We start from the raw sequence: 288358 nt of genomic DNA on the forward strand, positions 1-288358 counted from the left end.
CCACTGGAGACTGCACCACCCAATGTCCTTGCCAGCACTGCAATGGCACTACTAACACAACTTCTAACCATTATACTCCTACAAGTGTGACAATTCAGACTATTCCAGGCCCCAAGAGATATAAGAATTGAAGTTACGTCGGCTAAAGATGTTATAAAACAATGTGGCCTGCATCTAGTTCATACTGTAAACTTTGGTGTATATGTCCCCTTCTCACCCATCCATCCAGTCAACCCCAGGATGCATTTTCAGGGGGTCCCAAATGGTCACTGCTCTCGTTAGGTGTGGACAAATGTACAGGTTTGTAAGATGTGCATGCTGTAAGCTTCTCCTCTATCATTCATCAATGTCAAAATCCTGGTGCATGCCTTGGTCATCTTGAGAATCTAATTTACCAACTCCATACACTGGTTTACATAAGTCACAATTTACACCTCTGAAGCCATGCAGCACGTTGCTCCCCAAATTCTTGCCAGCAAAAGAAATTTCGACCACATCACTCCTATCCTCTCTTCATTAGATTGGCCAACTCCGAAGGCATGAAGCCTTTACAAAACCGTGTACAACACATACATGGCCATTCCCTTGAACACTCCTTCATATCTCACCTCAATACTCGCTCTGGCTGATGATAGAACAGTTTAATAGTGGTTGCCCATAGGCCTCTCACACCTTTCTTCTGTACACACCCTCATCTGTGATAACAGTACTTCTGTGGGTCATTCTGGGCAGTCGCTGAACAACATTTACTATGGCTGCATTTCTTCTGTGCGTGCATGTAGGTTATCCTAATACATGCGTCCTGAGATCATTTAGTATTGCTGGCAGTACACAGTTCCTGCCTATTGTTTTACTCTCCTGGGAAAATTACACAGAGCATCTGCCATGACTGCCTTTGGCCTGTGCATGCCGGGAAGTGTTGCACTTTGGTGGATTCTACAGCTACTTCTACAGCTCATACATTTGCAAAAATTAATTAACATACACTTCTGGCATTCCTCCTAAACCTCTAGCCATTGCACCCATAAGTGCGGCTACCTGCGTGTTCACTCACATGCACGAAACGCTTCATACATAGGCCACATTGCAATTCAGCATCCTTCCAAATAAGTACTCACCCATGATGTAGCATGCTACCCTGTCTGCAAATGAGCATCTGTGTGCAAAACGTTTAGAGTCCCTTGATACAATAGTCCACTTTAGGTGCCTAAGCTCCATTTTCCCCTCCATATGCCTTGACGCACTGTGCTTGTGCATTCAAAACCTTTTCAAAGAGGCTGGCAACTGTGTGCCTGTCTACAGCATAGGCATTTAGGCTTACCTGGGATGCTCCATATAGCAGTGACTCACTAAGTAGTGGATACTTCTCAATATGCGAAAAACCAAAGAATCAACACATAATGCTGGATTATCAGTCTAGTGATATGGAATATCATCTGAATGAGAATGGTGTAAGATCTTGCATATTCACAAACTCAGCCACCTATACGTGTCTCTAAGTGAGTAAAGTGCCTGCTCCAGAGATCTCTCTGTGGTCTACATTGAATTCATGCCCTAAATGTACATGTTATGTGAGCAAAGAAAGCTTGCACTAGTCTGCCCTGCTGGATCTCTTCTGCAGGAAGTAGAAGCCTGCACTTGATTCATTCTGTGAAAGAGGAAAGTTTGCTTTGCCACTGTACCTGTTCTATGAGGAATCAATATTTGCAGTTCGGCCGCTTGATTTGTACCTGACCTGTAATGAAGACCGTTTGTCTTGCTGCCACCCTAACTGTACCATTCCTCTGAAGGAGAAAAACCTGAAGTGTTTCTATGCAGAGTGTGTTGTTTTCTGAGAAAAAAAGATGTTTCTACTACTGTTGCTCCATCTTATGGAAAAACAAAGATAAACTGAATGCAATTAAAAATAAAATATCCCACGAACCAGGGATGTTTCAAAATATTTGAAACCTATAGTCCTAAAGAAGGCACCTGACCATTTAGGGGCAATATTTGATCACCAAAACATGTCCACAAAAAGAGATGCAAGGTCAATTGCTCAACCTTCAGGTTTTTAATAATCTGGTAGAGGGACTTTTAACTCACTTGCACACAATTTAAATATAGGTCTGATATTTTAACAAAGGGAGAACATAGATGTTGTTATGAGAGACATACCTTCACCCAAACTAAGGAACACATAGCTAAGAGGCGGTACAACCAGTGAACAGTAGCACTTTTCAATTCTTCATAGTGCTAGCTGTGGAACCCACTCATGAAGCATACTACACTAGATAGGTTAGTCCAATAGGAGTACATGAATGCATAGTAATTCCATAAGAAGTCTGGCTATTTCTGTCTGTTTTCTTATAGGATACAGCTTTTTCTTGCCTCTCTCACTTTTTCAGTGTGTTAGCTATTTGTGCTGTACCCGTCCTGTATTTGTGAGAGAATCGCATGAAGTTCCTTCTGCTACTTCCATCTTTCTTTCTGTTAGGGAAGGTTGCGCTGCTGCTCTTCATATTCTACCCTTATTGTGTTGTGAATCTCGGTATAAATCTTTATACTACACAAAAGGCAAAATGCTTTACATTGCCAATGTTTGTTTTAATGCATGTTCTGAATGAAACCGTGAAACCTCATATATGTGCACAGAATTTACTTTTCCTTTTGCATGTGGAAGAAGCAATTTTTTTAATGGTTTTGGTGACTCTGAATTTTTTTAAAATATAGTTGATAAGTGGCCCCAGGTCACGTATAACACCTTCAGCCACTTCTGCCATTTTAGCCAACAGAACTTTTCATACAATGGTTTTGAGTGTTAAAGGCAAAACTACAAGCCCCACAATGCAAAAGCCAGAAAGGGCTGGTGGTATTGTTGATGCTTCTGTTACCATGAAGGGTCAATATGCAGGATCAGTGGGAGGCAAAGTTGATTCAGAAACTTTACCACAAAAAAATCCTCCAAAGGCACTCTATTGGTCTTTTCAAAGTATTATATTTATTCAGTAAATACAATAAACATTGACAACAATTTAGGTTTATGGAGAGGGAGATGATGGCGGGTTGACCTCGCCACAAAGAGCCCCTCCCTCTGCACCTACCTGCTGCTGCCTCTGGTCTGGAGTGCTGCTGACCGGGCAGCTGGTTTAGTGTACGGCGCTCACCGTGGACCTGGGATTGGAACCAGATATTGCTTTGTTGGGCTGGGCAACAGCAGATGTACATCGTGCTGTTTTGGAGAGTGCTCCATCCTGCTAATTGTTCTCCCTCTCTCTCCTTTTGTGAAGCGGGCCCTGTGGCGGTCACGGTGGCACAAAAAACCTTGCAGAGCATGAATTGGAGGCACCGGGAGGTACTTTGTCATTGCATGGAAAGAGCTCATTTGGCAGGCCAGTGTTGAAGCTTCTGGAGACAGGTGGGGCCATCCACTTGCTCCAACCACATGGAGGAGGGCCACTAACCTCTGAGGAGACCCAGCTTGCTAATACCCTTATAACAATCTTGTGGAGAAACCTGGTATTGAAGGTAACAATGTTACTTGACAGTTGGAAACTGGCGAGGCTGTTACATTGTTGCAGAGAGATCAAAACTGAAACCGAAATTGGAGCTGAGGTCAATGATATTGCTAATGCTGATAAATTTGAAGGGAGTATGAATTGTTCTGTTACCTTCTTGGCTGGGGCTAGAAGCAGCGCTGGTCAATGGAAAACTCCCCACCCTCTGCTGCATCGATCCAGACCCCACCTTTGAGTTTGGGGCTTGAACGATTTGGCAACTGGGGGGCCTTTTGACAGAGTCATATTGACTGATCTACCTGAGGGGCAAATTGGGCAAGTGGGGCCAGTTGAGGCAGAGATATTGAAAGGCACTGCCCTAGTGCACTAGATGTCTTTTGCGCAGCTATGGAAAAGGACTAGGGCTTCTTATCAGCCCCCCACTGCTAGCCCCACTGATTCCATGGATTGCTCTTCCCATGCTACGCACTCCAACCAGGGGGAAGGGGGCTGTGATGTGATACAGAGGCCAGATAAGATATTTTTGGTTCCCTCTAGTAGTAGCACAGAAGCGTGCAAACAGGACAGTAGTGCACAAATGATTTCCCAGAGGAACCAGTCATATGTTACGAGATGTTACGTCCAGTAGTGCTGGTAAGACTGATAAAGTGGTTCTTCCTCATGGAAAAGGGGAGCAACAGGAAGCTGCACTACTGGTAGTCCATTACGGGACTGGGCCACATCTAATAGAGAGGTGAAATCATTAATTTCTTGTCTTTCTAGCGGAAAGGCACGAGGGGCCACAAATCTGCTCATATCAGCTCTTCAAGTTCTCCAAGCTCGTCACCTTCTGGAGACAGTTTTAATGCCTCAGGAGGCCCCCCTCATTCCTTATCTCACCAGCCCTTTTTACCGACCCTCTTACAGAGAAAGGATCACCGGAGCCATCTTTATCTTCAATTATGCAGCTGCTCCAGGCTCAAAGGGCAGGAGCTCAGCAACATTATGCCCAGGTCATGGCTGATAATATGTCAATTTAGGAAGCTTAGCTGAAAGTCAGTGGTAAAGTAACTGCTCTTGCCATGGATGTTCTAGACTTACAACAGTGAGTCTTGAACATGGAAGACTCAGGCTCTACGATTGTTAAAACAGTAGAACACCATGATCATCACCTGGGGTATGTTTAGTGCAAGATTGAGTACTTGGAAAAGCATCAAAGAAGAAATTATTTATGGGTTTTTGGGATTCCGGAAGGGAGAGAAGGGAATGACCTAAGGTGTTATATTGTGCAACTTTTCTGGAGAGCCTTCCCAGATTTATCAGACTGGGACTTTGACTCCTTAATCCAGTGGGCACATCAGTTGCATTTGAATCAGAGCAGAGACGCCTCCAGGGCAAACTCCAGTTGTACAGCTCCAAGACCGATCCTCATCTATAGTGGCAACTATTTCTTAAAACAAGCAATTTATTTGAAAGCCTGCCCTTCTCTCTCAGTTGTTGTGAACTCTATCTCCATCTTTGTACGGTCGGATCTGTGTATAAAATATGGAAGCTTTGTCAATTGATAGATTCTTTTAAGGCTGCAGGGACCCCAGCTTTTCAACAGGAGCCTGCTAGACTAAAAGTTATTAAGGATGGTGTGTCAAGGATCTGCTTTACTGAGCAGAAAGCTCTACAACTCTTATGTACTATGAAAATCTCTGGTCTTTAAATCGTTTTTCAGAAGGTTGCTTGTTTGGGGGGGAGCGCTCTCATCTTGCAGTAACACTCCAATATGATGCTTTTGGCCCTTTTTTGGTTGCTTTCCTTTTTTCCCCTCTTTCTCTTTCAGGAGGTGGCAGACTGTGCCGGTTGGCAGTGGGTGAAGGGTTTAGGGAGGGACTCTATTGGCTGTCCACTTTCAACGACAGCCGAAAGGGATAGGGAGGTGTCTCCCTGTAAGGTGCAGAGTTGGGGGAACTGGGAGGGGGAGGGGTTGGTACGGGGTTGGAGGGGTGAGGGCTGTCATAAACACAAGTTACATTTTGTTGGATTGGGGGAAGTATTAGCGGTTTAGTTTTGTATATAGAATCTGGGTGTTTGAAGCCTACAATGAGTAGTGGTGTGAGCATGAGTGCATTCAATATGGTTCCTTGGATTGTGGCAGGTTGGGGGCAGTCATTGGCACTGTTTTATGAATACATTTAAGTGCATGTGCTGGAATGTGTCAGGCCTTAACTCTCCTAGCAAGCGTCGACTAGTCCGAGAGGAAATCAAAATATACTCCGATACTATGAAGGCTTATATTCAGGGAATCACGGAAGTTTATTCTTAGCGTCAACTCTACCACCTTTAGGAAGGTTAGCCTCCTGGGAGAGGAAACTATCTGGCTGGAGACCATGCATGCCAGCGCTATTAGCAATGGGGGCATCGGTACATTTGAGGAGCAGGAACTCCAACTACAATTGACCCACAAACGGTCCCTCTTGGGGCAAAACCTCGAAGATAAAAGCAGCAGCCAGTTATGTTAAACATATGACTCAGCAATACGAGTACAGGGAGCAGTTGGGTCAGGTATTAGCGTACCAAATTGCAGATAAAAAGGCAAAAAACAATGTTAAAAGGATTAGAGGGAATGACGGGCTGATCTACACTGACCCTCATGATATTTCCCACAATTTTTTTTTTATCAGGAACTATATGGCCAGTCCCAGGTTAGTCAGCAGGCTGAGCTAGAAGCATATATTCAAAATTGCAGACTCCCTAGAGTGGAGGATTCTTCTAGGATGGCACTACAGAGGAACATTACTATTGGGGAAATAGAGGAAGCCCTGGGGACCCTGCCTACTGGCACTATTTCTCTGGAATTCTACAAAGTTTTGCAGGACACTATTCTCCCTTCTCTTCTGTCATTCAATGCATCGATCAATCTGGTGTAGTCCCGGACTCATGAAATAGGACAAACATAATTTTATTCCCAAAAAAGGGCAAGCTGCCTGACGAAAGGGGATCATATTGTCCACATGGCTCTCTCCTTTAATGCCGCTATTGTTATCAGATCAGCAACGCAGCTTTATCCATGGGTGGGACACTACTGCTCATACCAATACAGCCATTGTGGCCTTTGATATTTCTGGAACACTCGGTATGAAGTATGAAGTTGGGTATGATCCTATTAGATGCAGAGAAAGCATTTGATAGGATTGTTTGGGATTTTTTATGGGCTGTCATGGGTGCCTATGGGATTGGCAACTGGGTTTGTAGATGGGTACAATCTCTCTACCGGGATCCGTGCTCAAGGCTTGTCTGTTCAGGGGTTTCTTCTAGGGTTCTGGAGATTAGGTGAGGCACCCGGCAGGGGTGTCCTCTTTCTCTACTATTGTTTGCTCTGTATATTGAGCCTTATTTGGTGTCCCTACTGAACAATAGGAGTATACCTATAATAGGGGGAGACTTATGGTCTCAGCTGATTCTGAGCTTAACGTTACAGCATATGGAACTTTAAGCCCCGTATATGGATCTAATCCAATGGAGGCTATGAAATGCATTACTTTAGAAGCTGAATGATTCAGGAAGCTTTCTGAATATAAGCTTAATGTCAATAAAATTTAGATTGTCCTAAATTATAAGCCAATTGATAAAATTCCAGGGGTAGTTTCCTCTACTACTTACTTAGGTATCCAAGTTAGTGCACAGGGTGATAATATTTATAAGCTAAATTATGAGCCGCTGCTTCAATCGATCCTTACTAAACTATGGCTCTGGAATAAGTTACCATTAAGTATTATTGGCTGCTGTAATATTATTAAAATGTCCATTTGGCCGAAATGTTTATACTTATTTTTGGCAATCCCATTTAGGGTTCAAATTTGTTTTTAAGCGGATGGAAGGCACTATTGGCAGCTTTATCTGGGGATATAAGTGGGCATGGCGGGCTATCCAATATCTTACATTCCCTTATAAACAAGCAGGGCTTCAACTCCCGGGTTTTAAACTTAACTGTTGGGCAGCATTTGCTGGACGGCTTCATAACCTTCTTATGGCTACGGAGCCAGACCTTTTTGCTAAGGCATATCATTAAGAACTGGGACCAGGATTAATCTTTTGCCTTTATAGACTGTTGGATCCTAACTGCTACAAACGTGTTGGATTTAAGATCATTAAGGATATTTCTCACATTTGGCAGGAGATTTGTGCTAAACATTCACTCAGGCTAATTAGTTATTACATTCCGCTCTGGAATAATCCAGCTTTCCAAGAAACATCCAATGATAAGATTGGTCGGGTATGGGCTAGTTTTGGGATGGAAACTGTCAGACAATTAGTTGATTTAAATGGATTTCGTGCATTCCATGAATTACAGGATGCTTATGATATTGCCCCACAGGGCTTTTTTAAGTATCTACGGCTGAGAAGCTATTTCTTATCTGGATGCGAAACTCCTATTAATCTTGTTGACTCTACCATCTTGGAGGCCTTGCATGGAAGCCAACCCACTAATGTACCACACCGACCGCCATGGCGGTAGCTGCCGCCGGGCTGGAGATAACAATCTCTAACCCGGCAGCCACTACTGTCCCGCCGGCGTCATTATGACCCTGCCTATAGCCATGGTTTTTGTGGCATTCATAACGCCACGAAAACCATGGCGGTAGGCCCTACCAGTAACAGGAAATTCCTTCCCTGTCAGTGGTAGGAGGCCCACACACCGCCCCCAACATTCCCCAGGCAACTACCCCCAATCCACGCTCACCCCTTCCATTCCTCCCCCCTATACACGCACACGCTCAGACACACACCATGCATTCACTCACTCACACAGCCATACACGCATTCATACATGCATGCATCCATTCATTCACGCACACATCCGTACACATCCAAACTTACACGCAGACATGCATTCACATTTCCATTCATTCACGCATTCTCACACATGAACATACACACACGCAAGCAACACTACACAATCATTCACATTGACGCACACACTCACACATTCATGTACACACCCCCACACACACAACACACCTCACCCCCCTCCCCTGTCGGAAACCCAACTTACCTGAATCCAGGAGGTTTTCCGGCAGTGGACGGGACTGGGCGCTGCTACCGCCAGCAGCACCTGCCAGTAGAACACCGGCAGGCGGTATTATTGGTCATAATACAGCTGGCGGCCGTCTACTGGCGTGGCGCTGCTAGTGGTAGCAGCGTCACCTTCACAACATCCACCAGCATTGCCACAGCCGGATTTCCTCCCTTCTTGTGGCGGAAATGCGGCTGTGGTCATAATTTGGCGGATGGATGTTAGCCGCGGCGACAGTCTTTTTGCGGCCGTCGCCGGCATTTACCGCCAATGTTATAATGTGGGCCTATTTGTCTATTATACTACACCCCAGAGAAAATTATGCAATGGGTTGGGAGCATCAGAACAGAATAAACTAGGTGCCCTAAGTGTAAATTGTCCACTGCTGAAATCTTTGCAATATGTCCAGGCCTACAGGGTTTTTGGCCCGGGGTTTGTCAGCTAATTATGCAATATTGTGGGCCTGATATTTATTTAACAAAACAAAGAAATAATGTTGGGGTACAGAACGGGAAATTATACCAAGTTAACACGGTTGGTGTTCATTCCTATTGTGGCAGCTAGATTAGGTATCACTAGATGTTCAGTATCCCCAAATCCTCCCCTTGCCATGGAATGGTGGGCAAATGTATGATAGGTGTATGAGTTAGAATTTGCGCTTGCTAGAGCTAGAGGGGTATGGGCGCTTGGAAAGTTCCACAGAACGCGGCTGGGACTTCACTGTAAGTTTGGGGAAACCCTGTGAAGGCTGGACTTGAAGTCCCTGTTTGTTTACTTTCCGTTTTGCCCTCTTGGGGAACCTTATTACCTCACTCGCCATATCTTGTATTCATTACTCTCATGTTTACAACAAAACAAAAAAAAATCCTTATCTTCTCTCTGGTTTTGTCTTTTGCATTTATTATGATCGATTCAAACCAATAAAATAAAAAATAATTTAAAAAAAGTGAATACAATAAACATTACAATAGTAATGTGACAAGCACAAATAGAACCAATAATCAGTAAGATAGTATTCTCATAGCACATAAATTGACTAAAGAAACGGTATGCAACCTCAAACAATTGAGCATAATCAATTAGCCAAACCATTAGCCTGAGCAACAGAGTGCTCTGCACGATAAGACCAAAGGGAGCAACTTATCAGCAAATTTGAGTCTTCTTGTAGGATTTTTAACAACACGAACATTTAATACATAACATTCTATCAGCAAAAAGAACAGGAACCCAAATGTTACATGAAAATAAAAACATTTTTTCTTGCTTCCGTGCTGACACTTTTATCTTTAAAATAAAAAGTCTATGATTTTCAGTGTGATCATTCATTAAATTCAAGTAACTTTTCACAAGAGGGAAAATAACAATTTTGAAATACATTGCATTTATTCATTTCCTTGCACAACATTTTCTTGAACATACTCCATACCGGAAAAAGCTTCACATGAAATATAACAATATGAGAACATTTGCACTCCTGCTAAAACACACTGCAGACTTTGAACCTTGTAATGTTACATCTGATAGGCACAGAAATATACAACAGACCAGCAAGCCAGACAGCTTAAACCAATTCACAATATGTTTTACTTTATGCAGAAAGGAACACATACCTATTTATCTGTCATGCATGTTTTAAGGCCCGTTGTGTTAGCAACTACCGAATGATGTCTTTAAGACACAGGATTATTTTGAGGGATGATTACTCACCTCAAGGAGTAATCAATGGTTGCAGTAGACCGGGACCTAGGCGCAATCTGATGTTGACCATGACAGATGTAATGGATGAAGATGGCGAAGGGACGTTAATGAGTAATTTATTGCAATATATGGAGAGAGCAGGCAGTTCGTCTTTTCTTCCTCAGGATCGCACCAACTGCTGACGCATCCTACATTCTAACATCAAACTACCTGTCATAACATTATGACAATTCATCCCTGAACCACATACTTAGCAACACCACACCTCTCCCCCCTTCATTACAACTACCCTCACAACCTTATAATATCCCCTTGGAACATGGTAACTGATAACACATTACAGTTTGATACCTAGGAGAACACAGTTAAGATCTAAATAACAATACAACTTTAAAACATATATGGCATCACAATTTCTTAGATAAAAATGACTGTACAACTTCACAATAATATCATATTCATCTTACTATGAAATCTTTTAATTTAGTGGGTAATGTTATGATTCTGTTCGAGCATCTCACTTCCTTCATTTGGTGTACCTTCTGTTCCTTTTTCTTCCCTTTATCAACAACCTTTGGACCAGCTTTATCACCTCCTCTTTTAGATGAGTTCAAAGGAGTTACCTTAGACATATTTTGCAGAGTACTGTCAGTTTTGAACTGAGACTTACTCCTTTCCACATCATCCTACAGAAACACTCCTGCAACTATAGGCTTACTACTTTTCTCATTTAAATTTTTTCCACATTTGGACAACTTGCTAAAATTATAAGTTTTCCATTACTCAACTTAGCAGAACATGAAAACACCTTGTTTACTTGTAAGGAATTGGAGAACTGACTTTCCCCTTTTCTTGCATTCTTATCATACTTTATCCGTACTTAATCACCCTTACTTAAAGTGAGTTCCTCCACATTGTGCTTCTTATCATACTGTTCTTTGTATGATTGTTGTGCTCTTTCCAGATTGTTTTTAACTACTTCTGGTGACCACTTAGTTTGAAACTTTTGTGACATTCATACTGAATTATCCTTAGTAAAAGGATCTTGTCCCTTCAAAATTGTAAAAGGACTATGGCCAGTCACAGTAGGAGTTATGCGGTATGCCCAAATTAATTTGTTTATTCTAGTTCCCAATTTTTTCCTGCATTGCTTGCTGCTTGTATTCACCCCATGATCACTGTGTTAAATCTTTCAACAGCTCCAGTACTGGCAGGGTGATACACTGGTGTCTTCTTCTCCCTAATACCATTCCTGGTGAGAAATTCTGTGAACCTCACAGCAGTAAATTGTGGACCGTTGTCGATCAACAATCATTTAGGGATTCCTCCTCTCAAAAAAATATTTTCTAAGACTGCAACAACACGTGCTGCATCTACTTTACCACATATCTCAATCTCTGGCCACTTAGAGTATGTATCTAGTAACACAATAATGCTTTTAGGAACCCCACTTTTATCCATATTAGGACCTAAAATGTCTATTGCCAATGCTTCCCAAGGATAGGTAGGTATTTTGCTTATACCCAGAGGTGGTCTCATTGCAGTGCGTGCTTTATCAGCTTCTTGACATTGTTCACAATTCCTAACAAACTTTTCTACACTAGAGCCTATTCCTGGCCACCAATACAACTTCTTGGCTTGCTGTTTGGATTTAACTATGCCCTGCTGCATGTATAAGTTCTAAAATCCGCTGCCTCAGGTCGTGTGGAGAATCATCTTATTACCGCTAAAAAGAAACCATGAGTCTGAAATGGACCGTTTCTCTCTCAATTGCCCAGCATTTGTACATTCTTATGATAAATCACATTTAACAGGCCACCCTTGTAAAACATATTCAGCCACCTTGTTCAATACTTCATCTTTTTCATAACCAGTTTTCCATTCAGACTGTAAGCAAAAGTTTGAGATCTGTATGTAAGGTAAATTGTGTACCCCATCCAAATTGTCTTAACTTCTTGGCAGCCCAAACACACACTAACATTTCTTTTTCTTTAACCAAATACTTTTCTTCTAAAGATGTCAAATAACAGGAAGCCAATGAAAGTGTGTTTTCCAAAACATTTCCTGAAATTTGGGGCAATACAGCACCCAAACCCTTTCTGCTGCATCAGTTGTCAAGATTGTGTGAGCTTTAGGATCAAATTCTGGCAAAGGAATGGCTTCACAGATATCTATTTTAATTTCCTTCTTGCCTAGACTCATTCTATTCAAAGTTTTGTCTGGCTTTCAATACAATAATTGACATGTATTATATGTTTTTTTGGCAAAATGTTTTACAAATTTCGCATAAAAATCCACAAGACCTTTGAAAGATCTTACTTCAGCCTTGCTCGTGGTGCCTGGGGCATTTCAAATCAATTTTATTAATATTTTCTTAGGCGAAATTCCTTCCTTACTAATTTCATGACCTACGTATGTTACTGTTTATCTACAAAATGTATACTTATCTAATTCAGCTGTCAATCCATACTCTTTAAGTTTTCTTAATTTAATACCTTGTACAAGTTGTTATCATGCTCTATTTTGTGCTTCCCCATGATTAAGATAGCATCTTGAAAATAAATCACACTCTGAATTTCTATCAAAAGTTTGTGCATTAATCTTTGGAAAACTGCTGCCACAGACGCCAATTCAAAAGGCATTCGGACAAATTGAAAATATTCTATCGGTGTGATGAAGGTAGTCAATTTCCTACTCTGAGTATGTAAGATTATTTGGTGGTAAACTGACTTTAAGTCAATTGTAGAAAACCACAATATTCCCATTGTTATTGCCAATAATTCAGACATTTTGGGTAGTGGAAATGTATCCACTATAATGTTTTTACTAAGGTCTCTAAGATCAATACACAATCTCAATTTGCCATTCTCTTTCCTGGCTACTATTAATGGGTCCAGCCATACTGCGCATTCAATAGGTTCAATAATCCCATCTACCACAAGTCTGTTCAATTCTTCACGCACCTCATCACTTACACTCAATGGAATATTCCTCACTTTGTGGCTCACTGGTTTGTCTCCATCTTTCAATATTGTTTTATGAACAAATTGTTTTAGTTTGCCTATTTTACATGAAAAGACCTCAGGAAATCCTTTTTAAGTTCCATAACCAAATCTTGTTCTGACTTTTCTAATAACAGAACTTGTTCATCCCCATGGAGATTCAAAATGATATCTAAGGCCTCCTGGTCTTTCCAACGTAATACAGAAGATCCAACTTCAGCTGTATATAGTTTACTTATAGTTTTCCTGCCCTTGAACTCAAACTGTAAATCGAGGTATCCTGACATTGGAATCACCTCCCCCGTAAATGTGGCAGGATGAATGTCATATTTTCTTAAGCGTTCTCCTAACATTTGTGTAATCTTTTCATCCTACATTTTTTTGTTAATCATAGTGTAAGGCAAGCCTGATTCTATAATGATATTGATTCTGACCCCACCAATAGTCATTTCACACATGGGATGTTTTTCTGTTTCATTTCTAAATTTAGAACTAGGCTCTCTATACATATACACCTTCTATATCATCCTCATATTCCTCCTCCAACTGTTTGGATTCCCTCTTTTCAGATATAAATTTCACAAAATAAGCATTTAACTTTAAGTGCAAGACAGTTATTATCTCTTGCAAGATGGTCCTTACTGCCACATCGATAACAACTTATGTTTTTACTATTGACTGGTCGCTTATTCTTCCATTTACTCCTCTCACCCTCTTTTTTTCTTATTATGAGAATTAAAGACCTTGCAAACCGTTTCCTTTTCTTTAACTTCAGAAGAGATTGTCCCACTACACATTGCTGCTTTAGCACATCTTTTCGATATTTCATTTTTTTAAAACTAAAGATATTATATCCTTTAGTGAAGAGTCACCGCTGACCCATAACTTGTCTTGTAAGTTGGAATCATTAGTATGCATGATGATTTGGTTGCATATGAATTCGTCATGTAGTATCCCAAACTTACAAGAGATCGCTAACTTTTTCAAAGCTGAAACATAATCTTCCACAGGCTCTGATTTCCATTGTTTACTCTGGAAGAAGTTATATCTCTCTATCGCTACACAAACTGTAGGTTGCTAGTACCCATCTAGATCTTCTAAAGCATTTTGGGAAATGTTTTTTTTTCTTCTTTGTCCTCGTTTTCTTTTCCATTTGGTTATAAACTCTTAATTCCTCTGGAAGAATCTTCTTCATCCTAGAAGTAGAAAATTCTTCTGACTCTTTTTCTTCTATAGTGGATATATAATTAAGGAAATACTCCTTCCATTCCGACCATTTCATTTGTGGTTCACCAGGACACAGTAGGAAAGGCAAGGGGGGAGTAAGTGAGAACGTTTGGGCACCTAGACTATAACTTCTTCTTATATCAGAATATTAGTTTATAAATCTCTAGCTTTCAACTGTGATACTCAATCTAGTTATTCATGCCATAAAATCATATGTTCATAAGTAATGCTTTTAGAATAGATAACTAAGGTAATAAGTAGTAGTTACACTTTGGTAGTGTGTATCTAACGTAGTATGCTGACATGCACGATTATTGACTTATTATCCATCAATAATAAGTGTGCGTATCAATGAAATGTGACGTATTTGTAGTACGACACGCTGGTGGTGTATGTATCACCATGCTTCACGTATATCATGTATACACTGTTCAATGCACTGTGGAACTGCGTGTCACAGCACATCTTCATCCAAATATCATACATTCCATTTTTAAGGTTGCTCCTAAAGATGATTTTCCCACTCTGCCGTGTTGCTCTCTAGTCTTTGATGGCTAAATATGGCCGTTCCGGACTGCTGTATGCTTGAAGAAGATGTGCATGTCATTGAATAGTTGAAGACGCCTGTAACTGTTGAGCACTCGATTAGAAGAGTTTATTTTAAAATAATTTGTCTTCACATAGGAACGCGCTGTAGCACAGTGTTGTTAGGCAACAAAGGTGTGCATTTCAAGGGAGAGGCCGCACTACCTAAGGCTGAAAAATATTGCCAAGCAATGTAGTGACAATGTAAGAGTATACACGTAACTCCGTATCCAAGGATGCACTTGATCGGAGTAATTTAACAATAATACTCTTGTGCAACTAGTCACGTCACAACGCACATGTGTGTCTCCAAGCAACAGCACAAATTCACGCCGTGACTCAATGTGGCTCAACTTCGGGTCACGCTATGGCATTAACAATTTAACAGCCTCATGCGCAGCGCATCAACAGTACCTTTTTCCACAGTTTATTGTAAATATACATGAACCAACAGCATCCACTGCCCAGGATTCGTACCAGCCACTGTGCTCAGATTACTCTCTGTTTCGCCTGCTCTCTCCTCTACGTCAGGTTAAGTTCTTCAGCCTGCAACAACATGAGATGAGAAGGTCCACGTGTCAGTTAGCGTTTCCAAGTCGTCACCAAATTATAATGAATGAAGACGCTGAAAATGGAACTACCCGTGATAAGATTATGAGGTGTCATCCCTGAATCACATACTTAGCAACACCACAACTGAGAGTGAGTTGGATACACCAACCAGGTCAAAATATTGAAATGTAATTGTATATAGGGAAGTATAGATTTATTATTCCTAATGCCATATCTATGCATCTTGATTCTTGAAGCTATATGCACCGCATAGATACGTGTTATATCCCAAGAAGGTCACCGATACTTCTGTTATGCGGTAAAAGAGGTTATTTGTTAAGAGATGGATCCATGCAGTCCTCCCTCACCAGCCAGCCATTTCAACTGACCCAGTGTAGAACTTCCACGTGGAACCTCACCTCACGTTCTACCATTAACATTCCGACAATACATTCCTGTAAAAGGAAAAGAACAGTTGTACTACATAAGATATAACACATCTTCCTCCTTGGAAAAAAAACGAGAAAAACAAATAAAACACAAACAAATTAAAAAAATATAATACAATGCAATTAAAACATCAATAAAATAGAGCAAAGTCATTAGCTACAAGCATTAACTACACATTTTGATTACCTCACAAAATCTCTCAAATTGTCCGGAATCTTGTGATTCCTTTGAGTTCTTATCGGTTCCACAACTACACTTCTCTCACTCCTTCGTCTATCAATCACACTCTCCTTCTCACACATATTTGGATTTTCTCTACCAACATTTGTATTAAGAAATGCCTTGTCATCCATTAGCATGTAGCTGCTACACCCACTCTCTTCTTCAACATCTACTGAATTCGCACCACCATACCACGCCACTTTTCTCAAGTTCCATTTCTCATCATTTTCCAAAACAACGAAGAACCAATGCACTTCCTTCACTCTAAAAACACCTCTAAATTTCCTTCAATTCCCTGACCATTTATTAGCCTTCAACTTAACATAGGGGGTCATTCTGACCTCGGCGGTAAAAGGCCCTTACCGCCGGTCAGAAGTCCGCCATACTACCGCCGCGGCCGCGGTAAACCGCCACGGTCATTCTGACCACCAACTGTGAAACCGCCAACAATCCGACATCCAAGGAAGGCCGCTGCATCAGCGGGGCGCGGAAAACTGGAGATGACCAAACCTCCACCGTCACGCCAACACAAACACGCCCATGCCATTCTGACCCACGAATCCACGCGGCGGTCTTTCAACCGCGGTATTCCATTGGCGGTACACACCGCCGCGCTCAAAATACACACACAGCACCAAAACACAGCCACATTGGACAATTTGAAATACGCACACCTGAGACACATACAAACAACACTCCCACACATCCAATCAACTATAAAACATACACCCACATCACCCACAAACCCCCACTAGTTGGAAATCGGAGCGAAGGCGAGAGAGAGAGAGAGATAGAGAGAGCGAGCACAGCACTAGAAAACCCCAACACACACAGGAACCCAACTTCATCACCCACACCACATCTACGCACACATCACCACATATCACCACGCACATCACAACAAACACCACCCCACACCTCATCCACACCACCCCATGGCACCCCAAAGACACCCAAGGTTTACTGACCAAGAACTCCGGGTCATGGTGGAGGAAATTATGAGGGTTGAGCCCCAGCTCTTCGGCACACAGGTGCAGCACACCACCATAGCAAGGAAGGCTGAGCTATGGCAAAGGATCGTAGACAGGGTAAACGCTGTGGGACAGCATCCCAGAAATCGGGAAGATATCAGAAAGCGATGGAGCGACCTACGGGGGAAGGTGCGCTCGATGATCTCCAGGCACAACATCGCTGTGCAGAAGACTGGCGGCGGACCCCCACCCACTCCACCCCAATTCACAGCATGGGAGCAAGAGGTGGTAAACATCCTGCATCCTGATGGCCTCGCTGGAGTAGGCGGAGGAATGGACTCTGGTAAGTCAAATCTCAACTACTTCACCCCCCCCAACCACCAGCATGCCAACCCCCCCCCCCCACCCCCAATCCCAACCTCCCAGCACACAACCTCCCTGCCAATGTCTCACCAGCACAACCCACCCTAAACAACACCAACCCCTGAATGCCAACACAAACCATAGACAGCCACCACCAAAGCATGACCATTGCACATACCCATACACCCCCCCCCCCACCACCCTCACAACACCTCCCACAAGGGAATGCCAGCACTGGGGGACAAGGGCACTCAAAATGCACGCCATGGCACGCACAGAAACAATAACCATACTCCTTTACCCCTGCAGGGCCCGAACGCCAACACACCGCCACGGAGGGTCCAGATTTGTCCATCCCACCCCCAGAACAGGCCCCCAGCGAGGACAGCAGCTCTGTCGACCTAGAACCTGATGACCAGCCCGGACCATCGGGGACCTCTGGACAGTCGGTTCCCCACACACAGACACAGGCCACAGCAGACCCAAACCCCTCTGGGAACACCAGCACAGCTCCCACCCAGCGGGCCCATGCCTCTGTCTCGCGGACGCGTCAATCAGCGGTGTGTCCGCCACTACAGGGCACCCAGGCTGACCCAACACCCCAACAACAACAGGGACCTGGGTGCAGTGGTAGTGGGCACACCGTCCAGGGGACAGAGGCCCGGGGAAACAGGGCAACTGGGAGGGCTGCTGTGCGACGGGGGGGGAGGACAGGCCCAGGGAACCGACTCTCCAAGAGGCCCTCACCACCATCATGGGAGCATACCATCACTCCCAGGAGACGATGGCGACGGTACTGGCCAGGTTCACCGAGATCCAGGCACAGCAGGAGGAACGGTACATGGGGTTCAGCAATGAACTCCGGAACATCGCTACCGCTATGGGGACCATAGTCCAGGCCCTCAACCGGATAGAAACCACATTGCGGGACCATGTGGCACCGCAAAGGGCCCCTATCACTAGCCAGGAACAGCCTACCACCTCCGCCGGTGCTAGTGGTCAGGAGGCCCCCACAGAGCGACGGGCCACCAGAACCCCACCTCCTGCTGAAGAACAACCACCCCGCAAGAGGAACCTGAGATCTCAAAGGAAGACAGAGTAGGATGCCAAGACCCCCGCCAGCCTAATATCCCCCCGGATGTCATTCCACTGTCCCACAGTGTCACCCTGTCCAACCTTGAACTGCCCCTGCTCCATCCTTCCACAGGCATATGGACAATGCACCTGTGCGACCGAGAACTGGACTCTGCCATGGACATAACTCCACCCTCACCCATCACCGTTTTAATATCATGTACCAATATCTAGCACTAAAAATAAATCACTCATTGCACTGAAATCATTCAGGAGTCAGCCTGTATTATTTACAAATGTATAACACATTACTGATCAATAATGTTCTGTTATTCTTGTGATGACAACATAGCAGTGTCAATAAGCATTAGTCCATGGGCCAACCAAGCAGAAGTCACGCAGTGGGTCATACAGCACTGAAAAGGGAAGGGAAAATCAAACATCAGTTTAAAGGAACTGGGGGGAAATACACAAAGTAAAGATGCAGGGGGCTTTCAGTAAATGTTAAATGGCGTGGGTGATTCTTACCTGTGTGCTACTGAAAATACTGTTGGATAACTCTGTCCCTGTTGTCTGGGTCGTCCTCTTCGTCTTCCTCCTCTTCACTCTCCGCAGGCTCCACAGCTCCTTCAACACCACCATCTGGACCATCCTCCTGCAGGAAAGGCACCTGACGTCGCAATGCCAGATTGTGAAGCATACAGCAGGCCACGATGATCTGGCACACCTTCTTTGGTGAGTACATCAGTGATCCCCCTGTCATATGCAGGCACCTAAACCTGGCCTTCAGGAGGCCAAAGGTTCTTTCTATGATCCTCCTAGTTCGCCCATGGGCCTCATTGTACCGTTCCTCTGCCCTGGTCCGGGGATTCCTCACTGGGGTCAATAGCCAAGGCAGGTTGGGGTAACCAGAGTCACCAATTAGCCACACACGGTGTCTCTGTAGCTGTTCCATCACATAAGGGATGCTGCTATTCCGCATCACATACGCGTCATGCACTGACCCAGGGAACTTGGCATTCACATGGGAGATGTACTGGTCAGCCAAACAGACCACCTGGACGTTCATCGAATGGTAACTATTCCTGTTTCTGTACACCTGCTCATCGTCTTTTGGGGGTACTAAAGCCACATGGGTCCCATCAATGGCACCAATTATGTTGGGGATATGTCCAAGGGCATAAAAATCACCCTTCACAGTGGCCAAATCAACCTCCTCAGGGAATACAATGTAGCTCCGCATGTGTTTCGTCAGGGCAGATAACACTCTAGACAAGATTTTTGAAAACATAGGCTGAGACATTCCAGATGACATGGCCACTGTTGTCTGGAATGAGCCACTTGCCAAAAAATGGAGGACTGACAGAACCTGCACCAGAGGGGGAATTCCTGTGGGTTGGCGGATGGGGGACATCAGGGCTGGCTCCAGCTGGGCACACAGTTCATGTATAGTGGCTCGGTCAAGTCGGTATCGTAGTATGATATGGCGTTCTTCCATTGTCGACAGGTCCACCAGCGGTCGGTACACGCGAGGATTCATCCGTCTCCTCGCAAGTCCCAGCGGACGGTGCCTAGGAAGGACAACATGGAGCACAGAGTCAAGCAAATCACAGGTACGTTCACCACAGCATGCATAGCACACGATTATCTATGCATTGAAAGGCGTGTATGTGTGGCAATGCTAGGCCTAGGCCTGTGTGACGCAGTACAAATTATGCCATGTGGGCCCTTGAAATGGCGGCTGCCTGACCTGTGAAGTGGGACAATGGGATGTGAGGTCAATGCACTGGCGTGGCACACTGTGGCGGTAGGCGGTCGAAGACCGCTATATGAAGCCGCATTGGCTAACATTGAAGCCTATGGGTTTCAGGAGCCAATGACGATGTGCGCCGGCGGTCGCGGTACGCACCGCCGCGGTACGCACCGCCGCGGGCGTGACCGCCATTTTCTATCTGCTTAATCACTCGAGACCTGATCATCCACAGGAGAGGACCTATACTGCAAGTGCTGCTGTGACCTCGGTCTGGAAGTGACAATGGCTGCTGCGACTGGGGAAAGGGCCCCTGCCTTCACGTCTGAGGAGTTGGAGAAACTTGTGGATGGGGTCCTCCCCCAGTATGCGTTACTCTACGGTCCTCCAGACCAACAGGTAAGTACACTGGGTGCACATTGAATGGGCTATGCCTGTGTGGAGTGGGGTGGATGTAAGTTGGTGGGGTGGGGGGCGAATGAGGAGTGCAACGCACGACAGATGAGAGCATGTGCCATATGGCAAGGTTGGGGAGGGGGGGCCAATCGCATCTAGCATGCAGAAAATTGATGAATTTTTCCTTCCCACCCTGTACATGTCAAATAGGTCAGCGCCCATCAGAAAGTGGACATTTGGCGTGCCATCGCCAAGGAAGTCCGGGCCCTGGGGGTCCACACAAGACGGGGCACCCACTGCCGCAAGAGGTGGGAGGACATCCGCCGCGGGACCAGGAAGACCACCGAGTCACTGCTGGGGATGGCCTCCCAACCTAGGAGGGGTGCCAGTCGTACCCTGACCCCCCTGATGTCCCGGATCCTGGCGGTGGCCTACCCTGATTTGGATGGGCGCTTGAGGACATCACAGCAGACACAAGGGGGTGAGTATCAGCACATTCTGCTATCTCTCTGCGCAGTGGAGGCGTCTGGGTGGGGGAGGAGGGTTGTGGGTGACATTAGGCCAGGGCGCTTTCTGTAGTGTTGTCCTCTCCTTTAGGCATGGCCCTGTGCTCCCGGCCCCCAACTCTGTAGGGTGACAAGTACAGCTATCGATGGTCCAGCATCACACATGTGCGCGTTTGTCGTCTCTAGACCTGTTGTCCTAGTCAGAAGTACTGAGTAGTGTACCCCGAATGCGCGGCTTAGTGCATGTGGCTCCTGTGTCTGTCCTCTCCGCCAACGGTGTTGACATTGCATGCACTCAACCTGGTCTTCGTTTTTCTCCCCCCACCCTTCTTCTTCATCTTCTTGTGCATGTGTGCATTAGCATCATCAGGCGGAGGAGAATTGGCATCGGAGCACGAGGGAGCTGCAAGTCACAAGGCCCCGGTGGGACCAGGAACAGACACCGAGGGCACCAGTGATCCGGAGGGCGAGGGGAGCACCACTACGGGGACCGGTGGTGACACCAGCGACACGTCCTCGGATGGGAGCTCCCTAGCGGTGGCGGCAACATCCGGGCCCCCCGCCTCTCCAGGTACAGCCACCACCCAGCGCACCTCAGCCCCTGCCCCTGTTACTCCTGCTGCCCTCAGTGAGGAGGTCATTGACCTCCTTCAGACCATCATTGTTGGGCAGACTACCCTTTTGAATGCCATCCAGGGGGTAGAAAGGGAGGTGCATCGGAGCAATGCCTACCTGGAGGGCATTCATTCGGGTCAGGCTGCCCATCAACGATCGTTCAATGCTCTGGCCTCAGCACTGACGGCAGCCATTGTCCCTGTTTCCAGCCTCCCTCTTCTGACTGCCTCCACCCTGTCTCTGTCTCCTGTTCCTCAGCCTATCCCATCCACACCATCAGACCAGCCTGCACACACCTCAACACCCAAGGGCAGCTCATCCAGACACAAGCACCACAGAACCCACAAGCATTCACGCAAGCAACACCCAGATGCAGACATTCCAACAGTCACTACCACCTCTGTGTCCCCCTCCTCCTCGTCTCCCTCCTCCCTCCCTGTGACGTCTACACTCACACCTGCATGCACACCACCATCAGCCAGTGCTTCCATCACCATCACACCCTCCAGTCCAGTCCGCACACGTGCAGTCACCACCCCCACTACCATTTACACGTCCCCTGTGTCCTCTCCCACTGTGTCTGTCACCCCCTCTTCCAAGACACACAAACGCAGGCAGACACCCACCCAACAGCCATCCACCTCACGACAGCCTCCAGCACAAGCACCTGCACCCAAAGACAGCACACCTGACTCTCCTACAACCACATCCTCTTCCTCCACTCCCATCACCACTTCTCCTACCTTTTACCTTGGTCCCAAGAAAGATTTCCTGGCTAATCTTGACCTCTTTCCCTCCACTGACCCACCCCCTCCATCTGCAAAGAGTCCCAAGAGCACCTCAGCCACCACCAGCCCAGCTTCGAGTGTCACTGTGGTGCATGGGTTCTGGAGTCCACCCTTTGCCAGCAGTGACACTTCCATCAGCAGCAAGGGGACAGCCAGCCCCCCACCAGGCAAGAGGACCAGGAAGCTAAAGGGCCGCCGTGAGAGGACTGACACGGCTGCCCCCAAGGAGCAAAGTTCGCCCACTTCACCAGCCACAACATCTAGGGGAGGCAAGGGCCCGAGAGCCCCATCTAAGGAGCGAAAGGGCAGCAGGGCGGAGAAGTCAGCCAGCAGGAGCACGGAGCAGGAGGGGCCCACAAGCCCCATCCCGGGTGTTAGGAAGGACACCAAAGGGCCCAGGACTCCGTCACCGAAGGGTCCAGCAACAGCACGGTCGGAGGGCGACTGAGCAGGGAGTCCAGGCCAGGTCTGGCTCCCTTGACCGACTGGACGAGCACCGCTGAAGAGGGCCCCGCCGGCCAGAAGAGCACAGCTGAACAGGGCCCGCCGTGCAGAAGAGCACCGCTGAAGAGGGCCACGCCGTGCAGAAGAGCACCGCTGAAGAGGGCCCCGCCGGGCAGAAGAGCACCGCTGAACAGGGCCCCGCCATGTCAAGCACCGCTCCGCTGGGCCCTTCCTGTCAAGCACCGCTCCGCTGGGCCCCGCCGTCTCAAGCACCGCTCCGCTGGGCCCTTCCTGTCAAGCACCGCTCCGCTGGGCCCCGCCGTCTCAAGCACCGCTCCGCTGGGCCCCGCCGTCTCAAGCACCGCTCCGCTGGCCCTTCCTGTCAAGCACCGCTCCGCTGGGCCCCGCCGTCTCAAGCACCGCTCCGCTGGGCCCCGCCGTCTCAAGCACCGCTCCGCTGGGCCCCGCCGTCTCAAGCACCGCTCCGCTGGGCCCTTCCTGTCAAGCACCGCTCCGCTGGGCCCCGCCTGTCAAGCACCGCTCCGCTGGGCCCTTTCTGTCAAGCACCGCTCCGCTGGGCCCCGCCTGTCAAGCACCGCTCCGCTGGGCCCTTCCTGTCAAGCACCGCTCCGCTGGGCCCCGCCGTCTCAAGCACCGCTCCGCTGGGCCCTTCCTGTCAAGCACCGCTCCGCTGGGCCCCGCCTGTCAAGCACCGCTCCGCTGGGCCCTTCCTGTCAAGCACCGCTCCGCTGGGCCCCGCCGTCTCAAGCACCGCTCCGTTGGCCCTTCCTGTCAAGCACCGCTCCGCTGGGCCCCGCCGTCTCAAGCACCGCTCCACTGGGCCCCGCCGTCTCAAGCACCGCTCCGCTGGCCCTTCCTGTCAAGCACCACTCCGCTGGGCCCCGCCGTCTCAAGCACCGCTCCGCTGGGCCCCGCCTGTCAAGCACCGCTCCGCTGGGCCCTTCCTGTCAAGCACCGCTCCGCTGGGCCCCGCCGTCTCAAGCACCGCTCCGCTGGGCCCTTCCTGTCAAGCACCGCTCCGCTGGGCCCCGCCGTCTCAAGCACCACTGGCACAATGACAGTGCCGGATCTGTCTCGAGCTACTGTTCACGGTTCACTGTGCCCACCATGCCTCCTCCTTGACCGGTGGAGACTGTTATCCACCTGATGGACTGTGGCTTTGCACTCCCCAGGATGGCAGAGTGGGCAAGCCACCCACTGTAGAGACTTGAGAGACTGTGGCTTTGCACTTCCCAGGATGGCAGAGTGGGCAAGCCACCCACTGTAGAGACTTGAGAGACTGTGGCTTTGCACTCCCCAGGATGGCAGAGTGGGCAAGCCACCCACTGTAGAGACTTGAGAGACTGTGGCTTTGCACTCCCCAGGATGGCACAGTGGACATGGTGGCCCCTTCGTGGATCTGGCGTCGTGGACTCATGTGGCTGTGGTGCCCCCCCTTCCCTTCCCCCTGAGGTGCCTGTAGTTTTGTCATCAGATGCCCCTGCAGTGTTCTCTCCAAAGGACTCAGGTCTCCTGTGTGGGCTTTGCCCTTGTGTGGATACACTTTGGCCCACGGACACTTGGAATATCGTTAGATGTGCAGGACTTATTGCCTCGGTTTATCGTATGCACTGGATATTGAATTGATTTTTTGGAATTGTTATTGCTATTTGACCGTGACTTATCAGTGGTTTTTATTTCCCATAAATTTCGAGTCACAATTTAATTATGTCCTTGCTTTTTTTACGGGGGTTTGGGTGGTGTCACTGTGACTTGTTGCTCTGCATTGGTGTGTACATGGTTTGGGGGGGTGGGTGTATCGCGTATGTGTGTGCACGTAACCTTTCGTCCTCCCCCCTCCCCTGTGTCGTAGGTGCAGTACTCACCGTTGTCGTCTGCGCCGGCGTTCGTACTCGTGGTAGATGAGCAGGTAGACGAGAGCAGGTAGGATGTTTAATTCGGGTTCCATGCTGTCCTCCTTCCTCGTGGAGTGCGTAGAGGTGCGCGTTTTCCCGTTTGTAGTCTGTTTCCGCCGTGTTTTTATCGGCGGTGCTCCCGCCCCGGAAAAGGTGGTGGATTGGCCGGTCAGAATAGTGTGGGCGGTACATTGTCTGCCGCCTGTCTGTTGGCGGTGACCGCCGCGCTGTTTGTCGGTCCCGCCGTGGCGGTCGGAGTGTTAATGTGGCGGGCTGTGTTGGCGGTTCCCGCCAGGGTCAGAATTCCATTTTTTGGACCGCCGGCCTGTTGGCGGGTTGGCCGCCGCTTTATCACCGTCCGCCAGGGTTAGAATCACCCCCATAGTCTCCTTTCTGAATTTTGCTATATTTATTTGTGCTACCAACCATGGTAGTTCCAACACTACTACTGTCCTGAACCTCCTTGTAAGAAACCATGCCACAATCGAACAGATTTCTCTTCCACTCGGGGAAACGTTTTGTTCCCGCTTTTCTACCTCTCATTAATTCAAAAGGGACTTTCCCTGTAACACCATTCCTAGTTGTACGGTAAGCCCAAACAAGATCCGGCACTGCAGACTCAGGCCCTCAGCACAACCCTGGCGATTGGTGATAAAGCAGCAGTTATACCGCCAACAAGCTGGCGGTAAATACCGCCAAATTATGACCATGGCAGAAAGAACCCAGGCAGACAGCCACTTTACCACACCGACCGCCAGGGCGGAAACAACAGGCACCACAGCAGTAGCCACCAACAGCCAGGTGGAAGCCAATGTTCCCGCCCACTGTATTATGACAGCCCAATCCGCCACCTTTATCAGGGCGGTACCAATGACATAGGCGGAAAAACTGCACAGAAGGTAAACGACTCACCATTGGAGACTCAGGGAAGAACCACGCCACCACGGAGCCTGAACTGCAGATCTTCCCCATGATATTCTACGTCCTGCTCCACCACGAACACCAATGACCGCGAAGACGACCACGGTGAGTACAGCTGCCTAGTACACAGAGGAGGGAGGGAGGAAAAAGAGAGTGACACACACGCACAACACCCATACCCCCACCCCCAACACCATACACACAAGCAGATGCAGTAACATAACATATTTACCCCGGACCCCTCAGGAATATTGCAAGACCCACAGGAATAGATGAAAGTGAGTGTAATAATATAAATAAAGTAGAAATACGTACATCCAATCTAAAAGTATATGCATATGTACAAATCAAGGGACACTGCCCAGTCCACAATCTGCGTGGGCCACAGGGCCACATTACAAAGTCCAAGGCCCCACTTGACTCCTGCAGCAACACGGAGAGAACACTGCAGGGGCATCAGTTTGAAAATAGGCAGGCACCTCAGGGGGACGGGGAACAGGGGGGCACCTCAGCCGGCAGAGGGAACAACACCACTGGTCCTGGAGGGGGCAACATGCCCTGTGCTTGGTCCTGGGGAGTGCAAGGCCACAGTCTCTCAAGTGGGTGACTTGCCCACATGCTCTGGATGGGGCAACATGCCCTGTGCTTGGTCCTGGGGAGTGCAAGGCCACCATCTCTCAAGTGGGTGATTTGCCCACTGCTTTGTCCTCGGGATTGCAAGGCCACAGTCTCTCAAGTGGGTGACTTGCCAACATGCTCTGGAGGGGGCAACATGCCCTGTGTGCTATCCTGGGGAGTGCAAGGCCACAGTCTCTCAAGTGGGTGTCTTTACCACTGGTTCTGGAGGGGGCATTGTGCCCTGTGATCTTCATCCTGGGGAGTGCAAGGTCACAGTCTCTCATCTGGGTGTCATACCCACAGGATTTGCAGGGGGCAGGCCGCACAACAGTCCATGGAGGCAGGTCTACAGACCGTCCACCGTCAGTGACGGCTTCTCAGTGGTGGTATTGGTGCTGCTGCTGGTGGTGAGTGTGGGGGGAAGCTCCTGGCCAGGCCCTGCAGCCTCGGACGGCTCCCCACTGCTGGTGGTGGTGGTTGTGGGGGGAAGCTCCTGCCCATCCCCTGCAGCCTCTGACGTCTGTCCACTGCTGGTGGTGGTGGTTGTGGGGGGAAGTTCCTGCCCATCCCCTGCAGCCTCAGCCGGCTGCCCACTGCTGGTGGTGGTGGTGGTAGTCGTGGGGGGAAGGCTCCAGCCCATCCCCTGCAGCCTCGGATGGCTGTCCACTGGTGCTGCTGCTGCGGCTGGTGGTGGTGGGGGGAGGCTCCTGCCCATCCCTTGCAGCCTCGGATGGCTGTCCACTGGTGGTGGTGGTGCTGCTGCTGGTGGTGCTGCTGCTGGTGGTGGGGGGAGGCTTCAGCCCATCCGCTGCAGCCTCAGTTAGCTGCCCACTGGTGGTGGTGGTGCTGCTGGTGGTGCTGCTGCTGGTGGTGGTGGTGGGGGGAGGCTCCATCCCATCCCCTGCAGCCTCGGGTGGCTGCACCACCATGGTTGGTGGTGGGGCTGTGAATGAGCCCCTTGTCCTTTCTACCTGCTGGTGCAGGCCCCTTGCCCTTCCTGGCAGCAGCTGGGGTTTGCTCCTTGCCCCTCCTGGCAGCAGCTGGGGATTGCTCCTTGCCCTTCCTGGCAGCAGCTGGGGGTGGCACCTTGACCTTCATAGAAACAGCTGGGGAGGGCTCCTTGCCCTTCCTGGCAGCACTTGGGGCAGGCACCCTTTCCGTGTGGCTGCCTGGTGACCGGGATCCTTTTCCACCACGAGTTGCTGTGGACACCACTGGGCCCGTGGACTGGGTGGCTGAGGTGCTTGCCTGGGTTTTAGCCACCCTGGCCAGACATGAAGGACGGGGGAGGGAAGAGGTCAATGGTGGAGAGGAATACTTTTTTAGGGACATTGGGGCGGGAAGAGGGAGAAGCTTTGGGAGTGGAGGAAGAGGGAGTGGTTGTAGGAGGTGTCTGTCTCCTTATTTTGGGTGCAGGTGCATGGGCTGGATGCTGTTGTGAGGTGGATGGCTGTTGGGTGTCTGAGTGCTTGCGTTTGTGTACTTTGGGAGGAGGGGACAAAGAGGGATAGGACACAGGGGACGTGTGCATGGATGTTGGGGTGGTGACTGTCAGTGAGGTGAGAGTGTAGACGCAACTGGGAGGGAGGTGGAGGACGAGGAGGAGGGGGCCACAGTGGAGGCAGTGGATGTTGATATGTCTGCATCTGGATGGTGTTTGTGTGAGTGCCTGTGGGATGATGTGTGGTGCTTGTGTGTTGTCCTGTGTGCATGCTCGTCTGTCTGTGTGCTTGGGATAGGTGGGGTTCAGGGTAATGGGATTGGGAAGAGGAAGTTGGAGGGGGAGGGTGGAAACAGGGACAATGGCTGCCATCAGAGGGGAGGCCCGAGCCTGGATTGATCTCTGTTGGGCCGCCAAACCAGTGTGAATGCCCTCCAGAAATGCATTGGTCTGTTGCATTTGGGCTGCCAGCCCCTGGATGGCATTCACAATGGTTGACTGCCCATCAGAGATGGATCTTAGGAGGTCAATAGCCTCCTCACTCAGAGCAGCAGGGCTCACTGGGGCAGGGCCTGAGGTGCCTGGGGCAAAGGAGATGCCCATCCTCCTGGGTGAGCGGGCACGGGCAACTCGATGAGGGGCTTCTGGGAGGGCGGTGCTGATACGGGATGGCAGCTGTACCTGTAGCTGGGGTGGTCACAGAGGTGTTCACCACCACCAGGGAGCTTCCATCGGAGGAGGTATCTGTGTCCGAACTGTCCCCTCCAGTCTCCGCCGTGGTGCTCCCCTTACCCTCCGTCCCACTGGTGCCTTCAGCGTCTGTGGACTCTGCCTCCTGGGTCCTGTGGGATGCAGCTCCCTCCGTCGCCGGTGCCTCTGCTCCTCTGCCAGAGGATACTAATGCACATAAGGACAGGGCGACAAAACAAAAAGGGGGGGAAGAGACAAAGGATACACTGGGTCTTTGGCTGCACCAACACCACCGTTGTCGTACATACCACCCTCACACACAGGGAACAGCCCTATGCACTATGCAATACACTACCAGTAACAATGCTAGTCACCAGAGCATGGGGAGGGACACATACCGCTAACTGCAGCATACCTGGGACCCATACAGCCCTGCCCAGTAGTGGATGCCTACTTGCTGGGTTGGAGGAATTTCACAACAGATCCTTGCCCAACATGGGACCTACGCTGCAATGTCAGGCCTGGTCTAGGGGCACTCACAGACACACATCCCCCACCCGGATACCACCCCACCATGCGTGAGTTGTAATGATGGGCACTGTACTCACCCCCTTGTGGCTGCTGTGATGCCCCCAAGCACCCATCCAGCTCTGGATAGGCCACCGCCAGTATGCAGGCCATCAGGGGGGGTCAGGGTTCAATGGGCACGCCTTCCTCATTGGGAGGCCATCCCCAGCTGGGCCTCCGCTGTCTTCCGTGCCCAGCGTTTCAGGTCCTCCCACCGTTTCCAACAGTGGGTGCTCCGCCTGCCGTAGGCTCTCAGGGTCCGCACGTCCTTGGCGATTGCACACCATATACCCTTCTTTTGATGGGCGCTGACCTTCAGAGGAAATATACACAGGGAAAGGTATTAGTTAGACCGTCCTGCCTGTTACACACATTGCCCACCATAGCCATTCCCATCCCCTTTCGCATAGACATGGCCCAACATACATGCTGCACTTTGCCCAGGGTCCATCCACCAACCACCCCCGCACGAGGTCTTCACACACAGCACTCCATGCATTCATGCCCCATGCATCGTGCTCACAGTGTACTCAGCTGTTGGTGTAGAGGCCCATACAGTAGTCCATACTGGGGTAGGACCCCATCAACTAGTTTCTCCAACTCTGCGGAGGTGAAGGCAGGGGCCCTTTCCCCAATCACACGGGCCATGGTTGGTTCCAGACACAGGTCACAGCAGCACATGCAGTGTAGGTCCTCTCCTTTTGAAGGTCAGGTAGCAAGTGAGTGAACAGATAGAAAATGGCAGTGACGTCCGCGATGGTGCATACCGTCACCGCCGGCGTACATCACCATTGGCCACTGTACCCCAAAGGGCCCAATACTATCCAATGAGGCGCTGCACGGCAGATCCCGACCGCCTCCCGCAACGGCGCACAACATCAGCGGAATTACCTCACTTCCACCTGTCCCTCCATACATGACAGGCGGATGCCATTTCATGGGTGGGGGCAGTGCATGGAAAATAACTGTGTCACAAATCCCAATTATACATATAGGACATATGCCACTAATACATTTAAAATTCACATCATGCATTGAATTGTAGTGGCTACAATGTACTTTTTTTTACGGCTCCTCACTCTTTTGCCCCATAGATTGCAACCACTGTGGATGAATAGGAGATGGCGACATCCCCTGTGTACAGACCCCTGGTGGACTTGGCAACAATGGAGGACAGGCACATTATCCTCATCTACAGATTTGAACAGGGCCACAATCACAGAGCTGTGTGCCCAAATGGAGCCTGTCCTGATATCTGCTATCCGTCACCCCACTGGGATCCCCCCTCTTGTGCAAGTCCTATCTGTGCTCCATTTCCTGGCTACTGGTTCTTTCCAAGTGACAGTGGGCTTGGCAGCAGGAATGTCACAGCAAATGTTCTCAATTGTGCTGACAAGAGTGTTGTCTGCCCTGATTAAACACATGCGCAACTACATTGTTTTCCCCCAGGTGGAGGATTTGCCCACGGTGAAGGCTGACTTCTATGCAATGGGACATATCCCCAACATAATTGGTGCGATTGATGAAACACATGTTGCATTTGCTCCCCGCCAAAATGAACAGGTCTTCAAAAATCGAAAAGTTTTCACTCGATGAATGTGCAGATGGTGTGTTTGGTGGACCAGTACATCTCCCATGTCAATGCTAAGTATCCTGGGTCGGTGCATGATGCCTTTATCCTGAGGAATAGCAGCATCCCAAATGTGATGGGCCAACTACAGAGGCACCAAGTGTGGTTAATAGGTGAGCCCTGGTTCCCATCCTGTGGATGTTGGTATATGGGTATGGTGTGGGCCATAAGGGATAGTGTGTGGCTAATAGTTGTCCAAAGATATTTGCAGGTGATTCAGGTTACCCCAACGTATCATGGCTACTGACCCCTTTGAGGAATCCCAGGTCAAGGGCTGAGGAACGTTACAATGAGGCACATGGCAAACAAGAAGGATCATTGAACGTACATTTGGCCTCCTGAAGGCCAGGTTTCGCTGCCTCCATCTAACAGGTGGATGCCTGTGCTACTCACCCTAGAAGGTCTGCCAGATAATCGTGGCATGCTGCATGTTGCATAATCTTGCCTTGAGACGCCACGTGCCTTTTCTGCAGGATGAGGAGGCTGGAGATGGCCGTGTGGACCCCTTGGACAATGAAGATAAGGAGGCAGAGGATGAGGATGACGACAACAGATATGCAGTGATTAGACAATACTTCCAATGACACACAGTTAAGACAGTGTTACTTCACATTTCATTGTCAGTTTTTTGTTTCACATTGTCATTTGCAGGCTGTGATTTCCCACTTCTATGCTCACTCATTGTACCCTTTGACAACTCTTTTTGCAGATGTTGATGCCCCACTATCGCTCCTGGTGTTGTCACTGCAGCCAACTGCAGGTCTTTCCTATGCTAACATTATTGTACAGTTGAATTGCAATGTTTAAACTTTGTTAAACAAATACATACTTAAATAATTTCTCATAATCCATACTTGTATTTTTTCAAAGTGTGTTTATTGCAGTGCTAAGAAGAAAAGGGGGAAGTGCAATGGGCTGGGGTGATGACTGAAGAAAGTCCAGGTTATAGTTCCAGTCTATTTGTGGCACAGGTGCATTGTCCAAGGGGACATAGGAAGGGGAGCAATGGCAGTTCAAGATGGACAGGGTGACAGAGTGGGACACAAAGGTGACAATCAGGAGAGTCTAATTTCCTGGCGGGGGTCTTGACAATAGTCTCTGGCTTCTGCCTGGATCGCAGGGAACATTTGCGGGGCGGTTCTCCTTCTACAGGGGGAGGGGTGCTAGTGGCCTGTTGGTTCTGTGGCCGGGCCTCCTGTCCACTAGCCGCAGCGGAGGAGGAGGGCTGTTCAGTAGTCTGGCTAGTGGCAGAGGCCCGCTGGTGTGACACTGCCTCCCTCATAATATTGGCCATGTCTGCCAGCAACCCTGCAATGGAGACCAGGGTGGTGTTTATGGTCTTCAAGTCCTCCCTGATCCCCTGGTACTGTCCCTCCTGCGGCCGCCTGTTCTCCTGCACGTTGTCCAGGATCTGGCCCAGCGTATCCTGGGAATGTTGGTATGCTCCCAGGATCTCGGTGAGTGCCTCCTGGAGAGTCGGTTCCCTGGGCCTGTCTTCCCCCTGGCACACAGCAGTCCTCCCAGCTTCCCTGTTGTTCTGTGCCTCTGTCCCCTGAACCGTGTGCCCACTGCCACCTACCCCCGGTCCCTGATTGTCTTGGGTTTGTGGTGTGACCTGGGGTCTCTGTAGTGGTGGACACACTGCTGATTTACGTGTCCTGGGGACAGAGGTATGGGCATGCTGGGTGGGTGCTGTGGTGGTGTTTCCTGAGGGGGGACGCTCTCTGGTGGTGTGTGACTGTGCCTGGGTAACTGACTGTCCGGAAGTCCCTGATGACTCATGTTGGACATCCAGATCCAGGCAAGCAGAGTCGCTGTCATCACTGCGGGCCTCTTCTGTACGAGGACTGGATAATACTGGCACCTCTTCTCCGGTGACATTGGCTGGGATACTTGTGGGGATGTAAATGCAGTGTTAATGTTTCTGTGTGTGACATATTGTGTATGGGTGGGTTGCCCTCTTTGGTTGTTTTTGCCCTGGCAGTTTTCACTTGTGTACGTTGGTGTAAGGTGGGATGGTTAATTCTCTCTAGTGTGCATGCTTTAGTGATAGGTGTCCATGCAGGGCTGTGAGTGGTGTCCATGTATTGGTACAGCATGCAGGGCTTGGCATTGGGATGAGTAAGATGTGATGGTGGGGTGTGTGGGAAGTGGCGCAGTGATGGGAGTGAAGGTGGGGGTATGTGTTGGCATGCAGGTAGGGGGGTGATAGTAGTATAGCGTTGACTTACCAGAGTCCAGTCCTGCTAATCCTGCCAGGCCGTCAGGATGAATGATTGCCAAGACTTGCTCCTCCCATGTTGTTAGTTGTGGGGGAGGAGGTAGGGGGTCCACAGCCAGTCCTCTGTACAGCGAGTTGGTGTTTGTTGCAATGGAATGTATCTTCCCCTATCGGTCGCTCCACCTCTTCCTGATGTCATCCCTTGTTCTGGGGTACTGTCCCACAGCATTGACCCTGTCCACGATCCTCAGCCATAGCTCCATCTTCCCAACAATGGATATCTGTTGCCCCTGTGCTCCAAATAGCTGTGGCTCTACCCAGATGATTTCCTCCACCATGATCCTTAGCTCCTCCTCAGAGAATCTGGGGTGTTGTTGTGGTGCCATGGGTGTTGTGTGAGTATTGTGGGTGAGGGTGTGTAGGGTGATGTGTTGGGGTGTGTGTTGTGAGGCGTGTGGGTGGTGTATAGGTGATGGTGGTATGTGGCTCTGGTTGTGTGTGTGCTCTTGCTGTCTCTCTCTGGTGGCAATGGTTTGTAGTAAAGGGTTGTGGGAAATGTGAGTGTGTGTTTTGTAGTGGTGTGTGTATGTGTGTCAGGTGTGTGCTATTTGAATTGACCAATGTGATGTTGTTTTGTGTGTGTGTGTGTATTTTGAGCGCAGCGGTGTGTACCGCCAATGGTTTACCGCTGCTGAATGTCTGCTGTGGTGATTTGTGGGTTATAATGTGGTGGGCATAGTTCTGTTGGCGTAACAGTGTGGGTTTTGATACCACCGGGTTTATCACTGACCTTTGGTGCGGCGGACTTTGGTCTGTGGTTGAATAGTGATGGATTGGTGTGTGTGTGTCATGATATGGTGAACAGATATCTGACGCGGCGGCGGTATGTTGGAGGCAGTCAGCATGGCGGTAAGTGGGATTTACCACCATTGTCCTAATGAGGGCCTTAATATTACTACCATGTGTCACAGCCATCTGAATTACCCCTTTCACTAAACAATTGGCCCTTTCATCTATACTATTGGCTTGTGGGTTGTATGGCCTCGTCCGAAAATGCTTGATACCTGTGTTTTCCAAAAATGTCTCATCTCTGCAGATATTAACTGCATCCCATTATCCGTTATAATTCTATTAGGATATCCCTCTTCCTTGAAACTTTCTTCCAAGACATTTAGCATAGACCCAGTGGTAATATCCCTAACATCTATCAAAACTAGAGCAAACATCAATTCAGCACCCAAATACGCTAGTGAGCCAATAAAATCGAAACACACACCATGCCATACCATACCCCGGTCTTCAATGACACCACAACTCATTTGTTTCCCAACCTTTAATCTTTTTTCACTGTTTTTACACTCACTACATCTCTCAACCCATTCTTCTACATCACCATCCATTCCTGGCCAACAAAAATCCTCTCTCAACCTTCTTTTTATCAAAGTTTGTCCCAAATGTCATTCATGCGTCAACTTGAACAATATTAAGCGCAAGCATGTATGAGGAATACATTTATCTCCTCTCATCATTTCTTCAGTCCCAACAACTGATAATTCCTCCAGCCCTTTTAAGTAAGGGCATGCTGGCGCACTCACAGAACTCTCCCTTTTTCCACCACACCTCACTAAATTTGTCACCTCCATAAAAGTTACATCTTCCTTCATGCTTAAATGCCACTCTTCTCTGGAAATTGCACCTCGCACACAATCATAAATATCATCAATACTTGCAACTGCATCCTCTCTCTCTCCCACCTTTCAAAGTTTGCTTTATCCATTTCTAGCCACTCAACTGGCATACGAGCAAAACAGTCCACTTGAATATTGCGCCACCCTGGAATATATTCTAAGACATACGTATATTCTTGTAAACATGAAGCTAACCTAGCTAACCTTGCGGACCCCTTTCCCGCACCACCTGGTGCCAATACCTTAACCAAGGGCTTGTGATCTGTATGTAACACAATGGACATTCTCCAAATATATGTACGAAAATATTCCAACGCCCAGGCAGCAGCCAAATCCTCTCTCTCGATAACCGAGTAATTCTGTTCACTAGGGGTAAGAGACCTTGAATCAAACGCAACAGTCATCTCCCCTCCAGTATGATATTGTGACAAAACTGCTCCTAAACCTACAGCACTCACATCCACTGTAATGACAGTTTTGAACTTCATTTCAAATGGAACAAAAACTTTGGAACTACACAATTCCTCATTGATATTATTAAAACACAACATCTGTTCCTCACCCCAGACAAACCCACTCTTTTTTTAACAGTTTTCTCAAATTTTCTGTTTTAACTGCAAAATTAGGAATTCATTTTGAGTAATATTCTATAAGGCCCATAAATGACCTCAATTGATCCTTGTTACTTGGTAAAGGAGCATCTTAGATGGCTTTTAAGAGATCTTTCTTGGGTTTTACACCATCCTTAGATAGAGTGTATAACCTAGATACTCAATCTCCTCAACCAAAAACTTACATTTTTGCTTTCAGAGAGTTAACCCTGCTACAATAAATGTGTCCAATTCCTGTTTCAATGCAACATTATGACTTTCAACAGTTTCTCTGACCACCAAGATAGTGTCTTGAAAAAACATACAATTGTTCACGTTTTTAAAAATGTTAGTCATCATTCTCTGAAACACACTTGCAGCGGACGATAACCCGAAAGGCATTCTGTTGAACTGGAATATACCTTCCAAATTTACGAAGGCTGTGAGTTTCTGTGATTCTTGGTGTAATTTAATTTGGTGGAATGCGCTTTTGAGATCCAGTTTACCCCCTTAAGTAATAAAACTATCTCCTTGATGTTCGGTAATGGAAAGGTGTCGGTTATTATATTGTGATCCAAACTGTGCAAGTCCATGTAAAATCTCAAATTTCCATCTGACTTCTTTGTAATAACAACTGGAAAATCCACTCAGAGCTTTCCACTGGCTCAATAATCCCTTTGGAAATCATGGCCCTCATGCTGACATTGGCGGGAAATGCCACTTACCGCCACGCTGATGGCCGCCAACGTACCGCGGCGGTGGCAGATATCCGTTCACCATATTATGACGCATACACACCAATCCGACAGAATTCAGCCACATACACAAATCCGCCAGCCCAAATGTCAGTGATAAAGTGGCAGTATCAAAACCCACACAGTTACGCCAACAGAACAACGCCCATCACATTATGACCCACGAATCACCACAACGAACATCCCATGGCGGTAAACCACTGGCGGTACATACCGCCGCACGCACAAGGGACACCCACATACAAAACAACACCACATTGGACAATTCAAACAACACACTACTGACACCCATACACACACCACAACCACACCACTATAAACCACACACCCACATTACCCACAACCCTTTACGATTACAAATCATTGCCAACAGAGAGACATCAAGACCACTGACACAACTAGAGCCACACACTACTCACACCTATACACCACTCCCACACTCCACATCACAGACCCCAACACATTACCCAACACACCTGTACCAACACACCTCACATAACACCCATGGCACCACAAAGACACCCCTGTTTCACAGAGGAGTAGCTAAGAGTCATGGTGGAGGAAATTGTCAGGGTAGAGCCACAGCTATTTGGAGTACAGGTGCAGCAGATACCAATAGCCAGGAAGATGGAGCTATGTGTGAGAATTGTGGACAGGATCAACGCCGTGGGACAGATCCCAAGAACTAGGGATGACATCAGGAAGAGCTGGAACGACCTATGGGGGAAGGTACGTTCCATAGCAGCAAGACACCAGCTCACTACACAGAGGACTGGTGGTGGACTCCACCTCCTCTCCCACAACTCACAGCATGGGAGGAGCAAGTCTTGGCATTACTGCATCCTGAGGGCCTGGCGGGAGTCGGAGGAGGACTGGATTCTGGTAAGTCAACTCTCTACTATCTCCCCCCTACCTGCATGCCATCACATTACCCTCACCCTCACTCCATCACTCCACTCCATCCGACACACTCCACCATCACATCTCACTTATCCCAATGCCAAGCCCTGCATGCTGTACCAATGCATGGACACCCCTCACAGCTCTGTATGGACACTCAACACTAAAGCATGCACAGCATAGAGAACTAACAATCTCATCATACACTAACATACAAAAGTGAAAGCTGGCAGGGCAAATCCAACCATAGAGGGGAAGCCAGGGATGTACAATATGTCATACACATAAACCATAACACATAATTTACATCCCCACATGTGCCCCAGCCAATGTCACCGGAGAGGAGGTGCCAGCACTATTCAGTTCCCCAACAGAAGAGGCCCACAGTGATGACAGTAACTCTGGACTTCAGGATCTGGATGACCTACCTAGCCCATCAGGGACCACTGGTCAGCCGGTTACCCAAGCCCAGTCACACACCACCACAGAGCCTCCCCCATCAGGAAACAACACCACAGCACCCACCCAATGTACACACACCTCTGTCCCCAGGACACGTCAATCAGCAGTGTGCCACCTCTGCAGGGCCCCCAGGCCACACCTCGCACACAAGACAATCAGGGACCTGGGGTCAGTGGCAGTAGGCACACGGTTCAGGGGACAGAGGCACAGGCCAACAGGGAAACTGAGAGGAGTGCTGTACACCAGGGGGAGGTTAGGCCCAGGGAACCGACTCTCCAGGAGGCACTCTCCAAGATACTGGGAGCCTACCAACGTTCCCAGGACACAATGGGCCAAATCCTGGAGAATGTGCAGGAGAACAGGCGGCTGCAGGAGGGACAGTACTAGGAGATCAGGGAGGACTTGCAGGCCATCAACAAAACCGTCATCTCCATAGAAGGGGAGCTGGCAGACATGGACAAAATTATGAGGGAGGCAGTCCCACACCAGCGGGCCCCTGCCACTAGCCAGACATCTGCATAGCCTTCCACCTCTGCTGCCGCTTGTGGCCAGGAGGCCCCGCCATAGGACTCACAGGCCACCAGCACCCCTCTCCCTGCAGAAGGTGAACCACCCCACAAATGTTCCCTGCAATCCAGACAGAAGCCAGAGACACATGCCAAGGCCCCTGCCAGGAAATGAGAATCTCTTGATAGACCCACTTGTGTCCCACTCAGTCACCCTGTCCACCTTGAACTGCCATTGCTCCCCTTCCTATGTCCCCTTGCACAATGCCCCTGTGCTACAAACAGACTGGAACAATACCCTGGACTTTCCTCCATCATCACCCCATCCCATTGCACTTCCCCCCTATATGTTAGCACTTCAATAAACACCCTTTGACAAAAATCTATTTGGAGTATGTCATGTATTTCAAATATGTTTTTTTTAAACAGGTACAAACATTGCAAATGAACTGTACATAGAATGAGCATAGATTAATGACCTGTAGCTGGCTGTAGTGATCACAGCAGGAGTATTTGTCAAATCACCAACATCTGCAAAATGAATTGCCAGAGGGAACAGTAAGTGGGCATAGAAGTGGGAAATATCAGCATGCCATTGCCACACAGATTACAACCAAAGTAATTGAAATGTAAAGTAACACTGTCTTACCTGTGTGTCATTGGAAGTATTGATGAATCACAGATGTTCTGCTGTCCTCATCCTCATCCTCTGCCTCCTCATCTTCACTGTCCACAGGGTCTACTGCTGCCACAGGGGCATCTCCAGTCTTCTCCTCATGCAGAAAAGGTACATAGCGTCTGAGGGCCAGGCTGTGCAACATGCAGCATGCCACTACTATCTGGCAGACCTTCTTGGGTTAGTAGCAAAGGGATCCACCTGTTAGATGGAGGCACCAGAACATGACCTTCAGGAGGCCAAAGGTTCACTCATTAATCCTTCTAGTTCGCCCATCTGCCTCATTATAACGTTCTTCTGCCCTGGTCCTGGCATTCCTCACAGGGGTCAGCTGCCATGACAGGTTTGGGTAACCAGAGTCACCTGCAAATATTGAGAGACAACATTGAGCCACACACTATCCTATATGACCCACACCATACCCATACACCAACATATACTGGGTGAGAACCAGGGCTCACCTATTAGCCACACCCTGTGCCTCTGTAGTTGGCCCATCACATTTGGGATGCTGCAATTCCTCAGGACAAAGGCATCATGCACCGAACCGACCCAGGATACTTAGCATTGACGTGGGAGATGTACTGGTCCGCCAAGCACACCATCTGAACATTCATGGAGTGGAAACTCTTGCGATTCCTGAACACCTGTTCATTCGGTGGTTGAGGAATATGTGTACCATCAATCACCCCAATTATGTTGGGATATGCCCCATCGCATATAACTCTGCCTTCACTGTGGCCAAATCCTCCATCTAGGGGAAAACAATGTAGCTGCACATGTGTTTTATAAGGGCAGACAACATTCTTGTCAGCACGTTTGAGAACATTGGCTGTGAAATTCCTGCTGCCAAGCCCACTGTCACTTGGAAAGAACCAGTAGCCAGGAAATGGAGTACAGATAGCACTTGCACAAGAGGGGGGATCCCAGTGGGATGACGGATAGCTGAGATCAGGTCAGGTTCCAACTGGGCACACAACTCGGTGATTGTGGCCCTGTCCAGTCTATAGGTGAGAATACTGTGCATGTCCTCCAGTGTAGACAAGTCCACCTGGGGTCTGTACACTGGGGTATGTCTCCATCTCCTATTCATCCGCAGCGGTAGGTATCTAAGGGGCACAAGAGTGAGGAGGATGTCACAAACTGAACACTGGAGCCACAACAGTAGTTAGCATTTTGTAAACATGTAATAGGTCAGTGTGATTTGTCCAGTATGTGCCTATTTCTCCAGTGACACAGCATGATTCCATAGGGCTGGCCCCCCATGAAATGGCATCCGCCTGTCCTGTGTGGAGGGACAGGTGGAAGTGAGGTAATTCCGCCGACATTGTGCGCTGTGGCGGGAGGCGGTCGTGAACCGCTGTGCAATTCCTCATTGGATAATATTGGGCCCTATGGGGTGCAGTGGCCAATGGTGATCTACGCCGGTGGTGACAGTATGCACCGCCGCGGACGTTACCACCATTTTCTGATTCCGCACTTTACTTCGGAGGAGTTGGAGAGACTGGTCGATGGGGTCCTACCCCCAGTACAGACTGCTGTATGCGCCTCCAGACCAACAGGTGAGTACACTGTGGGCACGATGCATGTGGCATGCATGTATGGAGGTGTGCGTGACAGCTCTGTGTAAGGGGGCAGGGATGTCCTCCTGGGTGGGTACACTTTGGGTGCTGGGCTGTGTGTGTTCCAATAGTGCTATAATTGTGTATGGGAGCCATATGTGTAACTGGCTGGACTGTTTGTCTAATGGTTTTTTCCTGTCTGTATTGCCTCTTCAGGTCAGCACCCATCAGAAGAAGCATATATGATGTGCCATCGCCAAGGACGTGCGGACCCTGGGGGTCTATGGCAGGCGGAGCACCCACTGTCGCAAACGCTTGGAGGACCTGAGACGCTGGGCACAGAAGGCGGTGGAGGCCCAGCTGGGGATGGCCTCCCAATGAGGAAGGGGTGCCCGTCGGACCCTGACCCCCCCTGATGGCCTGCATACTGGCGGGTGCCTTGTCCAGAGCTGGATGGGCACTTGAGGGCATCACAGCAGCCACAAGGGGGTGAGTACAGTGGCTAACATTACAATGTACGGATGGTGGGGTGTTATCCAGGTGGTGGATGTGTGTTAGTGGGTGCCCCTAGGCCAGGCCTGACATAGCAGCCTAGGTCTTCTTGTGTCTAGGGTTCTGAAGGGATAATCCTGCCTACCTAGCTAGTAAGCATCTACTCCTGGTCAGGGCTGTGTGGGTCCCAGGTGTGCTGCAGTTGGTGGTGTGTGCCCCTCCTCATACCTTGGTGGCTAGCAATATCAGTGGTGGTGCAATTCATAGTGCGTAGCCTGTTCCCTGTGTGTGAGGGTGCTCTGTACGCCAACAGTGGTGTTGGTGCAGCCCGTGACCCAGTGTATCCTTTGTCTCTCTCCCCCACTTTCTTGTTTTGTCATCCTGTTATTATGTGCATTAGCATCATCTGGCAGACGAGCAGAGGCACCGGTGATGGAGGGAGCTGCATCCCACAGGACCCATGAGGCAGAGTCCACCGAGGCTGAGGGCACCAGTGGGACGGAGGGAGAGGGGAGCACCACAGCTGAGACTGGAGGGGGCATTTCAGATTCAGATACCTCCTCCGATGGAAGCTCCGTGGTGGTGGTGGACACCTCTGTGACCACCCCAGCTACAGGTACAGCCGCCACCCCCGTACTAGCACCGCCCTCCCAGCAGTCCCTCAGCGAGTTGCCCATGCCAGCTCACCCATGAGGGTGGGCATCTCCTTTGCCCCAGGCACCTCAGGCCCTGCCCCAGTGAGCCCTGCTGCCCTGAGTGAGGAGGTTATTGACCTCCTGAGATCCATCTCTGTAGGGCAGTCAACCATTGTGAATGCCATCCAGGGGCTGGCAGCCCAGATGCAATAATCTAATGCACTCCTGGAGGGCACTCACACTGGATTGGCGGCCCAACAGAGATCGATCCAGGCTCTGGCCTCCTCTCTAATGGCAGCCATTGTCCCTGTTTCTACCGTCCGCCCTCCAACTACCACTTCCCAGTCCCATTTCACTCAACCCCAACCCATCCCAAACACACAGCCAGACGAGCATGCACACAGGACAACACCCAAGAATGTCACATGCAAACACAAGCACCACACTCCATCCCACAGACACTCACACAAACACCATCCAATTGCAGACACAACAACATCCACTATTTCCACTGTTTCCCCCTCTGACTCCTCCTCCACCTCCCACCCATTATGTCTACACTCACACCTGCATGCACTTCATCATCATGCACTACCTGCATCATCACCACACCAAGCAGAACACATTACCTCATTGGCAGACACCGCCACAACAGCCATGCACACGCCCCCAGTGTCCTCTCCAACGGTGTCTGCCCCCCTATAGTACACAAACGCAAGCATTCAGACACCCAACAGCCATCCACCTCACAACAGCACACGGCCCATGCACCTGCACCCAAATCCAGCAGACAGACACCTCCAACAACCACTCCCTCATCCTCCACTCCCATTGCTTCTCCCACTTCCCGCCCCAGTGTACCTAAAAACCTTTCCTTTCCATCATTGACATCTTCCCTACCCCTCCCCCCCATCCTGCACGTATGGCCAGTGTAGGAAGAACCCAGCCAAGTACCTCAGCCATACAGTCCACGGGCCCAGTTCCATCCGCATCTACTCGTGGTAGAAAGGATTCCAGACCACATATACTGAAGGGGAAGGAGCCTGCACCAGCCAGACAAAAGGGAAAGGAGCCTGCACCTGCCATCCGAAAGGGGAAGGAGCCTGCACCAGCAGGCAAGAACGGAAAGAAGCCTGCAACAGCAGGCAAGAAGGGGAAGGAGCCTGCACCTGCCACTCGAAAGGGGAAGGAGTCTGCACCAGCAGCCAAGAAGGGCAAGGAGCCTGCACCTGCCACCCGAAAGGGAAAGGAGCCTGCACCAGCAGCCAAGAAGGGCCCGGAGCATGCACCAGCAGCTGTCACGGAGCCCCCACCACGGACTATGGTTGTGCAGCTATCGCAGAGTGGAGGGGCTGTGCGGGAGCCCCCTCCACAACCAGCGCCGCCACAGTGCAGCCATCTGAGGGTGCAGGGGCTGTGCAGGAGCCTCCCACCACCAGCACCTCCACAGTGCAGCCATCCGAGGGTGCAGGGGCTGTGCAGGAGCCTCCCACCACCACCACCAGTGCCACCACAGTGCAGCCATCCGAGGGCACAGGGGCTGTGCAGGAGCCTCCCACCACCACCACCAGTGCCACCACAGTGCAGCCATCCAAGGGTGCAGGGGATGTGCTGGGGCCTCCCACCACCACCACCTCCACAGTGCAGCCATCCGAGGGTACAGGGGCTGTGCAGGAGCCTCCCACCAACACCACCAGCACCTCCACAGTGCATGGGTTGCTGTGCGGCCTGTCCCCTCCAGGACCAGTGGGCAAGACACCCACCTGAAAGACTGTGGCCTTCCACTCCCCAGGACCAAGCACAGGGCATGTTGCCCCCTCCAGAACCAGTGGGCAAGACACCCACTTGTGAGACTGTGGCCTATCACTCCTCAGGATCAAGCACAGGGCATGTTGCCCCCTCCAGAACCAGTGGGCAAGACACCCAATTGTGAGACTGTGGCCTTGCACTCCCCAGGACCAAGCACAGGGCATGTATCCCCCTCTAGAACCAGTGGGCAAGTCACCCACCTGAGAGACTGTGGCCTATCACTCCCCAGGACCAAGCACAGGGCATGTTGCCCCCTCCAGAACCAGTGGGCAAGACACCCATCTGAGAGACTGTGGCCTATCACTCCCCAGGACCAAGCACAGGGCATGTTGCCCCCTCCAGAACCAGTGGTCTTGTTTCCGCTTCCGGCTGAGGTACCCCCTCCCCCTGAGGTGCCTGCCTATTTTCCAACTGATGTCCCTGCAGTGTTCTCTCCGTATTGATGCAGGTGACAAGCGGGGCCTTGGAATTTGCCCTGTGGCCATGTGGCCCACGCGAACTGATGACTGGGCAGTGTCCTTTTTTCTGTACATTTGTAAATATATGTAGCATTGGCTAAATTTCTATTTATACTGTGTTGATCTTATTACAATCCCTTTGGTACATTCCTGTTGTCCTTGCATTATTCAGCCGATTTAGGGGGAGTAACTTGTTTTCTTGTGCAGCTTGTTGTGTGTATGGTGTGTGTGTGGGGTGTGTATGCTGCGTGTGTGTGTCACTGATGTTTTCCTCCCACCCTCCCTTGTGTGCTAGGCGGCTGTATTCACCGTCATCGTCTTCACCGGCGTTGGTGTTCGTGGTGGAGCAGAATGTAGAATATCATCGGAAATACTTGCAATTCTGGTTCCATGGCGGCGTAAGTCTTCCCTGTATCTCCAATGGTGAATCCTTTCACTTTTGTGATGTGTTTCACCCAAGCTTTTGATGTTGTTGGTACCGCCCCGGAAAAGATGGCGGATTAACTTGTCATAATATGGTGGGTGGAACTTTGACTTCTGCCTGGCTGTAGGCAGCTACCGCCGTGGTGCCTGTTGTTTCCGCCCTGGCGGTCAGTGTGGTACATTGGCTGTTTTAAAGAGATCTTTCTGCCGTGGTCATAATTTGGCGGTAGTTACCGCCGGCCTGTTGGTGGGATTACTGCCACTTTATCACCGACCACCAGGGTCATAATGAGGGCCCATATCCTCAATCATTTTTTTTACTTCCCCTCTAACCGCTAGTGGTATCTTCCTCAAAGCATGTTGCACAGGCACTGCATCTTTCTTCAATATGATTTTGTGCACATAACCTCTCAACTCTCCAATGTTCTTGGAAAATACATCTCTTGCACCTTCAATGATATTTTCAATGGACATTTCTCCCACCACCATGATTTGGTTAGGAGTTCTGGGGTTGATGACAATGCAAATGTCATACTGGTGCTGCCAACCTAAGATTGGAGGTCCAGATGCCGACACATACACTTTGCCTTCCACAAACCTGATCTGGAATTCTATTCTCGCTACCATGTATCCACTAATGTCAATTTTTTCCCCTTGGTAGCCGCCTGGAAGTATGTCCTTGAACAATAAATTAACTTCAGGAAACACACGTTTTACCATACTCTTAGGTAATAGAGTATACAAGGATCTAAAATCCACCATGAGTTGCAAAACTTTGTCTTTGATTACAAAATTTGCCTTAGGTCTAACTAACCTGCCAGTATCGTTGTGTGACTCTTCCACACACAAAATTCTGTCTTTTTCCTCATGACCCTCAAGACTACCAACACTTTGTTGATCCTGTTTTATTGCCACCTTCGATTGAAATAAAGCTCTGCATACTCTCGCAAAATGCCCTTTGTGTCCAGAGTTTCTGCATTCTTTTCCCACAGCAATGCAACCCTTGAAATCCGCACTGTGAGAACTACTGCCACATCTGAAACATGCTTTAGCATTGGACTTGTAATTGAACACTGACTTATTGCGACTGAAGATAGGTGCAGATTCAGAAGACTCTTTTTTTTTTTTTACAAACGTGACATCACTATTGCATACTTCTTTTCTTCCCAATTCTTTCATGGAGAATGCTGATTGCTCCACCACCTTGGCAATTTCTATGGCATCTTTAAGTAATGGGTTCTTCGTTGCCCATAACCTTTCCTGTATTTCATTGCTCTTGCATTGGACAATAAGTTGGTCCCCTATCAGTTCATCAGTCATACCTCCAAACTGACACTCAGTAGATAGTTGCCTTAATCTGGATACATAGGGGGTCATTCCGACCCTGGCGGTTGACTACCGCCAGGGCCGCGGACCGCGGATGCACCGTCAACAGGCTGGCGGTGCATCCATGGGCACCGCCGCGGTCAGAAACGGGAAACCGGCGGTGTCCCGCCGGTTTCCCGCTGCCCTAGGGAATCCTCCATGGCGGCGCTGCAGCGCCGCCATGGGGATTCCGACCCCCTTACCGCCAGCCTGGTTCTGGCGGTTTTGACCGCCAGAACCTGGCTGGCGGTAACGGGTGTCATGGGGCCCCTGGGGGCCCCTGCAGTGCCCATGCCAATGGCAATGGCATGGGCACTGCAGGGGCCCCCTAACAGGGCCCCACCAAGATTTTCAGTGTCTGCCAAGCAGACACTGAAAATCGCGACAGGTGCAACTGCACCCGTCGCACCCCTTCCACTCCGCCGGCTCCATTCGGAGCCGGCATCCTCATGGAAGGGGGTTTCCCGCTGGGCTGGCGGGCGGCCTTCTGGCGGTCGCCCGCCAGCCCAGCGGGAAACTCAGAATTACCGCGGCGGTCTTTTGACCGCGCAGCGGTATTCTGATGGCGGGACTTTGGCGGGCGGCCTCCGCCGCCCGCCAAAGTCAGAATGACCCCCATAATCATCAATAGACTCTTCCATTTTTTGTGGTTGTATGTAAAACTTATATCTGCACATTACTACATAGTGTCTTTCGCAAATCTTTTTTTTAAATATTAGTTTAGCTTCCAAATAAACATCTTCATTTTGCATTCCATCCTCATTGGTAATGACTGGTAAATATTTGAACACATGTTGTCCATCTTTGCCCAATACACTCATTAAAAGTGCCCTTTTCGTGCAGGTCTGAAACTTTAACCATCCAGTGCTTCGAGATAATTCTCAAACATATCGATCCACTCTTCCCTCTCAATGTCTGGGGGACCAACATCTTGTAAAAACAAAGGTGGTGAGATTATAGCTGAATTATTTATGCTGCTTAATTATTTTATTAATATTAAAATTGGGAAGAACAAATTGTATTTATCCTTGAAGAAGTATGAAAGTAGGAAAAAAATAGATTGTATTTGTATAGCCTTTCCACAATTTCTATTACATACTGTGGTCCCTTTCCTCTTTTGATTATACGGATAGTCCTTTCTCTCTGTTGGCTGCTCAAGCACAGACTGCTCGAGCAGGGATGGTAGATGAGTAGGCTTCACCACAAAGGTAACGATCACAAATATATTTTAAAAAATAGTAGCGCGTGTTGCCATAGCACTCAATGCCGCAGCTGCAGTAAATTGAATTGTATCACGCGTTGTCATGGTTACACATGGCAGAGAAAGACGTATTGAAGCAGTGCGCATCGTTTCAGACAAGACATGTTTATCTCAAAAGTGTTGAAAGGAAAATCATGAATGTATCTTTACGTAAATCGTAGACACGACGATGTCAACACTGCGATGTGCCCTGTGAAACGCTCCGTCGCACCAATACTGAACGCACTCACATTGAATATACACGCTTGAGTTCTTTGGACCGGAAGCCGGCTCCCCCGCTGGTTAATCGTCACCAATTCAGTGTTGTATCCCAAGAAGGTCACCAATACTTCTCGTTATGCTGTAGAAGAGTTCATTTGTTAAGAGACAGCTCCACAAAGTCCTCCCTCACCAGCCAGCCATGTTAACTGATTTGGTGTAGAACTTCCATGTGGAACCTCATCTCACGTTCTACCATTAACACTCCTTGTAAAAGGAAAAGAACATTTATACTACATAAGATATAACAGTACATATATGTGGACTTAGGTAGAGAAAATCTATACCTGCATGTCAATATATTTTTTGATAATTTGTCCTGGATATCGGGTCCCATAGATATTCCTGAGTAGATATTAGGAGTGCCTTCTGACTTTAGTCCTTTAAGCCACAATTCAGTAGTGTAGTATTTCTAGAGCTTCTCAGGACCTCACAGGAGGCATGTAACACTCACAAAGTGTCAGGCAAAGACCATATAGCAGAGTCTAGCCCAGGTCCAGTTGCAGAGTAGTCTGTTAAGCAGCTGCAGGAAAAGGTCTCTTGTAACTTGTGTTTTAAAAGCTTTAAAAGGAGGTCAGCCTTATGACCCTCGGAGTCCAATTCTTTGTCCTTGGTAAAGGAGAGCAGGTACAGCCCTCAGGGGCTTCCCTTAGGTCACACACATCAGGTCAATTTCTCTTTTGTTCTATCTCATGCCCAAGGGTGTTCTCTGAAGTTGGTGCCTGGGTTGCCACATTTATGCCTGGAATGAGCTAGTGGTTGGGAATGACTCCTGGGCGAACCTTAGCCAAAGGAGTAAAGGTTTTCAGGGCTAATCCTACTTACTTTGGGGGTACGTGTTCTGACGGGTGAGGGTGTGTGGGGCATGTACTATGGTATTTCCAAGTGTCCTCCCAAATCTAACACTAAAATCCAGTTCTGGGCAGTCACTGTACCGCTAATAAACCCAGAGACATTTGTCTGGTAGAACCAAGCAGGGTTTTCCAGCCTCCAGATAGTGGACACACAAGAATTGTTTGGCATCCTGTTTCCCTGCCTTTCAAGTGCTCCTCCAGTGTTAAATGTAAACCGTAGTAGTCGTGCCAAGCAGGACTTGAAACTCCTGCATTATTTGACATTCCAATGTTAAAGAAAGGACCACTGTGATTGGAGTCTGCCTGGCTGGGGGCACAATAGAAGGGCCCTACCCAAGATTCAGCTAATATTTACTGGTGACAGAAGAGGCCTCTTGGAAAATAATTTAGTTCCTGGACCCAAACCCTAGTCATCCTGTCAAGGGAACAACACCGTCACCTCATACATAGGCCGTTGTTCTCTGCTCTGGGAGGGTTTTTACCTCTTCAAATGCTAATTACTGGCTGGCAAAAGTGGGAGGGCAAATGGAACTATGCTTCCAGGAACTTCAGGCAAGGCAAAGGTAACTTTCTAAAAGTTACTTTTCCTAAATATTTCTTAAAAATCCAAATTCATCATTAAATTGGATCTTTAATAACTATTAGGAATAGTTGTTTATTTATTTTTCTAGCTCGTCCCATTCCTGAGAAAGAGTATTAGCATTTTGTATCTGTACTTTGATTTTCTATATAAGAAAGCTAGACCTGCTAATGTGAAAAATAGCTTTTGGGTCCTAGTGTTCTGCTTTGCTTCAAACTAAGAGGAAAATGATGCCATGGAATGCCGTGCTCTTAGTTTGAGTAATGAATTCATTAAGGCATTTCCCAGATATCAAATAAAAGCACACAAAAATATGAACATGAGCATTTAAAATGTCGTAAAACACATGTAAATGCCAAAGTACTCACAGCTGTTAAACAATGATAGACATAAAAAGTGCAATACAACAGCAATTAATATATGCAGTGAATATATATATATATATACACCCAGCCAAGCTAGATAATTAAGACAAAAAATGCCATGGGGGTTGAATTCTTCATCCTTACCAACATCAAGCCGAGGAACTCTGGACGGCTGAGACAGGAGAAATTCCCAAATAGGATCTTTTTGACCAGTGCGTCCACCCCCAAAATGAGTTCCTTCTGCCTCAGTGCCAAGGTTCCCCACCTTATATACCTTAAATAAACTCAAGAGGAAGATTCTGCAAGCTCCCCCTCCCTTCAATTGTGAAATTCAAGTGTTGGCTGTACTCGGTCTGCGTCAAAAACATGGAAAGGAACAGGCCCTAGCCCACAGCGCATTCCAGAGACAGGGGAGCAGTACTTTTACTTGATGAAAACATTCCTATGCTGAGACTCTCTTATCACGTCTAACGTCCACATCCCCCATGTTATGTTCCTCACAGTGTAAACCGGTGCTGGTGGGAAAAAGCGCAAACGTTCTATCTGGAAAACAAGCTCTGTGTGGAAAACCCTGCACCATTGATGTGGTGGCACCTGAAGCTAAGCACAAAGTGGAGTCAGTGGTCAAGGTGGAATCGGTGGTTAAATACAAATAGCATTACACTCCACCCTTTGACCAGGGACTCTCATAACATACTGGTCTAAAAATAACCTTTTTGGTCTACACATTGCAATCAGGTTAGGTATGCATTGTCTACAGCAACATAACATTATTATAATACAAATTACTATAAGTATTCCACCTAAAATGATATGTCAGCCTCAATCAGGAAACCAGCTAAATAACCAACTCCGCCACCCTTTATCTACATCTTGTTTTACTCCCTTCACCAATTCATATAAAGCTTCAATATGGGACTGGATGGATTTAGAATGGTCTGACAGGTTAAAGCAGCACATGCCCTCAAATTCTGGGAAGCCATGACCGTGCTTTAACAGTAAATAGCCAATGGCGGCCGTGTTTTGCAATGTAGCTTTTCTAGCATCTCGTATATCTAGCAATACCGTGGCTAAAGCAATGGATGTATGATTGATGTTCTTGACCAACAAACATGGTAATTTGTTAATAACTTGAGTATTATAAATAGCTAATCCCAGAACTCCTACTATAGAAACACTTAAGCTCACATATTCTGACTTGGATAATAACTGAATTTCAGAGTCACGTGGCCTCATTATGAACCTGGCGGTCACAAGATCGCCAGGTTTGCGGATGCACCCTACGCTCTACAACATTGCCACCGGCTCGATTAGGCTGTAGGCTGTTTCCCGTTAGGCCAGCAGGTGGAAACTCAGGTTTCCATCCACTGATCTAGCAGAAAACTCTTAATGGGTCCAGCGGGGAGGTAGCCAGTGTGGCTGCAACCTCCCCATCGGAAGTTCAGTTGACGGTGAAAACCGTCCGCCGAACTCCTAATCAGGCCCAGTCTTCGCTTAATTGAACTATTTCCCTTGTGCTGAGTATGTAATACAAAGTGAAATGGAAACATCATAAGTCCTAACCGCGTAAAAGCATATGGTCTTCATGTTATATTGGCAGGAATGTACGTATAGGTGGTGTTTCCACAAGAGAACAACCACCCCGCCGGCAGTTTAACATGTTTGATGGGACTAGCAGCAGTCACAATGTGTTTACAAGACATACTGTTGTGAACCTTTTTGCATGTTGTATCAGTTCTTTGCTGACATAGTACTCGTTGTTCCCACAGGATCTCTCTAGGAGACTCTGTTGTCACTGTAAGACACATTTGAGCACATTTTCCTACTTTGTAAGTTTTGCAAGTTAAGTTGTAGCAGATATCACTGGTAGTAATATTATAAGTAATAAGGTGTGTTAGATTATCCTATTTTCCATCCGTTGCCTCTTGGCGAAACCTAGAGTACTGGTAGGGTCTGAAGTGTGTCAGTACATCACTTTCTTTAGAAGAGGCAACTAGTAAGAATTATGTAATCCTCAATGAGATTATTGATAGACATCAAAAGGAAATTACTCAGAGGAAGGCACGTAAGCTTAAACGTGATGAGATGGATTATACGAATGGTAGAATCTTTACCTTTTCTCGGAAATATGACCATCTAGTTCGGAGGCCTGACAGTTCACAAATACAAACTGCAGGTTCCCAATCCTCTTTGAATCTTCCTTCAATTAGCAGCAGCAAATCAGATATCAGTGATAATGTTGCACAACATCAGGAGATAGGTAAACATGGGACTCCATCTTTTTTAAGGGAAGTCCAAAGAATCAGACAGGGTCAATGGGAGATGAATCGGAAGAAAGGAGACCTCGTAAAACAAGGAGGGGTAAGAGAGGAAGGAGAAGCAGGAGAAAGAAAGGGGATGAGAACCAGGTCATCGACCAAGGGGAAACAATAATAAATACTGATGGGACTATTTCCATTAAGAATTTGTCAAATAAGGTGCTATCAGAGAATGATCTATCTCTACTTAACAAGGGCTTAGGCTTTTGCCCTAGTGATTTTGGTGATTTCTACCAGGTTAAGATTGATTTCTTCAAGTTTATCAGACGTCTGAAACGTAAGACATTTTTACATGACTTTACTAGGGATCTCAGTCCAGTGTCAATACGGGATATTCATGATACGGTTACATTACTGTCCATTACTGATTACGAACAAGATTCAATCACTGTTCCACAGTTACTTGCCGATCTAGATATTCTGTCTGACACTTTGACTAGTGGTTTAAAAACAAAATCCAGATGGACTCCCAATTTATCTAGTGGGAACAATATAGACACCTTTTATAAACTAGTTTGGCAGGACTTAGACAGACTAGAACGTAAGAATAAGACACGCTACAGATACCACCATAGGAATCTTAAAAACGAAGAATACTCAGCTTTAAAATCTTTAAAGCGACTTAATGATATTACTAAAAAGGAGGCGGATAAGGGTGGCAATATTGTAATCATGAATACTCCTGATTATGAACAAGAAATTTACTCCCAACTAGCAGACCAAGTGTGTTATGAAAAGATTATAACGGATCCGATACCTATGTTGACCAACAACATTAACAGCTTTCTAAGACACTGTTTTGACAAGAAAATATTGGATGAGGATGAATACCTGTACCTTTGGGTTTTCAGACCTAGAAATCCTTGTTTATACACCCTACCTAAGATACACAAAAAATTTACAGTTTCCACCAGGCATACCAATAGTTTCTGGCATAGGTGGCCCTACGGAAAGGCTGTCCGAGTTTGTAGACATTTTCCTGCAACCACTTGTTCCTAACCTCCCATCTTTCATTAAAGACACACAGCATATCTTGAGTATCTTGGCTGATATTACCTGGGAACCAGGCATGATTTTGGTGACCTTGGATGTGACCTCGCTAGCATTAAACATGATTTGGGAATTTTGCCTCTAGAATACTTTTTGAGTAACAGATCAGCCAGTCCATATGAACATACCCTTATGTCGCTGAAAATGACCGAGTTAATATTGTCTAATAATTTTTCCCTATTCAAAACTGATTGGTACTGACAAAAACAGGGGGCTGCTATGGGATCGAGATTTTACCCAGCATATGCAAACTTGTTTATGGGGTATTTTGAACAAAAAATAATTTGGAGCACGGAGGGAAAACTTGGAACTCTAATATTCTTTATTGGAGCATCTATATTGATGATTGCCTAATGATTTGGACGTGAGACATACTGGAATTGAATGGCTTTTGTGAATATTTGAATTCTAACAATTTGAACATTCATTTTACATGGCAATATAGCATATCCAATATATCATTTTTGGATGTAGAATTGTTTATCAATAATGGAAGAATTGAAAAAAGTACAGCATGTAATTCTATTCTACATGCTACTAGTGCACGTCCACGGCATCAGATAGAATCTATTCCATATGGAGAAATTATGCATGCTAGACATAAATGTAGTAATGATATGGAATTTCTAAAATGTATTGATGATATGGAGAAAAGGTTTAAACAACGGGGCTATCAACAACACATTTTGAAATGAGCCCGTAATAGGATTACAAAAATACCCAGAAAAGATACGCTAAGTAATAAGCCCAAACAGAGTAATGATGATATTCGCTGCATAGTTAATTACACACAGACCGCTGCCCTGCTACGTAAGTGTATGAACAAGCACTGGCATGTACTTCTAGCAGATATAAGTTTGAAGAGTTGCATCTCTGAAAAGCCCTTATTCACATTTCGTAGAGGTAGAAACCTAAAAAGTATCCTATGTCCCAGTTACCCCCCGTAGTAAACCCAGTGAGAATTGGCTTACAAGTCGTAATAAGGGTTTTTATGAGTGTGGACACTGTGGCATGTGCAGATGGGCGAGATCGGGCATCTCTACTTTCAATAGTCCGATCCATGAGGAGTTTCATATTCTCTCTAATATCACTTGTAACAGCAATTTTGTTATCTACATTATTACTTGCAATTGTGGACTCATATATGTGGGTAGCACAATCAGACCATTGAAGATAAGGATGAGCGAACACTATGGGGCCATGAGACAGGATGATGCTCGCTACCCTATTGTAGTACACATGAGACAATGTTCTACGCAGGGCTTGGTGAACTGTTTTGACTTTTTTGGTACTGAACATGTACAGAAGGATCCTCGAGGTGGTAATAGGGAATTATTTCTTAGAAAGTGGGAATCAATGTGGATCTTAAAACTTAGAGCAGTGGAAGAGGATCTGAACACAGACCATGAAATGGAATATTTTGGGGGGAATAATTTTGTTTGTATGTTTATTCTTTATATATTATTGGGGATCGTGTAATTGTGATTGTTGCCAAATATAAGGAATTTGTATTCGGGGTTAAATTACCCCAGAACTATTGATGGAATTCATCACACTAAGATGGTAATATTGTACACATCGGATATTTACTATGTCCATTCACATGTCACAAGCTAATAGTGTCATGAAACAAGGGAAATTCAGGTTGTACAGCTACTGGAATGTGAGGCTTATCAACTAACTTTTTTTAAATTAAATATATCACCACTGCTTTCCTTCTATTCATTATACTCTTACTAACATTTTCATTACTATATTTTTTGGGGCTCGGAGGCTTTTATCTAATCATGTAATCAACTATTACACTGATTACACGTTGACTAACAACACAACTAATATGGCGCTCATCACTGGGATTGGTAGTTCTGTCTTTTGTTTTGTCTAATTTTCCAACCTGCTTCTTTAAATTGCGATTTCCATCTTAATTTTCGAGTTACTACCTAGTCCAAATTAATAAACCTGGGTCATTAATTCTTTGGGATATTTACAGCGCTTTAGATACCCGAAACATTTCTTTTTTCATATACATTAATTTACAAATTGCTGAACAGGAATACTACCAGCATGGCGCCCGTACACAGGGGCGGTTAGTCCTCTTTCCATTTTGTTAGTTTTTATAATTTCAGTCTCAGCGTCGGCTCGGGTTTACCGACCGTCGCTTACACGCGTGGAAGGACTGATCCACGCGTACACGCATGGCGGGAGTATTAATTAACACTCCCCTTCAGACAGACTGGGATTGACATTATACGTAAAGATGGGTGATATGCTGTTTTTAGTTTCCTTTAGACGTCTTGTAAATGATTTACTAATATTACAAATATTTGGTAAAACAAACATACCTTAATATTTTTCTAGATTTTCGGCAGTGGTTTGTAGACCGCGATTGGGCAAAAGGTCTTTCAGTAATTTTGAATCACTAGATTTTCAAAGTTGTTATTAAAGGTATGCATTTTATAACCGTTTCGGGCACAACATGGTTACAAATCTTTTTCGACCTCATAATGAATGGGGGTCCACTTCATGGATAATTTCACTGTTGCTTTTTACTTGTCATTTTCACTACCGTTTTCTTATAGACTTCACGATTTTCTGGTGATGGTGCTTTTTCTGGCTTTTCTCTCCCCTTCTTCTAATCGGTTTCCACTACCACTTTGGTTACATCACTTGCATGATTTCACAGCAATGCAGGTATATTTTTTTCCGTGACAAACTCATTTTGGTGACTGCGGTATCTACTCAATAATCAAGCTTGAGTCCACCAAGTATTCTATCATATCACATTTTTCTTTTGGATATAGGTGATGGGTTCTAAAATTAATTACATTGAACTAGTTACATGATGGATCTTATTCACTTAAATGTACCAATATATATAATTATATTTACAGCCCTGATGAAGTCATTTGCGACAATTATCGCACGACGAAACACGTGTTGGCTGTTGACTCTTGGATTTCTTTATGTGCCTCATCTTTGAATAAACAACAAGAAGATTTGATCCGAACTGTTGGCTGTGGACTGTTATGTATTGGGTTAATCTTGTGACAAGAAGACAATTGGATTTACTACTATCGAGCATTCCCATATAGACTTACATGAGTGCCTCGGATACTTTGAACAACACCGTGTAGTATGATCTGTAAAAGGGACAAGTATGATCATTCTCGCAAGTAACACTGATCAGATGGAACATGCTCCCACTTTTCCTGTCCAGGTTTCATGAGTAACAGCACATTGTCCCTGCCTTTTGCTATAATTTTAGCTGGTTCAGGAGGATGATTTGGGGTTTCTACCCACATCTTAGCACCAAGATTTTTGTCAGTTGAACCAAAGCCTTCCTGCCCAAGTACTGTAAGAACGGCTGGGGAGGTCCCCTTTTTAACTATTCCTCCATCCACTGGGAGGATAACGATTTGAGCAATTCTGTCTCCAGGTTGTATTATCAAATCAGTGTCTCTACAATTCAGTAGGATAACTTTAAATTCTCCCTGGTGGTCGGCAACAATCACTCCTACCAAGACCTGAATACCTTTGAGTGCCAACCCAGATCGAGGAGCAATCAAACCGAAGTGCACCGCGGAAATATGTATTCCAACACCTGTTTCAAGAAGAGCCATGTCTCTTGGTTTCAAAGCATGTTCAAAGCATGCAAATCAAGACCTGCACATTCGGGTGTGGCTCGGTAGGGAGCTAAGGCTCCTGTTTTTGTCTCCCAATAAATGATAGTATTGGTTGCAACATGGGGTTGGATCTGGAACCGTAATTATGGGGGTAACATTCGCATTAATGGTGTTTCTACATTTGTCAAGAATCTATTATTAAGTATCAACAAGGCCTCATTCAAACGATCTCTCCAATTTCTCTGGGTACCATCCGCAGGTTTTCATAATTGGGCTTTTAATAAGACATTCATTCTCTCAATCAATCCCGCAGCTTGTGGGTAATATGGTATGTGATAAATTCATTCAATGTTGTGTTGTGAACAATAATCTTGCTCTAGCATTTCTCACATTTCCTGCCACTATTGTTTACCCCACACCTCCATGGAATATATTTGCCAGTTATGTGCATGCCATGTGGGAAGCTAGGTGGATAACCCATTGGCGGTGGACCAAGAATCAGTATAAATGTGACATGTCCCAGGAAGTTCCTGTTTTAACGCTTGATAAACAGTGTACAACTCTGCGTATTGACTACTTTTACCCTCTTCTGTAGTGGAAAGCAGCATCTTGGTGACAGGTTTATATGACACTGCGTTCCAATGCCTTTTGGCCCCCACATATTTGGCTAAACCACTGGTGAACTTTACATGCTCCCTATCCTCAGGGGACAAGATTCAAATGGCTCACCCCACCTAACGGGAATTCTTTTATCTCTGGCACCTCCTGCACAATTTCATCATCCTCCACAGGGGCCTGTGCCACTTGTTCATGCAGGGCCGCTGTCCCTGGTGGTCCCACTCGGGCCCTGTCCGGTATGTACCACTTCCATTTTATAACGCTGGCTTTTTGTGCATGTCCTATCCCATGAGTTGTAAAAGAACTCATCACCCACTGCGTTATTAGAATCTCAGGTCTCAAAATTGCATTATGACCTAGGGTCATTTGCTTCATATCCAGTAGAGCCCAGTAACAAGTTAGTAACTGTTTCTTGAAGGGAATATATCGCTCTCCAGCATCTGGTAGCTTTTTAGACCAGAAACCCAGGGGCACCTTCTTTATTCCCTGTTTTTGCCACATTCTCCAATTTGCATATTTCCCATTAACGGTTACATGTAGCTCAATGTCTTGTTCCTGTACTGGCCATAAGTCTAACACCTGTTGAATCGCCTCCTTTGCCAACTCAAACACACGCTGCTGCTGCTCTCCCCATTCAAACTCATGCTTTTTTCTAGTCACTTTGTACAAAGGGGCCAATATATGACTCAAGTGAGGGATATGCTGTCTCCAAAAACCAAACAATCCAATGAATGCTGAGTCTCCTGCTTATTACGGGGTGTGGCAAATTCCAGTATCTTTTGTTTTACCTGTGGCAACGCCTCCCTATGTCCCTCATTCCACTGAATTCCTAGGAACTTCACATTTTGAGATGGTCCTTGCATCTTATCTGGATTGATCCTTCACCCTTAGCTCTGCAAACGTTCCACATTCGTCTCCAACTGAGTCTGCACCTGTTCTTGTGTCTCTCCCTGAATCATCAAATCATCGATATAATGAGACAGCTGCACCCCTGGAATGACAGATACTTCATACCGGTGTTCTGCCACCAGCCGGTGACAGATGGTGGGGCTGTGTACATACCCCATAGGGAGCCTTAACATATTGAATTGTCTTCTGCTCTGTGAAAAACTCAATTGCTCCTGACTCTCAGGTGCCAATGGTATGGAAAAGAAAGCATTAGCAATAGCAATGGTTGCATACCAGGTCCCGTTATGTTTTTGTATCAGGGTGAAGGTGTCAGGGACTGCAGCCGTCACAGGGGTGTATATTTGCTCAATTCGTGGTAATCAATCATCATTTTATAACTCTCATCTGATTTGGCCACAAAGGATTGTTCCTCTCATTGGTGACTGGGGACACCACACCTGCCTCCATCAAATCCTGCATAGTATTACTTATCTCCTCATGCCCTCCTGGAATTCGGTACTGTTTCAAACGAACAACTTTTGTTGCTTGTGCACCTTCACTGGGGGTATCTTAAGATGACCCACCCTCAATTCCCAGTATATACTCTAATAAGTGCATAATCAAAACAGTGTATTCTTTTTTAGACGTTCTCCCTATTTTCATTTGAACATTAGTCTGTACTGTGGGCTCTTTCTTTCCAACCCTATGATGGTGTAGTGCTGACCTGTGAACTTTTTCAGATTTCCATATATTAAAGAGGCCTCTGTTCCAGTGTCCACCAAGGCCCGGACCTTTTGAACATTTTTATGTTTCCAATGAATTTCTAAATCAACATGGGGTCTATTATCTTTACAAGCCCATTCGTGTACCAGAGCTTGGCATGTTTCCTAATCTGATTTAAACCTGTCAACTTTTGCCCAAAGTCAAGTCTGAATATATGCTCTCATATCTGTGAGGAGATGCCTCACCTTCCCTCTTCTCATCAGTTAACCAATCAATTTCCAAATCTTCCTCCTCCTTTCCCCATGAAGAAACATTTTCCCCCTCTCTTTTCCTTCCTCCTGTGTCTGTGACTTGCTCTGATTCACTCGTTGGTTCTCCTGCTTATTTACTTTTCTACTCCCCTCCTTTCTGTATAGTCCTCGCTTGTAATACATCTCTCAAAGACTCTGGGTATTTATCCCATCTATGTGTTCTCTGTTGACACCATCCTTCAACAACGCCATAAACATATCTCTCCTAGATACTCTGTTATTATCTGTGCGACCTTCAGACCTCAAGGGACTCTCAGGTTTCATCCAGTCTCCAAACTCTCCTAACTCAAGAACTGCACATCCTTTAAAGGATTACCTGTCTGATTGATTAATAGGGTCATTATCACGTTTGTAGGCTGGAGGAGCAAAGCGAATTATCTTGTTTCGCACTGACACAGAGAGTGGTCCATGCAAGAGACGGTAAGCATCACCCAGAAAATAGCAGTTTTCATTCCCTCCTCCTTAATTCTCTGTATTACATCTCTTAATGTATACCAGGGCTTATCATTTTGTGGCCAGTATTCCCTGTAGTATACTTATGGTTACACCCTAGGACTGCTAGTTGCAGTAGGGTGATCTCTTGGTTACCCTGATAGCCCCCAAACTGCTCCTGTACAGTGGGATCAGTGCTAACATAGGCGCATCTCCTACATCTAGCATTTCTCCAGAGGCTCCTGTGTCAAATAATCACACCATCCATGTAAGTAATGTTTCCGCCGATCTCTGCCTAAATCTGTTTATTATGTCATTAATTTCCTGTTGTGTATAATCCTCTAAAGAACCCATAGCAGCCCCCCGACAGGGTACTGGTGTCCATGCTGCAACTTTCATCAGTGTATGGGCTGCGCCTGAATTATTTTCTGTTCAACTGCCTCACTCTAAACAGCACTATTTTTACAAAGCTCCTCATTAGAATCAGAAAAGTCTGTGGAATCCCAAATATTTGCATCCCAAGCATCAGGATTCCAGTCTAGCCCTGCTTTAGCAATGCCTAAATGAACCTTCCTTTTATTCAATCTCCCCCAGCACTTCTTATACTTATATTGTGTGATGCGGGCGGCTGCTTTCTCTGCGATGGAGTGATAAGCATCAATTTTATCTTGCAGTAATTTGTTCTGACAGGATAGCATAGTTATAATATTTTTAGTTTCAACTAGTTGTCTCTCCAATTGCTGATTTTCTTGTTCTAGCTGAACACATTTCTCATTCACTTTTCTATAGGCAGATAACCAGATCTAGCCCAGTCTGCCTAAAATAGATAAATCACGTCCCTTCTCTACCGGCACTTTTTGCTACCAAGTCAATGCTTTTGTTGGTATAAAATCAACAAGACATTCACCCCAATTTCCGCATAACCCTGCCCCACAAGAATAAAAATGCATCACCATGGGGGTTGAATTCTTAATCCTTGCCAACATCAAGCCGAGGATCCCAGGACGGCTGAGACAGGAGAAATTACCAAGTGGGATCTTTTTGGGCAGTGCATCCACCCCCAAAATGAGTTCCTTCTGCCTCAGTGCCAAGGTTCCCCACCTTATATACCTAAACAAACTCAAGAGGAAGATTCTGGCACTCTCCCCCTCCCTTCAATTGTGAAATTCAAGTGTTGGTTGTACTCGGTCTGCATCAAAAACATGCAAAGGAATGGGTCCTGCCCCAATGCGCATTCCAGAGACAGAGGAGCAGTACTTTTCCTTGATAAAACATTGAAAACATTCCCAGGCTCAGACTCTTATCACCTCTACCATCCACATCCCTTATGTTATGTTCCTGCACAGTGTAGTCCGATGCTGGTGAGAAAATGAGCAAACAAGTTCTATGTGGAAAACAAGCTTAGTGTGGAAAAACCCTGCCCCATCAATGTGATGGTACCTGAAGCTGAGCACAAAGTGGAGTCAGTGGTCAAGATGGAGTCGCTGGTTAAATACAAATAGCTTTACAGCTAGTCATTGTAAGAACATGTTAACATTAAATTTCTATGTGTATTACTTTAAAATACCATGCACCCTTCCTTGTGGGTGACAAGGCCTACCAAGGGGTGACTTATTATTATTTAAAAGGAAGGTTTTGACAAATCAATAAGGTTTATTTTGACATGTTGAAGCGCAGTCTTTACGCTGTTAAAGTCAGGCTACACTGGTCGACCTGAAGTCATGTTTACATTGTTACAGTGTTATGGATGGTGTCATATTACCTTAACAGTATTATTGTATTATTTAGTCAAAAAGGTACTGTGTGTTGCTTTCTTTTTATTTTGTTATCAACCTTGTTGGCCATTGGGATTGACAGTTAGGGAAATAGGAGACTGAAAATTCATTCTGTGGAAAGTGTTAGACATAAAGGCTAAATAAATGTTGTCTGTGCCTCTTGTGGTCTCTACAGACCAAAATTGGCAATGGGCGTGAGATTGTGTCATGGGCCCAGCTCCTTCCATTGCTGGTAGATCAACAATGCCAGTCCTCTCCGGCGGCTTTGTTGTTGGTCCTATTGGGCCAGCTTTGCTGCTGGTCCTCTGACTGCATGTCAATTCGGTACTACTTACTAGCCACATTGTTCCGGAAACAATGGGCATGCTGGCCTCCACATGTGCTTTTTACAACACTGATTAAATGATAATGCGACCTAGTAGTCAGGCTTACCACATGCATGGAGGCACAAGAAAGATTGTTATGCCATAAAAATCCAAACCTAGATAAGGTTACTCTCACCATCAAACGTTATGAACATCCAGCTAAAGGCATTAAGATTCTTGCGTAAGAAACCTGAAAGTACATCTAGTGACATTAATCTTGTGCAAGCTAATATCCATAATAAGTATGAAAACTTCAAGGGAAGAGCCAGAAGGATTCTGGCAAAAATGAATGTTACTGTTGTAGATCAAACAGTCATGTAGCCACATATAGAAATTGTCCAGCATTGAGTAGAGAATGCCTTAAATGTGGCAAGAAGGATAATTTTGCAAAGTTGTGTTGAGCAAGCATTTGTTCTAAAAAAAAGTATTTGCCATTTAAGTGAATATGCTAACATTGATGTGCAAAATAATGATCTTATATTAATGGTTGCAATTCCAGTGGCAGCTGCTACTGAATGGGGGTGGTGGGGCTGGTGGGTATAAAAAAAATAAAACAATTTAAAAAAGAACACTTACTTTTTCCATCAGGAGACGGGTTTCATCTCTCCTCCGTCCTCGTCCTCTTCCTGACTGCTGGCAGCACACAGGCTCCCAGACTCCCCAAAGCCAATAATGATGCTGTTGTCACCAGCATGACAACAGAGTTGTGACTGTTCTGAGCGGCCATGTTCAGCGGTCAGACAGTGAGTGGGAGCCTGTGCATGTTCTCCTCCCGGCTGTGTAGTACAGCCGGGTGGAGAAATGCTAAGTGTGCATGCCTGTTTGGTTGGCCCAACTGGGCCGGCCAAACGGTCATGCGCCCTTATGATGCACCTACCCCTCCTCCCTGTGTCACATCCAGCCCCACCCCCACCCCATGCTAACCTGGCTCCCTCTGAAAAATCAAATGAAAATAACATTGCGTTATCATTTTATTTTTCCTTTTTCTGCATTGCACAAAGCAGTGGGGCAACGCTTCTCCGCCTTAGCGGAGGAGCTGCCGCTGCACAATTCTGGATAAAGGCAATGAGAAGGACCATTCGAGATGCACTGTACAAATCAGCATGGTGTGGAGAGTTTAGTTGATGCCAGTTCTCGCATCACAATATTTCTAAGAAAGTATATGACATGTTGCTGGTGAAGAAAGCATTGCAGCCAGGTAAGATTACATCAGGTGTATGTGGTGGGCACAAAATCTGTCTTCAAGGTGTTTTTGTTGCAACTTTGAATTTTATAAACATAACTACTAAAACCAAGGTATTTGTTTTCAACCATGGTGTAAGTAGTTGGGGGCGTGACCTGCAGCTGATGAAGCTGCACGCCTAGCACGACGCTACGGTACCGTGAACGGGGCCCGGCCGAAATAATAGCACTTCCAAGCCCCAAAAACGAATGGCAAGATAAGCCCCAGTGAGCGGAAACCCGCCCGATAAATGCGGTGTAAACGCCGAAGAGCAAAGAATAGCGGCTGAGGAGGAAACAGCGTGTCTCCTCGGCGACTTCGAAGAACCAAAGTGGCGGCTACCTCTGAGCTCTGGCTCGGCTGAGCCCGGGCCTCAGAGAGGAGAGACCAAAAACCTGCCCGGAGCGGGGCGAGCTAGCCCGCACCCCTGGAGAGACCCAGCAGCGATGGACAACAACCCTGCTTCCGCTGAGTAAGGTGCAGAAGCGGGTACGTGGCTGCGGATGAGCAATATAGCAGTGGCCTGGCAGGGTGATGGCCCGACGCGAATCGCCTTGGACCGTGGCCCGGGCGGGACTGGCCGAAGGACGCAAATGAGTTTCCTGCAGCAGGAGGTGGAGCCGTGAGGTTAGATCTTCAATCGAGAGGCCCTGCAGCACTGGAGGACCCCCTGATACCCACCGTGAAAGGTACAGAAGTCGGGGCGCGGGAGAGGGGAGACGACGCGACAGTAGGAGTGCGAGTTGACGGGCCTACGCACCCAATCTCATTGATGGCCCGGTGCGTTTCCCTGTCACCGTGGCTTCGTTGTGCTGGCTAAGGGGGAAATACTTGTTACTGGCAACTGTGTTGGAGAGGTGAACGGCGAGAATAATATGCGCTTGGCCCCGGACTCTGCGCCCTCCCTCCTGGGCACCCTCTCAGACCGTGAATATTCTGGGGGGACACCGCCGTGAGCCGAGTAGGGGGAAGTCATAAAATCCAGCACGTGCCCCCCTCACCTAAGGCATGAATGGCGACGGGCCCTGAACGCCTGGAAGAAGTGAACACCGATCTCTGATCGAGACGACTAGATCACCCCCCCTGCTGCCGGGCGTGGAACCTTGGTGCACGTGGCCCTGGTCCCCGGTGGCTCCGGCCACCCACCCTAGTGAGCAGGCACTGAGTAACGAGGATGGGGAAACCCAAGAGACGTGAGGGGCAGGGCCCGGAGGACTCCGTCGGCACCCAAATCCCAGGCCAGTCCCAAAGGGTGGACTCCCAGGACAGCACAGCGCGCCAGGAAACAACCCTTGATACTGTGCTCCAGGCCAACAAAGAATCTCGAGAAGTAGTAGAGCAAAAAATAGACAACCTGACTGTAGACCTCTCCCTGCTGCGAGATGGCCATCGTAGGCTCACGGAGAGAGTAGGAACGAATGAAAAGGCGATTGAGCTCATGGCCTCAACCCAGAAGTCTTCTTCCAAAGAACTCTTGGAAATTACCTCCCGCATAAAGGCTCTAGAAACAAGAGCGGAAGACGCTGAAAACCTCGCCTGCAGGAGCAACCTAAGGCTGATTGGTATCCCGGAAGGAGCAGAAACAGCGTCGGTAAACATGGAATCCTTCCTAGAACACTGGATCAAAGACACAATACCCCCGAGGGTCTATCAATGTTTTTTTGGAATAGAAAGAGCCCACGGGTACCTAGCAGGCCTCCTCCACCTGGAGCGAGGGCTCGACCAATAGTGGCAAAACTCCTGCACTTTAAAGACAGGGATTACATTCTGTCACAAACACGTATGAAAGGCGAAATTACACTAAACAATCAGCGTGTCATGCTCTTTCCGGATTTCACCAAAGGAACACAGGAGCAAAGGGCTTCTTTCAACAACCCCAAACGTATCCTCTGTGAAAATGGGATAAAGTACGCCATGCTCTTCCCGGCCAAACTTAGAGTGGAATATGAAGAGAAGGTACACTTCTTTACATCCCCACAGGTAATCGAAGAATGGCTGGAATCCAAGAATATCACAGCCCGGGGCCCCCACCGCGGAACACATAGCGGAACTCCCAGGAAGCACAGCAGATCCTGCAAACAAAATAAAGAGATTGCACCTCCAAGGCACCAAGCTCTTCAAGAAATGCGCGAGGCAGGGGACGCAGCTGCAGCACTGAGCAGAGGTTTTCTCCCCTCATCCCAAAATTCTGGTCACACCTCGGACCACGACTCTGGTGTGGGAGCTCATCAAATTCATCGCGGGACACCCTCACCAGCCTACCAAAAGTGACCCCGAGATCCTCGGAAGAAATCATCTGATCCTACATTGATATAATTTTTACTAAAGCACCAAATCGGCATGGTCTGAATAACAGAAGAACAATTCCTCGGAATGACCACACTCAGCACGACCTGTGCAACAGATTAATGGGTAGTTTAATATAATCACGCTGGGTCCCGGAATCGGCCTGGAGTGTTGGCTCTCGGTCGCTGGCACGCCACCCACCTATAGGATTTTAAGACAAGTTATTATGGTTTGGACGGGACCAGTTCCGATCACCGGTCCTGGGGAGAGGGAGTTGGGAGTTGAGTTTATCAAGTTAGCACTTAGAGTTAATCAAGCACTTACCACATATGAAGCTGACAGCTCACGCATTAAAATCACGCCGCCACAACATAAACCTATACACAGTAGTTTCTGTACCCATCCTAACCTCCGCAAGCTTAGTAAACAAAATAGGGACCACAAAGTATAAAATAACAACCTGGAACGTTAGAGGCCGAAATATTATGTCCAAACAATATAAAGTGTACAACTATTTAAAGCGCAGGGGGATCCACATTGCTTTACTACAGGAAACCCACCTGGTAGAGCAGGAAGTAAACGCCCTTAAGAAACGATGGAGAGGTCAAATAATCGCCACTAGTTACTCAGCATTCGCAAGGGGAGTATTGATCTGGATCCGACCGGGGGTGCCCTTTTAGCTCCTTCACAAGATCATAGACAAGGATGGGAGATATGTAGTAGCATCCGGGAGGTTAGAAGGGAGAGAAGTAACATTAAGCGGGATATATGCACCCAACCAGGACCAGGGGAAATTCTTCGACAAACTATCACTTGAAATAGGCTCACTCCTGACAGGTCCTAACATAATCGGGGGGGATTTTAACTGCATAGCAAACGTTAATTTGGACAGATCGCACCCCCCCATCACACAGTCCCCAACTCTAAAAACTGCCAAATCATTTGTAGAGTGGCAAAAACACTGGCAACTAGGAGATAGCTGGAGACAGCTTAACCCACATATTCTGGACTTTTCATATTACTCTGCGGTACACGACCTATATGTCAGGCTGTACACCTTCTTAGTTTCCCCTGAAATTCAAAAGGATGTAATTTCCGCTGAATACCTGAGCCGTACAATATCTGACCATAACCCCTTGGTACTATTGCTGTCTTGGGGAAGGGAGAGAACGACAATTCCAACATGGTGCCTGAGGGCTGAAATGCTTGAGGATGAGGCATTCAAACATCTTTTGCACACAACCATAGTTGATTTCTTTAAACACAACGCACAAACTGCGTCCTCCAGATCCATTGAATGGGAAACATTCAAAATAGTCATAAGGGGCACCTGTATCAGTGAGAACATAGGGGCTCGGAAATCTATGGAAAACGAGCTTCATGGTCTGGAAGACTCCCTCAGGGACCTCGAGGGCAGACTCAACCTGATCTGGCCCCCCTGCTGAAAGACACCAAAAACAAAATTACGGAAGTAAATATTAGGTTATCACGTTATGATTATAAACAGCACTTAGTTAAACAACAATCAGAGGGGGATAAGCCAGGTGCCCTGCTGGCGTGGCTGGCTAACCCACCTAAGCAACAAACTGTCATAGTGGAAATTGAAGAACCCCCAGGCACCAACGCTTACAGCCAAAAAGAGATTAATACTAGCTTTATCAACTACTATTCAACACTATACGCTCCCCCCACCGAGACACTAACTAGCCTCCAGGTACAAGATCTGGGAGACCTCGCCCTCCCCAAACTTGGGGAAGAGGAGAGCTCAGCCTTAGCAGCCCCAATAATGATTGCAGAGATTAAAACAGCGATCCAAGGCATGGCTAAAGGCAAAGTCCCAGGATCCGACGGACTCCCATTGGAGTTCTACCTCCTGTATCAGGACCTGCTGGCCCCACACCTCAGCACAATATATACAGAGGCATGAAGCGGTGGTAGCCTACCACAATCTACTAATGAAGCCATTATGATTCCCCTACTAAAACCCGACAGGCCACCAACGGATGTCCGCTCTTATCGTCCATTATCCATGCTCAATATAGATTATAAAATATTAAGCAGGATACTTGCGAACAGACTTTTGCCCCACATGACATCGTTAATCCACCAGGATCAGTCTGGCTTTATCCCACAACGTAGCACGGCACAAAATATTAGACGCCTGGTGTCTGTTCTCCGTTCCATGCCTCCGGAAATGACACAGGCAGCGATTTTCTCAGTAGATACAGAGAAGGCATTTGACTCCCTGCGATGGGACTATCTAGATCAGGTCATGCTGAGACTGGGGATGGGAGAGGGATTCACACGTTGGACTAGGTTGTTATACTCAAATCCCACTGCTAGGGTGAGAACAGGTAACACCATATCTGACTCTTGTTCGATAGGTAGAGGAACTAGACAGGGTTGCCCACTATCCCCTCTCCTTTTCGCAGTAGCAGTAGAGCCCTTGGCCCAAATTCCTAGAAACGGGCAGCACTTTAAAGGTATTCCAATTAATAATTGGACACATTATATCGCCCTTTATGCCGACGATATGGTGCTCTTTCTCCGAAACCTGGGAGATGATCTACCAGGAGCAATAACTATGTTAGAGAAATATGGAATAGCCTCCGGACTCCGAAGTAACTGGAGAAAGTCCACTATATTCCCCACGCTTAGAGGCACATCTGAACCGAAAGAAACAAGAGGGTTACCCTGGTCTCCTAACACATTTAAATATATAGGAGTAAACATATACTATAATGCGGAAGACCTCCTAGAAGGAAATATTCATAGAGCACTCAGAGGAATCAGGACTAGCATGCGCTTCTGGGAGACTCTACCATTGACGGTATCCGGCAGAACCGCCCTACTCAAAATGATAGTGCTGCCCAGAATGCTATATTACTTCTCTACCATTCCATTGGTGATCCCGAAAGCAGTATTCAGAAGTATAGAATCTATGACCGCGAGCTTTATATAGGTATCGGGCAGGCACAGAATTGCACTAAACTCATTGCAGAGAACCACTGCTGAAGGAGGCCTCGCTGCCCCAGACCTAGAAATCTATTACTGGGCAGGGCAACTATAATGGCTAGCAAAACTCATCAGCGAACCCCCAGGTGCAAAAGACTTACAGATCCCACTGAATTGCCCATCTAAAAAGGTGCTAGGGATAGTATTGAATCCTAGGAAATCAAGGTTGCAATTACCATTGGAGTGGGAATCAACTAGACACTGCTGGGAACAATACCTAAGACGAACCCGTACAAAAACCCCATACGCACCTGAGGCGCCACTAGGATGCTTGGCATATACTATGGGAGACCAAATGCTCAAGGGTCTTAATAAGTTGGAAGAACGCAACATCACAAAATTAGGTGACATATATAACAACGGGAGACTCTGCACTCTCCACTGGTGGCAATGCTGGGAGACTTCCCTCGCCCCACAGCTCACAAAATGTCCAATAAATATATTGATTTGGCTCTTGTCCTGGCCAAAAGAGATATTACCTCACACTGGAAAGACTCAGTAGGCCCGCAGGTTAAGAGATGGCAAGCAGCGCTAGAAAAATGGGCTGAAGCTGAGGGGTCTGTGCTACTAAGATAAGCGCTACAGGGACGGAAGCCAAGAGATGGCGCTACACAATGGGACTCAATACTGGAAAGTTTGAAAGCCCTAGTCTTCCCGGTACCTGAAAACGATCCGACTGCCTCAGACTCCGAACCAGAAACAATCCCCACATCACAACATAGAACTTTGGGGGCGATCGATGCTCTGCTAAGCCCATCAGGAACTGTCAGCTCAGGAATATAATGTGCTGTACTAGCAAGAATTGGGGAATTTACTGTATATGGTTAAAAATCAATAAAAGATACTTTAAAAAAAAATCATGGTGTAAGTATCCTTTGAAGGTCTGGACTGCAGAATCGCAATATGATGGTGAACCTATTCAAAGCTCCTTATATGTTTACTGTTGCTGATACGCATCCTCATGAAATGTTGCAAGAGTTTGAGTCCGTCATTACTGCAAAATTCAACACTTCATCAAACTTAAAGAGAAAGCCACACCCATCAAACAAAGGATACGCAATATACCACTTTCTGCACACAAGGAAGTTAACAATGTGCTGAACAAATGGTTAAAAGAAGCAGTAATCAAACCTGTATCAGCTTTTTCATGGTTATCCCTAGTCATAATTGCAAAAACAAATAATGAAGACATCAGACTCTGCGTAGATTTAGGCCAACTTAACTGCCAAGTGTTTTGGGAGAGCCAACCTTTACCCCATGTGCATGAAATGGTGGCAACCTTAGGTGATGATAAGGTGTTTTCTACACTTGATTTCACAGCTGCCTATCATCAGATAATGCTGCACAAGGACTTGCACCTCCATTATCACGCCCAAAGTTTTCTTCAGGTTTTGCTGTATGCCTTTTGGACTAATGCAGCATCTGCTGTATTCCTAAAGGTCATGAATAAGCTATTTGAAGGTCTAAATAATGTCAGAGCCTTCCAGGATGACATACTTCTATGCTCTGATGATCAGTACAGCCATCAGCAAATTTTGAGGGAAGTTCTCAGAAGAATACAGACAAGTGGCCTAACCCTAGAAAATGAGAAATGCTAATTCTTAAAGGACAAAGTGGAATATTTAGGCCACATTATAGGTGTTGATGAAATACAATGCAAACCAAGTCTAATTTCTGCTATTGTATACTCACCACAGCATTTAAACAAGGATGAACTAAGGGCCAGATGTACAAAGCATTTTTCTAATCACAAATGGCAGGATTCTCTGAATCAGGTTGTATGTGACCGAAAAAATGCTTTTTCTAATGCACAAAATGCAATTCAGTAACTTGTTACCAAATCACATTTTGCATTTGCAATTCGGTATCTGGAAGGAGCTTGTGTTTAGGGCATCCCTTCCAATTACCGAATCAGTATGGTATGTGGGAATATGATTCATCAAGAATACATTCAAGCAGAATAAATGTGCCAAAGTAAGATTTATTTCACAGAAGAAACACAAGCTACAGTAACAGAAAGTGTTCCAGATAGCTGCCTTTCACAGCCTCAGCTTCAACAATAAACATTCCACTTAGAACTCTCCAAAGAAGAAGAGTTTATCATGGCAACAACAGAGTCCATAGAAACACATAACCCAGTCATATAAAGCCTAAATAAATATATAGACATTATCACAGTATGTATTACTGTTCTGAATTCTAAAACTGGAGATAGCCCCTTTCACTTTGAGAATGTTCAAAAAAATATTTTTAAGAGTAGGCAGTTGTACCACAGACCACTGCCTCCTTTTAAAAAATGAAATTGCAAAGTTGAATTATTTTTTGTTTGTTTTAAATGCATTCTGTTTTCCTTTAAAGAAAACGGACTGCATAAAAAATTTATTTTATAAAAAAGCAATCACAGACTTGGTGGTCTGCTGATCTCAGCAGGCCACCATCCCTGTGATGGCTGTGATTCCTAATAGATCGCAAATTGCAACCTACCTCATGGATATGCAAGAGGTAGGTCTATTTGTGACCCACTAGGAATCTCTAATCTTCATACATTAGGAATACTAATTTTCTAATTGTGATTTGAAGAGAATTGCAATTAGGAAATTATGTTAGTACATCTGGCCCTATGTTCCTTTCTAGGATTGTGCGACTTCTATTCAAAACTCATTCCGAACTATCCTGATAAACTGGAACCAATGCGTCTTTTGATCAAAAAGGATGCTAAGTTTATTTGGGATGAGAAAAGAACTTCAGAATGTACTATTGCTACAATCGTTTGATGAATCACTTTGTTCAATAATGACTGTGGATGCCAGCCAAGTTGGTCTTGGAGCTGCTTTAAGCCAGGCTGCACCTGACTGTATTTGCCACATAGCATTTGCATCCCTGGCATTAATAGGATCTGAAACTGAATACTCCGTAATCAAGCAAGAACTATTGGCATGTGAGTGGTCTGTGGCAAAACCTAAATGTTTTCTGTAGGACAGGCCATTTCTATATTAGACCTTATCATAAACCACTTAAGAGTACACTAAGTAAAAGCAATTCAGATAAGGTGTCACGCCGTATAAGTGACTTTGCATGTCAAATACATGAGTATGTGATTGGTGTTGAATATCTTCCCACTAGTCCAGAATTGCTGCTGATTTCTTGGCTTGGATGCCGTACAATTAAGGGCCTTTCTGGGATCTGTTTTTCCTAGTTTGAAAGGTGATTGTGCATGTTATGCATGTTGTGGTCAATTTTGGGGCTTCTCGAGTATTAGAGTTGCTGGGAAGAGGCAAAGACAGTGGTCTGAAAGTAGAGGACAGAGACTGGTCTGATAATGCATTGTGATTATACGGAGCGAGATGCAGATGGGTCTTGGCTAGTGGCTTCACAGGTTTTAGGGGTACTGAGGAAGGTTCTATCTAAGATGGGGGCGAGCTCTGCTCTTTTTGGCACACATTTTTTCAGGATTCGTTCTGTGTCTGAGGCAGCCAGGTTGGGGTTTTCCATGAGGTGATGAAATTGGGAAGATGGTCCTCTGACTGTTGTTTATGCTACATCAGACAACTAGAAGAGCTTTAAGGCTTTGCTACTATGTAAATGCTTGTTCTTTTATTCCTGGTTGCATAGTGGGACCATCCATGGAGAGGCTGACTATGTGGATTGGGGGCCATTATTTAATTAAATAAATGAGTAGCAAAACAAGCAGAGAAGCATTCTTTTGGGAAGAATTTGGATTTTCAACCAGATTAAATAAAGATTGAATGGTGGGGTAGGGACTGAATAATGTGGGGTCAATTGCTGACATGTTTGTCAAATCTGGTGACAGTGCGCATGTGCTCGGGTGTCTTGTTCTTACATTTAGGTGAGAATGACTTGGTGCAATTGTCGGGTTTGGGAATTTTGAAACAAATGAGAAAGGAGATTGATCTGATTGGCAGAATGTGGTTGGGCATGCATGTGTTTTGGACAGCATTGATGCCGCAAAGAGTATGGAGGGGGACAATGAAGTACACAGCAGATAAAAGGAATGGTGCAAAGTAAACAGGAAGATGCAGCATTTCTTTAAGGCAAGGGGAAAATCTTGGTTGGAACACAATGACATTAAAAAGAAAGATGTCATGTTTTTAGGGAGGATGGAGTTGATTAATCTTTCATGGGGAATGAGCTGTACTTGTTGGAATTAAGAGAACGTTTAGCATTAACGCAAGCAGTGAAGAGATGATGTTAAAAAACATACACTGTTGGTGCGACAGCCATATGCTTTTTTCATGTCTAAAATGGATATGTGCAGGCTTTTAGGGCAACAGACAACAGTTGGCTGGAGTGGTTCTTGATTGAGTGGATAGGAAAAACTCTTTGGTCGGGTTTTTTCTGGTGGCATTAATTGAGTAGCTGGCACCAACCTTGAGGGACTGGGGACATTGTAGGGTAGTCGTTGGCAGAGGGCATACAGAGGAGCTATAGTTGGGTCACATTTGAAGGACAGCGAATGGAAGGAAATGAGGTGGTGAGGACTAAATGTTTGGATGATTGCCGAGGACTGCTCTTGTTGGGGAAAATGATTAAGGGTAGGGGCATCAGTCAAAAAATTTAACTAGTGAGGCAGGGTTTTGATCATGTATTATAATGTAAATAAGTTCAACTATTTGCATACCTGTCCTAATAAAGCAGCCTTTTGCTCTCATCTTGGCCTGTATATTCTGCAACGTTTTGGCCAATGTGTGCGTCTGGGGAATGCATCAATAAGATGTCCACCCGCGGGATGCTTCAGGCAGATGGCGCAGTCCAGGGCCTTAGAGGCTTTGGATTGGTCTGTTCAGGCTTACAGCTGGGGTTTAGGTGTCAGTTAGTGTTCTGGGGGTCAGTTGTGCACTGTTTAGAATATTGTGGTCCTGGTAGGCAGGTCAGTGGTTTTGTCTTTGTCTCATTAACCTCACTTTGGGGGTCATTCCAACCCTGGCAGTCGGTGTTAAAGCGGCGGCAAAACCGCCAACAGGCTGGTGGTAAAAAAAATGCAATTCCGACCCTGGCGGAAACAGCCAACAGAGACCGCCACTTTAACACACCGCCCGCCACGGCGGGACAAACAAACAGTGCGGCGGTCACCGCCAACAGACAGGCGGGAGACAATGTACCGCCCACCCTATCACAACCCACCAATCCGCCACCTTTTCCGGGGCGGTAGCCCCGCCGATAAAAACACGGCGGAAACAGACATTTCAAACGGAAAACGCTCACCTCCATACACCCCACGAGGAATCTGGACAGCATGGAACCCTAACTCCACATCCTCCCAGCTATTGTCTTCCTGCTCCTCTACCAGGAGCACGAACGCCGACGCAGAAGACAACGGTGAGTACTGCACCTACGACACAGGGGTGTGGGGAGGCAAACAATTTTGGGTACACACATATGCGACACACCCACCCTCACCCTCACCCACTACAACACACACATCAATGCATAGCAACACATCACAGTTACCCCCCCCAAACCCTCCGGAAGAATGCAAAGACAAAAGTAAATGATTATAAACTTAGAAATATATTGTATGACTGAGTATAAAATATATCACACATCTAAAACTTTATATACATAAATTGTCCAGTCCGATATGTGTATCAGCCATTGTTCGTGGGCCACTGGGCCAAAATCACATGGGCAAAGCCCACACAGGATACCTGACTCCAACGGAGAGAACACTGCAGGGGCATCAGATAGCAAAACTACAGGCACCTCAGGGGGAAGGGAAGGGGGGGCACCTCAGCCAGATGAGTCCACGACGCCATATCCACGAGGGGCCTCCATGGCCACTGTGCCATCCTGGGGAGTGCAAAGCCACAGTCTCTCAAGTCTCTACAGTGGGTGGCTTGCCCACTGTGCCATCCTGGGGAGTGCAAAGCCACAGTCTCTCAAGTCTCTACAGTGGGTGGCTAGCCCACTGAACAATCCTGGGGAGTGCAAAGCCACAGTCTCTCAAGTCTCTACAGTGGGTGGCTTGCCCACTGTGCCATCCTGGGGAGTGCAAAGCCACAGTCTCTCAAGTCTCTACAGTGGGTGGCTTGCCCACTGTGCCATCCTGGGGAGTGCAAAGCCACAGTCTCTCAAGTCTCTACAGTGGGTGGCTTGCCCACTGTGCCATCCTGGGGAGTGCAAAGCCACAGTCTCTCAAGTCAATATCAGTCTCCACTGGTACTGGAGGGGGACTAGTGCCCAGAGTGCTTCGTGCAGCCCTGCCCGACACAGATGCGGGCCTGCCCCTTCCGCCAATGGGCCAGCGGTGCTTGAGATGAAGGGCCCAGCGGAGCGGTGCTTGAGATGAAGGGCCCAGCGGAGCGGTGCTTGAGATGAAGGGCCCAGCGGAGCAGTGCTTGAGATGAAGGGCCCAGCGGAGCAGTACTTGAGATGAAGGGCCCAGTTCAGCGGTGCTTGAGACGGCGGTGCCCAGCGGAGCGGTGCTTGAGATGAAGGGCCCAGTTCAGCGGTGCTTGAGACGGCGGTGCCCAGCGGAGCGGTGCTTGAGATGAAGGGCCCAGCGGAGCAGTGCTTGAGATGAAGGGCCCAGTTCAGCGGTGCTTGAGACGGCGGTGCCCACCGGAGCGGTGCTTGAGATGAAGGGCCCAGCGGAGCAGTGCTTGAGATGAAGGGCCCAGCGGAGCGGTGCTTGAGATGAGGGGCCCAGCGGAGCGGTGCTTGAGATGAAGGGCCCAGCGGAGCAGTGCTTGAGATGAAGGGCCCAGTTCAGCGGTGCTTGAGACGGCGGTGCCCAGCGGAGCGGTGTTTGAGATGAAGGGCCCAGTTCAGCGGTGCTTGAGACGGCGGTGCCCAGCGGAGCGGTGCTTGAGATGAAGGGCCCAGCGGAGCAGTGCTTGAGATGAAGGGCCCAGTTCAGCGGTGCATGAGACGGCGGTGCCCAGCGGAGTGGTGCTTGAGATGAAGGGCCCAGCGGAGCAGTGCTTGAGATGAAGGGCCCAGCGGAGCGGTGCTTGAGATGAAGGGCCCAGCAGAACATTGCTTGAGATGAAGGGCCCAGTTCAGCGGTGCTTGAGACGGCGGTGCCCAGCAGAGCGGTGCTTGAGATGAGGGGCCCAGCGGAGCGGTGCTTGAGATGAAGGGCCCAGCGGAGTAGTGCTTGAGATGAAGGGCCCAGTTCAGCGGTGCTTGAGACGGCGGTGCCCAGCGGAGCGGTGCTTGAGATGAGGGGCCCAGCGGAGCGGTGCTTGAGATGAAGGGCCCAGCGGAGCAGTGCTTGAGATGAAGGGCCCAGTTCAGCGGTGCTTGAGACGGCGGTGCCCAGCGGAGCGGTGCTTGAGATGAAGGGCCCAGCGGAGCAGTGCTTGAGATGAAGGGCCCAGCGGAGCGGTGCTTGAGATGAGGGGCCCAGCGGAGCGGTGCTTGAGATGAAGGGCCCAGCGGAGCAGAGCTTGAGATGAAGGGCACAGTTCAGTGGTGCTTGAGTCGGCGGTGCCCAGCGGAGCGGTGCTTGAGATGAAGGGCCCAGTTCAGCGGTGCTTGAGACGGCGGTGCCCAGCGGAGCGGTGCTTGAGATGAAGGGCCCAGCGGAGCAGTGCTTGAGATGAAGGGCCCAGTTCAGCGGTGCTTGAGACGGCGGTGCCCAGCGGAGCGGTGCTTGAGATGAAGGACCCAGCGGAGCAGTGCTTGAGATGAAGGGCCCAGTTCAGCGGTGCTTGAGACGGCGGTGCCCAGCGGAGCAGTGCTTGAGATGAAGGGCCCAGTTCAGCGATGCTTGAGACGGCGGTGCCCAGCGGAGCAGTGCTTGAGATGAAGGGCCCAGCGGAGCGGTGCTTGAGATGAAGGGCCCAGCGGAGCAGTGCTTGAGATGAAGGGCCCAGCGGAGCATTGCTTGAGATGAAGGGCCCAGTTCAGCGGTGCTTGAGACGGCGGTGCCCAGCGGAGCGGTGCTTGAGATGAGGGGCCCAGTGGAGCGGTGCTTGAGATGAAGGGCCCAGCGGAGCAGTGCTTGAGATGAAGGGCCCAGCGGAGCAGTGCTTGAGATGAAGGGCCCAGCGGAGCAGTGCTTGAGATGAAGGGCCCAGTTCAGCGGTGCTTGAGACGGCGGTGCCCAGCTTGAGCGGTGCTTGAGACGGCGGTGCCCAGCGGAGCAGTGCTTGAGATGAAGGGCCCAGCGGAGCGGTGCTTGAGATGAAGGGCCCAGCGGAGCAGTGCTTGAGATGAAGGACCCAGCGGAGCAGTGCTTGAGATGAAGGGCCCAGTTCAGCGGTGCTTGAGACGGCGGTGCCCAGCGGAGCGGTGCTTGAGACGGCGGTGCCCAGCGGAGCGGTGCTTGAGATGAAGGGCCCAGCGGAGCAGAGCTTGAGATGAAGGGTCCAGTTCAGCGGTGCTTGAGACGGCGGTGCCCAGCGGAGCGGTGCTTGAGATGAGGGGCCCAGCGGAGCGGTGCTTGAGATGAAGGGCCCAGCGGAGCAGTGCTTGAGATGAAGGGCCCAGTTCAGCGGTGCTTGAGAAGGCGGTGCCCAGCGGAGCGGTGCTTGAGATGAGGGGCCCAGCGGAGCGGTGCTTGAGATGAAGGGCCCAGCGGAGCAGTGCTTGAGATGATGGGCCCAGCGGAGCAGTGCTTGATATGAAGGGCCCAGTTCAGCGGTGCTTGAGACGGCGGTGCCCAGCGGAGCGGTGCTTGAGATGAAGGGCCCAGCGCAGCGGTGCTTCGGATGAGTACCCAGTTCAGCGGATCAGCCCATGGCGTGGAGGTCATTCGCCACCTGACCTGTGGCTGGCTGCGCCTTCCTGCCCACCTGGGATCGGCCTGGTGGGGCCCTCCTGGGCTGCAATCCCGGGCCTGTTGGTGTCCTCCTGCCCACCTGGGATAGGGCATGCGGGGCCCTCCTGCTCAGCTGGGCTGCTGGCGGTCTTGTCGGGCGTGCTGCCCTTCCCAGCCTTCCCTGGTCGCCTGTGGCCCTTCCCCACCTTTGGCGGTGTGCCAGGTGGCACCACACTCCCTGCCGGAGCCATGGTAGGGATTTTGGTCCCAGGTGTTTTAGGCCTCTCGTGCCGGGCACTGACAATTTTGGCATGTTTTTGCGGCGGTGGGCTGCCCGTGCCTTGGCTCCCTACTGAGCTGGCTGCCCTTGAGGGTGGGGGACTCCACAGTCCATGGCAGACTGTCTTCACAGGGCCCGCTGTTGTGGTGGCTGAGGTGCTGACTGGAGTCTTTTTAGATGGACGGGGTGGGGGAGTTGTTGGGAAGAGGTCAAGTTTGGAAAGGAAAATAAGTTTAGGAAGAGAGGGACGGGTAGGTGTAGTAGGTATGGGAGTGGAGGAGGAGGTTTTGGTTGTAGGAGTTTGAAGTCTGGTGTCTTTGGGTGCAGGTGCTTGTGCTGGAGGCTGTCGTGAGGTGGATGGCTGTTGGATGGGTGGCTGCCTGCGTTTGTGTAGCTTGGAAGAGGGGGTGACAGACACACTGGGAGAGGACACAGGGAACGTGTGAATGGTAGTGGGGGTGGTGACTGCACGTGTGCGGGGGGTTCTGGTGGGTGTGCTGGTGATGGACGTAGTGGCTGAAGATGTTGTGCATGCAGGTGTGAGTGTAGACGTGACAGGGAGGGAGGAGGGAGACGAGGAGGAGGGGGACACAGTGGAGGCAGTGGGTGTTGGTATGTCTGCATGTGGATGTTGCTTGTGTGAATGCTTGTGTGATGTGTGGTGCTTATGTCTGGATGAGCTTCCCTTGGGTGTTGAGGTGTGTGCAGGCTGGTCTGATGGTGTGTCTGGGATAGGCAGAGGTACAGGGGATTTGGTCTGGGTGGAGGAAGTTGGAGGGTGGAGGCTAGAGACAGGGACAATTGCTGCCATCATTGCTGAGGCCAGAGTGTTGAACGATCGCTGATGGGCAGCCTGACCCGAATGAATGCCCTCCAGGTATGCATTACTCTGGTGCACCTCCCTTTCTACACCCTGGATGGCATTCAAAAGGGTATACTGCCCAACAATGAGCGTCCGCAGGAGGTCAATGACCTCCTCACTGAGGGCAGCAGGGGTGACTGGGGCAGGGCCTGAGGTGCCTGGGGCGAAGGAGATGCCCACCTTCCTGGGTGAGCGGGCACGGGGCAAATGCTGAGGGGCTGCTGGGAGGGCGGTGCTGGTGCGCTGGGTGGCAGCTGTACCTATTGTAGCGGGGGCACGGATGTTGCCGCCACCACAAGGGAGCTCCCTTCAGAGGACGAGTCGCTGTCACTGACATACACACGAGTCCCCGCTGTGGAGCTCCCCTCGCCCTCCGTCTCACTGGTGAAATCCGAGTCAGTTGCATGGCCCGCCATGGCCATGTGAGATGCAGCTCCCTCGTGCTCCGATGCCACTTCTCCTCCGCCTGATGATGCTAATGCACAAATGAACAGGAAGACAACAAAAAAGGGGGGTGGGGAAAAATAAAGAAATGTTGAGTGCATGCATTGGCGACACCGTTGGCGGACAGGACAGACACAGAAGCCCCCTGCACTACGCCGCGCACTTGGAGTCGACTACGCAATCCGTGGGACATGGCCTACAAGCCTATGGGCGACCTCTGCTCACATACATGACACAGGGCAATGAATAGCTGTACTTGGCACCCTACAGAGGTGGGGGTGGGGGTGGGGGCACAGGGCCATGCCTTACGGAGGGGCCTAGCCTACAGATATCGCACTGGCCTAGGGATACCCACAGCCGTCCTCCCCCACCCAGACACCTTCACTGCACGCAAAGTGACCAGGATTTGAGTGTACTCACCCCCTTGTGTCTGCTGTGATGTCCTCACGCGCCCATCTAACTCGGGGTAGGCCACCGCCAGGATCCGGGACATCAGGGGGGTCAAAGTACGACTGGCACCCCTCCCACGTTGGGAGGCCATCCCAAGCTGAGCCTCCGCCGTCTTCCTGCTCCAGCGTCGGATGTCCTCCCATCTCTTCCTGCAGTGGGTGCCCCGTCTCTGGTGGACCCCCAGGGTCCGGACGTCCTTGGCGATGGCACGCCAAATACCGATTTTCTGGTGGGCGCTGACCTATGTGACATGTACAGGGAGAGAAGAATAATCATCACCTTCTGCATGCTCGATGTGAGTGGCCCCCCCATCCCCACCCTTGCCATGTGGCACATGCTCTCATCTGTCGTTTGATGCATGCCTCAATCGCTCCCCTCCCAACCATCTTTCATCCACCCGACTCAACACAGGCATTGCCCACAAAGCATGGTCCCAGTGTACTTACCTGTTGGTCTGGAGGACCGTAGAGTAGCGCATACTGGGGGAGGACCCCATCCACGAGTTTCTCCAACTCCTGAGCAGTGAAGGCAGGGGCCCTTTCCCCAGTCGCATGAGCCATTGTCTCTTCCAGACCGTGGTCACAGCAGCACTTGCAGTGTAGGTCCTCTCCTGTAGAAGATCAGGTATCGAGTGATTAAGCTGATAGAAAATGGCGGTCACGCCCGCGGCGGTGCATACCGCGGCGGTGCGTACCGCGACCGCCGGCGCACATCGTCATTGGCTCCTGAGACCCATAGGGTTCAATGTTAACCAATGCAGCTTTGCGCCGCGGTCTTCGACCGCCTACCGCCACGGTGTCCCACGCCAGCGCATTGACCTCACATCCCATTGTTGCACTTCACAGGTCAGGCAGCCACCATTTCAAGGGCCCACATCCCTTATTTTCTACTGCGTCACACATACCTAGGCCTTGCATCGACACTCATACAAGCCATTCAATGCATTGGGAATCGTGTTATGTGCAAGCTGTGGTTACGTACTTGTGGGTTGATTGACTCTGTACTCGCTGTTGTCCTTCATTGGCACCGTCCACTGGGACATGCGAGGAGATGGAGAAATCTTCCCGTGTACAGACCGCTGGTGGACCTGTCGACAATGGAGGAAAGACATGTCATACTGACATACAGGCTTGACCGAGCCACTATACAGGAACTATGTACCCAGTTGGAGCCAGACCTGATGTCACCAATCCGCCAACCCACAGGGATCCCCCCTCTAGTGCAGGTGCTGTCAGTACTCCATTTCCTTGCAAGTGGGTCATTTCAAACAACAGTGGCCATATCATCAGGGATGTCCCAGCCCATGTTTTCCAAGGTGTTGTCCAGAGTGTTGTCTGCCCTGCTGAAACACATGCAGAGCTACATCGTCTTCCCTGAGGTGGGGGATTTGGCTACAGTGAAGGCTGATTTCTATGCCCTTGGACATATCCCCAACATCATTGGTGCCATTGATGGGACACATGTTGCTTTGGTCCCCCCCAGCAGGAGTGAATAGGTGTACAGGAACAGGAAGAGTTATCATTCCATGAATGTCCAGATGGTGTGTTTGGCTGACCAGTACATCTCCCATGTTAATGCCAAGTTCCCTGGGTCAGTGCATGACGCGTACATCATGCGGAATAGCAGCATCCCTTACGTGATGGGTCAACTCCAGAGGCACCGTGTGTGGCTATTAGGAGACTCTGGTTACCCCAACCTGTAATGGCTACTGACCCCAGTGAGGAATCCCAGGACAAGGGCAGAGGAACGGTACAATGAGGCCCATGGGAGAACTAGGAGGGTGATCGAGCGGACCTTCGGCCTCCTGAAGGCCAGGTTTAGGTGCCTCCATATGACTGGTGGATCCCTAATGTACTCACCAAAGAAGGTGTGCCAGATCATTGTGGCCTGCTGTATGCTTCACAACCTGGCTTTGCGACGCCAGGTGCCTTTTCTGCAAGAGGATGGTCCAAATGGTGGTGTTGTAGCAGCTGTGGAGCCTGTGGAGAGTGAAGACGAGGAAGGCGAAGAGGACGACATAGAGAACAGGAACACTGTAATACAGCAGTATTTTCAATGACACACAGGTAAGAATCCACACCGGCATATTACATATACTTAACCCCTACTACCTCTCTACTGTCTGTCCTTTTCCCCCAGTGTATGGTAACTGAGTTGTGACTTTCCCTTCCAATTTCAGAGATGTGGGCCCCACTGCGTGACATCTGCTTTATTTCCCCATGGACTACAGCTGTGTGACATTGGTATGTTGGCATCACAATGTGAATATGCCATTTGGCACGGTAATGTCTAATACATTTGTACATAATCACAGCCAGACTCCAGATTCTTTTATGCAATAAGTGTGTTTATTACAGTGCTCTAAATTGGTGGGTGGTAGCAAATCGTTGAGGTGTGATGGTGGAGGATTGTCCATGGCAGAGTCCAGACTATCAGTATCACAGGTGCATTGTCCAGATGCCTGTGGAAAGTGGAGCAGGGGCAGTGTAAGAATGGACAGGGTGTCAATGTGGGACAGTTGGATGACAATCAGGGAGGTATCCTTTGCTGGCGGGGGTCTTGGCATCTTACTCTGTCTTCTTCCTGGATCTCAGGGCCCGCTTGCGGGGTGGTTCACCTTCTGCAGGGGGTGGGGTTCTGTTGGCCTGTTGGTCTAGTGTCGGGGCCTCCTGTCCACTAGCGCCGGCGGAGGTGGTAGGCAGTTCTTTGTCCATGCTAGTGTAAGGGGCCCTTTGTGGTGCAACAGTGTCCCGCAATGTGGTGACTACCTGATTCAGAGCCACTACGATGGTGCCCATGGCGGTGCTGATGTTTCTTAGTTCTTCCCTGAACCCCATATACTGTTGCTCCTGCAGAAGCTGGATCTCCTGATACCTGGCCAGGACCGTCGCCATCGTCTCCTGGGAGTGGTGGTATGCTCCCATGATGGAGGAGAGGGCCTCGTGGAGGGTGGGTTCCCTGGGCCTGTCCCCCCCCCTGTCGCACAGCAGCCCTCCCAGTTCCCCTGTTTCCCTGTGCCTCTGTCCCCTGGACCGTGTGCCCACTACCACTGCCCCCAGGTCCCTGTTGTTGTTGGGGTGGTGGGTTAACCTGGGTGCCCTGTAGTGGTGGACACACCGCTGATTGACGTGTCCTGGGGACAGAGATATGGGCCCGCTGGGTGGGTGCTGTGCTGGTGTTCCCAGAGGGGGGAAGGACTGCTGTGGCCTGTGGCTGTCTGAGGGGAACCGACTGTCCAGAGGTCCCCGATGGGCCGGGCTGGTCATCTAGATCCAGGGAGACAGAGGTGCTGTCATCACTGTGGGCCTCTTCTGGGGGTGGAGTGGACATTTGTGGACCCTCCTGCGCGGTGACGTGGCGTTCGGGTCCTGCAGGGGTATAATAGTATGATTATTGCTTCTGTGTGTGCCATAGCGTGCAATGGGTGGGTGCCCGTGTACCCCTGTGCTTGCATTCACGTGTGGGGGCTTTTGTGAGGGTGGTTTGGGGGGGGATGGGTATGTGCAGGGGGCATGCTTAGGTGATGGGTGTCCATGCTTAGTGGTCGCATGCAGGGCTTGGTGTTGGGATGGGTGGGTTGTGAGGGTGAGACATTTGCAAGGAGTAGGTGTGATGGGGGTGGGGGTGAGGGTGGGGGTATGAGTTGGAATGCTGGTGGGGTTGGGGGGATGAAGTAATTAAGATATGACTTACCAGAGTCCATTCCTCCGCCTACTCCTGCGAGGCCCTCAGGACGCAGGATCGCCAAGACCTGCTCCTCCCATGTTGTAAATTCTGGGGGAGGAGGTGGGGGTCCGCCGCCAGTCCGCTGCACCGCGATGTTGTGCCTGGATACCATGGAACACACCTTCCCCCGTAGGTCGTTCCACCGCTTCCTGATGTCGTCCCGATTTCTTGGGTGCTGTCCCACAGCGTTGACCCTGTCCACTATTCTGCTCCATAGCTCCATCTTCCTGGCAATGGTGGTGTGCTGCACCTGTGTCCCGAAGAGCTGTGGCTCTACCCGTACAATTTCCTCCACCATGACCCTGAGTTCAGCGTCAGAAAACCTGGGGTGTCTTTGCGGTGCCATGGGGTGGTTTGGGTGATGTGTGGGGTGGATTGTGTGGTGCTAAGTGTGGTGATGTGTATTGGTGTGTATTTTGACGTGCATGGTAGTATTGCTGGGTGACAGTGAATTGCGCGTCTGTGTGCTCGGGTCTCTTATCTCTGTGCGTGTTCACGAATCTCTAGGAGTAGGGGTTTGTGGGTGATGTGGGTGTGTGTTTTATATTGTATTGGGTGTGTGGGAGTGGTGTGTGTATGTGTATTTCGAATTGTCCAATGTGGCTGTGTTTTGTATATGTGTGTGTATTTTGAGCGTGGCGGTGTGTACCGCCAATGGAATACCGCGGTTGAAAGACCGCCTAGTGGATTCGTGTGTCGTGATAGTGTGGGCGTATTTCTGTTGGCGTGACGGTGGAGGTTTGGTCATCGCCAGTTTCTCGCTGCCCTTTGGTGTGGCGGACTTTTGTGGATGTCTGTATTTTGGCGGTTTGCCTGTTGTGGGTCAGAATGACCGTGGCGGTTTACCGCGGCCGCAGCGGTGTTATGGCGGTCTTCTGCACGGCGGTAAGCGCCTTTTACCGCCGAGGTTGGAATGACCCCCTTTATGTTTTCAGGTTTTGCAGGCATTCAGGTTTGGCTGGATTTATTTGGTCATTTTTGCAGGTTTGTGGCCTTTGTTTCGGTTGCCGCGATTAGGACAGATAACAGAAATGGAGGAGCTTGAGCCAGGCCGGAAGGGTTGGTGACCTTGCAGGGTAGACCTAGGCAGAGGGAGAGCAGGAGAGCAATGGTTGGGTCATGTGTGAATGAAAGCGAATGGAAGGAAAGGGGTTGATGAGGAATGAAGGGCTGGATGTTCGGGGGGAGGGGCGGGGGGTTGGGGAAGGGGAGTCAGTCAAACAGTTGTATTAGTGATGCAGTGTTTAGACCTAGTCTAAAATGGTCTGCCAGCTCTGCAACCGTGCTTCTCTACGTTTAGTCTTTCAATGACCCCACTGAAAGCCAAGGTGGACCACATGTACTAAATAACCATGTAAATATCAGAGACTGGACTGCATTGCCCATTACTACACCTTTTACGGTTCGAGTGTATTTTTTACCGTAATTTCCTAAATCATGTACAGGAATCATGACACTCAGGTGCTCACACAAACCGTCAGGTAGGTTGACCCATATGACCTATTAATGTTGGAAAATTGCGGTGACCTTGGATTGGTTGGGGGAATTGTATTTTGAGGTAGGCTCTGTGGGGGAAGTCGTGTCAGCTGTGTGTCTGAGGGGCGGTAAAGATTGTATCGTGGCTTAGGATAGGCTGGAGAAACGTTTTTACACTTCCTGATTGGCTGTGGGGCTAAGACAATGACATAGCCGCTAGCAATAGTATGTCGCTGCTGCAGATGCAGCCTCCCGTCCGTGGGCGGGCTCCAGTGACGTCAGTACAGAGACGCTTACTGCTTCTGCTAGTCCGTGAGCCGGCGCCTGTGAGACCTGAGTGACCCGTGTTTAAGGGATCGGTGCTGGTAAGTAGACTGCTCTATTGGCAGGGCTCGTCCAGCAGCAGCTTCAGTCGTGAGATTACCTCTATGCTGCCCTGCGTCGTGAGTGCGACAGCTCACCCGGCGATCCTCTATCCCACCCTCCTGCTTCTTCCCTGCACGGTGGGACCCCTCTTGGGCCTAGACTAGACCCCAGCTTATGCCCATGCGCTTAAAACGAGCCGATCTCCACTGCTGCACTGCCCTTCTTTTGCTCGTAAACAAACCTAAGGAAATAAAGGGGCTCCTACCGCCCCCGGGCAGCATGGCCGACAATCCTTGAGCTGGAGCTCAAGTGACCCTGAGCCCACTACTGTTCGGTGCAGTGCTTATTCCGGTAATTGCACCGACCGTATTTTAGGGCCATATGTACGAACACATTTTCCCATTGACACAGAATGGGAAAAACCCTTTGCTACATCTGGCCCTTGGTGTGGGACTTGACTGCGTGTGAGAGCGATGAGGGCAGGGCTGAGGCGCTGGGTGCCCAATAGTCCCTTTAAATGTATTACAACGAACAGTGAGGTTTGGTAACTAAACGTTTCTATTTGAAAAAAATCTAACGCATGGTGGCACGCTTAATCTAGGAGTCCTGTTTTAATTGTATAGTGCGCCACTTCAAATGTTTTCAGTTGATAATATAGAGGGTATGAAGAATAATAATAAATTACACCAAAATGAAACCTTGTGCAAATTGAAAGTATACCAGCAAGATGGGGAAACAAGAAAGACAATTATTCACTTATGTGTATTTACTTCTTTCATTGAGAAACTGAGGCCGGACCGTATAACATTTGTATCGCCTGTCTGCTCAGCGTTTGTCTTAATTAAGATTAGGTATGTTGGTTCCACAGAAAGTTGAAGTTAGTTTATTTAAGGATCGGAAGTATTGTCAGGAAAGAGAATGGTAGACATATGTAACGTCTAAATGAGCCGTGGTGTCATCATCTATAAAGTTACTGGGTTTGTTATATATATTTTTAAATCTGGCGTCTGTGTCAAGGAAGATTTGTTTTCTGTAGGTATTTTTCTCAATTGCCCATGCTGCGTTCCCCTTAAAATATTAGTATGCATTGTTCTGGACCTTGTTGATTCCTCGCTTCGTCAAACTGGGTGGATTGTTAACAAGTGTTTCATCTCTGCTAACCCAGCACCAAAACGTTTCCTGCGGTACACCCGCCGTAGTCTGCGTAGCATACATCATCCTACTGACTGCGTGGGAACCGGTTGTGAGGGCGAATTTGTTCTCATGGGCATTTGTGTGGAGTGAGGGGGATTGTGTTCCACATGCGGCTGTTTGTGGTATGTAGCAGTGCTTCTCGATATTGTGCTTCCAATCACTCGCTGAAAGTGGGAGGACCATCTGTAGAAAGCACTGACAGGCATTTGGCAAAACAGCACCTTTTTCCCATTTACTTCCAGCATAATTCATTAGCTTGGTAACCGAATGTCGTCACACACTTAGCTCTGAGCTACAACGACTGTGAGCGTATTTTGCATGGAATTGTAGATGGTCCTTGAGGCAAGCTATCTGATCTGGAAAATAACCCCCTAATGATATGGGTTGACCGGTGACTCCGTTGTTTTGTTCCTTGCAGGTATAGGCTGGGAGGCTCAGGCTGTAGAGCACTTGAACACCAGAATTACTGTCTTCAAGCCTCCCTACCTCACCCAGGAAACTAACTGCACCATCTCCAATAGCCGGTGGCAATAAATTGCAGCACTTTAATCCAACTTACAGTCTACAAACTGTTATTCAGCGTATTCTCATACTGGTGGACTCATCACAACTTTACGGATTGTTTCCGGTAGGTACAGTAGCAGACTAGCTTGAGCAGTGAGGGCGGTATTTATATACCTCCTTTATCTGCGCCACACATACACAAGTCATGCAAACTGTGTGTGTGTGTGTGTGTGTGTGTGTATATATATATATATATATATATATATATATATATATATATATATATTTTATCAGATACAAAGAATATTGTAATATTACAGGTAGTTAAATCCATTTCATTACCAGCAAAATTAAAGAATGACAAAATGGGATAGCAGAGGAAAATACATGATATTTCAAATACCTTTTAATCAAGGGAAAGGTAAGAGATAACATTTCCTGGAGAGTTTAGATTTCACAAATGCAAATCACCCAAACCTTGAGGGAGCAAATGGTGGCTGTAAGCAGTGCAAGAGAGGCACAGTGAAGATTTCAGGCTAGTTAGTACTGAGTAATCAGATTTCCTAGATATACCAAGGTGAGAGATGATCAATAAAAAATGCAATTTATAAGAAGTGTGAAGGTGCTGAAAATAAAGAGTACATTTTGAAAAGTATTTGAGACACAATGGTACATAAACTGCTGACTGTAGTATAAATGAAACAGTAATGCAGCAGGGATGTGGAATTCCCAACTCCCTGGACATATTGTTTGGGGTCAAGGGCAACAAGTTTTCATGTTTATTTTGTCCTTGGGGCAAGTAGGCCCAACCCCCTGCAGCACAATCCCTTTGGCTACCAGTTAACGGAGAAGGGAATTGTCTGCAGTTGACGTAATGTGTGTCAATATGTTAAGGCTGTTCAAAATTGTATTTATGGTTCCTTAATGAAAAGCCTTCATTATTAATGTGAATGCTGTAAATAAACGTTTTAAAGTCACACTGCACTACTGACAGTCGTTCCAATTAAAAAAGAAAAAACATGTAAACATTAAAAAAGTTTATCAATATGAGGCTAAGTATAATTCTCTCTGATTAAATGCAAATGTTTGCAGAAGCTTGTAAGCAAGAGTGATGAGTATTTGCTTTCAAAATAAAAGGTTCAGAAAAAAATGCAAGTAGGATTTTTTTTTTTTCACTAGTATGACATTTTAGTGTCATTTAGTTAAGTGTGTTGATGCATGCTAGTATTTCCCAAAACAATTCCTAATGGAAAATCAGTGTAGCCATTGTCAACAAGATTATGGTAAGCAGCCCCCCTCCAATGTGCCCCCTAAGCACAGCACCTGCACTCAGTGAGTCTGAAGGGGTGGGTCCCTCCATGGTCTTTGCAGGGAGACCTTCTCCCATTTCGTTACACCACTGATTGCCACAGTAGTTCCTTGCACGGAACAAAACTACTTTGTGTGCCAGTATGCTCCTTGTGGATGAGCAGAATGCGATTACCCACAGTAAAGTCACCCGATAGATAAAGAGAGAAATAGAAGTTTAATAAAAACAAAATGTCTTTGTTAATGCCAGACCTAATCAGGGACCCAACTCTTAAAGAAAGTCACAAAAGTGCATCTATGGTATGTCTTTGAATTAGTGGCTTTCATGAATTCACAGTACCTTACAGAAGTAGAACAAGAAATCGTACTCCTAGAAAATATTTGTGAACTGTATTTTAGCACAAGCAAATATGTATGTGTAGATTTGCTCATGTGAAAATCTATTGAACGTTTACAAGTTCACTTTCCCGCCAACCACTTTTTCCCAACCCTGGAAGAACTTCTACTTCTGCCATTGTCAGGAGTAAATTTCCAACCTTACTCATTATGGGGAAAAGATTAGAGAAGAGCTGTTTAAAATCCTTAAAACATGCAAGTTAGTAGGTTTGCAGTCTCAAAGGCGTTCCAGCCCTGGAACTATTGCTTACTGCTTCCTCCAGCCCCAGTATTTAGATCTCCGGGAATGTGGCAAAATAAGGACGTTTCTATAGTAGGGATGACAATTGCAAGTATTCAAGCCATACTATGTTGCTAGTCCCGGCATAATCAGAAAGGTTATTATCAGAGCTCGTACATATTGAGAGTGCTTCCACAATTTGTCGCCGCATTACATGGCGCCAAAGGGACAAGTAGATTATTTTTTTTTTTTTTTTTTTTTTTTTTTTTTTTTTTTACAGGACAAGTAGATTTAAGAAGCAAACTGTCCCATGGACAAGTAGATATTTTAATAAATTCCACACCCCTGATAATGCAGGATCGACTTGTGTGATCACTTTGATTTTCCTGCCAACTCAAACTGTCCCATGGACAAGTAGATATTTTAATAAATTCCACACCCCTGATAATGCAGGATCGACTTGTGTGATCTACTTTGATTTTCCTGCCAACTCATGGCTCTTCCCCTCTCTCACTTTATAGTGGCCATAGTTAAGCAATTGTGTCTGCCTTTCGTTTGCTAGCTGGGGTGGGGATATGGCAATGAAAATTTCCCTTTTTTACATCATTTCTACCCCTTCAGTAAGTTGTTAGTGAGAGTTTAAGACTCAACACAGATTTTCTCAGTAGGTTAAGCGTGTACTACCCGTGGGTGGGGGCAGTTTCTTTGTTGATGGGGGTTTTCCTGTTTAAAGTATGGTACTTGAAACAGTTATGAGAAAATTTCCAAACCTCATGCTCAAGAAGCAAACTTATCTGTACGGGTGTAATAAATAAATATGTAATGCCTGAACTTATATGCATGACTCATGCACATCAATAAAAACTATGGGGGGTGAGGGGAGGAAAGGTTAAGCCATCGAGATCTCCATGACAGCACAGGTTCGTTTTTTTTGGTTTTTTTCCCAAGAAGGTTGTCTGTCATTAGGTTGAGTGCGCAAGCGCTTTGACCTGTTAAAAGTATTTTGGGCTTTTAACCACGCCCATCACTTTCACCCATTCGTGGGCTTGTCTTTAAAAAATCCCTTGATGTAATTGGTAATTGCTTTACGTTTGTCACGCCTTGGGGCGGTTTTGTTACCGCCTTGCAGACTGACCCCGTTACATGGATAATTGCACGGTTGCGATATACTTCAGCGTGGATTAACTATTTTTTTCTTTTGTCTCTCCCCTTCGTGCTCCATGGCCCTTCACAGTGCAAACTTTCTATTGAGTGCTTTATCTTTCTAGAAAAACATAGCAGAAAAAAGAAAAGCCAGTTCCTGTTTTGCTTGTTTTACATACAGCTGTGATGAAGCGATGTGGCCGGCCTTTCACCTTGGCTACTGCCTCTGGCATCAGGCGTTGTGATGTCAGAACTCAAACGCTAATGGCTCATACATTTCTTGGACTGAAATCAGTTGTCTCCAGCATTGTATTGTAGCACTTCAGAGGTGCTTGCTGTACCTCTAGCGGAGGCCTCAAAGAGCTCTCCAAGTGGGCTCCCAGATGGGCCCTGATCTTCCAGTGTATGGCTGAGGAATGGTGTTGGTTACTGCCTCAACTAAAGTGCAAAGTTTTCGTATTGTGCATGATGCTCAGAGACTGATGGAAATTTGTTGTACCAGCAGTTTGCTTTCACCGTTGTATATTTTGGTGCAAAAGCATGTTTGCTGCACAAGTGCCAAATTTCTCCTATGTGAATATAGAAAGACCTCAGGACTTTGGGCATTGGAGTGTATCATGCCATTTTCCTTATGGGCACAAGCAGCTAGCACTAGTACTACATTGTTCAGATGGATGATTCATCTGTGTTTGGCTAGTTGACCTGTCTACATTAAACATGCTGTCATTAAATGGAGGCCGCTTTTTAATTTTTTTTTATAATACTTTAGTAGCTGTTGGAAATGGCCTTTTTTGCTGGGTTATTCCCAAACATTGTGCCTTCTTCCTCCTACTTTTTCTAATTGGTTTTTGCTGGATTTAGGACTCTGGCCACTTTACAACCGCTGACCAGTGCTAAAGTGCAAGGGCCCTCTGTCTAAATTGGATTGGTGATTAGTTTCTCCACGATTGGTATAGTTGATTTACTATTAAGTCCCTAGTGAAGTGCACTAGAGGTGCCCAAGGCCTGTAAATCAAATGCTACTAGTGGGCCTGTAGCACTGATTGTGCCGCCCACATGCATAGCCTTGTAAACATGTCTCAGACCTGCCACTGCAGTATCTCTTTGGGTAGTTTGGAACGGCCAGTTCGACCTAGCAAGTGTACCCACTTGCCAGGCCCAAACTTTCAATTTTAGTACATATATATCACTCCTAAGGTAGGCCCTAAGCAGCCCTATGGGCTGGGTGCAGCGTATTTGAAAGGTTGGACATGTACTGGTGTGTTTTACATGTCCTGATAGTGAAATACTGCTAAATTCGGTTTTCGCTATTGTAAGGCCTAGCTCTCCCATAGGTTAACATGGGGATTGCCTTGAAATATTTTTTTAAGTGTAATTTCCCATTGGGAACAAATGGAGATAAGGAGTTTGAGGTCTCTGAACTCACAGAACTTGGTGAAGTTGAATGTTAAATTGTAAGTTTGAAAATGCTACTTTTAGAAAGTGTGCATTTTCTTGCTTAAACATTCTATGCCTTTGTCTATCTGTGGAATACACGTCTGGGTCAAGATGACAGTTGGGCTGTTTATGAATTCCCTCTAGACAGTCCCACTAAGGGAGCTGAGCTGTGCCCTGCATATCCTGATGGGCCTTCCTCGACTAGAGTGGTGGGAGGAGCTGAAAACTGCACCTGAATAGGGCTGTGCCTGTCCTTGCATAAAGCAGTCTCAAACCCCTTGGAGTGTGTTTGGGGCCAGGGCATGAAAGGCAGGGTATGGTGCTCTACTTCAAAGGCAGAAGTGAGTATAAGTATTGGGCCTCTGAGACCACAACTTCAGAACACTTCTGGACTGAGGACATTCTGCCAGGAAGAAGAGCTGGATGCAGTAGGAAGAAATGCCACTCTGCCTGTTGCTTTGTTGTGCTGGCCGGTTGCTTCTGTCCTGGGAGTGAAAGGACTGGAATTTGTTTCTACATCCTGCTATCCAAGGTTCTCCAAGGGCTTGAACTGAGCTTGCTTCCTCTTTGATGAACCTAAGACTTCTCAAACTTCATCTGCCAGTGCCTGGACTCTTCTGCTGAGAGTCCTGATTTTCAAATTGGTGCCAAATCCAGTCCCTGGGCCCTTGGAAGTGGAGACTGGTCTCCCAAGGAAGAAAATCCATGCATCACTGGGATTGCGGCTGAAAAATCAACACAGCGCCTGCTTTGTGGTGGAAGGACTGATGCAGTGCCTGTTGAACCGTGACTCTTATCACCGTGCATCTGCATTTTTACCATGCATCGTCCCTGGGCATCATTTTCGCATCAACCCCGCACCGTAGCAAGGAACCAAGGCTGTGTGACTGGATACACAGGCATCATCTGTCCTGCCAGTAAGGAACCGATGCATCACCTCCCCTGCCAGTAAGGAATCATCACCTCCCCTGTTAGTAAGAACCAACACGTTGCTTTGTTTTCTGGCGCCTCACTTCCTTTTCCGCCCCACAACAACCTAGTTTTTAACGCATCCCAGGTGCTGTGTTAAAAAGAGACACCCATTGATTCCTCTGGATTAACACTCTTTACAACTCTTAAAAAGTGGTATCTTTGCTCGTGTGTGGTGGATTTTTGTAATTTTGGTCTTTTTTTTATTCAGATAAATATTGGCTATAACACACCACAGTGATTCTGGTGCCTGTACAGGAATCTAAGACGGCCTTAGAGAATCAAATCACAACACTTCCTGGGGAGGAAGGTCTCCTGCTTGACGACCACAACAAGGTAAAAGACTGAGTTAAAGCAAAATAAGGCACGTTAGGTGAGACGACCCGCAGGTGAAAGAACTTACACAGAAACTGGCACTCATGAACAACGAACTGAGAACATTGACTTTCGACATCCTCCACTTTGATTGCCAATCTCAACGACACCACATTCGTTTAGTGGGTGTCCCGGAGAAGACGGAAGGCTCATCACAAGAACTTTACATAGAGACATGGTTGAGCAATGTGGTGCTGGGGGGGAACACCCACCAAATGTTTCTCTGTGTAGCGGGCCTTCAGGATTCCAGTGACACCCCCCCCCCCCCCCAACACGCTCCACCACCAGGGGCATACCAGAGACCGATAATAGTGTGATTAATGAACTTTAGAGACCGAGACATGATCCTCCAAGAGACAAGGAAGAGAGGCCCCTGGAAAATTGAAGAAAAGAGATAAACGTCTACCCAGATTACACAAACATGGTGCCGAAACAAAGGGCAGCATTTACAGCAGTCAAATAGGGCCTCCGCCACAATGACATGAAATACGCACTGCTGTATCCAGCTAAATTTCGGACTGAACACAAGAGACACATTTACTAACATCGCCTCAGGAGGCCTGGGAATGGATAGAGACACAGGGTCTTCGCCACAGAAATGGAATCCGAGAGGAAGACATGGACTACGATGAAAAAGAAACGTAGGGGGGCGAGGGCTTGGGCGGGTCTGCTGCCGCTCGACACAAGAACAAATCAAGGCTGCACAGATGAAGGCGCTCCAGGACCTCAGGGGGACAACCAGGATTCGGATGAGCGGCAGATGATAGGAACTCTCTTCGGGCACCGGAGGAAGCAGTACAGAACAGTCCGGGTCGGGGACAGAATTGGAGGGGGAGCAGCCCCCTCGGGTAACCCCAATGACAGCGGACCTGTTGGCTAACAGATAACTCTAATCCTAATCAATGGTGCTAAAGACATGGCTCAGCAGGTCCGGGCGGAGAGGAGATGAGGAAGAGCGTCACTGCGGTCTCTCATGCCTCTTTGGCTCCTTCTTTCCTCTACGTCCCTCGGGCGGGATGACAGACACCAAACAATGAACAGTAAAAGACAAACTATGATGATGGCACTGGTCCACGCCTCAGAGAAACTTGCAGCAGGGAACGAGGGACCCATTTTGGTGGTTCAGGCTAACACATGGCGTGAATTGGGGGGGGGGGGGGGGTGGTTAGTTTTACAATCCCAGCATGGTAAGTTAGGGAGGGGGGAAAGTTGAGAGGGTACGGTTAACAGTTCAGTTCAATCAAAGGGGTGATGGGACATTGGACAGCAGTACAAAGGTCACTGGGGGTCTAAGAGGGGACAATCCTTTACACAAGAACAGACTATTCTTGCTGAAAATATTACAGTGGGTAACGAGAAACTCTCTCTCCTCACATGGAATGTGAATGGGTTAGGGAATAAGCTCAAGCAGGGCCTGGTACACAAAGCTCTCTAGATATGTCAGATATAATATTCCTGCAAGAAACCCACCTCATGGATGCATAACATAAAGCCATGGAAAGGGGGGGAAATACAAGATAGTGAGACATACGCAGTTTACATCTGGATCCAGGGGGGCCATGGTGCTTATTAAAAAAGCTCTCCCATTTCACACCACCCACACGTGGGTGGATCCATATGGCTGTTGTATAGCGATACTAGGGAAGTACGTAAACATAGCTATATTGTTAGTCAGTGTATACTCACCCCCGGGACTTCACTGCGAGGTGCTCCAAAAAATTGGCACCATACTTAAACCTCGCCACCTGCATCAATACAAATGGGAGGCAATTTCAATTTAGTGATGGATAGATGGGGCTAATAGGTCGGAGGAAGGACGCCCAACCATGGAAAAACTGGAGGGGTTCTCACATGCAGTGGGCGTGAGTGGCGTGTGGAGATTCCACAGCGGACAGGAAAAAGGGTACTCATACTATACAGCTGCCCACGACACTCACTCCAGATTAGATTATTTCTTTCTCACTGCAGATTTGCTGCTGAGAATTAAAGAGGCGGGGTATCTTGCCAGGGGGATTAGTGATCACGCCCCATTGCAGATGGCATGCTCTCTGGGACCACGACCATCAGGGAGTTGGTGGCGGATGCAAACATGGCGACTACAAAACACGAAAGTGGTCGAAGACCTAGGGCACGCAACACAGCAATACTTCACTGAAAACGAGGGGTCGGTGCAGTCTGGTGACCCTATGGGAAGCCCACAAAGCTACTATCAGAGGGGTGATCATATCGGGAGAGGTAGGGGAAAGACAGAAAAGATTGTTAACACTAGAAAGCAAACTTATAACTTTGGAGCAGAGCTACGCAACACAGCCGGTACAGGACATTAAAAAGGAGATGATACAAAAAAAGGGAGGAATACAATATAGTGACCTGAGGCGCAGTACGACAACAATACCTATTAAAATGTAGACATCTATATGAGGCTTGGAATAAAGCAGGTAAATTACTAGCATGGTTGGGCAAGAAGGAACAAATTGATTCCCTTATTAGAGAAATTCGGACAGCTCAAGGGGAGTTAATAAGGGACCCCAAGGAGGTAATGGGCGAACTGGCAGCCCAACTGGAGGATTTTTTTTTTTTCCACAAATCCAGCGTAACCACCCCAGAGGTAGAAATAGATCGCTTTATAGCTGACTGCCCCATGGTACACTTATCCCCACAGCAAATTGTGGAATTAGATGAGGAGGTTACAGAGGAAGAAATAATAGAAGCAATGGGGCAATTACAGGAGGGAAATCCCCAGGGCCCAATGGGTTCCCCGTCAAGTTTTTTTCAGAGGCTTGGTAAGGGGTTTATGCCACATTTGCATGCGGACTTAAGACAAGCCTTTGAAACCGGAGAACTCCCTCTTGACATGAGAACAGCAACGATTATCCTTCTACCCAAGCCAAATAAGCCCAGAGACCGGGGGAGACTCCTATCACCGGATCTTGTTGTTAAATGTTGATGCTAAAATACTGGCAAAGACATTGGTGATCAGACTGAGAAACGTAATGACCGATCAAACAGGGTTTATACCCGGCCCCTCAACTGCCTTGAATCTCCGAAGGCTTCATAATAATCTGGCTTTGATAACAAATTTGGCCAAAGGGAGAGCCATTCTCTCCCTAGATGCCAATAGGGCATTTGATTCGGTGAAATGGAGATACTTGTTTGGCATACTGACTAAAATGGGATTCGGTCCGAAATTCCGGAGATGGATTGAGCTATTATATAATAGGCCCACCGCGAAAATTAGAGTAAACGGATACACCTCACCAGGGTTTGGCCTCCATAGAGGGACCAGACAGGGTTGTCCCTTGTCGCCGATGCTTTTCGCACTGGCAATTGAAGGCTTGGCCAACTGGATAAGAATGGACCCATTGATCAGAGGATGGCCCACTAGAGAGCAGATCTCATTGTATGCAGGCAACATCTTACTGTATTTGACTCGGACGCCCTCCTCACTAGGCCACCTGGGAGATATTTTTCGGGCCTTTGGGGAGGTATTAGGATTCAAAATAAACTGGGGTAAATCACTACTATTCCAGGTGGATACATGGGAGACCGTCCCAACAGTGACACTGTCACTTAGGGTAGAGCTAGAGAAGTTCAAATACCTAGGCATCTGGGTCTCTGGCAGACCCCACCTCCACTACGATACCAATTTACCCCCTCCCCGCTGCAAAGGTTTGAAATAGAAGTCAGATATTGGCAATCCCTCCCGATCTCATTGATAGGTAAGGCAGCACTTTTTAAGACTGTGGCTTTACCCTGCTTCCTCTACATTCTACACAATTCCCCCTACCCAGTCTCAGACACAAAGTGGATTCTCTGGTATGCGCACAGCTATGGTCAGGGGGGCTGCCCAGAATTAAATTGCACTCTACAAAGATCGAAATATGAGGGGGGTATAGCACTTCTGGATATTTGGCAGGATTACGAGGCGACACAGCTAAGCATAGAAAATCACTGGACTTTTGCTCCAGGAGACGACCCAGCGTTTCAAGGAGATAGGGAGCTGATGCACAAAAATAGTTACATGCACTGGCTATACGGAGGTAAATTGAACCCTGCATTTAGCCCAGCAACAAAGACGGTTATACAGATATGGAAAAGACTCACTAGAGAAATGGGATGGGCTACATGTTTGACCCCAAAGACACCTCTGTGGGAAGGGTCTAGATTACCTAAGATAAATACCTTAACTGGGTATAGAGGCTGGGACAACCATGGAATAACATATCTAGCTGGCATATGGGAAGCAAATGGGGTGGCACTTTTTTCACACCTCAAAACAGAATATCAAATGTCGGACACACAATGATTACAGTATGCCTGCCTACAGGCAGCCCTGAAACGAAGTATCCCTGCAGAAGAGGAACACAAGAAGCTGCCCCATTGGAAATTAGACTTATGGAGGGCGAGATACAAAGGAAACTAATATCACAGACCTATGGCACAATTGAGAAACACACAACCCTTACTATCCAATTTATGGGAGAGATGAAAAAGAGACTGTAAGTAGTTGGAGATGGCAGACTGGGCAGAGACGCTTGTGCTCCCGGCCGAAGTAGCCATTCCAGCATCGCTCAAACTAATACAAATTAAAATACTACACAGGTTATACTATACAAAACTCCTTGCTTTATAGGATAGGGAGGGCGACAAATGCTGAGTGTCTGCGGGGACGTGGGGACATGGGCACATTCTACCATACATTATGGAGTTGCCCCCAGATCGCTAGATTCTGGAAGGATGTAGGGAAGACCCTGGAACACGCAACAGGGACTAATCTAGAAATGACACCGGAAAGAGTGATTGTGGGGGTATGGGGGCAAACCAACCACACGAGTTATCAAAAACAACTGATCAATCTAGGCTGTATGATTCCAAAAAGGAATATACGCAGAAGGTGGGGTTCAGGGACTGCACCAGGTCTTAACGAGTGGTGGGAGGGCATGGATAGATGCTGAATACTTGAAAGGGAAGTATACAGAGATAGGGGCAAAGAAAAAAAATCTGAGACGATATAGGGGAGGTGGGAGATGGTATAGGCCAACTCGGAACTTGAGGGACAACCACGACCCCGGAATATATTGTGAAGGAAGGAGAGATGAGAGCCAGGACAACACAGCAAAGATATACAGGGGTTTATGGAAAATGGAGGGTGCAGGACTGGAACACCATGTCTTATTAAGCCACTACAGGATAGAGAGGGGGTAAACCTTATGATGAGAAATGTACCGAAGGGGGGTGGGGGGCTAGGGTTAGGGAGTTTTCCAGTTATCATTATGTAAGTCTATATCACTTAAAAAATAAAAATAAATCAGCTCAATGGTAAAATCAGATTTTATATTACTGTTTTGAAAAGTGCACTTTAGGAAATGTCATTTTTCTGCCTAAACCAAGTGTGCCAGTGTTCAGTGTCCCTCAACTGTTAATGGCTCTCCTGTGGTGTGGAAATTGCTCCCAGACAGTGGACAAAGGGCTTGGATTTGGGGAGACGTCTTTTTCTTTCTCCTCTTTCCCCCCCCCCCCCTTTACTGGAACCCATTGCCTAGGATACAGTCTAAGGGAAGGTCAGAAATGACCACTACATTACACCAGCTGAGGGTACCATCCCTTTCTTAGGGCACTATGGCTACAGGTCTCTCTCTGACCTTCCCAGGGACCACCCTTATCCTCTTTTTTTCCTAGCCCATACTGATCTGGGGAGACAAACCAGTCAGCCACTGTGGTGTGACTGACACGTGTATTTCCTGGGCCAGTGGCAGGGATCCCATTCACCTCAATGGGGTGGAAGTGGCTACTACCACCCTCTGGGATCACCAGCTTACCAGCTGGATGCTTCTCCCAGTTTGATGCTAGGAGTACTTCCTCATCTTAGGATCCCTGTCCTATGGCTACACTGGCCAGCCTACTGCTCACCTTTTTGGAGCAGGCTGCAGCCCCTCTGAAACAACCTGTTTTGTGGCAGTCAAAACAAAGCCTGCTGTCTGATTATAATTTTTTTTTTAAGCCTTGGGTCACCCTGCTTCTGCTTGTCAGAGTTGGGTTGGGCTTTGTGCTCTTCCTTTTTAGTGTTGTGGGATCCTGAGGGAGTCTTTCGTGGGCTTACCACCTCCCACCTTTTATTTTTGTGTGCCTAATCCTCCCTTCTTGGAGTCACCCTCTGGGTCTTTTTGGTTACTCGTGACCTCACCCATTTATCAGCTTTCTTAGCCAACTCTTTGGGACTCTAAAGTGATGAATCCACTAGATGCTGGTGTAACTTTTCTGAGGTATGGTTTCTCAAAATGTGTTCTTTCATCGAGAAATTATAAAGCCTATCATATGTGTTAACCCTGTTACCATTTATCCAGCCTTCCAGTGTCTTGATTGAACGGTCCATACAGGTCTGATTTTGACCCTTTTGGGTGTCCCTAAACTTCAATCTATACTCTTCTGTGGTGAGTCCCAACCGTTCTGTGAGTGTCTCCTTCATATGCTTGTAGGACACAACCACTTTCTCAGTGAGGGTAAAAAGTCCATCTCTGCTCTTCACTGGGAATAAGTCCCAAATTAGAGAGCCCCAGTGCTGATGACCTATCATTCTCACTCTGCAGGCTTTCTCAAAGGCTGCAAACCCTTTGTCAAAGTCGTCATCATCATCACTAAACTTGGGGAGAATCCCTTTAGGGATATTTGGGTCAAAGGACTCATTCTTCTCCCTTGGGTTTTTGTCACGGCCATCCTCCTTGGGTCTCAGGCCCAGTTTAATCCTTCTTTCTTCAAGGGCTAGTCTCCTCTCCTCTAATTCAAGCTTTTTCTTCGCCAAAAAGATTTGGTTAAGCTTGTCCTTGAGGTCCTAGCCACCCTACCAATACGGAGTGGGGGCACTAGACTGACTTCTGTCACCTCCATTCGTGAGGGAGGTCTGGGCAAGGGTGGAGAGTCATGGTCTTCACCTCCTTCCCCTCCGTGCTCTGGGGTTAGGACATCTTCAACCTCTAAAGGGTCACTCTCTGAGGAAGTGTCCTCCTTTTCTACTCTCTCTTCTTCATAGAAGCTCAGGGCCTTCTCCAGGTCCTCCTTGTAGCTCTCTAGCCAATGCCTCTAGCTTTTTATTGAGCTCTCAGGTCACTGATCCTGAGGGCTGGCAGGATGGACTAGTCAAGACTGCTTTTAGCATCCATTGTGGCTTTTAATCTAAGAGCTGGGACCTTAGTAAAATTTAGAAAAACTTAGAAAAAACATTTCCAAACACACTAAGCCCTTTTTTTTAAACGTCTAATGGAATAGGGATCTACACAGTGCCCTCACAAGCCAATTAGAAAAATCAAAAACATTTTGCAAAAATAACTTTTGGTGCTAAAGTGTATTTAGTGGATTTCTCATGCAAAATACACTTATGATTAAATGGTACTACAAAACACAAGTTCAGATCCTGCAGCTGAAACACCAGTAGGAAAGTGGAGTATTATGTGGTATGGGGGTTAGTTCTGACCATGTAATACTCTCACAATACCCCAAAGGTGGTTCTTGGATTCACACTAGTGAATCCTTAACTCAGTTCTGGCACAAAGCAGCCAGGCTTTACTTAGAGGAACATGTGTTAAGCAATTTCAGAGCACCAACATGGATGATAAGTAATTGACATGACTTGAAAGAAATCTTACACCAATTTACCAAAATAGAGATTATTTTTTTTGTCTTAATTTAGACATCAAAACAAACCAAATTGCCTAAGTATAACCAGAGTTATGAATTTTAGAAGCACAATTAAATCACAGCAAAAATTGCATTTATGTTTCCTTGCAGTATGTGGAGAAAATACATACTGGTTGCAAAACAGTACTAAAAGAACAAGTTACATGGAACCCTTTTAGGGTTAAGGTTGTGTAGTCCCTAGGACCAGATCACAAGTCAGTTCAGTTTTAACTGACCTAGGCGTCAGGGTGTAGAGTTGTCCTGGGTGTCCATGGTGCTAACCAGGACTTTACGCATACACAACGGTGCTGACAAAGGGATGGAAAATCTCAGCTGGGGCTGAGTTGTAGATGTCAGATGCAGGCTGCACTTGCAGTGTCAAGTTAGTTGGGGTTAGTTACCTGACTGGCAACCAACAAGCCTTGGAAGCGGTAATGGTGCAGAAATCCTTTGGGAACTTCACTGGGTCTGGGGCAGCGACGTAGCAGTCTGAAATCTGGGGAAAGGGAACACTACAATTCCCAGGAGGCAACTGGATCAACTGGCTTTCGGCGATCCCACCGCGGGCCCGATTGCTAGTGAATCTTCAGAGCCTGCGAGCATTTTTACCTGCAGGGGGGCTCTTGCCAGTAGTCCAAGGGAGTCTGAGGGTGCTTCTGGATTCCACAAGGGTCCCTGTAGTTGGGAGTGACGAGTTTCAGCCAAGGACGAGGATCATTCAAGCAGTTCCCAGTCTGTTGCCTCAGGGACAGAGTACCACACCTTTGTTTTGGTGCCGTGGGCAAATACTGGTTGTCAGTGATGTCCTGGTCCTTCTTCATAGTCCGTCGATCATATCTGAGATTCTGGTGTCAGGGATGTCTCTTAAATTCTGGAGTTAGGGGTGTGGAGACTAGTAGCCAATGGACAGCTAGCCCCTACAGCTAATCCACCCCTGAAGTGACCACACCTGTGCTTCAAACCTAATTTTTCATCTCACCATGAGCGAAAGTGCCTGGGGCTAGGGGGTGGGGGGGCTGTTACCTCTGCTGTGGACAGCACAGATGGCTGTTAGGGGCGGTGAAGCCTTGGAAGCTCACTGCCCTGATGGCTCTATTCACTAGTCCGGCTGGGGGACTGGTGGAGTGACCTCCTTCCTGCCTCAGCCTTTGTCCCTGACTCCTGGAAGCACCCACACTACCTGGCAGGAGGTCAGAAACCTGTCTTGGCAGCAGCAAGCATGGGAAAAGGCACAGACTGACCGGCCAGAGCACAAAGAAGAGTGGTAAACAGGTGGGCAACCTCTAGTGTCACCTGAGTGAATGACAGCCATCCCTGAAAACCAGATTTGTGTTGAGGGAGAGAAAGCATGTTGTTTGACACCAAACTTGACATATCTAGGTGGTACTATAATGGAGGTAGCAGCCTGGGGCTGCCCGGGCTAAAGTCCCATATTATCCTATGGACCGACCTGCACTTATAGTATACCTTAATGGAAAGGATACTATAGACATATAAGCTTGTGCTTACATGCCTGTACCTATAATATAGTGCATCCGATCTACTGGGCTGCAGGTGCCTTCCATAGGGGGTCTGACATATATGTAAGGAAGTGCATGGGACTGTTATACACATGGTGAGGGCACAGTCTAATTCGATCAGGTTGCACTGGCAGTCTGCTAGGTGGGTCACCTAGGGTGGAACAAACTCATGCTTCAGCCCTGGGGACCCCTATTTACCACCCATGCCCATTTACTAAGAGCTTATAAGGGGGTTACATCCTTGCCAATAAGGGAATTACCAAGCTGACGATCAATTTAGGGAGAGAACAAAGGCACTGGGGACTGGTTAGCAGGTTCCAGTGCACTGTCCGAGTCGAAATACCAGCATCCAGTAGTCCACATGGGGACAAAACGTGTGTGGGGGGAATCTGCAAAGAGCCGGGGGTTTTTACAGTATATGAATGAACAATACTGCAAAATGTAATGCAAATATTGGTATAAGAATGCACACCAAAAGACACCAAATTATAGGTTTTTTTTGGACATGAATGTGTTCTGCACATTAAGTGTATACCCCTGCCTTACATGCCTGCCTGCATGTGAAACTGATACCCTACTTTTTGTTTGCCCCTCCCATCATGCTAAAATAGCACGAGATCAGAGGCCTGGAGGTTTCCCTGGGAATGTTAGGACCAGAACCTATTTTGTAATGTTGAGAGGCATGAAAAACATACCCTTATAGAGAGCAATGCATTATTGTCCATGCTATTAAGAGATGGTGGCAGAGTACCAATGTTTTGTGAATCATTAGAATGACCAGTTCTTTTTCACTGTGTCGGTAGAGAGAGTGTCCTACTGACCCCTCTTGAGCAAAGTTACGCTTTTAATATGAATCCAGAACTTGCAGTAATATTCAATGGGCACTGAGTGCGCTTATGTGTGAAGAAAGCCAAATTATTGGGGCAAGTGGGATACACTTTGAATGGATCCTGATTTAGTCTCGGAAAAGATGAAGGATGGATACTGCTGGCCCAAATGGTGAAGTGTGTCGACTGCATTTCTACAGCTGGAGGGTGGAAACCCAGACACCAAGGTGAGAGCGAATGGAGACACGGCTACCATTAGAAAATCAATGAGGTCCTTAACATTGCCATTTGGTATATGGTGTGTGGGGGGGGGGGGGGGGCTGAGAGACGAGACTGCTGATTCTGCTGTTCAAGGTGTAGACGTTTCTAGGCAAGGCCTTCCATTTTGTCTGCCTCACTGCTTCATGAAGGATGATGACACCCAAGTGCAGAGATCTCACATGTTACTGGACCTTTATTTTGGATACTCTTGCTTGACATCAGCATCACTCATATCTGCAGTGAGAGTCACCCCATTGTACAAAGCTGTGTTTGAAAAGCAGCCAGAAAATGACATTTGAAAGAGAAACAACTCAAACAAGTTCTGAAACCACAGAAAATGGATCTACATCCCATCCGGAAAATGAGGATAATTGTGGAATCAAAACCACCCCACTTTTTCCTGTTCCAAATTCTTCTTGTCAAAGGAAAGGAGTGCTCTAAAGAGTACTTGAATGATTGCTGTGTGACAACAATAGTGTTTTTATGTCTCCAGTCTCTCAGAAGTGACGGGACAAAACCTGAATCTCCATTTTCTGCTGGTTTGCTTAGAGTCTAAAAACCTGTCTGCCTTTTTGAGAAAGGGAAGGAAAGTGCCTGGCCTCGCAGGAAGAGAAACTGTTCTGAATGAGAAGCCCAGCAAAGCACACCCATTGGAAATTCCTACAAAAAGGGAGCGATGCTAGGAGGGACCCACATTATGAAGGATCCCCTTGGTTTCCCCGAGCTCTTCCTATTGCATACTGCACCAAAACTTTGAAGTACCAAGCTTCATTGTATCTTTTGGCATCCTGCTGTGTGTCTGCAAGGCAGGGGCTGCTCCTATCAAAGTCGAATATTCTTTTCGGCCACCAATATAGAAACCCTGACTGCACCACAGGCAGCAACTACCGAAGACAGACAGCCGCTGACCACAGATCCAGAGACAGTACTTGCTACATCCAAGCACCCATCTGCATCTACACCACGGCTGAAAACGAGCTGTGGAAGCCTTCTATGTTGGTCCCACCCAGTGGTTGAGTCCAGAGTGATGTGGGTGGCATGTCCTCCACAGTGACTATAGGCTCAACTGCTAGAGCATGAACATAAGCTGGTTACCTGTTCCTATTTAGAAGTTACAGCTTATTAAATGTAATAAAGCAAATCCAGTGTTACCCTATGTGAAAGGTAGGCATTGCAGAAGGGAAAATGAAATTAGGAGTTTTTCACTAACATGACATGTAAAACTTAAAAGTAAATGTCCTACTTTTTAAATACATTGTACTTTGCTCTCTGGCCTGCCCAGGACCTACCTGGGTGGTGACATATGTATTAAAAGGGAATTTTTGGGCTTGGCAAATGGTTTGTTTGGCCAGATCGAAATGGCAGTATAAAACTGAACATGCAGGCTGCGATGGCAAGCCTGAGACCTGATTAAAGGGCTACCTAAGTGGGTGGCACATTCAGTGCTGTAGGTCCACTGGTAGCAGTTAGTTTACAGGCCCCGGGGACACCTTACCAGGGACTTACAAGTAAATTAAATGGGCTAATTGGGTATAAGCCCGTTTTACTGTGTTTATATAGAGAGAGAGAGAGAGCACAAGCACTTTAGCACTGTTAGCAGTGGTAAGGTGCACAAAGTCCTATCTACAAAAATAAGACTAGTGAAAGCAAAACGTTTAGGAATGACCCTGCAGAAAGGGCTAAGTGCAACAGCTATTTATAGGGTTTGTAGGTTCCCAAAATACTGGTGAAAGCCAGACCCAAGAACTGAGCTGCACTTCACAATAGTTTTTCATTGTGTAACAACTGTACAGCACGTCAATTGGTAACATATAAAGAATGACAAATTCACATAAGATACTGAGTTTAGGAACAGTGGTTATTTGTACTCTCTGAATTTGGGGTTATCCATGCTATCATGTGATTCAGATGGGATTTTGCAAAAGATCTTCTTTTTTGCAAACTGGCTTCCGTTTGGAAGCCATAAACACAGGCAAATCCAATTGGTAATAATAAATTACTTCTAATCTGTGTTTCCACCTGTCTCCTGGTACAAATTGTACCCCACTGTGTGGCTTGGCCTAGCTCCTGCGACACAAAACATCCAAAAATGTGACCTGAAGACATATTTCATCCAGCATAATCCACACTTTTTTTTTTTTTTTTTCTTCACAATGTGGGTTGCAGCAGATTTTGGGCCCTAGCTCGGCTGCCACCCAAGACATTCCTGAAAACTAGATATTCGGGGAGTCCAGGGTGAGGTAACTTGCGTGGCTCGTAGTAGGTTTTTGTACGCAGATGCTCTTGCAAACCTCTAACTTCAGCTAAAACACACATTTATCCCACATTTCTTCAAAAAGTTTTGGAATCTGCAGGGAGCCGCACATTGCCTACCACCCAGTTTTTCTCACGTCTCCTGATAAAAATAGTACCACACTTATGTGGGTAGGACTAGCACCCACGAGAAGATTAAACTCAAAATACAATGTGGAGTCATCTGCAGTTCCTGCATAAAATATAAATATGACTACATTTGGCAACAAGGGCTGCTGTTGAAGTTGGGCCCAGGCTCAGTGGCCACGCAGGGAAACAAACAAACCAAACCCAGAAACTAGACACCCAGGGAATCAGGAGGAGGGGGGCACCAAGGGGGTGTTATGGAGCTTATGTTTTTATTTTTGTATCACAATACCCTTCAAACCTCAAACTATGCCCAAAATCATGCATTTCTGTGACATAAAATTCTGGAGTCTGCAGGGATCCACAGAACTACAATCCAGCGTTCCCTCTTGTCCAAACAAAAACACTACCACACTTGTGTGGCTTGGCCTAGTACCAGCAACAGGAACAGCCCGAACTAGGGACAATAAGAGTACTGAGTCCTACAAAGGACTCCCATTGTCTCCAGCAGGGGTGCAAGATTGGAGGTAAAGATTTGCAGAAAGACTGTTTTGGTAATTATGGTTGTTGGGGCCCCGGTGCCATGCCTCAGCTGGCCACCCCTACAACTTATTCTTATATCAAAATAACCTCCTGGGGTGTACAGGGTTTTCTGAGGATTGGTGGTAGAGGAAGAAAGACTTTTGTGGCTAGGGAGGGGAAAAGGCGATTAGACCATTACAAAGGGGGCTGCTCCCTCCCTCAAAAAGTAATGCCTAGTGTTCAAAACGTTTTCTGCAAACGCAAGGACAGATTGGAAGTAGATACTTCCAATCTGCTTTTCTGGACAGAGCCCGTGTAGGGCTCGAAAAATCTACTCGACCACTCGCTATGGTGAGTTTTATTTTATGAGGTCGAGCTATTTTTAGATTCTACTCGACCCTTCTGGTGAGTGGACAAAAAACAGGTGTTCAGTTAAGTCAGAAACTGAATTAGCAATTAAGATGCCTTCAAATCTTATTCTTGTCAGATTTGCTCTGTGTTCATAGACCTAGGTCAAAAGTCAGTTTGTCTTCTTGCAATACAAATACTTTTCCTTGTGACCACAGAGTTCCAGGATTTTGTATGGTGAACTGTCTGACCTATGTGAAGTGAAAGGCTTCTGCTATCCGGGTTTTCCCAACACACAACATTTATATAACTAAGTCAACTTTACAAACATTTCAAAATATATTTCAGTAACTGTGAAAAGCTTTTTTTCTGTACTTCTGTGTGATTGGAAAAAATATTTTAATAGGATGAAAAAGTTTACACTTTACTTGGTGATGTGCAAATGATGATAAATGTTTTCTGAAACCCAATTTTCACAGATTATTGTTAACACACTTTATAGTTTTATCAGTAATGGTGCAAGTTAGTGGAAAGTGTTTTGAACATTTCTTGGAAATTTACTGTCTGTAAATGACAGTGCACTACCATATCATGCTTTAGTAATATTTTTATTATAAGTGAGTGTTTAAACATAAACTGAGAAACCCTCCTGCCCTGATGGCAAAGCTATTCTTAAACTAAGAGAGAAGTCATGCATGGATCATGTGTACCCTATGTGTGGGCTAGATTTATTATAGAGGTAGTTTAGTGTATTTACCAAACAAAAGATGATTTTTTTTACAGCAGAAATGCTGAACTCACATATTTGAAGATGCACTCATACGTGAGAATGAAGAAAATGGCGACTGTAACATACAATATTTGCCTAGGATCACACAATTTGAGACCAGTTTCTGAGTCAAGTACATTAGTTAGGGCGAGTAGTTTATTCAAGCATCTTGACCTGCAGGTCTAGTAACATTTTTATGATTTTTCGAGGCCTAATAGAGTTGGTAGTAGGTACGGGGGAATATGAGAAACTTGGAGTAAAAAGTTACAGCACCTGTATGTATACAGGGAGTTTTGTACGGCTGTCATGTGCTGTCAGAAATGTGTACTCAGTGGAATGGTAGGAATGCTTTAAAATGCACTGCTTTAATGTGTTCTCTACTAGGCACAAAGCCAGCATTATTCAAAGTGATCTTGGATAAAAGACAAAAAAATCTATCTTCAAAAGAGAATGCATCTTGTTCCATGGGTGTGGAGTTTAATAAAATATCTACTCATCCATGGGACAGGTTACTTCTTGAATCATTATTTAATCATTGATTTTTCATTAGAAATACTTCTAAGAAATGGCACCTAAAATTTAATAGTAGAAAAACGTTTTTTACCTACTTGCTTTTTTTTCTGAACATTTTATTTTGAAAGCAAAGAATCATCACTCTTGCTTACAAGCTTCTGCAAACATTTACTTCCAATCAGAGAGCATTCTGGGAGCATAATACTTAGCCTTATATTGTTAAACGTTTCAAATGTGTATATATATATTTTTTTCTTTACTGGAACCACTGTCATTAGTGCAGTGTAACCTTAAAACCTTTATTTACAGCGCTCCCCTAATAATAAAGACTTTTCAGTAATGAACCATAAATAAAAGTGCGAACACCATTAACATATGGACACATATTACTGCAACTGCAGACAGCCCCTTTGTTATAAACTGGCAGCTAAAGGGTTTGTGCTGCAGGCGGTTGGGCCTACTTATCCTAAGGACAAAATAAACATAAAAACATGTTGCCCTTGACCCCAAACAATATGTCCTGTGTGTCAGGCGATAGGAGTTCCACATCTCTGTCATTCAGTGGTACTGTATAGTCTGAAACTGAGGTTGTGTAAGGGGATGTCACTAGCCACATTGCTAGTCAATAGGTGTCTGCTGCAACAAAATGTTGTCTCTGAACTGATGGTTTATGCTGTTGGCTAGTAGAGCTATGTCAGCAAGGAATTCCCAAGTGCACTATATTTGGCACCCCCTGATGCTACAGCACATACTGCCTCCTTGTCAGCCCTTTGATGCTCTCTGATGCAGTGCAGACTACATCCTGCACACCCATGGCTGACCAATTACTTCTGGAGCATCAGGGCAGTTTCTTCCAGAATAGGAGCATCTGAAGTTTCTGGGTGGACTGTGTTGTCAATGATTCCAACTTAAAAAAAAAAAAAAAAAAAAAACTCACAGGATTTATGGGTCAGTAACAAAACCTCATCTTTTAGCACAGACTTTAATCCTGTCCGTCACTAAAATAATCTTTCTGTTTGTCTTTGTGTGTCCTCATATTTTAAGTTGAAGCAAAAGTCGAAGCAATCTGATTTTTAAAGGGCTGCGTGAGGCAAGCCCCTTTGTTCTTTGACGACTGGCATGATTTTTGAGAGCTGACGTACAGTGGAGTTATGAACACAACCTTTTGAAATGCAGCGGCAATCACAGGAGTCTGTTGATGTGTGAGACCAAAACTCTGTATGCCAAACAATCAAAATAAGCCAGTATTCTTTGTATGTGTGAAGTGTTTAATTTTTTCAATGTCGGGAACTTAAAGTTCTCTTTCCAGACCTTAAAATAATGATTGCAACTGGAAGTATCTGCGGATGAACGAGTATGATATCGGGAGAATCCTTACTTGCTGGTAACAAGCGAGAGGCAACTACATTTTAGCACCTTGTATTTCCATTCAAGCATCAACCAGACCCCACCATGATTAGCATCCAAAATTGGGCTAGGTCAAAGATATTCATTGTCCATCCTGGAGATCACTCAAATGAATACCAGATCTTGACATATATGCTTATCAGATTTTTATACATTAAGCAAAAAAACGTGAGACTGGAGGACTTGAATGCCACTCAAAGGACAATTCGAGCCTTTGAAAAATAAGAGACAGACATGAACTGATCTTCCAGTTGGAAACACAGTTCCCTTTTTGAGATGGACTTTCACGAACACTGCTATTCCTATAGTAAATAAACTTAGAGCTGAGGTTACGCTGAAAGGAACAAATCCATACTAAAAGTGGAGATGCTGCTAACAAAATTGTATATTCATAGGTTCCAGGCCATGTAAGAACAAAGTCAATTTTCACCAATGGAGGACCCATGAATCTGGCACAGAAGCATGAATCTGATTTCTCCGCAAGATATTGAGGAGATGGGTATGGCATGTCAATACTTGTTCATCCATTCCTTGGCCTGTCCATCCCTCACTGCTTTTTAGTAGGTTATTTTTACAGTGCTTTTAGTGAAAAGGCTTTATGTAAAAGCAGTGCTGAATTTGAGCCAGTGGTTTCCGGTGTGAAGCATCAGCACTTCTTTTTGAGGGCCGGCTCTTATTTTTCTTCCTCGGACATTTACTGAGAACAAAAGACACATATGGGAAAGACGGAGGAAGAGAAAATGAAAAAGCGTCACAAAGAGAGAAAGTAGAAAGCTGCAAAAGTGAGCTGAAGGGCAAGGAGTGGTTGTAAGTGGATTAAAAAGGCCCGAAATGGCTTTAGGATTATGCTGCCTCATTATTCTGTGCTCGCACATTTAATTGCAGCAGCCGCATGTTTCAAAGGAGAACTTTGGGCACCAGCACTTTCATTTATAAATTAAGCAATATGTAAAATGTTTTTATATACAATGTTTATGTAGCTGGAAAAAATAGCTGTGAATCCTATTATCTTGCTTGTGCAATGGATAGCTGCTAAATTATTTGTTGCTCATGCTTACATTCCATCATGTTGTTTTCAACTGAGTGTTCCTCTCCCAAATTGTTACAGGACATTGATGATTAGGTGGCGTCACTTATTGGCTATGCCGTCTTTCAGTTAGGTGTCTTACTTTTCATTTCTGCATAGCTGGGGTGACATTTCTCCATAACTGTCATTTGTGTGTATGTTTAAGGATCACATCACCCCCCCCCCCCCCCCCGATCCCAGAATTCTCTCTGACTACACTTTTACATGCACATTTTAAAGACTTTGAGAAAAAGAAGAACATTCTCATACTTTGTAGCTATTGTTATGCTGTTCAATTGCAGCAAATGCAGAGATAGGTTTAAATAGATTTTTTTATTATTTTTTATTATGCCCTTGTATGCCTTTTTTAGGTTTCACCTGCACGCCGCTTGCGCTGTGCATGTGAAATCTATTGTACTTAATATAAGCATTAAAAGGGGCTTACATCCCACCCTCACTTTTCATTGATTGGTGTGCTTGCTACTTACTTTTCCTCCATTTCTATTGGCTGTAGCATACAATTTCCTGTTGTTCCTCGTGTGTTTGCTAATATCAGTGTCCTGAGGCCCAAGTACTTTTTCATCCCCTTTGTGGGACTATTTTCTGTCAATGGCCGGCACTCATTCTGCTTTGCATCGCATAATTGATTCTGCGGTTTTACATTGGGCTCACTTTTTTCCAACTTCCTTTCCCATAGTTTCTACCTCATGTAAACCTGCCACTGCCTTCGCCATCGGAAATTACTTTTCCTCTCTGTATGGCCGACTTTTCTCCATTGTGCATGCCGAGCCGTCATTATGATCACTGTGGCCCTTCTCTGTAGCACATGCGTAGACTGCACTGAGTATATGCGCCTCCTCTAGTTTTGTCCGTGTATATTTCTCTTAGGTGTGCCCTATGCTTTGGGCTCTTTTTCTTTGACAGCTTTTTTCTTAATGACAGCAATTTTCACATTCCTTTGGGAGTTTCAGGTCCATTGCAGTTCCTCTCCAATATGGTGACAGCCAAAATGGGGGAAGAAAGCGATCATAAGCCGCACACTCTCCATAGCAAGTATGTGCACCCATTCATTTTCACTTTTATTACTCTGAACTCAGTTGCTTGTGTCTCGCTTCATCTCGGCATGAACAGAGCTGATACATGCATTTAACCTTGACCGCTTGCTTTGGCTCCCTGGTGAGTGCATTCTTCTCCTTTGCCACACATGTGGTCGATCCAACCGACCGGTCTCCATTCTCACTGATTCACCCCTCCGCCCCTTCTTTCCCTAGCCACATTACGTTGCAGAGCGCTACTTGTGCAATTATTGGTGGTGTCGCCACTGCACTATGCTTACCTGTGTTGGGCATAATAGCTCCCAGCAACCAGGTATGCTTGTTCACCTTGCTGGATGGCGAGTCTCTTTCTGGCCCATATGCCCCCTGCCACACCCCTCCCCTGTTAATTCTTGTCCATTGTTCACAGATTCTTCATCTGGTTGGGAACACTTTTTATTGTGGGGAACACTTTTTATTGAGGTGGCCCCCTCCCTTCGCATTCCTCTGGCCATGTATGTGCCTTAATTGGATTCCATGTTCCAGTTTTCAATTCATTCTCAATTGATTACAGTTAGTTCTTCATTTCATAACCATTATCTTGCTACCTCTGTACTATTACTCAATATATCCACATTAACTCTTGATTTTTCTAGTGCACTGCCCCATTGGACAGTACAACTTCACTCTAATTATATACCCACCTTGTGTTGCCTGTTGGCTGTGCACATGAGCAGATCTTTTGAGACGGCTGCTCCTATGTCTCATGTACTCGCTACCCCTACAGGTCTGCAGACAGTTCATGTTAGACTGTGTGAAAGTGTACTCTCCGCGCCCACATGCTGCTAGGGCCTATTCGGTAGGTCTTAAAGTGCAGGCTGCTTCTGCGTGCAAAGGTTGTGCGCACACAGAGGTTATACAGTGTACATGTTCTGTGGTATTCGTGTACACGGCCTGGGCACAGGACAAGCCGCTAGAAGTGGCCCGTCCGCTCTTGAAGCAGACTGTTGTCGGTGTGAGTACGTGTTGGTCTGCTTTAGATCTGTTCTTGGAGATGCTACGTTACTTTGCAATGCACAAACCACTTGGATATTGTGGGGTGTATACCAGAACCCACCCACTGCCTCCAAAAATACATGTCTTTCCTCCGTTTATGGTTGACATGGTGTGTAAAATGTGTCTTGTTTTTGGTTGTCCCTGGTATCTTTCTGCTCTTCCTTCTGGATTTGCGAAGGTCTTTTATAAGTATGTTTTGACACAGTCTGTGTCCCAGCTGTTCTGAGCTTGCTTTCCATTTCGTCTACCACCCGTACGTGTGCTGACATACTTGTAGCTATTGTTGACTTTTTTCACATTATTACTGCACCATCCTCTCTCGTGATGGTGCTGCAGATGAAATGTTATAAGAAATCTAAACCCAAAGATAGCTGCCCAAAAACAGGTGGAACACATTTATTAAATCACAGACTATCACTAGGGTTTTATACAGTGCATTCTTGCTCACCTCTTGGCGCAGATACCATTGATTAATTCAGTAACAATCGAAGTATCTTCTTAGGAGGTATGAACAGATGAGCCAGCTCCATGGTGTAAGCGCTCTCTCTGCAGTGGAGGCAGCAGTCTGAGTTCAACAGGTGGCGCTCAACCCACTGGTCCATCTTATCGGCATGAAAAATTTGTCAAAATGGTTTACCCACAATTTTGGTCTTGCGGAGAGAAAAAAAGCTTCTAAGGACTTTGACGAGACTATGTGCATGGGAGTTAGGTTTGAGACTGTTCATATTTCACATTGCACTTAAATTCACATTCTGTTTACTTCTGTAATTTCTTATCGCTTTGAAAAGCATTCTTGCACAGTGTTTTGCTTTCACTAATGACTGAGCTGACAAAAATCTCTGGAATGCTCTTCTCAGTTCAAAGAAGACATTTATTATTATTTCACCACAAGGTTCCTAAAAGGAGATTAATAGATTGAAAGCATACGTTTCAAAATCATCACAGCAATGAAAGGAAAATATGCCAAGAATGATTCTCAACTGCAGTGTACACAGCAAATATATGTGGTTATATTATATCATAATTGCAAAGCAAAGAATAAATATTCATCACCGTAGGGCCAGCCAAGATCTTCATCTTTCTCATGCCAGCAAGAAGATGACCCAGTTCAACTGCGAGAAAGAGATGTCCACCCTACAGGACAAATGTCAGGCATTCAACGTCTAATCCTGACCGAGGTCTTGGAAATTCCACCGCTATTGAGCAGGGCCACCTTTTTATATCTTAAAGAACCAGCGAAAGGGCTTTCTGGAAAAAACCCTCCTCTCAGAAAAAAATATTCAAATATGTAGATCAGAGTTGAAAGAAACAGGTTGGAACTGGCTAGTCTCCCAAACTATCTCTCTCAAGGCTAAACTGTTCCCTGCACTAAAAAACAGAAGTCTGGTACATTCTTATTGTGCTGACTGACTAACTGTTTGGTGATAATATGTCCTAGCTCTTTGGTGAGAAAGAATACGAAAAACAAGCACAATTTACAATGTGGAATATTCCCAGCACATTTAACATGGCAGTGTCAGTCGCTATGATAAAGTCAATAGGCAGCTAAACTGAATACAAAATTTAATATGCAATTGGTGAACACCGAACAACTAATCCAGATGCAAAGTGGTGCAACACAGTCCGTGGTCAAAAATACATATTTCCCTACACACGGTAATACCCAAACCAAATAACTTTTTTGTATTTAGTGATGTAGAAATGTGATTGAGGGTTCCTGTTGTGTGTGTCTTTTAACAAGTTTGTGTGATTAACCCTATTATGTTTTCAGCTAAGTAGTGACTGCTGCAATATAAATTGTTACACAAAACAGGACTGAGCTAAGATTTAAAGTTGGCATTGTGGCTTGAGTTTGTGCTGCATTGTTCTGCTTCTCCCGAATGATCCAGAGAAGGAGTTTACGGAGACAGTGCCCTAATCCAACACGTTCACACTTCAAATGTCTTCCAGGCTGCACTCCAGACACTGCATTTGTGTAGTGATGCCTCTCCGCTGATTTTACGTATTGTTCAGTGTGGCTGCACAATTTCCTTGAAATCCATGCCCGACAGACTGCAGAACACTCAGTGACACAATTGAAATGCAACTTTGCACTCGCCTGCCTCACTTATTGTCTCATTTGCCAGTCAAACTGCCTGATGTTTTGTGCATAGCGTGCGTTTGTTTTACTTTTTCCTCCACCCATTACCTAATACCACTAGTTACTGCACAATATACTGGCTTTCTCAGTAAACAAGCCATAACACTTTTTTGAAGTTTCAATAACTTACATTGCACAACTGCTCGCCAAGCTAAAACTTACAAGAGCAAAAAAGTATTAATAACCACATGGGAGACACCTAATGCATTTACCAATGCTTGTTCTCCAAATGGCATGATTTGGATGTTAGTTTTCGGTAGCTAAGCCTATCGCTCCTCTGGACTCCTGCTTTCTTTTGTCTTTTCATATAGTGTAATGATGCAAATCCTTCATGCATCTGCCTTACAATTTGCAGAGTAGTTTAGTAATCCTACGTGAGGTGTCAGTTTCTTTATGCCATATTAGATGGCTACTGAGATAATCCTGTAATTTTCCAGCAGATAAGGTCCCAACTTGCTTTACATACTTAACTTTTGTTATTGCGTCTCTGTGCCAGTGTAGGAATTTTCGAAATTTTTTTTTTTTGCTTTGTAAAATAAATATTTTGAGTTTTTCCCACTCCCAAATCCAATCCCGGTCTTGATTTGAAACCTAGTTCTTGGAGTTTTCTTCCACTTAAATATCAGGGGAATCAGTTGGCCCGGCACATTGGGAGGGTAAGTAAAAATATCCATATGCTATTGCAGAGCATATGTTTGCAAAGTGATGAAGATCTCTTCCCCAAGACGCGCTCATTCACAAGGTGATTGAGCAATTCTAAGAGTTCAGTTCCTTTCAAAATTGCCTTGCAGCGTCCGCATCTAATGCAGTAGAACAGTGGTTCCCATCTGTGGTTAGGAGACTCCTGGGGCTCCGCAAAGTCGCCTCCTCAGGGTCCGTGACTGCTTAGAAAATTAACTAATGTTAACAGATGAATAAAGTGTGTAAAAACAAATTGACTAAATGTGCAACTGAAATTTTTTAAACTTACTGTAAATGTTTAGGAATTTGAAAGTTGGAGGCTAAAAATGTATTTAGTGGGGTCAGATTGATTCGAGGGAGCAGTGCAGGTGCATCAAACAGAATATAGTATGGAAGATCTGTGGCTTCAACTGAATTTAGAAAAGCTCCAACCTTCCAATTCAATTTTTTATTTTGCTTACAAATTACATAAAATGTATTATCATTTGTGTGTGTTTATGGAATGCTTGTTTCTGGATTTATATGTGTGTTTTGCAGTTCAAATCATCAACAATGTTTAGTCCTGGGTCCCGATCTTCCCAGTAATAACTCGGAGGGGGTGGTGAATTCCAATAATGATTCAATGGGGGTCCCTGGGTTCCATTAAAGATAAAGTGAGGGCCCACAGAACGCAAAAGGTTGGGAACCGCTGCAATAGAACATCGTGTAAAAGTGAGTGAGAGATGGATTTGTGCGTATGGTAGTTAAACGTGCACATGCATCAAGTCCTATTTTTGCAAACCTACCTCTCTATTTGACTTGTAAAGGCAATCAGCATGTGGTAAATTACAACCTTTTACCATAGTTTGCATTTTAGACATTTTATATTTACTTCAAGCAGCAGATTGGTCTATCTTTGTGTACTGCTTGCATGATCAAAGTTCTGTGGCTTGTGTGACCTTGATTTTCCATTTGCATGCAATCCTGCCCTTTGTGCAGATCCCCTTTGCATTGAGCAGGAAGGATATTAAAGTTACCTAATCGGAGAAAATCTTCAGGAGAACCTTTTGTCAGTGAGTCATTGGCAAAAGTTTTTTTTTTTTATATTACAATTATCACCAAACTCGGTCAATTCTGCACATTAGTAGGGTCACTTAGTGAGTCAATAATCCCAACATAGGTAATTTGAACATTCCTTGGTGCCGTGAATAGGCGTAGTCTGTTATTCCCAGTGTATCTGCATGTGTTTATGCATTGCCGTTTTATGCTCTTGAGCTATAAACAAAAGATATTTGCCCAAACCCAGATCACCGGGAGTTAAACGAGTTCAGTGAGATAAAATATTGTAAAGTAGTTGTCATGAGTTGGAGACTCCATTGTATTGCGAGTTCTTTGCAGCAGTAAGCATTTATATATGCAGTTATTTAGGGTGAACCATAGTATGAACTTGGCATTCGGCCTTTGTACTGCCGCCCACAGATATGCGACTGTATGGTTATTGCTCGAAATAATTTTGTATGTGGTCGCGTTTGTTTTCACAAGATTGGCGTTTACAATATATATTTATGTTCCTCTTCTTTCTGTAATCAAAACGATAGACTGGTTCTGAAGCGTTTTCTCTTATTCCTTTGTTTAAGCCTTCGGTTTATGAAGTCATCAGAAAAAAAAGAATGGGAATTATAATAGTTGTGATTTCTACTTTGCGAAATATGTTCAGCTGATTAGGTATTCTACTAATAATAGAATCTTTCTCCAGCACCTTCTGAGTGTGATGTGTGAAGTGGGTGCCTGGTAACTACTGAAAACCAGTGAGAGAACTCGCAGTAGTTTACCCAGGCATCCCTTAGCACACTGACACTGACATTGACAGTAAGAGTGGGGTATTGGATGCTTAACTTCAGCAATGTATTTGTGTTTGACAGCCTTGTTTGATATGCTGCAGCTGATGGCAGCACAAACATGTCCAGGTCCGCTTATCTCGTAAGAGTAGTTTGAGGTGCTAGTCCAGTTGCTACTTTTCTACAGTATACGTAGCAGTTCATCTGAAAATTCCACTCGGTTACTGAGCTATGACACAACGGAATAGGCTTAGCAAATTTGTTTTAGCCTGCAGTTGGACATGGGAGAATGACCAGTTTTTCCTAGTTCAATTACAAATAGGTGTTTCAAAAATCCACTGGGCTAACCCCTATATTGAGCAGAAATGCAAGCATGCATCCAGGATTAAGAGTGAGGGAAATATTTATTCTTTGTGAGAATATACAAAATATTTTGAATTTGGTGGCTGACCTGCTCCAGCTGCAGTAGGTCCTGGCTGAATATTCTTTTTGGGCCTAGTCCACAGACAGGTTAGCTGTTTCTTGTAAAGTCCTATTGTTTTTTAAAATGTGTTTTTTTTTAATTTATTGTGAAACAGCAATAAGTACATGAACACCATACTGCCACAACTCCACAGTAGAATTCGGACATTACAGATCTCCCCCAACCCTACCAACCCGTACACACGTCACAACCTTAATTCCAAATAATGTAATTATTTGAGACAAATCTCACGCTTGTGCGTACAACCTACCACCGCCCCATCCTACCATCATGGTCCTCTCCATCTTGTGTCCACACTTGACTTTAACCGAAGTAGTACTGCTTTACCCCCAGCATCTAACATGTACCCCTTCGGGACCCTGGTCCCCCAGATCTTCTCAAACTTTTCTCTCATCATCTATCCTCGTATACCTCTCATTCTAGGGTTTTACAGTGTTCCATCCCAGTTTCCCAGTCTCTAAGCAATGGGCGCCTCACATAACCCATTTCTGGATGATATCTCATTTCGACCACCAGTTATCTTGTGAGGTGTGAGGGTTCCCATTTACACAGTAGAGCCATTCAGATAGTCAGTTCAGTGGTAGCCCTCAACTGCTCCCTCAAGGGATTTTACCATTCTAACCAGAATTGGCGTATCCTACGGCAGAACCACCATGTGTGAATAAGTGTACCATCTATACCACACTTTGAGGCAAAGAGCGTCGCCCACCCTCCCAATTTTATGGATCAGTGTTACAGTGTAGTACATCCTGTGAAGGAATTTTAGTTAGATTAGCCGTTAGCTGAATTTTAATGGCAACCTCTGTTGGGAAACTCAATGCTTCCTTCCAGACCTTGCTGTCAACTCTCTCTCAAATATCCTGTTCCCAGCCGTTTTTGAGGTATGTTAGTGTCCCCTGTGAGGTTCCACATTAAAATGCCACGTGTCAGGGATATCAATTTTTTTTTTTTTTTTGGCGTGCCCATCTAGCAGCTTCCTCTTCAACAGGGAGTCCTCCTGGGTCTCCTTTGCTCCATCTATACTCCTGCTGAGTGCATGCCTCAACTGACTGTATTTCAGCCATCGGGTGGTCCGCATTTGATATTCCTCTTGGAGGTAATCAAATGGAACCACTCTGTTAATATCCCATACGTCTGCAAGTGTGGTGGTGCCTATCTTATCCCCGCCCTGGAATTCCTTCAGAGCGTTCACTTGTCCCTTCTAGTAGCAGGGTGTGAGTTGTTTGTCCCATTGCATCTCTTGAAGCAGCCCTCCCTATATCACCAGAACCATGTCTTTTGCAGGGCACGCCTGAAAGCTTAGTTTGCCCCTATATAGCAAGTGTAGTTAACTCTGTTAACCCATTCCCCATCTGTCCATCCAAAAAGTCAGATCCTCCCTGTCTGCGTAGACCCAGTCGTTCACTATGCTGACCTGTGCTGCCTCATAGTATTTCTTAACGTTGAGGAACGCTATGCTCCCTTAAAATTTGGAGTGTTGTAGGGTCCACATTTCTACTCTGGGTTGTCCTCCCACCCAAAGTAGTGTTCTTACCAGGGCATCTACCCGGGCGAAGAACGTCTTCGGTATCTTATATAGGCTGTTTTGCAAAACATATTACAATCAGGGGAGGGCAATCATTTTGAACATGGCCACCTTGCCTAACAGTGACAATGGTAGCATACTTCAAAGTTTTACGTCTTTTTCCAGTCTCTGAGCCAGAGGGTTAAGGTTTTCCTGGACATATGATGTGGCATCCCTGGAATCCAGATGCCCAGATATTTGAACCTGCGTGGTTCCACTCGCAAGGTTAGTGGCAGCAGAGTGTGCTGCTTTCAGCCTCCCATTGGAAAGAGGAGGGATTTCTCCCAATTGACCTCAAAGCCTGAGAGCTCACCAAAGACTTGGGGCAGTGTTTGTTCGGTGTTTGCCAGGTAGAGTAGAATATAATCCACATAGAACAGTTTTCTTTCTTCCCATCCAAAGCCTCCCGTCCAGCCCAAGAGTTGAGCGTCTACCCTCATGGGTTCCGCCAGGGGTTCCTCAACCAACACATAAAGCATTTATCGTAACGGAGCAACCCTGTCTTGTGCCCCTTCCATTAAGGAAACTCCCCAGAGAGGCAGCTATTTACTTTTATCCTTGCCTGCGGCTCTCTGTACAGTAACTTGACCCATTTAACATAACTAGCCCCAAAACCCATTTCTTTTGAGTATTAACACGTAAAGACCTATTGTTAACAGTATAATTTAAAGAGTGGCCTGCTTCATCCATGTATTTGTTTGATTCTGCTTCATCCAGCTATTTGCTTAAGAAGTTATTGATCACATCCTTTGTCAGCCCCCATGCTGCTTGCTGTCTCACTAACTGCTTTTAGCTATTTTCTGTCATACAGGTGGTGCAAGAAGGTAGATAGTAGTGTGGTGGGACACATGCAGAATTTCTTTGTCAGTTGCCAACAATCTGCTCTTTGCAGATCCTTAACTTCCCAGAGCGCTGTTGCTGATGAAGCAGTCCCACATAAAGCACCAGCTAAATGGGGAACTTTGCTGCATAGAAGGCTGGAAGACTTCAGATGGCATTAGCAAATGGCATAATAGTTCAACCATTAGTAGGTAGACCTATGCACTGTTCATATACTAGCTTTGGAAGGAACGTTATATCCAAAAACTACGTTGGATTCTGTTTTATTCTCTCGTGTCTTTTCCACAGCTTTGACATCTTCCTGAACTTGCAGATCTGTGAAGCATTTCAGAATATTGCGTGCATCTCTTTCAAGTCTCTAAACAACCATGGGAGGTAAGCACATATGGCTACACTGTAAGCTAAGAACACTTTGGCCAATCTTCCTAACAAGCACCTATGTGAGAGGAGGTGCTAGTCAGTTTGTTTGGCAGTAGAGCTATCAGGGTGAGAAAATCAGAGAACGGAGAGGGGCGTTTGTTGTCTCCTACTACCTCTAGTTGGGCACAATAAGATGTCCGGTTTCCTAGCTGTGTTTTTAAGTTGCATAGACGCATGTTTCTCATCTGTTTGTAAGCTTCTCACAAGTTCTTTTCTCAGTTTTGTTCAATTCCTTCCAGTGTTGGTTTACAAATGAGAACTGACTCATCCATGTGTTATGTCCTTGAAATGTGTAGAGTGCCTGACCATGTCAACGTTGTCTTAATGCTTCAAAGTCATGAATGCTGCATGGCGCTTGATGCTGATAGCTCATGCCACTTGTACACAAAATAAGATTCCACCAACTGTTTTGAGTACCTTACCCAAAGACACACATGGTGCAGAGCACATAAACACTGGAAGTAAAGATGCTTCAAATCTATACATGCATGTTTTATGGAGCAGCAGTTGAAAGCTGCTAGTTTACAGCGGTAAATTATCTTTATCCTATCCAGTGCTCCAGTCTTCTCTGCCCTATTTCTTTGTACTATACCACTATGCAGAATACGAAGAATGATTTGTGGTGTTTGTATTCAGAGACGTCTGGAACGTTCAAGAGCTTTAAAATGCCAGGGTAATCCTTTTAGCTTAATGTAAAATTGAAAACTTCAATTAATGTTCATCAGAAATACCTTATACCTGTGAAACACAGTGCACAAATTTAAGAGTCCATTCGTAAGAATCAAAGGCCCTGAATACAGGTGTTGTGGAGGGGCAGATACTATTTGTTATATCCAATAAAATCAGAGTCCTTGGGGTTCAGAAACAGTTGGGTATGATAAATTGGTGTGTGTGTGTGTGTGTGTGTGTGTACGTACACACATACGTACCAACCACCAGGCACGGCCCGTCCTTTAGGGCGGAGGGGACACGACCCCCACCTTTTGCCCCTTCATGAAGCGTTGTCAGTCAGGCTGAACAAAGGTCAGCCTGACAGTCACTCTTCATGTTCAGGTCAGGCAGCCAGGAGCGAGACATGCACGATTTGCGCAGACTTCTGGCTGCCTGAGTGGAACTTTGATGGGCTGAGGAGGTCACAGCTCCTATGGGCGTGACCTCCTCGGCTCAGCAAAGGTGCCTCGAGGCCCTCCCCTGGGTGACGAGGAAAGCATCAACCATTGACTTCGACCTGGGCGCTTCAGGTTTAAGCCCTGAAGCACCCAGGGCGAGTGTCAATCAGTGACACTTCGTCACAGAGTGGGGTGGGGTCAGCAGTCTCACTGACCCCATCCCACTCTGTGACGAGGCTGGGACTGCTGCCTTCCCTCATTGGCGGACCTATGGTCAGCCAATGAGGGGAGGCAGCAGTCTCAATCCTCCTGGGACCTCCGAGGCTGTGATCTTTTAAAATGAATGATTGGTGCGTGCGTGCGTGCTTGAATGTTATGAGTGTTGTTAACGGATGTGCATGTGTGTGTAAAAGAATGAATGTGTGTGTGCTTCCCGCCGATCCTCCTCCCTCCTTAAGTTGCCGGCCGCCACTGCCAACCACACCAAAATTGAACAAAGGGTGCTGCCTTCAGTGACCAAGTGTAGTAAACGCTGCAAAATTCAGAATTGCGATGCCTGTTCAAACAGTGTGTGTACAGGGGTCGGACACTCCAGCCCCCTCATATCAGGGCCTAAGTGAGCCGTGACATATTAGTCAGGGTAACCCTTTTGATACAAGGTATTAACATCAGCTTCAAGATAATTGATTGCTTAGGATTCTTAGGAAGTACAACTAAAATATTTTTTTGTTTTAAATCTATAACTGACAGCAAACCAACATTTTCCACTTACTGCAGATGTGTGTAGGTGAAACAGTCAAGCACTATACATCGGAGATTGAAAGTTTTGTCCCTCGTGAATTGGCGTGTATTTCAGGCAGGCCTTGGAGTTCAAACAGTGCCAAATGTGGTTCTTTATTGCTACAGATGATGTTTTGTAGCACTTAATTTTAAATAAATGTTTCTATTCCTTGTACAGAAAAGATGAATAACTTCCCCCCGCTGCCACGCTTCATACCCCTGAAGCCATGTTTTTACCAGGACTTTGAGGGGGAGATTCCTGAGCAACATCGCACCATGGTGAAAAGACTTTACTACCTCTGGGCATGTAAGTATCTTATTATTCTGGTCCCATGGGAGGTTCAATATGTAGGCCTTTCTACTCTTCATACATCCACCCTTTGGGAAGGGGAATTTCTAGACTACCCCAATCTTCACATATTTACCCGTTTGGAGTGCAATGTCTAGGCCCTTCAGTCACGCTTCTCCTTACATATCTACCTCCTAGAAGTTGTCATAAATAGAACACCCTGCTTCCTCTACACTTCTCGTGCACCTTTCACGTCCATCTCTGACAGGTGCAGTGCCTGTATTTCCTGCTCCATGATCTACTTGACATATTTACAACTGTAGATCTAAACCTGCCTCTATCCTTGTTTTCCGATTATTTGTTTACTTTTTGTCCTGCTGGCTGCAGGCTTTCTAAGAGTACTAATAACTTTTATCCCTAAAAGACCATGGCAGTGTCTGATAAGTATAAATAATATATATATCACAGTAAATATCTTAAATGGACTGGCCTTAAACACATTACATTGTGCTACCTCTAATGCACAAGTTGAAACTCCACGACACCACCATTGCATTTGTAAAAATCAACGTAATACTTTTTTTTGCACTTATAGCGCACTTTACCTAGTGAATCTTCTTTGTTAGATGCTAGAAACATTCTGTGCTTAACTAAATTACTAGTCCTCATTTACTAAACAAGACAGATAAAGGACTTAGTTGACTTTGCTAGAATTCGTACCCTACATGTGTTCTCTAGATGGTGTATTCCACATTGCTATCTTAATTTGATAACTTAAGGTTGCACTAATCATAAAGTGATATTAGTAAACTTTGCAAAAAAGTGGTTTGTTGTCACCTCCTCCTTTAACTGTATCCTCAGGTGGTTGGAAATTAACTCCACATGTTGGCAGGATGAGAAAATCTTCTCAAAGTACAATGCAGTCACATAAAAAAATTAGGAATCCCATGTGTGGGTTCCCTCAGCGAGTGAGCTTCATCACTTAAGCGATATGGTTTCTCTTGAGCATCTCACTTTTAAGTGATACAATATTTTTCATTTACTATCTGCCCTTTTAGAAGCACACAGGATTTTTATTTTTTAGAAGCACACCACATATTGATTTTGACTGGATTGAGTACACTTTCTGCCACGTATGCCATTTAATAGGCTACATATAGTGCAGTGGAACAAATCGTTATTGATGGCTGACCCTCACCAGTCCTGCGTCTCGTCTTTGGGTAGCCTGTTGCCAGTACATTCTTGTGTTATCTGTGGTCTCTTGTTGCTATTAAAAATGAGCTGGGTCAAAAATAGACCATCCTTGTAGTGTTCAATATCTAGCTTTTGATTTGGCTTCTCAGACCAAATCATCCTAACTGAATAATAAGCACTTGGCCTAATTTCTTACTTTAGAGGTCTTGCCTTTCTGCCTCTGCAGTCTTGGGACAAGTCTTTCAGTACTAGAGATTCCAAACCCACCAATCCTACTTGTGAGCTGTTGAAAACACACCTACAAAGAGCAGACAGCAACAATACAAAAAACATATTGGCACCTCCTTTAACATCAGGTCTGAAGTGAAAGTGCCTTGTATTACACAACCACATGAAGCATAAATGATGAACAGAGAGGCAGGCATAAATATGTACTGGAATTGTACCAACATTCTCAAAAAGGGCTTTTGTAAGTAGGGTAGAGGTACATAATCGGACACTTCCAATTCTTACTGCTAAGGCATAGATCTCGTTCCCATGAGGAGTTTGGTAAGTTTTGCCTGTTTTCATAACCAATGTTCAAGAACCCATATCGGTATTGTACCTTCAGTCCCAGCCATGCTCACTGTTTCTCATACATATATAAGGGGTTCTGCTACATCCCCATTGGTCACAGATAATTAAAGTTTTCAGACATCTTGGTAAAGAGTGTAACAAACTGTATAATAGCATCAATCTATTTGGTGCAATTACTAGACAATATAGTTACCAATTTGATGAGCAAGGAACTTCGGCAGTGTCAAGTTTTGCACTATTTTCAAGTACACCTTGTTGTGTACTGTGGGTACTCCTCCTTTAGGAGACCAAGTAAGTTTGTCATCTTGGGCTATGAAACAAAAGGTCAGAACTCACTCAGACATGAGATTTTGAGGTTGAGTAAGAACTTCTCCATCCCACAAGAATTTTCCTTCCATAATGCCTGAAGATTTGTTTTCTATTTAGGGTGGAGACTTCAATTATGCACCAGTTTCATTAGCTCTAGGCCACCTTATCAACCCTCAATTTCAGAATGGCTGCATTGTAAATAAAAGGGATAACCTTTATTATGAAATGTCATCTTCTGACTTTCTGCTGTTTGCACTTAATTAGAAACCAAAACAACGGAACCTCAGGGTAAAAAAGCAGCCAAAATTAATGGTTTGCTGTCAATAAAAACAGCCTCTGACAACTGCTTAGAATTTGTGGAAGGGGAGGAATTTGGAAACCATGTTGAGTTCCTTCCTGATGATGTTGCAGAGGGCCAAAGAGTTGGCTTTACAGCAGAACAAGAAAACGTCTACTTGATGGTACAACCAGAGTGATTAATTGTTATTTGTAAAGGCTAGCTTGGTTGTGCAATTATTTGTGTTATGAAGGCAGAGTACCTTTATTTCTGATAGGTCTCCCGGGAAACTCAAAGATTACACTCTGCTTCAGTCTTTGCTGTATTCTATTAAACTGGCTCTCCTTGTGATCCTCTTCCTCCTGAGGAAGATGAATCCTCTGCTTTACCCCACCTTCTAAATTCTTCTTTGAAGTAAGGCCAGGTTCCTATGTTTTGGAAACATGCTACGGTGGCCCCTTTATTTTTAAAAGCCCACTCTCGATGCCAGTGTGTGGGCAAACTTTATACCATTTTTCGTGACTGATCAGGCCAGTGGTATGGAGATGACAGTGGAGGAGACGTGAAAGAACATTATGGTGCAGATCACTGGTATATGGAATATGGTATTACAGGACGCTAGTGGACTCAGCAGTTCACTAGAAGGTAACCCCACCTCCCCCGGATCAGCAACAAAGAAGAGTACTTCCTTCACTACAGGAATCAGAAGGGCTGCTGAGGTTCCACTCCTCACACAGGTCCTCCAGCCTGGCTAGGCACTGACCAATGCTCTGCTGCATCATTCCCCCACCCTCCCTCTCTCCACCCCCCAACATATGGTCAACCAGCAAGTCTCCTTTCAACCTTAGGCCTGTTCTAGGTAGCCCATTTTTTCTTGTCCCATATTTGACACCTGAGAGCTTGGTATGGCATGCTTAAAGGTTACCGGTCAGCTCTTTCAGCTATTTTATGTTTTCTGGACCATCTGTCTTTGTTTAAAATCACCAGTTGTGATGTGGTTTCTAAGAAGGGTTGCAGCATATGTGTCCACCAACACCCTTTTGTAATGCCATAGTGGGACTTAAGTTTAGTCCCCACCTTTCTGATGTTTTGCAGCATAAATTCCTTCCTGGGTTCACATGCTGTTCATTTTCCCACCATCGAGAGGTATGGGTGTAGAATTGCCTTTTTCGTTTTTTTTTTTCTTTTTTTCTTGTCGGCATCGTCTACCACCATTTGGTAGTATGTCCTTCGTCATGTGTGACATCGGATGGCGCCTCGGATGTTCTTATGTGTAGTTGCTATCTTCAGATTCTTTTTTTTCTGCCGTTGGGTCTGAAAGCATCAGAGGAGCTCCAAAAGTCTTTTTTTTTTAATTTTATTTTTTCTTCAAAGACTGAAGTTTTGCCAAAAAGCTGCAGGAAGGACAATGACCAGAGGAAAGGTGACCCCCTTTTTGTTCCTCCCGGCAGGAGACCCCACCGGTACCAGCCGCATGGTCGGAGAATAAAGGCAGGTAGGGGGCCATGGTAAACACCCCCTTTAACTTCTGCCCAAATTGCCACCACAAATTCACCCAGAGAGACCCCCATGAGGTCTGCAATCTCTGTCTCCCAGAAGACAACTGAGATGAGGACTACGAGCCATGCGCTGTGTTTGTACCCAAGACTCTCAAGGCACGCCGACGACCGAGGCTGGAGCACTGTACCACCATGGGCAGCACCCGGAGAACACTGGTTTCACTGAAGGACCTTTGGCCTTTCCAGTGATGACAAGGAAAACTTTGAGGTAGCCAAGACAGTTCGTGACTAAGGATCAGACATCGAAAAGAAATAGATGGTGAAAAAACTGCCAAAGGATGCCATGAAGAAAAGGCACAAGGTAATAAAACCACCAACGGGTTCTGAGCCTAAACACTTGGACAAAAAGGTCCCACAAGATAGCCTCAGCACCAAAACAATTGTGCCTCCGCAGATTAGCAGAAAACAAAGGAGTTGCCTGGATCCCCACCTAGGAATACTAATGCAGGAAAGACTCAGTTGAAGCTCTTAATAATTCCATCCGCTCAAGAGTGAATACACCAAGGCTTCTGAAATGGCCTAACTGTCAATGCCGAAGAAGAGACCTTTGCCGACATTCTAAGCAGAAGACAAAAAGCTCGAAGTCGTGAAGAAGAAAAGAAGGCAGAAATGGCAGCTCTCCTGCAAAGAAAAAAAGGAGTTTGACGAGTCTTTATAGGATTTTTGGATCTCACTAAAGCCGTCAACGTGTTTCAACACCGAGGATGACCAATCTGCCTTGGAGGTTCCAGCCCCAGGAAGAACAACAAGAAGAGTTTTACGAAGGTGTGGATGGTGAAGAGGTAACAGGATTCGACAGAGTTGAGGCACGATCTCAACACCGATTTCACCTGAGGAAGGAGTGGACAGCTACTCTCCAAGGCCATCACCACCTGACAACCTTGCCATATATACCAACCTCATTAAAAGGACTGCTGAAACCTATGGAGTCAAGGAGGCGGAAGAAAAGGGATACATGTGTTTTCTCCTCGAGACCCTAATGCAGCCAGCAAAGTGAACTTATATCTTCCAAGGCCACTCAGCCTATTGGATCAAGTGAAGGAGGTTTTTTGGGAACCTGCTACTGCTAAAGCGGTAACCCTAGAGTAGAAAAGATGTGTAAACCATCTACTCAAGCCCCAAAATTCATACCAGGAAACATTCTTGCTCCATCATTGTGGCAACTACAAGAAAGCGGAACAATGCACACATCTCCACCACCTTTAAAGGAGAGCAAGAGGCTTGGCATGGTGGGGAGGAAAATGCAGATGGAGGCTGCAGCCCAGTTGCTGATTGCCAACTCATGCGGACTGTTAAATAGATATGGCTACCAACAATGGGACGAGATGGAGTCCCTCTTGCAGCACCTCCCAGAAGAGTACAAAAAGAGGACTAAGACAGTTATGCAAGAGGGCCAAAACATAGCCAACACATGCCTAAAATGAGCCTTGGAGGCTGCAGACACTGCCAGCAGGCAGATGTGCTTGGGCACAACACTACAGAGACATGCTTGGCTCAGAGTGTAGGGGTTCAAGCCTGAGGTACAAGTCTCTATAATCAATATGCCCTTTACAGGAGACATCCTGTTTGGCCAGGCTGTCTGAGTCCTTGCAGCAGCTGAAAAAAAGACAATGAAACGGCCAAGGCAATGGGGTCTCTACAATACAGAGGCTCATTCAGGAGGAGAGGAAAAAAAGCCCAAAGACTCATTGGCAGAGCGCCTTTCACATCTAGGCAGCAACTGCAAAGCAGCTCACATGAAGTCACACAGCAGACCACATACCAACAGTGGCAACATCTGCTAGGCAGCCCTTTGGTGCACGAGAAAGGGAAAGATGGCAAAGCAAGCAAGTGACTTACCCAACAACCTGTGAACCCGCATAACACTAGTGTGAGGTAGAATAAGAAATTAACCACGGGAGTAGGTCATCTCAGACAAATTAATTTTGAAGGTGATGTTTCACAGATACTGTATACAACTCATCAAGGAACCACCTAAAATACCCCCACCCTCCTAAAAGGAAAAACAAAATAAAGAGGAAGAGATCATACAACTAAGGAAAGAGGTTAAAGAACTCTTACAAAAGAAAGCAATGGAAAGGGTACCAACAAGGGAAAGAAACAACGGATATTATTCTTACTTCCTGGTCCCAAAACAGGATCTAACTCTGAGACCAATCCTAGACTTCAGAGCACTTCAGGATGACAACACTCCAAGGAGTTAAACCACTTCTAAAGAAAGGCAATTATATGGCAACCTCCGGGTTAAAGGACGCCTACCTACACATCCCAATGAATCAAAGAGACAATAAATATCTCAAATTTGTTTTAGACAAGGTGCACTACCAGTAGTTCAGTGCTGTCTTTCAGCATTAAAATCAGCACCACTGGTCTTCACAAAGTGCCTTGCCACACTTGCAATATACCTAAGAAAGAAAGAAAGACATCCATGTACACCCATACGTAGATGACTGGCTAGTAAAGGGGAAACCAAAACAGAAATTCAAAAAAGACATTCAAATAGTGACTCAATAAACCACAAAAAGTTGACTCCACAGCCGGAGCAGGAGTTTCTGGGAGCGACCCTAACCTCAAGGACATTGAGCATACCCTGTCCAAAAGAGGGCACAGGCGATCAGAGCAAGTTCACCTATAGCAGAAGTGTCAGTCTCTGACAGTGAGAAAAGTCGTGAAACTAATGGGCATGATGGCATCATGCATACCTTTCATAATATATGCAAGACTGCACATACAACCTTTCCAAGAATGGGTCTGCAACAAATGGGCACAAGTCACCGGCTGTTGGGAGGCTAGAGTGGTTGCCACAGCAAAGATACCAAATGGAAGCACAATGGTGGAAATCCAAGGACGTGACCGAAGGGCGACCATTCAAGACACCAACTGCAATGGTGACCATCACAATGGACGCATCCAACAAGGGTTGGGGAGCACACACAGGCAGCTATAAGGTACAGGGACAATCGAACAGCACAGATGCGAAGAAACACATAAACTACCTGGAAATTAAAACAGTGTTCTCAGCCCTCAAGGTATTTCAAACCCACATCACAGGTCAAACTGTATTAATACAGACAACAAAACAACGATGTTTTACTACAACATACCAAGAGTATCAAAATAATTCACTCTGCGCAAGCTAACCAAAGAGTTAAGACAATGGGCAATACCAAGGAAGATCACACTGCAAGGAGTATACCTACCAGGAAAAGAAAACAAACGAGGCGGAAAAATTAAGCAAACGGGGAAAGCAATTCCCACGAATGGGAACTTAAAACAACAGGCACTGGATAAAATCTACAAAGTCTGGGGAAAAATGTTTAAAAATAGACCTGTTTGCAAGGAATACAAAATGTCAACGCTTCCCCTCCAGACTTCAACACCACCAATCAGAGAAGAATGCCATATCTACAAACTAGTCAGGGAGGGTTGCTTATGCCTTTCCGCCAGTACCCCTAATACCGAAGGTGCTGGAGAAAGCCAGACAACAAGGACACATCTCATCCTCAAAGCCCCAAAATGGGCCGTACAAACTTGATACTCGGACCTACTAGGAATGCCCAAGGGACAAATGATAACAATCAAAGCAGAATAAGATACAAGAGGGGAGAGTTCACCACCCGGAGCCATCAACACCAACCTAGCGGCCTGGCTTCTGGATTTTTAAAATTTGGAGAGCTCCAGCTGCTGCTTAGGACAGTGGAAATCCTTAAGAAAGCAAGAAATGGGAAAGATACATTCACTAGTGCACAAATAATAGATATTTAGACACCAGGATTAGAGAGGAAAATGTGTTAATGTATCTCACTCATCTGCTAGATACCGGGCTCACCTATTCATCCTTAAATGAAAATCTGGCAGCTATACTAGCCTACACCAGGAGCACTTAGCGTAACATCTTCACATCCCCAGCAGTAAAGTGATTCCTAGAAGGAGCTAAAGGAACTGATTCAGTAAGAAAAAATAATCAACCTTTTGTTGAACCGAAATACTGTGTTACGCAGTTAATAACAGCAGAGTAAGCAAACTGCAGACACAAACCATGCTTGCAAATACACAGGGACAAGGTGGTTCTCAGAATTAACCCACAGGTGGTAACCCAGATTCATGTTAACCAAAGTATTCAGCTACCATTTGTCTTAAGAGAGCTGGTGACAAACAGAAAGAGCCCAACACACAGATGTAAGGAGGGTTTCAATGTATATCTGAAAGAAACAAGAGTGTTGTGAAGAAAATCAATTGTTTGTCCCATTTGGCCAAGCAACCAAGGGTTTCCCTGTAACTAAAGGGACAATTTCAAGATGGATTGGGGAAACAATACAGACTTGCTATTCTATGGCCGTGTTGACATGGCCCACATGGCCAAGAGCCCATTCAACATGAAAAAAGGGCACAAAACACAGCGTTCCTAGCAAATGTACAAATGGAGGCAATCTGCAGAGCACCAACATGGGCATCAGCACACACCTTTGCAAAACATTGTATGGATATCCAAATGAACAAGGAAGCACAGGTGGGACAAAGAGTACGACAGCACCTGTTTGCTAACACCTCCTCAGTTCATCCCAGCTATACCATGGGAGGGGATACCGCTACATAATCAAATGCACAGCATGTGAATCCAGAAAAGGTTTCATGCTGCAAAACTAAATAGATACTTGCCAGTAGGAGTAGTTTTGCAGCTTGAAGAGTTTTCTGGATTTACATACGACCACCCACCTCCCTGGTAAGAGGAGTAGATGCACACAGGTGAGAAAGAAAAGAACAAGAAGGAAGTATACCTAGAAAGAAAGAAAAAAAAGAATCAGAAGATGATGACTACGCACAGGAACATCGGAGGCTGATGTCCCACAAAGGGAAGGACATACCACCAAGCCAAGCTGTGGTCGACGATGCCCATAGAAAAAAATAAGGAAGAAATAAAGGCTAACATTGACAAAGCCAATTGCTCTCGCATTGAGAGACCTATTGGCTTTGCCAAAGTTTGTCTTTTAGTCTTCTGCCTGGAGCATCTCTTTGTAGCCAAAACTAAATCACGGGCCAAAGCACCGCAGCATCAAAGGGTCTATCTATAAGAGGAGAAGGAGGGTCGGGAGGGAAAACTGAAGGAAGTGGGAGAGGTGAGAAGAAGGGTGGAAAAGAGTGATCGGGTGAGAAGAGAGTGAAGCAAGGAAAGAGTTCTAGTGAAGGGGGAGTATGGGTTTACAGGATTTTGGAGTGCAAGCAAGACACACCTTAGTGAGTCTTGTTGTGCAAAGGCACGTGGGAAACCATCGGGTTGGGGGTTAAAGAGGGAATTCTCATGAGGGTGCTGGGATTCTCTTGTTTGGATTGTGGGCTCAAGGGTCAGCAGGTTGTTGCACAAATAATGACTTGAGGGAATACTGGAACACGAGCACGTCGTTAATTCAACCCAGTTCTTCAAATGGAGAAAATGTAGGTACCCTGGCCTAGAATACTTCTTTGCTTCTGAAAAGTGGCAGCACTCTACACATAATATTGTACCTCTATTGAGAAGTGCTGGTACTCGGATTCTGAAAATAAAGAAGTGCATTTTCTCAGTACCTGACAGTATTTTCATATTAAACCCTTGGATGAACCCCATGATGCTGACAATGTATTTGTAAGAATAGATAATGATATATGAGGAATAAAGGAAATGAAGAAAATAAAATATGACAAAAAATGTCTGGGGAACAGAGAAGAATAGAAGAGAATGAAAAATTCACAGTGGGCAAGAAAATGTATGAGTAGAAATAGCTTTAAAGAACGACAAGAGGCAGGAAATTGGAACATGCAGTGTTACTGGTCATTGCCTAGTGCATTGGCATGGGGGGGGGTTCACCATACCAACAACACCTGCCTTGCAGAAAAAGAAAGGAAGATATTGACAAAAAAAGCACAATGAAAGACATGATAAATAAAAGGATAACAAATTAAGAATTGGTAGTAAAGTACATCAATTAAAAAAAAAAAAAAAAAAAGGGAGCAGTAAGGGAGGAAAACCCACCGAAAATGATAACCATACATACGTTACAGAGTACACGCTACCATACAGTATGTTTGGCAACCACATTGTGCTTGTTATGTCGATATTTGCACATATTCTGTTAAGCCACAAATGCCAACAACCACACTGGAATGTAAACAAGGGTGTCAAAGTATAAACTTAACTTGAATCCCTACACCTCATGTTCAGTGTGCAGGGTCGGAAGAGCAGAATCCCAAGGATTCCCAGTCAATTTCCATGTGTTACTAGCTCCTTAATAAGCGTTCTTGATACCTTTATGTGCGAGGAGTAAAAAGGTGGGATGTTCTGCGTCTTGTACGAATTGGGGCGGAAGACGCCCCAAAAACGGACAGTGTTGGCATTCAATGAGACAGTTGGCCAGCAAAGTTATTAGAATTCCGTACCTTGGTCCGAAAGCACCTCAGACAGAAAAAGCAAGTTAAGTAATGCAGCTCACAAGTAGGGAAATAAAGCACCACAAAAAACTTGTACTTAGCTTGGTGTCTTTCTCTCTCTTTTTTTTTTGTTTTTTTTTTTTGTTTTTTTTTTTTTGTTCCCCCATTTCTCTTCTTTTTACTGTCTCCACTCACTGACATGTGAGTATCTAAATGCGAGGAACGCCAGCTCATTAAATTTGCTAAAAGCTGTGTGACATTCAAACAAGCTCTTAGCAAACTACAACTCCCATGAGAAAATGTGTTGAAACTACATGTATACCTCACGTTATAGCTCAGGACTGAAGCTGAAGTGGCAATATTATGCAAAGACTTTATGAGATAGACAAAGGACAACACTGAGAAGGAGCATCAGTTAAGGGTCGAGATAGCATGCATTAGAGGCAGCCATCTTTCTTATTAGGGGTAAATAAAATTGATAACAAAAAAGTAAATATGAAAGCTTATTAACAACTTTGGTGCTAGCAGTTGAATTGCTATATAAAAAAAACTCTAAACAATTATAAAAATAAAACATGAAAAACGCTTCAAATGTCTCCACATTAATTACATTATCATTGCAACATGTATTCCCTTTTAGTTGCTAGTTTTGTTTTATCTTGGTTTGTGTATTTTACAAAGCTGGTGCTGTAGGCAAGCCTGTCCTACGAACCCAGCTGTCTCGTAAACTATGGCTGTGGAAGTGATGTCAGTGATTAGCAACCATTGTTTGGAGAGAAGACTAGAAATGCCGAGCATGGGTAGGGTCAAGGGTACAGTGGGTGAGTCTTGGGCTTCCTTGAGGAAAAGCTTTGCTGATGTGGGAGTCAGGGATTGAGCTCACTTCATTGTGGTGTGCAAGCTTTCACTCGTAGCGAATGAAAACAGCAGCGCTCCTGAGGAGGGACCCAAGAAAAAAAGAAGTTCCTAAAATGGTCATAAATTGAGGGATAGTGAAGGGATAGTGTACTTAGTCCCTGTTCTCGGACAGGGTTAACATAGGAAGAGGCATGAGATATTCATGTGATGGGCAAATGGAGAGAAAGAATAGGAGAGTGACTAGGGAGCCAACAAATGGGAAGCCTATATACAGAATGTCTCTTCGAGACAGTGCATGCTCTGTCTGCAGTCAAGGCCTAAAGGGGAAAAAGGCAATTCCAGACCAAACGACTAGATGGTGAAATAATAAACAGCATGTGAATCCAGAAAGCTCTTTAAGCTGCAAAACTACTTCTACTGGTATGTAACCATTTTGTTTTCCCCTTTCAAATCAATGCACAGTTGTTCATTATGCCTACTTATCTTTAAAAACAGCCTTCCTCATGGCAATAAAACCACACGCTGAGTGAGCGAACCTCAGGCCCTCTCGGTGCAGCCTCCTTAGATCTCCTCTTTCCCCAGATAAATTGGTGCTGAGTACTTGAGCTGTATTTCTGCCAAAGGTGGTTACACCTTTTCAGGTTGAACAATCTATCACTCTTCTGACCTTCTTTGCGCTGCCTCATCCCTTGAAGGAGGAAGAGAGATTTCATTGTTCCCAAGAGACTTTTACATTGATCGTATCAAGGAACATTGCATGGATGATCAGCTATTTGTGAAGGTTCTCTGGGGCAAAGTAGGGCAAGGTGGTACAGAAACAGACCATTGTTGATGGATTGTGCTCTGCATCTAAATCTGCTGTTCACTGGCCAAGAAGCAGTCTCCTGAACATCTCCGGGCCCAATCCATCCGGGCCAAGATGGCTACCACTGCGTGGAGTGCCTGTCCTGGATATTTGTCAGGCAGCTACACTGTGCACACGTTCACCAAGCACTATTGCCTCAATAGTAGTGGTCTTGCGAGATGGGCATTTAGCCTGCTTGGTCCTGCAAGACTTTTGATTAGTTTCAGCCATTTCTAAGACCCACCACCTTTGGAGGTATTAGTTTGATGTCTAATATTCTAAAGGTGAGGAATCTGCGGTTAGAAGTATCCATCAGAAGAGCAAGTTACTTATCTTTGGGAAAGCTGTTTCTGGTAGATATGCTCATTTAACTGCAAAGTTATTCCTCATCCTCTTCCTGTCTCCTCGATCTGTGCTATAGTCTCTCCCATTTAAAAAGATCCCAGGTTACTAATTGGGCAGCTTATATATTAATGAAAGAAACTGACCTCAGCGTGCGTGGGTGGCACTTAAATGCAGCTCTGTTTGTCATTGTCACTTCTAGAGCAGAATGGTGTTGATACTGATTTACACAATGTCAACTGCCAGTGTGCTTGATCACTGCTTTGAATTTTCTGGAAATAGTCCGGCACTTGGGGATAGTCTCAAGGTGAGGAATCTTTAGTTAGAGTGGCCACCTTCTGAAGAACCTAAACATTTGCATGAGTCAAAGTGGGCAATTACGTCTGCATTGAAAAATGAGCATGAGCATCCTTATCTTTTTTTAAATTTTTTTTATGAAACATACATTTTTCGTCTTTTTACTTATCTCTGAGTCTTGCCAACCTTGTTGCAATCGATGAGCAAGAGGGGAGACAATGAGCTAGTATTAACCTTGGAATCCACTGTTTCAGTTCTTCCATGTTATATCTAGAGATTGGCTCTTTTCTCTTCTCTTAAGCTTCGACCATTCTGGGTAATCATTAACTTCTCTAGAAGCAGTGATCTCTAAAGGCTACTGCTCTTTAAAAGTTCTAGTTCTTGTTTCGATTTTTCCATCAGTACTTAGATTTCATATACGTTTTATAGAGAAAGTAATTTGCTCCTGTCTGAAGATTTTATTAACCAAATCAGACATTTTTAACAGAAAGCCCTTTTTGCTTTCTATCTTCAGTTGAAGGCCAATGTTTGCAAATAAACCACTACATAAATCAGAACACACTGCTGAAGTGTAGCCGTGGTAAACGTTTCACTTGCTCTCAATTTGCGCCTGATTGATTTAGTCAATACAATTCATACATTGAAAAATACTTTATCTGCTACTGACAGCCAGGTCGGTTTCTCACTGTGCTCCTGAAAGTGCAGAAAACTGGTGATGTAGTTACTATTTATTCCTGTTTATTTCTTCTCCCTTGTTCACTGCTTTTCCTTTTCTTCTGAGTCTTCCTTTGTTTTCTCTGCCCTTTCCCATGTCTGTTCTCTCTACTCAGCATAAGTATTGAACAACCATGGGTCCTCTCTTAGCATCTGCTTCACTCCTAGGAACATGACACTTGAGCAATTTGTAACCCTCTGTAGATGGGGGGTGGAGGGGCTGCATCTCATATTTGTTTTAAACTGTAAAACTCCTCTATTAAGTAGAAGTAATAGTATACACATCAATGCCCTTAATGGACTGCATGGCTCCCTGCAGCTCTTTACCAAAGGATTTGAAAACAGAATACAGGCAGAAGCTGTAGGTAAATCTATTTCCCCATGAAGCAGACCACTTTGGAGCTTTATAAACAAAACCTCAAATCAGTGTTGTAATCTGACTTCTGTGTCACTATGCACATAATTTGCAGCCAAACCCTAACTGATATTGTTGGCCAACACTTGACAGTGGGAGGGGGTTGCATAGGTCACTGTTTTCCTTCTTTGCACATTGCTCCGGCTTGTCACCGGTCACAGCATGTTATTTTTGCAGTGGGTGTGCCACTCTTGTGTGTCTGTGTGTATGTGTTTGCAGTGAACAGCATCACCCTGGCAGTGAATCTGATTGGCTGCTTGGCGTGGCTCATTGGCGGAGGCGGTGCAGTTAACTTTGGACTGGCCTTTCTCTGGCTCCTTCTCTTTACGCCCTGCTCCTATGTCTGCTGGTTTAGACCTATATACAAAGCTTTCAAGTAAGTGATCACCATCTCTCTACTTTCTGTCTTTTCTCTGTCTGTGTTTAATTCAGGAGTGCGCAGCTCCAGTACGAAAGAGTAGGCCACTTCTCTGAAATCTCTATGAGAGAGATTCGGTGATGCTCTGGCCCTAAATTCAACATTATTTAGGACAAAATGTTGAGAACCATGCAAACCCTGTGCTCTTCCTTAACTAGCTTTCTTTTTCTCCTCTTGAATTAGACCCACTATGAAAAAGCATGTTTAGTATTGATTAAATATTAAACAAACTACTAAATATGTTCCCCTACGTGGTCCTCTGCATACTGGAGCTGCGCAGCCCAAATTGAATTAGCTCATTTGCTGCTGCATTACACAAGTGCACCATAGTTTTGTCTGTGCTAGTGGAAGCCTTCAGCTTGATAATCAGTTTGTGGCACTCAGTCAGTCACCAGTCAGGTGTAGGGAGCTAGATGAATCTTGGGGGCTAGGGAGAATCGTTGACTGTGGGATTTAGATGCATGAACAGCCAAGTTTTCTGAAGAGCCTGATTACTACTGTTTCTCAGGTAAAAGCAGAGACCATGTCATTTGTCCAACTGCAGCAGTAACTGGGTTAATGTTTTTTTTAATCAAAATTGATCTTCTAACCAATTAACAGAAATATTACATCTTCACCTGATATGTATTTATGTTATGTAATTGTCAGTCACAATTTCTGAGTCTGGGAGGGGGAGCTCGGAAAAGGCCAGGTTGCAGTTTGTTTTCTTCTGGAATGGAAATAGAAGAACTGGAATGCTGCATTAAAGTAACCCTAAGTGAGTGCATGTGACAACTAAGCATGAGGCCAACTGAGGACTTGTGCTTCATGTTGGACCACTTATTGGGTTTGTTGCATGCACTTTAAATAATCCTGAAAGATTTTATTACAGCTTCAACTCTTTAAGTATGTTGTTTTTTGATGTTGCACTCAATTTAAAATGCGGTAAGTTAAATGTAATGACTGTACAGTGGCTTCGATTCTACATCACTGGATTTGTTTTGATATTCATAAACAGTAGCCTATCAGAAGTTTTATTAAATACATCTATTTGAAGATAACTTCATAAAGAATACTAACCTACAGGCATAACAAATTCTGGAAGAGCATTTGACTTAAACAATGAAAACTTACTAAAATCTGGGAAGACGGCTCAGTGAGATAATGCTCATTGTAAAAGGAAGGTTAGGAGTTTGAAGGATGGCAAGTTAAGCAGTATTACATTAGGTAATAGGAACACCTCTTGTTGGGGTGGAAATGCCTCCAGCATTGCCATATAGAACATGCTTGTCTACCTTCTGTTCGTCAGATAACACAGCCTGCAGGCTTTAGGATTTTTATTTTCATATCCCAATGAGTACAACAATTAAGTATTCACAGAAGGTCTCCCTATTAAATTTGATCTAGATTCAGAGCGGGTTGTGGGTTTGGAGTGAGTATTTGCGCACATGTATGCTTGACTGGGAACAGGAATTTAGTTTGGGATTCTTTTGTGTGGATGATGACACAGTGGAGGTTTGAGGTAAGTGTGCCTGGGGTCTTTGTTAACCTGAAAGCAAACCCTAGAATGTTCTTAAACCTGGTAGAAAGGGATAGTATATTTTCTCCTTAGTTATTCGAGAAGAGACCATGGAAGCTTTCTACTCTTTTCGTAGATGTGTCCATGTATTCAGGTTTTAGTAGCTGAGGGGGTAACAATACAACAGTCTTTCTATTTAAGTTTAATGTCATGTACATGGTCTGTCTGGTCTGCGTCAGTTGTGTTACAAAGTCTATGGCTGGCCCAATTGGGATACAGCAAACAAACGTGGGGTGTGGCCCAAGCTAACAATACTGGAAATAAGAGTCCAACTTCATAGGGTCTGATTGCAGGAGCCCCCAAAAGCATGGCACAAATGCATTCAGACCCTGTTCGGGAGTAGGTGGGCACCGAGCAGAGGGGGACCAACTGTAGAAGTTGAGGTTGTTTGCCACTGAGCTCCATCCTTCTGTGGCTCTACAGACTAGGCCAAGTTCATAGTTTTTTGCACTTGAATGTCAGAGTGGTGAGGGTGACCAGTGAGTGTCTTCTCAAGTAAGTAGTGAGTGCCTAATGCATTGTTTAGCCATGTGCTTATCCTAATAGCACTCGCAATATAATCCTACACATTTCAGTGGGGCTCAGCTTCAGAGTTTTTATTTCAGCTACAATTCATAGGTAGGGGTTTACACATTTTATAGCATCCTCTCCAGATTCTAGGAGCTTCTCTAGTGTTCACTGGGGCATCTACCCAAGCTTAGACATATGTGAAGTTCATAAGGTCTCTGCTCCTGCAGAGGCAGACAAAAGAGCAGACCATGCCCTGAAACTTGTTCACTTTGAACTACAGAAATTTAAGTCCCATCCCTTACCTCTACCGTCTACCTGATGACAGTGCTCCGGAAGAACTAACCAGCAGTCTTTTGCTAACATGTTCCTCGTTGAATTTCTAGTCAGTCCTGTCTCCATCCTCCCTCACTTCAGTGTCTGGATCTTCACTCTAGCCACAGGAATGCAGTCAGTACTCGTCCACTATCTAAAATGGTTTATTGCCCTCCATCTTGTGCCATGCTAAACCAGGTGGCATCTAAAATTTGGATCCCATTGTCCTAGTACCCAGGCTTATACCACACAAAGATCTATGAGCATGCATGTGTTAGACACTTGTGACATACATACACACTCTATATGTAATATCCACGCCAGGTTTTGAGGTTCACATAACAGAATTTTACATGAGAGAGGACAGTAAATCCTCCTGTCTGACACAAGGGAAAAAGGTCTGGTCACACTACTGATTCACAAAAACTACGCTGCCACCACCACTTTAGGTGATTCATACATTAGTCCTACTCCTGTTACATACCCTTCAGGTCACAGAAGCAGGTTCTTGGCATTACGTATCAGGGACCTAGGCCTATGTGTGCACACACTAAATTAGTGTGATGCCAGGGCCAAAATAAAAAGTCACGATACCGGTGTCACAAATAGCCAGGCACTCAGGACAGTGTCCTCCCCAGAGTACAATGAAATAAACATTCCCCTGCCAACAGGTCCTGACTTATCAGTCTGCAAAGCAATTCTGCGTAATTGCCCTGCTCGGTGTGCTAGGTATTTTCATTACCTGAAAATAAGTCATACATAAGAATGACGGAGAACAGTACTGTTTTCCAGCTCTAGAAAGTTTGATTGTCTGCTCCTCTTGCTAAGTTGTGAACTGAACTTTGGTTCCCTTGAAGAACAACTGCTTCCCCTGAACTGGAACTCTAGAATGGTTGGTCCACGGACTGAGCCTGGAAGTGATCACTGGGGTTGTTAGGTATGTCTTTTCTTCTTGCATGTAAATCCTTATAGTGGAGATATTTCCTTTGAAGGCAAGTTTGGTGTAAGCCTTTTTGTGCCCTTGTTATATGGGGTTTGTCTGCACAGGAAACGGCGACCCATGATTGGCGATTTCTCCACCAAGCAGCTCCAACCCTTCCTCCAGAGGATCAGAGATTGCTTTTAAGCTTGTGATCTTCTGCCTGTAAAGGTAGTCTGTGTGCCTGGGTCCTAGTAAGATCAGCGCAAGCTTTGAAGTAGTTGGACAAGGAAGGCACTGGTGGGATGCTTGATTCCTGCAGACCAGCACAGCACCTGGACGAGCCTCCCTGTGCCCAGTTGTGACTTCACCACGTGACCGTAAAGTGGTGTTCTCCAGTATTGGATATTTCATAGATTCCTATGCTTGAGTCACCCGTCGTCAAAGTGGGAGATGAACAATATAATTAGAGAGCAGTACAGTGTACACAGAGCCTAGAAGGGCTAAAAACACTGACTTTAGTAACGTGTCCATACCATTTAGTAAGAACCAAACTCCAGCACCCTCCAGAACAGTGGTTCCCAACCTGTTGACTTCTAAGGACCCCCACTTTGTCATTACTGGAACCTGGGGACCCCCCACTGAATCATTATTGGAATGCGGGGACCCCAGAAAATAAAGAAGCAGCATATACCGCAACTTTGGAGTGCGGTTTATTCCTTCAATTTGATAAAGGAATCTGTGTTTCTCATATATATATATATATATATATATATATATATATATATATATTCGGACCTAGTTTCTATAAAAAAAAAAGGAGGGGGGTGCACAGGGCCCCCCTCCTGAAGCTCATTGAGTCCTGGGGACTACCACCTCCTTCTTGAGGTCTGGCCAACCCGGCAGGGGGGGGCGGGGGGGGGGGGGGTTGGGTGGATATAGTGGGTTGGCTGCTGGGCCTGGATTGCGGCCGACCCCCTTCTGCGCCTGATTGATCGCTGTGCGTGGCGGTGGTTGGATAAATGTAATTAAAAGTTCGATGGCATCTGTCGCTGTAGATACGCATGTTCTGCAATAGCTCGCCATCTGGTGTTGGGCCGGAGTGTTACAAGTTGTTTTTCTTCAAAGAAGTCTTTCGAGTCACGGGACCGAGTGACTCCTCCTTTTGTCTCCATTGCGCATGGGCGTCGACTCCATCTTCGATTGTTTTTTTTCCGCCATCGGGTTCGGACGTGTTCCTGTCGCTCCGAGTTTCGGAACGGAAAATTAGCTAATTTCGGAAGATTTTCGTCGGTATTGTTGCGTTCGGGATCGGCGTACTTAGATTCCACACCGCATCGAAGATCGAAGAGCTCCGGTGCCCTTCGGGGTAGTTTTTTCGATCCCCCGTCGGGGCCTGGTCGGCCCGACCGCGTGCTGAAGAACGCCGATGGAACGGACCCCGTTCCGTTTCTGCCCCAAATGCCACAATAAATACCCCTATACAGACCAACACTTGGTCTGTAACCTGTGCCTGTCACCTGAGCACAGTGAAGACACCTGTGAGGCCTGTCGTGCGTTCCGGTCCCGAAAGACACTCCGAGACCGTCGAGCCAGAAGACTTCAGATGGCGTCCGCGCCGACAGCCCACCGAGAGTTCGAGGAGCAGGAAGAGGAAGGTACCTTCTCGATCCAAGAATCGGACTCCGAAGGATTCGACGATACACAAACCGTGAGTAAGACGTCGAAAACCACACAGAAAAACATTTACAAGGCCCAGGGGACGCCACTGCCATCCGGCCATGGCTCCACCCATAAATTCGGTGACCGACCGTCGGCACCGAAAAAGGCCCAAACAGCGCCGAGGTCGTCCGACTCCGGTCGAGACACCGGCACGCAGCCTTCTCGGGACAGAGAAAGTGCTGGAGACAAGCCTCGACACCGAGATACCGGTGTGGACACGGCTCGACGCCGAGACAGCGGCACCGAAGAAGATCGACGCCGAGAGGTTTCGGCCCCGAAAAAGAAAAAAGTCACCTCGGAGCCGAAAAAACACGCAGACAGGGTTTCGATGCCGAAACAAACTGCAAGCGACCCAGTTTCAGGCTCTTATACAGAAGAGCACTCGCTAACCTCCCAGATGCAAAAGCATAGGTTTGAGGAAGAGCTACAAGCAACTGATGTGGACCATACGCAAAAGCTTATCTTCATACAGCAGGGGACAGGAAAAATAAGCACCCTTCCCCCCATTAGGAGAAAGAGAAGGTTGGAGTTCCAGACTGAACAGACACCACAACCAAAAGTGGTGAAAAGAGTTACCCCACCACCCTCTCCTCCACCTGTGATTAACGTCTCACCAGCACAAACTCCTTCACATTCCCCAGCTCACACCACCATGAGCCAGGGTGACCAAGATCAAGACGCATGGGACCTATACGACGCCCCAGTGTCAGATAACAGTCCGGAGGCATACCCTACGAAGCCATCTCCACCAGAAGACAGCACCGCGTATTCTCAAGTGGTGGCTAGAGCAGCACAATTTCACAACGTAAGCCTCCACTCAGAACAGGTTGAGGATGATTTTTTATTCAACACACTCTCCTCCACCCACAGCTCATACCAAAGCCTGCCTATGCTCCCTGGTATGCTCCGGCACGCAAAAGAAATCTTTAAGGAGCCGGTCAAAAGTAGGGCAATCACACCAAGGGTGGAAAAAAAGTATAAGGCGCCTCCTACAGACCCGGTTTTTATCACTACACAGCTGCCACCAGACTCGGTCAGCTAGGAAAAGGGCCAATTCCCACACATCTGGAGATGCACCACCCCCAGATAAAGAAAGCCGCAAGTTCGATGCAGCTGGTAAAAGAGTCGCAGCACAAGCTGCAAACCAGTGGCGCATCGCGAACTCCCTGGCACTACTTGCGCGCTATGACAGAGCCCACTGGGACGAGATGCAACATCTCATTGAACATCTGCCCAAGGACTTACAAAATAGGGCAAAACAAGTGGTTGAGGAGGGACAGACCATTTCCAACAACCAGATCCGCTCCTCCATGGACGCTGCAGATACAGCTGCACGGACAATTAATACATCTGTAACTATCAGAAGGCATGCATGGCTCCGAACGTCTGGATTTAAACCAGAGATTCAACAAGCAGTTCTCAATATGCCTTTTAATGAAAAAGAACTGTTCGGTCCAGAAGTGGACACAGCGATTGAGAAACTCAAAAAAGATACGGACACTGCCAAAGCCATGGGCGCACTCTACTCCCCGCAGAGCAGAGGGAATTACAGCACATTCCGTAAAACGCCCTTTCGAGGGGGGTTTCGGGGTCAAAGCACACAAGCCAGCACCTCACAAGCAACACCGTCCAGTTACCAGGGACAGTATAGAGGAGGTTTTCGGGGACAATATAGAGGAGGGCAATTCCCTAGAAATAGAGGAAGATTTCAGAGCCCCAAAACCCCTACTACTAAACAGTGACTCACATGTCACTCACCCCCTCCACACAACACCAGTGGGGGGAAGAATAAGTCATTATTACAAAGCATGGGAGGAAATCACTACAGACACTTGGGTTCTAGCAATTATCCAACATGGTTATTGCATAGAATTTCTACAATTCCCTCCAAACATACCACCAAAAGCACAAAATTTGACAACACACCATTCCAATCTCCTGGAGATAGAAGTGCAGGCACTATTGCAAAAGAATGCAATCGAATTAGTGCCAAACACACAAATAAACACAGGAGTTTACTCACTGTACTTTCTGATACCAAAGAAGGACAAAACGCTGAGACCAATCCTAGACCTCAGAGTAGTGAACACTTTCATCAAATCAGACCACTTTCACATGGTCACACTACAAGAAGTATTGCCATTGCTAAAACTACACGACTACATGGCAACTTTAGACCTCAAGGATGCTTATTTCCATATACCAATACACCCATCGCACAGGAAATACCTAAGGTTTGTATTCAAAGGAATACATTACCAATTCAAGGTACTGCCTTTCGGATTAACAACCGCACCAAGAGTCTTTACCAAATGCCTAGCGGTAGTCGCTGCACACATAAGAAGGCAGCAAATACATGTGTTCCCATATCTAGACGACTGGCTAATCAAGGCCCATTCGTTAATACAGTGCTCAAATCACACAAACCATATCATACAAACCCTCTTCAAACTAGGGTTCACCGTCAATTTCACAAAATCCAAAATTCTGCCGCGCAAGGTACAACAATACCTGGGAGCCATAATAGACACATCAAAAAGGAGTAGCCACTCCAAGTCCACAAAGAATTCGAAATTTCAACACCATCATACAACGCATGTATCCAACACAAAGGATACACGCAAAGATGGTACTACAACTCCTAGGCATGATGTCTTCATGCATAGCCATTGTCCCAAACGCAAGACTGCACATGAGGCCCTTACAACAGTGCCTAGCATCACAATGGTCACAAGCACAGGGTCACCTTCTAGATCTGGTGTTAATAGACGACAAACTTACCTCTCGCTTCTATGGTGGAACAACATAAATTTAAACAAAGGGCGGCCTTTCCAAGACCCAGTGCCACAATACGTAATAACAACAGATGCTTCCATGACAGGGTGGGGAGCACACCTCGATCAACACAGCATACAAGGACAATGGAACGTACATCAAACAAAACTGCATATAAATCACCTAAACTTCTAGCAGTTTTTCAAGCACTAAAAGCTTTCCAACCAATAATAGTTCACAAATACATTCTCGTCAAAACAGACAACATGACAACAATGTATTATCTAAACAAGCAGGGGGGGACGCACTCCACGCAGTTAAGCCTGCTAGCACAAAAGATTTGGCGTTGGGCAATTCACAACCAAATTCGCCTAATAGCACAATTTATACCAGGGATCCAAAATCAACTCGCAGACAATCTCTCTCGAGATCACCAACAGGTCCACGAATGGGAAATTCACCCCCAAATTCTGAACACTTATTTCAAACTCTGGGGAACACCTCAGATAGACTTGTTTGCGACAAGGGAGAACGCAAAATGCCAAAACTTCGCATCCAGATACCCACACGAACAATCCCAAGGCAATGCCCTATGGATGAACTGGTCAGGGATATTTGCTTACGCTTTTCCTCCTCTCCCTCTCCTTCCTTACCTGGTAAACAAACTCAGTCAAAGCAAACTCAAACTCATATTGATAGCACCAACTTGGGCAAGGCAACCCTGGTACACAACGCTACTAGACCTATCAGTAGTACCCTGCATCAAATTGCCCAACAGGCCAGATCTGTTGACACAGCACAACCAAAAGATCAGACACCCAGATCCAGCATCGCTGAATCTAGCAATCTGGCTCCTGAAATCCTAGAATTCGGGCACTTACAACTTACCCAAGAATGTATGGAAGTCATAAAACAAGCCAGAAGGCCATCCACCAGGCACTGCTATGCAAGTAAATGGAAGAGGTTTGTTTGCTACTGCCATATTAATCAAATACAACCATTACACACAACTCCAGAACATGTAGTGGGTTACTTGCTTCACTTACAAAAATCTAACCTGGCTTTCTCTTCCATTAAAATACACCTTGCAGCAATATCTGCATACCTGCAGACTACCTATTCAACTTCCCTATATAAGATACCAGTCATTAAAGCATTCATGGAGGGCCTTAGGAGAATTATACCACCAAGAACACCACCTGTTCCTTCATGGAACCTAAATGTTGTCCTAACTAGACTTATGGGTCCACCTTTTGAACCCATGCACTCCTGCGACATACAGTTCCTAACCTGGAAGGTGGCATTTCTCATCGCCATTACTTCCCTAAGAAGAGTAAGCGAGATTCAGGCGTTTACAATACAGGAACCTTTTATACAACTACACAAGAATAAGGTCGTCCTAAGGACCAATCCTAAATTTTTGCCAAAGGTTATTTCACCGTTCCATCTAAATCAAACAGTGGAACTTCCAGTGTTCTTTCCACAGCCAGATACCGTAGCTGAAAGGGCACTACATACATTAGATGTCAAAAGAGCATTGATGTATTACATTGACAGAACAAAAAACATCAGAAAGACTAAACAACTATTTATTGCATTTCAAAAACCTCATGCAGGAAACCCAATATCAAAACAAGGTATAGCCAGATGGATAGTTAAATGCATCCAAATCTGCTACCTTAAAGCTAAACGACAGCTGCCCATTACACCAAGGGCACACACAACCAGAAAGAAAGGTGCTACCATGGCCTTTCTAGGAAACATCCCAATGCAAGAAATATGTAAGGCAGCCACATGGTCTACGCCTCACACATTCACCAAGCACTACTGTGTAGACGTGTTATCCGCACAACAAGCCACAGTAGGTCAAGCCGTATTAAGAACATTATTTCAAACTACTTCCACTCCTACAGGCTGATCCACCGCTTTTGGGGAGATAACTGCTTACTAGTCTATGCAGAACATGCGTATCTACAGCGACAGATGCCATCGAACTGAAAATGTCACTTACCCAGTGTACATCTGTTCGTGGCATCAGTCGCAGTAGATTCGCATGTGCCCACCCGCCTCCCCGGGAGCCTGTAGCAGTTTGGAAGTTACCTTCAATTATTTATATATGTATCATCTCAACCTTAAATAGGTGCATACTTAGTCACTCCATTGCATGGGCACTATTACTACAATTCAACTCCTACCTCACCCTCTGCGGGGAAAAACAATCGAAGATGGAGTTGACGCCCATGCGCAATGGAGACAAAAGGAGGAGTCACTCGGTCCCGTGACTCGAAAGACTTCTTCGAAGAAAAACAACTTGTAACACTCCGGCCCAACACCAGATGGCGAGCTATTGCTGAACATGCGAATCTACTGCGACTGATGCCACGAACAGATGTACACTGGGTAAGTGACATTTTCATTACTGTACATTTAAAAATATATATATATATATATATATATATATATATATATATATATATATATATATATATATATATACATTGAAAAAAACAAAGGTTACTGGAACGTTATAGTTAGGAAATACAATTAAAAAACCATAGAAATTCACTTAAAAAACCAAAGGTTACAGGGACATTAGAGTTAGATTCTGAATTTGCTCACACAGAATCACAGAAATTCAGCAGTTATTTCAAGTAACTATAACTCGCGCCCTCAATATACACTGCTAATTGCCTCTGATATCACAGCACTCATGACAATTTCTATAACGTCATTAAAAAGATATATACATGAAACATTAGCAGTCAGATTATTGAAGAACAAACTGTGCCTGGCAGGTGAGAGTTATAAATACTGTAGGGCCCAAGTTATAGTTACTTGCAAAAACTAAATTTAACTGCTGAATTTCTTTGGTTTTGTGCGAGTAAATTCAGAACCTAACTTTAACATCCCTGTGGTGTGTTTTTTTTGTATTTTGTATTTTTTTTTCTTTTTTTTTATTTTTTTTTTATGCATTGTGTGTGTGTGTGTGTGTGTGTATACATACATACACACACGCACAGGCATACACACATTTTGTTTTTCTTCAAATAATCCATCTGCATCCTTACATCTAATATAAGACCTGAGAGTTCAGGATGTCAGAATCCACAAAGTAAGGACTATTCAACATCTACTATCTCCATCGTTCACATAAGGTTAATGACTTCAAAATCTGCAGTACCTTTTCTTATAAAAGATTGCAGGATAGCGAGGGGAGGCTTTTTATATGGCTTTAAAAAATTAAACTGAAAGAAGCCACACCTTCTGAGGAGGAGGGTAAGGATTCCTCAAAGACACAAATGAGGCCTCCTCAAACGGAGAGATCACAAAATCAAATTCCTCGGGAATTGCCAAAAAAGGCTTTAAAGAGCTATTCGGGACATCAAGGGAGCATAGTCCAGCAGTTGAACATCCTCAAACATAAAAAGGATAAGGTCAGAAAACGTAAAAACCGAAGTCTTAGCCTACAACTCCTTCCCCAAGGTTGGCAATGCGTTTAAAGTGCTGTTGACAGACAAATCTGCCTTATTGGCAACTAACAGACCACATATGAAATCCATCATTGACTACAATGATATCGACACCAATGACAACATCATCAGCAACATCTACGACAACTACTATGATAGTTACAAGACCTCCCCATGGGACTCCACCTGGGGCGGTTGGAGGTAGGACCAACACCTACACCCACAAACCGCACTAGAAATCTAGGTATCATCTTGGATGAAAAGCTCAACATGATGGCTCAAGTCAATGCAGTGTGCACCTCCTGCTTCCACATCCTACACATGCTGTGAAAATTCTTCAAATGGTTACCTCGGAACACCACTGCGTTGACTTGATCTCCCCAAGAGTAGATCTTGTTGCCGACAACCAGTACAAGCATCTTGTCAGAGTCAAGCTGCAGGCAGTTGATTTGCATCCAGTCTGCTACCATGGTCATGCAGTTGGTGAAGTCGCTTCTAGTGGTGGTTGTTTTGCCCATCAGGGAGAGGATGAGTTCTGAGTAGGAGATGACTGTCATGTCTTGTGATCTGATGATGTTGGCGAGTGGTGTCATGTATATGCTGAAAAGGTTGGGGCTCAGGAAAGATCCCTGTGGGACTCCGCATATTAATTTCTTGGTCTCTGATGTGAAGAGTGGCAGCCTGTTCTTCCGACGAGAAAGGAAAAGATACATTTGAGAGTGGATTCTCTTGTGGCAATCTCGTGGAGTCTTCTAATGAGGGTGTTATGAGAGACAGACCGAAGGCTGTAGAGGTCAAGCAGGATGATTCGAATGTCATTGGTGGCTGCAATGAGTGCTGTTTTTTTGCTGCTGTTCTTTCTGAATCCTGATTGAGTGTTTAGCAGATGATGTTCGAGGTGGGCTGTAAGTTGTTTGTCTATGTCCTCAATCACTTTGGCTGGATAGGGCAGCAGGGAGATGGGTTGGAAGTTGCTCAGTTGATTAGGGTCGGCTGTGGCTTCTTGAGATAGTTGCAGATGTTATGTGTGTACACGTTATTACAAATTTGATATTAGTTAATTTTCTAAGCAGTCACGGACCTCCTGAAAAGGCTTCCCAGACCCCCAGGGGTCCCCAGACCACGGGTTGGGAACCACTGTAGTAAGATAAATGCAAGCATGTGTCCCCTGCCATGCCTGAGGGCGTTCAAGGAAGAAAAAAAACGTTTGGTTCATCTTTCCAAGATGGCTGACACCAATATTGGAGCAGTACTTTTTTTTAAACAAAAAAATTTATTTTATGAAAAAAAAAAAAAAAAAAAAAGGCGACCTGGAACAGCAGTGGAGCAATGGAGGAGCTCTTGGTGTGTTACAAAATAAAAGTGAGAAAGTAAAAACTAAATACTGGAAGGGAGACGGCAGTGTACAACGTGGAGGTGGTGGGATGTGAGGAGGGGAAGCAGTTCCCAGAGGTGAGAGCAAGAGAATATGTGCTTGGAGTGCTGAAATAAAAATAAAACAAGTGGTAATTCTCTGTTCTGGAGCTGTGGGAGGTTACAAGTCCTCAAATCAAAAGGATGGTTAATGGTTTGCTTTAGATGAGGAATAAACACATAAGAATTTGATGCAAGCAAATCCGGATAAAAGGAGGCTGTGACGTTGAGCTGGACTACCCACTCTAAGTGTTAGTGGTGTGTACAGTAGGACTTAAAGCTGTCTGTAGGTTAGACCCAAAAACCAAAGTTGGCAGCAGCAAAGAAAGGGAAACCCAAGTTGGTCAGCCCTTGTCATAGGGTGGTGAAGATTCTAAAGGTGTACTAAGGTTAAGGGCCTGATTTATATCTCGGCAGAGGGGTTACTCTGTCAGAAACGTGACTGAGTATTCCCTCCGTCAAGAAATAAATCAGGCCCTAAGTGTTTTACGGTGTCAACTGTAGTTCGCTTTCTGTTTCACTTCTTTTATAGAAACGTATTTGCTTTTGATATTAATCTTTGCTACTGAGAGACATGAAGTTGACTCATGCCATAAAATTCAGGATTTGTTACCCATTAAGTCATGGGTACTAGGCAGGGAATAAATTGTAAATGTGAGTACTATTTTGTCCTGCCCCTTCCTCCATTGTTACAGGGTTTACCTTTGGGACCAAAAAGAAACTCTTCATTAAAAGAACACTGGTGTTCTAAAGTTTACAGTGGGAGCCTCTGCATGAGTGGTGTCTTTAACAGTTAAGTGTCACCGCTATCTGTGCATCACCAATGGTGTCTTCCCAGTTCCTTTATTGTCTGCCAGTGCAGTGATCCACATTACTTAGGGAAACAATCTTGGCTGCTGAACATTCCGCAGTGTGCATTTTGTGCTTTGGTAATTTCCATTTACTGAGATTCTGGTCTTTTTGCTGGAATTCATCAGACATTACTGAGAACCAACGTGCTGGCTTGTGACAACTGACTAGGGCCAAAGTATACCCTTGACTGGGTTACATCACAGCAGTTGTTGAGTTTAGTTAGGGATAATAAATTAAGGGCAGTATCCGAGTGTGCAGTGCCTTTCTGTGCTGCTAAGAGGGATGGCAACCCTCTCCATGGACTCCATATAGCCTGTTAAAACGGGGTGAGTGAACAGTTGCCAGTACCTCTTGAAGAGAAAGTACAGCGTGAAGTGCAGTGTTCGGTTATGGCTGAACATTTCAAGCCCATTCAGAACTTTTCAAGCCCATTGAGATTTTGAAAATCCAGCAGAATGTTTTTTTATACCTGAAATCCAAACTAGGAGTGGAATACCCTTGGCTTGATCAAGCTTCCAAATTAAAATTCCCACAGAGCCAATTTTTTCTTTCTCTGGTTGAGCCAGTCTTTTTGGAGCAGTCCAAACTAAGTCCAGTGCAGCATCACCATACCCCACAAAAGTTCCCTGCTACAACTTTTCATTGCAAGATTTGTTATAGATACAGGGCAAGACCAAAGCGGTACCACAGCTTGTTTTTCTACTCCTTCTTTTAGCAATTAAAAAGAACTAAAAGAGAAAAGGAGACAGACCTCTGTTTGCAAGCTTCAGTATTGGACACTTTTTAGTTCTAGTCTAATAAAGCATCAACAATTTAATATTAATATATATTTGTAAGTCAAACCTTCAGTACTTGCTCCATCTGGTTCTATTAAGACTTTTTTGTTTTTCCTAAAGTGGTGTTTGGCACTTCTATGACGGTTAGTGATACGTCAATACCTGGCTGTAAGCCACATTACCAGCTTTCACAACCTTGCTTTAAAAGAATCCTTTGACTTTTTAGACCAAGACTTCCAGTGTCCCTGAGCAGTATTCCATGTTTCAGAGCAGAATTTGTGTATAGGGATGAACACCACAGTGGCGCAGGTTTGCTAATAAGGTGATGAAAGAAGTTGCAGTAGTAAATCTGCCCTATGAATGTAATGGCACCATTGGTCAGTGTTACTCAGTTTAATAGGGTTGTGGTCATGGCATTCATCCACCCAGATCAAATGTATGTTGTTCTCTTCTGTGTCTTCGGGGTAAAAGTAGATTTTGCAATATCCCGATACCACTTGCCATGTATTGTGGACATGGAATGCATTGTCGGACCAGTTTTTGAACATGTAGGCAAGACCGATTCAAACAACTCTGTTGAAACAGCTATACACTTCAGCTCCTGCATCACATCTACTATTCTGCAGTGTCTTAAAAGGCAACTTGTCACGTGAGACAAGAAAACCCCATGCAGAGTGAAATGTCTTGTCATCCTATCACTTTAAAAACCCTACGGTGGACATTGACACTAGTTTTCTTGACACAGAACGAACATGAGATCTTGTACCCACCGTTGACCAATTTGACCAGATCATATGCACATGCCAGATTCTACAAAAATTCTATGTGTAAGCTCTCCAACCAGGTCAGCATGTTGAAGCCTTTAAGTATAAGAATGGTAATGTTAAGACAAGTTCCTGACATAAAGACTAGCTACTGACATAAATTAGACTTCATTGTAAGCTTGTAATTAAGACTGTAGAAAGTATATCTAAAGATCTGAAAAGAGTAACAAGAAGAGAATAACAATTTAAGGTGTGACTGAAGCTGCTGTATGGAAGGTGACATGCACAGTCCCTTCGCCTTCTTCAAACCTCGGGAAATAAATCGCTGGCAGATTAACACAGACTCAAAGCTACCTTGTTAAAATCTCAAAAACCTAAATACTTCTTATTGTGGCTCTCCGGAATAAAGGAAGCTACTTTGCAAAAATTTCAAGTCCACATTCACATTGTTGCTGGAGCTAGAAAGGTCTTAGTGTGTACATATGCAGGTATTCTTTACTGTACACGTTTCAGGTACATGATATTTATTACAAAGCAGGTCAATTGACATTATATTATATGACTGTTCTCACCATTTGCTGATTGTAATCACAATGTTAGATGGTCGTAGTTGGTGGATAGTCCTTGAATATCTTTTCTGTGCCTTCAAAATGGAAGTTTTACTAAATGAGTTAGAAATAAGGTGTGGAAGTTTATTTTTTTTCTCCTAAGTGGGTGGTCATCTCTTGATCATGATGTGTGGAAAAATATAAAACGGTTGTGGCCTAAGTCTACCATCAGTTCTCAATTTATGACCACCAGTATATAAAAAAAAAAAAAAAAAAAAATATTGTGCAGCACCATATACAAAACCTTTTTCGAGTCAATTGGAGTGAACTCTAGAAAATGAGAACTGTATGAGATTTTCTTCAGATGCTGCTTTGTCCTCATATGGATTTATTTGGCATTTTCTTCATTTGTACTATTTTCACATATTGACTTTAGTGCATATTTTAAAGTCAGTTTACATGTGAAGTTGGTTGTCCTTTTAGGTATCTCGGTGACTTTCACATCAAGATAGAGTAATGACAGTACATGGGGTTAAGGACTTTAGCCTGCCTTTTCATCTGAATTTCTTTCCCGACAGGTTTCACAAATATAATCTGTAGTCCGCACCAATCTCTGCTTCCTAAGAATACAGCTTTATTTCTTCTAGACAGTTGTATGACCCGGGTCTGATCACCAGTCAGATCTTTATGAGAAGAGCGTTCCTCTCAGCTTGGGATTTTCCATTTATCAAGGGAGAATCCAGGTGATCCTGGATAAATGTTTTAGTTTGCAGGTGAACTAATGTATTATTTCCCTGGATTTGGCAAACATTCACCAGTACATATAAAAACACATTTTCTTTTCCTCTGCCCACTGCATCACAGCCTTAAAATGACTTGTCTTAATACAGGTCATATACGTTTGTGGGGTTTGATCTTGAGAGTAGGGCTACAACTTTGTAAGTGTTCTTAGGATGTAAGCTTTGAATACTATGTGGCTCATTACAAATGAAAAAATATACACCTGGGAATTTCTACAAAGCATTTTATGAAGTATCATCTGGCCATAAAATTAAATCCTACTGCTTTTGTGACAAGAAAGTTAGTTAATTAATTTCCAGTGTACAACTGCTGAAAGTGTGGGTCAACTTACTAGCCTGGTGATTTTAGCTTCTGACAGTTAACGTTAGCATTCAAAGTTGTGTAAAACGTTTTTAAGCATGTGTGGTGCTATTTCTTCCTCTGTCTCTTTACTGATCGACAGAGGAGCCCCTTGAACTTGCACTTTATTTATAGACTGGTTTAGTTATCCCCCTTATCACTAATTCTCGTTCCACTTGAAATAATATTTGCTTGTATCAGTTTCAGCTTTTCAGCTTGATTTATTTTTGTATACTTTTGTAGTGTGTTTTCATCTTACGTATATTTAAGGTATTTTTTAACTTGCATTTAGTAAGTTATTGGTTATTTTATATACAAATATGCATGAACACACAGATGCTCCAGTAGGACTGGCATGCCCACATCTAGAAAGGATGTTACAACATATTGCTTTATATGCCGGAATGTCTACATGGCAGTTCCACAAACTCTTGGGCCTCACTTTTAAATGCATCCATGATGTATACTTGTCAAGAAGAGAATTGTGCAGTGACATATTGCTCTGCATTGATATCGGTCACTTGAGAATCATTCAAGGGCAGTTTCCAGCCTTGTACTGAAGTCATTCCTGAGACAAATGCTCTAAACGATTGTCTTCAGATTATTTCTCCGTGAAAGACAGTAACTTATTTGTCTTAGTGTTGCTGGGAAGCATGTTGTTTAGTATTTCGGACAGTCATTTGGCTGCCCTAAGCAGGATCCTTTGTGTTGCCGGCAGCTCTGGGCCGTTCTTCTAGGACTACAGTACTTTATTCCTCTCTTACAGGTGACTGTTGCTTACAACCCCTAGGACAGCAACACAGGTGCAAATCCATTTTCCACAATTCTTTCACAAAGAAAGATTTAGGAAAGCTATGTATTTCCAGAAAATTGAATTTTACATTTTTAAAGCACTGCTGCCTTTTGAGTTTCGGACCTTTTTTATTCCTCCGCTGTTTAGGACAAATCACTATTAGCAGGAAGATAGCCGCATGAATTTCAAAATCATTTTTTTCAATAAGGAAGAGTTCAAGCTCCCCTGAGAGATAGTGCTACAGGCATAAGGGCAAAAGCAGCATTTGTGATCTTCTACACACATCAGACAACTGCAGAGCCCCAATGTGAGAAGACTCCTTATGCCGGCATTACTCACTGTTGGATCTTTCAGAAAAATGCAGAGTTTGTCCAGGAAGTGCTCTACAATTTATTTGTTTGAAGTCAGGTTGGGCATGTGCTGCCTCTCCAGAATATTTGGTGCTGGTAATCTGGTTCCCACTCCTTTTAGATGGAGGTAGAGTAGGACTCCAGAGTAAAAATATAAAATACTGTGATACCAACCTACTGTAACTACTTCTACTCTGCCTCCTTCGTAAAACTCACTCATTGTAGCGGGGGGGAGGGGTTGGAAGCGGAAACTAGAAAACGGCCAAGGCAGATTGGGATGTATTCAAGGGGGGACAGGCCGTTCCCTACTGAGTGACGGGTCTATTTGAGCCCCCACTCAAGCTTTTAAAGTAAAAGTGTTTATTTTTAGATATGCTTTTCCTATTCATCCCATTCTCCCTCCACCTCCCCAAATCTGCTTGCATTCTCAGCCAGTTGTGAAGGTGGACGAACAGGGTTAAGAGTTCCCAGAAATCCTAAGGTCGTTTTTCATTTATCAGTAGATAAGCAGTTTGAGTGTCGGTACTAACAAGTCTGATTTTGCTCTTGCTCTAGGACGGACAGCTCCTTCAATTTCATGGCATTTTTCTTCACATTTATGGCACAGACCGTGATCAGCATCATACAGGCTGTGGGCATTCCTGGTTGGGGAGTCTGGTAAGGAGTCTAATTTTGGATTCTACACAGGGGGGTTTGGACGAAGGGATGTGGAAAGAGAATACCAGGCTAGAGTTCGTGTGACATTTACAATTATGTATATTTGTGATGGGTACATGCGTTATCAGATGCACATTGCTACTTAAACACAGTGGGATGTGGAAAGTATGGATTTGTATTAGAAGTTTGTCAATAGAAGAAATGGTGGAGGTAAGGTAGGAGCGTCGGATACCTTCTTAATGACTTACAATGAATCAGTAAATGTAAGCACTGTAGCAATATGCAGGTGTTGTTTTTTTTTTTTTTTTTTTTTTTTTTTTGTACCAAAACGCATTACAAAGCAAGGGCAACCCAATAACCCTTTACATGCTTGGGTAACAGAATTGATTAAAGTCACTGGGCAACAAGAATGTCATTCATAAACAAAGTATACTTAGACCAGATATTTATGTGTCTATGATATGATGCATTGAATCCGATCATAGGAATTAAACGCAATCATGTGTTTAACTGTATTAAAGCAAATATACAAATCAGTTGAAATGGATAAACAAAATAAATAACCGAATGAATGAAAAAAATGTAATGAAAAACAGGTGTACAAAAACAGCTGTTGCATTCACTTTGTGTAGTTACAGAATAACATCCATTAGTAGAGGTACATGGAAAAACAATCCGACACACGTCAGGTATGTTTGTCCATACAGTTAAAATAACCATCTATTTATCTAGATAGACAGATACACGCACACGTACACATATACCAACCAAAGTCCATCAAGGAGCAGGAGGCCAAGCTCTTTATAGCCTGGGTCCATGATATCTTTGTCACTTGAAATTACAGTCCAGATCTCCCTCCCCGCATTCCTCAGGAACAAAGAGATAGAAGCTCGGAGTACAAGAAGTGTGTAAGAGGTAAGTCCCCTAGACCAGTGATTCTTAACCTTTTGACTTCTGTGGACTCCCACTTAATCATTACTGGATCCCGAAAATCCCCACTGATTCACTATTGGTATCAGAGGACCCTCTCTGAGTCTTCATTGCAGTAGGGGACCACAGCCTAAGCATTTGCAATGATTTGAATTGGAAAACAATACACAAAATATACCGAAACAAACATTCATTAAACAAATGAGTAAATTCACAAACAATTTTGTAAAAAAAATTAATAGGAAGGTTGGACCTTCTCTAAAGTAAATTGAGGCCAGTCATCGTTTTTCATATGATATTCTGTTTGATGCACTTACATTGCTCCCAAAAATCAAACTGAGGATGCTAACTTACTTCTTACCTTCACATTTACAAAACATTTTTAAATTGTCAGTTGTACAATTTGCTTCTTTGTTTATGTACACTGTTTTACCTCTTAATAGTATCAAATTTTTAAGCTGTCATGGACCCACTGAGGAGGCATCAAGGGCCTCTAGATGTCCCTAGACCGCAGGTCACGAACCATTGCCCTACAAGATCCCGGTCTCCCACTAGATCTTCGACCCCTGAGCCAGAGTCAGTTGTGTTGGTTGCCACCTGACCCTAATCTTCCCGGCTCCAAGACTTTTCCACATCCAGACCCGTACTTCGTATCGGCTCCACTGGTGTCTTAATATCCATCCACACGGCTCCATTTGTACCAGACTTTCTGGCGCAACATCCTACTTTTCCGGAGTTGCCAGCCCTGGGTACGGACATTATGGCGTTCCTTAACACAATGTTTGGCATCTTTGCCAGTGCCTTAAACCCATCTGCTACACCTCTCGAAGCTGAAACACTGTTCAGCCCCCACCCCATCCCCAATTTTATGCCGATGGTGCAGAGCCTGTACGAGCTATACGATTCCCCCGTAGGCACTGCCACAGACTCCTCCACCAGAGCTATGCCCTGAGACATTGGCCCCTCCTGCTTCGAGCCCCCTGTGCAGAAGAGGTCCCATAAGGAGTGTAAGAAGTTGGCTCTGTATGCACTATTTCAAAGTAAGGAATAGTATGCACAGAGTCCAAGGGTTCCCCTTAGAGGTAAGATAATGGCAAAAAGAGATAATACTAATGCTCTATTTTGTGGTAGTGTGGTCGAGCAGTAGGCTTATCAAAGGAGTAGTGTTAAGCATTTGTTGTACATACACACAGGCAATAAATGAGGAACACACACTCAGACAAATCCAGCCAATAGGTTTTGTTATAGGAAAATATATTTTCTTAGTTTATTTTAAGAACCACAGGTTCAAATTCTACATGTAATATCTCATTTGAAAGGTATTGCAGGTAAGTACTTTAGGAACTTTGAATAATTACAGTAGCATATATACTTTTCATATGAAACACAAATAGCTGTTTTAAAAGTGGACACAGTGCAATTTTCACAGTTCCTGGGGGAGGTAAGTTATTGTTAGTTTTAACAGGTAAGTAAATCACTTACAAGTCTCAGGTTTGGGTCCAAGGTAGCCCACCGTTGGGGGTTCAGAGCAACCCCAAAGTTACCACACCAGCAGCTCAGGGCCGGTCAGGTGCAGAGGTCAAAGAGGTGCCCAAAACACATAGGCTTCAATGGAGAGAAGGGGGTGCCCCGGTTCCAGTCTGCCAGCAGGTAAGTACCCGCGTCTTTGGAGGGCAGACCAGGGGGGTTGTAAGGAAATGCCTCCTTGGCATGGTTGCCCCCTGACTTTTTGCCTTTGCTGATGCTATGTTTACAATTGAAAGTGTGCCGAGGCCTGCTAACCAGGCCCCAGCACCAGTGTTCTTTCCCTAACCTGTACTTTTGTATCCACAATTGGCAGACCCTGGCATCCAGATAAGTCCCTTGTAACTGGTACTTCTAGTACCAAGGGCCCTGATGCCAAGGAAGGTCTCTAAGGGCTGCAGCATGTGTTATGCCACCCTAGAGACCCCTCACTCAGCACAGACACACTGCTTACAAGCCTGTGTGTGCTAGTGAGAACAAAATGAGTAAGTCGACATGGCACTCCCCTCAGGGTGCCATGCCAGCCTCTCACTGCCTATGCAGTATAGGTAAGACACCCCTCTAGCAGGCCTTACAGCCCTAAGGCAGGGTGCACTATACCATAGGTGAGGGTACCAGTGCATGAGCATGGTACCCCTACAGTGTCTAAACAAAACCTTAGACATTGTAAGTGCAGGGTAGCCATAAGAGTATATGGTCTGGGAGTCTGTCAAACACGAACTCCACAGCACCATAATGGCTACACTGAAAACTGGGAAGTTTGGTATCAAACTTCTCAGCACAATAAATGCACACTGATGCCAGTGTACATTTTATTGTAAAATACACCACAGAGGGCACCTTAGAGGTGCCCCCTGAAACTTAACCGACTGTCTGTGTAGGCTGACTAGTTCCAGCAGCCTGCCACACCAGAGACATGTTGCTGGCCCCATGGGGAGAGTGCCTTTGTCACTCTGAGGCCAGTAACAAAGCCTGCACTGGGTGGAGATGCTAACACCTCCCCCAGGCAGGAGCTGTGACACCTGGCGGTGAGCCTCAAAGGCTCACCCCTTTGTCACAGCCCAGCAGGGCACTCCAGCTTAGTGGAGTTGCCCGCCCCCTCCGGCCACGGCCCCCACTTTTGGCGGCAAGGCTGGAGGGAACAAAGAAAGCAACAAGGAGGAGTCACTGGCCAGTCAGGACAGCCCCTAAGGTGTCCTGAGCTGAGGTGACTCTAACTTTTAGAAATCCTCCATCTTGCAGATGGAGGGTTCCCCCAATAGGGTTAGGATTGTGACCCCCTCCCCTTGGGAGGAGGCACAAAGAGGGTGTACCCACCCTCAGGGCTAGTAGCCATTGGCTACTAACCCCCCAGACCTAAACACGCCCTTAAATTTAGTATTTAAGGGCTACCCTGAACCCTAGAAAATTAGATTCCTGCAACTACAAGAAGAAGGACTGCCTAGCTGAAAACCCCTGCAGAGGAAGACCAGAAGACGACAACTGCCTTGGCTCCAGAAACTCACCGGCCTGTCTCCTGCCTTCCAAAGATCCTGCTCCAGCGACGCCTTCCAAAGGGACCAGCGACCTCGACATCCTCTGAGGACTGCCCCTGCTTCGAAAAGACAAGAAACTCCCGAGGACAGCGGACCTGCTCCAAGAAAAGCTGCAACTTTGTTTCCAGCAGCTTTAAAGAACCCTGCAAGCTCCCCGCAAGAAGCGTGAGACTTGCAACACTGCACCCGGCGACCCCGACTCGGCTGGTGGAGATCCAACACCTCAGGAGGGACCCCAGGACTACTCTGATACTGTGAGTACCAAAACCTGTCCCCCCTGAGCCCCCACAGCGCCACCTGCAGAGGGAATCCCGAGGCTTCCCCTGACCGCGACTCTTTGCATCCTAAGTCCCGACGCCTGGGAGAGACCCTGCACCCGCAGCCCCCAGGACCTGAAGGACCGGACTTTCACTGGAGAAGTGACCCCCAGGAGTCCCTCTCCCTTGCCCAAGTGGAGGTTTCCCCGAGGAATCCCCCCCTTGCCTGCCTGCAGCGCTGAAGAGATCCCGAGATCTCTCATAGACTAACATTGCGAACCCGACGCCTGTTTCTACACTGCACCCGGCCGCCCCCGCGCTGCTGAGGGTGAAATTTCTGTGTGGGCTTGTGTCCCCCCTGGTGCCCTACAAAACCCCTCTGGTCTGCCCTCCGAAGACGCGGGTACTTACCTGCAAGCAGACCGGAACCGGGGCTCCCCCTTCTCTCCATTCTAGCCTATGTGTTTTGGGCACCACTTTGAACTCTGCACCTGACCGGCCCTGAGCTGCTGGTGTGGTGACTTTGGGGTTGCTCTGAACCCCCAACGGTGGGCTACCTTGGACCAAGAACTAAGCCCTGTAAGTGTCTTACTTACCTGGTTAATCTAACAAATACTTACCTCCCCTAGGAACTGTGAAAATTGCACTAAGTGTCCACTTTTAAAACAGCTATTTGTGAATAACTTGAAAAGTATACATGCAATTTTGATGATTTGAAGTTCCTAAAGTACTTACCTGCAATACCTTTCGAATGAGATATTACATGTAGAATTTGAACCTGTGGTTCCTAAAATAAACTAAAGGAAAGATATTTTTCTATACAAAAACCTATTGGCTGGATTTGTCTCTGAGTGTGTGTACCTCATTTATTGTCTATGTGTATGTACAACAAATGCTTAACACTACTCCTTGGATAAGCCTACTGCTCGACCACACTACCACAAAATAGAGCATTAGTATTATCTCTTTTTACCACTATTTTACCTCTAAGGGGAACCCTTGGACTCTGTGCATGCTATTCCTTACTTTGAAATAGCACATACAGAGCCAACTTCCTACATTGGTGGATCAGCGGTGGGGTACAAGACTTTGCATTTGCTGGACTACTCAGCCAATACCTGATCACACGACAAATTCCAAAATTGTCATTAGAAATTGATTTTTGCAATTTGAAATTTTTCTAAATTCTTAAAAGTCCTGCTAGGGCCTTGTGTGTTAAGTCCCTGTTTAGCATTGTCTTTTAGAGTTTAAAAGTTTGTTAAAAGTTTGAAATTAGATTCTAGAAACAGTTTTAGATTCTTTAAAAAGTCTTCCAACTTTTAGCAAAATAATGTCTGATACAGAGATGAATGTGGTGGAACTCGACACCACACCTTACCTCCATCTTAAGATGAGGGAGCTAAGGTCTCCCTGTAATATCAAAAAAATAACCATTGGCTCCAGACCTACCAAAATTCAGCTCCAGGAGCTGTTGGCAGAGTTTGAAAAAGCCAACCCCTCTGATGATGACCTCACAGAGGAAGAAATTAGTGACTTGGAGGCCAATGTCCCTCCTCCAGTCCTAAATAGGGAGAACAGGACCCCTCAAGTCCTGTCTCCAACTGTGTTAGTCAGAAATAGTGAGTCCCTCACAGGAGGGTCCCACAATTCTGAAATCACTGAGGATGCTCTCAGTGAAGATGACCTCCTGTTAGCCAGGATGGCCAAAAGATTGGCTTTAGAGAGACAGCTCCTAGCCATAGAAAGGGAAAGACAAGAGATGGGCCTAGGACCCATCAATGGTGGCAGCAATATAAATAGGGTCAGAGATTCTCCTGACATGTTAAAAATCCCCAAAGGGATTGTGACAAAATTTGAAGATGGTGATGACATCACCAAGTGGTTCACAGCTTTTGAGAGGGCTTGTGTAACCAGAAAAGTGAACAGATCTCACTGGGGTGCTCTCCTTTGGGAAATGTTCACTGGAAAGTGTAGGGATAGACTCCTCACACTCTCTGGAAAAGATGCAGAATCTTATGACCTCATGAAGGGTACCCTGATTGAGGGCTTTGGATTCTCCACTGAGGAGTACAGGATTAGGTTCAGGGGGGCTCAAAAATCCTCGAGCCAGACCTGGGTTGACTTTGTTGACTACTCAGTGAAAACACTAGATGGTTGGATTCAAGGCAGTGGTGTAAGTAATTATGATGGGCTGTACAATTTATTTGTGAAAGAACACCTGTTAAGTAATTGTTTCAATGATAAACTGCATCAGCATCTGGTAGACCTAGGACCAATTTCTCCCCAAGAATTGGGAAAGAAGGCGGACCATTGGGTCAAGACAAGGGTGTCCAAGACTTCAACAGGGGGTGACCAAAAGAAAGGGGTCACAAAGACTCCCCAGGGGAAGAGTGATGAGACAACCAAAACTAAAAATAGTAAAGAGTCTTCTACAGGCCCCCAAAAACCTGCACAGGAGGGTGGGCCCAGAGCCTCTTCACAAAACAATGGGTACAAGGGTAAAAACTTTGATCCCAAAAAGGCCTGGTGTCATAGCTGTAAACAGCATGGACACCAAACTGGAGACAAGGCCTGTCCCAAGAAAGGTTCCACTCCAAACTCCCATCCAGGTAACACTGGTATGGCTAGTCTCCAAGTGGGATCAACAGTGTGCCCAGAGCAAATCAGGGTCCACACTGAAGCTACTCTAGTTTCTGAGGGGGGGGGGGGTGGATTTAGCCACACTAGCTGTCTGGCCGCCTAACATGCAAAAATACAGACAGCAACTCTTAATTAATGGGACTAGAATAGAGGGCCTGAGGGATACAGGTGCCAGTGTCACCATGGTGACAGAGAAACTGGTTTCCCCTGGCCAATACCTGACTGGAAAAACGTACACAGTCACCAACGCTGACAATCAGAGAAAAGTACATCCCATGGCAATGGTTACTTTAGAATGGGGAGGGGTCAATGGCCTGAAACAGGTGGTGGTCTCCTCAAATATCCCAGTGGACTGTCTGCTTGGAAATGACCTGGAGTACTCAGCATGGGCTGAGGTAGAACTAAAAACCCATGCAGCAATGCTGGGTATCCCTGAACTGGTGTGTGTGAAAACAAGAGCACAGTGCAAGGCACAGGGTGAACAAGTAGAGCTGGAGTCTGGAAGAATGGCCCAGCCTACCAAGAGAACAGGAAAGTCAGTTGGGAAACCAACTGCAACACAGCAAAAGAAAGGGAACCTCTCTTCTCAGGAAGAAGTTCTGCCCTCTGAGGGAACTGAGCCTTTGGAGCTTGAACCTTATCAGGTTGAGCTCTTAGGCCCAGGGGGACCCTCAAGGGAGGAGCTGTGTAAGGGACAAGAAACCTGTCCCTCTCTTGAAGGCCTTAGGCAGCAAGCTGCTGAAGAGTCCAAAGGCAAGAAAAATGGAACACATAGGGTCTATTGGGAAGATGGACTCCTGTACACTGAGGCCAGAGACCCCAAACCTGGTGCCACTAGGAGAGTGGTAGTGCCTCAGCTGTTCAGGAAGTTCATCCTAACATTGGCCCATGACATTCCCCTTGCTGGACATTTGGGACAAACCAAGACGTGGGAGAGGTTAGTCAACCACTTCTACTGGCCCAATATGTCCAACATGGTTAAGGAGTTTTGCCTCTCCTGCCCCACCTGTCAAGCCAGTGGTAAGACAGGTGGGCATCCAAAGGCCCCCCTCATTCCACTTCCAGTGGTGGGGGTTCCCTTTGAAAGAGTGGGTGTGGACATAGTTGGTCCACTAGAACCTCCCACAGCCTCAGGAAATATGTATATCCTGGTAGTAGTGGATCATGCTACCAGGTATCCTGAAGCTATTCCCCTTAGGTCGACTACTGCCCCTGCAGTAGCCAAGGCCCTCATTGGTATCTTTACCAGAGTGGGTTTCCCTAAGGAGGTGGTGTCTGACAGAGGTACCAACTTCATGTCAGCATACCTAAAGCACATGTGGAATGAGTGTGGAGTGACTTATAAATTCACTACACCATACCATCCACAAACTAATGGCTTGGTTGAGAGATTCAACAAGACATTAAAAGGCATGATCATGGGGCTCCCAGAAAAACTCAAAAGGAGATGGGATGTCCTCTTGCCATGTCTGCTTTTCGCTTACAGAGAGGTGCCACAGAAGGGAGTAGGATTCTCACCCTTTGAACTTCTGTTTGGTCATCCTGTAAGGGGACCACTTGCCCTTGTTAAAGAAGGCTGGGAGAGACCTCTCCATGAGCCTAAACAGGACATAGTGGACTATGTACTTGGCCTTCGCTCTAGAATGGCAGAGTACATGGAAAAGGCAACCAAAAACCTTGAGGCCAGCCAACAGCTCCAGAAGTTTTGGTATGACCAAAAGGCTGCACTGGTTGAGTTCCAACCAGGGCAGAAAGTCTGGGTTCTGGAGCCTGTGGCTCCCAGGGCACTCCAGGACAAATGGAGTGGCCCTTACCCAGTACTAGAGAGGAAGAGTCAGGTCACCTACTTGGTGGACCTGGGCACAAGCAGGAGCCCCAAGAGGGTGATCCATGTGAACCGCCTTAAGCTCTTCCATGACAGGGCTGATGTGAATCTGTTGATGGTAACAGATGAGGATCAGGAGGCAGAGAGTGAACCTCTCCCTGATCTTCTGTCATCAGACCCAAAAGATGGCACAGTAGATGGAGTGATCTACTCAGACACCCTCTCTGGCCAACAGCAAGCTGATTGTAGGAGAGTCCTACAACAGTTTCCTGAACTCTTCTCCTTAACCCCTGGTCAGACACACCTGTGTACCCATGATGTGGACACAGGAGACAGCATGCCTGTCAAGAACAAAATCTTTAGACAATCTGACCATGTTAAGGAAAGCATCAAGGTGGAAGTCCACAAGATGCTGGAATTGGGAGTAATTGAGCGCTCTGACAGCCCCTGGGCTAGCCCAGTGGTCTTAGTCCCCAAACCTCACACCAAAGATGGCAAGAAAGAGATGAGGTTTTGTGTGGACTACAGAGGGCTCAATTCTGTCACCAAGACAGATGCTCATCCAATTCCAAGAGCTGATGAGCTCATAGATAAATTAGGTGCTGCCAAATTCTTAAGTACCTTTGACTTGACAGCAGGGTACTGGCAAATAAAAATGGCACCTGGAGCAAAAGAGAAAACAGCATTCTCCACACCTGATGGGCATTATCAGTTTACTGTTATGCCCTTTGGTTTAAAGAATGCCCCTGCCACCTTCCAAAGGTTGGTGAATCAAGTCCTTGCTGGCTTGGAGTCCTTTAGCACAGCTTATCTTGATGATATTGCTGTCTTTAGCTCCACCTGGCAGGATCACCTGGTCCACCTGAAGAAGGTTTTGAAGGCTCTGCAATCTGCAGGCCTCTCTATCAAGGCATCCAAATGCCAGATAGGGCAGGGAACTGTGGTTTACTTGGGCCACCTTGTAGGTGGAGGCCAAGTTCAGCCACTCCAACCCAAGATCCAGACTATTCTGGACTGGGTAGCTCCAAAAACCCAGACTCAAGTCAGGGCATTCCTTGGCTTGACTGGGTATTACAGGAGGTTTGTGAAGGGATATGGATCCATTGTGACAGCCCTCACTGAACTCACCTCCAAGAAAATGCCCAAGAAAGTGAACTGGACTGTGGAATGCCAACAGGCCTTTGACACCCTGAAACAGGCAATGTGCTCAGCACCAGTTCTAAAAGCTCCAGATTATTCTAAGCAGTTCATTGTGCAGACTGATGCCTCTGAACATGGGATAGGGGCAGTTTTGTCCCAAACAAATGATGATGGCCTTGACCAGCCTGTTGCTTTCATTAGCAGGAGGTTACTCCCCAGGGAGCAGCGTTGGAGTGCCATTGAGAGGGAGGCCTTTGCTGTGGTTTGGTCCCTGAAGAAGCTGAGACCATACCTCTTTGGGACTCACTTCCTAGTTCAAACTGACCACAGACCTCTCAAATGGCTGATGCAAATGAAAGGTGAAAATCCTAAACTGTTGAGGTGGTCCATCTCCCTACAGGGAATGGACTTTATAGTGGAACACAGACCTGGGACTGCCCATGCCAATGCAGATGGCCTTTCCAGGTTCTTCCACTTAGAAAATGAAGACTCTCTTGGGAAAGGTTAGTCTCATCCTCTTTCGTTTGGGGGGGGGTTGTGTAAGGAAATGCCTCCTTGGCATGGTTGCCCCCTGACTTTTTGCCTTTGCTGATGCTATGTTTACAATTGAAAGTGTGCCGAGGCCTGCTAACCAGGCCCCTGCACCAGTGTTCTTTCCCTAACCTGTACTTTTGTATCCACAATTGGCAGACCCTGGCATCCAGATAAGTCCCTTGTAACTGGTACTTCTAGTACCAAGGGCCCTGATGCCAAGGAAGGTCTCTAAGGGCTGCAGCATGTGTTATGCCACCCTAGAGACCCCTCACTCAGCACAGACACACTGCTTACAAGCCTGTGTGTGCTAGTGAGAACAAAATGAGTAAGTCGACATGGCACTCCCCTCAGGGTGCCATGCCAGCCTCTCACTGCCTATGCAGTATAGGTAAGACACCCCTCTAGCAGGCCTTACAGCCCTAAGGCAGGGTGCACTATACCATAGGTGAGGGTACCAGTGCATGAGCATGGTACCCCTACAGTGTCTAAACAAAACCTTAGACATTGTAAGTGCAGGGTAGCCATAAGAGTATATGGTCTGGGAGTCTGTCAAACACGAACTCCACAGCACCATAATGGCTACACTGAAAACTGGGAAGTTTGGTATCAAACTTCTCAGCACAATAAATGCACACTGATGCCAGTGTACATTTTATTGTAAAATACACCACAGAGGGCACCTTAGAGGTGCCCCCTGAAACTTAACCGACTGTCTGTGTAGGCTGACTAGTTCCAGCAGCCTGCCACACCAGAGACATGTTGCTGGCCCCATGGGGAGAGTGCCTTTGTCACTCTGAGGCCAGTAACAAAGCCTGCACTGGGTGGAGATGCTAACACCTCCCCCAGGCAGGAGCTGTGACACCTGGCGGTGAGCCTCAAAGGCTCACCCCTTTGTCACAGCCCAGCAGGGCACTCCAGCTTAGTGGAGTTGCCCGCCCCCTCCGGCCACGGCCCCCACTTTTGGCGGCAAGGCTGGAGGGAACAAAGAAAGCAACAAGGAGGAGTCACTGGCCAGTCAGGACAGCCCCTAAGGTGTCCTGAGCTGAGGTGACTCTAACTTTTAGAAATCCTCCATCTTGCAGATGGAGGGTTCCCCCAATAGGGTTAGGATTGTGACCCCCTCCCCTTGGGAGGAGGCACAAAGAGGGTGTACCCACCCTCAGGGCTAGTAGCCATTGGCTACTAACCCCCCAGACCTAAACACGCCCTTAAATTTAGTATTTAAGGGCTACCCTGAACCCTAGAAAATTAGATTCCTGCAACTACAAGAAGAAGGACTGCCTAGCTGAAAACCCCTGCAGAGGAAGACCAGAAGACGACAACTGCCTTGGCTCCAGAAACTCACCGGCCTGTCTCCTGCCTTCCAAAGATCCTGCTCCAGCGACGCCTTCCAAAGGGACCAGCGACCTCGACATCCTCTGAGGACTGCCCCTGCTTCGAAAAGACAAGAAACTCCCGAGGACAGCGGACCTGCTCCAAGAAAAGCTGCAACTTTGTTTCCAGCAGCTTTAAAGAACCCTGCAAGCTCCCCGCAAGAAGCGTGAGACTTGCAACACTGCACCCGGCGACCCCGACTCGGCTGGTGGAGATCCAACACCTCAGGAGGGACCCCAGGACTACTCTGATACTGTGAGTACCAAAACCTGTCCCCCCTGAGCCCCCACAGCGCCACCTGCAGAGGGAATCCCGAGGCTTCCCCTGACCGCGACTCTTTGCATCCTAAGTCCCGACGCCTGGGAGAGACCCTGCACCCGCAGCCCCCAGGACCTGAAGGACCGGACTTTCACTGGAGAAGTGACCCCCAGGAGTCCCTCTCCCTTGCCCAAGTGGAGGTTTCCCCGAGGAATCCCCCCCTTGCCTGCCTGCAGCGCTGAAGAGATCCCGAGATCTCTCATAGACTAACATTGCGAACCCGACGCCTGTTTCTACACTGCACCCGGCCGCCCCCGCGCTGCTGAGGGTGAAATTTCTGTGTGGGCTTGTGTCCCCCCTGGTGCCCTACAAAACCCCTCTGGTCTGCCCTCCGAAGACGCGGGTACTTACCTGCAAGCAGACCGGAACCGGGGCACCCCCTTCTCTCCATTCTAGCCTATGTGTTTTGGGCACCACTTTGAACTCTGCACCTGACCGGCCCTGAGCTGCTGGTGTGGTGACTTTGGGGTTGCTCTGAACCCCCAACGGTGGGCTACCTTGGACCAAGAACTAAGCCCTGTAAGTGTCTTACTTACCTGGTTAATCTAACAAATACTTACCTCCCCTAGGAACTGTGAAAATTGCACTAAGTGTCCACTTTTAAAACAGCTATTTGTGAATAACTTGAAAAGTATACATGCAATTTTGATGATTTGAAGTTCCTAAAGTACTTACCTGCAATACCTTTCGAATGAGATATTACATGTAGAATTTGAACCTGTGGTTCCTAAAATAAACTAAAGGAAAGATATTTTTCTATACAAAAACCTATTGGCTGGATTTGTCTCTGAGTGTGTGTACCTCATTTATTGTCTATGTGTATGTACAACAAATGCTTAACACTACTCCTTGGATAAGCCTACTGCTCGACCACACTACCACAAAATAGAGCATTAGTATTATCTCTTTTTACCACTATTTTACCTCTAAGGGGAACCCTTGGACTCTGTGCATGCTATTCCTTACTTTGAAATAGCACATACAGAGCCAACTTCCTACAGGGGTTTTGTAGGGCACCGGGGGGGGGGGGGGACACAAGTCAGCACAAAAAGTACACCCTCAGCAGCTCGGGGGCGGCCGGGTGCAGTGTGCAAACACGCTTCGGGTTTTCAATGAGAGACCAAGGGGTCTCTTCAGCGGTGCAGGCAGGCAAGGGGGAGGCTCCTCGGGGTAGCCACCACCTGGGCAAGGGAGAGGGCCTCCTGGGGGTCACTCCTGCACAGAAGTTCCGTTCCTTCAGGTGCTGGGGGCTGCGGGTGCAGGGTCTTTTCCAGCCGTCGGGACTTTAGGTTCAGGCAGTCGCGGTCAGGGGGAGCCTGGGGATTCCCTCTGCAGGCGTCGCTGTGGGGGCTCAGGGGGGACAACTTTGGTTACTCACGGTCTTGGAGTCGCCAGAGGGTCCTCCCTGAGGTGTTGGTTCTCCACCAGTCGAGTCGGGGTCGCCGGGTGCAGTGTTGCAAGTCTCACGCTTCTTGCGGGGAGTTGCAGGGGTCTTTAAATCTGCTCCTTCGAAACAAAGTTGCAGTCTTTTGGAGCAGGGCCGCTGTCCTCGGGAGTTCCTTGTTTTTCTTGAAGCAGGGCAGTCGTCTGAGGATTCGGAGGTCGCTGGTCCTTTGGAAAGCGTCGCTGGAGCAGGTTTCTTTGGAAGGCAGGAGACAGGCCGGTAGGACTGGGGCCAAAGCAGTTGGTGTCTTCTGTTCTTCCTCTGCAGGGGTTTTTCAGCTCAGCAGTCTTCTTCTTCTTGTAGGCTTCAGGAATCTAAATTCTTAGGTTCAGGGGAGCCCTTGAATACTAAATTTAAGGGCGTGTTTAGGTCTGGGGGGTTAGTAGCCAACGGCTACTAGCCCTGAGGGTGGGTACACCCTCTTTGTGCCTCCTCCCAAGGGGAGGGGGTCACATCCCTAATCCTATTGGGGAATCCTCCATCTGCAAGATGGAGGATTTCTAAAAGTTAGTCACTTCAGCTCAGGACACCTTAGGGGCTGTCCTGACTGGCCAGTGACTCCTCCTTGTTATTCTCATTATTTCCTCCGGCCTTGCCGCCAAAAGTGGGGGCCGTGGCCGGAGGGGGCGGGCAACTCCACTAGCTGGAGTGTCCTGCGGTGCTGGAACAAAGGGGTGAGCCTTTGAGGCCACTGCCAGGTGTTACAGCTCCTGCCTGGGGGAGGTGTTAGCATCTCCACCCAGTGCAGGCTTTGTTACTGGCCTCAGAGTGACAAAGGCACTCTCCCCATGGGGCCAGCAACATGTCTCGGTTGTGGCAGGCTGCTGGAACCAGTCAGCCTACACAGATAGTCGGTTAAGGTTTCAGGGGGCACCTCTAAGGTGCCCTCTGGGGTGTATTTCACAATAACATGTACACTGGCATCAGTGTGCATTTATTGTGCTGAGAAGTTTGATACCAAACTTCCCAGTTTTCAGTGTAGCCAATATGGTGCTGTGGAGTCCGTGTTTGACAGACTCCCAGACCATATACTCTTATGGCTACCCTGCACTTACAATGTCTAAGGTTTGGCTTAGACACTGTAGGGGCACAGTGCTCATGCACTGGTGCCCTCACCTATGGTATAGTGCACCCTGCCTTAGGGCTGTAAGGCCTACTAGAGGGGTGACTTATCTATACTGCATAGGCAGTGTGAGGTTGGCATGGCACCCTGAGGGGAGTGCCATGTCGACTTACTCGTTTTGTTCTCACCAGCACACACAAGTCCCCAGGGTGGCATAAGATATGCTGCAGCCCTTAGAGACCTTCCCTGGCATCAGGGCCCTTGGTACCAGGGGTACCAGTTACAAGGGACTTACCTGGATGCCAGGATTGTGCCAATTGTGGAATCAAAAGTACAGGTTAGGGAAAGAACACTGGTGCTGGGGCCTGGTTAGCAGGCCTCGGCACACTTTCAATTCAAAACATAGCATCAGCAAAGGCAAAAAGTCAGGGGGTAACCATGCCAAGGAGGCATATCCTTACACAACCCCCCCCCTCCCCCCCCCCCCCCCCCCCCCCCCCCCAAACGAAAGAGGATGAGACTAACCTTTCCCAAGAGAGTCTTCATTTTCTAAGTGGAAGAACCTGGAAAGGCCATCTGCATTGGCATGGGCAGTCCCAGGTCTGTGTTCCACTATAAAGTCCATTCCCTGTAGGGAGATGGACGACCTTAACAGTTTTGGATTTTCACCTTTCATTTGCATCAGCCATCTGAGAGGTCTGTGGTCCGTCTGAACTAGGAAGTGAGTACCAAAGAGGTATGGTCTCAGCTTCTTCAGGGACCAAACCACAGCAAAGGCCTCCCTCTCAATGGCACTCCAACGCTGCTCCCTGGGGAGTAACCTCCTGCTAATGAAAGCAACAGGCTGGTCAAGGCCATCATCATTTGTTTGGGACAAAACTGCCCCTATCCCATGTTCAGAGGCATCTGTCTGCCCAATGAACTGCTTGGAGTAATCTGGAGCTTTTAGAACTGGTGCTGTGCACATTGCTTGTTTCAGGGTGTCAAAGGCCTGTTGGCATTCTACAGTCCAGTTTACTTTCTTGGGCATTTTCTTGGAGGTGAGTTCTGTGAGGGCTGTCACAATGGATCCATATCCCTTCACAAACCTCCTATAGTACCCAGTCAAGCCAAGGAATGCCCTGACTTGAGTCTGGGTTTTTGGAGCTGCCCAGTCCAGAATAGTCTGGATCTTAGGCTGGAGTGGCTGAACTTGGCCTCCACCTACAAGGTGTCCCAAGTAAACCACAGGTTCGGTGGCATGTGTGCTGCAGATACACATGCTGTGCATAGTCCGCCGTCTGGTGTTGGGTCGGAGTGTTACAAGTTGTTTTTCTTCGAAGAAGTCTTTTTGAGTCACGAGACCGAGGGACTCCTCCTACTTTGGTTCCATTGCGCATGGGCGTCGACTCCATCTTAGATTGTTTTTTTTTCCGCCATCGGGTTCGGACGTGTTCCTTTTCGCTCCGTGTTTTCGGATCGAAAAGTTAGTGAGAATCAATGGAAAATTTGTCGGTATTGTTTCGTTCGGTATCGGGTTAGATTAGAATCGACACCGAATCTTGAAGAGCTCCGGTAGCCCTTCGGGGTAATTTCGATCCCCCGTCGGGGCCTGGTCGGCCCGACCGCGTGCAAGATTGAGACTGATGGAACAGACCCCGTTCCGATTCTGTCCTAAATGCCACGGTAAATATCCCTATACAGACCAACATTTGGTCTGTAACTTGTGCCTGTCACCCGAGCACAAAGAAGAAACGTGTGAGGCCTGTCGAGCGTTTCGGTCGAGAAAAACGCTCCGAGACCGAAGAGCCAGAAGGTTGCAGATGGCGTCCACGCCGACAGGACAACAACGGTTCGAGGAAGAGGGAGAAGAAGAAGAAACATTCTCCATCCACGAATCGGATTCCGAAGAATTCGACGTCGAAGAAACCGTGAGTAAGACGTCGAAACAAGCATCACACAGAAAAACAGACAAGGCCCAGGGGACGCCACTGCCGACAGGCCATGGCTCAACCCATAAAGTAGGTGACCATCCATCGGCACCGAAAAAGGGCGAGCTGGTGCCGAGATCGTCCGACTCAGGTCGAGACACAGGCACGCAGCAATCTCGGGACCGAGATACTTCCGCAGAAAAGGGTCAACACCGAGGCAGCGGCAACGAAGCTGCTCGGCACAGAGATAGCGGCACCGAAGATGGTCGACGCCAAGAAGGTTTGACACCGAAAAAGAGGAAAAACTCTTCGGAGCCGAGAACAACAAAAGACACGGTTTCGGTGCCAAAACGCCCAGCAACCGAACCGAAAGCCAGTTCCTACTCGGAGGAACACTCACTGTCCTCCCAACTTCAAAAACACAGATTTGAGGAGGAGTTACAAACAACAGCTGTAGATCACACGCAAAAGCGGATCTTTATACAAAGTGGTACAGGGAAGATCAGCACCCTTCCCCCAATCAGAAGAAAAAGGAAACTAGATTTCCAACAACAAGAAAAAACACCACAAGCAAAAGTGGTGAAGAAGGTAACTCCACCACCCTCTCTACCACCGGCAACTCATATATCACCGGCACAAACTCCGTCACAATCGCCAGCTCATACCACCATGAGCCAAGATGACCAGGACGCATGGGATCTTTATGACGCCCCAGTATCGGACAATAGCCCTGAGTCGTACCCCACTAAGCCTTCACCACCTGAGGACAGTACAGCGTATGCTCAGGTTGTAGCTAGGGCAGCAGAGTTTCACAACGTATCGCTACATTCAGAGCCTATCGAGGATGACTTCCTTTTTAACACCCTGTCCTCCACCCATAGCAATTATCAAAGCCTTCCTATGCTCCCGGGAATGCTAAGGCACGCTAAACAAATCTTTAAGGAGCCAGTTAAAAGCAGAGCAATAACCCCAAGGGTGGAGAAGAAATACAAGCCACCACCCACAGACCCAGCTTTTATTACTTCACAACTGACACCAGATTCAGTTGTCGTAGGAGCAGCTCGTAAAAGAGCCAACTCGCACACATCAGGCGACGCACCACCGCCTGACAAGGAGAGCCGAATGTTTGATGCAGCCGGGAAAAGGGTTGCTGTACAGGCTGCAAATCAGTGGCGCATCGCCAACTCGCAGGCACTCCTAGCGCGATATGACAGAGCCCATTGGGACGAGATGCAGCATCTCATCGAGCACCTCCCCAAAGAATTCCAACAACGGGCAAAACAAGTGGTCGAAGAGGGACAAAACATCCAACAACCAAATCCGTTCTTCTATGGATGCAGCAGATACAGCGGCAAGAACTATAACTACTGCTGTAACAATAAGGAGGCACGCATGGCTGCGCACATCCGGCTTCAAACCTGAGATACAACAGGCAGTGCTCAATATGCCGTTCAATGAACAACAATTGTTTGGACCAGAAGTGGACACTGCAATTGAAAAATTAAAGAAAGACACTAACACAGCTAAAGCCATGGGCGCACTCTATTCCCCGCAGGGCAGAGGCACATTTGGCACATTTCGCAAAACTACTTTCAGAGGATGGTTTCGAGGTCAAGCCACACAAGCCACCACCTCCCAAACAACACAGTCTACCTACCAGGGACAGTATCAAAGGGGAGGCTTTCGGGGCCAATACAGAGGGGGCCTATTCCCACGAAACCGGGGAAAATTTCAAGGGCCCAAAACCCCTCAAAACAAGCAGTGACTCACAAGTCACTCAACCCCTTCACACAACACCAGTGGGGGGAAGACTAAGTCAGTTCTACAATTCTTGGGAGGAGATAACAACAGACACTTGGGTCTTAGCAATTATCCAACATGGTTATTGCATAGAATTTCTCCAACTCCCTCCAAACGTCCCACCGAAATCACACAAGATGTCCAAACAGCATATAGACCTTCTAGGACTAGAAGTTCAAGCATTACTGCAAAAAGACGCAATAGAATTAGTACCAAACACACAAAAGAACACAGGAGTTTACTCACTGTACTTTCTAATACCGAAAAAGGACAAAAGTCTGAGACCAATATTGGATCTCAGAACACTAAACACCTACATCAAATCAGACCACTTTCACATGGTCACCTTACAAGACTTAATACCACTACTGAAACAGCAAGACTACATGACAACGTTAGATCTAAAAGACACGTATTTCCATATACCGATACATCCCTCGCACAGGAAATACCTAAGGTTCGTATTCGAAGGAATACATTACCAATTCAAAGTGTTTCCATTCGGCATAACGACAGCACCAAGAGTCTTTACAAAATGTCTAGCAGTAGTAGCTGCACATATCAGGAGGCAGCGAATACACGTGTTCCAGTACCTAGACGATTGGTTAATCAAAACCGACTCGCTAACAAAGTGTTTACACCACACAGATTATGTTATACAAACCCTTTACAAACTGGGTTTCTCCATCAACTATGCAAAGTCGCACCTTTTGCCGTGTCAAACACAGCAATACTTAGGAGCGACAATCAACACAACAAAAGGGATAGCCACTCCAAGTCCACAAAGGGTTCAAAATTTTCACAAGGTGATACAAGCTATGTATCCAACACAAAAGATACACGCAAAGATGGTCTTAAAACTCCTAGGCATGATGTCCTCATGCATAGCCATTGTCCCAAACGCAAGATTGCACATGCGGCCCTTGCAACAGTGCCTAGCATCACAATGGTCACATGCACAGGGTCAACTTCTAGATCTGGTGTTGATAGACCGCCAAACATACATCTCGCTTCTATGGTGGAACAGTACAAATTTAAACAAAGACCCAGTGCCACAATACGTGATAACAACAGATGCTTCCATGACAGGGTGGGAAGCACACCTCAATCAACACAGCATCCAAGGACCATGTGACGTACATCAAAGAAAGTTTCATATAAATCACCTAGAACTGTTAGCAGTATTTCTAGCGTTGAAAGCATTCCAACCCATGATAACCCACAAATACATTCTTGTCAAAACAGACAACATGACGACAATGTGTTATTTAAACAAACAGGAGGGGACACATTCAACACAGTTGTGTCTCCTAACACAAAAAATATGGCATTGGGCAATTCACAACCACATTTGCCTAATAGCACAGTTTATTCCAGGGATCCAGAACCAGCTAGCAGACAATCTCTCTCGGGATCACCAACAGGTCCACGAATGGGAAATTCACCCCCAAATCCTGAACACTTACTTCCAAATTTGGGGAACACCTCAAATAGATCTATTTGCAACAAAAGAAAACGCAAAATGCCAAAACTTCGCATCCAGGTACCCACACCGGCAATCCCAAGGCAATGCTCTATGGATGAATTGGTCAGGGATATTTGCGTACGCTTTTCCCCCTCTCCCTCTCCTTCCATATCTAGTAAACAGATTGAGTCAAAACAAACTCAAACTCATACTAATAGCACCAACATGGGCAAGACAACCTTGGTATACGACACTACTAAACCTGTCAGTAGTACCTCATGTCAAACTACCCAACAGGCCAGATCTGTTAACACAACACAAACAACAGATCAGGCACCCAAACCCTGCATCGCTGAATCTAGCAATTTGGCTCCTGAAATCCTAGAATTTGGACACTTAGGCCTCACTCAAGAGTGTATGGAGGTCATTAAACAAGCTAGAAAACCTTCTACTAGACACTGCTATGCAAGTAAATGGAAAAGATTTGTTTGTTACTGTCATAATAATCAAATTCAACCATTGCATGCATCTCCGAAAGATGTAGTAGGATATTTACTACATTTACAAAAATCAAATCTAGCTTTCTCTTCCATAAAAATACATCTCGCAGCAATATCTGCTTACCTGCAGATTACTCATTCAACTTCCCTATTTAGAATACCTGTCATTAAAGCGTTTATGGAGGGCCTAAAGATAATTATACCACCAAGGACACCACCTGTTCCTTCATGGAACCTCAACATTGTCTTAACAAGGCTCATGGGTCCACCTTTCGAGCCCATGCATTCTTGTGAAATGCAATACTTAACGTGGAAAGTTGCATTTCTCATTGCCATTACATCTCTAAGAAGAGTAAGTGAAATACAGGCGTTTACCATACAAGAACCATTTATTCAAATACACAAAAATAAGGTCGTTCTAAGAACAAATCCAAAATTCTTACCAAAGGTTCTCACCGTTCCACTTAAACCAAACAGTGGAATTACCAGTGTTCTTCCCACAGCCAGATTCAATAGCTGAAAGAGCACTACATACATTAGACATCAAGAGAGCGCTAATGTACTACATTGACAGGACAAAAGAAATTAGGAAGACAAAACAACTATTTATTGCCTTCCAAAAACCTCATACAGGAAATCCAATTTCAAAACAAGGTATTGCCAGATGGATAGTAAGGTGCATCCAAACCTGCTATCTTAAAGCAAAGAGAGAACTGCCTATTACACCAAAGGCACACTCAACCAGAAAGAAAGGTGCTACTATGGCCTTTCTAGGAAATATTCCAATGAACGAAATATGTAAGGCAGCAACACGGTCTACGCCTCATACATTTACTAAACACTACTGTGTAGATGTGTTATCTGCACAACAGGCCACAGTAGGTCAAGCCGTACTAAGAACTTTATTTCAAACTACTTCCACTCCTACAGGCTGAACCACCGCTTATGGTCTATGCACAGCATGTGTATCTGCAGCTACACATGCCACCGAACGGAAAATGTCACTTACCCAGTGTACATCTGTTCGTGGCATTAGTCGCTGCAGATTCACATGCGCCCACCCTCCTCCCCGGGAGCCTGTAGCCGTTTAGAAGTAGATCTTGAACATTTGTACATTTGTAAATATATTACATTAAACCTTCATTTTGTACATACGTATTTATTCCATTGCATGTGCACTATTATTAGCATACACAACTCCTACCTCACCCTCTGCGGGGAAAACAATCTAAGATGGAGTCGACGCCCATGCGCAATGGAACCGAAGTGGGAGGAGTCCCTCGGTCTCGTGACTCGAAAAGACTTCTTCGAAGAAAAACAACTTGTAACACTCCGAGCCCAACACCAGACGGCGGACTATGCACAGCATGTGAATCTGCAGCGACTAATGCCACGAACAGATGTACACTGGGTAAGTGACATTTTCCTTCCTCCCGCTGGCCCAATGGGGAACAGGGCCTTAACATTGCAGCCGGCTCCTAATGGAGCTGGCTGCAATGTGGCGGTGCGACGGGGCTGTGCGTTGCCCATCCCTCCCCCCCCCCCCCCCCCCCCCCCCCCCCCATTATGCCGGCCTGTCCATGGCGGTGTAAACCTCCATGTACAGGCGGGCGGATGGAGACTCATAATCCCCAAGCTGGTTCCCCAGTCTTCTTTCCTGCCCTGGTGGATTACAACTGCCAGGCTGGTGGCTGCCTGGCGGTGTCGGCAGCTGGACCATGGCAGCTCCGCCACAGTCATAATGTGGCAGTTGGACAGCCATGACCACGGCAGTCCAACCGCTGCCGTGACCCCCATAGTATAACCATTTATCATCCCTCCTCCTAGGTAAAGCACTGATGCGATCTATTATACTTGTGAAGAATCTGCAGGTAGAAGTATTCAGCAGAGGAACGTTACATTTCTCCTGAAACTATGTGTAAGGAAATGCCTCCTTGGTATGGTTACCCCCTGATTTTTTGCCTTTGCTGATGCCAAGTTATGATTTGAAAGTGTGCTGAGGCCTGCTAACCAGGCCCCAACACCAGTGTTCTTTCCATAACCTGTACCTTTGTTTCCACAATTGGCACACCCTGGCATCCAGGTAAGTCCCTTGTAACTGGTACCCCTGTTACCAAGGGCCCTGATTCCAGGGAAGGTCTCTAAGGGCTGCAGCATGTTTTATGCCACCCTGGGGACCCCTCACTCAGCACAGACACACTGCTTGCCAGCTTGTGTGTGCTGGTGGGGATAAAATGACTAAGTCGACACGGCACTCCCCTCCGGGTGCCATGCCAACCTCACACTGCCTATGGTATAGATAAGTCACCCCTCTAGCAGGCCTTACAGCCCTAAAGGCAGGGTGCACTATACCATAAGTGAGGGCATAAGTGCATGAGCACTATGCCCCTACAGTGTCTAAGCAAAACCTTAGACATGGTAAGTACAGGGTAGCCATAAGAGTATATGGTCTGGGAGTCTGTCATGCACGAACTCCACAGCACCATAATGGCTACACTGAAAACAGGGAAGTTTGGTATCAAACTTTTCAGCACAATAAATGCACACTGATGCCAGTGTACATTTTATTGTAAAATATACCCCAGAGGGCATCTTAGAGATGCCCCCTGAAACCATACCCGACTACCAGTGTGGGCTGACTAGTTTTAGCAGCCTGCCACACACCAGACCTGTTGCTGGCCACATGGGTAGAGTGCCTTTGTCAGTCTGTGGCCAGGAACTAAGCCTGTACTGGGTGGAGGTGCTTCTGACCTCCCCCTGCAGGAACTGTAACACCTGGCGGTGAGCCTCAAAGGCTCACCCCCTTTGTTACAGCGCCACAGGGCATCCCAGCTAGTGGAGATGCCCGCCCCCTCTGGCCACGGCACCCCTTTTGGCAGCAAGGCCGGAGGAGATAATGAGAAAAACAAGGAGGAGTCACTGGCCAGTCAGGACAACCCCTAAGGTGTCCTGAGCTGAGGTGACTCTGACTTTTAGAAATCCTCCATCTTGCAGATGGAGGATTCCCCCAATAGGGATAGGGATGTGCTCCCCTCCCCTCAGGGAGGAGGCACAAAGAGGGTGTAGCAACCCTCAGGGCTAGTAGCCATTGGCTACTGCCCCCCAGACCTAAACACACCCCTAAATTGAGTATTTAGGGGCCCCCAGAACCTAGGAAGACAGATTCCTGCAACCTAAGACGAAGGACTGCTGACCTGAAGCCCTGTAGAGAAGACGGAGACACCAACTGCTTTGGCCCCAGCCCTACCAACCTGTCTCCCCACTTCAAGAGAAACTGCAACAGCGACGCGCTCCCCAGGGTCCAGCGACCTCTGAAGCCTCAGAGGGCTACCCTGCTTCTAAAAGGACCAAGTACTTCCGTGGACAGCGGCCCTGTTCCAAAGAAACCAAAACTTGCAACAAAGAAACAACTTTAAAAGGACTCCACGTTTCCTGCCGGAAGCGTGAGACTTTCCACTCTGCCCCCGGCTCGACCTGTGGAGAAACAACGCTACAGGGAGGACTCCCCGGCGACTGCTACCCTGTGAGTAGCCAGAGTTCACCACCCTAAGCCCCCCGCAGCGACACCTGCAGAGGGAATCCAGAGGCTCCCCCTGACCGCTACTGCCTGCTTCCAAGAACCTGACGCCTGGTAAAGACACTGCACCCGCAGCCCCCAGGACCTGAAGGATCCGACCTCCAGTGCAGGAGCGACCCCCAAGTGGCCCTCTCCCTTGCCCAGGTGGTGGCTACCTCGAGGAGTCCCCCTCCCCCCCTTGCCTGCCTGCTTCGCTGAAGAGACCCATGGGTCTCCCATTGAAACCTATTGCTTGTTTGCACTCTGCACCCGGCCGCCCCGTGCCGCTGAGGGTGTACTTTTTGTGCTGACTTGTGGGCCCCCCACCCCCACAGTGCCCTACAAAACCCCCCTGGTCTGCCCTCCGAAGTCGTGGGTACTTACCTGCTGGCAGACCCTTCTCCTTTGAAGCCTATGCGTTTTAGGCACCACTTTGACCTCTGCACCAGACCGGCCCTGAGCTGCTGGTGTGGTAACTTTGGGGTTGCCCTGAACCCCCAACTGTGGGCTACTTTGGACCCAACTTTGAACCCTGTAGGTGGTTTACTTACCTGCAAAACTAACAAATACTTACCTCCCCCAGGAACTGTTGAAATTTGCACTGTCTAGTTTTAAAATCGCTTATTACCATTTTTGCCAAAACTGTACATGCTATTTTGCTGATTTGAAGTTCCTATGATACCTGAGTGAAATACCGTTCATTTAAAGCATTGATTGTAAATCTTGAACCTGTGGTTCTTAAAATAAACTAAGAAAATATATTTTTCTATATAAAAAGCTATTGACCTGGAATTGTCTTTGAGTGTGTGTTCCTCATTTATTGCCTGTGTGTGTACAACAAATGCTTAACACTACCCTCCGATAAGCCTACTGCTCGACCACACTACCACAAAATAGAGCATTAGAATGATCTCGTTTTTGCCACTATCTTACCTCTAAGGGGAACCCTTGGACTCTGTGCATGCTATTTTTTACTTTGCAATCGTGCATATAGAGCTAACTTCCTACATTGGTGGATCAGCGGTGGGGTACAAGACTTTGCATTTGCTGGACTACTCAGCCAATACCTGATCACACGACTAAATTCCAAAAATTGTCATTAGAAACTGATTTTTGAAATTTGAGCTATTTTTCTAAATTTTTAAAAGTCCTGCTAGGGCCTTGTGTTAGTCCCTGTTAGCATTTCTTTTAGAGTTTAAACGTTTGTAAAAGTTTGAATTAAGTTCTAGAGATAGTTTTAGATTCTTAAAAAGTATTCCAACTTTTAGAAACATAATGTCTACTACAGAAGAGAATGTGATGGAACTTAACCTCACCCCTTACCTGCATCTTAGGATGTCAGAGTTAAGGTCTCTCTGTAAAATCAAAAAGATAAAGACTGGTTCAACCCCTACCAAAGTACAGCTCCCGAAGCTCTTGGCAGAGTTTGCCAAAAACAACCCCTCCGATGATGCCTTCACAGAGGGTGACACTAGTGAGTTGGAGGAACTTCCACCTCCAGTCCTAGATAGGGAGACCAGGGTTCCTCCAACCCTGACTCCAAATGTGATAGTCAGAGATGCTGCTTCTCTCACAGGAGAGTCCAGCAACTCTGGAAGCATTGAGGAAAGCCTCAATGAATATGACCTCCTGCTAGCCAGGTTGGCCAAAAGATTGGCTTTGGAAAGACAGATCCTAGCCATAGAAAGGTAAAGACAAGAGATGGGCTTAGGTCCCATCAATGGTGGCAGCAACATAAATAGGGTCAGAGATTCTCCTGACATGCTAAAAATCCCTAAAAGGATTGTAACTAAATATGAAGATGGTGATGACATCACCAAATGGTTCACAGCTTTTGATAGGGCTTGTGCAACCAGAACAGTAAACAAATCTCACTGGGGTGCTCTCCTTTGGGAAATGTTCACTGGAAAGTGTAGTGATAGACTCCTCACACTCTCAGGAAAAGATGCAGAATCCTAGGACCTTATGAAGGCTACCCTGATTGAGGGCTTTGGATTCTCAACTGAGGAGTACAGGATTAGGTTCAGGGGGGCTCAAAAATCCTCTAGTCAGACCTGGTTTGATTTTGTTGACTTCTCAGTGAAAACACTGGATGGTTGGATTCATGGCAGTGGTGTAAATGATTATGATGGGCTGTACAATTTATTTGTGAAAGAACACCTGTTAAGTAATTGTTTCAATGATAAACTGCATCAGCATCTGGTAGACCTAGGACCAATTTCTCCCCAAGAATTGGGAAAGAAGGCGGACCATTGGGTCAAGACTAGGGTGACCAAGACTTCCACAGGGGGTGACCAAAAGAAAGGGGTCACAAAGACTCCCCAGGGGAAGAATGTTGAGACATCCAAGGGAAAAAGTAAAGAGTCTTCTACATGGCCCCAAAAACCTGTTCAGGAGGAAGGGTCCAAAGCCTCTTCACAATCCAATTTTGGGTACAAGGATAAAAACTTTGATCCCCAAAAGGCCTGGTGTCGTAGCTGTAATCAGCAGGGACACCAAACTGGAGACAAGGCCTGTCCCAAGAAAGGTTCCACTTCAAACTCTACTCCAGTTAGCACTGGAATAGCCAGCCTCCAGGTGGGATCAACAGTGTGCCCAGAGCAAATCAGGGTTCACACTGAAGCTACATTAGTCTCTGAGGGTGGGGTGGACTTAGCCACACTGGCTGCCTGCCCCCCTAATATGCAAAAATACAGGCAGCAACTCTTAATGGGATTAGTGTAGAAGGCCTGAGGGATACAGGTGCCAGTGTCACCATGGTGACAGAAACTGGTTTCCCCTGGTCAATACCTGGCTGGACAAACTTATCCAGTCACCAAAGCTGACAATCAGACTAAAGTACATCCCATGGCTATGGTAACTTTAGAGTGGGGAGGGGTCAATGGCCTGAAACAGGTGGTGGTCTCCTCAAATATCCCTGTAGACTGTTTGCTTGGAAATGACCTGGAGTCCTCAGCATGGGCTGAGGTAGAACTCAAAACCCATGAAGTCATGCTGGGTATCCCTGAACTGGTGAGTGTCAAGACAAGGGCACAGAACAAGGCTCAGGGTGTAAAAGTGGTGTTGGAGCCTGGAAAAATGGCCCAACCCTCCAAGAGAAAAGGAAAGAAGACTGGGGAACCAGCTTCAACACAACAAAAGAAAGAGAACCTCTCTTCCCAGGAAGAAGTTCTGCCCTCTGAGGAAACTGAGCCCATGGAGTTAGAACCTTATCAGGTTGAGCTCCTAGGCCCAGGGGGACCCACAAGGGAACAGTGGTGTAAGGGGCAAGAAACATGTCCCTCTCTTGAAGGCCTTAGGCAGCAAGCTGCTGAAGAGACCAAAGGAAAAATCACAGGAACACATAAAGTCTATTGGGAAGATGGACTCCTCTACACTGAGGCAAGAGATCCAAACCTGGTGCCACTAGGCGAGTGGTAGTGCCTTAGGAGTTTAGGAAGTTCATTCTAACCTTAGCTCATGATATTCCACTTGCTGGGCATTTGGGACAAACCAAGACTTGGGAAAGGTTAGTTAACCATTTCTATTGGCCCAACATGTCCCAGAAGGTAAAGGAGTTTTGTGTCTCCTGTGCCACCTGTCAAGCCAGTGGTAAGACAGGTTGACACCCAAAGGCCCCCTCATTCCACTTCCAGTGGTGGGGGTCCCCTTTGAAAGAGTGGGTGTGGACATAGTGGGTCCACTGGAACCTCCCACTGCCTTAGGGAACCAATACATACTAGTAGAAGCTCTCCCTGCCCAAACAGCATTGACCCGGAGTATGTGGTTCCTGGAGCGCTGCTGCCACTGGGTCCCGTGGCATGGAGTGTTTTGGGGACACTGAAAGGCTCGAAGAAGGGGTCTCATGCTTCCTTGCTACAAAATAAAAGGCTCCTATGGATGGTGTGCCTGGGACTCTTCCATGGCTTAGGAATGGGGGAGGGAGGGGCTTGTGCCCCTACCCTCCAAAAACCCCAAAACCTTTAACCGTGGGGGTTAACCTTTAAATGGCTCCAGAGGTGCTTTGTCCCCTTGTTCTGCAAAAAAAAAAGGTAATTGCACCAGAAATGGGGTCCCAAGGCCCTACAGAAGACTTGCTGAGGGGGCTGAATGCCCTGCTCACTAGTGGAAAAAAGATTGGCCCCAGGAGAGTGGGGTCTCCTGGGCCCTTTCGTGGATCAGGAGTGGGAAGCGCCTGCCCTCCTCCCCACTGAAAAAAGATATAAGCCCCTGGGGGAGCTCAGGGCCTTAAACAATGCCTGGGTAGAGAAGTGATAGGCCCTTTGAGGGAGAGGGTTCACAGGGCCATGAATTAGCTCAGGGAGGGTGACAGCACACCAACTACCCACGTGTATACATAAAGAAAAAACAGAACAATGAATGTGAAATGAGAAGAGTTGAAGAAAATTTTAAATTCACTGCTCAAGCTGGGGAGTGCACCGTAATAGCCTTCAAGATTTTAAGTATTTTTTGTTTTTTTGTTTTTCAAGCAAACACTTTTTGATGCTGGTGGTGCCCCTAAAACGATAGAGATACAGCCAAGCTTTTTTTTAATGTTGTGGGTGGCTGCAGCAGCCACTCTTTGTACATTTAAAAAAAAATTGAAGTCAGTCCCCAGGGTCGTTGAATCTGTGACCCCAGGGGAGCTTACCATTATTTTAAAAGCACTCTGAGCTGAAACTGTTTGCTCTTCAGCTGGAAGAGACCTATTGTGGTTGATTGAATAGCTGTAATGTGTGTCCTGAAAATGTTTTTAAAAAACACTTGGAAATGCGTTATTGAAAATATTTTTGGACAACCACTATTTATCATTGTGATGTGTGAATTTATAAAATATACATTTGACTATAGATTTTGGAGACCTTTTGACAAAGACAGTAAGTCCTCTTTATATGTTGATCTGCTAACCCCTTGATAAAGCTAATAGGCCCACTTTTCATATTTTGGTGTTTTGAACCATTGACCGTCAGTAGCTATGCCTTATTAAAAACGACCAGTGTAATCACACGTAGTTCTGTTGGAATTCATTTATACAATTTAGAAGAGGTTCCACAATAATACATATTGTTTTGCATTAGTAATTACCACCAGATTCAATATTTCTTTTCAGAGAATTTGCTAAATATATTGCCCAATTAATTCCAAGAAACGTTCACTAAAAACTTGTAATGGTATAGCTAGTTTGAAACCGGATTTGCTAGTGCAAAGAGGACAAAGTGCAAGACCGTGCTAAGTGTAAAATAGTTCTTCAGTAAGAATTTAACAGGTTTTTCAAAAACTTGGCTATGTTCCAGTTAAGAACACCCTATTCTAGTCTGAGCCGGAGAAGGAGACAGTGACCTGGCCAACCTGCATATGATCACGGGTGTTTTAGATTTAGATGTGTGCTGAGCTAAAATCCTTTTGTGCTGATCTCTATAGAGAGCCCTTTGTGCAATCACCCATGCTTTGAAACCGCATAATCAGAGTACTAATGAATTGAGTAGGGAATTTGCATGATGTCACCTATTGTGGCATTTAACATTCAGAATTCTCAGATGGGTTTGCCTTTTGCAGTGAATGTTTCCAGTAACACACATTGATTAAGGATCAAAACTTTAACGCTTTAGAGAATAGGAGGAAACAGGACTTTCGACTCAAGTGAAGCATGTTGCCAGAAAACTTACAGAATATTCCTTTAAAAGCACAAAACATGCTTCAGAACAACAAAGGGATGAATCCAACATTCAACCCATTCTGGAGGTTATAGATCGTAAACAAAGGAGAATTCAAATCCAGAAAGAGACTGGAAACATTGCTTCTCCACCTTCTCATACCTAAAGGAAGTTAGCATTCCAGGAAACTCTGGATACTATCCAGCCACTGGCAAAAATCTACAAGAAAAAGAAAAGCCAAAAACTGTTGAGCTTTCTCCACCACATTCACCTCAACTTTCTTTTTCACCACAACATCTTACTCCACCACCACCGCCTTCACCCACACACACTCATACTTCCTCACAAGATGAAGCAGTAGGTGATAATAGTTACTATAGATCCGGGGGATATGTACGACTCTGATCCCATCCCACCTAACGATCCTGATTTGTATCCAACAAGACCATCTTCACCCAAGGATACAACAGCATAGAATCAGGTTATCTCCAGGGCAGCTGCACATCATGGGGTGCAAATGCATGCTGAACCATTAGAAGAGGATTTTCTTTTCCACACCCTATCCTCCACTCACAAGCAGTACCAGTGTTCGCCAATGCTCCCGGGTATGCTCAAACATGCAGATGATATTTTTAAAGAACCCGTTAAAGCTAGAGTTCTAACACCCAGCATTAAAAAAAAATATATAAGCCTGCACCAACAGACCCAATTTACATTTCGCAACAGTTACCACCAGACTCCATTGTAGTCAGTGCAGCCAGGAATGCGCGAACATCCAGTCTTCTGGGGATACTCCTCCCTGACAAAGAAAGATGTAAATTTGACGCGGCAGGTAAAAGGGTAGCAACACAGGCAGCCAATCAGGTTAGGTACGACATGGCACATTGGGATGAGATGCAAGAATTCTTGCAATATCTCCCCAAAGAACTTCAAAAAAGGGCGCATCAAATTGTAGAGGAAGGCAAGCTATCGCAAACAACCAAATTAGGTCTGCTCTAGATGCAGCTGATACAGCAGCTAGAGGGATAAACACCAGCATTAACATCAGGCGACCTGCTTGGTTGAGGTCCTCAGATTTTAAACCTGAGATACAGCAGGCAGTCCTTGATATGCCGTTTTAATAAACAGCAGCTTTTTGGACCAGAGGTGGACACAACAATTGATAAACTAAAAAAAGGCTCAGAAACAGCAAAGACCATGGGAGCCCTTTATGCTACACCATTTCGAGGTTCCTTTTGAAAACCTCAGTTTAGAGGAGGATTCATATCCCAAGCTGCAGAGACCTCCACTCCCCTCAAAACAGCGACAACAGTATTACACTAGGGACTCTTGAAGGGAGAAGTACAGTCTCTACTTCTAAAACAGGCAATAGAAATAGTTCCCATCAGTCAGCAAGGCACAGGAGTCTATTCTCTATACTTCCTCATACCAAAAAAGGTTGGTGGTACTCGGGCCCATTCTTGATCTCAGGCCTCTAAATCAATATATCCTGTCAGAGCATTTTCACCTGGTCACTCTACAGGATGTCATTCCCTTGTTACAAAAACAAGATTACATGCAAGGTTAGACTTAAAGGATGCTTACTTCCACATTCCTAACACCAAGCTCATCGCAAGTACCTAAGGTTTGTAATAGCGGGCAAGCACTATCAATTCAAAGTACTACCCTTTGGCGTAACAACAGCACCAAGAGTATTTACAAAATGTCTAGCTGTAGTCACAGCATACCTCAGAAGACTGCACATACACATGCTCCCTTATCTAGACGACTGGTTAATAAAAGCCAGCACCATTCTAAAATGTCAACAGCACACACAATACCCAATTGATACCCTACACAAATTAGGGTTCACAATCAATTACAAGCAATCTCACCTTTATCCAGCACAAATTCAACCCTATCTGGGAGCAATTCTGAACACTCAGTCAGCATTAGCCTACCTAAATCCACAACGAATACAAGCATTTCACACGCATTTCCCAATTGCAGGTGAATCAAACCTACACAGTAAGATTTGTCATGAGGCTATTAGGGATGATGGCATCATGCATAGCAATAGTGCCAAACGCACGCCTAAACATGAGACCACTGCAACAGTGTCTCTCGCAACAATGGTCTCAGGCACAGGGTCAACTACAGGATAAGGGGCCAGATGTATGAAAGCATTTTGCATTCGCAAACGGTGCGAATGCCCGTTTGCGAATGCAAAATGCCATTTCAGAATGTATGAAATACATTCTGAACGCAATTTTGAGGAATCGCTAAAATAGCGATTCCTTAAAATTGCGACACTGTTTCGAGAGTCGCAAATTGCGACTCTCTAAATTAGAAATCGCAAATAAGGATTCCTTATTTGCGATTTCTTAGCACATGTATGAAGCCATTCCTAAATGCGATTTTGGCATTTTGGAATCGCTAATTACCACCAAGTTGAACTTGGTGGTAACCATGTGCAAAATTTAAAAATGCATTTAAAATGCATTTTTAAATTGTACATGTAAAGCACACATGCCCTTTTGGCATGTGTGCACCTTACATGTTCCCCCAAAAACGTTTGGGGTGCAGCAGAGGGGGCCTTAGCCCCCCAGCACCCTGGGGTTTTGAATTTCCAAAAATTGCGATTTCTGGTTCAGAAATTACAATTTTGGAAATGCAGAAAATTCGCAGATATAGGCCCATAGCTGCGAATGGGGCTGGTATCGCAATTTGCGAATCGGTTATAGCATTTGCGATTTTTAAGAAATCGCTATTACCAATTCGCAAATATGATACATGGCACTTTGCGAGTCGGAAATAGCGAATTCTTAACAATCGCTATTTCCGAATCGCAAAGGGCTGTGATGATACATCTGGCCCCTAGTGTTGTTGGAGTGCCAAACTTACAATTCTCTGCAATGGTGGAATCACACCAACTTATCAAAAGGGCGGCCATTTCAGGACCCTGTGCCACGTACCGTATGATTAAAACAGATGCATCCATGACAGGCTGGGGAGCCCATCTCTAAAATCTTAAATACAGTGAGAATGGGACTCAGTCCAGCAAACGTATCACTTAAACCACCTAGAATTGCTGGCAGTCTTTTTAGCCAGCAAAGCATTCCAACCACAGATCACACACAAAATAATCTTAAAAAGGATAGACAACATGACAACAATGTATTATCTGCAAAAATGGGAGGGGGGGGTTAGGGAGGGGGGGGAAGACACTCATCCCAGTTGTCCCTCTTAGCACAAACAATTTGGAAATGGGCAATTCACAATCACATCCAACGCGGAATACATCCCAGGGATACACAACCAGCTAGTGGACCTCTTAAGCAGGACGCAGCAACAAATACACGAATGGGATATTCACCCACGAGTAATTCAATATTACTTTCAGATGTGGGGAACACCAAACATAGACCTTTTCCCAACAAGCAAAAACGCAAAATGCCAAAACTTTGCATCCAGATGCCTACACCCTCAATCCTAGGGCAATGCTCTATGGATACATTGGTCAGGGATACTTGCTTACGCTTTCCCCCTCTCCCGTTAATTTCATTTCTGGTCATCAAGATGCGTCACACTTCACTCACTATGATACTCATAGCTCCCACATCGACACGACAACACTGGTACACAACACTATAGGATCTGTCAGTAGTACCACATCGCAAGCTCCCAAACAGACCAGACCTGTTGACTCAAAACAAGGGTCAGATTAGGCATCCCAAACCCAGTATGCTCAACCTAGCAATTTGGCTCCTGAGGTCATAGAATTTGGATACCTACAGCTTCCATCAGAAAGTATGAACATTCTAAAACAAGCACGTAAACCTACAACCAGGCAGTGCTACGCAAATAAATGGAAACATTTTGTATATTACTGACAACCTAAAAACATTGTTCCACTTAAGGCATCAGTACTGGATATTGTATGTTATTTGCTTCATTTACAGAAAGCAAATCTTGAATATTCATCTATCAAAATTAATTTGTATTCCATGCTTTTAAATCGAAGACATTCAATTCAATTAGCTTTTATAAAGTGCAACTACTCACCTGTAAGGTGACCACCATTCATTATATATTATGCTTTTTACTAGGAATACATATACTTGTCATGATGGTGCCATTTAATCTAGATCATAGTACACCATGTTTTGCTTGATATGATTCATACATACAGGGAGTGCAGAATTATTAGGCAAGTTGTATTTTTGAGGATTAATTTTATTATTGAACAACAACCATGTTCTCAATGAACCCAAAAAACTCATTAATATCAAAGCTGAATATTTTTGGAAGTAGTTTTTAGTTTGTTTTTAGTTTTAGCTATGTTAGGGGGATATCTGTGTGTGCAGGTGACTATTACTGTGCATAATTATTAGGCAACTTAACAAAAAAATATATATACCCATTTCAATTATTTATTATTACCAGTGAAACCAATATAACATCTCAACATTCACAAATATACATTTCTGACATTCAAAAACAAAACAAAAACAAATCAGTGACCAAAATAGCCACCTTTCTTTGCAAGGACACTCAAAAGCCTGCCATCCATGGATTCTGTCAGTGTTTTGATCTGTTCACCATCAACATTGCGTGCAGCAGCAATCACAGCCTCCCAGACACCGTTCAGAGAGGTGTACTGTTTTCCCTCCTTGTAAATCTCACATTTGATGATGGACCACAGGTTCTCAATGGGGTTCAGATCAGGTGAACAAGGAGGCCATGTCATTAGATTTCCTTCTTTTATACCCTTTCTTGCCAGCCACGCTGTGGAGTACTTGGACGCGTGTGATGGAGCATTGTCCTGCATGAAAACCATGTTTTTCTTGAAGGATGCAGACTTCTTCCTGTACCACTGCTTGAAGAAGGTGTCTTCCAGGAACTGGCAGTAGGACTGGGAGTTGAGCTTGACTCCATCCTCAACCCGAAAAGGCCCCACAAGCTCATCTTTGATGATACCAGCCCAAACCAGTACTCCACCTCCACCTTGCTGGCGTCTGAGTCGGACTGGAGCTCTCTGCCCTTTACCAATCCAGCCACGGGCCCATCCATCTGGCCCATCAAGACTCACTCTCATTTCATCAGTCCATAAAACCTTAGAAAAATCAGTCTTGAGATATTTCTTGGCCCAGTCTTGACGTTTCAGCTTGTGTGTCTTGTTCAGTGGTGGTCGTCTTTCAGCCTTTCTTACCTTGGCCATGTCTCTGAGTATTGCACACCTTGTGCTTTTGGGCACTCCAGTGATGTTGCAGCTCTGAAATATGGGCAAACTGGTGGCAAGTGGCATCGTGGCAGCTGCACGCTTGACTTTTCTCAGTTCATGGGCAGATTTTTTGCGCCTTGGTTTTTCCACACGCTTCTTGCGACCCTGTTGACTATTTTGAATGAAACGCTTGATTGTTCGATGATCACGCTTCAGAAGCTTTGCAATTTTAAGAGTGCTGCATCCCTCTGCAAGATATCTCACTATTTTTGACTTTTCTGAGCCTGTCAAGTCCTTCTTTTGACCCATTTTGCCAAAGGAAAGGAAGTTGCCTAATAATTATGCACACCTGATATAGGGTGTTGATGTCATTAGACCACACCCCTTCTCATTACAGAGATGCACATCACCTAATATGCTTAATTGGTAGTAGGCTTTCGAGCCTATACAGCTTGGAGTAAGACAACATGCATAAAGAGGATGATGTGGTCAAAATACTCATTTGCCTAATAATTCTGCACTCCCTGTACACTGTAAGTTACTGTTTACTCGTTTGTTTATATATATATATCCATGCTTATGTCTACTATTCTGGTACCCATGTGATTCTTTGCTTTCACTAAGGTTGTTTCTCTGACCAATTTTTGGGGGGATTTGGGTACTCTTCACTTGTTTGTCTTTGTGTTTGACTAATTTTGAGCTTCATAATACCTTTAGCACACAGCTTTCCCACGTCTTATGTCGGCATATCGATTTCTACAATCTCTCTTTCTGTCTACATATAGTGCATGCAATCCTTGCTTAAAGCACATTTTCCTTACAAGGTATTCGTGTTAATATGGCGGCACCCATTTTTCGGTGTTTCTCGTAGTTTGTTTCGATAACGTTCTCAACGCGATAGCTCTTTTTCTATTTTGCTTGTCGAGGCATTTTTAGTTCTCTCTCTATGTTCATTCCCGTGGGTATTTATGCATGTCTAATGGCGGCACCCCTCAAGCTGTTTTTCTCGCTATAGAAACGATACTCTCCATGCTGGCTGGTTAGATGAACGTCATCCCGTCTGTGCTGGTATGCTTTTATCGGGTCCGTACATTTCAGTGTGAGCAAGGGCACACAGTGACTACCTGCCTGAATTTGCCCTGTATTTCCTAACTTATTTTTCGTGTATATTTATGCGTGTCCAATGGCGGCACCTCTCTAGTTATTTCCTTGCCATAGAAACAACACTCTCCATGCTGGCTAGTAAGATTAACGTTATGGTGTCTGGGTCGGTATGCTTTTGTTGGACATGCATATTTCAGCTGGGGTAAGGGCATACGTTTACTACCTACCTGAATTTGCCTGGTATTTCTCTACTTGTTTTTGACAGCGTTTCGAGTGACACACTGGGGCGTTGATTTGCTTTCTCCTTTTTCTCCATGTGGTATACACGTCATATTTTATTGCTTATCCATTATTAAGTGTTAAGTCACGCATATGTTTTGGTCCATATATTGTGGCATAATGTTGATTGAATATTGACATGGGGGTCATTTCATCCTTTATCCGCACTCCTATTGTCTGGTAGAGTTTTTAATAACGTTTGCTTTTCCCTTCATTTGTTTGTATTTCGCGATGGATCCAACTTACTTATCTGTGAAGGTCATCTAGTGGTATTTGCATTTAGTGCTCTGTTCTTCTTCTTTTTTTTTTTTTTTTTTTTTTTTCTTATTTATTTTGGCATTGGGGCTCCAAAATTGCTTGTATTTCTTCATCTTCCTTTTAGGCTTATCATGGTCATTTGATATATCTAGCGATTCGAGAAGGACACCTATGACAGAATTCACATATTATTTATCAAAGAGGCATATTCAAGCCTTACTCATACAGTAGTACCGTAGGATACATCTTTTCGAACTCTTATATATTCAAGGTATTTTTTTGTTAAACTTCTATCTCCACGTCACTTCTTACTTTTACCATGCAAAATGGGCAATTCACAATCACATCCACCTGCTAGCGGAATACATCCCAGGGATACACAACCAGCTAGTGGACCTCTTAAGCAGGACGCAGCAACAAATACACAAATGGGAGATTCACCCACAAGTAATTCAATATTACTTTCAGATGTGGGGAACACCAAACATAGACCTTTTCTAAACAAGCAAAAACGCAAAATGCCAAAACTTTGCATCCAGATGCCTACACCCTCAACCCTAGAGCAATGCTCTATGGATCCATTGGTCCGGGATACTTGCTTACGCTTTTCTCCCCTCTCCCGTTAATTCCATTTCTGGTCAACAAGATGCGTCACACTTCACTCACTAGGATACTCATAGCTCCCACATCGGCACTTCAACACTGGTACACAACACTATAGGATCTGTTAGTAGTACCACATCGCAAGCTCCCAAACAGACCAGACCTATTGACTCAAAACAAGGGTCCGATTAGGCATCCCAAACCCAGTATGCTCAACCTGGCAATTTGGCTCCTGAGGTCATAGAATTTGGATACCTACGGCTTCCATCACTTCTTACTTTTACCATCTATACCCACGCACTCGTATGGTATAGGTTTCTGGAGTGGGTCTTATTTTGCACTTACTTTACTGATGTTCTGGCTGTATTCACGGGTGGTCTCTGTTTCATTGGCTTTTTATTACGCCGATTAAGATTTTTATTTACATGTAGACTAGTTTGTCAATCATTTATGGTATATTCTTTTACATGTTTGGGTGTTATGCAGCTGGAGTATTTTTTTATTGACATTTCTGGTGTGGTTGTTCTGGAGTAATATAGTATCCTTTGTTCATTATATGTTTTGGAATACATATGTTTTTCTTTTTTGCATTTACATCTTACAGTCTTGAAAAAGTCTTGTTGACGAAACACATGTTGGCAGTTGCATCTTTGGACTTAGGATTTCATTCTTCTTCATGAACTATTAGAAGGAACAATAAAGAACTGACTTTTCATACTTACTGTGAACTGTGATTTCCAATGACCAAGAAGATTACGAACTACCGTTGGTGTGCCCTAGTTGGATATTAATAACTCACCCTCAAGGGTCTCAAGGCCTTGGATCTTCCTTTCCAAAGGCTTTGTGCCCAAGTAGTGGGGTAGTTCGCGCTTAGGCTTTCTTAACTTTTTGTCCACATAAGCTATCCATACCAAATATGCGTCCTTTTTTTCCAACACCCTAGGGCTTCTAAAGGTACCCAGAGTTTGTGGGTTCCCCTGGAGGAGACCAAGAAATTAGCCAAAATGCCGCTAAAATTTTGTTTTGTTTTTTCAGAAAAATTGGAAAAAAGGGATGCAGAAAAAAGCAAGTGTGTTTTTCCCTGAAAATGGCATCAACAAAGGGTTTGCGTTGCTAAAACCACAATATTCCCAGCTTTCAGGAACAGGCGGACTTGAATCAGAAAACCACATTTTTCAACACAATTTTGGCATTTTACTGTGACATACCCATTTAAATTTTTTTTTTTTTTTTTTGTGTGTGCTTTTAGCCTTCTTCCAGTTAGTGACAGAAATGGGTGTGCAAGCAATGCTGGATCCCGGCCAGCTAAACATTACTGAGAGGTAGAAAACATTCTGAATTCAGCAAGGAGTCATTTGTGTAGATCCTACAGGGTTTTCCTACAGAAAATAACAGCTGAAATAAAAGAACATTGAAATTGAGGTTAAAAAAAAAAAACAGCCATTTTTCTCCACGTTTTACTCTGTAACTTTTTCCTGCAATGTCATATTTTCAAAAGTAATATAATGTTATATCTTCTGGACTCTTCCAGTTGCGTGGATATACAGGGCTTGTAGGTTCATCAAGAACTCAAGGTACCCAGAGCCAATAAAGGAGCTGCACCTTGTAATGGGTTTTCATTGTATACCGGGTGTACAGCAATTCATTTGGTGAAATATAAAGAATGAAAAATCTGTATCAAGGAAAATAAACCTTTGTATTTCTAAAATGGGCACAAGATAAGGTGTTGAGAAGCAGTGGTTATTTGCACATCTCTGAATCCCATGGTGCCCATACTAGCATGTGAATTACAGGGCATTTCTGAAATAGACGTCTTTTTTAAACACTGTCTTACATTTGGAAGGAGAAAATGTAGAGAAAGACAAGGGGTAATAACACTTGTTCTGGTATTCTGTGTTCCCCCAAGTCTTCCGATTAAAAATGGTACATCACTTGTGTGGGTAGGCCTAATGCCCGCGACAGGAAACGCAACATGGACACATCACATTTTTACATTGAAATATGACGTGTTTTTTGGAAAGTTCCTAGCTGTGGATTTTGGCCTCTAGCTCGTTCGGCACCTAGGGAAACCTACCAAACCTGTGAATGTTTGAAAACTAGACACCTGGGGGAATCCAGGATAGGGTGACTTGTGGGGCTCTCACCATGTTCCGTTACCAAGAATCCTTTGCAAACCTCAATTTGGCCACAAAAAAACACTTTCCTCACATTTCAGTGATGGAAAGTTCTGGAATCTGAGAGGAGCCACAAATTTCCTTCCACCTACCATCCAAGTCCCCCGATAAAAATGGTACCTCACTTGTGTGGTTAGTCCTAGTGCCTGTGACAGGAAACACCCCAAAACGCAACATGCACACATCAAATTTTTACATTGAAAACTCATGTGTTTTTTGGAAAGTGCCTAGCTGTGAATTTTGGTCTCTAGCTCAGCCGGTACCTAGGAAAACCTACCAAACCTGTGCATTTTTTAAAACTAGACACCTGGGGGAATCCAGGATGGGGTGACTTGTGGGGCTCTCCCCAGGTTCTGTTACCCAGAATCATCTGCAAACCACAATATTTGGCAAAAAAAACACTTCTCCCTCGTATGTCGGTGATAGAAAGTTCTGGAATCTGAGAGGAGCCACACATTTCCTTCTACCCAGCATTCCCCCCAGTCTCCCGATTAAAAATGGTACCTCACTTGTAAGGGTAGGCCTAGTGCCTGTGACAGGAGTAGATCACACAACGGTCAATGTTGGTCCTTGCATGAGGGCAACTGTTGACCCTGGGATGATCCATTCGTGACGCAGGCACTCAAGTGGGGTAGCGTTTTTATCAGGACAGGTGGGGAAACACTGGGTGGTAGGAATTTTGTGGATCCCAGCATATTCCTGTAGTTTGTGTGACAGAAATGCAAGAAACAATTTAGTTTTTATTCAACCTTATACCTTTGCAGGGTATTCTGGGTAAGAAAACTTTGGGGAATCCACACAAGTCACACCTCTGTAGACTCCCCCCAGATGTCTAGTTTACAGAAATGTCTGGGTTTGGTAGGTTTCCCTATATGGCTGCCGAGCCCAGGACCAAAAACCCAGGTGCCTGCCTTACAAAACCAGGTTGTTTTGTGATGGTTAATTTTGATGTCTCCACAATACGATTTGGGCTGTGGAATTTGGGGCTGAACTAAATTGGGGAGCTCCCAAGAGAGCACTTTGACTGTGCTTGCCGCCGCATGCACCTGTTCTCTGGGTTGGGCTAAACCGCTATTGTCCCGCTGCACAGACTGTGCTTGCAACGGGACAGCAGGCCTGTCCTCATCACCTGCCTCGTAATCAATGGAAGAGGAGTTATCGAATGGGACTCCTTCGACTGAAAAATCACTCCCAGAGTCTGGCCATTGTCCCATCCCTCAGATGCTGTCTCAGTCTCTGATTTTCCGTCAGAGCTGTCCTCTATAACCTGAGTGAGGGCTTGAGCAGCAGTCATCCAACGAGATTCCATCTTTGCTACTGGCTCAACTGTTTCTCTAAAACACTAGCATACATAGACAGTCACAAAATTGCGTGTGTGTGTGTGTGTGTGTGTGTGTGTGTGTGTGTGTGTGTGTGTGTGTGTGTGTGTGTGTGTGTGTGTGTGTGTGTGTGTGTGTGTGTGTGTGTGTGTGTGTGTGTGTGTGTGTGTGTGTGTGTGTGTGTGTGTGTGTGTGTGTGTGTGTGTGTGTGTGTGTGTGTGTGTGTGTGTGTGTGTGTGTGTGTGTGTGTGTGTGTGTGTGTGTGTGTGTGTGTGTGTGTGTGAGTGATACGTGCAACAGTAGAGGTCACCTTACCTTTGCTCCCCTTAATCAGCACGTTCTTTCAAGACACACTATTACTTCACCTTGTCACATACCAGTCGTCACGGTCTTTAGCACCCAGACCAACAATCATTATTGGTGCTCCCACTCCCATGACCTCCTCCGCGGATTCCCTTACTACCACCAAGCTAAAGTGCTGTCATCTCCATAGCCCCCCGCACATACATTTCATTTGTATTATAGCACAGGTAATGGCTGACTTTACTAATCTACTCAGCTATTTACATAAAATACAGATTTGATCTTTGCAGTAGGCATATAAACCTTCTGCGCTACTTAATGGCATCGAAACTTCAACTAGACAAAAGTCAGATCCTTTTGTGGCAGAAACATAATCACAAGACTTACTTGACTTTTTTTTATTGCTGTCTAAAACCTGCAGTTAAAACGCGTCAGTTGAAGTATGTGCATTGCGCATTGCTTTGAAGACGCAAGCTGCAACTGCTAGAGAACTGGTGGCAAATATATATAGATCCCTTTTATATGTGGGTGTGGTTTTCCTGGGGGCCGATCTCAGCCCCCAGGGAAAACACGCATGCGTAGACAAGTGATCGCTGTATATCTATATAGATAGATTTATCTATCTATATAGATACATATATCTACATAGATATATCTATCTATATATCTACATAGATATATATATATATATATATATATCTCTATGTGTTCGATGACATGTGTAGCTGCAGATACACATGCTGTGCATACCTCTGCCATCTAGTGTTGGGCTCGGAATGTTACAAGTTGTTTTTCTTCGAAGAAGTGTTTTCGAGTCATGGGATCGAGCGACTCCTTCTCTTCGGCTCCATTGTGCATGGGCATCGACTCCATGTTAGATTGTTTTCTTTCCACCATCGGGTTCAGACGGGTTTCCTTTCGCTCCGATAGTTAGATTTGAAAAACCTTGAAAATGCTTAATTTCTTGTCGGTATTGTTTCGATCACGTTACACCTTCTATCGACACTTCGGTACCGTCGGAACAAACATCTCTACTCGCCCTTCGGGGCGCCCGCGCCCAACTCAGGCCTGGTTGGGCCGACCGCGTGGAAGCCTCATAGATCAGACTCCATTCCGATTCTTTCCTTGGTGCCACGCTAAATTCCCTTATACAGACCAACACCTCGTCTGTAATCTCTGCCTTTCCCCGGACCATCGAGAAGAAAATTGCAAGGCCTGCAGATCCTTCCAATCAAAAAAGACACTTCGGGGACAGAAGAGCACCGAGGCTGGAGATGGTGTCAAAAAGTTCAGAATATCTTGACATCGAAGAGGAAGAGATCATGCAGACCGCAGTCTCCGTTCGAGGATCCGACTCCGACCAGGATTCCGAGGAGGACAAACCGGTCACGGCAGGACAGCACGTCAGTACGCCTGCCCCTGTATCATGTAAGCCGAAACATAAGTCCTTGGGGACGCCACTGCCGGAAGGCCATGGCCAGAAGACGCTCGGTGACCAACCCACAAGTTCGGCACCGAAAAAGGCCACTCCTCCGAAGCCATCGGAGTCGAGTCGAAGCTCCGTCTCCAAACCGAGCAAACATCGCTCTTCCGAGTCCAAATCTCAAAAATATTTTTCGGAGCCGAGACCATCCTCAACCCCATCTTTTTTGGCACCGAAAAAGCCAGCTTCGGAGCCGAAAAGACCTGCTTATACTGAGGAGCATGGACTTTCAAAAACACTTAGAGAAAGCCATAAAACTACTGAGGAGGACTCGCAAATACAACCAATCATGGAAGTAATGGATGAAAGGCAAGCCAGGATTCATATCCATAAAGAAACTGGCAGAATTTTAACTGTGCCTTCTCCAAAACCAAAGAGGAAATTAGCCTTTCAGGAGGAATTGGACACTACACAGCCTCCAGCTAAAGTGCCAAAAACAAAGAGACCTCCACCTCTTCAATTTTCTCCTCCTCAGTCTCCTCACTCTCCACACCTACATATCTCTCCTCCTACCAGCCCTACACCTATGCAGTCACCATCACATTCATTTGATTCGCAGCAGGACAATGTGGATCCATGGGATCTTTATGATCCAGACCCCATTCCGGACAATAACCCAGATTGCTATCCCTCTAAGCTTTCACCACCAGAGGATAGTACAGGCTACAATCAAGTGATGGCTAGGGCGGCAGCGTACCATAATGTCACCATGCACACTGAACCATTGGAGGACGATTTTTTGTTTAATACACTCTCCTCCATGCATGCAACATATCAGTCGCTCCCTATGCTCCCCGGCATGCTAAACATGCTGATCAGATATTTAGCAAGCGTGTAAAAGCAAGACTAATTACTCCTAGAGTAGAAAAGAAATATTAGCCACCGCCTTCCGATCCGGTCTAAATTACTCAGCAACTACCTCCAGACTCAGTAGTGGTAAGCGCTGCCAGGAAAAGGGCAAACTTGTATCGTCTGGTGATGCACCCCCACCAGACAAAGAGAGTAGGAAGTTTGATGCTGCAGGGAAAAGGGTGGGATCTCAGGCAGCCAACCAATGGAGAATAGCCAACTCACAGGGGTTGTTGGCTAGATATGACAGGGCCCATTGGGGACGAGATGAAAGATATAATCCATCATCTCCCCAAAGAACAGCAAAAGAGGGCACAGCAGATAGTGGAGGAAGGGCAAGCCATCACCAACAATCAGATTAGGTCTGCCCTAGACTCAGCAGATACAGCGGCCAGAAGCATCAACACTGCTGTAACCATAAGGAGGCATGCATGGCTTAGGTCCTCAGGATTCAAACCTGAAATCCAACAGGCAGTGTTGAATATGCCATTCAACAAGAAACCGCTTTTCGGCCCAGTGGTCGACACTGCTATAGAAAAAATGCGTAAGGATTCAGACACCGCAAAAGCCGTGGGTGCACTATATGCTACACAATACAGGGATTCGTTTCGCAAACCCCAGTTTAGAGGTGGATTTAGGGCTCAAACTGCAGAGGCATCCACATCACAGCCAAAGCCGGCCTACCAACCTCAATACCAACGAGGTGGTTTTAAAAGCACATATAGAGACCAGTACCCCAGAGGCAGAGGAAAATATCAAACACCTAAATAAGCCTCACAACAAAGTAAACATTGACTTGTGCCATTCCTTCCCAATCCACACCTCCCCTGTGTCAGGAAGACTGCAGAAGTTCCACAACAATTGGCTAAACATTACCACAGACAACTGGGTATTATCAATTATCCGCAATGGCTATTGCCTAGAATTGATACAAACTCCAACAAAACCACACAAACTATCCACAGACCATATCACTCTGTTACAGGAAAAAGTCAAATCTCTATTACTCAAACAAGCAATAGAAGCTGTGCCACAAAATCAAGTAGGGACGGGAGTTTACTCACCGTATTTCCTCATTCCCAAAAAGGATGGCACCCTAAGGCCAATATTAGATCTCAGGACCCTCAATCTTTACATCCTGTCAGAACACTTTCACATGGTAACTCTACAGGATGTTATCCCATTACTTCAAAAACACGATTCCATGTCAACATTAGACCTCAAAGATGCGTATTTTCATATACCCATCCATCCTGCGCACGCAGCCTACCTAAGAAGACAACACATACATGTCTTTCCATATCTAGACGATTGGCTGATAAAATCAAAACAGTCATACGCAGTGTCAAAACCATGCGCATTATGTAATAACCGCACACGCTAGGGTTCTCAATAAATTACCAAAAGTCACAACTACAGCCTGCGCAAATACAGCCGTATTTAGGGGCAATACTAAATACTCAAAAAACGCTTGCAAGTCCAAATACGCAGAGAATACAAGCATTCCAGAATATAATTGCACAGACACAGACAGGTCAACATTACACTGTCAAATTTGTCATGAAAATATTAGGGATGATGGCATCATATCTTGCAATTGTTCCACATGCAAGACTAAACATGCGGCCCTTGCAACAGTGCTGTGCACAACGATGGTCACAAGCACAGGGTCAACTTCAAGATCTAGTGTTGATAGACCGCCAAACATACATGTCCCTTCAGTGGTGGAATTCCACAAATCTAAACAAAGGACGGCCATTTCAAGACCCTGTGCCTCAGACCATAATTACAACAGATGCATCAATGATTGGCTGGAGAGCTCACCTCAACAATCACAACATCCAAGGACAATGGGATGCCCAACACAAACAGCTACACATAAATCACTTAAAGTTGTTAGCGGTCTTCCTAGCACTCAAGGTGTTTCAGCCTCTCCTCATTCACAAGATGTCCTGATCAAAACAGACAACATGACCACCATGTATTACCTAAACAAACAGGGAGGGACACGTTCGTCCCAGCTCTCCCCCCTAACTTAAAAAATTTGGAAATGGGCAATACACAACCAAATTCACCTGGTAGCACAATACATTCCAGGGATACACAACCAATTAGCAGATGTTCTCAGCAGAAATCATCAACAGACACACAAGTGGGAGATTCACCCTCAAGTACTTTAAAAATACTTTCAACAAGGGGGAACACCAGACATAGATTTGTTCGCCACCAGCGAAAACGCAAAATGCCGAAACTTCGCATCCAGATACCCACATCCCCTATCCAAGGGCAATGCTCTATGGATCAATTGGTCAGGGATATTTGCTTAGGCTTTTCCCCCTCTCCCACTCATTCAATTTCTAGTCAACAAATTGCATCAAAACACGCTCAATATGATACTCATAGCGCCTACGTGGGTACGTCAGCCGTGGTACCCAACACTATTACTACTGTCAGTAGTACCACACTCCAAACTCCCAAACAGACCAGACCTGTTAACACAAAACAAAGGGCAGATCAAGCAACCAAATCCCAACGCACTCAATCTGGCGATTTGGCTCCTGAGGTCATAGAATTTGGGTATTTACAACTACCAACAGAATGTATGGAAGCAATCAAGCAAGCAAGAAAACCCACTACTAGACAGTGCTATGCAAACAAATGGAAAAGATTTGTATATTACTATCAATCTAAAAAAATTGACCCTCTTTCAGCATCAATGCAAGATATTGTATGCTATTTATTTCATTTACAAAAATCAAATTAAGCATTCTCTTCCATAAAAATACATCTCACTGCAATTTCCGCATATTTGCAAAATGTACAGCACAGCTCTTTATTTAGAGTACCTGTTATCAAAGCCTTCATGGAAGGCTTAAAATGCATCTTTCCACCCAGAACACCTCCAGTTCCTTAGTGGAATTTAAACATAGTACTTACGTGACTTATGGGCCCACCATTTGAACCTATTGACATGAGTGCATTACAGTTCTTAACATGGAAGGTTGCTTTCCTAGTCGCAATTACATCATTGCGAAGAGTTAGCGAAATTCAAGCACTCACTATTGATGAACCATTCATACAAGTTCCCAAGCGTAAAGTCGTACTACGAACTAACCCTAAATTTCTTCCTAAAGTAGTATCACCTTTTCAGATCAATCAAACAGTGGAACTACCAGTCTTCTTCCCACAGCCAGATTCTGTGGCAGAAAGAGCTCTACATACATTAGACATTAAAAAAGCTCTAATGTACTACATAGATAGAACAAACCCATTCAGGAAAACTAAACAGCTATTTGTAGCTTTTCAAAAACCTCATACTGGTAACCCCATTTCAAAACAAGGTTTAGCAAGATGGATAGTAAGATGCATCCAAACATGTTACCTTAAAGCTAAAAGACAACTCTTAGTTGCTCCTAAAGCACATTCCACAAGAAAGAAAGGTGCTACAATGGCCTTCTTGGGAAACATACCAATGACTGGAATATGCAAGCAGCTACTTGGTCAACACCACATACATTACTAAACACTATTGTGTAGATGTTTTAGTAGCACAGTAGGTCAAGCTGTACTAAGAACATTATTTCAAACAACTTCAACTCCTACAGGCTAACCACCGCTTTTATGGGAGAACTAACTGCTTTCTAGTCTATGCACAGCATGTGTATTTGCAGCTACACATGCCATCGAACAGAAAATGTCACTTACCCAGTGTACATCTGTTCGTGGCATGTTCCGCTGCAGATTCACATGCACCCTCCCACCTCCCCGAAAGCCTGTTGTCGTTTAAGTTAAACAACACTTGTATGTATGTATGTATGTATATATGTTCGGTGGCATGTGTAGCTGCAGATACACATGCTGTGCAAATCCCGCCATCTAGTGTTGGGCTCTGAGTGTTACAAGTTGTTTTTCTTCGAAGAAGTCTTTTCGAGTCACGCGATCGAGGGACTCCTCCCATTTCGGCTCCATTGCGCATGGGCGTCGACTCCATCTTAGATTGTTTTCTTTCCACCATCGGGTTCGGACATGTTCCTCTTCGCTCCGTGTTTCGGTTCGGAAAGTTAGTTAGATATCGGAAAATTCGACTGTATTGTTTGCGTTCGGTATCGGGTTAGTTAACGCAGATCTACACCGAATTTTAAAGAGCTCCGGTGGCCCTTCGGGGTTTCGATTCCCCGGCGGGGCCTGGTCGGCCCGACCACGTGCATCTACAAGACTAATGTAACGGACCCCATTCCGCTTCTGCCCCGAATGCCACAAGTATCCTTACACAGATCAACATTTGGTCTGTAATTTGTGTTTGTCTCCCGAACACAAAGAGGATACCTGTGAGGCCTGTCGAGCGTTTCGGTTGAGGAAAACGCGGAGGGACCGGAGAGCAAGAAGGATTTAAATGGCGTCGGCGCCATCAGGACACCACGACTTGGAGAAGAAGAAACCTTCTCCATTGCTGACTCGGATGAGGCCGAAACAGAACAGACGCCGAAAACCGTGAGTAAAACAGCCCCGGACAAAACTCTCGTAAAAATCATCAAAGCCCAGAGGACGCCACCGCCGGCAGGCCATGGCTTAACCCAAAAAATCGGTGACCGTCCATCGGCACCGAAAAAGGGCACACATGTGTCGAAGTCACCCGACTCCGGTCGAGATACCGGCACAGAACAGACTCGGCCCGAGACACTGGTTCAGAACAATCTCGACATTGAGATACCGGCACCAAGATGAGTCAGCACCGAGAGATCGGAACACCGAAACTCAAAAAAGTGGCTTTGGAGCCGAAAAAGACTGTTGAAAAGGTTTCGATACCGAAACATCCGGCTTCGGAGCCAAAAACAAGTTCCTACACCGAGGAACAAGGGCTTTCCACACAAATGCAAAGCCATAAATTCGGACAAGAGCTAGAAGCAGGGGAGCCAGATTATACACAGAGAAGGCTCCATATCCAAAAGGAGACGGGGAAGATAAGAACTCTCCCTCCTATAAGGACGAAAGGGAAACTTGCTTTCCAAGATAAAGATAAACAAACACAGGCAAAGGTGGCAAAACGAGTAACTCCGCCACCATCACCACAACGCTCACCGCAACCATCACCAATTGCTAGCCCACCTATGATTTAGTCTCCAACGCACACAGGGATGAGCCAAGATGACCCAGATGCATGGGATCTTTATGATGCGCCTGTGTCAGATAATAGTCCCGACTGTTACCCAGCAAGACCATCACCACCTGAAGACAGTACTGCTTACACACAGGTGGTGTCCAGAGCAGCTGCTTTTCACAACGTGACACTGCACGCTGAACCGATTGAAGATGACTTTTTATTTAATATTCTGTCGTCCACACATAGTCAGTACCAGAGTCTTCCGATGTTACCGGGAATGTTGAAACACGCAAAGCAAGTATTTCAAGAACCCGTAAAAGACAGGGCCATCACTCCTAGGGTGGAGAAAATGTACAAACCTCCCCCAACAGACCCTATGTACATCACGCAGCAACTGACACCTGACTCAGTAGTAGTAGGCGCAGCACGTAAAAGGGTGAATTCACACACCTCCGGAGATGCACCACCACCCGACAAAGAAAGTCGCAAGTTCGACGCAGCGGGGAAAAGAGTGGCAGCACAAGCAGCCAATCAATGACGCATTGCCAATTCACAGGCTTTGCTGTCAAGATATGACAGAGCCCACTGCGATGAAATGCAGCACTTTATTGAACATCTGCCTAAAGAATTCCAAAAGCGTGCACAACAAGTGTTGGAAGAGGGCCAAAGTATCTCGAATAACCAGATACGATCAGCAATGGACGCGGCAGACACAGCTGCAAGAACTGTAAATACAGCGGTCACAATTCGGAGACACGCATGGCTACGCACCTCAGGCTTCAAGCCCGAAATCCAACAGGCTGTGCTTAATATGCCTTTTAATGGACAGCAGTTGTTTGGGCCGGAAGTAGACACAGCTATCGAGAAGCTGAAAAAGGATACAGATACGGCCAAGGCCATGGGCGCGCTCTACTCCCCACAGAGCCGAGGCACTTTTAGGAAGACACAATTTAGAGGGGGGTTTCGGGGCCAAACCACAGAACCCTCAACCTCACAAACCAGGCCCACATACCAGAGCCAGTATCAGAGAGGAGGCTTTCGGGGACAATACCGAGGTGGACAGTTCCCTAAAACTAGAGGGAAGGTCCAAAGACCCCTCAAAACAAACAGTGACTTCAGTGTCACAAATCCCCAACACATAACACCAGTGGGGGGGGAGACTAACATATTTTTACCAAAATTGGGAGGAAATAACAACAGACTCGTGGGTCCTAGCCATCATCCAACATGGTTATTGCATAGAATTCCTACAATTACCACCAAATGTGCCTCCAAAAACACACAACATGTCCAAACACATGGATCTATTACAGCTAGAGGTCCAAGCGTTGTTACAAAAAGATGCAATAGAACTAGTACACAATCATCAGAAAGGAACAGGGGTTTACTCCCTGTACTTTCTCATACCCAAAAAGGACAAAACTCTAAGACCCATATTAGATCTCAGAACACTAAATCTTTACATCAAATCAGATCACTTTCACATGGTGACACTTCAAGACGTAATCCCCTTGCTCAAACAACAAGACTACATGACGACATTAGATCTCAAGGATGCGTACTTCCATATACCCATACATCCTTCACACAGGAAATACTTAAGGTTTATAATCCAAGGAGTACATTACCAGTTCAAAGCGTTACCATTCGGGATAACAGCACCAAGGGTATTTACAAAATGCCTTGCAGTAGTAGCGGCACATATCAGAAGACAGCACATACACGTATTCCCGTATCTAGACGATTGGTTAATCAAAACCAGCACACAAGAACAGTGTTTTCAACACACAAAATACGTCATAGAAACCCTTCACAAACTAGGTTTCTCACTAAACTACCAAAAATCACACCTACAGCCGTGTCAAATACAACAATACTTAGGAGCAACAATCAACACAAAAAAAGGGATTGCCACTCCAAGTCCACAAAGGGTACAAGCATTCCAAAACGTAATACAAAGCATGCACCCAAACCAGAAGTATCAGGTAAAATTAGTGATGAAACTACTAGCCATGATGTCCTCATGCATAGCCATTGTCCCAAACGCAAGATTACACATGCAGCCCTTGCAACAGTGCCTAGCAACACAATGGACACAAGCACAGGGTCAATTACAAGATCTAGTGTTGATAGACCGCCAAACACACACCTCGCTACAATGGTGGAATCATATAAATTTAAATCAAGGGCGGCCTTTCCAGGACCCGGTGCCTCAATACGTGATCACAACAGATGCTTCCATGGTAGGGTGGGGAGTACACCTCAACCAACACAGCATCCAGGGACAATGGGACACTCAGCAGAAACAACTTCACATAAATCAGCTAGAACTACTAGCAGTGTTTCTAGTGTTGAAAGCATTTCAACCGCTAATAGCCCACAAACACATTCTTGTCAAAACAGACAACATGACAACAATGTATTACTTCAACAAACAGGGAGGCACACACTCATCACAACTGTGTCTCTTAGCACAGAAAATTTGGCATTGGGCGAATCACAATCGCATTCACCTAATAGCACAATACATCCCAGGAATTCAAAACCAGTTGGCAGACAATCTCAGTCGAGATCAACAACAGATCCACGAATGGGAGATTCATCCCTAGATACTACAAACCTACTTCAAAAACTGGGGAACACCGCAAATAGACCTATTCGCAACAAAAGAAAACGCAAAATGCCAAAACTTCGCATCCAGGTACCCACAGCCTCACTCCAAGGGCAATGCGTTATGGATGAGTTGGTCAGGGATATTTGCTTACGCTTTTCCCCCTCTCCCACTCATTCCCTATCTAGTAAACAAACTGAGTCAAAACAAACACAAACTAATACTAATAGCACCAACCTGGGCACGACAACCTTGGTACACAACACTACTAGACCTGTCAGTAGTGCCTCATATCAAACTACCAAACAGACCAGATCTGTTAACTCAACACAAACAGCAGATCAGACACCCAAATCCAGCATCGCTCAGTCTAGCAATCTGGCTCCTGAAGTCTTAGAATTCGGACATCTAAACCTCACACAGGAATGTATGGAGGTCATCAAACAGGCTAGAAAAGCTACTACAGGACATTGCTACGCAAATAAATGGAAACGATTTGTTTATTACTGTCATAATAATCAAATTCAACCATTACACGCGTCCGCTACACACATTGTATGCTACTTACTACACTTACAAAAATCTAAGTTAGCTTTTTCATCCATTAAAATACATCTCACAGCAATTTCAGCTTATCTGCAAATTACACATTCAACTTCACTATTTAGGATCCCAGTCATAAAAGCTTTTATGGAGGGTCTAAAAAGGATCATTCCACCGAGAACACCACCAGTTCCTTCGTGGAACCTCAATATTGTATTAACGAGACTCATGGGTCCACCATTCGAAACCATGCACTCTTGTGAAATGCAATACTTGACTTGGAAAGTAGCCTTCCTAATAGCTATCACATCTCTCAGAAGAGTAAGTGAAATACAAGCCTTTACCATACAGGAACCCTTTATACAAATACACAAACAAAGTGGTTCTACGTACAAATCCCACATTTTTGCCAAAAGGTATACCACTGTTCCACTTAAACCAAACTGTGGAACACCCAGTGTTTTTTCCACAACCAGACTCTGTAGCTGAAAGAGCATTACATACATTAGACATAAAAAGAGCTCGAATGTACTACATTGATAGAACCAAACAGTTTTGCAAAACAAAACAATTGTTTGTAGCTTACCAAAAACCTCATACAAGAAATCCAATATCCAAACAAGGCATTGCCAGATGGATAGTGAAATGTATTCAAACCTGTTATGTTAAAGCTAAGAGAGAACTGCCTATTACACCAAAGGCACACTCCACTAGAAAGAAAGGTGCCACAATGGCCTTTCTAGGAAATATACCAATGACGGAAATCTATAAGGCAGCCACATGGTCTACGCCTCATACATTCACTAAACATTACTGTGTGGATGTGTTAACAACACAACAAGCCACAGTAGGACAAGCAGTACTAAGAACTTTATTTCAAACAACTTCAACTCCTACAGGCTAAACCACCGCTTTTGGGGAGATAACTGCTTACTAGTCTATGCACAGCATGTGTATCTGCAGCTACACATGCCATCGAACGGAAAATGTCACTTACCCAGTGTACATCTGTTCGTGGCATGAGACGCTGCAGATTCACATGCGCCCTCCCACCTCCCCGGGAGCCTGTAGCCGGTGTAAGTTGCTTAAAATTAAACTTGTACATTTGTAAATATAATACTTTTAGTCACATTATGTACATACATACTTACTCCATTGCATGGGCATTATTACTATATACACAACTCCTACCTCACCCTCTGCGGGGAAAACAATCTAAGATGGAGTCGACGCCCATGCGCAATGGAGCCGAAATGGGAGGAGTCCTTCGATCTCGTGACTCGAAAAGACTTCTTCGAAGAAAAACAACTTGTAACACTCCGAGCCCAACACTAGATGGCGGGATATGCACAGCATGTGAATCTGCAGCGTCTCATGCCACGAACAGATGTACACTGAGTAAGTGACATATATATGTTCGATGGCATGTGTAGCTGCAGATACACATGCTGTGCACATCCCGCCATCTGGTGTTGGGCTCGGAGTGTTACAAGTGGTTTTTCTTCGAAGAAGTCTTTTCGAGTCACAAGACCGAGGGACTCCTCCCATTTCGACTCCATTGCGCATGGGCGTCGACTCCATCTTAGATTGTTTTTTTTCCGTCATCGGGTTCGGACGTGTTCCTTTTTGCTCTGTGTTTCGGGTCGGAAAGTTAGTTAGAATCTCGGAAAAAACGTCGGTATTGTTTGCGTTCGGTATCGGGTTAGTTACAACAGATCGACACCGAATTTAGAAGAGTTCCGGTGGCCCTTCGGGGTTTTTTCGATCCCCCGTCGGGGCCTGGTCGGCCCGGCCACGTGTGAATTCAAGGCTGATGGAACGGACCCCATTCCGCTTCTGTCCAAAATGCCATAACAAGTATCCGTATACGGATCAGCATCTGGTCTGTAACTTGTGCTTGTCCCCAGAGCACAAGGAAGATACTTGTGAGGCCTGTCGAGCGTTTTGGTCCAGAAAGACGTTAAGAGACCGAAGAGCCAGAAGACTGCAGATGGCGTTGACGCCGACAGAACAAGAGCGTTTCGAGGAAGAAGAGGAAGCTTTCTCTATCCAAGAGTCGGACTCGGAAGAGCTCGAGGCCGAAGAAACGCCAAAAACCGTGAGTAAGACGTCGAAACATAAGACTCACGAGAAGTCAACAAAAGCCCAGGGGACGCCACCGCCAACAGGCCATGGCTTAACCCAAACAAGCGGTGACCGAGCCAAGGCACCGAAAAAGGGCACGCTGGTGTCTAAGTCATCCGACTCCGGTCGAGATACCGCCACACAGCAATCTCGGACCCGAGACATCGGCTCTGAGAAATTTCGGCACCGTCGCAGCGGCACCGAACAAATTCGGCATCGAGACACCACCACGCCGAAATTTACAAAGGTTTCTTCGGAGCCTAAAAAGAGCTCCGAAAAAGTTTTGGTTCCGAAACATCCAGCCTCGGAGCCGAACACAGGTTCCTATACAGAGGAACAAGGACTGGCCTCCCAAATGAAAAAACATAGATTTGGAGAGGAAATTCAAGCTGTAGAGCCAGACTATACTCAAAGGAGGCTCCACATTCATCAAGACACAGGGAAGATAACCACTCTTCCTCCAATTAAGATAAAAAGAAAACTTGCCTTTCACGAAAAGGACAAGGAGCCACAGGCAAAGGTGGCAAAGAAAACAACACCACCACCTTCCCCACCACCATCAGTGCACACATCACCAGTAGCAACTCCTCCACTGATGCACTCCCCGACTCATACTACCATGAGTCAAGATGATCCCGATGCATGGGACCTTTACGATGCTCCAGTATCGGACAACAGCCCAGACTCGTACCCTACCAGGCCGTCCCTTCCTGAGGACAGTACATCTTACACACAGGTGATCGCAAGGGCAGCTGCTTTCCATAACGTCACCTTGCATTCAGAACCAATTGAGGATGACTTCTTGTTTAACACGCTAACCTCCACTCATAGCCAGTACCAAAGACTACCTATGCTCCCAGGAATGCTAAAACATTCAAAACAAATCTTTCAAGATCCTGTTAAAGGCCGAGCCATAACTCCAAGAGTGGAGAAAAAATACAAGCCACCGCCAACAGATCCTGTTTATATTACAACGCAGTTAACTCCAGACTCAGTAGTTGTCGGGGCAGCTCGTAAGAGAGCAAACTCTCATACCTCAGGAGACGCACCACCTCCAGACAAAGAGAGTCTCAAATTTGATGCTGCGGGCAAAAGGGTTGCAGCACAAGCAGCAAACCAATGGCGCATTGCCAATTCACAAGCGCTTTTGGCAAGATATGACAGAGCGCACTGGGATGAGATGCAACATTTGATAGAACACTTACCCAAGGAGTTCCAAAAAAGAGCACAACAAGTGGTGGAAGAAGGACAAAGTATCTCTAATAATCAGATACGGTCTTCAATGGATGCAGCAGATACGGCTGCAAGGACAGTAAATACTGCAATAACAATAAGAAGGCACGCATGGCTCCGCACGTCAGGTTTCAAGCCAGAAATTCAACAAGCCGTGCTAAATATGCCATTTAATGAACAGCAGTTGTTTGGGCCGGAAGTCGACACTGCTATTGAGAAACTCAAGAAGGACACTGATACGGCAAAAGCCATGGGTGCACTCTACTCCCCGCAGAGCAGAGGCACCTTTCGCAAAACACCTTTTAGGGGAGGGTTTCGAGGACAACCTACAGAAACCACAACATCACAAAAAAGGCCCACTTACCAAAGCCAATATCAGCGGGGAAGTTTTCGGGGGCAATATAGAGGGGGACAATTCCAAAGAGGTAGAGGAAAATTCCAAAGCCTCAAAAGTCCTCAAAATAAGCAGTAACTCCCAAGTCACCCATCCCCATCACATAACACCTGTGGGGGGAAGATTAAGCCAATTTTACAAACATTGGGAGGAGATAACAACAGATACTTGGGTACTAGCAATTATCCAGTATGGTTATTGCATATAATTTCGAGAATTCCCTCCAACAGTCCCACCGAAAACACACAGTATGTCGAAACAACATATAAATCTTCTAGGATTAGAAGTTCAAGCATTGCTCCAAAAAGAGGCAATAGAATTAGTACCAAAACAAGAACTAAACACAGGAGTTTACTCACTGTACTTTCTAATACCCAAAAAAGACAAAACTCTGAGACCTATACTAGATCTCAGAATATTAAATACATACATCAAATCAGACCACTTTCACATGGTTAAATTACAAGAAGTAATCCCACTGCTCAAACAACAAGACTACATGACAACACTGGATCTAAAGGATGCATATTTCCATATACCAATACATCCTTCACACAGAAAGTACCTAAGGTTTGTATTCCAAGGGATACATTACCAATTCAAAGTGTTGCCATTCGGAATAACAACTGCGCCAAGAGTTTTTACAAAATGTCTAGCAGTAGTAGCTGCACATATCAGAAGGCAGCAAATACATGTGTTCCCGTACCTAAACGATTGGTTAATCAAAACCAACACGCAAAAACAGTGTTCACGACACACAAATTACGTCATAGAAACCCTACACAAACTAGGTTTCCCAATCAATTACTCAAAGTCACACCTTCTGCCGTGTCAAACACAGCAATACCTAGGAGCAACAATCAACACAGTAAAAGGGATTGCCACTCCAAGTCCACAAAGAGTCCAAACATTCCAAAATGTAATACAAGCCATGTATCCAAACCAGAAGATACAGGTCAAATTAGTAATGAAACTCCTAGGCATGATGTCCTCATGCATAGCCATTGTCCCAAACGCAAGGTTGCACATGCGGCCCTTACAACAGTGCCTAGCATCGCAGTGGTCACAAGAACAGGGTCAACTTCTAGATCTGGTGTTGATAGACCGCCAAACATACATCTCGCTTCAATGGTGGAACACTATAAATTTAAACCAAGGGCGGCCTTTTCAAGACCCAGTGCCACAATGCGTAATAACAACAGATGCATCCATGACAGGGTGGGGAGCACACCTCAATCAGCACAGCATCCAAGGACAATGGAACATTCAGCAAAAACAGTTTCATATAAACCACTTAGAACTGTTAGCGGTGTTTCTAGCTCTGAAAGCATTTCAACCCATATTAACCCACAAATACACTCTTGTCAAAACAGACAACATGACAACAATGTATTACCTAAACAAACAGGGAGGAACACACTCAACACAGTTGTGTCTCCTAACACAAAAAATATGGCATTGGGCGATTCACAACCACATTCGCCTAATAGCACAATTTATTCCAGGGATTCAGAATCCGTTAGCAGACAATCTCTCTCGGGATCACCAACAGATCCACGAATGGGAAATTCACCCCCAAATACTGAACACTTACTTCAAAATGTGGGGAACGCCACAAATAGATCTATTTGCAACAAAAGAAAACTCAAAATGCCAAAACTTCGCATCCAGGTACCCACAACATCAGTCTCAGGGCAATGCACTATGGATGAACTGGTCAGGGATATTTGCATACGCTTTTCCCCCTCTCCCACTTCTTCCATATCTAGTAAACAAGTTGAGTCAAAACAAACTCAAACTCATACTAATAGCACCAACATGGGCATGGCAACCTTGGTACACAACACTACTAGACCTTTCAGTAGTTCCTCATATCAAACTGCCAAACAGACCAGATCTGTTAACACAACACAAACAACAGATCAGACATCCAAATCCAGCATCGCTGAATCTAGCAATTTGGCTCCTGAAATCCTAGAATTCGGGCACTTAGACCTCACACAGGAATGTATGGAGGTCATAAAACAGGCTAGAAAACCTACCACTAGACACTGTTATGCAAATAAGTGGAAAAGATTTGTTTATTACTGCCATAATAATCAAATTCAACCTTTACACGCATCTGCAAAAGAGATAGTAGGATACTTACTACATTTGCAGAAATCTAAACTAGCTTTCTCTTCCATTAAAATACATCTTACGGCAATTTCAGCTTACCTGCAAATTACGCACTCAAATTCATTATTTAGGATACCAGTCATAAAAGTGTTTATGGAAGGCCTAAAGAGAATTATACCACCAAGAACACCACCAGTTCCTTCATGGAACCTCAACATTGTCTTAACACGACTCATGGGTCCACCTATTGAGCCCATGCACTCTTGTGAAATGCAATACTTAACGTGGAAAGTTGCGTTTTTAATTGCCATCACATCTCTAAGAAGAGTGAGTGAGATTCAAGCATTTACCATTCAAGAACCATTTATTCAAATACACAAAAATAAAGTTGTTCTACGGACCAATCCTAAATTTTTACCAAAAGTAATCTCACCGTTCCACTTGAATCAAACGGTAGAATTACCAGTGTTCTTCCCACAGCCAGATTCTGTAGCTGAAAGAGCACTACATACATTAGACATCAAAAGAGCACTAATGTACTACATTGACAGAACAAAACTAATTCGAAAGACAAAACAACTATTTATCGCCTTTCAAAAACCTCATACAGGAAATCCTATTTCAAAACAAGGCATTGCTAGATGGATAGTTAAGTGCATTCAAACCTGCTATCTTAAAGCTAAAAGAGAACTGCCTATTACACCAAAGGCACACTCAACCAGGAAGAAAGCTGCTACCATGGCCTTTCTGGGAAATATTCCAATGAACGAAATATGTAAGGCAGCAACATGGTCTACGCCTCATACATTTACCAAGCACTACTGTGTAGATGTGTTAACTGCACAACAGGCAACAGTAGGTCAAGCTGTACTAAGAACATTATTTCAAACTACTTCAACTCCTACAGGCTGAACCACCGCTTTTTGGGGAGATAACTGCTTATTAGTCTATGCATAGCATGTGTATCTGCAGCTACACATGCCATAGAACGGAAAATGTCACTTACCCAGTGTACATCTGTTCGTGGCATTAGTCGCTGCAGATTCACATGCGCCCACCCGCCTCCCCGGGAGCCTGTAGCCGTTTAGAAGTAGATCTTAAACATTTGTACATTTGTAAATATATTACTTGAAACTTCATTATGTACATACGCATTCACTCCATTGCATGGGCACTATTACTAGCATACACAACTCCTACCTCACCCTCTGCGGGGAAAACAATCTAAGATGGAGTCGACGCCCATGCGCAATGGAGTCGAAATGGGAGGAGTCCCTCGGTCTCGTGACTCGAAAAGACTTCTTCGAAGAAAAACAACTTGTAACACTCCGAGCCCAACACCAGATGGCGGGATGTGCACAGCATGTGAATCTGCAGCGACTAATGCCACGAACAGATGTACACTGGGTAAGTGACTGTAGGAAGTTGGCTCTGTATGCACTATTTCAAAGTAAGGAATAGTATGCACAGAGTCCAAGGGTTCCCCTTAGAGGTAAGATAGTGGCAAAAAGAGATAATACTAATGCTCTATTTTGTGGTAGTGTGGTCGAGCAGTAGGCTTATCAAAGGAGTAGTGTTAAGCATTTGTTGTACATACACACAGGCAATAAATGAGGAACACACACTCAGAGACAAATCCAGCCAATAGGTTTTGTTATAGAAAAATATATTTTCTTAGTTTATTTTAAGAACCACAGGTTCAAATTCTACATGTAATATCTCATTTGAAAGGTATTGCAGGTAAGTACTTCAGGAACTTTAAATCATTACACTAGCATGAATACTTTTTACATAAAACACAATAAGCTGTTTTAAAAGTGGACACAGTGCAATTTTCACAGTTCCTGGGGGAGGTAAGTTTTTGTTAGTTTTCACAGGTAAGTAAGTCACTTACGGGTTTCAGTTTTTGGTCCAAGGTAGCCCACCGTTGGGGGTTCAGAGCAACCCCAAAGTTATCACACCAGCAGCTCAGGGCCGGTCAGGTGCAAAGGTCAAAGAGGTGCCCAAAACACATAGGCTATAATGGAGAGAAGGGGGTGCCCCGGTTCCGGTCTGCCAGCAGGTAAGTACCCGCGTCTTCGGAGGGCAGAACAGGGGGGTTTTGTAGGGCACCGGGAGGGACACAAGTCCACACAGAAAGTACACCCTCAGCAGCGCGGGGGCGGCCGGGTGCAGTGTGCAAACAAGCGTCGGGTTTCCTTTAGTTTTCAATGGGAGACCAAGGGGTCTCTTCAGCGATGCAGGCAAGGGGGGGGCTCCTCGGGGTAGCCACCACCTGGGCAAGGGAGAGGGCCTCCTGGGGGTCACTCCTGCACAGAAGTTCCGTTTCTTTAGGGGCTGGGGGCTGCGGGTGCATGGTCTTTTCCAGCCGTCGGGAAATGGAGTTCAGACAGTCGCGGTCAGGGGGAGCCTGGGGATTCCCTCTGCAGGCGTCGCTGTGGGGGCTCAGGGGGGACAACTTTGGTTACTCACAGTCGTAGAGTCGCCGGAGGGTCCTCCCTGAGTTGGTTGTTCTCCACCAGTCGAGTCTGGGTCGCCGGGTGCAGTGTTGCAAGTCTCACGCTTCTTGCGGGGAGTTGCAGGGGTCTTTAAATCTGCTACTTGAAACAAAGTTGCAGTTCTTTTGGAGCAGTGCCGCTGTCCTCTGGAGTTTCTTGGTCTCTTGGAAGTAGGGCAGTCCTCTGTGGATTCAGAGGTCGCTGGTCCTGGAGAAAGCGTCGCTGGAGCAGGGTTCTTTAGAAGGCAGGAGACGGGCCGGTAGGACTGGGGCCAAAGCAGTTGGTGTCTTCTTTCTTCTTCTGCAGGGGTTTTCAGCTCAGCAGTCTTCTTCTTCGGTAAGTTGCAGGAATCTAAATTCTTAGGTTCAGGGGAGCCCTTAAATACTAAATTTAAGGGCGTGTTTAGGTCTGGGGGGTTAGTAGCCAATGGCTACTAGCCCTGAGGGTGGGTACACCCTCTTTGTGCCTCCTCCCAAGGGGAGGGGGGTCACATTCCTATCCCTATTGGGGGAATCCTCCTTCTCCAAGATGGAGGATTTCTAAAAGTCAGAGTCACCTCAGCTCAGGACACCTTAGGGGCTGTCCTGACTGGCCAGTGACTCCTCCTTGTTGTTCTCATTATTTTCTCCGGCCTTGCCGCCAAAAGTGGGGGCCGTGGCCGGAGGGGGCGGGCAACTCCACTAGCTGGAGTGTCCTGCGGTGCTGGCACAAAGGGGTGAGCCTTTGAGGCTCACCGCCAGGTGTGACAGCTCCTGCCTGGGGGAGGTGTTAGCATCTCCACCCAGTGCAGGCTTTGTTACTGGCCTCAGAGTGACAAAGGCACTCTCCCCATGGGGCCAGCAACATGTCTCGGTTGTGGCAGGCTGCTGGAACTAGTCAGCCTACACAGATAGTCGGTTAAGGTTTCAGGGGGCACCTCTAAGGTGCCCTCTGGGGTGTATTTTACAATAAAATGTACACTGGCATCAGTGTGCATTTATTGTGCTGAGAAGTTTGATACCAAATGTAGGAAGTTGGCTCTGTATGTGCTATTTCAAAGTAAGGAATAGCATGCACAGAGTCCAAGGGTTCCCCTTAGAGGTAAAATAGTGGTAAAAAGAGATAATACTAATGCTCTATTTTGTGGTAGTGTGGTCGAGCAGTAGGCTTATCCAAGGAGTAGTGTTAAGCATTTGTTGTACATACACATAGACAATAAATGAGGTACACACACTCAGAGACAAATCCAGCCAATAGGTTTTTGTATAGAAAAATATCTTTTCTTAGTTTATTTTAAGAACCACAGGTTCAAATTCTACATGTAATATCTCATTCGAAAGGTATTGCAGGTAAGTACTTTAGGAACTTTGAATCATTTCAATTGCATGTATACTTTTCAAGTTATTCACAAATAGCTACTTTAAAAGTGGACACTTAGTGCAATTTTCACAGTTCCTGGGGGAGGTAAGTTTTTGTTAGTTTTACCAGGTAAGTAAGACACTTACAGGGTTCAGTTCTTGGTCCAAGGTAGCCCACCGTTGGGGGTTCAGAGCAACCCCAAAGTCACCACACCAGCAGCTCAGGGCCGGTCAGGTGCAGAGTTCAAAGTGGTGCCCAAAACGCATAGGCTAGAATGGAGAGAAGGGGGTGCCCCGGTTCCGGTCTGCTTGCAGGTAAGTACCCGCGTCTTCGGAGGGCAGACCAGGGGGGTTTTGTAGGGCACCGGGGGGGGACACAAGTCCACACAGAAATTTCACCCTCAGCAGCGCGGGGGCGGCCGGGTGCAGTGTAGAAACAGGCGTCGGGTTCGCAATGTTAGTTTATGAGAGATCTCGGGATCTCTTCAGCGCTGCAGGCAGGCAAGGGGGGGATTCCTCGGGGAAACCTCCACTTGGGCAAGGGAGAGGGACTCCTGGGGGTCACTTCTCCAGTGAAAGTCCGGTCCTTCAGGTCCTGGGGGCTGCGGGTGCAGGGTCTATCCCAGGCGTCGGGACTTTGGATTCAAAGAGTCGCGGTCAGGGGAAGCCTCGGGATTCCCTCTGCAGGCGGCGCGGTGGGGGCTCAGGGGGGACAGGTTTTGGTACTCACAGTATCAGAGTAGCCCTGGGGTCCCTCCTGAGGTGTTGGATCTCCACCAGCCGAGTCGGGGTCGCCGGGTGCAGTGTTGCAAGTCTCACGCTTCTTGCGGGGAGCTTGCAGGGTTCTTTCAAAGCTGCTGGAAACAAAGTTGCAGCCTTTCTTGGAGCAGGTCCGCTGTCCTCGGGAGTTTCTTGTCTTTTCGAAGCAGGGGCAGTCCTCAGAGGATGTCGAGGTCGCTGGTCCCTTTGGAAGGCGTCGCTGGAGCAGGATCTTTGGAAGGCAGGAGACAGGCCGGTGAGTTTCTGGAGCCAAGGCAGTTGTCGTCTTCTGGTCTTCCTCTGCAGGGGTTTTCAGCTAGGCAGTCCTTCTTCTTGTAGTTGCAGGAATCTAATTTTCTAGGGTTCAGGGTAGCCCTTAAATACTAAATTTAAGGGCGTGTTTAGGTCTGGGGGGTTAGTAGCCAATGGCTACTAGCCCTGAGGGTGGGTACACCCTCTTTGTGCCTCCTCCCAAGGGGAGGGGGTCACAATCCTAACCCTATTGGGGGAATCCTCCATCTGCAAGATGGAGGATTTCTAAAAGTCAGAGTCACCTCAGCTCAGGACACCTTAGGGGCTGTCCTGACTGGCCAGTGACTCCTCCTTGTTGCTTTCTTTGTTCCCTCCAGCCTTGCCGCCAAAAGTGGGGGCCGTGGCCGGAGGGGGCGGGCAACTCCACTAAGCTGGAGTGCCCTGCTGGGCTGTGACAAAGGGGTGAGCCTTTGAGGCTCACCGCCAGGTGTTACAGCTCCTGCCTGGGGTAGGTGTTAGCATCTCCACCCAGTGCAGGCTTTGTTACTGGCCTCAGAGTGACAAAGGCACTCTCCCCATGGGGCCAGCAACATGTCTCTGGTGTGGCAGGCTGCTGGAACTAGTCAGCCTACACAGACAGTCGGTTAAGTTTCAGGGGGCACCTCTAAGGTGCCCTCTGGGGTGTATTTTGCAATAAAATGTACACTGGCATCAGTGTGCATTTATTGTGCTGAGAAGTTTGATACCAAACTTCCCAGTTTTCAGTGTAGCCATTATGGTGCTGTGGAGTTCGTGTTTGACAGACTCCCAGACCATATACTCTTATAGCTACCCTGCACTTACAATGTCTAAGGTTTTGTTTAGACACTGTAGGGGTACCATGCTCATGCACTGGTACCCTCACCTATGGTATAGTGCACCCTGCCTTAGGGCTGCAAGGCCTGCTAGAGGGGTGTCTTACCTATACTGCATAGGCAATGAGAGGCTGGCATGGCACCCTGAGGGGAGTGCCATGTCGACTTACTCGTTTTGTCCTCACTAGCACACACAAGCTGGCAAGCAGTGTGTCTGTGCTGAGTGAGAGGTCTCCAGGGTGGCATAAGACATGCTGCAGCCCTTAGAGACCTTCCTTGGCATCAGGGCCCTTGGTACTAGAAGTACCAGTTACAAGGGACTTATCTGGATGCCAGGGTCTGCCAATTGTGGATACAAAAGTACAGGTTAGGGAAAGAACACTGGTGCTGGGGCCTGGTTAGCAGGCCTCAACACACTTTCAATTGTAAACATAGCATCAGCAAAGGCAAAAAGTCAGGGGGCAACCATGCCAAGGAGGCATTTCCTTACACCAAACTTCCCAGTTTTCAGTGTAGCCATTATGGTGCTGTGGAGTTCGTGTAAAACAGACTCCCAGACCATATACTCTTATGGCTACCCTGCACTTACAATGTCCAAGGTATTGCTTAGACACTGTAGGGGCACAGTGCTCATGCACTGGTGCCCTCACCTAGGGTATAGTGCACCCTGCCTTAGGGCTGTAAGGCCTACTAGAGGGGTGACTTATCTATACCTGCATAGGCAGTGAGAGGCTGGCATGGCACCCTGAGGGGATTGCCATGTCGACTTACTCGTTTTGTTCTCACCAGCACACACAGGCTGGCAAGCAGTGTGTCTGTGCTGAGTGAGGGGTCTCCAGGGTGGCATAAGACATGCTGCAGCCCTTAGAGACCTTCCTTGGCATCAGGGCCCTTGGTACCAGGGGTACCACTTACAAGGGACTTATCTGGATGCCAGGGTGTGCCAATTGTGGAATCAAAAGTACAGGTTAGGGAAAGAACACTGGTGCTGGGGCCTGGTTAGCAGGCCTCAGCACACTTTCAATTCAAATCATAGCATCAGCAAAGGCAAAAAGTCAGGGGGTAACCATGCCAAGGAGGCATTTCCTTAGTGACATTTTCCATATATATCTAATATATATATATATATATATATATATATATGTGTGTGTGTGTGTGTGTATATATATATATATATATATATATATATATATATATATATATATATATATATATATATATATAATATATGTTCAATGGCATGTGTAGCTGCAGATACACATGCTTTGCACATCCCGCCATCTAGTGTTGGGCTCGGAGTGTTACAAGTTGTTTTTCTTCGAAGAAGTCTTTTTCAAGTCACGAGATCGAGGGACTCCTCCCCTTTCGGCTCCATTGCGCATGGGCGTCGACTCCATCTTAGATTGGGTTTTTTTCCGCCTTCGGGTCCGGACGTGTTCCTTTACGCTCCGTGTTTCGGTTCGGAAAGATAGTTAGAATCTCGGAAAATTTGACGGTATTGTTTGCGTTCGGTATCGGGTTAGTTACAACAGATTGACACAGACTTTTGAAGAGCTCCGGTGGCTCTTCTGGGTTTTTTCGATCCCCCGTCGGGGCCTGGTCGGCCCGACCATGTGTCTCTTCAAGGCTGATGGAACGGACCACATTCCGCTTCTGCCCCAAATGCCACAACAAGTATCCGTATACAGATCAGCACCTGGTCTGTAACTTGTGTTTGTCTCCAGAACACAGAGAAGATACTTGTGAAGCCTGTCGAGCGTTTCGGTCGAGGAAGACACTAAGAGACCGAAGAGCAAGAAGACTGCAAATGGCGTCCGCGCCGACAGGACAAACACGCTTGGAGGAGGAAGAAGAAACCTTCTCCATCCAGGACTCGGACTTGTAAGAGCTCGATCCCGAAGAGACGCCTAAAACCCTGAGTAAGACGTCGACACACAACTCACGAGAAGACCACAAAAGCCCAGGAGACGCCACCGCCAGCAGGCCATGGCTTAACCCGAAAAATAGGTGACCGACCATCGGCACCGAGAAAGGGCACGCATGTGTCGAAGTCATCCGACTCCGGTCGAGATACCGGCACACAGCAAACTCGAGCCCGAGACAGCGGGTCCTAGCAAGTTCGGCACCGAGAGAGCGGCACCGAAACAAGTCGGCACCGAGAGACCGGGACGCCGAAAATAAAGAAGGTGTCGTCTGAGCCGAAAAAGGCTACCAAAAAGGTTTCTATTCCGAAACATCCAGCCTCGGAACTGAAATCAGGTTCCTACACAGAGGAACAGGGACTGTCCTCCCAAATGCAAGGACATAAGTTCGGACAAGAACTACAGTCAATGGAGCCAGACTACACTCAGAGAAGGCTCCACATCCAAAAGGACACAGGGAAGATAAGTACTCTTTCCCCCAATTAGGATGAAAAGAAGACTTGCCTTTTAAGAAAAGGACAAACAACCACAGGCAAAGGTGGCAAAACAAACACCGCCACCATCCCCACCACAATCAACGCACACATCACCGGTAGCCACTCCACCACTGATGCAATCCCCAACTCATACTGGAATGAGTCAGGATGATCCCGACGCATGGGATCTTTATGATGCGCCAGTGTCAGATAACAGCCCAGACTGTTACCCAGCGAGGCCGTCGCCACCTGAGGACAGTACAGCTTATACACAGGTGGTGTCAAGAGCAGCTGCATTTCATAACGTCACCTTGCACGCAGAACCTATTGAGGATGACTTTTTGTTTAATACACTATCCTCCACTCATAGCCAATACCAAAGCTTACCTATGCTACCCGGAATGCTAAAACACTCCAAACAGGTGTTTCAGGAGCCTGTGAAGGGCAGGGCCATAACTCCAAGAGTAGAAAAAAAGTACAAGCCGCCGCCAACAGACCCTGTATATATCACGCAGCAATTACATCCAGACTCAGTGGTAGTAGGGGCAGCTCGCAAGAGAGCAAACTCTCACACCTCAGGAGACGCACCACCTCCAGACAAGGAGAGTCGCAAGTTCGACGCTGCAGGGAAAAGGGTTGCAGCTCAAGCAGCAAACCAATGGCGCATTGCCAACTCACAAGCACTTCTGGCAAGATATGATAGAGCTCATTGGGACGAAATGCAGCATTTCATAGAACACTTACCCAAAGAGTTCCAGAAAAGGGCACAACAGTGGTGGAGGAAGGACAAAGTATCTCAAATAATCAGATACGGTCAGCAATGGATGCAGCAGATACAGCTGCAAGGACAGTAAATACTGCAGTAACAATAAGGAGACACGCATGGTTGCGTACGTCAGGATTCAAGCCGGAAATACAACAAGCCGTGCTGAATATGCCTTTTAATGAACAGCAGTTGTTTGGGCCGGAGGTGGACACTGCTATTGAGAAACTTAAAAAAGACACTGATACGGCAAAAGCCATGGGCGCACTCTACTCCCCACAGAGCAGAGGCACATTTCGAAAGACACAATTTCGGGGGGTGGGGGGGGGGGGGGGGCTCTGAGGTCAACCCACAGAAGCCACAACCTCACAAGCAAGGCCCACTTATCAAAGCCAATATCAGCGGGGAAGTTTTCGGGGGCAATATAGAGGGGGACAATTCCAAAAGAATAGAGGGAAGTTCCAAAGTCCCAAAACTCCTCAAAACAAGCAGTGACTTCCACGTCACAAATCCCCAACACATAACACCTGTGGGGGGGAGACTAACCAAGTTTTACAAACATTGGGAGGAAATAACAGACACTTGGGTCCTAGCAATTATCCAGCATGGTTATTGCATAGAATTTTCAAATTCCCTCCAAACGTCCCACCGAAAACACACAATATGTCAAAAGAACACATGGATCTTCTAGGACTAGAGGTCCAAGCATTGCTACAAAAAGGAGCAATAGAATTAGTACCAATTCAACAGAAAGGAACAGGGGTTTACTCTCTGTACTTTCTCATACCCAAAAAAGACAAGACTCTAAGACCTATATTAGATCTCAGAACATTAAATACCTACATCAAAACAGATCACTTTCACATGGTGACATTACAGGACGTAATCCCACTGCTCAAACAACAAGACTACATGACAACACTAGACCTAAAGGATGCATATTTCCATATACCGATACATCCTTCACACAGAAAGTACTTAAGGTTTGTATTCCAAAGGGTACATTACCAATTCAAGGTGTTGCCATTCGGAATAACAACTGCGCCAAGAGTTTTTACAAAATGCCTGGCAGTGGTAGCTGCACATATCAGAAGGCAGCAAATACATGTTTTCCCGTACCTAGACGATTGGTTAATCAAAACCAACACGCTAGAACGGTGTTCACAACACACAAAGTATGTCATAGAAACCCTCCACAAACTAGGTTTCTCAATCAACTACACAAAGTCACACCTTCAGCCGTGTCAAACACAGCAATACTTAGGGGCGACAATCAACACAGGAAAAGGGATTGCCACTCCAAGCCCACAAACGGTACAGGCATTTCACAATGTAATACAGGCCATGTATCCAAAACAAAGAATACAAGTCAAAATGGTGATGAAACTCCTAGGCATGATGTCCTCATGCATAGCCATTGTCCCAAACACAAGGTTGCACATGCGGCCCTTACAACAGTGCCTAGCATCACAATGGTCACAGGCACAGGGTCAACTTCTAGATCTAGTGTTGATAGACCGCCAAACATACACCTCGCTTCAATGGTGGAACAATATAAATTTAAACCAAGGGCGGCCTTTCCAAGACCCAGTGCCACAATATGTAATAACAGATGCCTCCATGATAGGGTGGGGAGCACACCTCAATCAACACAGCATCCAGGGACAATGGGACACTCAGCAAAAACAGTTTCACATAAATCACTTAGAACTACTGGCAGTATTTCTAGCGTTCAAGGCATTTCAACCCATAATAAGCCACAAACACATTCTTGTCAAAACAGACAACATGACAACGATGTATTACCTAAACAAACAGGGAGGGACACACTCAACACAGTTGTGTCTCTTGGCACAGAGAATATGGCATTGGGCGATTCACAACCACATTTGCCTAATAGCACAGTTTATTCCAGGGATTCAGAATCAGTTAGCAGACAATCTCTCTCGGGATCACCAACAGATCCACGAATGGGAGATTCACCCCCAAATACTGAACACTTACTTCCAAAGTTGGGGAACACCACAAGTAGATCTATTTGCAACAAAGGAAAACGCAAAATGCCGAAACTTCGCATCCAGGTACCCACAAGATCAGTCTCAGGGCAATGCGTTATGGATGAGTTGGTCAGGGATATTTGCATACGCTTTTCCCCCTCTCCCACTCCTTCCATATCTGGTAAACAAGTTGAGTCAAAACAAACTCAGACTCATACTAATAGCACCAACTTGGGCAAGACAACCTTGGTACACAACACTACTAGACCTCTCACTAGTGCCTCATGTCAAACTACCAAACAGACCAGATCTGTTAACTCAACACAAACAACAGATCAGACACCCAAATCCAGCATCGCTGAATCTAGAAATTTGGCTCCTGAAGTCCTAGAGTTCGGACACTTAGACCTTACACAGGAATGTATGGAAGTCCTAAAACAAGCTAGGAAACCTACCACTAGACATTGCTATGCAAATAAGTGGAAAAGATTTGTTTATTACTGCCATAATAATCAAATTCAACCCTTACACGCATCTGCCAAAGACATCGTAAGATACTTACTACATTTGCAAAAGTCAAAGCTAGCTTTTTCTTCCATTAAGATACATCTTACCGCAATTTCAGCTTACCTGCAAATTACGCACTCAACTTCACTATTTAGGATACCAGTCATAAAAGCATTTATGGAAGGCCTAAAGAGAATTATACCACCAAGAACACCACCAGTTCCTTCATGGAACCTCAACATTGTCTTAACACGACTCATGGGTCCACCTTTTGAGCCCATGCACTCTTGTGAAATGCAATACTTAACTTGGAAAGTTGCATTTCTAATTGCCATCACATCTCTAAGAAGAGTAAGTGAGATTCAAGCATTTACCATACAAGAACCATTTATTCAAATACACAAGCATAAAGTAGTTCTACGGACAAATCCTAAATTTTTACCGACAGTCATATCACCATTCCACTTGAATCAAACAGTAGAATTACCAGTGTTTTTTCCACAGCCAGATTCTGTAGCTGAAAGAGCGCTACATACATTAGACATCAAAAGAGCGTTAATGTACTACATTGACAGAACAAAACAAATTCGGAAAACAAAACAATTATTTGTTGCTTTCCGAAAACCTCATGCAGGAAATCCGATTTCCAAACAAGGCATTGCTAGATGGATAGTTAAATGCATTCAAACTTGCTATCTCAAAGCAAAAAGAGAACTACCTATTACACCAAAGGCACACTCGACTAGAAAGAAAAGTGCTACCATGGCCTTTCTAGGAAATATTCCAATGACTGAAATATGTAAGGCAGCCACATGGTCTACGCCTCATACGTTTACCAAACACTACTGCGTGGATGTGTTAACAGCACAACAAGCCACAGTAGGCCAAGCAGTATTACAAACTTTGTTTCAAACAACTTCAACTCTTACAGGCTGAACCACCGCTTTTGGGGAGATAACTGCTTTCTAGTCTATGCAAAGCATGTGTATCGGCAGCTACACATGCCATCGAACGGAAAATGTCACTTACCCAGTGTACATCTGTTCGTGGCATGAGTTGCTGCAGATTCACATGCGCCCACCCACCTCCCCGGGAGCCTGTAGCCGTTTCGAAGTTGATCTTGAACATTTGCAAATTTGTAAATATATCACTTTAAACTACATTATGTACATACATATTCACTCCATTGCATGGGCACTATTACTATAATACACAACTCCTACCTCACCCTCTGCGGGGAACACAATCTAAGATGGAGTCGACGCCCATGTGCAATGGAGCCGAAAGGGGAGGAGTCTCTCGATCTCGTGACTCGAAAAGACTTCTTCGAAGAAAAACAACTTGTAACACTCCGAGCCAAACACTAGATGGCGGGATGTGCAAAGCATGTGAATCTGCAGCAACTCATGCCACGAACAGATGTACACAGGGTAAGTGACATTTTCCATATATATATATATATATAATGTATACAGGGAAACCGTACAAATATTTAAAAAAATTACCTCCACAGGGCACGGGTGCCCCCCTGTCTATTTCCTTTTTTTTTTTTTTCTCAATTTTTTTTTTTCTTAATTTTTAAACCCCTGCGTGGCGCGATCGGGTGAGGGCAGCCCGCACTGAAGCGGTTAAGTATTCCATATTAATAGTAGTGGTGAATGGTGTACAAGGACATCTTATATACACATTTTAAATGTACCAATATTAGTACTTTTTCCCTAGTGGTACATAACTGAGAACAAGTGCACTGAAGAGGATACCCTTTCGCTCGCAAACTTCAGTGGTTTACCTCCGGGTGGTGCGCGCTTATTTTGTTCCTGATATGAGAAAAGATTACAGGGGAGGAAGATAAAGAAATGGCATTGCTTTCTCGATTTGACCAGCACACAGACTTCTGCCTTTCACGCGTCAGGTCTGCTAGAGACTGGAGCACAGACCTGCTGGATGAGTGTTCTAATATTGTAGCTATGAAAGAAAAGATTGAAACGCTAAATAAAACCAAATCTGATGCGTGATTATTGAAAAGGTAAATAAAACCAAATCTGATGCATGATTATACCCTGTTTCTCCTTCTATTTGCTGTTGTGCAAGACTAGAGCCTACGGTGCTCGTCCAGAACAATTCTGGATATAAGAAAAGGCTAGGGCGAATGTAGACTGTTGACTGGCATTCTTTATACAAAAGTTATTTTGAAGTAAATGTAAAGTATTCAACAGTGGACGAAAAGGAAAAAATATCTGAAACCCTATAGTTGCAAACCTTTTAGTGCAATGTCCTGCATATGTTAATGGATGTACTTGATTTTAATACACGAGATCGTGAAATAGCATAAGAAATTATTTTAAGACCAGCTAAAATTACACACATTAAAAGAGACTGTACAACTTTATAAAATGGTTAGCAAAATACCTGATAACACGGATAATCCCATATCCACTTTATCTGGTAATGTATTCATATATTTGCTGTGTTCCTTCTATACGTTTTCAGGACCCTCAATGCGGAGGTGTCTTATGTCTGTATGTTTTCTTTTTTTTTCTTTCTGCAGCGGCTGGATTGCAGCAATCTCCTTTTTTGGGACAAATGTGGGCTCCGCAGTAGTGATGTTGATTCCCACCATTATGTTCACCGTGGTAGCTGTTTTCTCCTTCGTTGCTCTCACTAAGGTACAGCTCCTAGTAACATGTTGGAATGTTCTGAGAAGATCCACAAGGCCTGCACGGTGTCTTAGTGTAGCATGTTAAGCCATGCCTGCTTTTATCAGTGGTTGATACTGTAGAGAACTTTATGGGAGTGGTTTCAGAGAGTTATGGTGGGGTTGACTCCTGCAGTGCTTCTCAGGGTTTCTTATTTGTGTTTCATTGCAAAAGGATTATTTTCTCTTTAGGTTGACTGGAGGGTTTTTAGATTGCTCCAATCTAGTTGGGCTCTATAGTTTGTGTAAAATATCCCAAGGCGTCAGACTGTATTCAGAAAACTCAAAAGCACTGCTATTGAGCACTTGCGCTTACACCATGTTTAGGCCCGCCAGTCAATTGGCAGGTTGCTCCTCGCCCTAGACCAGGTCCAGATGACCCTGTGTTTTGTGTTTTTTAATGTATTTATTTTTAAACTCCACAACCAACTCCTGTGAGACTAGTGCTGCAGCATAGTCAACCCTAATACCTTTCTGACTCCTCCTCCAGACAGTCTAAAGGTTTGGCAGGAGAATGTTCTCCACATCCATCCTTGCCTTGAGCCCATTGGTCGATGTCAGCTCCCTCTTTGGATGCTACACCCACACACTTTGACACATGGTTAGTGAGATCCTACCGGCATTTCCAGAAGAGTTAAGGGTTTTCTTTGTCCAAACCATTCAGGATTTGCTAGGATGCAGCTACATTCGTCATCAGCTCGGGCCTATACTGCAGGAATGTGATGCTCTGTCCCCAAGCGTGGATGAGCTCCACCGGTTTCTCCCAGGACCTCCTGGTGTCCTTAATGGAACTGCCCTTCGATGGTAGCGTCGTGTTTGGCGAAAAGGTGGGATCTGCCTGGGAGTTTTTCAAGGACAGCCAAGCACAGCCTGCTCTATAAGCCTTTCGGCACGAGCCCGGCAAAACACCTTTGTTTTTTCTTTTTTGTGATGTCAAGGGCTTGACGTATCAGCAGCTTCAGGTCCTGCTTCTATGAAACGGCAGTCCTCTCAGCCCTTTCAAATTAACTACTACTAGGTCATCGGAGACAATGTACGTCCCAATTCCTTGCCTCTCCAGCAACAACCTCTAAACCCCATCATCCTATTTTGACACCTCTCCCTCTCATAGCCCCCAAAACCAGTCCCAGGACCCTTGTTTCCGGTCGAGGGATGGCCTGGTAGTTTTGTCTAGACTGTTGCCATGGAGAGCATGGTCAAGACTGATTTGCATATGGCTGTGTCCAAACTGGAATGGCGTAGCAAGCACAACAATGTATTTAGGCCCAGATTTATGACTGAGGGGTGAATGTTTGACATTGTTCAGCATTCAGTCTATCATCTGGTCTTTTTGCTTTTGATTTGAGCCGTTTCACAGACCCGCTACCTTTGGTGGTTCTGCTTTGGTATCTAGTCACAAGATGAGGAATCTGCTATGAGAGGATCTTTCAGAAGAACAAGGTACTTACCCTGTGTAACTCTTTTTCTGGTGAATACTGTGTCTAACTGCAGATTCCTCACTGCTCTCCTATCTCCCAGTTCTGAGGAATGATTTCCTTTCCCCGCTCATTGGTTCCCATTTTAGGAATCTGCTCCTTAGTTCTTCCAATTCTTTTTTTAAGGATGCGATACGTTCATTAAAGAAGTTGACAGTGTAGTGGTGATGCGTACATGCAGCTCATATCTTACTGCAGAACGAGATTGACGAGTAGTCTCACACCGCCATCTACTGGCACACGAAAGCAGTGCTTTTGAGTTTTCCTGGTTCCGTCTTGCGTCTGTGGATAATCACAAGGTTTGAAATCTGTGGTTAGATACAATATCCAACAAAAAGTGATATTAAAGGTAACTGACGTGTTTATTTCCTTGAGTTGCAGTGCTTGAAATAATTGTAATATTGCCTTCATTAGACTATCTTACTTTTTTTGGTTTATTATTAGGGTTGTTTTCAGCACATCTGAGTTTTGTCCTTTATCCGTTAAAACGTGATTTGTTTGTGTGTTTAGTATTTTACTTTTAATTATGAACACTTTCATATACATTTTAAAAAAATACAAAATCTTCTAGCAAAATACTTGTTCCATCGAAGATCTGGTCAAAGATGAGTAACATTCATAAGATAGAAAATACTTTGCTTTCAGTATACTTGGCAGTTCGTGACTGCAGGTCCTCTTAATACCAGTGCAGAAAAAAGACTGAACATGATCTGCATACAGAGCGCTTGCAAAGTCTTTACCCTTGTGTGTCCAATTACTGCACTATTTTTCAAACCTTCTCTATAAAACCTTTAGAGACGGGGAAAGGAGACACATATTGCACTGGGACCCCTCTTGGCAGAGGCAAGGATTATTTGTGAGAAGTGAACATTTTGAATGTTGTAATTCAATGTTTTGATGATAAAACCAGTCTGCCCAGGATAGATGATTTGGAATTCTGCTCCATTATGTCCCTAGTTAGGACCTCTTTACTTGCCAGACTTCCCATCATCCACCTACACAGGAAGTGATATCACTGAATTCCCCATCAACATCTGGACATAAAGTGACATTACTAGTTTTGCCACCAAACCCTCTTTAAAAGAAGATGCCATGCAAGAGGACTTAATTTCCCATGACCCATCAGCAACAGAAATGACATCACTGCAACCTATACACCCCTCCCCCCCCATACAGCCCTAACCCCAGACTTACTTAATGGCTGTTGCAACATGCACGTGCAGTGGGATGCGCTGCTTCAGTGCCAGAGGATTTCCCATCTGCACCCATACGTGCCTTGACTGCCCCCAGCACCAGGAACCCTGGTCCAGTCACTGCCCAGCGACACCGGCACCCACTGCCGGTTCTCCAGCAGCCACAAACCAACAGCCTCCATGCAAATACTAATAACACCCTCAACACGCCCCTCCCTACATACACGCCACACAAGCATCAGCGATGCCTTCCCACTACACACCACAGCAAGCCCACACATCAACACCTACTTGCTGTGCTTCTCAACACACAATCACTCAGCAAACACACAACCGAAGTTTGGGACCTGCTGAGTAACAACACAACTGACATCCTCTTTATCACAGGCCTGACTCAATCCCTCCTCATCTCTCAACATTGTTAGGGGAATCCCAGTGGGCCAGAAGATCGCTCGACTAGACTGCCTTCACAAGCCAGTAGGAGGACTTGCTGTCATCTAGAAGAAACCCACCAAATGTACATCATCCACAGAGAACGCCACCCTATTCGTGAAACATGTACTGCAGATCTTAGAAAACTTTACTCTGAACAGAACCCTAGCCTACTGACCACCTGATCCATGAGTCACCTTTTACCTCCCTTCTTAACAACTTTGATGCTCCTCTCACCATCCACTCCAGAGGCTACATTCTCCTTGGTGACCTCAACCTTCACCTGGAAGACCAAAACGAACCCTGCTTCACAGAATTCCTCGATAACTTGCCCAGCTCATCCCAGAGCCGACATACACTGCAGGACACACTGGACCCTGTTCACCACAGTCGACCACATAAAATACAACTCCACCACACTTCTTATATAGACTAACCACTCCATCCACCTCTCCTACCAGATTCGGCATTCCAAGCCGCAACTGGGGCAAAATCACAGGAGGAGACTGTCTCAGCACCCTCGGCATGAATCAACCTAGCTCCACAGACAACCTTGACTACAGCAACTGCATGAGGATCACACTAGCAGGCCATCCGGTCCACAGAAGAGCTCTGAGACACCAAACAATACTGTAAACAGCTAGAAAAGAAATGAAGACCCAGCCACAACACACAGAACTACCTATAAGATTGCACTCGCACACCAGCAGATGAGACGCCACAATAAAAAAGCACTAGGGGACCATATCGAAGGAAATTCCAACAGTTGCAAGGGGATCTTGTATACAACTTTTTCCACAGCAATATTGCATGCATCTACAGCAACTTCGCACACCAACCCAACCCCAGAGAACTCAACGTAAACCTATCCAGCATAAACCAAGACGGCCACCTGACCGAATGGACAACCCTCACCAGAAACAGCACAGCGGCAGTCATGCAGACCATCCACTTAGGGGTTCCTATGGACTCATTTCCCCCACCACATCTACAGCCTGGGACCATCACCAATTAGCACCACTCTGACCCATATCATGAACACTTCTGTAACATCCTTCACTTTCCCAGATTAATGGAAACCAGAAATAAGTGCCCTCCTCGAGAAGCCCACAGCTGACCAGAATCAACTGAGCAACTTTCGACCCTTCTCCCTGCTTTCCTATCCAGCCAAAGTGATTGAGAAGATCGTCAACAAGCAACTCACAACCCACCTCGAACTTCACCATCTTCTAGACAACACAGTCAGGATTCTGAAAGAATCGCAGCACCGAATTAACACTCATTGCTGCCACGGATGACATTTGAATCATCCTGGACCAAGGAGAAACAGCGGCCCTCAACCTTCTGGATCTCTCAGCAGCCTTCCACACTGTCTCCCATAACACCTTCATCAGAAGATTCCTTGAGATAGGCATACAAGGCTCCCCTCTCAAATGGATCTGTTCCATCCTCACTGGAATAACCCAAAGGTTCAAGCTGCCACCCTTCACATCAGAGTCCAAGAAACTGATATGTGGAGTCTCACAGAGACTTTCCCTTAGCCCACCTGTAGGAAAGTACACTCTTTTTGGCATGTTACCTCCAGTTTCTGCCTGATTTCAGCGTGTTTGACTGTGTCCCTGGGATCCTGCTAACCAGGACCCCAGTGCTTATGCTCTCTCTCCTCTAAATATGGTCATTGCATACTGGTAATTCAGTATTTTATCCCAAATTGGCATACTGGTCACCCCTTATAAGTCCCTAGTATATGGTACTTAGGTGTCCAGGGCATTGGGGTTCCAGGGGATCCCTATGGGCTGCAGCATTTCTTTTGCCACCCATAGGGAGCCCATGCACAGGCTTCTACAGGACTGCCAATGCAGACTGTGTGAAATGGTGCATGCGCCCTTTCACAGCCATTTACACTGCACCAGGTCACTTATAAGTCACCCATATACCAGGCCTTCCAACCCTGAAGGCTGGGTGCAGAGTACCTGTGTGTGAAGGCACCTCCTGCACTAGCAAAGGTGCCCCCACATCGTCCAGGACCATTTTCCCGGACTTCGTGAGTGCGGACACGCCATTTTATGCGTACACAGGCCATAGGTCACTACCTATGTACAGCTTCACAATGGTAACTCTGAATATGGCCATGTTTGGTAGCAAACACTTTGGAATCATACCTAAGCCTTTTGCAAGCATTGGTTGTATGATCCCATGCACTCTGGGGGCTCTTTAGAGGACCCCCAGCACTGCCATTACAGCCTTTTGAGGTTTTTCAGGCAGACCCAGCTGCTGCCACCTCAGACAGGTTTCTGACCTCCTGTTGCTTGAGCAGCTCAAGCCCAGGAAGGCAGAACAAAGCATTTTCTTTGGGAGAGAGTGGTGTTACACCCTCTCCCTTTGGAAATGGGTGTTACAGGCATGGTAGGGGTAGCCTCCCAGAACCTCTGGAAATGCTTTGAAGGGCAAAAATGGTGCCCTTCTTGCATAATCCAGTGCACACCGGTGCAGGGACCCCCAGTCCCTGCTCTGGCGTGAAACAGGACAAAGGAAAGGGGAATGACCACTCCCTTGTCCATCACCACCCCAGGGGTGGTGCTCAGAGCACCTCCAGCGTGTCCCTGGGTTTTGCCATCTTGGATTCCAAGTTGGCAGGGCACTCTGGGAGCATTTTAGGGGCCAGTGCCAGCAGGTGACGTCTGAGCCCTCCCCTGATAGGTGCTTACCTGTGTAGCTGACCAATCCCCCTTTCAGGGCTATTTAGGGTCTCTCCTCTGGGTGTTTCCTCAGACTCTGATTGCAAGACTCCAGCAGGAATCCTCTGCATCCTTTACTTCACCTTCTACCGAAGAAACTGTTGCAGTTTGTAGAGTTTTGGAGGGTCCAGATGCAAAGAAGCAAAGACGACTTCTGCAACATTGTAACTTCAGCTCCTGCCAGCAACTGGAACTGTTTAGAGGTCGTGCATCCTCTGAAGACTGCCTGTCTTCAACCTGCAAAAGAAGAACAAATGAATCTCCCTTGAATTGAAGGAATCCCTTCCCTGCTTCAGCAGGCACCCCTCTGCAGCAATGACAGGTGGCTTGGGTCCCCTCTCCTGAAGAAGTGCGTGGATCCAGCAACCGGGTGATGGACTGAAGTGGTCCTGACGGTCCTGAAGTCCAGCTGTCCAGCTTTGGTGGAAGTAAGAGATTGCCTCCCCACGCAAGACAGTACCCCAGTGCACCGCGAGTTCTGCAGTTGCCAAGGCTTGTTGGCATCCTTCCCCGAAGTTCTTCATGCACCGTGCAGTTCCGGCCCCCAGCACTACTTCCTGCAACGCACAGCCTTCTGCGTGGTTCTCTGGCAGCATGGGATCCCTTTATGTAGTGCTGCGTGGGCCTCCTTTTGCACCTTCTTTGTCCCCGTGCTGTGGGACTTCTGTTCACGCTGCCTGATTTTCTGAGGGCTCTCTGAGTTTCTGAGAGCCCGCTCTGCTTCCTCCTCTAGGTTAGAGGCCACTAGGTCCCTCCTGGTCCCAGGCAGCGCCATTTTCCGCTAACCGCAAGCTTTGCATGTGCCAAGGCTTTTTGGCAGAATCCAGCGACGCAAACCAGACTGCAATCATCTATCCGGCGTGGGACATCATCTACACCAACCAGGAACCTGCATCAGTCTTCTTGGGTGCAGTACTGACTGTTCTTCTTCACCGGTGGTTCTTTTGCACCTTCATCGGGATTAGCAGGGGCTCCTGTTCTCCCTGGACTCTTCAGTGCTTTTTGGACTTGGTCCCCTTCTTCCACAGATCTTCAGGTCCAGGAATCTATCATTGGTGACTTGCAGTATCTTCTGGTTCTTTCAAAATCTTCTATTGTGTGTTCTTGTGTGTTTTAGGAAAGTTACTGTGATTTACTCATGCTTTCCTGGGCTCTGGGGTGGGTTCTATTACTTACCTTTGGTGTTTTCATACACACTCGGCGCCCCTCTACACACTACATTTGCCTAGGTGGGAAACAGACTTTCACATTCCACTATTTTAGTATATGGTTTGTGGTCCCCCTAGGCCCATTGCAACCTATTGCGGTTTTCACTATTTGCACAGAACTGTTTTTACAGCTATTCCTACATTCTACTGTATATTACCTACCTCATAAGGGAGTATTGTCTCTAAGGTATTTTTGGCACTTGTGTCACCAAAATAAAGTACCTTTATTTTTGTAATATTGAGTATTTTCTTTCATGTGTGTGAGTACTGTGTGACTACAGTGGTATTGCAAGAGCTTTGCATGTCTCCTAGTTAGGCCTTGGCTGCTCATCCACACTACCCCTAGAGAGCCTGGCTTCTAGACACAGACTACATTTCACTAATAGGGGATAACTAGACCTGGTATAAGGTGTAAGTACCTTTGGTACCCACTAACACTTTCCAACATCATCCAATCACAAGACATCAGTCATCTCCTCCACTGATGGCACCCAACTCCTCCTCTCCCTGACAGACAAAACAACCACAACCACAGCCAGAACCAGCTTCATGAACCATGGTAGCAGACTGGATGCGAACCAACTGTCTGCAGCTCGACTCCGACAAGACGGAAGTACTGATCTTCGGCAACAAGATCGCCCTAAGGGACTGTTACCTGGTGGCTGCATGAGATAGGGCCAACATTCACACCCACAGACCACGCAAGAAATCTGGGGATCATCCTGCATCTGCAAAAACAAAATTGGAGGTCGCTCAATCTACATCACACCCAAGACATGGGATGACCTCCCACTAAACATCAAAGCCTCCTCCTCACTTCTTGAGTTCTGCAAGGAGCTGAAGACTTGGCTCATCTTATAAGCACCTAGGGGACCACAAACCTACACTCGTGCCCAAGCACCTGGATAAACTCTAGTGTGCTATACAAATCAATATAACATAACATAACCACTGAGGATCAGGTTGACCCACTTTGACTGGGCCGTTTGACAGATATATTTGCCTTTTCCAAACTTTAAACTCATGTTAATGGATGTTACACCATAATGTAAAAAATAAGTGCGTTATTTGAGACAATGCAGCTCAGTTATCAGCTTATGAGAAAAAAAACAACCCAAAAAAAAAAAACACATCCACTTTGTATTGAGAAGAAATGCAACATTGAGCTGACATGCAACAGGTACACATCATCTGTAAATGCTGGAAAAGTAGCGTTTTAGTGACACACTCACCGATTTTATTCCCATTCATGTGAGAAACACCAAAACAAGTAGTTTCCTAAAGTCTGTGTTTGAATGGCTTTAGATCATGGCTGGTTAACAATTCTATGTGCTACAAAATGATCTTGTGATGCATTACTGCCATTCCGTATTTTCTTCCTTAACAGAACGAGTGGGGCTTGCTTAGCGTTAAATTGCTATTCAAAGTCTTTCATGTTCCTAATTGTTTCCTCTGATTTCTCTAGGTTCATAGGTTCTACCGAGGATCTGGCGGCAGCATGAGCAAGGCCCAGGAGGAATGGACCACGGGTGCCTGGAAGAACCCTCAAGTGCAGCAGGCAGCTCAGCACGCAGCCATGGGAGCTGCCCAGGGGGCTATGACTCAGCCCGACCCCCAGTACTCATCCACCCCAAACTATGGTTACTCAAACCAGTTGTGAGAGGGTCGGAGAGGACTCTGCACTATGGGAAGGAGTGATGAAGGAGCAGTAGGGTTTAGGGGGGAGGAAATATGTGGCAATGTGAACGTTTAGTATAAGGGAGTATCTGTGCAGGTTTATTTCCTTGTCTTGATAAACTAATTCCGTACATCCCTTTCTGTGCCAGCGACTCCGGGCATTGTTGAGCCACTTGTATTGTGCACCAGTTTTGTGCTGTATTTCCTTGTGAAATGGTTTGTGCTGGTGATAAAATTACTGTGGTTGTCGGTGTTTGTTTGATGAAATCTGGAAACAAAAACTGAAGATGAAACACAAATGTCAGCCTGGTGGCGAGGTGGAGATACTTGAAGCTTCCTGCATTTTTCAGTGGCTTCTGCAACACTGCCTGTTGTACTGGGTTCGCCATATTCTATATCCGTTGTATATTCGAATGAGACTCAAGCCAGGGTAGATCAGCCTGTGGCTTTCAGGGCCCAGCTGCTGTTAGGCACAGTTTCTATTGGCAATAGCCTAGATTTTTGCGAAGACGTGGTCCTGTATGTGGAAGGTGTGCTTATCGATTTATGTTTAAGAGCCAGTATATTGTGGATATGCTTTTTGCGTGGAGCGAGATGAGTTTATTTGGCCTGAAGAGTTCTCATTTGCATACATAAGGTTCAAAGTCTTAAAGCCATGCCTACCTTTCTGTTAGGAAAAAGTCTCATTCAGTTCTTTGTACCCTAACTTGTGTTCCTTTGCTGCCATGTTGTTCTCTCCATCAACTGTTCTAGACTTGTCCCACCTCTTCGGTGTTTTACCTTCTCCCTCATTCCAGAATATGATCACAGGTTGTTTGTCGGTATTACATTTTACAAGCTATAATGAAATCAATGTAGTACTGTCTCATACAGTCCAGATTTATTTTTGAACTCAGTTTATTTTTTAGCTTGCACGTTGCAAACCGGGCTGCACTGGACATTTTGACACTGGCATTTTCTGGTGGGCCGCAGGTTAAGGGGCTGATTTTTGTGTAGGTTTGGCTGCCATGACTCAGTCATGCTCCTTGATGCCATTCTGGTCGCTGCCTTATGTGGTGTGGCGCTGGGCTGATTCCTATGCCAGGGTTGATTTTAATTTCCAGTCCAGCCCTGATTCCCTAATCCAGTTTGCCAGTTCTGGATTTCATTTACTGTCTTCTCCTATTTAAACATTATTCTTACCACCAGCCATTTCTTTCTCCCAAGACTCAAACTACATTGTAGATTTGCTCGTTGTTCTGTTTCAGTATTCTCTTCCAATTTTGTAGTCGGTTTATGCTGTAGACTCGAAAGATTCTTCTTAAGTGACTGATGTCAAGTTCACATTTCATCACACTCTTAACTATCAAAGAGGCCTACCAGTGTAGAGAAAAAAAGGATAGCTGTCTTTATCCAGCACTGCATTAGTGACACTCAACAACAATAAACATTCTAGAATAGGACTTTATTTGATGAAGTCTACTTGGGTTTTGAGATCTGTTATAATGACTCTCACCCGATAGACCAATCCGGTGTTCTGATTTGTCTCACGAGAAGCAAAGAAAATCCGGAGCAAAAATTATGGTCTTTAATTTTAAGAATTCAGCAGACTAGGCTGTATGAAGGGATGGTGGCTTTCTGTTCTGAACTACAAGCAGAGTCACTGAAATTCTGCGGCAGGTTTAACTAAATTATGCAGCAAGAAAAAAAAATATGCAGCGCATTTTGGCACATTTTCTCACCGTATTACTTCATTATTGCAACTTTTCTACAGAGTTTAACACTGTCTGGGCAAAAGGTCAGCCTCATAAGTAATAGTTTAGCACTCAAATACAGCAATAAGCAATTGAAAAGTGACCAGTCGACTTTTGTGAAGGGCTTTCTACTGCGCAGCAACAAGTCGGCACCTTTTTAGTAACTTGCCCAGTTTGAGCTGGAAACATTTATTTTGGTAAAATCTTTATATTATGCAACAGATGATTAAGTGGCAAATCCATAATTATGCGGAAAACGCAGCAGTGCAGATCCCTTAATTTCACTGGCCTCACTATAATCTACCTCTGTACTAGGTGTAGGAAGGAAATAACTAAGTTAAACAACTGCTATTCTGAAGCTGTTGATGTCTTAATGTAAATCTTTTATGTGGAAGAAGTCCTGCAGCAAATATGGAACACTTAAGGGACACTCAGTTATTTTTTTTAATTTTTTTTATTTATTTTTTTATTTTTACTTTCCTTGCAATTCTAAGGCATAACATTTTATATCTAGAACTGTGGTAGACATAACAATAATTTGGGTATTGAAGAGGATAGTTGCCCTTTGCAGTTGGAAGTGTGTAGAATTTGTAGGAAACCGTACAATATAAATGCACCCACACTGTTGCTAAAGTAAAATATTTTTTGGGGGAGAGGGATAATTATTTAAGGTACTAACATTTCAGTTAGTACCGGCAATAATTTTCACAGGTTTGCATTCATGTTATTTGAATCACCCTACCTTATGTTTGTGTAGTTTGCCTATGAGCTAATGTGTGATACATTGAAATCGCCAAAAAATTTGAATCGCTTGCTGCTGATGAGTTTCTGGTAATTTGAATTGAATGCTTCTGATTAGTTATTAATACCCTGACCTCAGACTTCAGTCATCCCATCAGTTCCTTTTAGATTTATGCTTTATCAGCAAGTGGTTTTCAAGTGTGCTGACCCGGCTAAGCTGTTTGCACGGATTAATATATTCAGTGCTTGCAGTGTCTGTCAATTTAGTCTGAGAACGTACACACGGTGTGATCAGAGTTTAGGACTGACATTAAAGGATCCATGTTTTTTTCTGTTTTTTTTTATTTATTTTTATAAAGAAGATACATGTCTATATGTACTTAAGAGCGAGTGACCAAAATATGTTCATCAATTTTGTGTAGTCCTAGAACAGGATATTTGTCAAATTGGAAGTCATGCAACTTGGATGAAAAAGCGAGGACAGTATTGGGAATTGTTATTCGTCCCCTTTCCAGTAGTTTGTTAGAGATTTAACATGTATAAAAAGCAGACTACGAACCATCTTTTTTTTAGAAATGACCATTTACAATTTGTGAAATTTTGAAAATCTCTACTTGTTGGAAAAATTGTAATAGTTATTTTTAAAAAATGAGTTGCACACCCATAAAAACAAATGTAACACAGGAAGATCCTATTTCACTGTGAGTAGGAAGATGTACTGTGGACTTACCTAATGTATGCCGTCCTGCACAATTTAGTTTTGTGGCATATAATTTATAGTTCGACCAGAATATAAAAGCATAATTTAAGGATCTGTTCCTGAATTACTATAAATTGCTTGATTTATCATTTGTAACCTGCTTCTACATTGAAATTACTTAAAATGATAAAAGCTCTTTCAAAATACTTAATCACTTATTTAGTGCACTGAAATGTTTGAGTCATCACTTTTTTGTGTATGTTAGAGTGTCAAGTAAATAGACTAGCCTCTCAATAACATATAATGTTGGGCCCCCATGGGCTTGGTAGCTGTTTATAGGAGATGATGACTATCTGAAACTAACTGGAAAATTGCAATTCTCTTAAAGTTAAGCAGATCTTTGCATATTCTGCAGGCGTATCACAGTTTTCAGTTTTGTTTTCTTCGTTTGATCTTTGAGTTTAGAGTTGGACAAGCACTGGGCAGTTTCTCTCAAGAGTATTTAAACACAACTTACTGCCTGTTCCTTAGAACAAAAAATCTTGACAGCATGAAAGATGGCCCACAGACAGCTTCTGAAGTAAGCAAAGCAAGCTCCCCCTTTTCTTGGTTTGATTACAATTTTGCAGTTTAGAAACGTACACTGCAGTAATCATTTAGGTGGGATTTTAGAAAAAAAAATCCCACCTAAAAAGGCATTTTTATGTCAAGTGAGCTTTAGGGCAGTTTATCAGAATCCAAGGCCAACAGAATTAAAGAAGGAAGAAACCCTTCCTTGAAATAAAAGAGGAATCTTCTAGCTTGATTAGGTGTTTTTTTTTTTTTTTTTAGCTCAAATGATGTTTGAGTAAAAAATATCTGAAAGAGCAGTATAGATACCTTGAACTAGTCTAGTCAGAAAATAGTCAGGATAAATTACGTTTCCGTTTGGAGAGAAAGAGCGAGAGAACAATTTATTAGATAATGAAACCATTTTGGAAGTGATGCACAAACTCAGTTAACCTTAATGGAGAAAGTGTACCAGTCTGTGCAATAGTGATGGTGGAGTGAATAACAGTAAATTAATTTAAAATCATTTGATTAAGATGCTCTGTCTGTAGAGGTAACATTTAGTGACCATGTAGGATCTGTCATTATAGGAAGTGAAATGGTTTGACCAGAGAGGTTGTGTATTTTTTTCTTCTCTGATCAATTCAGTTTGAGCTGCATAAATCATACCCACCATAATCACTGCTTAGATCTGTGTTAGCTAGATAGGGAATACGCATAATTGCATGATATTTGTGTTTCAGTTAGATCTTTAATCGTGTCATTATAAAACTATGCCTGTCTCTGTTCCTAAGTGCAAAAAAATAGAACTCGCTCCTTTGAATTTGTGGGAACAAGATAACTGTTGGATATTGTTATACAATAATGGTTTACATTTTTGGCACAGTAAACCAAAGTAAAGTGTTCATCAGTGAAATGCTATTGACACACAAACGCTCACTGCCGCCAACATGAGATGTTTGGCAAACAGACATATAGGACTTTCTAAAGCAGTTGTTAAACATTTTAGGATGAAGCACAGTATTTATGATATGTTAACATTGCTACCAGTCCATGAGAGGGAAAGAAGCAATCCCCCAAGTCGACAAATCTTTCTGTGGCAATGATTGTGCAGCTTTACAGGCGAAGATATGGCACATGCCTAGATAAATACCACATTTTGTTTTTAGTGTTTAATACGTCTAAACCTTCAATGTACAAATGATACGTGTAAACCAATTCTTATCAATAAAGCCTAAGAAAATAAATCACGTACGTAGTATTATAACAAATACTCTTAACAATAGGTAACAGCTGCTTGTATGCAGACAAACATATCTACATTAATATGTAGGGCTAGAGAGTGAGAAAGAAGTAAGCTTTTGTTGATTATGTCCCCTCAATTTAAGCTGTACTGCACAATAATTCATCCGAGAACAAATAGACACTCCTATAATTCACGGGGGGTGTATGTATGTATGTATGTATGTATGTATGTGTGTGTGTATATATAAATATATATATATATGTATGTGGTCAAGTTCTTGTCATCTTCTCACTCCTAGTGATCTCTCCAGGTTTGGATCTGTAACTTTGTCTTTTTAATACATCTGAGATATATATGTGCATGTTTACATGTATGGCTACTTTTGTTGCTCAAAACTTAAGAGGATTCAAACCCCATATTTCACATGGATGATGTCATTCCGATGAATCATTTTGTGTCATTAATGACAGTTCCATAATTCAAGAACATTATGTATTCCATCAACTGGAAGGATAAATTACTCTGACTTTTTTCTCACCAGGTAACTGGGCTCTAAGCATGACGTGTGATGTTCGATAATGAAAGCCTCAAAACACACTCCTCAGCTATATCCTTGACCTTGGTTTAATAAGCATGTACTTAAGGAAGGTTAAATGACATCTAACCAGTATGTTGTAGCGGAAGCACATTTTTACCTGAATAACGCATACGGCCTTTGTAGAAATCTTCACTTCTACGCATTGCTTCCTAAAACAGGGGAAAAAAAGTCTCTTCGGCCCCCCCCCACCTCCCCCCCACCCCACACACAGAACCACTTGTTTTTCTACAGAGAGCAGAGCCATATTATATCAAGTAGTTTACCTACTGTTATCTATAAACAGTTTTCTACTTGGTGGAAAAAGTTTATTTTTACGAAAACGCCGCCAAAAATAAAAATGTCAAGTAAACAATAAATTACTGGTCATATGTGTACTGGTCTAGAGAAACCATCCTTGGTTCTGGTGACTTAAAAAAAACACATATACCAGAAAGGACATGGGTTCATTTATGTTACACGAACCCCTTGTTAACATTAGTGGGCCTTAATCCAGTTCTCCAATTTACACCTTATAAATATTTTCCTTCTCCTTTTTAATATCTTCAAGTCGGAGTTTGTCTTCAAGTAGTGATGGCTAAGCAAGGTGATTTCTGTTATTCCTTGGTTGGATCTGTCTCTGAAGTGAATCTTGTCACGTTTAACTTTGGAGCAGACAAATACAGTTTCATGTTTTACTTTTTCCCCTGTACTGATATTTAAATAATAAAGACCAATACTCCGAGGACAAGCACATGCTAGTGTATAAGAGGTGTGGGACCATGGTGCAAAAATGGTAACTATATGATAACGTTAACTACCTTGTTGTTTGAGTTTGGAAGGAACACAAACAAGAGTACAAATATTGCCTTTCAAGTGTTTTCATCAGCTTTGCGCTGTTGGCATGGAAGTCTTTCTGGCAGGTTGTTCCTGGATTTCATATTTTCTAGCTAGAAGGAGGCTGTTGGAATGCCAACAAAACTGGGAACAATCACACCTCACTTTAAACATGTAACAGACTGGGATCAGCCGGACAGCAGTTACAGGACTTCTGGTTTGGTAGAGTTCTACTTTATTATGTTGTGCTTCACCTGGAGATTAGACAACCAGTTGCACTGAAAGCTAGAAGAGCAGAAAGTAATGGAAGGCCCTTCTATTATATTCTGTCTGACTAGAGAATGAGCCGTAGTCCTGTGTGTTCTAGGACATTGGGTGGTTGAAGCTCTGTCCTTTGTCTAGCAGACACACACCATTGGATATGTGGGTCCTTCTTAGCAATGGCTAAGGTTTACTTATTGATATGAGTGGTTTGGTCCTGAATCACACGGTCGGAGCTCATTCACATTTGCCAAGTTGACAGTTTTTAGCTCAAAACAAACTCATAAATTACTGATATTCAGGTCACTTCATGCTCTAACCCCTTTCCAATCCTTTCATCTCTGGTAGTAACCACCTTGTTTAGTGATTGTGATTACCTAGCTCGTCGTAACCAAATTTCAATAGTTTGTGCAATATAGGCACTTTTATCTAACTTAAACATTCCAAGATGTATCTGCATCAACTCCAAACTGAAGTCCTACTGTGAGGTTTCTTTGAAGTCCAGATCCTTGGAACATTGTGTGGAAAGAAACTTTCATACTACACCAAAACTGGAGGGGTGGGAATGAAATGAGTTTTAAGGCTGGAGAGGAATGTGTGGCCTTGTAAAGTGCTAGCTCAGAATGATATCTACTGGCTTGAAACTGCAAGCATGCACTTCACTCATTCTTTGAACAATTGTTCCTGGTGTTTCCACACTCTGCATTGTAATGTATGATTTCCTGGGTGTTTGCGCACACGCTCCTCATGCACTGAGACATTTGATTGTCGTCTGTAATAATGTTGCTCATAAGATCTTGTGCCAGGTTGACAGACTGAAACCCCCTTCTGGCAAAGTTTGTGATGATATAAAGTCTAATCTGCCTCACTGTCTTTGATGTAGCCTGTTAATAACTGTCTGGACTTAAACGAAATGCAGGGGTAAATAATTAAAGTAAAGATTAACCAAGTGTTCCGATGTTTTTTCTTGTTTGGAGTAAAAGTAAACAATATATTTTTTTTTTTTTAAAAGAGGAAGGCAGCTGGTGTTGACCTATTTTTAACAACAACCACAGATAGAAATACTTCAATGTTACGAGTATCTACTTGTAGACATCTGACCCATAGATTTCACAAGTCTCTATCAAAAACATTAACATATTAAACATTCTTATAAACTGGGGGCAGCACCCACCCTCGTTTTAGGCCAATTCTTATTACAAAGCTGCCCTGTAACCCAGCTTGACACAACTGAGTATGTCCTACATTCCCCTTATAGCGCAAACATCTTTCAGTTTTTTACGGGCCAAAACCTTTATCGTATGTCAAACTAGAAAAGCAATCACTCATTACACGTTTTTTTTATTTTTATTTTTTTATTCCTCCAACTATTTGTGTCTCAGGAAGATACTTAGATTTAAACCTTAATGGGGTATATGGCAAAAAATCGCTGGATGCTCCCTGCCCACATTGTGGTTCCCCATGCCTCATTTAGATGTGTGTGAGCAGTCTTGTTTCAGAAATTAGAGCTTCAGCTGGCTCTGCTACTGGAAAACCCCTTGCAGTGGGACAGCCACCATAGGCCACCATGCCAGTAGCGTTGGAAAGCCCATCCTATTTAGAGTAGGGCATTTGAATACCTTTTTCTTTACCCCTTGTAAATCCTAAAGTGCCTTCCGGAGTTCTGCTGTATGTAAACTTTTTCCAGTTGGGTATGTTGATGTATGGAAGCAGCCATAGGGAGAATGGTTATGGTTACCAGTGATCAGTTACATTCAGCAGTCTGAGCTGCTTCAAATACAGTTTACCCAAGAACATGCAGTCGTAGTTTGAACTGCAGTACCGTTATCTACAAACGTGTCAAGTATTACAGTTACGGTGACGAAAAAAGAACAGTGTCCACGAAGCATTGGCAGAAACTTTCCAGTGTCTCTGGGATATTGAATTCTTGTTTTTCGATAATACATCCGTTTGAAAAGCACAACAAAAAGTTCACTAGGCCGCATGACCTGATGGACTTGAATTGAGGTTTTTTTTTGTTTTGTTGTGAAAGTGCTACTGTTGTGCTGGTAAAATTCTACCACAGCACCAGTGGACATTTTAATGAAGTCCGACCATTAAACATAGTTAAAAAAAATCACATAATAAATCTGTATGCAACAATTAAGTGCATCCATTGGGTCACTGCAGTAGCAACATTGAGGCCTCCCTCTCTCCTAAAGGAGGAAACAGAAATCTAGTGAAAGGGGATGACATAAAACAAAAGCTGCTACTTTTCTCTGGATCAGTTGTCAGTTTGTTGATCATATAAACCCATACACTCGGTAACAATTTAGAATCAAAATGTGTTATCGCATAACACCCAAGCCGCAGTTTCATGAATTCTTTTAGATAAATTATGTATCAATATTATGATTGTTGTATGTATGTCATCAGTGCGTTTATATCATAAAATCAGGAGCATAGGAAAAAACCTTCCGCTTGCATGGGGGGGGGGGGGGAGAGAAGAGGATATTTAAGGTCTATTATGCTGTCATTACAGAGCATGGTAAGAGATAAAAAAAAAAAAATTGTCCCGCCAAATATGTAGCTTCTGAATGGGCTATTTAGATGTGGCCACTTACGCAATAATAGTGCGCCCTCTCTGTTGTCTTGTCCCTTACAAAACTACAGCCCACTCCCCTTGGTGCTTACAACTGCACTGCCATGTACCAGTCCACACAAACCACACTCCTACCTGCTTGCTTTTACCTCCTACATCAAAAACACTGATGGCCAAAAGGAAACATGGTCTTGCCTGTTCATTGTTCTCCTTTCAAGTTAACAGCAAAACTGACCATCCCTGCCTCTAGATGGAACTGGCATGACTGACCTGAAGAAAAGACAAATGAGCCACATAAAAATCTGGTTCCGCCAGGAGACGTTTAACAAGATAAATGTAAATAAAATGAGCAAAGGAATAATGTGTGAACAGGTAAGAAAGAAACTTCCAATTTCTGGCTGACAAATTCCATCCATATTCCTTGTTGTATCAACTTCCTACCAACATTGTATATTCCACCAGTCTACCTTGCTGAAAACTCTCTAAAGCTACTTCCCCAAGATAAAATACAATAGTTATCCAGACATAAATGTAAAAACATAAAAATTGAGGGCCATAAAGCCACCTAAGGGGTGTGGGTTGTGAGACAAGAGGAGCTCGAACCCCACCTACACACAGTGTTGATATTCCTCCAACAGAGCTCTGTTCCTTGAATTCTGTGTAACCTCAAAATTGTTTGACTTAGGATAACAATCAGCCATGCCCCAGTTCTGGGACAAATCATTTCACCTCTGATTCAGCAGGATAACCAGCAGAGTAATCCACATGCCTAAAAAAATGTAATTTAGGAAACCATTGGTCGTTACTTCATCACTCTGTTGGACTAACCTCTACTTCTCAGAGTGTCAGAAATGTATATCCTTTTCTAATTCCATACAGTGCTGTATTCACATACAAATACCATGTGAGAACATTTCCCTGTGTGTGGTCATCCTTGTGGTTTTTATTTTGTGTGTGACTTTTATTGCTGGTTTTTAGACTCTGCACACTGGGGCACCGATGTCTACTGTCCAGTGTATGTGCACTGGTCCCAGTAACATGTAGAAATTGGTTAATCCCTGATTGGCTTTATTTAACTTTTTTTTTTTTTTTTAATAAGGCCATAGTGTATGATGCATAAAGTACACCCATGGAATAGAGAGCTATATGTCACCTGTGATTTGCCGCACTTATTGTACCATTTACTAAAGTGACAAGGAAAACATGGCTTCAGGCCTGTTACTTTAGTCTGGCAGTAGCAGCCTGAACCTGCTATACAGAAATGTAAAAATCACACCTTTTTGACAGATATGAAAACCTGACTTCAAATATTAAGTAAGCCACCCCTAAGCACACCTGGTTGCATTAGCTCTCAAGTCACAACCCAGCCTTTAGTGGCCTGGATGAGGTGTACAAACTGCCCCTAGAGCAATGGCAATGCCTTGAAAATGGAGTGTTTTCTTTGCCTTGCAGTAAGACCAATCGAGGTGAGCCCTGAAACTTGATTCACTTTATAGGAGCCTGTCTGTCACAAGTAAATGTTAAGTGACACCTGGAAAGCCCCAACTTTTCTCCCCTTAGTTATTGTGGCACCAAACCCAGAGGGAGGAAAGCTATCCTCAGTACTGATTTAGAGTGACCACAGAGGAGGTGACTGCTCCTTACCCTGGCCCCATCTCTTGGTGGACACACAGGCTGTGCACAAAGGGGGAATGATTTCGGCACCTTAGATTCTGAGAGTGAGGCACTGTGCAGTTGTTTACAGGAGGGCAAACAGGAACTGCTGAAAAGGTAGGTAGGTTTCCCGCTGGGAACATTTAGCCCATTGGTTTGGGAGTGCCCAGGAGTCACCCCAACTCAGTAACAGGTGCCAGGCATAAATTTGACACCCCCAAGCAATATCCTTAGACCTGGGAAGATCAGAAGAAGACTGGACCTCTGTGTCCTGGGAGGAATCCAGAAGGACTCGACATGTTCACTCTTGTACCCAGGGCAAAGAAGTAGATTCCAAGGGTCAGTTGGCTGACCGGGACACAGCAAGCTGCAAGAGGCCTTTTTCCTGTATTCCTCTGCTGACCAGTGGCAGTGGGACATGGACTGGACTTTGCCATAAGCCTCTTTTTGACACCCTGAAGGGATATCAGCGAAAAATCTTCAAAGCTGCTTCAAGGATCTGGCCTTCCAATCCACAGCAGCTGCCCGTGTGGAGTATTTTTCTTCTTAACAAGTGATGGAGTCCCTTTCTGTGTTGTAACTAGAAATTGTAATGCTTTTCTTCAAAAAATGAGTGGGACTTAGAAACTTTATTTATTTTAATTTGTTTTTTAACTTTCTGACTTCGAGACTTCACTAGGACCAGTCCACTTGTTGCTAGGGCTCTATCATGGTCGGCCACGAATCATGCAGAGATCCTGGTCCACTGCTTCCAGTAGACTATCATTGTGCTTTGTGCTTTTTGGTGCTACAGCTACTTAAAGTGAAAAAAAGTTCTCTCTCTCTGGTTCCCTTTTGGATTTTTGCCGTTTTGTGTCTTTTTACCTAGTAAATTTTGCTCTTTTTTAAATTATTATTTATTTTATGTTTTATAAATTAGAGTGGGATTTTTATGGGTTTTTCTTTTTGAATTTGTAGCAGTTTTTGTACTTCTAAATGCTTTACACATTCACCTGAAATTAAGCATGTTTGCTCTGTGCCGTAGCTACCAGGGGTTGAGCTCAGGTTGAAAACACTGAAATCTTTGACTGGACCAAACAGATCAATTACTTTATTATTTTTGGTGGACTACTATCGATCACAACTTACTTGTGCATCCGTTGCCTACTAGGCAGTTTAATGCAGACTAATTTGCCCCTTACAAGAAAGTCTGAGACAGTTTTCTTTTTCCATACATGTATTTCTCCATCTCCCCTTCTGTACTTGTCTTATGCTACATGTTTAACTGGGATACTCATGAAACTTCAGAAACTCACATAGAACAAATCTTCCCTTTCATTCACCCTGGAGCAAGATATGGCCCTGGTTTACAACTTGTGAAGGGTTTTCACAATGCTTTTATAAGAAATTAAAGTTGCCTGCAAAGTTTTACGTCAACTGATACTCCCACTGACTGCCAACTGGTTAGCTTCTTTGATTTCCTAGTAGAAGTGCTCTACCTACCTGTTTGGTTCATTATGACAAATGGCGGTTCTAGTCTCCCTGGTGGCACATCTGGTAAGATGCTCCAAAATTGTTTTTAGCTTACAAACTTAGATCCTTATTCAACACCAGATTTCTAGTAGACTCTCTGCATATGTCTTCCAAAACACTGACCAGAACATCAGATTTAACATTCTATCTTAAGCTCTTTATTGTAGTAATCTAGTAAAACCATAACTTAAGCATCCCTATATGTGGAAACCTGAAAAGGTCCTATGGTGTGTATCCCTAGCTTCTGCCAAGGACTATCAGAAGGATCTAGTGGCATGGGATTCACTACACATGGCTTAGAAGATTTAAAAAAAAAAAAAAACTTTGTTTTGTTTATCTGTCAACCACTTAACGTAAACCTGGCCAACCCAAAAAATGTGAATGTTTCTGTTTATGCAAAATACACCTAAATGTCCTTCATGATGCCTCGCAATTTCTCTCAATCCAAAAAAGCTGAATTGTTTTATCGGGTCTCTTGAGAACACCATTCTTCCATATCACTTCTCCCCGTACCTTAACAAATTATTAAAATTCCCTTTATAGCTTCTTTTCTTACAGTCATCCTAAAGTAATGTATTCCTTGACATTCTCAAAAGCAGAGTCAACCTGTATTGTGTGATCCCATTCTAGTTCAGTGAAACCTTCATCGCATAATTTGAAATAATTCAATTCACCTATATTTGTAGAGCGCATGGCTACCCATTGGGGTACCCAGCGCTATTCAGCTGATAGGTTAAGAACACTGGCGCACATAGCAAGTACCTAAGAGAAAGATTTTAAATTTCTTTCTAAAACTCATGTAGTTCTTTTCTTAGCTCAATGGGTAAAGCACTCCAGATTTTTGGAAAAGAATGACCTCCACATCTAGTTCTTTAAATCTGGGAACAACTAGGAGGCCAAGAATGTTGGACCCAAGATCCCTATTAGACTGGTAAGGTGTGATCAATTGACACAGAATAAGTGGACCTAAATTATGTTTAGCTTGAATTACAATAGCCTTGTGCGATAAACCGCTGATTGTGTTTTTGGAACAACTATCTGTATTCAGGCAGCTGCGTTCTGGATGACCTGTAATCTTGAGTTAACAGTCTATGGACTGCCCAGATAAAGTGAATTGCCATAACCCAAATGGGAAAGGATTAGCCCTTGAATAACTGTTCTACGAGCATCAACAGGCAGCCATTTCAGGGTCTTTCTTAAGGCTCTTAGAAGGCCAAAGCAGCTGCCAGCCGACCTCTGCGCTTCGGATGACACAGCAAGATGCTTAACCCGCATGAAGCCTAAGCTCCTAACTTCCAATTCAGGAGACAGGCGCTCACCTAAGAAGGAGGGCCACCTGATTTGATTAGAAAGTGAGGGGTTAATACCAACTATCATAATCTCTGTGTTCGATGGCATGTGTAGCTGTAGGTACACATGCTTTGCCTACTAGTGTTGGGCTCGGGTTGTTACAAGTTGTTTTTCTTCTAAGAAGGTTTTCGAGTCATGAGATAGAGTGACGACTCCTCTCTTCTGCCATCGGGTTCGGACGTTTTCCCTCTCGATCCGGAGAATCTCAGTTCGGGGCTTCTGAACTTATTCTACCCTTCTATAATACCACCTTTATTGTTGATATTGTGTTTTCTATCTGTAGTCAATCTGATTAAATTGTCTGGGTGGATTTTCTTTTTTTTTTTTCTTCTTCCCTCGCCCTTTTAGGGCCTACTTTAATATCAGGCTGATGGAACAAACTCAGTTTCGATTCTGTCCTCTGTCTCATGCCAAGTTCTCATACACTGACCAGCATTTGATGTGTAATCTCTATCTATCTCCTGACCATCAAGAGGAGACTTGCAACGTCTGCAGATCATTTAGATCTAAGAAGACTCTTCGAGACTGAGGTGCTTGTCGACTGAAAAGGGCGTCCAAGACCACAGAAGATACACCCAATATTTTTGGTGTGGAACATGCAGAGGAGGAGGAAGAACAGTACAGCGCTTTCCATCAGAGACTCAGATTCCTAACACGACTCCGATACGGACAGCCACTCCTCACCTCTGGCGCAGTACACGAGTCTCCAGCACTGGTTCTCCACTGCCTTTGGGCCTTGGTCGGATCCGAAAACCAAGTCCGGATGACCAACCTTCGGGTTCGGCACGAGAATAAAGACCAAAGTGCATTTAGCACTGACAAATCAGACTGTTCCAGCTGTCTCGGTACTGAGCCCAAGAGTAGAGATATTGATTTCAGAGCTGAAAAAACATTATCCATTTCGGAGCAGATACTTTGGGTTTGAGCAAAACACTCAGTGACTAAACCTTTGGAGCCGAAAGCTAAAAGTAGTAAACAAACCTACTACTTCCACACAAGAAGCCTTGGACATACAACCAATTTTAGAAGTCATGGACGCTAGACAGCGCAAATTACAAATTCAAAAGGACATAGGAAGAATTATTGCTTCTCCTCCGGTGACTATTAAAAGGAAGTTAACCTTTAAGGAGACATTAGATGCTGGACCTCCACCAAAAAAGGTCTCCAAGGAGAAAGCGAGAGAAAAGGCTTTTCAACAGAAACAGCCTTCCCCACCACATTTTCCTCTTCTTCCTCCTTCAACACCACCACCACCATCCACATATGAGATGCAATTTTCACCACAGACATCCTCAGCACCACCACACAGGGATGCTCTTAGTGATATTTAGTAAAATACAGACCTATGGCATCTATATGACTCTTATTCCCCTTACCTCAAATATCCAAATGTGTACCTTGCTAGACCTTCTCCACCAGAAGACACTACAGTATACAATCAGGTCATAGCAAGAGCAGCTGCATACCATGATGCGCAGATGCACACAGACCCAATAGAGGAGGATTTCCTTTTTAATACCCTAACATCCACACATAAGGAATATCAGTGCCTCCCAATGCTACTTTGGATGCTTAGGCATTCATCTGATATTTTTAAGGAACCAGTGAAAGGCAGAATTATCACTCCTTTAGTAGATATAAAATATAAATTGCCTCCATCAGACCCAGTTTTCATAAGAACTCAGTTACCACCAGATTTAATAGTGGTTAGTGCAGCAAGTAAAAGGGCTAACAGCCAGTCAGCAGCGAATGCTCCACCTCCAGATAAGGAGAGCAAAAAGCTAGATACTGCAGGAAAAAGGGTAGACGCAAGCGGCAAACAATTGGTGAATAGCTACCTCCAAGCTCTTTTAGCTAGTTACAACAGGGCTCACTGGTACCAGATGAAAAAATTGCTCCAATATCTTCTACCAGAGCATCAAAAGCGGGAGAGCAAATAGTTATAGGACAGGCAATTTCCAATAACACTATTAGATGCACTACAGATGCGGCTGACACAGCAGCTAACGGCATATACACCAGCGTAATCATCAGAAGACATGCTTGGTTAAAATGTCCAGGCTTCAAACCTGAAATACAACAACCTGTCTTAAACATGCCCTTTGACAAGTAAAATGTTTACGACCCTGAAGTGGACACAACTATAGAAAAGATGAAGAAAGATTCTGAAGTGGCTAAAGCAATGGGTGAATTATACACTACACCTGCTATAGGGGGCTTTCATATGCCACAATTTAGAGGTGTTTTCAAACCAGCAGCCACAGAAACATCATCTACTTCACAGCAAAAACACACCTCACAATTTTACACAAGAGGTTTATTTCGAGGTTCCTACGGAGCATCCAATAATAGAGGCAAACCATCCACTTCCAGAGGTTCCTTTACTGCAACTAAACAGTGACTCACTCACCACCCCCCACAGCCCACAAATCTGTGGGAGGAAGACTGGTAAATTTCTATCCACAATGGCAAGACAACACTACAGACAAATGGGTTCAGTCAATTATCCAACATGGTCATTGCCTGGAACTCGTTACTTTTCCGCCAAACATTCCCCCTCATTTACACAGACTTATCTCAATCTACTGAAAAAGGAGGTGCAATCACTACTGCTCAAGGGAGCCATAGAGTTAGTAGCCATATCCCACTAGGGATCAGGAGTATATATTTGCTATACTTCCTAATACCAAAAAAAATATGGTACATTAAGGCCAATTCTAGATATCCGGCGTCTCAATCTATACATTCTCCGAACACTTTCATATGGTCACTCTACAAGATGTCATTCCCTTATTACAAATAGATGGTTACATGACAGCATTAGATTTCAAGGATGCATATTTCCACATTCACATACATCCAGCACATCGCAAATACCTAAGATTTGTCATCACAGGAAAGCACTACCAATTCAAAGTACTATAGTTGGAAGTAACAGCAGCACCAAGGGTGTTTACCAAATGTTTAGCAGTAGCTGCAGCATTCCTCAGAAGGCAACACATACGTTCTGCCCATATCTAGATGATTGGCTAATAAAGGGCAGTACAAGCCAAGTGTGTCAACAACGCACTCTGTATTTAATAGATCCCCTACACAGTTTGGGATTCACCATCAATTACCTCAAATCCCACCTACAACCATTACAAATACAACCATATTCGGGAACAATTCTCAACACTCAGTTGGGATTAGCATACCCAAACCCAGTAAGGATTCAGGCACTTCAACACTTAATATCTGAACGACAATACAACCACACTTCTACAGTGAAGTTAGTGATGAAGTTATTAGGAATGATGGCTTCATGTATAGCCATAGTTCCAAATGCAAGACTGCACATGCGGCCCTGGTGGAAATGCCTCTCATAACAATCGTCTTAGTCACAGGGTCAACTTCAGGATCTAGTGTTGTTGGATCGCCAGTCTTATCGCTCTCTGCAATGATGGAATTACGCTAATCTATCAAAAGGGAAGCCCTTTCGAGACCACCATCACAACAGATGCATCACAGACAGGCTGGGGAGCTCATCTCAACAATTTCACCATAAAAGGGGAATGGGACTCCAACCAACATACTTACCACATAAATTATGTGGAATTCCTAGCAGTATTACTAGCAATCAAGCTGTTCTGACACAACTTGCACACAAAGTAGTGTTAATAAGCACAGAAAATATGACAACAATGTATTATCTACAAAAACAGGGGTGAGGGGGCCCACTCATCCCCATTATCCCTTTTAGTTCCATCAATTTGGAGATGGGCGATTCACAATCACATTCAAACAGTGACAGAATATCTCCCAGGGATGGACAATCAACTAGCAGACCTCTTAAGCAGGACGCAGAAACAAGTCCACAAATGGTAAATTCACCCGCAAGTAATTCAGAAATACTTTCAAATGTGGGGGGGTCAAGACATAGACCTATTCGCCACAAAAGAAAATTCCAAATGCCAAAGCTTTGCATCCGGGTACCCACACCCACAATCCAAGGGCAATGCCTTATGGATGAACTGGTCAGGGATATTTGCTTACGCTTTTCTGCCTCTCCCAGTCATTCCATTTCTGCCACAAACAGATGTCTACTGTGTAAGTAACATTTTCTCTGTTTAATTTTAGACAGCTGGTTGCCATCCAACTGGAAACCTTCACTAAGCAGCTATTGAGTCTCATAGAGGTAGAATCTTTATCGGGGATAATGAGACAATCAGATGAGTTTTGTCCACGTACAATACCATTTTAAAGCCAAATCAACAAATGATATCAGAAAGTCTTGAACAGGGAAACCATTTCAAATGTAGACCAGACATGCAGTAAGGCAATTGACTTACAGAAACATATTGAAATGTTGTTATGCCCATGTACATCAAGAAGCTTGTTTTTCTCTAACCGTGGTTCCCAAGCTTTTGATGACCCCCCACTGACTCGTTATTGGAACCTGGGTCCCCTTTCCCCCCTGAGTCATTACTTAAAGCTGGGGGACCTAATCTGTCAAGATTATTAAAAAAAATTTTAAGCAGTAGCGGACCCCCAGCGGTCCCCGTACCACAGGTTGGGAACCACTGTTCTATAATTTAATAGTTCCTCTCAGAATCACTTAGAAGGTCTTTTTACTCACTCACTCTAACCATCAAGCTTCTGCAAAATACTCCCTTAACTGCAACTATTTACATCAACTGCAGCAATGTATTGTTTGCCCACAGCAATCAAGGTGCATGTGCTATTTCTTCTTTGCTAAGCAATTCAGAAACTTTTCTCCGGTCTACAACCTGAGTGAATTTAATATTTTCTTACGTAATGGTTCTACTTCAGAGAAATAATCATCAAGTATGGCAATATGTCATGAGAGAGATAGGTTGGGTTGTTGCCTAAATGTGAGGCTACATCACATTAGGCAGACTTAAATTCTCTTGGTTTCACAACTAAACTTCCATATGTTGAGCTTAAAGGTCAGCCTTTTCTCTTAAAAAGCCTGAAGAACTTTCTCAAGATTTGTTGCACGCTGAGGCTGGTCACTTCCAAGTACTAGTATGTTGTCCTGAAAAGTGCCAGATCGTTCCACTCTCTGACACCGCAGTTCTTTTCAGTAAGTTGATATTAGTGTTTACAGTAAGGGCTGACCCATAACTTTTCGTGCATTTGCTTGTGGGTTGTTCTCATAAATACTTGGTTTTTGAGAGCTTGATTGTAATTGATATTTTCAAAGTCCTATTTTGCTGCAGTTGTTCTTAAAGCTGCCACACAGACCTCAATAGCTTTGCCAGCTCCCTGCTACCTAGAATAAAAACTTAAAATGTTCCTTGCAGTATTCATTTATAGCCATGCCCGGCCAACAATTGCTTAATGGCCTAGTCAAACATATTTAAGTGGGTAGCATTCTCTAGTGCAGGCAATAATTTGAGTTCACTAAGAGCCTTACCTACTGAAGTGTTCTTAAGTAGGGAAAGTTTTCTTTGAGAATAACAGGCAACATAACTCCAAACACTGCCCAGGCGTAAGGAAATGACAGACCAAATGTTCTATTATATATCTAGTTCCCCAGAATAAGAAGTCACTGTTGTCTCATGAAAGGACAGCAGGATGTGGAGGATAAAAAAAAAACGTAGACAACCATATTCCCACAAGACAGATTGCAAATGAATAATGTTACCATTTTTTAAAAAAGTATGAGGAACAGTTCCCAACTGACATGCCACACAACACAAATAAGAAGGGAATTTGTGGGCCAAATTTAATTATTGGTGTTTAAGAAGTGAGTCAAATTCCTTAGCAGTCACAATGGAATTCTGTTCTGCGGTACACAACGCCAAACTATCATGCCTGGAGAACACACCAATTGTGTTGTGAATTAGGATATATATATAATCTGGCTCCTGAAATCTTAAGAGTTTGGATATCTACATCTTCCACCAGAATGTATGGAAGTGATTAAACAAGCAAGAAAACCTACCACCAGGCAGTGTTATGCAAACAAATGGAAAAGATTTGTTTTCTACTGCCAAGCCAAACATACAACACCCCTGGACGCAACCATACAAGACATTGTAGGTTATTTACTCCGTCTACAAAAAGCTAATTTCGCTTTTTCATCCATTAAAATACATCTCACAGCAATTTTGCTTATTTACAAAATATACAAAACAAATCTCTATTTAGAGTGCCTGTCATCAAATCTTTCATGGAGGGTCTAAAACGTATCCTACCTCCAAAAGCGCCACCAGTACCTTCATGGAATCTTAATATTGTACTCACACGACTCATTGGTCCACCCTTTGAACCCATGCACTGCTGTCAAATTCAATTCCTAACATGGAAAGTAGCATTCCTAGTGTCAATCACTTCATTACGAAGAGTTAGTGAAATACAAGCATTCACTATTGAAAAACCCTTTATACAAGTACACAAACATAAGGTAGTACTTCGCACAAACCCTAAATTCCTACCTAAAGTCATCTCACTGTTTCATTTAAATCAAACAGTGGAACTTCCAGTCTTCTTCCCACAGCCAGACTCCGTGGCAGAGAGAGCACTACAGACATTAGATATTAAAAGAGCTTTAATGTATTACATTGACAGAACAAAATCATTCAGAAAGACTAAACAGCTGTTTGTTGCATTCCAAAAACCCCATACCGGTAATCCTATATCAAAACAAGGCATAGCCAGATGGATAGTGAAATGTATCCAAACTTGTTACCTAAAGGCTAAAAGACAGCTGTTCATAACACCTAAAGCACATTCCACTAGGACTAAAGGAGCAACAATGGCATTTCTAGGAAATATACCAATGACAGAAATCTGTAAATCAGCCACTTGGTCAACACCCCATACATTTACCAAGCATTACTGTGTAGATGTGTTAGCAACACAACAAGCCACAGTAGGACAGGCTGTACTAAGAACACTATTTCAAACAACTTCAACTCCTACAGGCTGACCACTGCTTAGGGGAGGAGAACTGCTTTGTAGTCTATGCATAGCATGTGTATCTGCAGCTACACATGCCATCGAACGGAAAATGTCACTTACCCAGTGTACATCTGTTCGTGGCATGTTCCGCTGCAGATTCAGATGTGCCCTCCCTCCTCCCCAGGGGCCTGTAGCCGTTTAAGTTACATTTAAATTTGTACATATGTATATACATCTCTATTCCATTGCATGGACCTCTCTTTCTTTACACTCTATCACTCCTACCTTACCCTCTGCGGGAAAACAATCTAAGATGGAGTCGATGCCCATGCGGAATGGAGCCGAAAAGGAGGAGTCACTCGGTCCCGTGACTCGAAAAGACTTCGAAGAAAAACAACTTGTAACACTCTGAGCCCAACACTAGATGGCAGGAACAGTGCACAGCATGTGAATCTGCAGCGGAACATGCCACGAACAGATGTACACTGGGTAAGTGACATTTTCCGTGTGTGTGTGTGTACACACACACACACATATATAATCATCACTTTATATATATATATATATATATATATATATATATTCATCACTTGATATTCAGACGCTGGCACTCCATGCAGTTACTGTTCTTTATTCACTCCAAGAGTCCATTCCATATCAAAAGACCATCATAACATGAAAACAACAAAAATAGGGCAACGCGTTTCAACCTTAATGGTCTTCTTCCTTGGCCCACAAAGAATTGTCACATGACAATATTGACGCTTTTCATGAAGCGGTGATTTTCGATTTGTTTAAATTGTGGAGGACAGCGGATGATGTGTTCGCACAGAACTTAACTTCAAGTCAACGTTCAGCACTAATGTCTTTAAAGAAAGCAACCTCTTTTGTTATCAAGCCAGCCGATAAGGGGGGTAATGTGGTGTTGTGGGATGTACAGAAGTACCAATACCTGTAATATTCACAATTGTATGCTCTTTTTTGCACTATCTCATTTTCATTGCTTTTCTCTATGCCCCCAACTTGGTTTATCCCACATAGCCTCATTTATTATACGTGTTCTGTTAACCTGTACAAACTGTATTGATATAGATCACAGCAATGAATGAGCACACTGAAAACAACCTTTGCCCTCTTTTGTCAAATTGCATTTCACCTGTTAATGTATATGCTTATATTTTTTGTTAAGTTTGAATAACTTGTTATACTGCTAAACATTTCGAGTCCAATCCAAAATGGCGCCCGCTGTCTTCTGTACCTTAGAAACTATTTCTATAAAAACATAATTTATTTCCTCACTTTAGGCTTACCATGGTCATTCTTCGAGTCGCGTACCTAGCAAGTGTGTTACAAGCAGTTTCCACATGAGGATTCTATCTGCCTCAATTGGCAGTTTTATTGATCCATACATCTACTGCGACAACGCAATCTTTCCTTACTATTGGTCAGTTTCCATGACCACATAGCCTCATCATGTATGTTCTTTCATTTTAGCTCTGGCTTATCTCGCTTTAGGATCACTTTTTCACCTCAAAAGGGACATTTGGTCTGTTAAGTGTCTTCCTCTCACACACTCACAATTCGGATAGCCTATCACATAACTGCGCTTGATTCTTTTTACTCACATTGCGAGTGTTTTTTCTGTCACTGACTCTTTCTGCCACAGTTCATCCGTCAACACATTACTGATCCTTTTCTCCTAGGTGGTTTTATCACTCACAGCGGTCTGTTCATTTTCCTAAACCTTATCATCTATTCAATGATCCCTGTTTATCATCAATATTATTGTTTTTTTCTCACCGTTGCTTATCTTTGCCCATCTATTCTACAGCCTTGAGAAAGTCAATGCGACGAAACGTGTCGGCTGTAAGCTTTATGTTGGACCTAATATATCTGGAAAAGAATAAAACCATATCATCACCAACTGCGTGGTTTTGGGCTCTCAGTGATTTTCCACTTCGATGAATTATGCTAAACTACCTATGGTGTGCCCTGGTTTATATTGACAAGCTACCACAAGTCCTTTGGGAAGTCATTACCTTGTCTGCTTGTGGCCAACGAGGTCTGAACTCTGCCAACTTAAAGCAGGATAAGGCACCATTCACCATATTTTGTGTACCCCAGGGTTGTGTTTGGCGGAGAAGTATATATTTGATGTGTGACAACTACATATGAGGGGCTTAAGTAATCTCAAACTAAAGGGGCATTTTGCACTCAATTGTTTATGGCTGCTACTGCTGACATGCTATCAGATCAGAAGACAATCCTTCTGTTGGCAAAGAGCGACTCCCAGATCTGCAGTGTCACCACGATAGGGAACAACTTAAGGAATGTGACGTTCTTAGTGAGCCCAGAAGCTACATAACCTGCCGTCCAGAGTTGCATGTGCCATTTGCTGCCGAGCACCGCCCCAAAACCCATACTCCCCACTGGCTCTGTTTAGAGAGCCTGTTCTGCGTTGGATTGCGCTAGCTGATGCCACAGGAGCATGTTATGCTATTAATTGTGTTTGACCAATGACTTTGTGTTTCACCCCTGCGCATATTAGTTGCTCAATGTTCACCAGTAGCACATTACATGTTGTATTCAGTTTAGCTGCCTATTGGCTTTAACATGGCATTAGACACTACGGGGGTCATTCGGCCGCCAGGGCCACCGACCACGGGAGCACCGCCAACAGGCTGGCGGTGCTCCCACGAGCATTCTGACCGCGGTGGTTCAGCCGCGGTCAGAAGTGGCAAGTCGGCGGGCTCCCGCCGACTTACCGCTGCTCGGGGGAATCCTTCCGCCGCCATGAGGATTCTGACCCCCCCTACCGCCATCCTGTTCATGGCGGGAAAGCCGCCATGAACAGGATGGCGGTAGGGGGGGTCGCGGGGCCCCTGGGGGCCCCTGCCGTGCCCATGCCAATGGCATGGGCACGGCAGGGGCCCCCGTAAGAGGGCCCCGCAAAGTATTTCAGTGTCTGCCTTGCAGACACTGAAATACGCGACGGGTGCCACTGCACCCGCCGCACCTTCCCACTCCGCCCGCTCGATTACGAGCCGGCATCCTCGTGGGAAGGGAGTTTTTCCCTGGGCTGGTGGGCGGTCTTTTGGAGACCGCCCGCCAGCCCAGGGAAAAACTCATAATACCCTCGGAGCGGTATAATGGGGGCGGAATTCTGGCGGGCGGCCTCCGCCGCCCGCCAGAATCAGAATCACCCCCTACATTTGGTATGTAGGTCAGCTGCCTATTGGCTTTAACATGGCATTAGACATTCCATTTAGTATTTAGGTTAGCTGCCTATTGGCTTGAACATGGCATTAGACATTACATTTTGTACTTAGGTTAGCTGCCTATTGGCTTTAACATGGCATCAGACATTACATTTGGTATTTAGGTTAGCTGCCTATTGGCTTTAACGTGGAGCTAGACATTGCAGTTGAGACATTGCAGATGAGCTGTGTTTTTCCAAGCTGTGTTTTTCCACATGATAGAACCAAAGAATGGGGGGATTGGGAGGGATAATGGTCCAGTGTAGAGTCTCCCTAACTAGATACTATGAAACAAACATCAAGGTACACTGTTCCAAGCAAAAGAAGAAAGACAGGAGAACGAGAGTGAAGTAGTCCTATTATTTAGGAGCAGAAACCTCACACACCCAAATGGGTGTCATGCTTCATCATCGGCGTTGCTCCTCGTCAGACTGGCGCTGCAATGTCTGACGGGCACACCCCAGAGGGGGGCTCTTTGCAGGAGGACTTTTCTTGATGATGCCACGACCCCAAAAGTGGGTTCGAGAAAGTAGAAGAGAAAGGAATCAATAGGATAAAATTGGCTCACAACCCTGATCACAGAATAACAGATTTATTAGTCCATCCAGGGTATGGGCCAAGATAAAAAACGATAGGGAGAGTGCACCTGAAGCTATGATCAGGTACTCTCAATCATACTAGTTGAAATTTTAGGAAGGTCAGGCACTACCACACCTTTCCTGAAGAGAGGGTCGACATGTTTTGCGTCTCCGTGGTCCAGCCGGATCCTATGACGCTTCTTCAGGACCAAAAACAACAAAAACTTCTCCTACCACAAATTGATGAAATTATAAGGCTCCTATAACTTACACCCGTTAGTCATAATATCTCCAGTCACTTACATAAAGTCTGAGGTAGTATAGAACTTACTAATCCTACATGTCGCCCCCCCTAATTTGAGGAACGCGCTTCATGGGATTGCATGGGCCACTGGTCGGCCGTCAAAATTATTGTATTTGTGGCAAACCGCGCGGGGTAACCTACCCCTGGCCGTGCTCCCGTTCACTCTTGTTCTCCTGTCTTTCTTCTTTTGCTTGGAACTGTGTACCTTGATGTTTGTTTCCACATGATAGACCAAGCTGTGTTTTTCACACCAAACCCTAGCTGATAAGAGAGCGTAGATTTTGCGTTTACCTTTCAATCCAGTCTGGGAACAAGTGAATTCTGGAGAATTGGCTACTCTCCAAGTTTATTCGGTTCTCACAACGAGTTTGCTTTTAACGATGGCCCTGGGCAACAGCGAGGGGGAGAAATATCTTGACTTCAGACAGGAACGGACGTCAGTTGCCTGTCTCCCGTTTGGGTAGAAAATCTCTTTCTCACAGTTGAACTGAAGTCATCAACTTGCAGGCCCCAGAAAGATGAAGCGGAGTGATAGTCCCTACGGTGATGCAATTTTGACTTTTATGCTTTGCTTTGAAGTTATGCTATAATATAATCACATGTATTTGCTGTGTACATTGCAACTGAGAAGTACTTTGATATATTTTGCTTTCATTGCTGCGACTACTTTTAAACGTGTGCTTCCAACCTACTAATTTCAGGAACCTTGTGGTGAAGTAATAATAACAATAAATGTCTTCTTTAAACTAAGAAGTGCATTCCAGAGAATTTTTGTAAGCTCGGTCATAAGATAAGAGAAGGAAAGCAAAACAGAGCAGTAGGTTAAAGTTAATCAGAAATTCTTTTCAGATAAACAAATACTCCCTGACCTTAAGAGATAGCCTGCTCTGGCGATGTTTAGCCCCGAGACCAGACATGGATCTGGCTATATTTCTGGAAAACGCCATCCCTGTGAGAATTACCTTGAGTGCAAAATTCAGCTGTCCCACCAGGACTTGAAGCTGGAGCAGAGTAACTTTTTTGGCCACTAACTATCCATCAGTGGAAACCCGGAAAGCAGGTACCTTGCTCTGAGGTAGCCTACGAACCGTGTAACTGAATGTTTCTCTGTGCCCAAGAAGGAAAGAGTGGTTTGGTTGCTGGGCCATCCATCTTGTCCTCTGCCAGCGGCACCCCCAATGTTTGTGTTAGTTTGCAGTAGCCCTGCAAGGCAATCCCACAGCAGAGGAGTCTGGCGGTCCCATGAGCATGAAATTATCTAACTAAGTAGAGCACTTTGTCATCTGAGGGCAAAGGTTTCAAACAGTGAGCACGCCATTGCACACCCGATGGGGATGCACAGGTCCATATAGCATTGCCCTTTGAAGGTCAGCCCCAGAAGGCGGGTGTCCTCTGGGTGTATCGGCAAAAGGTAGGACACAGCTTAAATGCCAGATTTGGCCATCAATGCCCACTGCCCCAGCTTCTGCAGTTTCCCAATTGCCTCACTAAAAGAAAGTGTACCTAACGGTGGTCCATTCCTGCTCCAGGTCATCATTAACTGATAGCCCGGCAGGAAAGGACAGGTTGTGAATCCTGCCTGCTTAGGAACCTGCCCTAATGGGTAGCAGATCAAGCCTTCTATAGCTGGGGAATCAAATGGGTCTGCTACCCTCCTTCCCCGCAAGGTTGGGCTGGAGTTGGTGTGGCACTTGATGGGATGAGGAAACCATCCCTAAAACTGTAATACAACAAGTATGAGTCAAGGCTGCATTTGCACTTTCCCAAGAGGTGTCAATCTGTGCACGCAAATAGGCGGAGGTTATTTGTTTAAAGGGTTCAGAATGTTAATGTCCCTTGGAGATTGGATGCTCTTTCGGCCTTCAGGATGACCCAGGGTTCCACAGAAAGAGCACAGGTGTTTGAACTTCCAGGTAGATCCTTTAAGACATTCATATTGTACTGCCAGCATAACGACCCTTTTTCAGCCCTGAAGGACTTGGAATACCTCCCCTAAGGGGGTCCTGTGTTGAATTTGGAGTGCAAAATGTTAATCTCCCTCTGGACCCATGCTATCTCAGGTCTGATTGCCTTCACCTGCCTGAATTTAGTGTCATACCGGAACCAAGCTGTACCCTGGAACCTGCACTGTGTATTAGTGACATATATCCAAATAATGCAGGCACTAATGACGGGTATTTTTCTGTCAGGATTGCCGAGAATATAAAAAAACCTGTCACCCAGTTATTCACGGACCAGTCCTTCCAGGCTTTTATTGGATTCTGCTCACCCTCCTTACCTGGTTGAAAGAAGTGTGCCCTTGGCTTCTACCCGCAGACATAGTAACAGCCGGATGGGCCCAAACTTTCACAGCTGAACTGATGGGGCTTCCCCCCAAAACTTAATCTCCCTCTGGTCCCATGCTACCCCAGGTCTGATTGCCTTCATCTGCCTTAATTTAGTGTCATACTGTAACCAAGCTGTACCCTGTAACTTGGAAGCTGCACTGTGTATTAGTGACATATATCCAAATAATGCAGGCACTAATGACCGGTACTTTTCTGACAGGATTGCTGAGAATACAGAAAAAAAACTTCACCCAGCTATTCAAGGATCAATCCTCCCCGACTTTTATTGGTTTCTGCTCACCCTCTTTACCTGGTTTTCCTTTCCCCGAGACCACACCTGCATTCATCAGGTCAAACACATCTCAAAACTCCCCTTTTTGAATCTTTTCCCTGGCATCTGCTGGTACATGCCATACTATGGCAGATGAAGAGCAAGAGCAGGTGAAGCCTTTCCAAAGAGAATGCGACTAGAGTTGAAAGAAGTGTGGCCTGGGCTTCTACCTGCAGACATTGTAGTAATCGCCAGATGGGCCCAAACTTTCACAGCTGAACTGATGGTGCCTCACACCCAAAACTACACCTCCAGCTGTAGATGTCGATCCTGAACCCACCATTGGAGCTGATAACCTGAGGGCACACGTGGCGCAGAATCCTTAGCTAAGACTGCATTTTGTGAGAAGGGAGATACCTCAGCTGCCTGCGTCAGACTTGGTTGTTGGTCCACTATCCCCCTACAGCATTGGGAATATGGGCATTATAAACGGGCCTCGTGTCACCCTGACCACTTGGAGGGGCAGTGGTAGTTGCCCTGCAGACTAACACCTCCCCCCCCCCCCACTGTACCTCCCTGCCTCCAGAGAGAACTAGCATAACATCTGAAGGAAAGACAAATTTAGTTCTATGAAGAGGCTTTTAGAAACAAGATAACCAATAAAAAGTTGTAACCAAAGTAAGGTCTGACAAGGCAAGAAAATACTGCTTGCTTACACAAAACTGCTTCCAAATTCCACATTTTATGAACTACCAACACTCTACTGTTATGTTTCATCTCAACACAACTCAAAGCACCCCAAGATCCACCGTGAGAGCCTATACTGCACCACTATCTTGGCTGCCTCCCAGAGTCCAAGCACTAACTCAACGGGCCAAGAATGCCAAACTGTTGCATGCAAGACGTGGCCTGTTGTGGGGAAGCCTGCATTCCATCGGTGTTATAATGTAGTATGATTCAGCCGCCCCTTCTCCCTCCACCACCAAACAAAAAAGTGTTATTATGAAATGTTAATATTGCGCCGTTGACCCGGGTGAATAGAGTCATGAGGGGAAGCACTGGAATTGGGATAGTTTCCTCTTTCCAACTGCGCCCATCTACAAAGCGTTCCTGCTTGGGGAGCTAGGCTGGTCCAGGATTCCCAAACCAGAATCCTCCAATGGACACCTCGTAATGTTTGCTATTGTTTGGGAGTGAGGGGTCAGAGGAGGGTGACATTACGACTAAACTTCTCCTTGAAGGCATTTCCCCTGCACTTGGGGGGAGGCAGGCAATCAGGCTTCGATAATCCCCAATTACCCCCAAAGAGAATGGAAAATGGTGGCCACAACTTTGCTTTTGAAATGTGTTTGCCTGGTGGGACTTGTGGTGCCCTCGCTCCCCACTACCATGCCTCCTCTGAAAAAACGTGTCCTTCACGTATGGATTACTGCTAAGAGATTATGGGTATTTTAAGAACTCATTGTAAATAGAAAACAAATTGAAATTCAACATGTGAGTGAACAGTGAAGCACACACATGCAATGCCAGTTAGGCACACACAGTTTCACTTTTTAAGGCTCTGATTATTGTTGGTTGGAAGAAGTTGGGTGCAAATTGCGCACTAACATTTTCAGAAGCACAGGCTGCTTATTTAATGTGTGCATGCTTTCCCTCTGAATACGGTCTGCACATCCAAGAATAGGGGGTCAAATGCAGTTTGTTCATTTTTCTATGTATAGCTAAATGTGCAATACAACTTGTTGCACACGTTTCTCCCACATTTGCAACTGGATTTCTTAGCCGCAAATTCTATGTGCCAGCTCCTATGTCAGGCACATTTTGCCTTTGAAATTTAGGAGTTTGCACTCTAATTGCTTTTAGCTGTTCGATCATAATCATCCTCTATATCAATTTGCTTTGTTTTAATTGCATTTCATTGTACCTTATAGATGTGCAAGATGAAGTATTTTTGTATCTTTTCATGTAGGTCGTTTTCCCCCGTCTGTGAAGCTTGTGCTATTGAAGTAGTTTGAAATGGGATTTAATTCTACGTCCAGTATTTTTCTGCCTCTGATAACAGTGATCTCTTTAATACTTTTTTTTTCCTCCTCCTCCCTTTGCAATCTAATTTTTCTGTTCATATGTCACACGCTGATCCCCATTTTAAGTGAACAAACATTTCTGCACATATCTCTACATTGCTCCTAGCATTGGAGGAGACACTCTTTAGATAAGAAACAGACATGGCCTCTTGTTGGGATGGCTGCTATCCAGGCCTAAAGTCAAATGATGCAGGAGAGATCTGAGGCTGGTTCCGATACTGACATTGCACCTCAGGAACAAGCCGGTGGAGTTACATTAGATGAGGACTCCTCTTCAAGGGATTCTGAAGAACATTACCATGTAGCACAGCAAGGAAGCCTCGATGTCCCTCCATAAGTACAACGTGTGCAGATGAGACACAAAGGTATTGTAGCACTGCCTGTAAAGATGCTGCACAGAGCACATCATGGCTCATATGGCAGCCCTCTAATAGATTTCATCCTTTAATTCCTCCTTCCACTGATGATACTGGATCTAAAATCAATACTGCAACTTTTTGCCTAGTGACTACTAATTATTTGTGGAAAACGTTTTCCATGCTTAAATTGTGTAGTAAATCATTTTGGGTGCTGAATAGTTTTTGACAGAGCATGGAGTCATTCTGCATCTAATACTAGGGCACACCCGTGGATTCTCACTTTAGTCAAAAATTGTTGGGGCCTTAAATTGCTCATTTGTATATCAATGAAACCATCTCTGCAGCCTTGCGGGTCTCTCTGAGGTTGGGTAACACCCTGATTGCAGTATGTCATCAGCAAAGATCTTCATTTGATTCAGCAGTGAATGGTGCATTGCAGTGATAACACTACGGCACTGACAAGGAGCCATCCAGACCAAGACACATTGCTGACATGGCCTGTCACTGTACATTTCTCTGCTGAGTTTCCTGACATTTCAACACCAGGTAAGAATATAGTAGTTGATAAATCATTGATTCTTTACAAAGGGTGGCTTCTGTTCAGGCAGTATATCAAACAAGAGAACTCTGTATGCCATTGAGCTTTGTATGCTGTACAAGAAATTCCACTGAAACCCCATACTGCCTGAGAGTACAAGACACCTGGGCCCATATTTATACTTTTTTAGCGCTACATTTGCACCGCTTTTGCGTTAAAAAAATTACAAAAATGCGGCGCTAAAAAAGTATAAATATAGGCCCTGGTCACTTGATCCCAAGCACCTTTGTAAATTCCTAGTAAGTGGTACCTCTAGAACATAGGTACTGCAGAGGGTCCCTAAGAGCTGCAGCACAACTTGTGCCCCTCTGAGGGACCTAGCACCAAACACATGCAGACTGCCATTGCAGGCTGTGTGACAAGGTGCTCCCCTAACGTGAAAACACAACATAGCACACAGTTTGTGTGCCATGTTCCCTAATCACTACACCAATACCAGACCTGATGCCAAAAAACACCACTGCACCCGACCCCCACAGCCTGAAGAGGAGTGAATCAGTGGTGGCCCCATGTGTCCAAGGATCTCAAGGGTCGAGACTAACTTTCCAGTCCCAGCTTGCAACAACTTTCTGACTGGACTGTTTCCCATTGAAGTGAATGGAACACCCAGCGTTGTAACAAACCTCTGCACCAGGATGCTCCAGAGCCCCATAAGGTGAACTGTTGGTGTGGCCTTGGACCTTGTGCCATGCTCAACTCAAGTCCAGAAGAACAGTCCTGTCTCTGTTTCTTTCCCATAGGATAACATGAGGGCACCCGAAGCTAAAAAGCTCCTCTGCACTCGGACGCCTTAGTGCCTCCTGAAGTGACCTATTGGTGCTGCTTTGGACCTTGCCCAATACTTATCTTAACTCTAGAACATTGGTCCTGTAAGTCGCTGCTAAGTGCCAGTATGCAGTATATGTTTTTCCCCCATAGGATAACATTAGTGCTCCAAAAATTGCAGTCATCTTTTGAAAATTTGAAAAACCTATATCTTGAAAAGTACTCATCTGATTCTGGTGATCTTGGTATCAAAGTTTATATAAATGTATGTGTTATTTTTATACATTGGTGTCGGATTTCTTTAGGAGTGTGTGTCTTACTTACTATATGTGTGTGCCTTACATGCTTAGCACTACCCTCAGATATGCCTAACTGCTCGGCCACACTACCCAAAAAGAGAGCATTTTGGATGTCATTTGTGCCTCTGTGATACCTCTGGGGATCGCTTGGACTTCTTGCACAGTGTACCTCATTTTGGTCTACTATATAAAGTGCCAGCTTTTTTACAAAGTCCATAAGCCCAACTATATACTTGATTATAACAAGTACATGGGTGTAGCTAATAAAACTGAGCAGCTATGTCAACCATATGATATATTCATAAAACTCAAACATGGTATAAGAAATCTGTTATCCACCTGATCCATTTGCAAAATACAATGCATATATTATCTACTGTCAGATTACCTTGGGAAGCCCTTCAAAGTATTCCATCGCTGTTGGAACCGCTTTCTAATAGTTCTCACCTATACAAAAATGCCATTTCACATCTGTTTTTTCATCCTAAATTAGATTTGAGCTGTGTCTTTACTAACTCTAGCAAATTGGTACACCTTGATCATACTTCTGATCTGCTTGCTACCTTCATATCGGTCAAAACGTGGAGTATATTCTGTATGCTGTAGTGCATAATCGCTGTAGATAAGGGATAGATGCCACGCTTTGAGTACACTGTCTGGTTAAATAGTTTGTAAATCTTTCTGGAAATGATTTTTAGGGAATTTAGGAAAGTCTGTCTCTGACGAGTGAGCAGAACAGGGGCAAGAGAGGATCATGTACTTACCAGCGAGGTCAGCATTAGGGGAAACCTGTCCATTCACATCAACCCCTAAAAGAAAATAAACAGTCCCATTAGAAAGGAGGGAAAAGGACAATGGGGGAAACGAAGATACAAAGACAGAAAAGGGTCTCATATTCTTCCGTCAGGACTGAAACCATTCAGCTGGAAGGAGATAGAAGAAGGACAGGGACGAGAGAAGACGCATCAGAGAAATGGATGGAGAAGAGACAGGGTGCCACACAAAGGAGAGCGTGGAAAAGTTGAAAACCAGCTGCAGGAAGAGCAAGGGTAGCACCAGAGGAGCCACAGGATTCCCACGAGGAAGCAAGATCTGAACTTAATGGCTCGCAACCTTTCCCTGAGAACCCCAAGGAGCCAGAGGACCATGCCATGGCAAAGGAGTACTACGGGAGGCTTACGCTCCAGATGCAGGTCCTCCCAAGGATGGCAGGACCAGCGAGGTGCTCGGCCATAGTCACGCTCACAGGCAGCGTGGCTCAACCAGGTCAGTGCCCGTACATGGGAATGTAGAGGGCACTCCAGGAGTAAAGTTGGAGGGAGGGGAAGTCATTAAAATATTTATGGTAAGAAAGCAATGAAAGCCTCAGAAAGGAAGGGACCACTAGAAAGTATTCCACATTTCCCTTCTATAGTAAAACAATTGTTATTTAGAGCGGAGCCTTGAATTGGGAAATTGTTTTTTTTCTGTATTTATTTTGCAAGTCAATAAAAGGGAAGTATCCAGGATCACTGGAAGCCTCGACAAACCATATGGAAAAGGAAAATTTAGCAGTGAAGAGCTCAGAGAAAGTAAAAGAAAGAAGAGATAGAAGAGCCGGGGCAATACATGAACAGGGAAAAGAACCTATACTTAATGTCACTTCTTTCTGTTCTGTCCGAGCTACCCATGTCGTGCTGTTCCTATTCTGATAATAGTACTGTGTGTTTAGGGCAGAAGCACCACCGAGTGTGGGAGACTGAGTCAGTCCCACACCACTTTGGAAACTGTTGGCCTAACTCCTGGCCAGCCTGCAGTGCCTCACCCAACCCTAAAAAAGAAAAGGTGATTTGTGATTTGTGGTAACCTAAACCTAACACTCTGACTCCTCGGGGAAGTCGTGGAAACAGATCATACACCTTTTGCTCAGTTACTCATGCATGTCAAGGCAGGACATGAGAGGCAAACTGGATTTCAATGCATTTATTGAAGAGATTGCATCCTTGTATAAAAAGCATGAGCTGCGATAATAAGGCAGATGAAACATAGTATGGTAATCAGCATTACAACCAGTGTAAAGAGGATAAACAACAACACCATTTTGTATGATTCTTGAAAGCCTAGCAAATCCTGCCTACCACTTCTGTCTAGGTCTGACAGCATAGTAGTTGCAAACCTTCTGCATATCACAATCTAAGGAAGTAACCTCAACCCCATAGTAGGCTAACAATGTCTCAATGGCAATCCTCTCGGGAAGCTGAAGTGTCAGCACCAGGATCAGCAAAGCTTTCTGTGGAATGGTGTGCGTCATAGAATGGTCATGACTGGAATGCCCTCTGCCCCCCCCACCCTTAAGCCTATGTGTTGTTCATATCTAAGAACTGGCCTGATGTGCTGATGTGATTAGAAAATGATAGCTGACTCCTAGGCTACTGTACTGGCAATACAGGTTAGTATATCACGTACTGTACATGACAGCCTTGAGCAGGGCACAGAGGGGACATTGTATAAATGGCAGATAAAATGTGCAGCACAAACATATGTCTTCTTGGAAAGAAACAGCAGACTAAAGTATAAAAACAATGAGCTAAAAGCAGGCTGTGCTAAAAATATGTAAATGAATAAATGCATCTGGATATAAAAAGCACAGGCTACAGGTCTAATGCTAAAATAAAAAAACAACAGATGATGGACGGAGTGCAGAAAAAATCAAACATTCACTTCCAGGCTTGTGCATCAAGGGACAATGAGTAACTGTGTGATGGACATGTGGGTCGATTTTCATTCAGGAATTATTGTGCTTTCAGTGGTCCTTAATAAGTGTACCAGTGTTGTATGTAGGTAACATATGCCCCATTGGCAGTGTCCCCTAAGCCGTATATGTCCCCTATGACTATGACAAAATGATGGCAGGGATCGCGTGTGTGTAATGATGACAATGTAGCGCTAAACATGGATTGCCCACTTTGCTGTTCCAAAACTTCAAAAGAATGTATGCTGCCAGTGTCTTAGCTGATCACCGTTGACAGAATGCATGGGCACAGGTGTAGTCATTGCACCGGAAATGTGTCACTCAGGGCCAAATGTACCTATATCAGGTATTGTGATTCACACATTGCGAGACTCAGCAACTAGCAAGTTGGATGATCAGAGGTAGAAACTTCGAAATGACACTGTTTGCAAATAAAAAATGGGGTAGCAAATGATCTACCTCTTCAATCATGATGAGGTAGGTCTCATTTTGCAAACCCCTTGGGAATGGCGGCACTCACAGGAATGCTCTCCTGCTTAGCTCAGCAGACCACCATGTCTGTGACTGCTTTTATATTGAGATGTAAATATTTGTTGAAATGCAGCAATATTTCAGCAGGGGTGTACAGAAAGTATAACCTATTTCATTACTAAAAGAGATTTTTGGAAGCAGTCAATGGTCCCTTGCACAACTTCATGCTCAGAAAAAGTTTGTGGCCATGCATTCACAAAGAGGAAGGGATCCCATGGTGACCCTTCCCCTTTTGAAAATGGGTTGGCACCAATTTGAAACGGATGGTAACTGCAATAGGTCAGTCCCTGCAATTGTGCCCAAGAAAAAAATGAAATATGCGCCTGCGACTCAATAATAGGATTTGAACGCCTAATCCTAAATGCCACTAGAAGATCCTGTTTTGTGACCGTGCAATCTGATAGCAGAATGGGACATTTAGGTTTGTCCATTTGAATGAATATTTGTCCTGACCTAAACACAAAAATTCAGTAAACTTAGTAATTAGTGAAAGCTATCAAGAGCTTGGTACATATGGCCCTGAATAATAGTCGGACATGGCTCAAGGAAACTCTGGACTGCATTGTTACCATGTATTAACATGTGTAATACATCACATTACTGGTGCACTAACAGTTTGTTCAACTTGCATTCCACATGGCCACAAACATTGCATGCAGCATGTCACAACATCTGCTACAGTCACACAGGAGCATTCAACTGTTCACATTTGTCAATGTGATACTCACCAACAGGGCCACCAATCACCATATCCAGGTGGTCCAGCAGGTCCTGCTCTCGGGCCACCAGGTCAGCCCAGCGATGCTTGAGCTGGTGCTTGTTCCAGGAGGTGTTGAATATTCTTCTTAGGTGGAAGAGCACCTTTGCCCAACGCAGCCGTCTTGCCTCCGTGTGATACCCCTGTATCACAAGGCCCCCTGCCTCCAACGTCATAGGAAGGAAGTGGCAAACAAGCCACACAAATGCCCCAAGCTCCTCCTCACCCCTGTGCCCCAGCCTTGCCCTTCCTGACATTGTACAGTACAAAATGTATTACAGTAAAATGAGAAATAAAGGAAAAGAAAGTAGAAAAAAGGAAACTTACAAACTCCAATGAGAGACCCAAACTACCCCAACTAATCTTATCCACAAACACACCCCCTACAGTACAAATACAATTCTGACGACAATTAAAGACACAAAAACACTTACACAGGTACAAAATACAATTAGGTAACACCAAAAGACAAAAGATAGACCACACAAGAGACAATTTACACAATCCATAAGAGAGCAAGACCACAACACAGCCACACAGTCTAGAAAAATCACAGACTGCAAAGTGAAAGTGAAAGTACACCCACTGTACCATTTTTGTAAACAGGATATCCTATTACATCACTTCCACTCCCATTTGCGCCCCGTTTTCCTTACGTGTAAATCTTTGACGCTTATGTAGTATGCATGAATATTTTTGACGCATAAGCTACATAAGCGTCGAAATCCCACGCATTCACGGAAAAATACAATTTCTATGGATATCCGCATGCCTGTGGTGCACTGGTGGAATTAACACTAGGGACCCATTGATGTTTAGTGTGTGTTTGCGTCATTTTTCAACGCATTTGCATCAAAATTTCTGACTCAAACTGTGTTTGTGTAATTTTTCTTTATTTAGCATGCATGCAGCCTATATCTAGACAAAGATAGGATGGTATGGCCTGCAGTGTGTGTTCTAGTGTTTGGCCACATGTGGTAGACCATGCAACTGCGGCCCACATTTCTAATATCTATGTGCAGGATTTGCTTTATTTTTTTACTGATGCAACAGCAGCGTAAACTTAGGTAATTCAAATGGAATTTGTAAGTTTGCACAGATGTTCCGTCAATAGAGGACGGCAAGGCTACTCTACAAAAGAAAATAAGTTACTTACCTGTAACTGTAGTTCTCCAGTATTGGAATCTTTCCTCTCTCCCAATGTGGAACCTTTTCTATAGCTCCCTTGAGAAGCATGGACTCGAGCTCATGTCTGAGCAGATGCAAGTGCTTCACCTTTCGAGGAAGGGGAGGCTTCGTAGGGGGGTAGTGCAAGAATTCCAGGGTATGGCCAAACTGTGAGATTTAGGACCCATTAGTCTGATGTTATCTTCTGCCAGTTGTGGAAGTAGAGGGAAATCCTTCCCCCTAGTTTTGAACACAAGTGAAGGTTTGTAGCCGGAGACAATAGCAAGTCATTGTCTACGGCCTGCGTCTTTTGGTTGTACTATGAGTAGCCAAGGCCTCAAGCTCCTCGGAAAGGCTGCCTTTTAAACTGCAGGGTACCCAGGGACCTGGCTGTGTCCGTGTCAGTCTTGATTGACTGAAGGGCATCATCAATGTGCTTCCCAAAAAGGGCTTCACTATCAAAGGGAAGGTCAAGGATCTTATTTTGGACCTCAGGCCTAAATGAAGTTGCTCGGAGCCAACCTTGCCTTCTGAGAACAGCAGAACCTGCCATCTGACGGAATGCCGTAGTAGCGATGTCCATAGCGCAGTCTATAATTTCTGCAGAAGATCTCTCCCCTTCCTGCAAGACTTTCTTTGCTTCTGATTTAGAGTCTTCAGGCAGTTGATCCAAATAGGGCGCAATGTCAGCACATATCTGCCTATCGTATCTGCCTAATATAGCCAGAGAGGTAGAAGCTCGTATAATAAGCGAAGCCATTAACGAAAAACATTTTCCTATATTGTCTAATCTCCTACCCTCTTTGTCGGGTGGGGCAGAGATTGGTGCTGAAGGGTTCCTTGATCTGCGTTGAGCCGCCTGAGTAATTACTGAGTCAGGTCTGGGATGGCCCGTGAGGCAGGCCGGAGAATCTTCAGGCGCCTTATATTTCTTATCAAGGCGAGGTAGAACTGGGGTGACCGTGGCTGGGTACTTCATAACTTTAATGCCCTCATTCCAGATATAGTCAACAATCAGCATAGATTTAACACTCTTTTGAAAAGGCTCCTTAAAATCGGACAAAAAACAGTCCATCTGTTTTGTGGGCATGGGCAACTCAAATCTTTTAGCAGCTCTTTCCAGCAGGTTGTGGAAACCGCTGTTGTCACCCGGAGGGGAATCTACAGGAACCGGAGAGGGAGAGGACGCAGTGGGAATCTGATAGTCATCCCATTCAGTTATTGCGTCCGGCAACTCTCCTTCCTTTCTATCATCATCATCTTCAGAGGAGGCCAAATCCTGCACAGGAATGGAAACCGTTGTCTGTGGCGGTCCCTGGGATGTTTGGATTCCTGGATGGGCAGGGATAGAAGGTATAGAGGATGCAACAGGTTGCTGAACTTCCAAGCCAGCTGGTGAAAACCGCTTTCCATCGCCGGCGGCATCGTCGACGGCAACACGGATGACATCGTCGACGGGAATGTAGATGGTACACTCGTCGTCATCACCGACGGTATCAGCGTCGTCAACGGCAGCGCTGACGGAGTCATCGACGGAGACATTGATGGATAAATTCTCGCCGACGAGGAAAACGATGACGGAAAAGTCAACGTCGACGGTCTCACAGGCGGTAACATAGATGAAGGAGAGGCGATGGGCGGGGCAACTATGAATGCCGTCGACGAGGACGTTGTCAACACGATCGTTGATGAAGAGGACAACGCCATAGAGATTGTAGAAGTAGTAGCAGTCAACGACGATGCTGTGCAGATACCTTTAGACACCGCCGTCAACGGTGTTCTCGTCGACCATGTCGTCGACGTAGATTTTCCGGATGGCCTCTTAAAAACATGTTTCACCACAGGAGGTGGTGTTGGAAGCTCAGAAAAGGCTCTTTTGCTGCGCTCTGAGGAGACAGATCTTTCTTTTGAGTGCCTTTTTGAAGAATCAGGACTCCTGTGAGGAGAACTGGAAGGACTTCCAGGTTTAGAGGACACCCTTTTGGATTTCTTGTGAGCCTTTCTAGGAAGATCTTCTGAGTGAGGTTGAGGAGATCTGCCTCTTTTCTGTAGCTTTCTGGAGGAAGTTGTAGATTCCTCACTGTCAGAGCCAGACACTGGGTTAGATCTGGACTTCAGTTTCTGGAGCCAAATTAGTAGTCTACCCTCTCTGCCTTTGAGGGTTTTGTTAGAGAAGGTCCTGCAGACCTTGCAGTCTTTGGCCACATGGTCAGGGTAAAGGCAGTAAATACAGTCCCTGTGTGGGTCCTCAGAGTGAAGCCTCTTTTTCCCACAGGTCTTACAGGCTCTGAAAAGGCTTTTTTCTCTTTATCTGACATGGTGAATTCTTTCCAAAACAGAGTTCTCTTTAACCTCTTCGCTGCCAGGCCTTTTCCCCCTCCTGTGCCAGGCCTTTTTTTGGCTATTTGGGGCAGTTTGCGCTTAGGCCCTCATAACTTTCTGTCGACATAAGCTAGCCAAGCCAAATTTGCGTCCTTTTTTTCCAACATCCTAGGGATTCTAGAGGTACCCAGACTTTGTGGGTTCCCTTGAAGGAGGCCAAGAAATTAGCCAAAATACAGTGAGAATTTTGTTTTTTTCAAAAAAATGGGAAAAAGTGGCTGCAGAAGAAGGCTTGTGGTTTCTTCCCTGAAAATGGCATCAACAAAGGGTTTGCGGTGCTAAAATCACCAGCTTCCCAGCCATCAGGAACAGGCAGACTTGAATCAGAAAACCCAATTTTTCAACACAAATTTGGCATTTTACTGGGACATTCCCCATTTTTACGATTTTTTGTGCTTTCAGCCTCCTTCCAGTCAGTGACAGAAATGGGCATGAAACCAATGCTGGATCCCAGAAACCTAAACATTTCTGAAAAGTAGACAACATTCTGAAAAAAGAAAAATATTGAAATTGAGGTAAAAAAACAGCAATTTTTCTCTACGTTTTACTCTGTAACTTTTTCCTGCAATGTCAGCTTTTTTAAAGCAATATATTGTTACGTCTGCTGGACTTTTCTGTTTGCGGGGATATATAAGGCTTGTAGGTTCATCAAGAACCCTAGGTACCCAGAGCCAATAAATGAGCTGCACCCTGCAGTGCGTTTTCATTCTATACCGGGTATACAGCAATTAATTTGCTGAAATATAAAGAGTGAAAAATAGCTATCAAGAAAACTTTGTATTTCCAAAATGGGCACAAGATAAGGTGTTGAGGAGCAGTGGTTATTTGCACATCTCTGAATTCCGGGGTGACCATACTAGCATGTGAATTACAGGGCATTTCTCAAATAGACGTCTTTTTTACACACTCTCTTATATTTGGAAGGAAAAAATGTAGAGAAAGACAAGGGGCAATAACACTTGTTTTGCTATTCTATGTTCCCCCAAGTCTCCCGATAAAAATGATACCTCACTTGTGTGGGTAGGCCTAGCGCCCGCGACAGGTAATGCCCCGTGGACACATCACTATTTTTTTACAGAAAACAGAGGTGTTTTTTGTAAAGTGCCTACCTGTAGATTTTGGCCTCTAGCTCAGCCAACACCTAGGGAAACCTACCAAACCTGTGCATTTTTAAAACTAGAAACCTAGGGGAATCCAAGGTGGGGTGACTTGTGGGGCTCTGCCCAGGTTCTGTTACCCAGAATCCTTTGCAAACCTCAAAATTTTGCCAAAAAAAACACTTTTTCCTCTCATTTCGGTGACAGAAAGTTCTGGAATCTGAGAGGAGCCACAAATTTCCTTCCACCCAGCGTTACCCCAAGTCTCCCGATAAAAATGGTACCTCACTTGTGTGGGTAGGCCTAGCGCCCACGAAAGGAAATGCCCCAAAACACAACGTGGACACATCAAATTTTTTCACAGAAAACAGAGGTGTTTTTTGCAAAGTGCCTACCTGTGGATTTTGGCGTCTAGCTCAGCCCCCGGCAGAAATGGCCTAAAATAAATTCCCCCCCACCAAACCACCCCCCAGGGGCGACCCATGGCGCAAAAAAAAAAAAGCCCCGGTGCCTAGTGGTTTCTGGGGGGGGGGGGGGGTCAGAAATGGTCTAAATACAATTTGCCCCCCAGGGGAGCGACCCATCTCTAAAAAAACAAACAAACAAAAAAAAAAATTGCCCTGGCGCCTAGAGGTTTCTGCCCCCAGGAGGGGCAGAAAAGGCCTTCCAAAAAAATGCCCTCCCTGGGAGCGACCCTTGCCCAAAGGGTCGCTCCCTTATGACAATTTCAACAAAAAAAAAACAAAAAAAACCTGGTGTCTAGTGGGTGTTTCAAAAGCCGGATTGCTTTGCAATCCGGCTTTTGAAACGTTTAGAGGGACTTCAAAGGGAAGGAAATTCATTTCCTTCCCTTTGAAGCCTCTCTGGGCCTCCCCCACGTGATCGAAAGAGAAATGCAAAGCATTTCTCTTTCGATCGCATGGGAGGAGGCCCTCTGTGATTGTCAGTGCGCGATGCGTGCTGACGTCAGAGAGGGGGTGTGGGGGGGGTCGGGGTGGAAGGGGAAGGGCTTCCCCTTCCATCCCTGCCTTGTTGAACCTGGGACCCAGGAACTGGTGCCTTGGACGAGATCACCTCGTCCAAGGCACCCTAGGGGTTAACAAGGTAAGAAGAAGACACCTTACTTGCTGTAGAAAATCCTTTTTCTGAAGAAAAACAGCGAAAATGAACTTCCCTGAAGTGTTGACTGAGCAAAGCTCAATGGAGACTCGCTAGCACGACGTGCGGTAGAAAATCTGAGGGAAGGGAGCTCCTCTCAAGAGGGTTCTAGAGGGAGGGGAAGCCTGATTGGTTGGGCCTTTTTTTCGGTCCTTTTTCCCCATAATGATGAAGAAAGGCTACTAAAGTGTATGTGTAGCTGTTTTGATGTACTGGAGGCTCTCATCTCGATGACGGGGAAGGATTCAAACATGTAAATCTATGAAAGTTCCAATACTGGAGTAAATATAAATCATGGCTTATGTGTTTTGTGTGTGATTTGACTGTTACAACTATTTGTGTGCTTCTGTTGGAACACATTATGCGTGATGTTCATGTATGAATGTGTTACAAAAATCAATGCGGTACAACAGTCATGATATGTGTTTGTAATATGGGTCGACTCTTTTGCTATGTGTAGTTGTTTGATTTTGGGGACAATACATTTCCCACGACAAATAATACACAGGGAAGATCGAGGATGGCTGATGAGGGCTATGTCGGATATGTTACCCCTCACATGTCATTAATTGTTGCCTACCACTTCATGGTCACGTGTGTATAGTACCCATAAGTCAGGCATTTGAACATGGTTGGTAGGTACAGTGTTTGCCACAGAGCCTCAATTCCAATTATTAAATTGTTATGTACACGTCAGTTTGACTAATGTAAATTACCTATGTTCCTCCTGTGGCTGTGGTGGACCAGCAGCCCAGGCTGCATGTGTTTACATATTTTCAGAGTTGCATTGCACAAAAGTGTCCAGTTCAAGTATGTGGGCATGTGTACCCTGTGTCAGTATTGGCCTCCATGGTGTTACGGTTTCGTGCAGGTCTAGTCAGGAGTCTGTAGAGGCAACCCTTGAGTTCACAGAGCATCTTTTAAAGCATATTTGACCCAAAACCGAAGATCCGCTTAAGGCATACAAGGGGATAGGGCAGCTATGGTACGGCAGAAAATACAGAAGAGTGAAGACAGAGCAACCTTGGTGTGGACAAATATGTAACGGATCAATAATGGACAAACATACAGATCTCATCACTACGTTTGTACACACGGTAGGGCTCTGAATCTCCCACAGCAACAGGGAACATCAGTGCCTCTGTGCAGATTAATCTCACAGCTAGTCACCATGCAAGCCCCATCGAAAGGTGGCGGCAGAAGTGAATCTGTGTCTGGACCATCAGGGCAGAAACATGGATTGTCCTTACATACACAAGACCAGCCCTTGTTTGTTGGGCTGGAGGCACAGTACCAAATCCAGAAATACAGCCATAGCACTCTATCACTGTTTGGCACTAATGAATACATGCAAAACCAGACAAAGAATGGGGGTTGGATTAGCCTTCTGGAAAACATGTGCCAGTACAAATACAAAATTGAACTATTCTATACAGTTGAGGACTGATCATACACTTACCAGACACAATACCCCAAGAGGAAATAGAGAGCATGGAAACCAACTAGGAGGCAAATGCAGGCACAGGGAACAGGCTCTGGTTGACGCAAAGACTGGAACCGGTTTGGCTAACAAGAAGCAAGCCCTGTCAGGAGCAAACATGAACAAGGCAGAAAAACAGGGAGCAGAGTCTGACTGGAACAAGCAGGAACAGCACTGTGTAACCAGAGAGCTGTTTCAGGGGTACTCAGAACTGTAACACAATCCAACAAGGGCTCTGGTACACAAAGCTACTCCTCGTCGTACTCTGCACGACGAGGAGCTTCAGGGAATGGCAGCTTCTAAGCAGTTCCATGCAGCAGCAAGTCCAGGGCAGAGTCAAATGGATGGGCTGCATGAGAGAGCTCACAGGTGTGTGCAGCTTCAGTCTCTCACAAGTCCTGGAGTAGAGAATCCAGTATAAGGGGCCAACTGGACTTTTCCCATGGGAAGCTATGGACAGAAGATTATAGGTCTTACCGACTTCCAGGCAGTGCATTATGGGACCTGAAGTCTATGCAGGCCAATGTAGTTGTACGATGGCGTGCCATACATAAAAAGGGAATCAAACAGGAGTCAGAATGGGAGTCTGGGCGAGTGTTGATGATGATTCCCAGGGTACAGATAGTCCATTTACAGCGCCTCCTAGAAGAGGGAGGGCAGAGACTTTAAACATGGCTGTGGCAGGACTTATTACCTAGGATGGACTGCCAGGGCATGTCTTGTGAGCATTGCTTGTCATATCTGGGACACTTGTGCTATCCATTTTCATGATAGATGCACCACTTGTCACACAAGCTCCTCACAGGTGTGTGCAGCTTCAGTCTCTCACCAGTCCTGGAGTAGGGCGGCCAACCGGACTTTTCCCATGGGAAGCTATGAACAGAAGATTACAGGTCTTACCGACTACCAGGCAGTGCATTATGGGACCTGAAGTCCATGCAGGCTAATGTAGTTGTACTATGGCATACCATACAGAAAAGGGAAGCAAACAGGAGTCAGAATGGGGGTCTGGGTGAGTGCTGATTACGATTCCCAGGGTACAGATAGTCCATTTACAGCGCCCCCTAGAGAAGGGAAGGCAGAGACTTTAAACATGGCTGTGGCAAGACTTATTACCTGGGATGGACTGCACAGGGCATGTCTTGTGAGCATTGCTTGTCATACCTGGGACCCTCGTGCTATCCATTTTCAGGATTGATGCACCTCTTGTCACACAAGCTCCTTGCAGAGATACCTAATGTCACACTTACTAATGTCAAGGGTCTGTTTATACATTCCTGTTACCAATGCAATTTCACATCCACTGCCTCATGTATGATGTGCTTATTTACCTTATGAATGGAGATGTCATAGTTGTGTGTCATGTGCTACAGTAGACCATGTTGGCAACATGGATGTCTGTCATATGTGAGTTTGCCCTTCAAATGTGAAATAGAAAAAATGGTTTCCATACAAACTGTGTGTGATGTTTGCTGTGCAATCATACCCATCAAATGTGATGTGGCATCAGAAGTAGTCAGATTTGTCTTTGTGACATGCTCCCTGAGGTAATACTCAGATTCCTAAAGAACATGTGATGCATAAATAATTACCCGGAGCAGGATTCAGTGATAAAGTGAGGTGTTTAATTCCATATTGTAACAATGTGTTTATAGTGACTATTGTTGAAAAAAGTTTTGAACTATCTGTTGTCTGCAACGCATTCCTGCAGCTGTGTTTGGATGCCCCCCCATTTTTCCGGGCACCATCCGCCTCCTCCTCCTCCTCTTCAGGGAGTTCTTGTTGAAGGTTCATATAGGGGGATGTTCCTCCTAACACAAATGTTGTGCAGGATTGCACAAGACAATATGATCTTGCAGACCATTTCTGGGGAAAATAGGAGGCTGCCTCCGGTGATGTTCAAGCACCTGAATCTGGACTTCAGGATTCCAAAGGCCTGTTCAACAATGGTGCGTGTCCTCTGATGTGCCTCATTATAGGCATGCTCTGCTGCTGTACTTGTGTTGGGGAATGGGGTCATGATCCATGGCTGGATCCCATAATCCTGATCAGCTGAAAGAGAAAATAGGGTAAGCTTACACCAGGAATGTCATGTAGCATGGCAGTTGATATCTTGTGTTGTCTGTAACTCATATGTGTTTGGGGCATTGTGTGGGATCCTGGGCTTCTGTGAGGTTCTTTCTGCATTGGGTTGTTTGACTTGAAAACTTGTGTTTGGCTCATTGACCTGATATATATGGTTTAGTTTCCAAATTGCAGTTCAGTGTGTATCTCCCATGCGTTATGTAGTGAGCAAGATGTTTTAGCTTGCGTTCACTGGAGGGGACATGATACTTCCACACACACAATAGATTCCAATGTGGTGGTAACATGGTTGCACTACATGGCCTGGACATCCCATCCACTTAGACATATGTGATTACAAATGAAAAACAGAGTAGAGGCCCTTTGATTGTGCTTGGTGGCAATGCCCAACACATCTCCCTAAGTTGGCAGCATGGAGGTGTTCAGTATTGACAATGCCCAATTGTCCCATGTGTGACTTGGTTCTATGTAGACCTTTGTGGTTCCCTCTGCCAGTGGCTCATGTGCAACCGTGCACCTACACTACTGAACTTGCTCCAAGTGAACTGGCTAACTGGCTTGTGGAGGTGGATGTATGTGAGCAGGAAGGGCCATCTCCCTGTACATCTGTTATGCAGATGGAGAATTGGCTCTTTCAGTATGTGCAGTAAAGCAGTGTGCACTTTGCATTAGTGTCGCATCAATATGTGCTCATAGCACAGTCCACTTCCTTATTGCTAGCTGGCAACGTCACTCCGGAGTGATTTGTGATGTTGGTACTGCCTCTGTATTTCCATGTCACCTACATGTGAGTCAGCATCATCATGCTATGTGTCTCATGGTGTTGGACCTGCAGCAACACACATTGCACACCCCTTCCACAGTACTTATTGCTTGGGAGTGTGTGGGATTGACTACGGGGCCTTATGTAATAATGGATGGTAATCTTCCAAATTGTACTGCCAGTGCAGACCATGTCATTGTGTGGTTTTAAATTGGTCCCTTGTGGCTCTAGAGTGGCATCGATTGTTATTGGCAGCCGTCATATGTCCATAGGTGTGTATCCCATTGTGTCAGGGTGTCAAACATAACTACCTGTGTCACACCTCAGTGTCCTTCTGGCCACGTGTCAATGTAGTGGTGTATGTATTGTGTGTCCTACATGGTTGCTGTGCCGTGTGCATATTACTAGGTTTATGGACTTACCGACAAGAAGGCCATTGCCATATCGTCCATCCTGGAAGTGCCGATTGATGGTGCTGTGGCGGAAGATGAAAGAATCATGTATACTCCCAGGATACTTTGCCAAGATGTTGGTGAACAATCCCTGGTGGTCAACAAAGGCCTGCACATTTATGGAGTGGGTGTGCTTTTTGTTGCGGTATAGGTGTTCAGTTGCTGCAGGTGGTACAATCCAGACATGGGTGCAGTCAATAGCACCAAGCACACGCGGGAAGCCATGTATTTGATAAAACCCCTGTTTGGTTTCCTGCTGCTTCTGCTGTGTGTTGGGGAAGCTGATGTGGCGGGGTGTGAGAGAGATGATGGCATCAAGGTTCTTGGGAAGGAATGCGGTGAATGAGGGCTGTGATACCCCAGCAACCAGGGCACCCGTAGTTTGGAATGAGCCACTTGCCAACATATGCAGGACATCTAGCAGCTTGGTCTCCGGTGGAATATTGTGGGGTTTCTGCAGGCTGGCTGTTAACTGTGACTCAATTTGGCGCAGCAGCAGCTGTATGGCTTGCCAGTTGAGTCTGTACCTCTGGATGATATCCTGTTCCCTGAGGCCCAGGAGGAATGTCCTGGTCCTGAATAGCCTCTCCTGCCTTCTGCGCTGCCTTTGGGGTCCACGTTGGTGTGGTGGTCGCTGCTGCTGTTGCTTCTGCGTCATCTGGCATGCAGCATGAGTAGCACCTCCATGTCGTCCTTCTTGAGCAATGATGTTGCTTGTGTGAGTTTTCTTTAAGTAATGGTGTGTTTGCCCCATTTTAATGCCTGCCCTGACCCAGGCGTTAAAATTTGACTCAAATCGGGCTTTGCGTAATTTTGCGGGTCCGCTTCCCAGATTTTTTCGTCATTTTTTCCCAGATGGATAAATATGGCGCACGGGTGTTGGAGTCATTTTTTTTAAAGGAACCCCTACCCTGCATCTCATTGACGCAAGGCGGTTTCACGCATCCAGAAAATGACGCAAACTCAGATATTTTGACGCTAGTCTAGCGTCAAAATATACATACGGTATTAATTTTGCGCCGGATTTGTGTAACAAAAATATATGCTAATCTGGCGCAAAGAGAGTATAAATATGCCTCCAAGCTTCAATACACTCTTTTGACTATTTTTAAAAGGGCAGGCCTCGCAATGAATGATGTCAAATGCTAAAATTAACATATTTGTCTTGTTGCGCCTTCACATAATTCTATAAAGCCTTGTAAATCATATGAATACATATTAACAAATAACTGATTCAATATCAAACTATTATAAAGCAAAAAGTGCTCTTCTTGCCTAGTTTGTGTATGGAAAGTTTTTGGGTGATTTGTCAACTATGGGCAAAGAAAGAAGGGGAGTCCCAAAACGCAAAATCCCCATGCATTTTTCATAAACTTCTTTAATAAGGGCTACAGAAAAAACTGCTGAACGGAATTACACCATATTTAGCAGGAAGCTAGATTTTGGTCTGCAGATTGTGCTTTTTGTGATTTGATGTAAATCCATTCAGTAGTTTTTCTTTTTTTTTTTTTAAATTACAGGTTAAACATATTTGTATATCTGGATGGTTGAGTCTGCAAGAGGCTCAAAAGATTCTCGTGGGAGCAACAATTTCAAAATAGAACGTTTTGATTGGCCCAGGGATGTTTATTTCCTTTGGACCAACTCGCTCCCATGGGAGTCAGACTCCTGTGTGAGCGAGCGCTCTGACTGGCTGCCAGCAACATCAAAAGAATTTTGCTTACAGCCATTACAGGACTTAGGGCCTCATTACGAGTATGGCCCAATTTTTAATGTAGATGTATATGAATAAAAAATTTGTTGGATTTTCACCTATGTTGTTCTATGATATGTGAATGTATGTTGGATTCCCCTGTAGGGCAGTGTTGTATTTAATATTTAGCCAATCAGATATCAGCACGGGGATAGGTGGCTCTGCGGAAGATCCTTTTCCTTGGAGATCTATATTTCTTTACCTTTCATATCTCCAAAACTACTGAACGGATTTACACCAAATCACAAAAAGCACAATCTGCGCACAAAGATAGTCCTAACAGATTTGGTATTATTCCGTCAGTGGTTTGGGCTATAGGCATGTCTAAATACCCTTTGGAAAAATGATCAGGAAAACGTGTTTTGGGACCCCACTTTTTCTCAGCCCCCGCTTGACAGATCACTCCGAAACTTTCAAGACAGCAGCTGAAGCGACTGTCATAGTGGTCAACCAGAAATGGGTGGCAGTCATTTTGGGGCTCGGCTTCTGCAGAGTCCCAACAAATCTCCCTAAGTTGGCAGCATGGAGGTGTTCAGTATTGACAATGCCCAATTGTCCCATGTGTGACTTGGTTCTATGTAGACCTTTGTGGTTCCCTCTGCCAGTGGCTCATGTGCAACCGTGCACCTACACTACTGAACTTGCTCCAAGTGAACTGGCTAACTGGCTTGTGGAGGTGGATGTATGTGAGCAGGAAGGGCCATCTCCCTGTACATCTGTTATGCAGATGGAGAATTGGCTCTTTCAGTATGTGCAGTAAAGCAGTGTGCACTTTGCATTAGTGTCGCATCAATATGTGCTCATAGCACAGTCCACTTCCTTATTGCTAGCTGGCAACGTCACTCCGGAGTGATTTGTGATGTTGGTACTGCCTCTGTATTTCCATGTCACCTACATGTGAGTCAGCATCATCATGCTATGTGTCTCATGGTGTTGGACCTGCAGCAACACACATTGCACACCCCTTCCACAGTACTTATTGCTTGGGAGTGTGTGGGATTGACTACGGGGCCTTATGTAATAATGGATGGTAATCTTCCAAATTGTACTGCCAGTGCAGACCATGTCATTGTGTGGTTTTAAATTGGTCCCTTGTGGCTCTAGAGTGGCATCGATTGTTATTGGCAGCCGTCATATGTCCATAGGTGTGTATCCTATTGTGTCAGGGTGTCAAACATAACTACCTGTGTCACACCTCAGTGTCTTTCTGGCCACGTGTCAATGTAGTGGTGTATGTATTGTGTGTCCTACATGGTTGCTGTGCTGTGTGCATATTACTAGGTTTATGGACTTACCGACAAGAAGGCCATTGCCATATCGTCCATCCTGGAAGTGCCGATTGATGGTGCTGTGGCGGAAGATGAAAGAATCATGTACACTCCCAGGATACTTTGCCAAGATGTTGGTGAACAATCCCTAGTGGTCAACAAAGGCCTGCACATTTATGGAGTGGGTGTGCTTTTTGTTGCGGTATAGGTGTTCAGTTGCTGCAGGTGGTACAATCCAGACATGGGTGCAGTCAATAGCACCAAGCACACGCGGGAAGCCATGTATTTGATAAAACCCCTGTTTGGTTTCCTGCTGCTTCTGCTGTGTGTTGGGGAAGCTGATGTGGCGGGGTGTGAGAGAGATGATGGCATCAAGGTCCTTGGGAAGGAATGCGGTGAATGAGGGCTGTGATACCCCAGCAACCAGGGCACCCGTAGTTTGGAATGAGCCACTTGCCAACATATGCAGGACATCTAGCAGCTTGGTCTCCGGTGGAATATTGTGGGGTTTCTGCAGGCTGGCTGTTAACTGTGACTCAATTTGGCGCAGCAGCAGCTGTATGGCTTGCCAGTTGAGTCTGTACCTCTGGATGATATCCTGTTCCCTGAGGCCCAGGAAGAATGTCCTGGTCCTGAATAGCCTCTCCTGCCTTCTCCGCTGCCTTTGGGGTCCACGTTGGTGTGGTGGTCGCTGCTGCTGTTGGTTCTGCGCCATCTGGCATGCAGCATGAGTAGCACCTCCATGTCGTCCTTCTTGAGCAATGATGTTGCTTGTATGAGTTTTCTTTAAGTAATGGTGTGTTTGCCCCATTTTAATGCCTGCCCTGACCCAGGCGTTAAAATTTGACGCAAATCGGGCTTTGCGTAATTTTGCGGGTCCGCTTCCCAGATTTTTTCGTCATTTTTTCCCAGATGGATAAATATGGCACGCGGGTGTTGGAGTCATTTTTTTGACAGGAACCCCTACCCTGCATCTCATTGACGCAAGGCGGTTTCACGCATCCAGAAAATGACGCAAACTCAGATATTTTGACGCTAGTCTAGCGTCAAAATATACATACGGTATTAATTTTGCGCCGGATTTGTGTAACAAAAATATATGCTAATCTGACGCAAAGAGAGTATAAATATGCCTCCAAGCTTCAATACACTCTTTTGACTATTTTTAAAAGGGCAGGCCTCGCAATGAATGATGTCAAATGCTAAAATTAACATATTTGTCTTGTTGCGCCTTCACATAATTCTATAAAGCCTTGTAAATCATATGAATACATATTAACAAATAACTGATTCAATATCAAACTATTATAAAGCAAAAAGTGCTCTTCTTGCCTAGTTTGTGTATGGAAAGTTTTTGGGTGATTTGTCAACCATGGGCAAAGAAAGAAGGGGAGTCCCAAAACGCAAAATCCCCATGCATTTTTCATAAACTTCTTTAATAAGGGCTACAGAAAAAACTGCTGAACGGAATTACACCATATTTAGCAGGAAGCTAGATTTTGGTCTGCAGATTGTGCTTTTTGTGATTTGATGTAAATCCATTCAGTAGTTTTTATTTTTTTTATTTTTTATTACAGGTTAAACATATTTGTATATCTGGATGGTTGAGTCTGCGAGAGGCTCGAAAGATTCTCGTGGGAGCAACAATTTCAAAATAGAAAGTTTTGATTGGCCCAGGGATGTTTATTTCCTTTGGACCAACTCGCTCCCATGGGAGTCAGACTCCTGTGTGAGCGAGCGCTCTGACTGGCTGCCAGCAACATCAAAAGAATTTTGCTTACAGCCATTACAGGACTTAGGGCCTCATTACGAGTATGGCCTCTAAGGACCACCACACTCGCGTTGACGGTTGGACCGCTGCACTCCGGGCAGTAGGACCGCCCAATTACGACCCTGCCAGGCGGACCCGCTGTCCCCGCCAGGAACCATGTTCGGTAACAACGGCCAGAGTTGCACTCAGTCAGGTCGGAACTGAACCGAGTGCTGCCTGGCTGATTTCAACTCCCATCACCACCAGCCTTTCCATGGCGGTTCCACTGACATGAAAAGGCTGGCAGTGAGGGTGTGCTTGGGGCCCCCTGGCCAGCACCCTTGAAATGTGCACTGTTTGCTTTGCTTTGCAGACAGTGCACATTTCGAGGGTGCTGGACAGCCCCCTCTGCGCTATGTTATAGTTACTTTAGGGCGTAAGTTACAGTTACTAGAAATACCTCTAGAACTTTTGAATTTCTGATGTTTTGTGCAAGTAAATTCAGAACATAACTATAACGTCCCAATAACCTTTGTTTTTTTTCCCAGTGAATTTCTACGTAAAGTAATTTTACGTACTATATGTTAATCCAATCCAGCATCACGCATTGCCTTTTGGCCAACCACCTATAATCACCCAGAGAGTTTTTCTAGACTTTAATGAATGATATACTTAGAATGATATATTCCAGGACAAATTCAAAAGAAAAATGTATTTGACAAGTAAAAAGAGTGCGATTACATTTCAGTATTTATCTTTAATATTTGCATTTGAAAACTAATAAAACCATGAATGTGACTGCCGACACACCTAGACTGGAACCCTCAACCTTCATGGTGAGAGCCTGAAACCTTAACCTCTAGGCCACAGGTAAGATTTTGCTATTTTGATGGCAAAAATACATAAATGTTTTATCACTAGGAATGTCTAACAGTCAAAACACTAGTAAACAGACACACTGCATAAGATACCAGGATTTGAACCTTCAACCTACTGAGTAACAGTCCAAGAGCCTTACCAGTAGGCCACAAGAGACTCTCTGCTGTTGTGCCTCAAAACATAACTATAACATTTGCAAGCAAATATCTTGCTTGTGTGCCATTTTGCAGTCATTCTATGGAGAGACTAGCCAGCTCCCTGTGTCCTGCCAGAGCAGGCATTGCTCCCTCAAGCAGGGAGCTGCTTTAAATAACAGTTCCAGTTTGCTGGAGCAATGTTTCCATCTGTTTTCTTGCACACATATTTGCATGCAGGGAAACAGATGAAAACTCAGCTTTCTGCAAACAAGAGCTGTTTGACAACTTCCTCATGCAGAAATCGGAGTAATGTTTGCTTTTGCTTGGCAGCAAAAGCAAACAGCTACCTCCTGAGGGTGGGCGCCTCGGAGGTAGCAGATGCTGGCCCTGGGGGGTTCCCAGGCCATCCATGTCTCCACGAAGGGGGCCACATGCCCCCCTCCATTGTTTTACTTTGGGCTGGGGAGGTGTTGGTCCCCGGGGCTGGCAGTCTGAGACAGGCCCCTTCACCGCAAGTGGGAGGGGGGTGGTGGGGGGGGAGGGCATGGGCCTCCTGCGTTTTTTCAAGATCCTTTGCCCCAGGGAGATGGCTGCGGGTTGGCTACACAGGCCTCTCCCAGCATTCATTTTATTTTTAGGCCCTGGGGCTGCGACAAAGGCCATACGCGCCCCCCCCGCATTACTAGTAAATGTTTTGTCCCGGGGTGGTGGCGGTCCCCGGGGCTGAGAAGGGGGCCGTGCGGCACCCCGCATTCATGTATTAACTTTTGCCCCATGTAGGTGGTGGTCCCCGGGGTAGGTGGACACATGGCCCCTGCATTTTTTTTTTTATAACTTAGCCACAGGGAGGACGTGGTCCACGAGGCCTGTGCACCCCACTCCTTTTTTCATCCCACACATACCCTCGGGAACTGGCCCACCCAGGGGCAAAGTAAAGGAAAAGTGCAGGAGACCACGTTTTTTTTTAATCTCTGAAAAATGCACAGATTTTTCTAAGATTTAAAAAAAAAAAAGCCTTTTAGCCCAGGGACCCCTGTACCAAGGCTAGGGTCTCAGGGTGTCCTTACCCTGACCCTTCTCTTTTTTTAAATCTTTTTTTGTGGGCCTCGGCTGAAGCAGAGTCCCAAAATGGCTGCCAACACGTCCTTGTTGAAGTGCTGGCACCCAAACAGAAATAGATTAAATTGCTTGGCTGGTAGTAATATGTAACAAGTGACGGTGTCAGAGGATTCAAGAAGGGTCTCCCATCAGATAGTCCTGAAGAAGACCCATTGTGGAGCATTGATTTGGCCCAGGATGTTAAGGGGTCGAAACGTCGGCGTACATGTTTAGTTCGGATTGGTTACTGCATAGGATATTAATGAAGGACTGAAAGAAGAGATTTATACTCCTCAGTGATTTGGAATGGACTCAATGCAGTAAACAAGAACCAACCGACTTTTTTATTTTTATACAGTTCTTGGATTCGTTAGGATATTTATTATTCTTTTTTCTATTATCTATCACAAGCACTTTTTCCTACACTGGTTTGTCCTTCTGGTTTTTATGTTTATGAGATGGGTTGTTCCTATGTGATGTTTATAGGAAGATGTTTTTTAATGTAGATGTATATGAATAAAAAGTTTGTTGGATTTTCACCTATGTTGTTCTATGATATGTGAATGTATGTTGGATTCCCCTGTAGGGCAGTGTTGTATTTAATATTTAGCCAATCAGATATCAGCATGGGGATAGGTGGCTCTGCGGAAGATCCTTTTCCTTGGAGATCTATATTTTTTTACCTTTCATATCTCCAAAACTACTGAACGGATTTACACCAAATCACAAAAAGCACAATCTGCGCACAAAGATAGTCCTAACAGATTTGGTATTATTCCGTCAGTGGTTTGGGCTATAGGCATGTCTAAATACCCTTTGGAAAAATGATCAGGAAAACGTGTTTTGGGACCCCACTTTTTCTCAGCCCCCGCTTGACAGATCACTCCGAAACTTTCAAGACAGCAGCTGACGCGACTGTCATAGTGGTCAACCAGAAATGGGTGGCAGTCATTTTGGGGCTCGGCTTCTGCAGAGTCCCAACAAAAAATATACAACAAATGGAAAAGGGGCCAGGGTAGGTACACCCTGACCCCTTAGCTCTGGCGTTGGGGTCCCAGACTCCACTAGAGCAAAAAAGCATGTATTTTAAAAAATTTTGCTGCAAATTTGCTGGAAAAGTCTTTTTAAAAACAAGCACCGGCTCCGCCATTTCTGTTTTTTAAAGCCCCTGGGTGGACCAGGTCCCGGGGGATGTAGAAAAATAAAGTGGGGGCACATGGGGCCCCACTTCTGAGCTTATTGTTGCCTGAATCAGCACCTCCCCAGAGCTTTAATGTAATGTAATACGGGGGTGCCCCCGCAGCCCGCCAACTTTCAGGGGCTTTAATGAAATGTGATGCAGGGGCACGACCCCCATTAACAGCCCCAGGGCCTGCCACCTCCCCGGGGCTCACATGTAATATGATGCGGGGAGGGTCGCCACCTCCCCAGTGGTTTAATGAAATGTGATGCCGGGGGGATCGGTTGCAGACCCCCGAGCCCGGGGGACCACCACCAGGGCAAATAGAATGGTGAAGGGGGGCATGCGGCCCGCTTCACGGAGCCTTTGGTCGCCCTGGGGACTGCCACCCTTGAGACAATGCTCCTGCTATGTCCCAGGGTGCACACCCCCAGGGACATAGCTGTTTGGTTTTGCTTGGTAGGAGCTTTAATACTCCCACCAAGTAAAAGCAAAGTCCACTTCCTGACAGCAGGAGCTGTCAAACAGCTCGCGCAGGCAAAAAGCGGAGTTTTCATCTGTTTCCTTGTACACAAATATGCATGCAAGGAAACAGATAAAAACATTGCTCCCACAAGCACAGAGCTGCCATTTAAAGCAGCTCCCTGCTTGTGGGAGCAATGCCGGCTCCCACAGGAAGTGGG

The 288358-nt window shown here is 45.5% G+C and overlaps 1 protein-coding gene across 2 annotated transcripts; it reads left to right on the forward strand.

The window, feature by feature from the left end:
• Positions 1-83673: 83673 nt before the first annotated feature.
• Positions 83674-241110, forward strand: SCAMP5 (secretory carrier membrane protein 5). 2 transcript variants are annotated; one of them, XM_069222150.1, is made up of 8 exons: positions 83677-83781; positions 85395-85604; positions 118516-118602; positions 120715-120843; positions 134832-134988; positions 153488-153589; positions 224650-224767; positions 233308-241110. In XM_069222150.1, the coding sequence occupies exons 3-8, from the start codon at positions 118596-118598 to the stop codon at positions 233500-233502; spliced, it is 708 nt and encodes a 235-aa protein (XP_069078251.1). In that variant the 5' UTR covers positions 83677-83781; positions 85395-85604; positions 118516-118595; the 3' UTR covers positions 233503-241110. The 2 variants fall into 2 exon arrangements, with proteins under 2 accessions (XP_069078252.1, XP_069078251.1); XM_069222151.1 differs by lacking the exon at positions 85395-85604 and having other exon boundaries at positions 83674-83781.
• Positions 241111-288358: the final 47248 nt, after the last annotated feature.

Source organism: Pleurodeles waltl, chromosome 3_1, assembly GCF_031143425.1.
Source record: "Pleurodeles waltl isolate 20211129_DDA chromosome 3_1, aPleWal1.hap1.20221129, whole genome shotgun sequence".
Lineage (NCBI taxonomy): Eukaryota > Metazoa > Chordata > Amphibia > Caudata > Salamandridae > Pleurodeles > Pleurodeles waltl.

Bases quoted from the DNA above. Each gene is read 5' to 3' on its own strand.
- SCAMP5 (XM_069222151.1), top strand. The intron at 120,844-134,831 runs GTAAGTATCTTA...ATGTGTTTGCAG, and splicing joins ACTTTACTACCTCTGGGCAT to TGAACAGCATCACCCTGGCA. The intron at 224,768-233,307 runs GTACAGCTCCTA...TGATTTCTCTAG, and splicing joins CCTTCGTTGCTCTCACTAAG to GTTCATAGGTTCTACCGAGG.